The 246,186-nt window shown below is 43.7% G+C and overlaps 1 protein-coding gene across 2 annotated transcripts; it reads right to left on the bottom strand.

Moving 5' to 3' along the window:
- Nucleotides 1-8,336: 8,336 nt before the first annotated feature.
- Nucleotides 8,337-120,360, bottom strand: CREBBP (CREB binding lysine acetyltransferase). Of its 2 annotated transcripts, none has more exons than XM_077449266.1 (31): nucleotides 118,988-120,360; nucleotides 64,056-64,744; nucleotides 42,532-42,708; nucleotides 33,493-33,742; nucleotides 32,889-33,002; nucleotides 31,852-32,076; nucleotides 31,599-31,695; nucleotides 28,116-28,262; nucleotides 27,889-28,006; nucleotides 26,374-26,566; nucleotides 26,234-26,287; nucleotides 24,825-24,952; nucleotides 24,328-24,510; nucleotides 23,501-23,953; nucleotides 23,248-23,412; nucleotides 22,339-22,531; nucleotides 22,126-22,244; nucleotides 21,694-21,933; nucleotides 21,482-21,570; nucleotides 18,795-18,875; nucleotides 18,603-18,659; nucleotides 18,307-18,384; nucleotides 16,970-17,037; nucleotides 16,662-16,812; nucleotides 16,298-16,444; nucleotides 15,864-15,977; nucleotides 15,522-15,687; nucleotides 14,790-14,957; nucleotides 13,605-13,766; nucleotides 12,785-13,066; nucleotides 8,337-11,875 (listed from the first exon to the last, which is right to left on the bottom strand). In XM_077449266.1, the coding sequence occupies exons 1-31, from the start codon at nucleotides 119,073-119,075 to the stop codon at nucleotides 9,782-9,784; spliced, it is 7,290 nt and encodes a 2,429-aa protein (XP_077305392.1). In that variant the 5' UTR covers nucleotides 119,076-120,360; the 3' UTR covers nucleotides 8,337-9,781. The 2 variants fall into 2 exon arrangements, with proteins under 2 accessions (XP_077305392.1, XP_077305393.1); XM_077449267.1 differs by having other exon boundaries at nucleotides 24,825-24,949.
- Nucleotides 120,361-246,186: the final 125,826 nt, after the last annotated feature.

Raw genomic sequence — 246,186 nt, 5'->3', positions numbered from 1 at the left:
AGAAGGTGGGGTCAGACCTTCATATGTCGGGGGCTTTAAGCCCCAGACCTTGTAGGTGGACTAGGAGCCAAGCATGGAGTGTCTTAGTGTGAAGGCTGCAGGAGTGGGAAATGAGAGCAATATTTCATAACCTGAAGAGATTTCAAAAGGTAGATTCAAGACACATTGAGAGGATTTACTAAAACTAGAGGACAAAATCTGGTACAGCTCTGCATAGAAACCAATCAGCTTCCAGGTTGTATTGTCAAAGCTTAACCACTTCAGCCTCGTAAGAATTTACCACCTTCCCGACCAGGTGTTTTTTGGTGATACGGCACTGCGCAGCTTTAACAATTGTGCGGTCATGCGATGTTGTACCGAAACAAAATCGTCCTTTTTTCCCCACAAATAGAGCTTTCTTTTGGTGGCATTTGATCAACTCTGCGGTTTTTAGTTTTTGCGCTATAAACAAAAAAAGAGCGACAAAAAATAAAGATAGATAGATAGAGAGATTTTTTTTTCTCATGCCAATTTAAAAAAAAAATCCCTCAGTTTAGGCTATGTATTCTACATATTTTTGGCAAAAAGAAAATTGCAAGCATATATTGATTGGTTTGCGCAAAAGTTACAGCATATACAAAATAGGGGATAGATTTATGGCATTTTTATTTATTTTTTTACTAGTAATGGCGGTGATCAGTGATCTTTATTGTGATTGTGGTGGACAGATCAGACACCTTTTTTTTGGGACCAGTGACATTTATACAGCTATTAGCCCTAAAAATAGCCATTGATTACTGTATAAATGTCATTGGCAGTGAAGGGGTTAACACTAGCGGGCAATCAAGGGGTCAACTGTGTTCTAACTGCGGGGGGGATGGGACTGACGGTGGGGGGGGGGGGGGGGGGGGGGGAGGGAGGGAGGCTGATCACTGTTCCTACTTAGGAGTACATGATCTGTCTATTCTCCTGAGAGAACCAGGATGTTTACACACACACAGATCCCAGTTCTCGCTCGGACACTAGCAATCGCGGGTGCCCAGCGGTCATCATGCCTGCACATCGGCTCCATGGACATGCTGCGAGCGTGCGCACCCTGCTAAAGTGTCTTAAAGACGTACAACTACGACGGCTCAGGCAGGGGAGCCAACCTGCCGCAATATAACTGCAGTGGCTGGTCCGGAAGTAGTTAAACAAGCTGAAGTTAGATGCGGATTGGTTACTGTGCACAGCGGCATCAGATTGAGTGCTCAAGTTTTATTAACCCCCCCCCGTCCTTCCAAGGCCACTTCTTGGACATGGGTTCTGCAGTCCAGGACTTCAACCAAAGTGTCCAATGCATTTTTACAGACACACACTTAGGACAAGTATGTCAGGGCTACAGACCACCTCCCCTTCATATAACATGGGGGGTGTTCTGTAGCCAAAGCTGAACTGGGCAGTGCTGATATTAATGCTTCAGAGAAGATTGCAGAGGCCATGGGATAGCACTGGATTTCTGGCAGTATCCACGTATCAAACAGATTTAACAAAAAAGCTTTCAATGGTATTAACATACTGAAAGGGCATACATAAAGTGTATGCTAGTCCCACCAAGTGCACTACAAAACAATTATTCGTGAAGTGGTGAACATTATGGGAATAGGCAGGATTGAGTAGTTTGACAACTGAGCAGGGCTGATGCCAAATCTGTCAACAAAAGGGCATGTTGTGTCATTGCACAAGAGGAAATTAGAAGACAGGTGCATTTCTAGCCGATCAGCTGGTATTGATCTGTACTCAGAGGGTCTTTAACAGGATTAAACAGAGAAATGTGCATGTATTGCAGATTTGCCTTGACATATGTTTAAAAGAAATTCAACAGGCTGTTCATTAAAATTTTCCTATAAAATTATTTGTGCAATTAACATTTTACGCATAGATCATTAAAAGGTCACCCCTGCATAGACATCCAAGAGCCCGGAGACTGCTCCTGGGTCCCTCTACTTCAGACATAATGACATGTCATAATGCTGCACTTTGCTTCTGCCCCAGTAGCTGCATAGTTTATGGAAAGGGAAAAAACTGCATGTAAAATTCCTATCGTATTGCCATAGAAAACACTAACCAGCCAAACATAAGCACAATCACTGTGCCTTGACAGGACAAAGAAATATTTTTAAGATTTGAAGCTGTTATGAGAAAGGTCTCCCTGGTGGCCACTTACATTCCGTGTAGTGAGTATGTATTTATCCAGTCATATTACACTTAAGTTCATTAAGCACATTCCTCTCAGTCATACAATACAATCACATGGTCAACATTTAGGATTAACTGACCAGCATACTTTTGAAAAAAAAAAAAAAAAAAGGCGGGCTAATATTGGCAGATACATAAGGTTCCCAATGTACGCAATGGGTGATGTTGTTATTGAACCTCTTGATAGCAGAACAGAGCACTCTTTACAAAATGGATGTTGAATGTACACATGTAACCCGTTCACCAAGAATCCACTGTCCTAACCTGTTTACTGCTCTATACAGATGTGTTTGTGATTTGCAGGCTCTAAACCTGCTCCCTCCAGTGCCTGCCATTGTGATCTGCTACTACAGTGACCATATTCCTTCCCCATAAGTTGAATTCTCATGTCCATGCTGCACCTCACCAAGGGGTTGATTGTGGCACCAGTATTTACAAGTTTGGGAAATGCCAAATAAGATGATCACCTCTTGACATTACCATATTAGAAGGACAAGTGATGACTCCAACCAACAGATCCGGTCTATTAAGCCAAGTTGGATGTGTTGAGGAAAAATGATTGCATGCGTGGTGAACAAACATTCTCCAGCTAATGTCTTTGGCTACATTAAAGGGGTTTCTACCATCAGCTCTTGGTGTATAACTATCAAAACCCCTCTTGAGCTACTTCTGACTAGGAAACTTGACCCCCCTCGCTTCATATCACAGCTCAGAACTGTTCTTTATTTTATAGCATGATGTACAAATCCCAGTCCCTGGAACCTGCAAATTTCAATGACTATGGCCAGGTGGAGCGTGCATGCCACACACTGCTCAAGAAACTCATTAAAATGCAACAGGCAATAAATCCTTAGGCAATTAATCAGCAGGGAGAAGGCTGAAAACCCTTTTAAAGAATATTCAAATCCCAGAAATTATAGGCAAAACCCATTTTGTGACTCACTATCAAGTCACAGCAGCACCACTACTGGTCACATTGTAGAATTGTTTGCATGAACACCACCCTCGGGCTGTAGGCTGTCTGTTGAGACTGCTTATCAATCCTGCTGGAAACATCCAATTGCTTGATAGCTGTTGGCCGCGTTGCAATCTTTGTAAAATGAACTGACCACCAATTGTGCAAAACCACAGAATCATACAAAATAAACCGTTAACAATTTGCCCATGTTCTATGTCCCTGTGAGTGTTCTTCATCGGTCTTTCAAAGTATTTGAGCTAACCGGTTATGAAATATAAATGGCAGCCCTTTTGTATCAGAAGCCTCTTGCGTTTATACTTTTAGTCACCAACCTGGCACAAGTCTCCAGATCAGGAAAGCTTATATGAATTTTATTCCAGGTCAGTGGCTTGAAACATTGACTCAAGATGTCCACATGACAGCCAGGCAGCTAGTAAATACAGGACAGCCCAGCAATGACAACATTGATATTTTTCTCAAGATAGATTTGCTAGAAATTCTAATTTAGTTTGGAATTTTACACCCTATTCACATCTAGTGATTTAAAAACGTGGGTGGAATCGCCACAATTCAAAATTGTACTGCAAAGCTGGCAAGACGCAGCAGACTTGTTCAGGGGCAATTCATTTTCAAAAGGAACCTTTTTTTTCCTATCCACAAAAACTAAAGATTTTTCCATCCATACAAAGAGGAACCTGCTGCTTGTCAGAATTCACTGATCGGCAGCTGCTGATCAAGAAAAGTTCCCATATATGTTCAACAACCATACAGTGATCAAATTTATTAAACCAGCTAGGTTTCTGTGTATGGCCAGTTGTGTGTTATGCTCCTTCGTTGCCTAATCTGCAAGAAACGGTTAGTGACTACAGTGCAATTAAAGGAGTAAGTGGTGTCACTCTCCTGGCTGACAATGAAAAGTGGGAGCCGCGCTGCATTGTAAGGGTGGGTTGTAATTCGGAAACAATTTTTTTGGAGCATGTTGCACCAATTGGGTAGTACTGTGTTTGCAAAATGTATATATACAGTGCCTTGAAAAAGTATTCACACCCCTTGAAGTTTTCCTCATTTTGTCATGTTACAATCAAAGATGTAAATGTATTTTATTGGGATTTTATGTGATAGACCAACACAAAGTGGCACATAATTGTGAAGTGGAAGGAAAATTAAAAATGGTTTTCATTTTTTTTTTATACAAATAAATATGTGAAAAGTGTGGTGTGCATTTGTATTCAGCCCACTTTACTCTGATACCCCTAAAACCTAGTCGAACTAATTGCCTTCAGAAGTCACCTAATTAGTAATCAGAGTCCACCTGTGTGTAATTTAATCTCAGAATAAATACAGCTGTTCTGCAAAGCCCTCAGAGGTTTGTTAGAGAACCTTAGTTAAATAGCATGAAGGCCAATGAACACACCAGACAGATCAGGGATAAAGTTGTGGATATGTTTAAAGCAAGGTGAGGTTATAAAAAAAAAAAAAAAAAACCCAAGCCTTGAAGATCCCAACACTGTTCAATCATCTGAAAATGGAAAGAGTATGGCACAACTGCAAACCTACCAAGACATGTCTGTCCACCTAAACTGACAGGCCAGGCAAGGAGAGCATTAAATCAGAGAAGCAGCCAAGAGGCCCATGGTAACTCTGGAGGAGCTGCAGAGATCCACAGCTCAGGGGGGAGAATCTGTCCACAGGACAACTATTAGTTGTGCACTCCACAAATCTGGCCTTTATGGAAGAGTGGCAAGAAGAAAGCCATTGTTGAAAGAAAGCCACAAGAAGTCTCGCTTGAAGTTTGCAAGAAGCCATGTGGGGGACACAGTAATCATGTGGAAGGTGGTGCTCTGGTCAGCTGAGACCAAAATGGAACTTTTCAGTCACAAAACGTGTGATGGAAAATGAACACTGCACATCACCCTGAACACACCATTGCCACTGTGAAACATGGTGGTGACCGCATCAGGTTATGGGGATGCTTTTCTTTAGCAGGGACAGGTTAGCTGGACAGAGTTGATGAGAAGATGGATGGAGCCACATACAATCTTAGAAGAAAACCTGTTAAAGAGTCTGCAAAAGACTTGAGACTGGGGCAGAGGTTCACCTTCCAGCAGGACAACGACCCTAAACATACAACCAGAGCTACAATGGAATGGCTTAGACCAAAGCATATGTGTTCGAAAAGGCCCAGTCAAAGTCCAGCCCTAAATCCAACTGAGAATCTGTGGCAAGACTTGAATATTACTGTTCACAGACGCTCGTCATCCAATCCAACAGAGCTTCAGCTATTTTGCAAAGAATAGGCAAAAATGTCAGTCTAGTTGTGCAAAGCTGGTAGAGACATACCCAAAAAGACTTGCAGCGAAAAATGATGGTTCTACAAAGTCTTAACTCGGGGGGCAAAATACAAATGTACACCACACTTTTCACATACTTATTTGTACAAAATTTTGGAAAACCATTTATCATTTTCCTACCAACTTATGTTGATCTATAACAAAATCCCAATAAAATACATTTATGTTTTTGGTTGTAATATGACAAAATATGGAAAATTTCAAGGGCTATGAACACTCTTTCAAGTGTGTGCGCGCGTTTTCTTACACTCAGTGGTAATGTGTGGTTATAAAAAAACACCCAAAAAAAATACACGCTAAATATTGAATACCAAATAAATTAGTGCTGAAAAAAAACAAAAACATTAATTTTATACATATCCAAGAATCTAAATAAAATACAAAAAAAATGGCAATTGATATAAATACAAGATTAAGTGAACTCCTAAACATATACTTGATTTAATAAAAAGTGCTGAAATATGTATCCAAAGTGATTAATTTAACAAGTCCATGTGCAATTTAGTTTCACAAAATAAAGCGTCAGGTGCTGTATAGAAGTCCAAATAGTGCCAAATAAAGTGCTTCAACAACTGTGTGTATTCACAAAAACACGTGTTGTGCTGGTGCTCCCTCCTCTTTTGCAGCACTCACCAGAGAGCTTTTCCCACAAGGGGTAACCATCAGCCAGCGTGTGCTGTGAATGCCATCTACCCCCTTGTGAGGAAAGCACCAACACAACAAATTATTTTGTGAATACACACAGTTGTTGAAGCACTTTATTTGGACTTCTATACAGCACCTGTCACTTTATTTTGCAAATGGACTTATTATATTGTTAAATTTATCTTTTTGGATACATATTTCAGAACTTATTTACTCACGTATACGTTTATAAATTCACTTTATGTCAATTGCAATTTTTTTATATTATTATAATATATGATTTATATATATTTATATATTTGCGCATTAAAAAAAAAAAAAAAAGAAGGAGGATGTGATTTTAGCACGAATTTATAATCAATAGCACCTAGCACTTTCTTTGGTATTCAATATTTCTTTAGTGTGCATTTATTTTAACCACACATTACCAATGAGGGGTATATATATATATATATATATATATATATATATATATATATATATACACATATATACATACACATATATACCACACACAAACACATACACATATATATACATACACACAAACACAGAACCAAATGGTACAATAGACTACAATTAGTTGCTTACTGAATTACAACCAATTATTACAAAGCAGCACCACACCCACACTTCATTATTTTCCATTAAACTGACACTACCTTAGTAATTGTCAAAGTGGAGGCAGCAGCTTTCTACACATTTGTACTTAAATTCAGCTATTTAACCCTTGCATGGAACTAACCTATTTTTATTTCTACTCTCCTGGCTGAGCTGTCTGGCAGAGTCTTACAACTCACAAGCAGCAGCTGGAGAAAATTAAAAATCTTATTGGCAGGTAAGTCAGTTCACATTTATTTAGCAGTTTGCCTGTAGTTTAGCTTTACAGGGTATCCAAACCAAAGAACAAAAATGTAATATATTTGACCTTACCTGTCCTTAAATGGGACTGCTGCATTAGCTTTATTTTTTTTCAGGCTATGTTTCCTTTATATTCACTTGATAATCTGCGCCAGTCCTAAATGTGGTGGCTGCATTATTTCTTTTAAAGGGAATGACCATGATTTTCACTTGCTTTTCGCCTAGTAATCCTGCCAGTAACACTTCGGGCCCTTGGAAAACAGCGCTCAGCCAGTAAGTAAATATTGGCTTCAGCTTAGTCTCCTACTCATGGGAGAACCCCTCTAACTTGTTTTGCCCAGTAGGGGGCTTAATTGTACAAGCCTCTATGGTTAAGCCCCTACTGGGCAAAACATGTTAGTAAAGAATGGCTTCTGCTTGGTCTCCTACTCATGGCAGAACCTCCCCTAACATGTTTTGCCCAGTAGAGGCTTAATTGTAGAGGCTTGAACAATTAGAGGGGGTTGTCTCATGGGTAGGAGACCAAACTGAACAGGAGATCACTATATGCCAAAGCAGTGTGCAGTCAGGCACCATTTTGTTGTAGTCCTCAATGTGACCGATGAGCCAGTATTAAACTCGACCAGCACCTGCAAACATTGTCGCTAGTTGGCTGGGACAATAGAATGGGGCATTCGAGCGGTATCAATTTTATTTGGCTTATGGTCCAATAAATGCTCAGTGTAATGCACCAATTGAGAAGCACCACTGTCAGCCCTAGGCTGATTTGGGCTTCAAACACTTATTACTCTGCTCGTCCACATAACATAGGGGGGGACAATCTGAAGCCCACATAAAGAAATGGTGGGTGATGTCAACATTGTTTTAGATTTCAATTCACTTGCACAGGGAAGTGACAAGGACACTCCAATTCCAGCACGAACAGCAGGTATTTCTCCAATGCAGCTACCACATCTAAAGGATTGGTAAGCCATAATATATTACATTTTTGTTATGGAGTTAAGATACACTTTAATAACCAGTGTTTTCCCCTCAAATATTGTTTAAATCAATAGGAAAATCATGGTCATTCTTAAATATTCACACAGCAAAGCCCTAAATGATCTAATGATCTAAGGGGCGTAAGAATAAACTACATTGTAAAAATTTCAGTAATTTATATCAATTTTAAGCAATACTTTATATACAATTAAAAAAAAAACATGCATAGTCCAGCATACAATGTTGAAAACAGCATTTTTTTTCCATAACAAAACAAACGGGAAATGAAGGAAAAAAAAATGAAAAAACCCAGAACACTGAAGTTTTAATACCATGTACACTTTTACTCAGCATGAAAATAGCTGCTGTCAGACAGTATTCCGACCCCTTCCCTGCCAGAGGGGGTCAAAGGAGGAAAAGAATTACTCACCCCCTCTGACAGCAAAGTGGTTAACAATATCATATCGGTTAAGAAAAGCGCCCAGACGTTCTACCAGTCTGTACAATGATTCAGTCTCGGGTTTTCTCTCCCCTCGGTGCCGCTTATTTATATGGGGGGGGGGGGGGGGGTAACAACCGGCATGATTTACATGATTGCTTGTATTTCAGAAAAAAAAAATTTTGCTTCTGTAGTTTTCTTTTTCTTTTTCAGTTCCATTTGGCGGGAGCCTTTATTTCAGTTTTCACGCCCCCCAACCATTAGAAAATACAAATAAAATAAAGGGGGGTGGGGGAGGGGGGAGAGCGGGATATTTCAACAAGATGGCATAATTCAAATTGCACGGCTTCTCCCTCTGGCTTCTGTGAAAATTCTCTGTACAATGAGGGATCAGTCTGGTGGGAAGATTTGGTGGAAGAGCTTTCTTGCTGCCTGGCATTTTTATTCTTTTTTTTTATATAAAGGAGAAGAAAAAAAAATATATATAACCATGAGGATGACGGCTTCTATACAGCATCTCCCCCCCCCCCCCAACCATCTGTCTTTACAAACGTCTTATGGAAATGCCTCTTCTTGGGTTTGAAGAGGATGATGTAGTTTACAAGTGGTAAAAAAGGACCCCAAACCCCCTCCGCTAGTTTTTGTTTTAGGCTCTGCAGCTGCAGGAGGAAGAAAAAAAAAAAAAAAGAAAAAAAAAATACCCGGTAAGACAGTCCTTGCAGATGAAAAAACAAAAAAATAAAAAATAAACTACACACATTAGGGTATTGATGAGTTCACCCCTTCCCTGTCAGACGCAAAATTGCACCAGTCTGCCAGAGAAGGAAGCAGAGTGAGCAAAGAAGGGGGTTAATCCTCTAACAAGGTTGGCCTGCTGTGTTTTGTGAGGCCGAGCAATAATTTAACAGCCCAAGGGGAGGGAGGTGTCTAAATTTGGCCGCCTGGTCAGCTTGAAAGACAAAAAAAAATAAAAAGTGTTGAAACGCATTGAACGTCAGAGCAGCCACTGACAATGCTAGAGAAGGGTGAAGGCGATGCTCAGCAGCGCTATGCCATCCTCTCCGACAGTGTAGGGTTTGAATCTGGCAAATGGGTGGCGGTCTCAGTCCAGACTGAGGCCCTGTGTCCCTGATGTGCAGACCAGCAATGAGTACGCAAAGTAAATATTAAAATAAATGTCAATGGTAAGGTGGAAGGAATGGGAGGGATAGATATTTATATATTTATATTTATATATAACAAAAGGGGCGGGAGGGGCAGATGGAGTTAAAGAGGACCCCTTTCCCTCCACCATTGCAGTTCTCCAGTTCACTGCCGGTTCTGTGGATGCTACAATCCCTCAACAAATTTTTCCAAGGTGTCCCCTGAAGTATCTCCCACAAGAGACAAGTCATTTGTGAGGGCGCCACGGTTGGGAGGGTTGAGCTGTGGAAGCATGGCGCTCTGATCAGGGTTTCCCAGGTGACCCTGGTCTAAAGAGTTGCCCATAGAAGCTGCCAAGCCTGGGTGAGGCGATCCTGTCTGTGGAGAGACATGGTGAGGAGAAGGCTGAGGCTGTACTCGGGGTGAAGGACTGGAATGTGGAGGTTGTGACTGAGGGCGGGGTGACTGGACGGGGGCAGGTGAGCGCACCTGGTTGCTTAGGGAGGTTGCAATTTGTTGGCCTTGGGGAAGATGCGTAGAAGGCGGCTGGCCTGTCAAAAGGTGTTGCTGAGGACTCATAGGGTTAGGCTGCCCAGAAGAAGCCATCTGCTGCTTGAGCTGTTGTTGAAGTCGTAATGCCTGCTGGATGCTCTGTGGTGCTCCATCTGTGCCTAGTCCTGGCTGCCCCATCTGCTGTATTTGTCCCATTGCTGCACTGGGTATGGGAAGATGCTGCTGCATACGCTGCTGCTGCAAAGCCTGTGACTGTGGGTATCCCCCTGGTGGCTGCTGAAATTGCCCATGGGCTTGCATTCCGCCTGCCATGACTGCAGTGCCTTGCTGTTGCTGCTGTTGCTGCATTATCTGCCGTCGAAGCATCTCTCGATATTGTGAGTTGTGGGCCAAGCTGGTATTGTGAGCTGAATTCATGAGGTTGATGCCTTGGCTCTGTGGGCTCATTCCTGGCTGCTGCTGAGGAACATTAGGCCTTTGCACTCCGACCTGCATGGGGTTCATACTCTGCAAGCCAGGCTGTGGATGCATACCAGGCTGCTGAGGAGGCTGTTGGGGTGCTTGCTGTGGCTGCATACCAGGCTGGTTGGCCACATATTTAGCAGTTCTTTGCTTTATAAAAGCAGCCATTAGCTGAGGGTTCGACTTCAGGATGTTAAGCACCTGTTGCTGCTGCTGAGGTGAACTAGGAGACTTCAGGGTTCGCAAGAGATCTTGGAGAGCATTGGGTGATATGTTACGGGCCTGCTGCTGGGGAACTCCTTGCAATCGAGGTCCGGCCACAGCCTGTGGGGCTGCAGTCATTTGAAGTACTGGACGTTGAATATTCTGTTGCATTGAACTCTGCTGAGGCATTGGGGCTGTGGACCATTGCCCCGGTTGCATGCCTTGCATGATAGGAGGAGGAGCGATTGGACCCGGGCGTGGCACATTCATACTCATTTGTGGTAATGGATTTACAGGCCCCACTGTTGGATTCACCATGCCTGGACGCACACTGGTCATTCCCTCAATGTTAACCCGATAAAGTTGTTGTTGCTGAGCCTCCAGCTCTATCTGACGGGCAGCTGCAACAGCAGCTGGTGGGGGTTGTGTAGGCTGAGTAGGAGGGGCCACAGGAAGCGAACTCGTTGGCTTCCCCTGTGATGCCACGTTGGGAGGCTGAGTCCTAGCCACACTGGGGAAGCCTGGTGAAGCCATGCCACCCGGAGAAGGTTGTGGAGCAGGCTGAGGAGTCTGTGGGGTGCTGGGTTGCTGTGTAGGTGTGCCAGGAGTAGCTGGGGTAGGGGAAGGCAGAGGCTGTTGCGGAACTGTACGCGTGTTCATAGTGGCCATACGCCGCCTCATCAGCTGGGCCTGCTGCAGCCGGTGCTGAATCTGCTGCTGCCGCAACTTCTGTTTGATGTTGAGACAGAATGGTACTGGGCACTTGTTCTCCTGGCAGTGCTTGGCATGATAACAGCATAATGCAATAAGCTGTTTGCAAACTGGACAGCCACCGTTGGTCTTGCGCTTGCATCCTTTTGTATGTTGCACAACCCTTTTCATCTTCTGGCATGAAGGCAGCGAGCAGTTGGCATTGCGGCACTGGCAGGCATGTACCAGTGACTGGATGCAGCGCTGGATGCTCAGCCGGCGGGACTCCTGAGGGCTCTTGGACTGGGCTTCTCCTTGACTGTTGCTCTCGTCGTCCAGCCCAAGACCCCACTTCACCATCTTGTGCTCATGGTTCTTGGAGTTGTAGCAGTTCACACACAGATCATAATCCTATAAAACGAGAGGATATTATTTGCATATCAAACCACTAGAGACACAATAAATGCAGCAAGACTTTAATATAAAAACACTGTATGGAAATAACAATGAATGGGCTGCATGTAAATCGCTTTCTATAGTAGCTCAAATAATACTCTCCAAAAGAATCACTTTTCTGAAATGTCTTCTGCAGGATCCTTGTTTTCTTTCCACCAGGATCATCTTATACTATATGACTCAGGCAAACTTAGCAGTTAACTGAGATAAAGGCCTGATCGATGTGGAGAACCTTGTAAACAGTGCAAATACAGTTACTAGATTTTACAAACTAATGCTAACTCTTAAAGCGATTGTAAAAGCAATTTTTTTTGTAATAGAGTTATACTTCCCTGCTCTGTGCAATGGTTTTGCACAAAGCCACTCCGAATCTCCTCTTCTTGGGTCCCTCCTGTCAGTGCTGCTGGCTCCTCCTTTTCTTGGTGTGCCACCATAGGAAGAAGTTTCCTATCGTAGCATACCTACGGTCTCAAACCACACTGCCTGTGTCTATAGTCACAGAAGGCAAGGCTTAGTCTTACCCCTGCTCCCTTCTGACAGGCTGTGATTGACAAAAGTAGGAGCCCATGGCTGTTAGTAGCGGCAACAGCGCGCATGCGCAGGAGTGACGTCATCGCAGCAGCAGAGATACCCGGAAGACACGCCAAGTCAACATGTCAGCGACGGAGGTGGTGAACGAGGGTCACTTCAACCTCAGGTAATTCATAATGAGTTAGTATGCTATGCATACTAGCTCATTATGCCTTTGCCCTGCAGGGGTTTTTTTTTGTTTTTTAAGAGAGGGTTTACTTCCTCTTTAAGTTCCCCTAGAGTAATTTAATAATTTGCACAAATAATTCCCATGAATCATTTAGGCGCACTCACCTCACAGACCGTACAATGCCAGCGAGTCTCCACATGGTGCTTGCATTCATTGCAGGTGTAGACAAAACGGTCCTGGCCTTGTGTGTGCAGCTCCACCAACATGCTGAGTGTGGACCATTTGGAGCGACGCAATGAGGAAAATTCCCAGTGCTTATCCCGGGCAAGGGTAAGGAATGCATCTCGTCCATCCATCAAATCACAGCTCAACATAGGGTCTGGATCCACAATAGGTGGGAGGGAGTTGATCACTGGGCCCGCATAGAAATGGATCACAAAAAACACCTACAAAAGAAAAAATACCAGAGAATGGAACCAACACAAACTTATATTGCATGTGGCGAAATTAGCAATAAAAATATCCAGTTAACTTTTTTTTTTTTTACATTGCAAAATTTTAAACCTTGACTATATCTTAGGAAAAAAAAGCCACAGTTGGGTCTCCCACTACTACAACACAAAGTTCTTCTTAAGGCCCATGGCCCACTTGCAATCCTGTTAAAATGAGAATTGTAATGCACTTTATTCATCAGAGAGAAGCGGTTTTGTGCATGGAGTTAAATAGTTAAACCTTAAGAGGAGAAAAAAACCCAAAAAGTGTGAATATTTAGGCCAGCATCTGTACTGTGTGCTTACCTTCTAAAAAGTCTAAGCTTCAACTAAGAAACAATTACTTTAAAGAAAAGGGCATTTGCTCATGTAGTACAGCCATCTTTTGCTTGGTGTTCTACTTTCTATAGGTCGGGGATATAACCAAAAGGTCTTCTAACACATAAAAACACCATTTGGACATGTCGGCTTTAAATTACTGCTGTTTCCTTACCTCTTTATGTTTTTCCATGGTAGCATACAGTTTTTGGCTCAGATCATTACACACATTGGGCAAGCTAGTTTTCTTCTTGTTGGCCCGGCTCATGCTGCTCTTATTCTTGTTCGTCTTCTTGTTGTTTTTCTTTTTGGCGTTCTTGCTATCACCTTGGCAGCCCTACAAACAAGTCAAAATATATATATAATTTTTGTTGTGTGCTCCAAAAGGATGCAACCTGGATGTCTTCTCTGAAATGAAAATAGTCTGTGTACGACTTACCGACTGCTGCACGCCGATATACGTTGGCACAATGGTAGCGGTGGGCAAATGGGTGTACCTGTACGTCCCCCTTTAAGAGCCAGGGATAGCAGGTGCACCCGCCGCATACAGCATGAGTGTGGCCGGCGGGACCGATGGACTATGTCCGCCTTGTTTACATAGGCACTTCCCTGTTCTGATGCTCCGTGACACGATCGCTCTTGTCTTGCGTCGTGACAGATCACCGCTCCCGTCATCGGGAGCGGTGATCGCTCTCATGTGACTTGAAGGCCCCCCCAGTTAGAATTACTCCGTAGGACACCCTTAAACCCTTAATCGCCCCTAGTGTTTAACCACTTCACTTCCATTGTCATTACACAGGAATTAATTCATTATTACAGCACTGATCGCTGTATAAATGACAATGGTCCCAAAATAGTCTCAAAACAAAATTGTACAATGTGCCCGCCATAATGTCGCAGATAGCCGCCATTACTAATAAAAAAAAAAAATTTAAATAAAAATGGCAACTGTCTGACAGGTATCATTTCCCACTTCCGAGAGCCTCAGCCGTGGCCATAGACGTCACGGCTGGGGCTTCCTCCTCCCTCCCCTGTCGCCGGACAAGTAGGAGACAGGAGTGGGCCTCGCTCATACGCAGTAGGGTTCCCGGCGTGAAGCCCAAAGGCTAAACTGCCAGGTTCCCTTACCCGCAATGGCGGTGGCAGCTGATGGAAGCATCAGCTGCGGTGCAAACATTGCTGGACTCCAGGACAGGTAAGTGTCCGATTATTAAAAGCCAGCAGCTGCAGTATGTGTAGCTGCTGGTTTTTTATTTATTCTTTTTTGGTGGACCTCCGCTTTAAGTGCGAGTCGTATGCAAGTTGTATGTTTGTAACTCGGGAACTGCCTGTATTAGAAAAAGATGATGTAAAAACACACCTCGGGGGGCTCGCAAGATGCCGTGCTCTCTTCCTTTTTCCTCTCCTCTTCCTCCTGTTCCAGCTCCTTAATGCTTTCCTCCAGCACATTAGGCCAAAAGTCACCTTCAAAATACGGAAGCTCCTTGGCAGTAGTTACTCTGTCCTCAGTCGCTTGTTTAAATATATCCTGCACAGTAGACAAAGCTTTAAGTCAGACATGATTGGTTTATTTATCAATTCAAATTTTTTTCAGAACTAAATAAGCGTGAACCCAATTTACCCCCAAAACCTCAATTTCCTCATTTATTGCACGCCCCAGCATTATTTTAATTTTCCCCTATTGTGAGAAACCACTTCTACCTTCACGTGACATCACCAGGCTACATTTCAAAAGAGTTTCCCAACACACAATGTAGGCAGTCTTTTGGGATCCAAGGCTACAACATTGTTTTGCTAGTAAAAAAGTAGTGCATGTAGAGATGATCAAGGATGTGGAGATAGGTGGAGTTTTGTAGTCCAGTGGAGGAGACCTCAGGTGCGAATGATAAAACTGCTTAGGGTTTAAGCCCAGCAGGGGAAGTCAACAGGGAATTGGGAGACCAATGGACTTCTGGCAGGATCTTCAGGTATATTCCTGTATTTGCAGACTTTTAAAGAGGGATAATCATGGAGAAATGTGCATGCATTGGAGATATGTACTGCAAGCCCATTTTATTTTGGCCACACATTAACCTTAAACACTTTTACATACTTTGTAGTCATGTATGATGCGCTCTGCAAAAGCTTTGTCCAACATCTTCTTGTACCACTCCTGTAAACGCTTGGGTTTGGGAATCTTCTGGTCAGGTGGGTGGCAGTGGAAGATGTAGTCATCGCCTTCACTTGGTGGGCAGGCCCAAATATGCCCTGTTACATAACTGAATGGACAAGGATTTAAAAAATTTAAAAACAGAGCTACATAGAGAGTATCTTTAAGCAATGTAGATACCCAGCAATAACACTTGACAAAAAAAAAAAAAACTTAACCCATTGGGTCCTGTAATTTCTAATCATAAACCTTTTTTTTTTAAAGTTACAAAGAACAGAGATTTACCCAAGCTTCTTCACATATTCCAAGTACCCAATGAGAATTTCATGGTAGACTGCTGTACGGAGGCTTCGCGGCCGGAAGAAGTGAATACTGTCCAGATATGAGATGTATACACGTCTGAAGAAAGATTCAAGTTTTAAAAAGTGTATGCATAGGGATGCACAGGATTATACAGATTGGTAGTAAGAACAAACGGAATAAATTTGCAGATATGACAAGTGCCAGGGATGAGTCCGTTGACTCCCATTTTCCCAGAGGTTTAATCGCAGTGCAAAAAGCTACACCACACAACCGTAAATGTGAAAAAAAGTGTATGACTTCCCTGTGTATAGCAGGAAGAACTAGCTCATAAGTATGTCAAAATGTAAAGATCCAGAAGGTTGTAGGGCATTGAGATTAGCAATGTTGTGGGCCAATATTACAGAAAAAGTGATCACCTGGTATTGGGAAGAGGACAATCTGATCCATATTCCTGGACATGCATGCCAAAGAAGCACACATCCACTCCATCAATCTCCTCAAAGGCAAAAAGTGCCTTTGTGCGGTATGGAAAGGATTCCGGCATCTCACCCGTGTCCACAAACCTGTTCAAAAGATTAGATTTAGAACCAAGATCAAGTAGACTATCAAGCCAAGATCTCCAGAAGCATGTACATATAAAACATGGAAGAATGGCAAACCGATGAGAAAAAACAAATGTAATTCTATTACGCTATATCTGAAAAATTGTCACATTGCGAGGGTCAGCAATCCTGCTCAATACTTGATGGCCAACATGCAAAGTAAATTTGTAATACGTACCTGGATTTCATGCCAGGCTTGACCTCAACCATCTTATCAGAACTGGCCACCACCCTGACTGACACCTCTCCAGCCTCTGGATGGTTCTGCCGCCTTAGGAATTTGTTCACGCGATCCTCAAGGTGATTTCCTAGTCTGGTTGTTTGAAGCCCTAGAGAAAGATTAATGCAAGAATGATGAAAACCTCAGGGCCAAATAAGGATGCAACCACAAACACATGCATTGTAAATTTCAGTAAGCAAAGTAAAAACCAGACTTTATACTCAGGGCTACAGATTTGTAAAGATGAAAGAAAAATAGCTACTCACTCTTTGCACAGAATTTATTTTCTTTACGAGTCCGTCCAGTTTTCTTTAAACAGTTATCACAGACAAATCTATATGAGAAAAGAGGAGAATTGTTTATTTTATGTTTTAAATCCTTTCAGCCATTCTGTCTGCAAGTTAATTAATCGCTTACCAACCGCCCCACACACACGCGTAGGCAGAATGGCACAGGCAGGCAAATGGGTGTACAGGTACATCCCTATAAATTCCCCCCTTTTGTGTCCGTGGTTCTCGGGAACTCAATGTTCGCCTGCAATTTCGGTGTGGAGAGGTAGAACGGGGAGATGCCTGTATAAATAAGGCATTTCCCAATTCTGCCTTGTGTCACGACAGATCTACTGATCCTTGTCATCAGGAGGCGTGATCGCCGTCATGTTCTAGGTAGCCCATCCACTCACCCCCCCCCCCCACCATTTAAAAATCATTCCCTAGGACACACTTAACCCCTTGATCGCACCCTAGTGTTTAAGCCCTTCCATCCCAGTGTCATTTACACAACACAGTAATCAGTGCATTTGCATAGCAAAGCGTCCGCCATAATGTCGCAATAACGATAAAAATCGCATATTGTCACCATTACTAATAAAAATGCCATAAAACTATCCCCTATTTTGTAGAGAGGATGGCAATTTTGTTGAGTACAACGTCGCACAACCGCGCAATTGTCAGTTAAAGTGGTTGTAAACCCTTACAACACACTTTGACCTACAGGTAAGCCTAGATTAAGGCTTACCTGTAGGTCTAAGAAATATCTCCTAAACCTACACGGTTTAGGAGATATTTGCCGAAAGACAGGCACCGCACAGGTGCACTGAGATATGCCGCGAGTGGCAGCTCCCGGGCGCATGTGCGGGAGTGACGTCATCGCGGCTCCGACGAATGACAGCGCTGGAGCAGCAAGACCCACCAAGATGGATGCGCCGGACTACAGGGGACAGCGGTGACTTCGCTGGCTCCTGTGTCAGGTAAGTGACACATAATGGACTATGTGATGCATAGTAGTCCATTATGCTTTACCTTTGCAGGGAATCAAAGAGGAAGTAAACCCATCGGGGTTTACTTCCTCTTTAAAGCGACGCAGTGCCGAATCGCAAAAAATGGCCTGGTCATTAAGGGGGCAAAATCTTCCGGGGCTTAAGTGGTTAATTGAAAGGCAGGTGCTTTTTGCGAATCACACACAAACATACATTACTAGATCTAGGTCTTTGCGCTTACCCTACCTGCTCAATGCCTGTTCATGGGTCACAGACTAGTAGATGGTGTACAGAATACTCAACTCACAGGTTAAGGAAGTGTGTGTTTAGAAGAGATGAACTTACCCAGATGGCCATATGATATCATAATGAAGGACGCAGATCTGATGCATTTTTCTGCCACATTCTTTGCAATCCACAAACCTGGTGTAGACAGAAAATACAGAGTCCTCATCTACCTCAGGAACTTATAAATATTTTTACCAGTGATACCACACAATGAGGCTGCAAATGTATATAGATGTATAAAAGGACAAAAAGGCCCAATGATTAAAAAGACAGAATATTTTAAAAAGATATTAAAAACATGACTCACAGTAGACATTACAAAGTACTACTTGCCAAGAAAAATAGCTACTTACGGCTCAGAATCCAGCATGTCGTTTTTCTTTTTCTCGAACTGTTCTTTGGAGATTGTTCTGTGTAAAGTGATTTTTATTATTATAGATATAGTTCAATTACAGTTCCCAACCCCACAAAAAGCTAAGAGCTGGGCACGGTAAGCTGCATTAATAAGCCCAAGGGCTTACCCAGAGCACAGGGAGGCCACTTACGTTTGAGGCTGGGAAGGGTCCTCTCCTAATGTTACATTATCCCCTTGAATCTCTGTGAAACACTTTTCACAGAAGTGATACCTGAGGGAACAGAAATTGAACATTAGCACAAGCACCTTTAAAGGGGGAAAAGGTATTTTATAATTTATTTTATATCTATAGAAAAATATTTTGCCTTTAATTTCCATTTTAAACTGAATGAGTCGTTTTACAAGGTGATCGTTTACAATAAATTTAAGATTGCGCATATAAAACACAGCATTCATAAACTGAGCGGTCTACACAAACCCTTCACCAGATTCTACTTTAGATCCTCACTTTCCAGGTCTCTCAGCCAAAAATTGCATAAGAATACACACAATATGGAATCTAGTGTACCTACCCTGGGCTATAATTAATCTCTACTGGAACCTGTAAGCCCCAGTTCACACATATGCAAATGTGGGAACCAGTGCGATTCCAGTGCCGTTTCCTGCATCACATCTCCCCTCGCAAGCAGTGCACACTGCCCTCTGCGAACCGCTATGGGCATCAATACAAAAATGATGAAGCATATAGCAGTAAAGAGCTATGCTTCCATACATGTAGGAAAGAAATATGGGCAGATTGACACCAATTAGCAAATGTTCTAAACTTTCTGGCCTATGCCCTTGGCCCTACCCAGAGCTGCATAGCAACCACTCAAATCAGTTTGCATGGGTGTGAATCACATGCGATGTCCGACATCGGATATGTGTGAACCCAGCCTTAGAGCTGCCCTGAGATCCAGCAGATTCCAAACATTCTCCAACTGTTAAATTTAAGTGAAGTTTTCAATACTATAGATATGAAATCGCTTCTACCACAAATTCAAAAACAAGGCCTGACGCCCAATACAAATAAAGATGAAGTCTCCAGGAAAAGTTATTACCAGGTGGCGAGGTTTATGGGTGGATTGCATTATAGGTTGAGGTTGAAAATTTGGTTAATTATGCAATGTACACTTTTTTTTGGGGAGCTGTGTGTACTCCCCAGGTATGTACTGTACAATATAATGGATGCATGTACTGGATTTGATACAGTATGTAACCCTGTGTTGCCTGGTTAAGAAAACAAGTCCTTCTAAAAATAAGATCTGTACTTACTCATCCCACAACCCCTGAACATGAATATTGTCAACAACCCCTAAAACAGAAGGAAGAACAAAACACCACACTTCAATATAGAATATTGACAAAAACAGTATTTTTTTGTAAATATATTATGTTTGAGGTGCAGCGTTTTGGTTTTCCTCACCCTCGTTTTGGGGTTGATTATTAGCAATAAGCTTTTATGACCGTCAAAAAAAATAAAAATAAAATAAAAACACACACACATATTGAGGTGGCATTTTCATGTTAACTACCTCTAGTTATACTCCTATATGCATTTTAAAATTTTGGATGGAGTATACAACTCTTACTGCCATGAGAATACATGGGTGTAATGCAGTTTGGTTCTAGACCTGAGCCTATATTAAAGTGAAAGTGAAAGTGAAACTAAGCCTATCGATTTAGCGGTTTCCCGAAACAGTTACATTCAATGCATGGCATGAGAACTGTCACAGTTGCATGTGCTCTCAACCAAACCGTCAAGCCATCAGATGGCCGGTGTCATAACGGATTACATGTGCAGCACCATGGCAACCTCTGATCCAACAGAGGCCAAGATGGCAGCATCCTTGACTGTAAATGATAGGAGGGTTTATTTGCAGTTTAAGTTTGATTTAAAGTTATTCATGGTTGGATGTTTGTTCACATATTAAAGTCCACCATATTTAAAAAAAAAAAAAAAATAATAAAATAAAAAAAGTGGCCCCTGCAGATTTAGACCATGTTGCCCTGGTATGCACCACATTATGACAGACTTATGCATGCCATACAAGGAGCAAATTTCCCCCATCAATACAGATAGTGTTGACAAGAGAATCCCTCCCACCAAGCCATTGTATTCTCCCGGTAGGGGAGAACGCCCCCCCCCCCCACCCCCACCCAGAGAAGACAGATTAATGCCAGCAGCTATAGCAGCCACTAGCGATAATTGCATGAAAAACCTGGCAAGCTGGTGTACCCAAGTCGATCGGTCAACTTGGTACATTCCGTCTGCCCATACATGGTTGGAATCTCGGCCAAGATTTGAAATGTATATGGCCGGCCTTACCTGTCAAACGGAACGTTCCTGGCGCTGTGCTCTCACCACTTCCGCTGATTGTGGCACTTCCCATCATCACCCAGACTTTCTTCTGGGTCCAGTAATTTTGGACATCTGAATAGCCAGGCTATTGATATCACTCCCACACACATGCATCAGTGTGTCACTTTGGTTACTTGAATGGCCAGGATGCAATGACGCTACATGGCGCAGGCTGTTATAAATGAGACCTGGGCTGTGTATGTGCGGCTCAGAACACATTACCACTGACAGGCATTTATGAGAGAAGCGACCACTAGGAACTTCCTGCCTGTCAGTGTTTTTTAAAAAAAATTGGCTTCAATACCACTTTAAAATGTCAACATCTTCAAGAACATTAATCTTCTAGAAACCTGTGCGGTTGGTGATTAAAATATAAAGGACTATTCTCATAAACTGGTTATATATGTTGCCCATGTTCAGAGCACACCTGGTTGAGATGTTCTAACTGGCCCGTAACACCACAAACTGAAGGTTACCTGTTCTGATAGCTGAAGTAGGCAGCATCACGAGGGATGGTACACAGCTGCTTCCCATAACAGCATAATGTCTGTGGTGAAAATTCAAACTGGCAGCAAAAACAAAAGTAGTAAAATTAGTTGCAAGTCCCCCTTCAATACAGTGAAACACAACCTGCGTTTATATATATATATATATATATATATATATATATATATATATAATCTCTTACCTTTCGGCCACAGCAGTAACCAAGAGACTGCATGACAGGATCAATCTCCTGCTCAAACACCTCCGCAAGCTTGGTGCAGTACTTGTAAACCCGGGAGGTCTTGCGATTATATAGCCAGGCGTTGTTAAACATCAGCCATACATCGTCCACATACTGCCAAGGCTCTTGGTACTGCCCTGTATCAAGCTTCCGCTTGATAGTCGATAAGTCCATGGGGTTTTTCACAATGTCAAAGTAATCCTAGAATACATGGAGGAATCTGACATCAGCATACTGCAGGTCCTAGATCAAAGATTTAATGTGCTCTAGTGACACCTACAGGTAAAATGATGCACTTCCCTGCTAAGCTACAGAAACATCAAAAACGACATGCTAACAGATACCGCACAGCTGTCACTTGCAAATTCCTTATTAGAAATATATTCTACTTACCGGGATTCCCAGTAACTGTGGGTCAACAGGCTGTCTAAAAGGCAGAGACTCTGGATCTTGTCGGTATAGTGCTTCTAATGTGGGCATTAGGGCCTGACGCAGCTCTTCTGGCTTAAATACTGAAACACACAGATTAAAAAGTCAGATTTTATTTGCTGCTGCAATATTATTTGTCTGCTGTGAAGATATAAAGCAAGTCCAGCAATGACATACTCTTCTTGCGTGGCTGAGAAGGTGAAGTGGAAGGAGGGGTAGTGCTGTTGCTGGTGGCCTCATCCTCTTCTTTAATCTCAGTTTTAACCTCTGGCTTCTTTTCCTCAACCTCCATTGCTTCTGTTTTTACCTCTGTACTCTCAGGTGGGGCTTCCTTTACTGGTGGGGGAGCCGCTGCCTCCTCCTCAACCGGCTCCACCAAACAAAAACAAAACAAAAAACAAAAAAAAAACAAAGGCGTGCATTAAGTATCAAGTAATCAATGGGTTAGTATCAAAAGGTGGGCATGCTAGAACAATGTCCCCCAAGTATAGTAAAAAAAGATGCGAAGTAGCCAAATGTTAGAAAAGGGAACGAGCACAAATCAGATTTTCAGAAATTCCTCATTACAAAAAGAAAATACTAATTGTTATTTACACTGGAGTTTATCATTGCATAGATAGTAAGACAATCACATAAAACAGGCCAGTCAAATCAAACTCCCTGCATGGGAAGACTTGCACACAGCAGACATATTCAGTTAATAACTTTAACATTTGAGGACTTGATATGCTAGGAAACGGCTAAATTATAAAAGTTGGATCATTCCATTAGCATTTGCTAAAGACTAAGGCCCCTTATACGGGGCGGGCTCCATTGGAGTCTACCTGGTCAGCGTGGAATCTGTCCACCGATACCCGCTGAGCAGGTGGTTGGCTGGTCTGTGTCCGATTATGCAGATAGGATACAGACACAGCCTGCTCTCTATGGGCGATCGCATGTAAATGGCACGCCTGTCCGTTTACACATGAGTTCCATCCAATCTGTTTTTAGACAGGATCACATCAGATATTGGGCAGCTGCAAGCCGCCTGTGTTAAAGGGCCCTTAGTCACACTTTGCCACACTCTGTACTGTTCTCAGTGGTCACCTCCGGTTTTGGCTCTACCACAGGCTCGCAAGGCTCCGGTTCCTCCATCTTGACCTCTTGCTTGACCTCCGACATTGGGTGATCAGGGGCTGATGGGTTGTCGGTGCTGGCAACTGAGGCAGGTGTGGGCACCCGGTTGTCAACACTTGCGGCAGGCTGAGATAACTAGAATAAAAGTTGGAAATTTTAAATTAAAGTCATCAAACAGTCTACAGAAGTTAAGCGTCACCTCTATAGAAACAAAGTAACTTACTGGAGTGCCAGGGGCCACTGCATGCACGGATGATGGTTGCAGCGGAGCTGGTTGTGGTGTCGGCACAGACTGACTGGTCACAGGCGTAGGAGGCTGTGGAGTGAGCTGAGACTGAGCAGCTGCTTGTACAGTTGGGGTGCTCTGTGCCTGCATGGCATTGGGGACGGAGCCAGGTGTTGGCGCTGGTGTCTGTCCAGCTGGGGGCAGCGGAGTGGAAGGCTGTGCAGGTGCTGCTGGCTGTGGAGGAGTCATGCCACTCGGTGCTTGGTGTTGTGTTGGGTGTTGCGTTGGGTGCTGGACAGGGGGCATGCCAGTAGGTGAAGCATTGACTGGAGGTGGAGTCTGATGAAGAGGAGATTGGGAGAGAGCTGGCCTTGGAAGCTGACTTGTTTGTGGACCCAACAAGTTCATGGAGTTGCTGATTGGCAAAGATGCGGTGGGTGCCTGTCCCTGCTGCATAAAAAAAAAAAAAAAAAAAAAAAAAAAAAGATACATAGATATATATGTATATATAAAATAAATACCACCACATTGCATTTTCCCCATTTTTACATATTGATTAAATTATTTAGGACTTCATGCACACACACCATAAATCCCTGCATCAGAGAAGCTCGTAAATGTGTCTTCCAGCCAAACTCTCTAAAGCTAAATTGTTCAGAAGCAGTTAAGCCAACAGTAGGTTGTTTTAACAAAGAACATGCTAATTCCATGAAAACAAGTGCCTGCTGAGAATTGAACCAGAAACCAATGTCACACTGCTGAATATTTATCCATTCCAACACCAATTATTCGTCCTCTTTTTCACAAGCAAGACATTTCCTTACCTGTGATACTGCCGCCGCTGCACCCGTCTGTCCAAGGGCCACTCCAAGTCCTCCAGTATTGGTAGGGAACTGCCCTTGCGGCAAGAATTGATTCTGCGTCTGTGCGGGACCCATTAAGTTACTGGCATGTGTTCCCATCATGCTCTGAGGCTGGGACATGCGGGAAGGAGACATCGCTGCCATCTAAAAAAAGTCATACAACCAACAGCACTTTCAGAAATAGATTCCACGGGATAAAATAGTATGTACAAGCATGCTGACAATGCTATTTTTACAAAATTTTCCAAATCTTAGCAAGTGTCCAAGATTGACCTGAAACCTGAGATAAAGGTCTAAAATGTCTAACATTGGAGGCAAAAGTCCAAGGGACCTGCAGTTCCATAGGTACCAGATAAAAAAAAAAATAGTAAAGTACCAGCTTCCTTACATTGCTACCTGGTTCCAAAATCTACTGGGCTCTTGTCTAGACATTGTATAACACCGACAGGGGTACTCACAGCTGGCACGGATCCCATGTTGTTCATCTGCGTGGGGTGGTTAAGTGGGGATGCTGCACGAGGTCCCATTGGGCCAGAAGGAAGCTGTACATTTCCCAAGGGCATGCTGTTGAACTGGTTCATTCCTGCTGCATTTGAAAAAAAAAAAAAAAAAACAGAACAAAATTTAATAGTGGGTAGACTAAATTGACCATATTTTGGCCTGCTGCCTAGAGATTGGATGACAGTTATTAGAATATTGTTTGTGTCTTACATGGCAGATACACAAATGTCAAGCTCATTTGGGGTCAGATCATTGTAAAAATGTTTGCTGGTAACATTGATGCACAACACACAGGTCTGTATGCTACACACCATTTGTGCAAGTGACACCAAAGTGGCCCGTAAAGTGCCATCTAATGTGGAATGTACTTTCCTTGCTAAAGAACATTTTTTCTTATCGAGCCATTATGGGTGAAGTTCCACTTTGAGTTCATATATGGAAATAGTACGGTAGTTGATTAGGGCACTCCTACAAGACAGCACATTAATGGGTATTCTGAAAGAAGAAAAATCTGACAGAGCATAAAGCTAGTAAATAAAGGATTTGAGCTTCATTTCCTTTACTTTTCATTAAAATACAGAGGGCCAAAGAGTGAATGGCCAGACTACATGAAGAACAACATTAGAAGTGTCATGCCTCCCCTCTAGGAAAACCCTCCCATGAATATCTGTAGGCAGAAGACACCGTAGACTTGTTTTTGGACTAAATTTGTATCTCATCTACATTTAGTTTACAGAAACTCTGCTCGAGAGGAAAATGCTTTCACCAAATAAAGCTCTCTTAATATGATTATACAGTATTTCTATAGGGCAAGCAGTTTGAGCAGCGCTTTACAACATGAGGGCAGACAGGGCGGTTACAATACAATTCAGAGGCAGAGATCAGAGCTCTCCTCTGCACAATCATCCTAGTCTACCAGAAGCTGAGGATTACAAAAGGGGGAAGCAACGCTGCTCTCACCCAAGCATACCAAAAAGCAGTTATTTCAGCATCTACACCCAGACCAGTAAACCCCCAACTTTCATTTCTATTACAGAATGGTTTTATTTATATTGTATATGGCTTCATCTTCTTACTTTATTGGCAATTTTAGTCATTGATATTATTTATATCATTGTATAGTTTGATTTTATTGGTTTAGAGGTTTTGTGCACCATTTTTAATTATTTTGTTATTCAATAAAGTGACTTCCACCCCTCTAGCTAAACCAAGTTAATTTTACCATACAGGAAAAAAAAAAAAAATAAAAAAAAAAAAAAAATAAACACACACACATCAACCAGTGGAAAACGCAATACACCCCCCCCCCCCCCCTTTTTTTTTTTTTAAAGGCAAACCAATAAAAATATAGAAAAACTTGCAATACCTGAAGCCATTGGCATTCTATTCATAGACACTGAAGACATTGGCAGAGGGCCATCTGAAAGGTGAAAGAGATGAGGGTAAGTACAAAACTTTCAGAACTCTGCTTCTACTGTAATTTAATCTCAACCCTGTGTTACTTACTGGCTGGTCGAACAGCCTGTGCTTGGCCTAGTGCAGCAGCCGCAGCCTGTGGAAGAGCTGACGCCTGTGTTCCAGGTGTCTGTAAGGCCTGATTTCCCATAATCCCTTGTTTCTGTAGACGAGACCTTCGCTTCTCCTCCAGCTCCTTTTGGATTTTGTAGATTTTCTCTGCCAGTAAATGGTAGTACTCATCCTGGATAAAAGGAAAACACAATGAAGTAGACAAAAACAAGCTGAAGTTTAAGCTAAACGTTCTCACACTTTCTACCTAATCTGCATACAATTTCTCAATTACTTTTCTTTCCTTCTTAGGAAATGGGCAGGGTTAGGGCCCCAACAATGGCAGACAACATCTAGATCAGGGGTCCTCAAACGACAGCCTGCCAAGGACATTTATTCAGCCCACCCCACCCAGGGCCAGACTCCTGACAGGCCAGGCCTCGGGGAGGTACGGTTGTAACACAGCGGGATACTGCTGTGTCACAGAGCTCACTGTGGTAAAAGTCCTGCCTTCCTCCTAGACCAGATCGTGTGATAGAGGCAGTGTTCTGTCTATCACACAAGCTGGTCTAGGAGGAGAGCGGGACTTATCACAGCACGCCCAAACTTTTCACAGTGAGCCATGACACAGCAACAGGAGATACCCAATATGCACACATACTGGCTGGTGAGACATTGTTTGGCACAGTAAGGCTGTGTTAGGGGGCTTGAAATGATGGTGTGGGGGCTTGCAGTGACTGGGCTGTGACATTGACCATCTCAGCCAAAAGCAGGCTCATAGTTCCTATTGAAATATTAGTAAGTTTGTTGATTTAACTTTACTTGTTCTTCATTTTAAATATTGTATTTGTTCCCGTTTTGTTTTTTCACTTCAAAATAACATATGTGCATAGGAATTTGTTGATAGTTTTTTTTTTTTTGTAAACTATAATCCGCCCCCCTAACAGTCTGTGGGACAGTGAACTGGCCCCCTGCTCTAGATGGACAAAAAAAAAAAATAAAAAAAAAATGCATGTATCTTCTGGCTGTGTGTGCTGTAGCTTGCTAATGCAGCAGTGCATGTAGAGCCCAGATGATCTATTTTTCTATGCAAAAGTAAACCCACCAAGAGTAATGTTTAGATTTGGTTGAAGGCGGAGGGGGAGCTGTCATGGTCAACGTCCTTCTGAAAATGACACTTGCCCTTGCTCTCATGCTGACCCCATGAACTTAGTATTCAACCTTGGAGAAACATATGGACCAGTAAACCTAAAATGTTATACTATATTAGATGCCACATTAAATAGAACCTCCCAATTGGTGCATTTGGTCTCCTTACATGACCTAAATTTAACAGAAAAGGGTCATCTTGTTGGTATAGTAGGCCTTGTGACAACCACAACAGTGGTGCATGTTTTATCCCCCTCTAGCCTAAGTCCAGCTTATGTAAATGCAATGATTAAGGCATTGAGGTTTGTTGTGATTCAACTAAACGGTTTTGCACTGATCACCAGAACATCCCTGGACAATACATACCCTGCTGTTGGCAGACTCATACATGTCACCCTCAACCTTCCTAGCGTAAGCCACCAGGTTTTCCATGCGCCGATCTTTCAGGGCTGCTGGGTCAGGAGTGGGGAAGATTGCTTGCACACTGTAGTAAAAAGATATGGTATACAATATTCATCATTGTGAAACAGTATATTTTACATGTTACAACTGTACCATAACACTAAATCCCCTCTCCTGTGTGATTAACTTACAGTTTGTGGACAAGATGGTTTCGAAGATCCTGAGTCACGTGTTCATGCCAGGCTTTTCTCACCCCTGTTGTAGAAGGTGGTGCTGCAGTAGGCATGGTACCCAAGTTACCAACACTACTGGGATTAGTGCCATCGTTCAGTAAAGAACTGGAATGGGGGGAAAAAAAAAGTTCAAAGGGATTAGTTATACATTATTAAAAAAAAAACTTTACTAGGACAGAAGAGTTGCTGAGATTACAAGAAACTCTAAAAATATCTAATGTAACCCTTTCTGTTAAACCTTTAACAGTGCACATTTCTTTTATATGGCACACTAAACACGTATGTCAGTAGTAGGGTTGTAGTGATACCACTTCATGACAGAGTACAAGTACCGATGCTTTTTTCAACTACTCGCCGATACCGACACTTTTTTTTAATGTCATGTGACAGTGGCACTAATCCCCTTAGACACATAGAAAAGGACTGAGGGTATAGATTCCCCAGTCCCCCGCTCAGCAGCCTCAGCTGCACTAAAGATGAATGGAGAGGAGACAGCGTCTCCTATTCATAAACTGAAGCATCGTAAACACAGTTTATGATGCTCAGTTATAAATGGACAGTCAGTAATCACTGACACTGTGCATTCAGGAAAGGAAGGCCCTGGTAAATGACAACATAAGGGGAGCTGTAGGAGGATAAAGGGGACACTCGGGAACAAAATCGGTGCGGTGTCGGGGAAGTTATAATTACCGATCTCCTGTGTGCTTCTCTTCCTCCCCTCTCCACGGCTTTCAGCTGCTTTATCGAAAGACACACAGGGAGAAATCGGTGATTATAACTTCCCTGCCACCGCACTGATTGTTCCTGAATGTCCAGGTATCTGATTAGGCATCAGGAGCATTTGCAGGAGTTCAAGTACTCCTGCAAATATTTGCTATCAGGACCAATACCGATACTAGTTTAGTTACAACCCTAGTTAGTAGTCAGTTTAAAATATAACATGCGCAATGAGTGAGAATGCAGATTGTACTGTATATGCCAGGAAGATTAACAAATTTCATATTCCTGGTCATGCTGCCAGTTTCATTGTATATAGTTCGGTTTTTTTTTATGAGCCCAAAAGTGGTGGGTAAAAAAAAAAAAAAAAAAAAAAAAATATGCAGCACTAATAGTACACAGTAATCATGCTTTAATTTAAAATCTTTTAATCGTTCGAGAAGTGGTAACCCTCTTTTGGACAGACAATACCAATTAGCTGTTTAGGAGAACCCCAAACCAAAGCTGCCTGTTTGTCGAATCGGCATGACCTTTACCAGGCAGGGCTACAGATGGGAAGGCCTGTAAAAAAAAAAAAAAACCTGAGAACTTGGGGCAAATAACAGTTTTTTTTCTGTGGTTTTCAAAGCATGAGCAGAGAGCTGCTGACTGCTTTGGCTGTACTTCTCCTTTAATGAAAGATTTCTGAGACTTGTAGCCTTAAATTATTGCAGAGTATTAAAGTGGATGCAAACCCACTCTCATCCTTTCTATACTGCCATAGTGGTTATTTAAAGGATATACACATGCCTCCTGCATGTATCCTTACCTGTCAAACGTCTCCCCCTGTCTGTTATGAGACCCGAAAAACTGCAGATTCTGTGGGTGGGTCTGTTGTATGGAACTCAGTGGGTGGAATTGTGATGTCAGTAGACTCCCCACCAACCTCTACACTCCCCTTGTCAATATGCATTTTCTACTGAACCTGTGCTATGATCACTAACATCCCGTCAAAACCTAGAAGAGTTACCACATGACTTCAACATGCCCAATCATACTAGGGTGGGGAGCAGCCAATCCTGGGAGAGCTGGAGAAGAAAGGAAGAGGGGTTCTGAAGTACACAGAATGCCTCGCTCATGCATGAGATATGTAAATCACCTGTCACTCACAGCAAGGGGGAGAACTGACTCCAATTTCTGTGTGTCAGTTTTTATCTCACCAAGATAAGCGGTCTTCTCAGAGCTAGATTAATTCTTTGTGGCGAGACTGAACACAGATGACATGAAATTCTGTACAAGGTGCAAGCCTTAATTTTTATTTTTTTTCCCCCCGTGTTTACATCCACTGTAATGCAGTTCTCAAAACAAGATATATATGCATTTCTGCCACTAGGGGGCACTGCAGGGGAAAGGCTCCAGTATAGCTGGCTTGTGAGCTCCAACTTGTACCTTCTACAGCTGGGTGATAGCTTGTTCTCTCATGCCCGAATTGACAAGCAAGAGGGTAAATCTGTCCAACAAATTCGTTTATCCTTTTTTAACCTTTAAATTTTTCCTATTAAATGTTCTCCACCATCACAGCATGTTTCCCTATAGTCTGGTCAGTAAATAGTTTTTTCGTTTCCTCCTCTCAGGAAAATTGTGAGACCAACATCTAGAGTTTGGAAACATTTTCACAGTTTAATTTCTGTTGAGAGCAAAGCTGCAATTTGCAAATATTGTGAGAAGAAATATTATTTTCCAAATGCTACAAGGAAGACAAAAAACACATCCTGGCATGCCAGAGGTGCTCTAAAGACACTAAAAAATACTTTATGCAATTAAATGATGAGGACCAGAATTAAAGTGCGAGTGGCTTTTGTGTCCAGAGTTCTCATTACAGAAACACGCTTTCTGCTGCTTATGGATCATCACAAAGTGTTTCTTCTCCAGCAGCATCTTCAAGGAGTAAGTGTTACAAACCACGGCCTCCCAAAAATACAAAATACCTTCATTTATAGAGAAAAGGACACCTGAAAATCTGAATATTGTTCATGCTCTTGCAAGATCAATATACGCTTCTGGATCAGCATTGTCAACTGAAAATACATACTGGCAGGAGGCCTTTACATTATTACGAGGGAAAGGAGGCTGTGTACCTGTTCTCATGTATAGGTGAAATGTTCTCATCATATACAGTCTTTGTTATTCCATTTGTAATAAAAAATACAATTTTAAAAAGTGTTGTTTATTTACTGAATAAGCTGAACTTTAATTTCAAGCATAACACTTTTATATACACTGCATTTCACATTCCCAGTGTAACAAAGTTACGTTCAATTTCTAAAACTATTCCACACTGAATTTTTCAATTTCTCCAAAAAAAAAAAAAAATTTCCCTAGAAAAAAAATGCCCCCCCCCCCCCATGGCTTCAACATTTCCAGAAATGTAAAATTTATAGACAGGACAACTGCAGTTCGTATGCTTGCGCACTTAATGTCCAATCAGCTGTTCTGTCGGCTGTTCTTGATGCTTGAGGTACAACTAAAGCCAATTTTTTGCCTTAGATCCAGCAGGAAGGAAAAAAAGAAAGGAAAAAACATTGTTCAAATACACTAAAAAAAACAATCCTAGATGAGCTTTTCCTACAACAATTTGAAAGAAAAAGCTTGATAGGTCTGCAGCGTATAAATCTCAGTCACCCAGTCCAGTCCCTTACAAATACACTCAAAATTCTAACCACATGTTAAGACCACCTCACTCACTTTGTGTTTGCCAGGGCTGTGGGAAGAGCGGGTTCACTGATCAGGTTGGTCTGTTGGTCAGCAGCCATTCCACCAGCTGAGTGATTCATTGGAGAACCTATAATAATCAGAAAAAAATATTACCCACCATAAGACACAAAAGGTGCTATAAAAAACAAACACGCATTTAGTCATTCATAAAAGGTGACAAGGGTTTCCAAAAGTGCCAGTAAAATCCAGTGTCTGCCAAGCCACAAACAACCCAACTACTCACCCAATGTACCCAGGCCACGGATCTGCTGATGAACTTGGGTCTGTGTAGGCTGCTGCCCAGGGCCCTGAGACTGGTTACCGTAAGGAAGCCCCAGTGCAGCATATGCCCTCTGCATGGAACTAGGATCAATGGGATTGGGACTACTTAACGATGGAGCCGATTGCTGGGTACCACCTACTGTCCCAATTGTGTTCTGTACCCCACTGGAAGGGGATCCCAGGAGAGCTGTGAAAGAAAAGATGAGAAGTTCACGTATTTAAAATGGATGCAAACACACAAATGCCCCAATTATGCTACTGAATTAAACAGCTTTTATAACAGAACATGTTCTTTTATGCTTTGCAGAAGTGGAAAAACGACAGCATGTTTTAGGTGGTAACAATCATATATGGAGACCAAAGGAACTTAAAAAGATGTCAGGAAGCAAGTGCTTCCATTGCTCAAATAAGCCCAAAGTTAGATGCTAGCTGTAATATTTTTTTCTCCATCTGACTCCTGGTGATTGCTCAGTGCTAAACTCTAGTTTCACAGCGATCAAAACAGATGAAGAACCAGAGAATAAATGACCCATTAGCCAAAAATATTTTGTGGCCGATTTTTTTACCTTGTAATAGAACTCTATTGATTCACATACATTTTCTATCAATTCTGAGCAGGTTTACATCAACACTCCAGCCTTGGAGGTAGATACTGGTCAACATTCATATGCAGAACAAATAGGCAGTAAACTAAAACAAAAGGACCAATGTGTTGAAGAACATTGCCTATTTTAGTTTACAAAAACCGGTTATGCCTTACTGGGCTGCCGGCAACCCGAAGCATCAAAGTGTTTATTTGCTACAACAGAATAAAACATCTTGCTTCATTTGCATTTTGTATGGGCGACTGGAAGACACCTGGAGCCCAAGCATCGACTGCAACTACTTATCAGGATTTGAGATTCCGGTTTGAGTGTGTTTTTTTCTGATCACGGTCATTTTTTTCCATTTAGTGTCTATCCTAATAGGCCCACAAATAATACCATCAAAGACACTTACGCTGCTGGTTCCTCTTGTCACTGGCATTCTTTAAAGGTAGGCACACAGGACAGTCATGCCGCGTGCAGTTTTTCCAGTGAGAAATTATCTGTCTTGAGGAAGCGCAATGGGCAACTGTAGGATAAAAATAAAAAACATTTGCCAAGTCTGTGCAAAATACATGAAACCATTACTGGGATTACTTATTTTTTTTTTTTTAGCAAGTTGATAATACTAGTCTCTTAGAGATTTATATCAACTAAATGCAATGCAAGCTGAAAGAGATATGAATGGGTCTCAAAGTGACACTTTTTTTCTAATGAAAACATGCTTTAGGGTTTTTGAAACATTTGCTTTAAAGGCTCAGCCGACATGAAACCGGTTTTAGATACAGTGGACATTATGTATGGTGATCAAGTTCATGTAGAATTCTTAAGCAATAAGAAATTTACACACCAGACACTTGTAAGAAGAAGAAAAACAAAAACACATGGGATGGAAAATTAACCTAAAACCTCGCTGCCATAAAGCAGAAAAGCCAAGGAAGGTGGAAGCATGGGACTTTCCAAGTGGTGAAAGGAGAAAGCAGTTACTTCAAGGAGGTTTAGAGGTAGAAACAACTTACCTTGACAGGCCTTCCCAGCCTGGCAGTGCGTCATGTGATTAAGTACATTTTTCATGGTACGGCAGTGAGGAAGTGCACAATTCTGCATTTCACCATTTGACTGTTCTCGCCGCTGACACTTGTGTGCGTGGAGCAACAGCACCAGCTGCTGTTGGATGAGTTTGCGTTTTTCTGGGTCGGCAGTGGGGCCAGTTCCCATGGAGGGAGTTGTACCTATGCCAACTTGCTGAACTTGTGCCTGTAAAGGAGACTACAATAGAGAAAAAAAAATAAACACATATTCATGATTGTACAGGACAAAAGCTAGATTCAAAAATTAAACACAAAAAAACGTAAAGTGCAAGAAAACAATTGTGAGACAAGGATATACATGAAAGCAAAGATGTCAAAGAAATAGTTCTGTTAATCCCTTCCTGCGAACTGCCTCCTGACCCTTTAAGGGTTCTTTTTTTTTTTTTTTTTTCTTTTTTTTTTATACCACTCAGTGTAAATCTATTTAATTGCTATGGGACCACCTCAGCTTTCAGCTCAGTGTCCCTTCCAACAATCACATCATAGTGGTAAGTGTTTTTTTTTTTTTTTTTTGGGAGTGTTGATACCAGGCTTACTATTTTTCATATTAATCTTCTAATCCCTCTCTGTCCCACACTCCCATCTTCTTCCTCCCCTTTCCCCTAACCCCCCCCCCCCCCTCCTGCCTATCTGTGGACCACCTTTTTCTATTTTTTCCATAAGTACTTTAATTTCTATCTAAATTGTACCTTGTAGTATCTTGACTGTGCCTATTTAGGGCTTCCTCAACCCCTCTGAGATGAGCCATTTCTTCCTGAAATCTACCCAGCACTTCCATTTCCCTATAATTGGAGTAATACTCTGCTCTTCCCGGCTACTTCTCAGACACTCCATTTTATAGGTCTTTTCTACCGAATCCACCCATTCCCACATTAACAGAACTTCCTTCTCTTGCCATTTCTTCGGTATTAATTTTTTACCTGCATTCAGCAGGTGGGGGATCACTGATTCCTTATATTGTCTGAGCCCGATTCTTGTCCCATGGAATAACACTACCCAGGGGTCAGCCTTCACCTCTTTGCCTGTAATCTCTTTAATGTGGGCTATAATTTGGTTCCAATAGGATTTTATTTTTGGACAACTCCACCACAAATGTGCCATCGTGCCCACCTCTCTACATCCTCTCCAACATTCCCTGGCGCCATCCTGCTGAAACTTGCTTTTCCTCTCTGGGGTATAATACCATCTCATCAAACATTTAGCGCTCATTTCCGCCGTTCTGGCGTCTACCGCCGAGCCATGCACTAATTTAAATATTTTCCTTACTATTGTGTTTTCTGGTTGTGATCCTAATTCCCTCTCCCATTTTTTGATGTACGCAGGTACCCCCAGCTCTACTCCCTCTAACAGCATTCTGTACCATCTCGAAACAACTTTTTTTGCTGTCTTTAATGTACAGAGTTGTTCCAACGGGGTCAGATCTTCCGCTGTTCTAACCCGTACAGGGAGTTTTTTGATAAAACTCGAAAGCTGAGCGTACCTCCACTCATTAATTATCATCATCTCTTTTTTTTTGTGCCAACTCATGATATGGTGCTAGTCCCTCCCCTTTCATTACATCTTTTAATTTTACCTCCTCTTTAACCCAATTCCCTCCTATTTCCTGACATCCTGGTAAGAAAAAATTATTATTCTTTAATGCTATAAGTGGTGAATTGTATTTTCCGTTAAATTGCCTATATATCTTATCCCAAATCCGCAATGTGTTTCGTGTAATATTATTCCCTTCCAAAAATACACTTCTCTCTAAAGGAGGATTCCAAATTTGCTTATCTAATTTTGTTCTACATAAATCGTGTTCCAGTCTCACCCATCTTTTCTCTGTGTTATCCCTTATGCTCCATTCACTCACTCTAGACACCACAACAGCTTCATAATAAGTCTGCGCATCTGGCACTGCTACTCCACCCCTGTTCTTTGGTTGTCGGAGTGTAGCTAGGGCCACCCTGGCTTTTTTATTTTTCCAAACAAATTTCATTAGGATAGATTTTAATTTTGACAAGTAAACATTGGACAGAGGAATAGGGAGCATCTGAAACCTGTATAAGATCTTAGGAAATATTATCATCTTTAATGAATTTATTCTTCCCAGCCATGATAATGCCCTATAGCTACACCTTTTACATTCTGCCTGTATCTCATCTAGTAACGGGATATAATTACAACGGTACATTTTCCTCTCTGTTTTTGCTAATTTTATCCCTAAATATTTAAGCTCACTCTTCCACGGGAGTTTCCAACTTTATTGTACCTTTTGTGCCTCTCGCTTGTTAATATTAATATTCATTATCTCCGATTTTGACCTATTTATTTTAAAATTTGAGACCTCCCCGTATTGGTCGAGAAGCTCAAATAATTTAGGCATAGATGTCTTGGGGTTGTTCAAGTAAATTAAGATATCGTCCGCAAAAGCGGAGTATTTATATTCCACTTTTTCCACTTTCACCCCTTCTATCCCCGGATCCCCTCTTATTGCTGCCAGGAGTGGCTCCAAGGAGAGCACAAACAGGAGGGGCGAAAGCGGACAGCCCTGCCTTGTACCCCTCTCCATTTCGAAAGGCTCCGACACATACCCATTAACTTTTATACATGTCTTTGGATGTTCGTACAGTACCTTTATCTTCTGTAACATCTTAGGTCCTAGCCCCATCTTCTCTAATGTCTTAAACATAAACCCCCAGTCTACTCTGTCGAAGGCTTTCTGTGCGTCCAACGACAGGAGCAGACTGGGGGTTCCACCCTGTCGCATCTTTTGAAGCAGGAGGAGTGTCTTTATTCCGTTATCCTTTCCCTCTCGTCCCCCTATGAAGCCCGTCTGGTCTGGGTGGACCAGTGATGTCATTAAACCCTTCATTCGCTCTGCTAATATTTTAGCATATAGTTTTGTATCCGCGTTTAACAGCGAAATCGGCCTGTAGCTGGTACACTGTGTGGGATCTTTGCCCTCCTTCCGTATTAGAGTAATTGTAGCCCTTAAATCTTCATTACTTATTCTATATTCTTCTCCTAGGCCATTCATATACCGACACAATTGGGGAACAAGGGCCTCTCTAAACGTTTTATAATATAATGTTGTGAAACCGTCTGGTCCCGGGGATTTTCCTGGTGCTGATTTTAATAATGCTCCGACTATTTCATCCTCCGAAACTGGCCTTTCAAGTATGTCCCTTTCCGTGGGGGTGATTTTAGTCAAAGTATTTTTCTCCAAAAATTCCCTGATCTTCTGCTCTTTATCTCCGTTTTTGACCTTTTTCTTACTGTCTGTAAATATCCGCTCAAAGTATAGTCTAAAAGTTTCTGCTATATCTTTGGTAGTATAGAGCACTTTTCCATTTTTATTCTTAATTTCCCCAATGAAATTTTTCCTTTTTTTCTTTTTTAACATTCTGGCTAAAAACTTACTTGATTTATCTCCCCATAAATATTGTTCCTTGGCCAACCCTTTAAACGTCATCGCCGCTTCTTGGTCCAGAAGGTCCTTCAGCTCCATCCTTACCGTTAATAACTTTTTAAATACCAGGTCATTTTGGGGCAGACTTTTTTTTTATGGTCTTGTTCTAAACAATGTATCTCACTCATTAATTTATTGATTTTTTCGGCTCTCATTCTTTTCTTTTTAGATTGCATAGATATCAGTATTCCCCTTATATAGGCCTTATGCGCATCCCACAACGTGTTACTTTTAATTCCCTCTGTATCATTAAATGTAAAATATTGATCGATCTCACTCGCGATTTTTATCCTGTCCTCCTCCCTAAGCAATAGCTCCTCATTCAACCGCCATCCAGAGAGGTTCCTCCCTATCCTTGAGATGTTTAGGCATAGTTTTACCGGGGCGTGGTCCGAAAGAGTCATCACTTCTATCCCTGAATCCATCACATATTCCAATAGCCCATGGTCTATGAATATGTAATCAATGCGTGAATACGTCCCATGGACTGATGAATAGAAGGAATAATCACGTGACAGGGGATTGTTTGCTCTCCATACATCCACTAATTGGTTGTTATATAGCTTTTGAACTATATTTTTGTGTGCTGCGCTTTTCATCTTTTTAACCTCCGAAGAACTATCGACTTCCGGGTTGAGGCCGAAGTTTAAATCTCCCATCATAATTACATAACCTGCTTTAAAGTCCATAAGTTTATATAATATCTTATTTAAAAAACTAATTGGGTTGCTATTAGGAGCATAAATATTTACTAAAGTACACTCCAATTCCTCTAATGTACCTCTTAGAAACAAATATCTTCCCTCTGCATCGCACATTTTTTCCTTCAACTGAAACCTTATTCTTTTGGAAAACCCTATCGCTACCCCTCTACTTCTGGCTGAAATAGTATCACTATAGAACCAGACTGGGTAGTTATTGGAATATAATCTAATGTTTGATGCGAGGGAGATATGTGTCTCCTGTAGAGATATAACGTCAGCCTCCTTTAAGGGTTCTAAAGGCCGTGATGATTATGGGGGGCATTTGGGTTATGTGAGTGCTGTAATTGGCTGTCACATGATCGAAAAGCCCCCGATCGCTAGTATGCACCAGGAGCGTCCCGATACCCGCTGGCTACTACGGGTCGACCGATATTCACATTTTTCAACGTATCGGTGAGCAACCGACCAATATTGCTTCAATGGGGTTGTACCAGGGCATCAACCCGGTACCGTTCCTTAGGCTGGGTTCACATTGCAGCGATGCGGGAACGCCGTGAATCCGCTGCGGGTTCCCGCATCGCATACCTCCCGGCGGCAGTTCAGACTGCCCTATGCGAACTGCTGGGAGTGTCAGTAAAACGTTAATGACACCCCTAGATCAGTTCGCATATCGCAGTGCGATCTGCAAACTCGGACAGGAATCGGATTGCATGGTGTCAACACCCATGCGATCCGATACTGCTGCGGACCAAAAAAAGGCTCCTGTGCGAGTTTGGGCCGGGTGCAACGCGAATTCAGCCATACTATCTGTATGGCTGAACTTGCATCGCACAGAGATCGCATTTGATTTGCACTGCAGTGCGGTGCGAATCACATCCGGTTCTCGGAACCCGCTGCAGTGTGAAACCAGCCTTAGAGCGGACAGTCAGCTTTCTTGTAATAACAGGTGCGGCTAAGCAGTCGCTCGGCTGTTATTACAAGCAGTGGGAAAGGACCCCAACCCCATCCAGCCATTTTGAGACCTGAAAAAAGCCAGAATCAGCTTTGATCGAATCTAGTAACCCAGAAGCGATGTCATGACATCACTTCCCTTTTATTGGAGCCTTAAAGGTGCCAGTTTAAAAAACATTGTACAGTATTCAAAAACGTAGATCTTGCCATTTTGAATACTTTCAAGTACAGAGGAGGGGTTTGGGGTCTTATAGACTCCAGAACCCTCCATAAAAGGTTCAATTCCTTGATAACATTTTTTATTTTTAAAAAGGACGGTGTAAAAAACAAAACAAAAAAAATAGCTGATATCAGGTGCCAATATTAATTATCGGCCTGAAAGGCAGCCGAAAAATCTGTATTGGCCCTGGAAAAAACGCTATTGGTCGACCCCTACAGGCTACTGTCAAAAGAAATGGCTGCACCTCACGTAGGCGCCAAGTAAAGTTTATTGGAATATCAAAATGATACCAGAGGACACCAGCAGTGGTCAAGGTAGACCAGTTTCACACAACAGAAACTGGCTACTGTCCTGGGAGCGCGCTCTCAGCACACTAAATGGTTTACACAGACAGGTCAACATATATGTAGCCACTTGGCGCTAAGGACCACAAGCCGAGAGGCCACATATATGTGTGTGGCTGGTGTGCAGAGGTGAAGGTAAATAAAAGTTAGAAAAAATGGGGGTAGGTAGCGTTTTATGGCAGAAGAGGTGAGGTACATTTATAACGCAGTTATAAATGTGCCCCCAAATATCTATTCTGCCACAAAAATGCTTCATTATTTGCCAACTGACCGCTATGCATGTGCAACGCAGACTATGGACACGGGTGCTGGGATTAGAGGTCGACCGATATGGGTGTTTCTCTGGCCGATGCCGATATTTAGAAATCATGGCGGCCGATATATGATGCCGATTTTTTTGGGCCGATATGTTAGGCCGATTTTATTTTATTTATTTATTTATTTTTAATCCCCCTTGATCTAACACACCTTTCCCACTGGGGCGTTTTAAGGCGCTTTTGGGCTAAAAATAGCGCCTGTAAAGTGCCTGTAAAATGGCTCCCCTGCAGTCTGTGTGAAAGACAGAGTGCTTTCACACTGAGGCGATGCGCTGGCAGGATCTTAAAAAAAAGTCCTGCAAGCAGCACGTTTGGAGTGGTGTATACCGCTCCTCCACCACTCCTGCCCATTGATATGAATGGGCACCACTGCCGAAGCGCATGCAATGCGATTTGGCAGCGGTGCTTCATGGGCGCATTTAACCTCTTCCTTGGCCGCTAGCTGGGTTATATGTGCCCCACTAGCAGCCAAATAGCACCGCTAAAATGATGGTAAAGAGCCGCTAAAACTTGCGTTTTACCATCAACGCCTGTCCGCTCCAGTGTGAAAGCGGCCTTCATACGTGATACAGAAAATTTCTTACACTTAAACATTTATTAAACAAAACAAACCTCCAATCAGTTTACTTGTATGTATGATTTAGATAAAAAAAAAAAAATATATATATATATATATATATTAAATAAAAACAGAAAACAGGTAGTCAAAACTTTTGGACAAAAAAAAAAAAAAAATGGGCTAACTTTACTGTTTTTATTTTATTTTTATTTTTTAAATGGTGTATTTTTTTCCCAAAAAAATGCATTTGAAAGACCTCTGTGCAAATGCCGTGTGACATAAAATATTGCAACAACCGCTATTTTATTCCCTAGGATCTCTGCTAAAAAAATATATATCCTTTTTGGGGGGGTCTAAGTGATTTTCTGGCAGAAAATACTGGATTTTTTACTTGTAAGCAACAAGTGTCAGAAAAGATTTAGTCTTTAAATGGTTAAACTGAGAACTTCTACACAGAGATGACTTAATTCATTGAAGTGTAAACATTGTATCTTTCTGTTCTTTTCTTGGCAGCCTGCCCAGAGTGGAGGAAAGGGTTGCTATGACGACTCAGTCAACTTAGACCATTCTATACAGAAGTCATTTCAAAGTCCCGCTGTAGTTCTAAATCTGCTTTTTATCAGCACAAATCGGCCGATGCCGATTATTTAAAAAACGGCAAATATCGGCCGATATATCGGTCGACCTCTAGCTGGGATATTGAGGAGTTACATGATCCGTGACTGATTAATGGCTAAATACATAGGCATGGGACCTGGAAGATAACCGGCAGTGATAATGTGGTGTAGGAACCTTAGTGTCCCTTTCTCAAGAGAGCCAAGACCCCATACACACTATTAGATTTTCTGCAGCTTTTTGTCTTCAGATTTACCAAAACCAAATAATATGAGGTCAAACCTTAAGGCCGGGTTCACACCACAGCGATGCGGGAACGCCGCGAATCCGCAGCGTTTTCCCGCATCGCACACCTCCCGCCGGCAGTTCACACTGCCCTATGCGGACGGCTGGGAGTGTCAATGATATGTTAATGACACCCCCAGATCCGTCCGCATATCGCAGTGCGATCTGCAGACTCGCACAGGAATCGGATCGCATGGTGTGAACCCCCATGCGATCCGATTCTGTTGCGGACCAAAAAAAGGGTCCCGTGCGAGTTTGCTGCGGGAGCGATGCAAATTCAGCCATACTATCTGTATGGCTGAACTCGCATCGCTACGTAGATCGGATGTGATTTGCACTGCAGTGCGGTGCGAATCACATCCGGATCTCCCCCCGCAGCAGTGTGAACCCAGCCTAAGAGTTTCAATTTGTATGTAATCAGGCAGGCCCTTGCACTACAAGGTTTTTGTAAATCTGAAGATAAAAATCTGCAGAAAATCTAATATATTGTGTATGGGGTCTAAGGCTCCATTCACAACACTGCTTTTTTTATGCTTTTTGCAGAAATGCAGGACTTTTTTTTTTTTTTAACATGAGTTAACACGTTCAAATTAATGCATTTTTGTGCCTCTGCATTTTTTGGAAAGGGACGGACTATTTTGGTTCAATAGACATGAATGTAGAAGCTGCAGAAAAGCATGTAGTGTATTTTTACCTCTATTTGCGTTTTTTTTAAAATCTGCCCAAGTTTTCAAACCCCTCCCACGAAACACCACACCCCCCACAAAAAAAAAAAAAAAAATGTAAAAAGCACAGCAAAAAGCATGCTAGAAACGCTTAAAAGCAGCATGCATAGATGTGAACAGAGCCTAAGGTCCCGTTCATACAAGAGAAGCTCTAAAATGCTCAAAATGCCAAATCCCATTAATTTCAATGGTCCCTATTCCCATACGAGCGCTCTGTCGCCTGAAGAAAGACACTTGTTGCTCAAAAAAAAGTACATGAGCTGTTTGTCAGATTACAAGTGTTTTTGGTCCTATAGACTTCAATAGAAACTCCCAAAAATGGGCGACTTCAGCATTTTATCACACAGTTTCTGCTCAAACAGCAGCTCACCACCTCGCCTCCACCTGGTGCGTTCCACTGGCTACACAAAAATGCCTGAAGCTGTAAAACGCTTGTAATACACTTTAAAAAAAACAAAACTCAAAAGCATTAGTAAATTGCTACGCTCACGAGTGAATGCAGCCTGAAAGGCAGTCTCCCATACATGCACATTATATCAAAGCTCTGGAGGTACCACTTTCATACATTTTTGCTTTAAAAATATTTAAAATGTATTACTGTTGCCAGTATTCAAAAACGTACAAAATTCCATGAAAAAGCAAGCCGCTATTAAATTTCAAAATTTGTGGTAGAATAATTATAGTTCTCTATAATTATAATAAATTTAATAATTATAGGTCTCTATATTAACATTCCAATGAAGGATGTTCTGCAATTTTTTTTTTGACAACACCAAAATAAAAAAATACAACTTACCATGCTGGGCACATTAGGGACAGGTGAGCTTTTCATATCTGAGGGAAAGGGAGGAAGGCTGTTGGCCATGCCAGGCTTGGTGGGAAGCTGTGGATTTACCCCTTGGGCTCGAATTTGTTGTCCTGGGCCTTGGTTAAAAGTTTGTCCAAAAGGGCTGTTGTTGCTTTGAAGTCCCATCTGTAGGGGGAAAGATAAGCAAACATAAGAACTGGAAGAGAACCCAAAAATTCCAGATAGTAAGAATGAGTAGTGTACATTAAAAACACAAAATTAGGATTGTTCTACCAGCTGTAAAATATTTTTCTTGGAGATCTTTGAGGGACACCGGAAGTCATGCATCTTCAGGATACACTGCTGTCCACAAGGTGACTGGACACTGGCAAGCATAACATTTAAGGCCAGCCCAGGATAATCATAGAAACACCTAACAAGGCAGTACTATTAGCCTGGGCATATTTACAGAGGGATAGGACCTATTTTCTGCAATGGATCCAAGAAAAAGATTTAACAAGTGCAAATTAATCCTATTTTCCTTTTTTATAAAGAAATAAATTAGTATTGCATTCTTCAGCACAACCATAAATCTTACGGAGAGTAATACACAACTCAGAGGTACAGCGGTTATCACAATGCTTATAGAGTAGCATGAATCACAGCATATGAAGGGTACAAAATAGTAAATGTGGATAAAGCTCATTATGTGTTAGGAGTGTGACTGGTAAACTAAACTAAAGATTAGGGCTGAAACAACTAATCGATTAATCGCCAACTAATCGATTACGAAATTAATCGATTACCATTTTCATAATCGATTAATCGGCCAGTAACATAATGGGGTTTAAAAAAAAAAAAAAAAAATGAGCCCTTTATAGTACAAAAATATAATCACTACTATAAATATTACTTTCACTGTTCTACAGTAAAAAAAATGAACCCCTTCCAGTAGTGATTATCTGCTTTTTTTTGTACTATAAAGGGCTAAATTTAGTCTTTTTAAGCCCATTATGTTACTAAACGTCTTAAGCCTGGTTCACATCTATATGTTTAATGATGCTTTTTGCAGAAATGCACTACAGTTCATTTATATGGTTTCCTATGGGACTGGTTCATATCTGTGCTTTTTTCAGCCGCTGCTTATTTGGAAAGGGTCAGGGACTTAACACAAAACTGTGCTTTTTTGGTTCAATATACTTCAATGGAGAAGCTGCAAAAAAGAATGTAATGCGTTTTTGCAGCAATTTGTGTTTTTTATAATCTGCCCCAAAAAAAAATGCAAATTGCAGTAAAATCACATGCATAAAAATCAAAAACGCACAGCAAAAAGCACTGCAGAAACAGATCAAAAGCAAAATCTGCATAGGTGTGTATTGAGTTTTATGCTGGCCTCACGGATCAATTTTCAGCTGAGAATATTCAGATGAAAAATCTTTGTACATTCACTGAAAGAATTTTGTTTGAAACTTTCACTTCATTTCTGAACAAAAACCACATACAGTGTCTGCAAATTCCTTTGACTGAGAAGTTTTCTATTATTTCTAAATTTTCCTGTCACTGTGGTTGAAAATGAACGTCAATTTGACCCACTTTTTTTTTTTTAAGGGTATTAACCGATTAATCGAAACAATAATCGGCCAACTAATCGATTATGAAAATAATCGTTAGTTGCAGCCCTACTAAAGATAGCCACTCATTGTGTTACAGGAGTCTCCTCAATCTATTTTCCTTCTTGCCCATGGAGGCACAAAAAATGTCTTCACCATCAAGAAGCCCAAAATTGGGCAACAGCAATCAACCACTACAGCCCTATTCTGAACAACTGGAGATCCGCAAATTGCATATCCCTGCTATAGACATATTAGCAAGCTACTTAACCTGTTCAAACCAGAAGGGTGAAAACAAAAAAAAACAAAAAAATACTTTAGAGAAAATATGTCAACCTGAAACCATGGTCAACATTGTGGAGCTCCCTTTTTTAAAAAACAGGACTGGATTGTGGAATTGAAGAATGATGTCCTGGTAGAAGACAAGAGCTGTAAGTATGGAAGGTTCTCTAAGCCCCAATTTACCTGATCCCAGAAGGCACAATGAAGACATTCCATAGGGACATGGAGGAGACTGGAGCCGGGCATGCTGCTGGGTGGGATGGATTTCTCACTGGATGGTTTCAGGGGATGCGTGTCCCTTTGGGGCTCTTGAAGTGTGGTGATTTGACACTTAAGGTTGTTGGGGCTGAGGTGTTTGATGCGTGTGTGTGTTGTGAGGCATGTGTGGGCTGGACTCTGCTCATCTCCCTGCTTGTCTACAGTGCTGCATGCAGGGACTGGCGAGGAGGAAAGGCGAACCACAGTGCGCACAAATTGGCTGGTGCCGAGGGAGGTGTCGGGGAGCCTTTCCGCATTGGGGGGGTATGCTGGAGAGGGGGCATAGAGTGCCAGTGTGCGGAGAGGAAGAAAAATGTGGCTCTGCTGCAGGTAAGCAGCAGAGCTTGAGGTTTCTTTGATTTTGGATACCGGAGTTGCATCTGCTGTCCGGCGCTGCATGTCTGAGGTGTCAGACACTGGAAGTTGCTTGCTCCTGGTGGTAAGTGGTCTGGCAAAAACCCAGGTGCTGGGGACTCAATTTCTGGTCCTATGGCAACCTGGAGTCCTGTGTTAAGAAGCCTAAGGGAAAACTTGTTGACATTTCTTGTCTATCCAGGAGCCTACAAAAAAAGTAAGAGGGCAAGAGGTGCTTTTGACCTCTCAAATCCAAGGATGCATCCGAGTCTGTGGAACAATGGTCAGGGGAGTTATTAGTAACAAAGAACATTCACCTGGGTCAAACAGAGCAAGGAAGATCACCAAGACTGGGACAGTACCAACAGGATGGAAACACAAAGGTTAGAGTCAAGTCAGAAACCAAACGACTTTTCTCGACACAAGACGACCACCTGTACCTCCTCGATGGTAGAGGCCCACTAGCATCTTGATGCTGTCCAACCTAATTCCATATCGGGGGGTCATCTCAAGGGATACTCCCACAATGTAGGGGGAACCACCTTATCTGGAACTCCAAAGTCTAGACCAGGGGTCTCCAGACTTTCTAAATAAAGGACCAGTTTACTGTTCTTCAGACATATGGGGGGGGGGGGGGGGGTGCCAGGCCATGCCCAGTGGGAGTAAACAATGTTCAATCTTTGGGATTAGGAAGAGAAATAGATGGTGGCAGTGGGGGGAATAGTGCCTCTTTGTTGGTGGAATTATGCCCCATCATTGGTGTCTGTGGAAGGAATAATGCATCAAGGGCCAGATAAAGACAAAGGGTCGCAGTTTGGAGACCACTGGTCTAGACCAAGAGATAAATGTTCTGAGAAGAGAAGACCTTCCAGACATTGAGAGGTATTTGCCAGTCCCAGTAGACTGAGCACCAGGTCAGGGATGATCTGCTTCTCAGGGGCAAGTAGTTTAATCTGTTTAGAAACTTGATCCATAATACAGAGAAAAGGTCTGAGATAGACTAAGAAGAGAGGAGATCAACATGAATTTCTCCTGTAACAGCTGAGAAGCTAACTCCCTTACCAAGGGAGAGGAACATGAAAGCAAAGGAAGCTGTAGATTTCTTTAGACAGAGAGCAAATTATGGTGTGAGCTTCCTGCATGCAATGACATGCTTCTAGATGACACAGATCCAGCTGAATTATGGAGACGTTTGAACCATCAGAAAGACCTTGCCAACGGTCATCTCTAGAAGAGGTTGTTTGAATGTCTCAATGTGATTGGCTTGAAAAGGCACTAGGGCAAACTCTACAGCCAGAAACTCTGTGTAAAAGGGCATGACTGGAGAAGCAGGGCCCCAGGAGGATGTTGATCTGTCAGTGCGCATCCAAGCTGAGCAAGAATAAAAAAAAGGTTCCTCTGGTAAGGTACAGGGATGGTGCCCACCATGCAAAATGGTTGGCTCTGCACATCTCAAAATAAAATAAACATCTTTCTGTGAGAACCGACAGGTTGGGATGCAGCTCCTGTACCGGAGCTAGAACAAGGATCTTCATGGCACAGGAGACTTCAAGGAACAAGGATAGGGCAGCTATAGTTCACGTAGTGGACTCGGTTGCATTTTCTGCAAAGATCTCATCAGGGAGGGGCTGAGATACCCCAGAATCAGAAATGATCACTACAACTACTGACATGCCTACCTCTAGAGCTGTGAGCAGATCTGCAATAAACTCCACAGGTGAAGATACTGTGGCAGACACCAGTGGAGAGAGAAAATGTAAAGGTGCCCAGTGGTCCAAACAATGAGGTAGCGATGGGAACTTGGACGTGCTCTGTGGCTAACTTACCAGGACTGGGTCTAGAAAGTGCTTTATGTAGACTCCAGTGCCAGGATGTCACTTCCAGGTTAGCCCTGTAACAACCAGTCCAGCAGAGTCTTGTCACAGCAATCCAAATGCCAAGCTGAGGATAAAAAAGCTCAAATAAAAAAGATCAGAAAAGTTGCCAATGCGATGAGTAGCAGCAATGGAAGAAAAAATGTTGACCGCAGAGTGAAAAAAAAAAAAAACAAGAAATGGTTAGACTTTTCTCAAAGCTGAAGAAACGATGGTTCATCCTCCTGGGGCACCAAAAAAAAAAAAAAAAAAAAAAAAAGCAAGCATCCTGGCTCTAGGGAGGAGTTGCGTTGGGCTGGCCTCGGTTTTTCCTCTTGTTTGCCAGTGTCGAAATCTCCTGAAGGTGACAGTATAACCCAACTGTGAAGACTTCCCGTGTCACTCAAAAGGAGAAAAATGTCAAAAGTGAGTCAAAAATATGAGTCACATGACCCCCCCCCCCGGTCCTTCTAGCTTAAACCTGCAGTCTAGAAGCAAGAAAAAAAAATAAAAGTAAATGACAATATCGGATATAGTCACATTACAATGGCAGAGCAGATTGTGGGGATGATATGATTAGGGATAGGCACTGTCACAGAAAAAAATAAATGCCTTGACTTCCACTTTTTTGGTTACAGCTGCCATCATGGTCAGAAAAAAAAAAAAAAAAAAACAGGTCTCCAAGCTACAGAAGCCACACAGAGCAATACCCCAAATAAGTATGGAGTTTTACACAAATGCCTACAAAAAAATAATTCAAACTTATGGAGTGTCTTTTTTTTGTTGGTATAGTTATATTGGCACAGCTTGGACTAATGTAAGTTCGTAAATCTCATTATGTGTAAACTGCAAATCACTGAAGTAGTCGCCACTACCACAGTGATAACAGCACTTTTCCAGGTCCAATGTCAAGCAGCTGTAACTCGGGGTCGCTTGTTGGGTACTGCCGCCATTCAGTTAAAGACTTGATTTTTTTTTCAATGAATAGAAGGCATTCTCTGACTGAATGAGCGGGGCAGTGACCTCTCCACACTGTCCAATCAGCCATCACTTGTAGATACGCCTAGACTTAGACATACAGTTGACTACTTGAAGCGTTTGCAGCTTACACAGGCATTGATCAGTTATGCTTGCATTGACCTGAGATGGACCAATGTAACCAAGCAAAAAAATTAAAAAAAAAAAAGTGTACCAAAACTTCAGCTTTAACAAAGAGGAAATAAATTATAGCCACCGATTCATACCCTATCCCGTTAACCAGACACAGCTGTGGAATCTTATTCTTTGAGCAACATTTAAAGCGGTATTAAACAAAAAAACATTGCAGCTTACCAATCAGATGTGGTGGCTGCCTTCATTATCTTTGGCTTCCCCCACCTCTGTTTTACTAGTGTGAACCCAGGGTTACAGTTATTGTAGAGGACGTCAACCAGTGGAAGCAATCATTTCACAAACAGAACCAAGATCAATGAAAATTTAGGGTCATTTATTCACTAAAAGCAAGTGTATGTGGTGGTATGTCACACTGTATTTGCGCACTGGTCTCTCAAAATGCACTTTAACCAACTGCATGGTCGGGAGACGCTGTAACCAAACAAATCTGATATCAAATAGAGCTTTCTTTTGGTGGTATTTGATCACCTCTGATTTTTATTTTTTGCACTATAAACAAAAAAAAGATCGACAATTTTGGGGGGAAAAAAGCAATACTTTTTGCTATAATAAATATCCCCCCCAAAAAAAAAAATCACAAAAACAAAAATTTCTTCCTCGGCTTAGGTCAATTCAATATGCATTCCACTACATTACATTTGGTAAACAAAAAAAATAAATAAAAAATTAGCAATAAGTGTATTTTGATTGGTTTGTGCAAAAGTTACAGCGTCTACAAAATAGGGGATAAATTTACGGCAGAGCTAAAAGTGGGCCACCGGCGGACAGAGTCCAAGGGACTCGAGGGAACGCGCCCGCTTGCTAGGGAGCTAACACGAAGGGAGCTACGGGTAACACCCTTTTGGCCAACCGTGCCATTGTGCCAACATATATAGTCATGTGCTGGTTGGGAAGGGGTTAATATATTTAAAAAAAAAAACAAACAGTAAAGTTAGCCAAATTTTTTTGTATAATGCGAAAGATGTTACGCCGTGAGAATCGTGATCTTTATTCTAAGCAAAAAAAATTGTGATTCTCATTTTAGCCAGAATCATGCAGGTCTAACTCATACACGTGTTTATGAACCACACTGATCTATATGCCCGATGTGAATAGCCACATACACTAATCTACAACTAAGTTTGGAGGCACAAAAAAAAAAAAAAAAGTGGTAAAAAGCGACTTTTTTATGCTCATGCGCATGAGGTTTAAAGCTCTTAAAAAGCCTTGAGTAACTTTTCTGAATCCTTTAGGGCCCTTGTGTATACTTCTGCTGGAAAATAGATGTTTAGGAGTAGTTGGGCGTTTTTTTTCTGCTGCTCCTGAACCCTCCTCTGTTATCAGTAGATGTACACAGGGTCGTTTATAGTCGTTTCTAGGTAGTTGAGTTTAAAAGCATTTTTAGAAAAGCAAAAAAAAAATAATTAAAAATTCATTCAGGACAGATGATCAGAGGCATTTGAACCGCTAAAAGCCTGTAAATGCGGTAATTCGCATTTCGTTTACAGGCGTTTTTCATTTTTGAAAAAAAATAATAAAACACACTTCTAAATGCAAAATGCAGCATTTTAATGTGGCAAAAACGACGTTTTAAATGTGGGTTACTATTTGTCACGTTAAATCATTCAGGAGAGGTTGTAAAACTGTCCCGTGTACACGAAACCTTAAAAAAATTCTAATATTTGGTTGTTAAACCTTAAAGTGGATGTAAACCCCAATCATGAAATTTGGGCACATATATCTGTAGTGTTTAATGTTTGATTAGCAGAGAGCAGGTCTATTCCCAGCACAGCAAGTTTCTTTCTTCCTCTGTCTATGTGGAGGGGGGTGTGTGCACCTTTCCTCCAATCAGCTCTCACACAGTGTATTCATAGACTCCACACCCACTGCTGGAAGAGGAAGAAATATTTCTAACACTATATTTGCCCTTCTAAAGAATGTAGAAAGCTGATGACAGTAGATGTAAAATGTAAAACTTATGTAGGGAGATTTGTTTCATCCCTGTGTATCTTCACTTCACTGGGTATAGGACAGTGTTTACATACACTTTAATCACTTTAAGACCTCCCACCGCATATATACTGCAGCAGGGAGGCTCTAACGCGCGAGATGTACCTGTGCGCTGTTTCATGCAATAGTGTGGGCGCGCGCATGCCCACCGCACACAGGAGGAGCCAATGCGTGTGCCCTGCGGATCCGATGTCTACCAGCCACCTGCTAACGCAGTACAGAGGCGCAGAACAGGGATCTGCCTATGTAAACAAGGCAGATCCCCATTCTGACAGGGGACAACATGGAGATCTGCTGTTCCTAGTGATCAGGAACAGCAATCTGTGTTGTTCCTGTCAGCACTTCCCCCACACAGTTAGAAAACACACACACACACACACACACACACAGGTAACACAGTTAACCCTTTGATCACCCCTGTAGTTAACCCCTTCCCTACCAGTGTCATTTATACAGTAATCAGTTCATTTTTTTAGCACTGATGACTGTATTGGTGTCACTGGTTCCCAAAAAGTGAAATTTGGGGACAGATTTGCCCACCGCAATGTCGCAGTCCTGCTAAAAATTAGCAGTAAAAAATTAGCATTAAAAATAATTAAAAAAAGAAATAAATAAAAGTCCATTAATCTATCCCCTATTTTGCAGGCACAATAACACTTGCACAAACCAATCAATATACGCTTATTGCAATTAAAAAAATAATTTGTATAATAATCGCCATTTAATTTTTTTTCATTTTAAATGTAGCACCCTCTAGGTAGGTGCTAGAGGTAGGATTTTTGTGCAGGGTAGGCAGACCTAGGCAGTCCTGTTTGTTTTGATCAAGGCTGGGCTGAGAGTGGCCCAGGGTAGTAACTGGTGACTCACAGGGAGCATCACTGAGACCTCCCGTTTTCCAGAAGATTCTGGAAACAGGAGAAGAGAGAGGTGGAGCTGCCTGGGGTGCTTTAGGGAGCCCTGACCAAACCCCAACCTGGATTGGCAGGGGGCAGGCCTCCTTAAATACCTAGGGTCAAGCCCAGCTGGGGAGGACTTTGAGTTGCTCAAAGCTATGGAGAAGGAATGCTAGGCCGTTGGGGGGCCTCTGAGGTGGGCTCCTCAATCTGGGGGGGGTGACCTTGGGCCTGAGCTCGGGTGCAGACTGGGCCCTTCAAGAAATCGTGGAGGTGACCTGAAGAGGAGGAGTGCTCAAGGACGGCAGGAGAGAGCATTGACGGGCAAATCTCCAGGGGGAGGAACAACTGGTCGCAGCCAGGAGGGCTGGTGAGTGACATGCAGTCAGGGGAGCTGGGGAGGCAGGCTCAAGAGGACTGGGAGTATGCAGTCTGGGATGGATGCAGAGCCAGTGGAGTGGACTGTGTTGTCATGGGCAGAAGGGCTGGCAGGGCCTGAAGATGGCTTACTGGTCTTAGTAGCCGAAGTTAGGACAGCTAGCACCAGAAACCTCTACTGCTACATTTTAGGGGCTTATGGACTATTCATTGTCTTGGAGCGTCAGACAAAAGTACCCCCCTACTGGTACTGCTACATACACACACGAAATAAATTTCACAAAAGGAAATGGGTATTCTACACAACATTATATTGGAAATATCCCTTTACAGTCTGCATTTTACATTACCATATTGAAATCTTACAGTGAATCAATTTCTCTAAGTTCAATGGGCTCTGAAGTTGCTTCAGAAAAATCCAATATCAAATCTACACACTTCCTACATAGGGTATATCTACTCCATTTCAATAGCAATACCACCTATATTCCAAATCATAAGTATTGGAATTGTCTTTACCCCAACCTGAATTACTATCCACATTCTAAAAATACTACCAAATTTCTTTCACACACATATATAGACCAAAACGTTCAAACACAATAAAGACAAACAAACCGCACCAACAGGAAAAAAAAAAAAAAAAAAAGACAGATTAAGTTACACTATTAATATATTGAGAAGGTTCACAATTCCTCCCATTGTGGCAATATCTTTGGGATTTCTTCTGATAGACCTAGGGGTGCACCGAATGGGTTTTTTGGTACAGATACCGAAAATAACACACTAGGCTGAAAACCGAAAATAACCAAATCCGAGAATGACCCTTTTAAAAACATTTTTACATTTTAATTTTCAAATAAAAAACGTATACATTTTTTATATAACACATTGCTAATAGTATTAGCACAATTTACATGCGGTGCACATCTAGCAGATATGGTACAGGAGACGGATGGTCAGAGACTGAAGACATGGTACAGGAGATGGATGGTCAGACTGAAGACATGGTACAGGAGATGGATGGTCAGAGACTGAAGACATGGTACAGGAGATGGATGGTCAGACTGAAGACATGGTACAGGAGACGGATGGTCAGAGACTGAAGACATGGTACAGGAGATGGATGGTCAGAGACTGAAGACATGGCAACAGGAGATGGATGGTCAGACTGAAGACATGGCAACAGGAGATGGATGGTCAGACTGAAGACATGGTACAGGAGATGGATGGTCAAAGACTGAAGACATGGTACAGGAGACAGATGGTCAGACTGAAGACATAGTAGAGGAGATGGTCAGACTGCAGACATGGTACAGATCAATGCAGCCTCGCCAGTGTCCATCAAATGCAGCCTACCAGTGCCCATTATGCAGACTGCCTTAGTATGTCAGACAGGATCAGGACAGGGCAGTGTTAGCAAGGCAAAGCCAAGAACAGTGCTCTTTCTATGGAGGAAAGCTGTCAGCACACCACGATAAGGAGTGGCTTGTCGATATGATCAGCAGGAGGAGCATTATCAGTGTGCAGCGCCGTGGGGCTTAAGAGTGCATGACTTGTTGTTTGACATGCTGTTAGAAACAGCGAGCCCGCTTGGTGACGCTTAGCTCCATAGAGCACGGTTTTGCTTTCTGCCTTCCAGCCCCCTCCTCGAGGAGGGAGGAGAGAAGAGGAGGGGAGAGGACTGGACGGGGGGCACTCCAGAACGACACCCCCGTACTGGGCGGCACCATTTTCAGTGGCCGAAATTTCGATGAATCCCTAGTTAGACCCCCTTCACACTGGGGCCATGGCAGTGCTAAAGCGCTGCTAATTTTAGCCGATAGCGGGGCGCTTTTAACCTCAAAGATGGGGTTATAAACGCCCATATTGCAATGCCCATTCATTTCAAAATTGACAGGGCGTTTAGGGATAGAGTGCTCTCCAACCACCCCAAAGATGCTGCTTGCAGGACTTTTCCTAATATCCCACAAGCGCACCGCCCCAGTGTAAAAGGACACACTTGAATGGAAGGAGGTTTTCGGATGTTATTTAGAGGCTCTCTCTTGCGCTAAAACACCTGAAAACTGCTTCGGTGTTAAAGGGGTCTTAAGCTCTCCTCTGCCATCATTTGTTCCAAGTAGAGCTGCACGATTCTGGCCAAAATTATTCTCATGGTCTCTTTCACATTATACAAAAAACTTTTGCTAAATTTACTGTTTAAAAAAACAAAAAAAAAAACACAACATCATTAAAAAGTGTATTTTCTCCAAATAAATTGCATTTGGAATACCGCTACGTTGCTATATTGCAACAACCACCATTTTATTCTCTAGGGCAGTGATGGCGAACCTTGGCACCCCAGATGTTTTGGAACTACATTTCCCATGATGCTCATGCACCCTGCAGTGTAGTTGAGAATCATGGGAAATGTAGTTCCCAAACATCTGGGGTGCCAAGGTTTACCATCACTGCTCTAGGGTCTCTGCTAATACAAAATATAAACGTTTATGGTTCCAAGTAATTTTATAGCAAAAAATAATGATTTTAACTTGAAACCAACTCGTCAGAAAAAGGTTTAGTCTTTAAAGTGGACCTTCAGTCATTTTTTTTTCAAACTTTCCATCTATTAAATCTTCTGCCCTTGTTTTTAATTTTTGGATAGGAAAAAAAAATTTCTGCCAGTAAATACCTTATACAGCCCATTTCCGGTTTCTTGTCTGGTCATTAGCCTAGGCCAGTTGATGGCGAGCCTTGGCACCCCAGATGTTTTCAAACTACATTTCCCATGATGCTGATGCACTCTTCAGTGTGGTTGAGCATCATGGGAAATGTAGTTCCAAAACATCTGGGGTGCCAAGGTTCACCATCACTGACCTAGGCTTATGACATCATGCACAGCTCTCAGAGTTTGCCAGGAAGGGAGGGGGATGAGTCATAAGCGGGTCAATGAAAGCTGCAGGGTTTAAGGTGTGCCTCTGTGTGAATCCTGGAAGTGAACAGGCAGCAGCCTCAGCTGCCCACGGTTAAAATGGATGCAGTCAGACTCAGTGGAGGGAAATTTGTGCAGCATATTTGGAAAGTACAGAATCACAGTACATATAAAATATGCAAAGTGGTTGGAGGGAAGCTTCCGAACGGCAAAGATGTTTTTATTAAAAACTATGAGGAGACTGTAGTTCTTTAAGTGGTTAAACTGCCCTCATTTACAGACCGAAGTTCATTCCTTTGATCTAAAGGACACAATGTTTATAGTTAGCTCTGTGGCTGAAGAATGTGGTGACACTTGGCAGACTGCATGTTTTTGGGTTTGTTTTTTTACAGCTGTCAGCTTCAGCAGAGAATTCTCTACATAGAAAGAATATCAGGAAAAAATGCTTTAACCACTTAAGGACCGCCGCATGCCATTGTACGTCATCACAATGGCATGTACGTGCTTGCCTTCCAGTGGGTGGGGGGTCCAATCGGACTCCCTCCCGCTGGATGCGGCGGTCCGTTTCGCTGCAGGAGCGATCCGGGATGAGGGGATGGCCATCCCCTCTCGATCGCCTGGCGAATGAGAAGCTTCCTCCCACTGTGTATAGTAAACACAGGCAGGGAGGAAGTGATGTCATTCTCCTCGGGGCGGTCTTTTTGACCGGACTACGAGGAGAAGTGAAAGAAGGTGTGCACCAACACTACACTAACATGTAGGCACACATAGGTACACAAACCCCCCCCCCCCCCAGATCACCCCCCCCCCAGTCACAGTGTCACTCATTGCAGTGATCATTTATTTACTGATCACTGCATTCAGTGTCAGTTGTAACAGTAAAAACTGTCAGGGCAGTTAGTGTTAGGTCCAGGGTAGCCCCCTACCACCCCCCAATAAAGGTTTAACCCCCTGATTGCCCCTAGAGTTAACCCTTTCACCCCCTTTTGCCAGTGTCACTAAGCGATCATTTTTCTGATCGCTGCATTAGTGTCGCTAGGTAGCTAGTTATTTTTTTAGGTTCCCCGTCAGGTTTTTATATAGCGCCAGGGACCCCCATATACTACCTAATAAAAATTTGAACCCCCTGATTACCCCTAGTTAACCCTTTCACCAGTGATCACCGTATAAGTGTTACGGGTGACTCTGGTTTGCTTTTTATAGCATCAGGGCACCCACCATTTATTACCCAATAAAAGGTTTAACCCCCTGATCACCCGGAGGGTGATATCAATTAGGTTTTAGGGTCACCCCAGGCAGCGCTAGGTTAGTGCCAGTACCGCTAACACCCACACGCAAAGCATACACCTCCCGTAGTGGTATAGAATCTGAACAGATCAATATCTGATCTGATCAGATCTATACTAGCGTCCCCAGCAGTTTAGGGTTCCAAAAAAACGCATTGTTATCGGGATCAGCCCAGATACCTGCTAGCACCTGCATTTTGACCCTCCGCCCAGCCCACCCAAGTGCAGTATCGATCGATCACTGTCACTTACAAAACACTAAACACATAACTGCAGCGTTCGCAGAGTCAGGCCTGATCCCTGCGATCGCTAACAGTTTTTTTTGGTAGCATTTTATATTTAAATCCGGAAGGCAGTGCTTGGTTTTCGGGGTTCCGTACGTGGCTAGGCTCCCAAAAAGTCCCCCACATGTGGTATCCCCGTACTCAGGAGAAGCAGCAGAATTTATTTTGGGGTGTAATTTGACTTATGCCCATAGCATGTGTGAGCAATATATCATTTAGTGACAACTTTGTGCAAAAAAAAAAAAAAAAAAAATTGTAATATTCCTGCAACTTGTGGCAAAATCTAAAATATTTCATGGACTCAACATGCCTCTCAGTAAATAGCTTGGGGTGTCTACTTTCCAAAATGGGGTAATTTGGGGGGGTTTGTGCTATTTTGGCATTTTATGGCCTTCGAAACTGTGATAGGTAGTGAGGAGTGAAATCAAAAATTTGCACCCTTAAAACCCTCAAGGCAGTGATTGGTTTTCAGGGTGCCGTACGCAGCTAGACTCCCAAAAAGTCCCACATATGTGGTATCCCCGTACTCAGGAGAAGCAGCAGAATATATTTTGGGGTGCAATTCCACATATAACTATGGCATGTGTGAGCAATATATCATTTAGTGACAACTTTTTGTAAAATTTTTTTTTGTTTTTTTTGTGTCATTATTCAATCACTTGGGACAAAAAAAATAAAAATAAATATTCAATGGGCTCAACATACCCCTCAGCAATTTCCTTGGGGTGTCTACTTTCCAAAATGGGGTCATTTGGGGGGGGGGTTTGTACTGCCCTGCTATTTTAGCACCTCAAGAAATGAGATAGGCAGTCGTAAATTAAAAGCTGTGTAAATTCCAGAAAATGTACTCTAGTTTGTAGACGCTATAACTTTTGCGCAAACCAATAAATATACGCTTATTGACATTTTTTTTTTTACTAAAGACATGTGGCTGAATAAGTTTTGCCCTAAATGTATGACTAAAATGGAGTTTATTCGATTTTTCTTAGAACAAAAAGTAGAAAATATATTTTTTTTTCTCCAAATTTTCTGTCTTTTTCCATTTATATCGCAAAAAATAAAAATCGCAGAGGCAAATACCATCAAAAGAAAGCTCTATTTGTGGGAAGAAAAGGACGCAAATTTCGTTTGGGTACAACATTGCATGACCGCGCAATTACCAGTTAAAGCAGTGCAGTGCAAAATTGTAAAAAGACCTCTGGTCCTTAGGCTGAAAATTGGTCCGGGGCTGAAGTGGTTAAGATAGCAAGGGGAAAAAAAAATAAAAAAATCATGATAGTGATTCTTAATGAACAATCTTGCCGTTCTAGTTCCAAGGATTGCATCTTGCTCATCTCACACAACCATTCTGCCAGTTACAGGTTATAGCGCGAAAAAAAAAAAAATGGATGGAGAGAGAATATATATATATATATATATATATATATATATATATATATATATATATATATATATATATATATATATATATATATATATATATATATATATATATGCACAGAGGTGATCAAACACCACCAAAAGAAAGCTCTATGTGTGAGAGAAAAAGTACATAAATTTTATTTGGGTACAGCGACGCACGACAGTGCAATTGTCAGTTAAAGTAACAAAGTGCCGCAACGCAAAAAACGGCCCGTCATTAAGGGGGTAAAACGTTTCGGGGCTGAAGTGGTTAATGGATTGCTGTCACTTTAAACAAGCAGCAAAGTAGGGTTCAGCAGGCTTTCAACAAATCTCAAGTGGTGCTGAAGCCTACTAGCAGATTGTCTAAAGTGGAGCTCCATCGAAAGGGGAAGTTCCACTTTAAGGCCTCCTCTCCCGCACCAGTTTGTGAAATGGAGCTTTTGGGGAGGAGAGGGGGAGTGGGTACCCATTCCCACTCTGCCCGCCTAGGTGATTGGAAATTCTCCTTTCCCCATCTTCTAGGACACACGTCAGGTCCCAAGACAACTGTGGGACCATTGATGGTGTGCAGCACAGCGGACACACGGCTGGCTGTGAAGCTGCAAGCTGTTACAGCCGGGTGCCCATAATAAAGATGCCAGCACCAGGAAGAGAGGACACGGGGTGAAAACAGCTGGGCCGAGCTTGCTGCTGGATCCTGAGACTGGAGCTTTGCTTTTTCCCTGCGAGAACCATTTTTAAAATGTTTTGCACGTTAGGCCTAGAGATGATCTGAGAGCAGAGACCCTGTAGAATAAAATACTGGAGTTGCAATTTGTGTCACAATTGTGCTACTTATCAAGCTTCTAACACAAAATTTTGTCCACACAAATAAAACCTCTAAATTTTCTGTACAAAACAACGTTTGAAACAGTCCTGGGGGCTTTTTTTGCCTTTACTTTCACCAGGTGATCCAGCAAGTCTATTTTTTTCAAGTTTAACAGACTAAGCGGTCTAGCAAGTATAGTAGTTCGAGGTACACTGAAATCTAAAACACTGGCAGGGGTGCTTATAATTATCAGCTTTCATATATGCTAAAGCTTTATTGTAAAAAATACTGCAACACTACCACCCCTAGGCTGAGATAGCTTCTGTCCAAATGTGCTCCCTGTGCTACTTTACCCAGAGTGAGGGCACTTATAAAAGTCTTATAAAAAAAAAAAGAAGAAGAAGAAAAGAATGCGGCCACCACATCCAAGGATGGGTAAGCTGCTATACATCACATTTTTGGTTTTGGGTTTAAGAATGCTTTAATGCTGCCTGGGGGGGGGGGGGGGGGGGGAGGTACAGTCCACACAGATCCCCGCATATGTACAAGCATCCACAGATACTGTACATTACACAGATAGGAATAATAATTTGCTATTAAAATAATCAGCTCTAATCAATCTTTCACGATAATGACAGATCCCTCAGATCTTCGGCTGTGCATGTCTATCAGCAGCTGCTTATACACATACAGAGGCCGACCGATGCATCACACAGCACTGCAGAGCCGGTTCACACAGGGGCAACACGACTTCCAGCGCGACTTTTGGAGGCAACTTGGACCCGACTTGAGTATGAACAACAGCGCGACTCGGAGCGATTTCAACAAGAATTGGGACAACTTACAACATAACTTACAACAAGGCCAGGCGACTTTGGCCGCGGCCAAATCAGAGAATAATCAGCTCTCGAGGGGGTTCCCCCCTCGCTCGCCCCCACCCCCTTTCCTGACCAGCCGGGCTGCGTGCTCGGATAAGGGTCTGGTATGGATTTTGGGGGGACCACCCATGCAGTCGGCGTGGGGGGTTCCCCTTAAAATCCATAGCAGACCCAAGGGCCTGGTATGCTCCTGGAGGGGGAACACATGCCGTTTTTTTATTTAAAATTTGGCGTGGAGTTCCCCCTCGAGAGCTGATTATTCTGTGAGAGGCGACATTGTCGCTCCAATATAGATGAGATCCAACTTGGAGGCAACTTCCATTGAAATCAATGGGTACCAGTCGCCTAGAAGTTGGATTGAAGTAGTACAGGAACCTTTTTTGAAGTCGGAGCGTCTGCTGTAGTGTACATTAAGACTGTTCCATTAACCAACAATGATTTTCTCAACAGCGCGATTTGGGCCGGCCTGAAGTCGGATCCAGAGTTGTCCCTGTGTGAACGGGCTCGCAAGGGACCACAATGCTTCGAAGCTGAGCAAAAAATTTGAATGGGACTATGTATTTGGTCCCTTGAGTGTTAAAGCGGGGTTCCACCCTAAAGTGGAACTTCCGCTGATCGGAACCCCCCCCCCCCTCCGGTGTCACAGTTGGCACCTTTCAGGGGGGAGGGGGGTGCAGATACCTGTCAAAGACAGGTATTTACACCCACTTCCGGGCATAGACTCCGAGAGTCTATGCCTCTTCCTGTCCCTGTCTGCTGGGACTCACACGGGTCCCAGAGACAGCGCGGACAATTCCTATTGCGCTGCGCGACTCGAGCAGTAGGGAACTGGGAAGTGAAGCTGCAGCGCTTCACTTCCTGATTCCCTCACCGAGAATGGTGGCGGCAGCAGCCGAGAGATCGATCGGCCTCGGCATCACTGGACCCCGGGACAGGTGAGTGTCCATTTATTAAAAGTCAGCAGCTGCAGTATTTGTAGCTGCTGGCTTTTAATATTTTTTCCACAGTGCAATCCTTCTTTAAAGTGGATGTAAACCCTCACATATACCCAATGAAGTGAACAGCCTCAGATGATACAGAGATGAAACAAATCTCCCTACATACGTTTTATATGTATATCTGCTGTCTTCACACCTTTATCTACCGTTTAGAAAGTGCCTGTCCTGTTATATTTTTCACTTGCTCATTCATCTGTAGGAGGAGATCATTGCTAGACACTGTGAGAAAGCCTATTTGAGGAAAAGCACACCCCCCCTCCCCACATATGCAGAGGGTGCCTGTGAACTGTTTAGCTGGCTGCTAATTTATAGCAACCTCGGACACCGGGGCCTTGGAGAGCTTGTCAAAGAGGAACGGGCAGGACAGAGCTACTAGACAGTGCTTTGGAGAGAGAAAACATAACACTGCAGATGGATGTGCCCAGCTCAAAATTTCATGAATTGGGTTTACATCCACTTTAATTTATTATATATATATATATTTATATATATATATATATATATATATATATATATATATATATATATATATATATATATATATATATATATATATATATATATATATATATATATATACACATATACACACACACACACACACACACACATATATATACATACACTGTTTCTCTTCAACTACTTCAGTGAAAGTATCAGCATGTAAACAAACCCAAGGCCACAATAGCAGCCTGTATTTGTTTACATTTTAGAGATAGATGTAGGCTATATTATCAAAGTGATCAGGCTGCTATAGAGCTGTACAATTGTTCCTAGAGTTTTTTTTTTTTTTAACCCTCCCCCCCAACATGCCGGCCAACATCAGAAAGTTCAATAAAAAAATCGGCCAATATTCGGCCCGTGTGTAAGGCACCTGGTCCGACAGAAGCCAGTCGTTTGGTCGACTACTGTCGGGCGAGCATGTTGGAAAACAAGGCGCAGACTGGCTCCCAATCAGCACTCTCAGCCAATGGCAGAGAGCACTGATCAGAGTGTTCTGGCGGAGGGGCCGTCCCCCTGCCAGAACACAACAGCTCAACGTGGAAGATCACTGTACTAATGTTGGATCATTAGTACAGCAGCTCTGACTTAAGTCATCAGTTTTTTGTTTGTTTTTTGTTTTTTTCATTCAACCCTCTGCTTAAGTCTGCGATTAGCCATATATTAGTACAATGGCAGGGAATAGTAGAGAATGAGCGCTGGGCAGGACAGAAAAGGGAAATGCTTCCTCCTTTCTGCAGCAAAACATGACATTTTCCAAAGAATCCCCTTTCTGTCCTAGAACCAGACACATCTGACTCATGGACCGTTCTTATTGATAAAATTGACAGATATACATTTTATTTGAATTATACTGTCGCTGCATGTCATATTACATGAATTTAGTCGAGCAGATTGGTAAAGTTACACATAGGTCCGTTGCACTACAGACTCGAGAGTAATCACCCTGTTCCTGGCATTATTGCCTAGTCGCTAACCTGGAACAAGTATGTAGAATTTTGACTTTTTACTCCACTGTCTGCATGCTTGTTCCAGGGAAGTAACTCACTAGGTAGTTAAGCCATGAACAGTTATAGGGTCTACAAAATAGGGGATAGATTTATAGCATTTTAAAAAAAAACATTTTTTGCTTTTTTACTAGTAATGGCGGTGATCTGCGATTTTTAATCGGGACTGGGATATTATGGCGGACACATTTGGCAGATTTTTGGGACCATTGGCATTTATACAGTGATCAGTGCTATAAAAATGCACAGATTACTGTAAAAATGTCAATGGCAGGGAAGGGATTAACACTAGGGGGCGATCAAGGGGTTGTGTTACCTCTCTGGTTTTCAACTGTCTAGGAGAGATACTTTGTATGAACACACGATTAGTCTCTTCTCCCCTCAGAGAATCGGGATCGGTGTGTTTACACCCACAGGTCCCAGTTCTCGGTGTGTCACCAGCAATCAAGGGAGGCCGGCGGTCATCTCAAACGCCGGGTACTGGCATCGGCTCCAGGGGCGATGCGGGGAACATAGTTTTGCCCAACCGTGCCTTTCTTCCTCAGTAAAATTGCGGCAGCTGGTCAGAAAGTGATTCTAAAGCCTTACATTTTTTCACCTTAACGCATTCTATGCATTAGCGTGAAAAACCTTGTGTGCTGAAGCTCCCCCAAGACTACCCTTTTCTTTATCCGAGCTTGATTCGATCCAGAGACGTGCACGAGAGCAGCGCCTCCCATCGCTGACTCCCTCCTCATTGGACAGATTGATTGCAGCTGCTGTCAATCAAAAGCTGTGACACAGGAGCAGGGCTGAGTCCCTCTGTGTAAATGGACACAGCAGCGAGACTCCGGAGCGAGCACTCACGGGTTCCCCCAAGGAAAGCGCCTTTCCATGGGGGCACCTGCTGAAGAGAAGGGAACTGAACCAGCGAGGGATCCCAGAGGAAGAGGATCAGAGCTGCTCTGTGCAAAACCATTGCACATAACAGGCACGTATAGACATGTTATTTTAAATTAAAACAAATATTGAGGCTTTAATAACACTTTACAGTCTGCAATAGTAGCTCCCATGTTTCCATTCTTACAATTCCCTTTAACATACCCATTTCGATTTTTTTTTTTTAAACCGTTATACCTATGTGACATTTGTTTTAAAGTAGCCCATTTATTGTCATGAACTGACAATGCACCATTTGTTGTAATGCAGTACTACAGCAGGTTGTTGTTCCCTCCAACACAGGTATGTTTCTTTAGTCAGTTTATGTGAAAGTGAATGGCTGTGTGCCTGCTGCGATATAGCAACCCAAAAAGGCTTTTAGGGAAAAGAATTGCCAGTCTGCGTTTGACCAATTGGTACGGGTACATTTTCTTTATCCTCAGTTCAGTAAAAATGGCAGCACAAATGTCTTCACTTACTGTATATAAAAATGGCAGCTCTGTGCTTTTTAGTAATTTACAGACACACATTAGGGGCTGATCACACAAATAAAGCACCATGTATAACAATCAGCTTCTCAAAATGCAAAAAACAAAAAAAAAAAAAAAACACACACCACAAAACACACCATTTAGCAGTACGAAACATCACAGTTACTAAATGGTAAACACACACAGAGCAACCACTTCAAAGAAAACTCAGCTCCAGCAACCAAGACAAGAAACCACACGAATACAGCGAAGAGGCAGGGAACTCTGCGGGGGGGGTCTGAAACCATCTCCTGAAGATGCAGACAAATCTATACCGAGCTGATATTTTAGGGAAAAAGTACAAATCTGTTGCCATTAGCTACCAGCTTGCATCTGCTAAAACGAGAGTGAAATCAATCAAGTTGACAAGATGCTACATGCAAGGATCAAATGAGCAAAACTTTACATACACTGAAAAAAAAAAAAAAAAAAAGCAACAAGGTATTAAATCCATATAGTGTTATACAAAGGAGAACATTAAATCATTTATTGACTTCCAATCTCTCTCAGACTCCACTAGTGACGATGTTGAAGTTCTCTGTAGCCCCATCCTGGAAACACTTTTCTCTGCATTACCCTGAATATTAAGGTAGATTATATATATATATATATATATATAGCCAGTTTCTGCAGTTCAAAACACATCAGATTTACATTTATGTGAACCGAGCCTAAAGGATCAGCCCCACCCAATGCTAATCTTACTGTGGTACATTCTGAAGTTAGGCCAGCCATAGGTGGTTTAAACCTCAGCCAATTCAGCAGGAACCACTCAATAGTCAAACCATATATGGGCAGCCAGAATGTAACATGTTGATTTATCAACTTGGATACAACCAGCCTGTCAGATCTTGCATGCGATTTTCTCTATCAGCCCATATAGCTGCTAGTAATAATTACTAGGGATGCCACCAATGTCAGTGCCGATACAGAGTATTTGTACGAGCACTGGTAAAAGTATTGATGCAACCATAATAATCACTGGTCTTTTCCCGGAGAGACGGCTTCAACACCGGAAAGGTAAATATAGTCACTGTTTTACAAGGTGTGCTGTCACTTTTAAAAGATCTTGCCAGACCGTATGTAAACAAACTGAAAGGTCATCTTTCTATGGCAAAATAGCTTGCAAAACAATTACATTTTTTAATTAAACTGTTTCCAATTGTAGATGTAGTTGCACACTAATAGTAAACAAAGCCATAGTAAACCAGCACATACCTTGGACATGGGTCCTGTCTGGGCAGTGGTCATGCCTGTGTGTTGTGGCATTGCCGTCGTCCCTTGTGTCAATGTTTCTGCAAGGACGCTACCAGGGGCGGTCTGTAAAGAAGAAGTATTGTACTGTAGACCTGCACCCCGACCTCTGCTTCCAGGTCCCAGCGAGCCATTCAGGACTTGTCCCTGTGTAGGCTGGCCTTGGCTCATTAGTGCATGCCCAGAATTGTTATTCATCAGTGCTTGGTGTCCTTGGTTGAAGTTAGAGTTGATGCAGATTCCTGCAGAGGCCTGTTGAGCAGCCGGGCTGCCTGCCACCATGCCGACTTGTTTTTGCGACTGGGATGTGGGTGCAGATGGACCAGGCGTGCCAGTAGCTGGTTTATTTAATCCAGACGGTGGGGTGCCAGATAGTCCCTGGTTAAGTGGGCTCTTGTTGAGACCGCCCAAGTTGCCAAGGCCTGGGCTGCTTTGCTGGCCCTGACCTCCCATACTTTGTTGCACAGGGCTTCCTGAACCTCCTCTTCCCATGCCAGGGCCCAGTCCTGGATTTCCTCCACGAAGGAGATCGGACAGCTGCTTGTTCTGGGAAGCCGCATCTTGTCCTAGCCCTCCACCTGCGCCCAAGAGGTTCAAATCTCCATTGGGGATTAATTCATCAGGAAGGTCATTTTCCAAGTCAAAGAAGAATTCTGGAAAGTAAAGAAAAAAAAAAGTTACACAAAAGATACTATGCGGTTGATCTAAAGATACAACTATGGTAAAACAGGATTATTGTCAATACCAACCAATTAGGTGGACAGTTTTATTTTCTAGTTCACACCAAACTTACCATTAGGATAACATTTTTAGCAGTGAGAAGCTTTCATTAATTCATCTTGTGTACAGACCTTCTCATGATGTAGACCTAGTCTTATACAACCAAGCCTAAAAAGGTATACAGAGTAATCTAATAGGCAAGAATGGTTCCAACTCGCTTCTTTTTTGCCCCAAAAAGCAGAATACCTCCAACAACGATAAAAACTCTTACCACTGCCTCAATTACCAAACACCTTGCATTTACAGTAAGTTTCATTCAAACTAGAAGAAGCATCACACAATCATTCCCCACACACAGGCAAGCCTTTCAACATACAACAGATACAAGATTCAGAGACAAAAGGACTTCCATTTAGCAGCCATGAAAACACGTATGCATTAGACCTAACCTACAAAATACTTTGCCAAATTAAAGGGTCGTTTTCTTCCAAAGCTAACAGGCTTTTAAGATTAAGGAAATTACAGATGTAAGGGGGAAATTCTATAGTGGAGGAAACATAATTGTAATATCACAGCCAGAAGATCCAGACTATCATTTTAGTTGGACTGACCTAAAAATGGTAGAATTCTTCAACTGCAGGTTAATGGCATAATGTGCTAGTATGCACTGCATACGCTCATATTCTGACAGCCTTACCCATAAAACGTATGCCTCCAGCAGTGTGCTGTTACCGCTGCCAGGGCCTCCATCTTCATATGGACTTTATGCCAGGTTTATGGGCTGACATCACTCCCATGCATGCATACGGGAGTCGCACATCGAAGCGCAGTGCTCTGGATTGGCGGCACTTTCAGTGTGCCCTCAATTCAGAGTACAGTGCACATGCACTGCTGATGTCACCGGCTGCATAACATGTGAATATCTCCTAAATGGTGCACGTTTAAGAGATTTTCATTGTACCTTCAAATAAGCTTTATTATAAGCTTATCCGTAGATACAAATGACCAGAGTTTACCATCTCTTTAGGTCTTGTTTAAAGTGGTTGTAAAAGTTTTTTATTTTTATTTATTTTTTTTTTTTTTAACCTTCATGCATTATCTGCATGAAGGTAAAAAATACCTTCATGCAGCTCATCCTCTATCCTCATCCTTCAACCCTCTCCTGTCTCACAGGCTTGGTTGAGAGCAGTGGAAGCCATTGGCTCCTGCTGCCGTCAATCAAAACATAAGAGGAGGGGGCGGGAGCAAGGTGGACTGTGTGCCTGAATAGATGCAAACAGCTTGACTCGGGAGTGAGAAAGCACGCATGCCCACATAGGAAGTGGCTTGCTATGGGGTACTCTGAGGGGTGCAAGTGGGAGCCAGGAACACCAGCAGGAGACCCTAAAAGAGGAGGATTGGGGCTGCTCTGTGCAAAACAATTGCACAGAGCAGGCAAGTATAACATAACATGAAGCTTCACAACTACATCAAACTGTCTCAATCCAAAACTAAAAGCGCTCATAATGTGAATGTTTGCTATAAACAAAAACTCAGATTTCCCCTCATAATAATTCAGAGTGCTAGGCAATGAGAGTCTAACAATAAGCTATCTGGGTTTACCTCCAGGCCAGATTCAAGATGAGCACCATTTAAGTGGTCATGGGCAGCACAAATGATTTGAGGACAATAGTGCAGTAATCACAAGTTGCACCCTGTACATCTGGAGAAAATCACTTAATATCTTATTTTAACATGAAAATATACAAGGAGCTGTAGTGATGCATCAACACTTAAAGTGGTTGTAAACCCTTACAAACCACTTTGACCTACAGGTAAGTCTAGATTAAGGCTTACCTGTAGGTCCAAGAAATATCTCCCAAACCTATACGGTTTAGGAGATATTTGCCCGAAGACGGGCACCGCTGTCTACGGCGCATGCGCCGTGGACAGCGGCGCACAGGCGCACTGAGCGTGGCATCCTCGATAACGAAGATGCCGCGCGTCTCGGCTCCCGTGCGCATGCCGAATGACAGTGGCGGAGCTGCGAGACCCACCGAGAAGATGGATGAGGCGGACTACAGGGGACAGCGGTGACATCGCTGGCTCCTGTGTCAGGTAAGTCACACATAATGGGCTACTATGCGATGCATAGTAGTCCATTATGCTTTGTCTTTGCAGGGAATGAAAGAGGAAGTAAACGCATCAGGGTTTACTTCCTCTTTAAACCTGTTCGGTAGGTATAATTCAGTGGAAATGGCAAACAGTTAAACAGGACATTATTCACTTACATTTAACCAGTTCCGGACCAGCCACCGCAGTCATACTGTGGCATGTTGCATGTCTGGGCAAAGCGCGCACCCTAGGCGGCCGTGACTATCTGATTTGCTTTATAACCGATCAGTCTCCAGACCCACGCCAATGATTTATGGCCTGAACCTGGTGATCCTGGAGAACCTGGAGAATGAAATCCTTCCCCTGCCTGTAAGTGTAAACACAGGCAGGGGAAGTGATGTCATCTCCCCTCGTGGAACTATTTTCCGTTACAGAGATAGGAGAGAAGACATCTCACAGTAAGTTGCACCAACACTACACTAATACCGGTACACTTAACCCCCAGATAACCCCTTCACTCCCTATCACAATGTCACCCAGTGCAGTGTTCATATTTTTCTCTGATCACTGAACTGGTGTCATTTGTGACAATCAGTTTTAGGTCCCCCCCCCCCCCCCCCCAAATAAAGGTGTAAACCCTTGATCACCCCGTCACCAGTGATCACGGGTGACGTTCGTTATTTAGTGATTTTTGATAGCATCAGGGCCCCAGTCGTATATTACCTAATAAAAGGTTTAACCCCCTGATGACCCTACGGGTGATATCAGTCAGGTTTTAGCGTCAGTCAGGGTCTGTGTCGCCCCAGGCAGCGACAAATTAGTGCCAGTGGCACTAACACACATGCACCATACGCCTCACTTAGTAGTATGGTGTCTAAACGGATCAATATCTTTGATCTGATCAGAACTATATTAGTGTCCCCAATAGTTTAGGGTTCCCAAAAAACGCAGCGTTAGCAGGATCAGCACAGATACCTGCTAGCACCTGTGTTTAGCCCCTCTGCTCAGCCCAGCGAAGTGCTGTATCAACCAATCACTGTCACTTATTAAACACATAACTGCAGCATTCGCAGAGGCAGGCCTGATCACTGCGAACGCTAACTTTTGGTTTTTTTGTAGCGTTTCAAGCAGTCACTGACAGTCAAGGTACTCTTGCGAAAAAAAAAGATGCAAATTTTGTTTGGGTACAGCATTGAATGGCCGCGCAATTACCAAATTGTAAAAAGTGCTCTGGTCATTGTGGGGCCAATTCTTCTGGGGCTGAAGTGGTTAAACAATACAGATTGAAATGAGAGTGGTTACTTAACGTGGAATTAAAGTCTCACTTTCTAAAATTTTGAGCAAGCTCTCTATTGCAGAAGAGACGTGCAATGTCTCTTCTGCAATAAAAGAAACCTACCTGTCTGCTTTTAGTCTTCATTGGATTGTACACGGAGCTGCGCATGCACAACTCAGTTTACATTCCATCACAGTGCTTGTGTGCTGGGATGACTGCACTCCTGTGCATGTGAAGGAGTGACATTATCCTGCATAATCCAATGAATAGAGCCGCAGCCCAGCACCTGGAAGAAGCCAAATAGAAAATGACGACAAAGAATGTTGGATCATTTAAAGTATCGGAGTTTAGCTCTGCTTTAAAAACTGAAAACTCCTACCTACAAAACATTGAATCTACAGTAGACTGTCAACTGACTTACGAAGCGGCAAGGCTTTACTAAAAGTAATCAACTGTGTGCGCAACATTCCAATGCTTCAAGATAACCAAACTTCCTGTAGAAAAGGCAAGAAACATCTCAAAATCATATCTGGAATACCAGTGCAGGTTAGAGCTAAACTCCAGCATCAAAATAGCCTTGCTGTGCGGCCCCTGCATTGTACAGGTGGAGGACAGGAGGCATGCTGAAAGTCAAGGCAAGTATTACAGCTTATTTCTTTAACCTTAAAGCGGGAGTTCGGCCATTTTTTTTTTTTTTAAAGCCAGCAGCTACAAATACTGCAGCTGCTGACTTTTAAAATAAGGACACTTACTCGCCCAGCTCGCCCGCGATGTCGGCACCCGAAGCCGATCTCTCGATTGTCTCTCGGGTGCTGCCGCCGCCATCTTGGGTATGGGAATCAGGAAGTGGAGCCTTGCGGCTTCATTTCCCGGTTCCCTACTGCGCATGCGCGAGTCGCGCTGCGCAATAAGGATGGTCCCCGCTGTCTCTAGGATCCGTGTGTTTCCCAGCAGACAGCGGGGGACCTGTGGAAAGGGGCGTAGATTCTGCGGATATCTATGCCGGAAGTGGGTGCAGATACCTGTACTGTACAGGTACCTGCACCCCCCTCCCCCCTGAAAGGTGCCAATTGTGGCGCCGGAGGGGGGGAGGGGACCTCCGCTTTAAACATAAGGAGTACTGAACCATTGCAGTCTGGAAAGACCCCACTGCAAGGGTAATTTTTTTTTTTCTGCTTGAACTGGGGCTTTAAAAGGATAAGTTCATGTTTGGAACATGTTGCACGTTACTTACATATTTAAGGTAGATTGTGTAACATACTCCAGAGCCTATAGAGTGCCCTTGTAGTTCATTGACACTTTCTAACAGAAAGCCTGTACAGAGGTGCAGACGAAAGCCAAGTGTCTACAGGAGCCCAACACTGCACCCACAAGAGAATATATAATAGATCTATATAAAAATATATCTAAATAAATAATTATATATTATAATATATAAATAGATATATCTATCACACACACACGAGCTGCACGATCATGTGTAAAAAAAAAAAAAAAAAAAAAGCACACACACCACACACACACACACACACACACACGATCTTAATCCAGAATTTCCACGATTCATGTAACCATTACACATGAATAGTAGATCAAAAAAAACTGTAGCGCTCGTGTGTAAAATAAAGTGAAATTATACATCTATCTTGATGTAGCAAAGACAAATCGTATATAATCTACAGGGAGACAAGTGTTAAAAATCTTTGCCCCAGTTGAAGACCTTTATTGTCTAAACGCATTGGGCTAGCATTTACTGCACCCCACATTACTTTTATACGTCATTTTTATCTTGTGATAACTTATTTTGTCACTGGTCATATTTGACCTATTTTAATAAACCTGGTTTGACCTGCACTATTTGGAGCCCTCTTTCCTTCCCATTTTCTGTCCACATGTTTCTTCGGGGGGCAATGAGGAGTTGTCTTGTAGCAATATTGGTCTGCAATGGGAGCCGTCAGTGGAGCAGAGAGACGGGGATCCCACATCAGATTGAACCAACCATCTCCTGGGTACAGCACCAGCCTCAGTCCCTGTAGGATTACGAGCCTTTGTGATCCACTGTCGTATGACGTGTGCCCACCCCAGTTGGTAAGAGTGTTTATTCACTTACTTTTGAAGCACTGCTGAGAGGGACTACAGACAAGTTGTTTTTTCTGCCCTCAATTGTTTGGTGTCACCTCAATAAGAAGAGTTTTCTTCACTTTCACATTTATGGACTGTTACTTCACATTGTTTCATGCACTTTATCCATTTTAACACTTGTCTCCCTGTAGATTATATACAAATTTGTCTTTGCTACATCAAGATAGATGTATGATTTCACTTTATTTTACACACTAGCGCTACAGTTTTTGATCTACTATTTATGTTTAACTTTGTTTACGTGTCAGCGGCTCTTCCCATCTTTATTTTGGATTCATTTGAAATTTACGCAGTCTTTTCCCTGCACCTTCATGTAACCATTATAGACCCATTCCCTGGCTCACAGCGGTCAAAAAAACACATAAGCAGCTGTCAATTGTAGCAAAAGAGAGATAAAAAGAAACATTGCATCTTTCTGTTCATCTACAGATGAAAAGGGAAGAAATTTGGTCTGCAAATGGTGAGTTTGACCACTTAAAGCAGAGCTCCACCCTAAAGTGGAACTTCCACTCACTGGAACCCTCCCCCCCTCCGGCGCCATATTTGGCACCTTTCAGGGGGGAGGGGGTGCAGATACCTGTACAGTACAGGTATTTGCACCCACTTCCGGCATAGATATCCACAGAATCTGCGGATATTTACGCCACTTCCTGTGGGTCCCCCGCTGTCTGCTGGGAAACACGGATCCCAGAGACAGCGGGGACCATCCTTATAGCGCAGCGCGACTCGCGCATGCGCAGTATGGAACCGGGAAGTGAAGCCGCAAGGTTTCACTTCCTGATTCCCATACCCAAGATGGCGGCGGCAGCACCCGAGAGCTGAGAGATCGGCTTTGGGTGCCAACATCACGGGCGCACTGGGCGGGTAAGTGTCCTTATTTTAAAAGTCAGCAGCTGCAGTATTTGTAGCTGCTTACTTTAAAAAAAAACAAAAAAAAACGGCGGAACTCCCGCTTTAAAGACTAAGGCTTTTTCTGACACGTGTTGCTTACAAGTTAAAATAGTATTTTTTGCTAGAAAATTACTTATAACCCCCACTCTTTTTAAAAGAGACCCTAGAGAATAAAACGGCGCTTGTTGCAATCTTTTATGTGACTATTTGGGCAGTGAAAGAATACACTCACTACATTTTGGAAATAAAATACACTTCAATGAATAAAAAAAAAAAAAAAAAAAAAATAATAATCTAAACAGTAAAGTTAGCCCAAATTTCGTATAATGTGAAAGATAAGGTTACACAGTGAATCATGATCTTTATAACCGGCACAAAAAATAAATATAAAAAAAAATAATGGCGAATCTGATTTTATCCAGAATCTTGCAGCTCCAAGGCCCCATTCACACCTGAGCATAGCTTTTTCAGGCAGAAAATCATGCGTTTTTACCGCGATTTTGTGCAGGGGAAAAAGGTCACCAATGTAAAAAGAAGAAAAGCGCCCAAATCTGCCCGATTCGAGCGACAAAAAAAGGGTTCAGAACTTGTTTGAGCTTCAGGCGTTTTGGAGGGGAGAACCATCTCCATTGAGAATAATGGATTTTTTTTTTTTCCCCTCCAGCGTTGTGTAGCTTCAGGCTTCAAGCTACAAAACGCTCAGGCGTGAATGGGGCCTAACACACACATAATATTTGCCAAGTCACTCTACAGGTCAAAGCATTTCTTGTGGCTGAACAGTCAGTAAGCACATCAGCCTTCACAACAGTCTGGGGAAGTTTTATATGATGGTGAAGAGTGTGTAAAGAAACGCTTGAAAACAAACTTTTGGTTTGCGAAGGGTTCTCTACCAAGTGGACAGCAGCCCAGTAATATGCAATAGGCCTCCGTGGTTACTAATGTTAGGGTTGAGGGCTAATTTTGTGTACATTAAAATGATTAGTGCTAAATGCAATATCCTTTCATCATAATACAGGATTTTAAGTACTACATGCCTAATTCTAACCCCAAACCTAACATTAAGAACCACAAGAGTGTGGTAAGCTTACAGTACTACTATCCTTCCAACACTGAGAAAGTATTACTGATAGGAAAGACAAGCCTGGACATATACTCTGCTTAAAAGGAAAAAAATAAAAAATAAACCACTGGCGTTGGTGGGTGTGCAAAAGCTTGAGTTGATTAGAAGTCAGATTAGAATGTTATAGGCACAGAAAGTCAACAATCACCTAGTATATAGAGAGAATGACTGACAGCTTTTGTGCTATTAAAAAGGCATTGACAAATCGGGACCTTCACCCTCCTCACCTGCTTTCAATCATTACTTCTAAACCACTTCCTTTTACACAACTGCACTTTTTAATGAATTGACTTATTTAAAAAGACTTAGACAGCCCCATCTCTTTACTTTTGGAATTCACACCTCGATGAAAATGACATCCCCCCCAGCTACCTGCAGCCTCCGGCGGGGGGGGGGGGGGATCTAGAGCACAGGCTTCCCAGCATGTCATCAGGGGGCAGGCTGCAGGAACCAGGAAGAGACAGCGGACTTCAGATGATGTCATAGGGGAGTGGCAGATTATAATCTAACAATACTGGATTTTCTGGGCATGCAAGTGTTTTTTTTTGTGGACCCAGCAAAAGAGGGCAATAATATTATAATTATTACTATTTGAATTTCCTCTTAAAGCTGGCCACAAACATCAAAACTGTGCCGGTTCAGCAAGAACCAGACGAAGTCTGTGTACAACCCTATCTGTTCAATAGAAGCCGGTCATTAAAATGGCTTCCGTCGAGCAAGCCTGCAGAACAGCGAATTTTGATGGGGGAGGAGGGCTGTAGGGAGCAGCGGGGGAGATTTCTCCCTTCAGATCACTTAAGTGGATGGGATAATCAGTTTCTTTTCCTTCAAAAAAAACCGAATTGTAGCCAAAGCCCATTTGGCTGTACTTCTCCCGTGGACCACAGCAGTGCAGTTCATTTTGCACTCCTGTGACCCATTTTCAGCAGACTGAGGGCTGAAGCCCACTGTAGGCTGATGTCACAGAGCCAAACCCGGCTTGGGCAAGACTGACGATAAAGTTGGGATCCGCCCCCAAATCTCTGGACCGGAAACTGGCTCAGCCTTTCAGTGAGCCACAGCCAGCCACTCCCACCCCCTCCACAGACCAGCACTCCAGTCACCAGCTCTCTGCTCATGGAGCTCTGAGAACTGAGCGATCAGTAGTGTTTGATTGTTCGGTTCTCAGACTGAGCCAGTGAGGGACAGGTGCAGCATCAGACCGATAATGCATCTACCTAGGCAAGTACGATTGTGAAAGGAAAAGAGGAAAAAAAAAAAAAATTTTACTTCTCTTAACATGTATACCCAAGATTAAGGTCAGATTCATTCCTTGTAGTGGTGCACCAAATGGGTCTTGGTGCCGATAACGAAAATGAAAAATACACTAGGCCAAAAACCGAAACCGATACCGAAACAGCACCGATACGGAAACATATGGTACAGGAGATGGTCAGAGACTGGGGACGTGGTACAGGAGATGGTCAGAGACTGGGGACGTGGTACAGGAGATGGTCAGAGACTGGGGACGTGGTACAGGAGATGGTCAGAGACAGAGGACGTGGTACAGGAGGTGTCCCCCATTGCAGGCCAGTGTGCCTGTCCCCCATTGCAGCCAGCCTGTGCAGGGAAGAGAGCCGCCTCCGCCGCCTGTTTAATCACAGCGCCGGGAACATCACAGCTTTCATTTCAATAGCTGTGTGTTCCCGGCCGCGCCGTCACACAGCCCCTCCCCCTTGTCCGGGCACTTTGATAGACAGATCATCCGTCCAATGCTGCGGGTGATCTGTCTATCAAAGTGCCCGGCGCTGTGATCAAACAGGCGGTGGAGGTGGCTCTCCTGCGCTATAGTATACCCCCCATGATGGGCAGCACCAGGGGCGGGGGGACAGAGCCTCGCCCCATTTTCGGCCGTTTTTCTCTTTCGGCAAATTGCCGAAAAGTGCATTTTCGGCCGATACGTTTCGGCGGCCGAAATTTGGTGCCTCCCTAATTCCTTGTGTAGAGGGAACGGCATTCCCACTTTTTTTTTTTGCACAATTTACATGTGTTGTGCACAGGGCAGCTCATTTACTTTGGTTTTGACTTGCAACAATATCGCACTGCATTTGGGGTGTCATTAACAATAAATGGACCCTCAAACGCACATCTTGCTGTGATTTCAAATCACTATGTGTGAATGGAGCCGTACTCTATCTAGTAAAAGATCCAGCCTGGCCAAATACAAAATGAACAGAGTGCTCAGGTAAGCCCTTATGCTACCAAGTTTTTTTTTTTTATTATTATTATTACCAAAAAAGAGGTTGTACAGACTAGAACAAGTTTTAAGGACTACTGCAACGTGTCAGAGCAACTTTATAGAGATCTAGCCTTTTAACCACTTGACCACCGGGCACTTAAACCCCCTTCCTAACCAGACCAATTTTCAGCTTTTGGTGCTCTCACACTTTGAATGACAATTACTGAGTCATGCAACATTGTACCCATATGAAACGTTTGTTTGTCCTTTTTTCACACAAATAGAAGAGCTTTCTTTTGGTGGTATTTAATCACCGCTGGTTTTATTTTTTTATGCTATAAATCAAAAGACGACAAAAATCTGTAAAAGAAATAAAAATTCTTTGTTTCTGTTAAAAATTTATTGGAAAGTATTGGCAGAGTATTGCACAATATTGTTCCTGAGCAGGGCTGTGGGCACTACACATCCAGGCCCACAGCGCTGCTGCCATCTCTCCCCTCTCACTGTACCGATTTGTACAGAAAGAGGAGGGAGGAACCAGCGTCATGACGGGACGCCAGTTTGTTTACAAGTGATTGCTCCGTCATTTGACGGAGCAATCACGTGGTAAACAGCTATCAGCTCATGGATGTTCCCGGGTGCGTGCCCAAGGGGGTGCACGGGTGCAAGATTCTGGGAGGACATCCCAGGGACGTCCACCCAGAATAAGCCGGCCGTCTTTCAGCTATGGCCCGGTCGGTATGTGGTTAATGTCCAAAGAAATAATATGAATCACTCCAATTATTGTCAGGCCTGAAGCTGCATGATCATTTGGTAAACCATCAGGGTGGATTTGATTTAAATCATAATTTTTAAAAGAGAAACTGTCATCTCTGTCGCACAGCGGCTCCTCCTTTGACCTGCTGTTGACTCACCGATAGTCCCATTCACTTTAATGGGACTGCTGGTGATGCGGCAGTGACAACGTGAGAGACGTGGCGGCAGCAGGCGAGTGGATGCCCACTAACAGGCACTGCCATGATGGATCTGAAATGACAGGTGCTCTTTAAAATGTAAGGACTTATTCTTGCTGGTAGTTAAAATCTTCAATATTTGCAAACAAAATGAAAGTTTCCTTTAGGGCTGAAACGATTAATCGATATTATCAATAATAATCGATAATGAAAGTCGTTGACAGCGATTTTCATTATCGATTAGTTGGTCCGCACCGTGCGATCCGCGGCCTTAGGAAAGGCCGCGGCTTTGGCCTAGCTCTGGAGCTGGCGGCCATCTTGGTACACCCGGCGGTGGCGAGCTGCGTGCTGACGTCACCCCCAGTTCGTTGTTCAGCCTGTTTCAGCCCAAGTGAAGGAATTCTGGAGGAGTCACGCTGGATGCCTTGCCTGCCCTCATTCAAAACTTCTTTTATGCAGGTACCACTACATTTATTACCTAATCTAACCTAATAACTACTATCTATTAGATAGTAGTTAGTTATTATCTAATCCTATCGAAGCCTTTCCACTTGCTCGGCACAGCCACATTGTTGATTTAAATAAAAGGTACAACACTATCTCTCCCCCCCAATAAAATGCAGCTTATTACAAGCATAAAAACATAGCATATCACTGACGATTTGCGCCAATAGGCATCCCGGGACTCCTCACGGCGGTCTGTTTGGAGGAACTTTGATCGGTGGTGAGCTTGGCGCAAATCATCAGTGATATGCTGACTATGTTTTTATGCTTGTAATAAGCTGCATTTTATTGGGGGGGGAGATAGTGTTATACCTTTTATTTAAATAAACAATGTGGCTGCGGGGGGGCGGGGATAGTGTTATTTTTTTTGCTGATCCGAAAATTGATCCGATCCGTGACTCTGATCTGAGGAACGATCCGATCCCTGAGTTCTTCGATCAGTTGCACCCCTAGTCCGCACCTTCCCCCCTGCCGGTCGGTTAGAATCCTGTGTATCCTCCCGTGTCCTACGCATGCACCACGTCCATGAGCACGCAGCTACGCCTGCTTGCATTCTCCACCCAGCTGACGTCCCGCCAGCAACGCGCCTGTGCTGCTTTCAGCTCCTCCTCCCCCCTCTACCCAGCAGCCTTCCGATAGACCCGCCGCAGAGCGCAGGCATGGCAAGCCCTCGCCGGGCCGCTTTCCAGCACTGCCGTGATTGGAGGTTGTGCTCTGTACATGCGTGCATCCATCTCCTGGCTTCGGGGTGGCCTTCGCTCCATTTCGAGGAGTCGGCCGAGTCACGTGTCGCGGGTCCGGACTGAGACTCCGCCCCACACCACCCCAGCACACCGAGGAGGAGCCGCTGTCACCATGAAGGGGTGAGAAAACCCGAGACAACGGGGGGGGGGGGCTGAGCACTGAGAGGAGGTGGGGCAGTAACACCATGTGAGAGGGGAGGAATGTGTCATCTATACTGGGGGGGGGCGCACGTGTGTGTGTGTGCGTGTGTGTGCGTGCGTGTGTGTGCGTGTGCGTGTGTGTGCGTGTGTGTGCGTGTGTGTGCGCGTGTGCGTGTTTCTCCCCTTTTTCAGTTTTTTTTTATCCGATTAATTGAAAAAAAAATAAATAAATAAATAAAAAATCGGCCGATTAATAGATTATGAAAATAGTTTTCCTTTTTAGAATAATAAGCTGTCAGGTTAGTAAAACATCGATAACAGAACCGATTCAGTCACACAGTTTGTAGTGTACATATTTGCAAAACAATGGGATAAAGGACTATTCCTGAACTTTGTTTCATCTCAGGGTTACTGAAAAATTGTGTGAATGCATCAATGCAGTGCATGTTATCTCAGCTTGGATTCATTGAATGATTTTTACCAAATATGTAAATATTGCAGAATATACAGCCTCATGCTACATAACTAACCTCCATTTCACGCGGAATAAACGAACATGACATAGATTTTATTCCAAAAGCATTTTATTAAAATAAAATTTGAAAATTAAAAATATGATTTAAATCAAAAACAAAACTGGATTTAAAGTAAATCAGATTTAATAAAAAAAAAAAAAATCAAAATAGAGATATATATAGATAGATAGATAGATATATATATCTATCTATCTCTATATATCTATCTATCTATCTATCTCTATATATCTATCTATCTATCTATCTCTATATATCTATCTATCTATCTATCTCTATATATCTATCTATCTATCTATCTCTATATATCTATCTATCTATCTATCTCTATATATCTATCTATCTATCTATCTATCTCTATATATCTATCTATCTATCTATCTCTATATCTATCTATCTATCTCTATATCTATCTATCTATCTCTATATCTATCTATCTATCTCTATATCTATCTATCTATCTCTATCTATCTCTATCTATCTATCTCTATCTATCTCTATATCTATCTATCTCTATATCTATCTATCTATCTCTATATCTATCTCTATATCTATCTATCTATCTATCCATCTCTATATCTATCTATCTATCTCTATATCTATCTATCTCTATAGCTATCTATATCTATATCTATATATCTCGATTTTTATCCACCCTGTAAAACCATTGTGGCAAATTCTGCCACATTAAAAAAAAAAAAAACATGAATAAACTGACCTTAAACACAAAAGGTGATTGATCGCCAAGAGCCACTAAACTCATTTATCCCATTTTGGAAATACAAAGTACCAAAATGTGCATGCACGTAGTTTCAGTTTTGCAATTTAAAGCTTTAAATCCCGAGGACCTTGAGCCCAGGGCGAGTGTTTCATGCCATTTCTAGACAGATACCGGTAAACCGCGTCCTTAAACCGAAAGATCTGCAGATCTAATGCCTTTTACTTTACTGTAAACAGAATCTGTTAGAAACCTGTAGACATTCCACTATGTATGAGTTAATTTACATACAAATCATTACAAAAGAGGGCGTTCCTATACAATGTTCCTGTGTGCATGCTGTATAGAAATATTCCATTTCACAATAGACTTAACCCAGTCTCTTCCAGAGTTCTGCACCCGGGGGGGGGGAGCAAACGAGTTGCAAGTTCAACCACAAAAGTTATGTGAGTATAGTATATCTATTCACTTCCTCAGCTGCCATTAAATCATCAGCTTTGGTAGGAACCAGACAAGATGACCTCAGGAAAACTTAGAAAAGGTGAAACAGGGATAAGCCATGATCATTGCATGTACATTTACTGTATATTCCTTGGCAGTGCATGCATAGAAACAAAAGAACTTAGGGCTGCCCATTCTTTTTGTGTAGAAAAACGTAATGGCTATTCTTCTCATTACAGAAACAAAGACTGAAGGAAAAGTTCTCGTGAATTTAATATCTCAAAGGGTCTGGGCCGGGATTCTTCAATTTTGCCCCTGTGTTGGGGCATATTTACATTAGCCAGTAAGCTAATACCGTCTTGTATCTTGGAATCAGTTATTTTATTTAATTCTAAATAAATTATGCTGTTTGGAATCATTGTGAGCACCTCACTGATCAACCACCAAAGAAAGGCGAGAGTTGTCTTAAAGCGGTTGTAAACCCGCTGATGTGTTTTTTTTTTCCCCCACCTGCAAAGGAAAAGGCATAACGAGCTGATGACCACTGCTCTAGGGTGTCTAAAAAATATGTTTGGGGGTTCCAAGTAAACAAAAATGATTTTAAACTTGAAACCAACATGTCAGAAAAAGGTTTAGGGCCGGTTCACACTGCAGGCGAGGCGAGGCGACTCCGACTTGCCTCGCCGCGACCTGCCGCGGCCTCAGCGGCGACTTGCAAATGACTTCTGTATAGAAGTCAATGCAAGTCGCCCCGAGGTCGCCCAAAAGTAGTACAGGAACCTTTTTTCTGAGTCGGAGCGACTCGAGTCGCTCCTCTCAGAACGGTTCCATTGTACAGAACGGGGGCGACTTGCGAGAGCGAGGCGAGGCGAGTCGTGTCGCCTCGCATCGCCCGCTGTGTGAACCGGCTCTAAGGGCCGGTTCACACAGCGAGGCGATGCGAGGCGACACGGCTTGCCTCGCCTCGCTCCCGCAAGTCGCCCCCGTTCTGTACAATGGAACCGTTCTGAGAGGAGCGACTCGAGTCGCTCCGACTCAGAAAAAAGGTTCCTGTACTACTTTTGGGCGACCTCGGGGCGACTTGCATTGACTTCTATACAGAAGTCCTCTGCAAGTCGCCGCTGAGGTCCCCGCAGGTCGCGGCGAGGCAAGTCGGAGACGCCTCGCCTCGCTGTGTGAACCGGCCCTTAGGGTTTAAACTTTTTTCAAAGTCTATTATATTGACAAATTGTTACAATGTTTATACTCAAGTTGAACTGATAAAGAACGTTTTGATTCTTGGCAGACTGCCGTGTTTTTCTCTTCCTTTATTTTGAAGGCTGTGGCTTCAGAAGAGCAGAGAGAATTCTCTGCATAGAAAGAATTGTGAAACACTTTAGTCAGGATCGCAATAACTATTCTTGACGATTGTGTAGCTCTACCTATAGGTAAGCCTTATTATAGGCTTACCTATAGGTAAAAGTTTGCAAAGGAAGTTTATTTCTTCTAAAATTGACCTTCAGTCATTTTTTCATTCCATCTATTAAATCTTCTGCCCTTGTTGTTTTAACTTTGGATAGTAAAACATTTTTTTCCTGCCAGTAAATACCTTATACGGCCCACTTCCCATTTTTGTCTGGTAAAAAAGACTAGGCTTATGACATTCACAGCCAGGAGCGGGGGGGGGGGGGGGGATGAGTCATAAGGGGGCCAATGAAAGCTGCAGAGCTGGAGGCGTGTCTGTGTAAATCCAGGAAGTGAAAAGGCAGCAGCTCCAGCTGCCCACAGTTAAAATGGCTGCATGAAGGGAGATTTCTGCAGCATATTTGGCAAGTAAAAAATCACAGTATATATAAAATAATATGCAAAGATGTTGGAGGGAAGCTTCAGAATGGCAAAGATGTTTTTATTACTAAGACTACAGATCCTCTTTAAAGTAAAGTAGAGGTCCGCCCACCGCTGTAAAAATGAAAAGCCAGCAACTTTTAATAATAGGACACTTACCTGTCCTGGAGTCCAGCAATATCGGCACCGCAGCTGATGTTCCATCAGCTGCCGGGCGCATGCCACTTCCATTGTAAGGGAACCCGGCAGTGAAGCCTCAAGGCTTCAAGCCGGGAACCTTACCAAGCATGCGCATGGTTTTGCTTCTCTCTCCTACTGGCCCGGCAGTCGAGGAAGGAGGGAAGGAGCCCGGGCGGTGATGTCAATACCCATGGCTGAGGATCCTAGAAGTGGTAACGGGATACCTGTGAACTTGTCAGATATAAACAGAGATCTCTCCAGGAGATCTCATGGACCTCCTTCCCCTTAAAAAGATTGTAAAGGATTTTTTATTTTTATAACAAACATCTCTATACTTGCCTGCTTCTGAGCAATAGAACTGCAGAGTGGCCCCAAAATTCTTCTTCTCCGGTTGTCTCCTGGCTCCTCCTCCCTGTCCAGTGCCGCCGCCCGGGGAGCTGCTTCCCACAGGGACACTTGTGCATGCTCGCTCCCTAGCCTCCATCCATTGACAGACAGTGAGACTTGACCCCGGTCATTGGATTTGATTGACAGCCACCACTGACACTAGCAAACTAGTGAGATACAGAAGTGAAGGGAGAGAAGAGCTGCAGGGATGCAAAGTGCTGGATTGAGTGATGGGCTCAGATAAGTATGGGGGGGGGGCACCAAAATCGATGCCTAACCATTTTCATTTTCAATGCAAGGCATGCATGAAAGTAAAAAATGTTTAGGCTTTAGAACCACTAACTCATAGTGTGCCTTCACTTTTTACAAAGGAGCTGAATTCCTAGAATTCAGCTAGTAGAATAGCATGAATGGTAAGTGACGAGCCAAGGAAAATGTTCCATAGATACAAGCTGAACTTCAAGGCTCAGCAGTGCGATAGCCACATCTGTGCTTTTTGAGCAGCAATGGGCTCAAAAGGAAGACGATCCAGGAGGACTCCACTGTTTAAAGAAAGTCAAAAAAGCCAAAACTAGAATTTACTAAATATGCATAACCCACAATGCATCTAAGAGAATTTCCTTTGGTTATATAAAGGGGGGGAAAAAATTGTGCTTTCTAGCTAGTCATACCAGCTCAATGTTCACAAACGAAAAGAAATGAAGATTTCAAAGAAAAGTACCTACTGTGAAAAATAGAAAAGACTTGGTGACTTAAATCTGTGCAGGGTGCCAAGCCTAGAAAGGAATTCTGGAGCAAAATATACTGCCCAGTGTCAGGACGTTCTCTCAGTCTTAGGTCCTCCAACAGGATGGCGACCCAATACATAGCTGAAAACACCCAAAAAAACAAAACAATGGACTATTCTGAAATGGGCTTCTATGAGCCCTGATCGGAATCCTATTGAACATCAATGGCAAGAGCTGACACATGTAGCCTGCAGAAGACACTATTCAAAGATGAGAGTTGCAGAAGTTTGAGTGGACTAAACTCCCTGCTGTCAGGTACAAAAGTCACACAGAGCTACAGAAAAGTGCTGGTTTGCATTGACTGTCTTTGAGAATATGTTCACGTGGTTGATTATGAACAGACAGCAGATTCCTGTGGCAAGAGTCAATGGATTCCTGCAGCAGGCATTATATGCATTATGAGCGTATGCGAACCGCGTCCAGGAAGCCTGTACAAATTCATTACAAGCGGACAGCAGCCTCATCTGTCCACAGCCAATGGATCGCACTAGGATCCATTGGCTGATCATCCTCCGTGTGCGATTACAAGTGGAAAGAAAAAAAATGGCTGCTGTCAGACTATCAACACATTTGTACAGGCTTCCAAAGGAGAGAAAAAGGAATAAGCAAAGCTAGCCATAAACTCAATATATTTCACGCTAACCAGTGTGGGTGGAGGAATCTGCAATGTCACCCATAGTTTCCTTTAATCACAGATTTATGGTCATTCCAACAGTCTGAATAACCTATTTTATACACAGTGAAGGGAACTAAACATCAATCCCCATCCAAGGAACCACAACACCTGGCTGTAGCGAGGACACATTGCAACAAACTTATCAATTAAGGCGTTAACACGCACAAGAGTGCCCACCAACAAATTAGCCCCTAGCATCAAATGTATTGTTATATGTTTAAAGGAGAAAATCTCCAAGTTTCATGTGCCTACATCATGGGACCAACATAAACCTCTATAGAAACCCTTCCTATCGGGCTCCATCTTTTACAAGAAAGCAGGACAAGCAGATCAGGTGGCCTGATACACAACTGTCTTATGTGAGGGCATCTCCTAGGCTTCTCCACAGAATTACAACCATTCTTTTTAAAGCATGTATTGATAAAATCATAAATATACAATTACAAAGCAAATGTCTGAAAACGTATAGCACTTCATACATTACAAGAGATACATTTCTAGGCAAAATGTAGAAAGGTTAAAGGGGGATTTTTCAGGCAGTAGAACCAAAAAAACTACATAAAATTATACCAAGATCTGGAAAACCCCACAATGTAACATTTGTAATTTAAAAAGGAGGGGAAATGGATGCGTTTAAAATTTTCTACTTCAGATGAGAAAAAAAAATATGTATTTAAATTATATATATTACATACATACATATGCATACACAGAAAAATAAATGGACCGTAATGTATGAAAAACAGCAGGGTGTTGCAAGTTTAAAAACCTAGTCTTGTGCATAGTTTATACCAGGCATAGGGAAGTGGCACATCACAATAGTAAACCAATGTTGCCAACTTAAAATGGTGACGCAGGGTTTCTGGCATGAGGCGGACAACACTTTTTTTGGGGGGGTCCTGGCCTTGAAACTTCCGACCTGTCGTCCTTCCCCCTTACTGCCTCCTGGGACACCCAGGTCTCAGAAGGTAGCGGGATCATTCAGAAAGCGCAGCACGACTCGCAAATGTGCAGTAGGAAACCGGCTGCGAAGCTTGAAGGCTTCACTGTCGGTTTCCCTTACTTACAATGCCGACATCTGAAGCCGATTGACAAATCAGTTCAGGGTGCCGATGTCACAGGCTCCCTGGACAGGCAAGTGTCCTTATATTAAAAGTCAGCAGCTACAGTATTTTGCAGCTGATGACTTAAAAAAAAATTATAATATAATATAATATATATATATATATATATATATATATATATATATATATATATATATATATATATATATTTTTTTTTTAACACAGACTGGAGCTCCTCTTCATAAATGACAATTGTTTGGTTTCCTATATTCAGTTCACTGATACTGGAGCATATTAAAAATGGGGGGGGATTTAAAAGTCCATTCACATTTCTGTAAATTAATCATGCCATTTCCATTACGAAATAGGAGCGCAACTTTGTTACGACTTGGGCTTTAACCACTTAAGCCTCGGACCAATTTACAGCCAAAAGGACCAGGCCCCTTTTTGCGATTCAGCACCGAGTTGCTTTAACTGCCAATTACACGGTCGTGCGACGTGGCTCCCAAACAAAATTGGCGTCCCTTTTTCCCACAAATAGAGCTTTTTGGTGGTATTTGATCACCACTGCGATTTTTATTTTTTGCGCTATAAACAAAAATAGATCGACAATTTTGAAAAAAATTCAATATTTTTTACTTTTTGCTATAATAAATTATACCCCAAAAAAATACATAAACTTTTTCCCTCAGTTTAGGCTGATACGTATTCTACATATTTTTGGAAGAAAAAAAAAATGCAATTCGCGATTGATTGATTTGTGCAAAAGTTATAGCGTTTACAAAATAGGGGATAGTTTTATAGAATTTTTATTCAATTTTTTACTAGTAATGGCAGTGATCTGCGATTTTTATTGTGACTGCTACATTATGGCGGACACATCGGACATTTTTGACACATTTTTGGGACCATTGTAATTTATACAGCAATCAGTGCTATTTAAATGCACTGATTCCTGTGTAAATGACACTGGCAGTGAAGGGGTTTAACCACTAGGGGGCAGGGAGGGGTTAAGGGTGATGTGCGTGTTTTTTTTTTTACTGTAGGGGGCGTGGCTTGGCGTTCAACATCACTGATCGTCTTTCCCGATGACAAGGAACAGATGACACACGGCTGGGCACTTAAAGAGCAACATACCTGTACGTTGATGTGCCTAGCCGTGCCATTCTGCCGATGTAAATGTGCAGGAGGCGTTCCTTAAGCAGTTAAACAATGTGATCATTTTGTTTGTGCTCTACAAAGATTTTGTAGAGCACAAACAAAACGATCACATTGTTTAAAGCCAAAGTCGTAACAAAGTTGCGCTCTAGACATGTGCAGAAAATTTTGTGAACTATTCGAATCCGTTGAAAATTGATTGATTATAATTGTGTGAATAATAGCTGGTTGTTAAGCAACCAATGATTCATCAGCTGCCAGCAGATTTCCCCAATCACAGCTGAATGTAAACAGAATTATGCTGGCAATGAAAAATGAAGGGGGGGGGGGGGGAACAAAAAAACAAAACACACACACACACACAACCTGCCCCCCCCCCCCCCCCCCGATCCATGCCATCTGAGCATGCAGCTCAGGAAACATACCGGCCACATGTCTTCAACATGGGTGGCGGGGGGGAGCTTTAGCTCACCCCCCCCCCCCAAAAGCACCTTGTCCCCATATTAATGGGGACAAGGGCCTCTTCCCCACAACCTCGACTGGTGGTTGTGGGGGTCTGAGTGCGGGGGATTATCAGAACCTGGAAGCCCCCCCTTTAACAAGGGGGACCTCCAGATCTCCCCCCCACATGAAAGGATTAAAAGGTACCGTCATCTATTTAAAAAAAAAAAAAAAAAAACACACACACACACACACACACACCTCCAGTACCAATGAAAGTTCCCCCCGTCTGCCAGCTCTTAAATACCAGGACCACCTGGTGACGTTAGTGGGTGGCACTGTCCCCTTGTGATGTCAACAACGAAGGGTATCCCTGGATGGATCTACACCAGAGGACATTGTTTTTTTTTTTGTATTTTTTAAATAAAGGAATTGTCAAAAACGAAGTATGAGTACGGGTACATGTGTATACATGTAGGGATCTGGAAGCCCCCCTGCCCACAGACCCCCACAACTACCAGCCAGGGTGGTGGGGGAAGAGGCCCTCGTCCCCATCAACATGGGGAGAAGGTGCATTTGGGTGCTCCAATGCCCCACCACCCATATGTTGGGAGCATGTGGCCTGGTATGATTCAGGAGGGAGCTTTAAAGTTGCTGTGACTTTAAGTAACACAGATATGAATGTTACTTATTGGGAAACATAGGGTTCAACTTATGTGACTTTGGGGTCCATGTGAATAGGGCCAAAAGAAACCATAAAAACGGTTCACCAAAAAAACTCGATTTTTTTGCCCAACCCGAAAGAAACCGTTAGCCATCTGAAACATGCCATTGCCAGTTCCTCATTTTGCGAAAGCTAGTTTGCCTAGCAATCCCACCAAAAGTATATGAAAGATTTGTAACTTTTCTGCAGAGCTTACTAGTATCAGATCAGCAATTCTAAAGTTCTGAACCAGATGGTCGGAATTCTTATCAAGAAACGAGCATTATCAGAAGGTCAGCCTGTATAGATCTCAGCAAAAGGGTACATGAAGAAATGCCAACTTCTAACTTTCATAAACTTGTTCAAGGTTTATAGTTTACATGATCAATTTATATTCACAATGGAAAAAAAAAATACATAATAAAAAATAATCAACAGCTGGAGCACAAAGTTGCCTGAACTTGGTTTACTTTGCCATTTTGTAAGCATGCATAAGTAAATGGAGGCTGTGAGGCTTTGCCTGGCTTAAACATTCCATGTATGTCGACTACGAGGAACAGGCTGCTGACATTTTATGGTTACAAGGTTTTAAATACCACAGTCCTGTAAGAAACCCTAACAAGCAGAGTCAGATCGCTTCCTGCGCGCTTACAGATCCCAGCTCGTTCCGTGAGCAGAGACAGGCGAGCCCTGCAAAGCGGACATGTGGCACGGGCACAACACTTTGGCAACAGGAAAAACACTCCACAGAAGTAGGCTGGATTTCACTGCAAAGTTCTAGAAACAAAAGCTGCCGGCCGAAAGTCGATCCTTTTTTCTCAATGAACCATAAAAAAAAAAAAAAAAATCGTAACCCTCACCACGCCTGAAACCCCCACGGAGACACATGGACTATCAACACAAGCCAACCAAAACTGACAGTTCAAAACTATGGATGGCTCGTAGCTGAACAATGCTTTCCTTGTCATGCCTAATGAGCAAAAAATGCCAGAACTTGCATCTCAAAACAGTTACTATTACTTTAAATCATAATGAAGGACCACTAAACCCAAGGTGAGAATATTAAAATGAGAAAGATATTTGCATTTACAATACTGTCCATATCTGACATTTTCTTTGTATCACAGTTGTGTCCATAGACATTTACACCCTACAAAGACATCGTCATTATTAACCTTCCACTAGCTCATGTTTGGAAAGAATGCAAATTCTCAAATTCACTGCTCCCCATTCATTGCAAGGGTTCTGTAGTTCCTCCCACCAGCTTGTAAGCCCTGTAGTGGCCAACAAGGCCCAGGACTAGGGCAGCACTTTGCAGGGGAGCAGCATGGAAAGAGTCTGGCTTGCGCTACACTGTTAGTGTAGCACCAGTCTAATGGGGTGGACTGGGCCGAGAGGCAAATTAGACAAGTGCCCCTATAAAGCGGCTGCACTGTTGGTTGGGGGCAGTGGAGTGGCGCCCCTTCTAATTTTGACTGTCCTCTCATCCTGGACCGCAAACCTTCCTCACTGTGCTCTATGTTTTCTGCTGCACCATTGGCATGGTTATATCTTCTTAGTCCTCTCCATAAAATTACCAGAAATTTGTGCTTAAGGCCGGGTTCACACCGCTGCGATGCGGGAACGCCGCGAATCCGCGGCGTTTTCCCGCATCGCACACCTCCCGCCGGCAGTTCACACTGCCCTATGCGGACGGCTGGGAGTGTCAATGTTATGTTAATGACACCCCCAGATCCGTCGGCATATCACAGTGCGATCTGACGACTCGCACAGGAATCGGATCGCATGGTGTGAACCCCCATGCGATCCGATTCTGTTGCGGACCCAAAAAAGGGTCCCGTGCGAGTTTGCTGCGGGAGCGCTGCGAATTCAGCCATACTATCTGTATGGCTGTACTCGCATCGCTACGGAGAACGGATGTGATTTGCTGTGCGAATCACATCCGGATCTCCCCCCGCAGCGGTGTGAACCCAGCCTTAGGTAGAACTATAAGCAACACTTTTTTTTTCCCCATTTTGGATAGAGTAAGGGAGGGTTATAGCCCATCAGTTTATTTTTTACCATCCCTGTCCCATTGCAGAGATTTCCCTTCACTTCCTGCCCCATTGCCAAAAAGGAAGTGAGAGGAAATCAATGCAAACTAGGGAAATCCATTGCCCACCCCCTGCCCCCCAGAACTAGTGTCCCCACTTGAAAATTTAAGGGCGGGTCTTAAATAGCAAGGGGTGGTCATATTTAAATTAGGGGGTCACCAGTTTAGTCAGGCCTAGGGCAGCACAAAACCCAAATACACTACTGCATACAAGTCAGAGGAACAACAGCGTGCCATGAGGAAGTGTGAGCACACACATGAGCGAGGAAGCAGTGCCATTTCAACACAAAGGCAAGCATATTACCTCTTTTACAAGCATGCAATTGTATAAAAGTAGCTGCAGCAGCTATCTTCGTCCCATCTTTTTTGTCAACCTTCATCAACCCCTTTTTTTTTTTTACCGATACGCATCAGTGTTGCCTCTCACAGCTATTCGATTTTTGTGCCATCATTTTCTTCCCGGAAATTATATGAAAGAACACATCCACAGCATCCTTTTAGACATGCATTCTTAAGATCCAAGGTATCATGCTGTAAGGTCTACAGGAGCCAAAGAAAAATCAACAGACCCTTTGATAACATTGCTGGGCACGAAAGAGTTTATTTCTTTCCATCACAAAATGATTCTGGGTGGGGTGAGGTATAAAGGAAGGTATTAAATCTGCATATTACACTTTAGCTTTAATGACATGGGAAACAGGGACAGGGTCTCATCACCCTATAACTAAAGCACCTGGACAAGTATGCTTTTTAATGAAATTTGCAGATTTTGAATTACTGAAAATGTATTAAAGCTCCTGAGATTTTATTGACTTGGTCTGCCTACAGCAATCCAATTACAAAAAAGTTGGGGCGCAGTGTAAAATCTAAAAAAAAGAAAAGAAGGCTATGGATTTGCAAATCTCAATCCATATTGTAATCACAAAATAAAATGTTAAACTGAGAAAATGTACCATTTGAAGAAAAAATAAAAATTTTGAAATTAATAGAAGCAATTATTAAAAAAAAAAAATAAATAAAAAATTTGGGACAGTGCAATGTTTACCGTGGTGTGCATCCCCTTGCGCAATTGAGCCACCATTTTTCTAATGCATTTTTATTTTGGAAAATAAATTATAAAAAAAAGCAAAGTTAGCCCAATTTTTTTGTATAATGTGAAAGATGTTACGCCAAGCAAATAGATACCAAATATGTCATGCTGTTTATTTTATTGTATTTTTACACTTTAAAATTTTTTCTTTTTTTTGATCACTTACATTCCTATTACAAGGAATGTAAACATCCCTTGTAATAGAAATGATGTGCATTAGGTCCTTTTTATGGAGAGATATGGGGTCTGTAAGGCCCCACATCTCTCCTCCACTCTGGAAAACATAAGCTTGAGGAAAAGAGAACAAAATTAAAAATAAATAAATAAAAAAGGGACAGATCTGATGCTTTCCAGCCAAGATCGCCGCTTTCCTGGCATCCGTGTCCTCGTCATAATGTCACACCAGGCCTCCGATGGTCATAGAGACTGGTGACCATCTGGTCACCGGAAATCTTTGCTCTTCATCCAGAAGCGCATTCTTTCTCTGGGTCCTCGATGGCATGGGAAAGCACAGAGAAGCACTGGAGGGCAGGGGGATGTCCCCTCCCGTCTGAGAACCGAGGAGACCAGACACTGGAGTTTTGGGAGAGGAATGTTGTCTTATTCTTGCCTGCTATAGAACTCTTAACTGCTCAACAGTCCTGAGTCTTCGAACTTTTCATTTCAAGTTGCACCAAATATTTTCAAATTGCTGAAAGGTCTGGACTGCAGGCAGGCCAGTTAGGCACCAAGACTCTTCTACTACAAAGCCATGTTGTTGTCATAGATGTAGTAAAGCATTTTCCTGCTGAAATATGCAGGGTCTTCCCTGAAAAAGACGTTGGTTGGATGGGAGCGTATGCTGCTCTAAAACCTGGATATACCATGGATATAAAAAGTCTACACACCTCGATCAAAATGTCAGGTTTCTGTGACGTAAAAAAAATTACAAAAATAATTTCAGAACTTTTTCCACCTTTAATGTGACCTATAAAAATTGCAGTTGAAAAACAAACTGAAATCTTTTTCAGAATTAAAGAGGGATTTCACTGAAAAAATAAAAAAAAAGTTATTAAAAGCCAGCAGCTGCAAATACTGCAGCTGCTGACTTTTAATAAATGGACACTCACCTGTCCCAGGATCCAGCGATTTCAGCAGCCGAGGCCGATTGATGGGCTCTCGGCTGCTGCCGCCATTCTAGGTAAGGGAACCAGGAAGTGAAGCGTTGCGGCTTCACCTCACGGTTCCCTACTGCACATGCATGAGTTGCACAGCGCAATAGGAATGGTCCGAGCTGTCTCTGGGACCCATGTGTGTCCCAGCAGACAGTGCGCCAGGACAGGAAGAGGCATAGACTCCCGGAAGTGGGTGAAAATACCTGTCTTAGACAGGAATCTGCACCCCCCCTCCCCCCTGAAAGGTGCCAACTGACACCAGGGGGGGGGGGGTTCCTATGCATGGAAGTACCACTTTAGAGTGGAACCCCGCTTTAAGCAATCCCATTCAACTCATGTTATAAGAGTCAGTACACACCTCCCATCATTTAAAGTGCCTCTGATTAACCCCAAATAAAGTTCAGCTGTTCTCGTAGGTCTTTCCTGACATTTTCTTAGTTGCATTCTACAGCAAAAGCCATGGTGCGCAGAGAGCTTCCAGGGATTTCATTGTTAATTATAAAAGACAGGAGAAGGGTACAAAATTTCCAAGGCATTAGATATACCATAGAACACAGTGAAGACAGTCATAAAGTGGAGAAAATATGGCTCAACAGTGACATTACTGAGAACTGGGCGCTCCTGTCTCCCCCCCCCCTCCGCTGAGTGTCCCCCATAGGAAGCAGATTTCTATGGAGGCACTTGAGCAGGCTCACTACCAATCCTTGACATTTGTGTCTATTGACACAGACAGCTGAACTTGGCCCTGCCCTCTCATCAGTGGCTTTGATTGACAGCAGCAGGAGCCAATGGCTCCCAGTGCCTCAGCCAAGCCCGAGAGACCAGAAAGTGAGGGGAGAGAAAAACTTCAGACAGGCACAGCACTGGATTGAATGAGGGCTCAGGTAAGTGAAAGGGGTTACTGAAGATACTGATGCCTAAACATTTTTTAGCCTAATGGAAGGATTGCAATAAGGTAAAAATTGTTTAAGCTTTAAAATCTTAAAAACTTTAAAGCTTCGTTCTCACAAACCAGATTCAATGTTGAGCAAGCAGATTAAATGCAGCACTTATGTGCAAACATAAAAATGTATTACTTGTTACCATACAAATTGTAATCTGGGCTCCCTTGAAAGTGTCATGTGATCAATGCTAGTTGGTCTGTAACTTAAGGATCACAATTTAGGAAAAAGTCAACCAAATACAAGTTTTCAGAGCCCTGTCTGCAGAGACCATGGCCTTGGTTCATCTCCTGGAGGAGCATGCAGCATTTAAAAAACAGACTTTTCCCGATGCATTAAAAGCGATCTCATATTTTATTTCTGCATAACTTTGAAATTTTAATCCATTTAATTTTGAGAAAATATTCCAGTTTGTCAGTGGGTGCAGAACTACTTAAAGCTGAGTAAAAAAATAAAAAATCACAGCTCTTCATTCAGTGGCTGTTAAAAACAAGGAACTTGCAAGAGGCAGGCAAACAGTTATCAAGCACGCAACTAAAAGCAAAGCTCGATTCACCAGGAAATGTGGTTATGCCATACTGAAGGGATAGCCCGATACACAAGGCAGTCGGTGGTCTGATGTAATCTACTTGAAATAGATAAAACACAATCAAAAAAAGTCAGTGCAAAAATACAAAGAAACCTCAATGGCTACAGCTGTGAAGGAGAATCCTTAGACCTCATGTACACTGCTGCTGGTAAACGAACGTTTAGGAGTAGTTGGGCATTTTTTCAGCTGCCCCTGAACTCTCCTCTGTTATCTTATCAGTACATGTACACAGGGTCCTTTATAGTAGTTTCTAGGCAGTTGAGTTTAGAAGCATTTTTTTGGAAAGCAAAAGAAAATAAATCATTCCGGAGAAGTTTCAAAACGGCCGGTGTACATTAAGCCTAAATAAGTTAACCACTTACGGACCCGCCTGCCATCGTTCTACAGCGGTACTTTGAATAGAGGTATGGTTATGGCAGCAGCTAGCTGCCATAACCCTGGTATCTTCTTCAGTGGGCGGTCCGAATACAGATTAAAAAAAAAAAGTGGTCTCTGAGGCCGATTCGGCGCAAGATCACTTATTGGCGGCGGGAGAGGGGCCCCCCTCCCGCATGCTCCGGTGCCCTCCGCCGTTTACCAGAGTCATCGGCAGAGGAGGAGGTGATCGGGTCCTGTCACATCTTCGGTATGGTGTTAAGTGAGGGAAAGATGGCCCCAAACCCAGCTCCATACCACGGCAGGACGGAAGCGACGTCACTTCCGCCCATAGCTCTTAAAAGGGAACTTTTTTTATTATTGCATTTTATATTGTAAATATGAGATCTGAGGTCTTTTTGACCTATTAAATAGACCCATTATATAATATATATCTATTTATATATATTTTTTTAAACTGTAATTTTCGCTTTTGGCACCAACATTTCCATTTGGAGCACCTCTACGAATTATACCTTTAAACAATTGAATCCATACTTGTGCATCGGCTGCACAGCAGTAGACTGAACACATACAACTTACATAATACTGAAGACCAATGCCTCATTGACACGGCTGAAAACCACCAAGAAGCGGCATACAGCCAAGACAGGGATTGCAGGCGTTTGCAATCAACTGCAGCCAGGAAGACTGTACAAATCAATGACAGGCTGACAAGCACTGCAGCTGTTCACATGTAAAATAGACATCTGAGGTGTTACATACAATTAGGGACACACACAAAGCTGATTTCGGTGGTGTACGGTCTTGATGGGTTGGTGAATGAGGTCTAAGCCAACAAAATCTTGTGCAGCTAATGAGTACCTGGGGCTGCCCTGAACTTCCCCTTACAATGTCCCGTTCCTCAATTGTTACCCATACACTATTACAGCAAGGCTAAGTGGTCTATACAGTTAAATCTACATTGATAAATCCACAAAGCATGATTTTAGGTTAATATTGCATAACATTTGATGAAACTAAACTTGGCAGTCTTCTTCATATGGCCAATTTGACAAGCCAACTTAAAAACGCACTCCCTGGAATTCATAAAGACTGGCACAGACAGATTTTGTGAAAATCTCTCTCATGCATTCTAAAATTGGTGCAACATGCACCGAATGAATGTACCCGTCCAGAACTTGAATTTGGAGCACGCTGCACCACTTTTAAAATGCACGCAAGATACTTTTGCAAAATCTGTCTGCCCCAGGTTTCCTCTGTAACCCAAAAGTGAGAGTTGTACTTGGCTCCCCTTTCGTAAGATACAAACTGCCTGTATTTTTATTTTGAATTTGGAGGATTCATCGTGCCACAATATGAAATAAAAAAATTAAAAAATTTGGTGGATTTTTAAGAAGTGGAAATGAAAAGGTCACCATTTTAATTACAAATTCATGAGGATTATTAGGAAACGCCTGCCTACTTTTAAAGCTACTCGGAGAAACTTTTCTACCAATTCTTGCCATAGGTGACAAAAAAAAAAAATATATCAAATCAATTTGGCCATTCTAGCAGATCTTCCATAAGGAAGCAACTGTCAGACTTCACTCAGCCTTTGAAATGGAACGGTCAAACTTGTGCTATGTACACAGTATCAGTTTTATTTAGTTCAACCCAGCCGGCTGAACGAAAACCATATACTACCCAATGTTAGTACAGCGATCATCATCATTGAGCTATTGTGTTCTGACAGGGGGATGCACCCCCCCTACATCACACCAGATGACACCGGTCAGATGTTTTTCAGGCATGCCCATTTGGCCGGCAGCGGTACAAACCAGGCTAAATGTTGGCCAGTTTCTGTTGAACCGGCCAATACGTGGCCTGTGTGTACCAGGCTTTCGAGTAATGCCAAGTAAGGCATCACTGGTAATGGTTGGGCCATAGTAAGCTGCTCACCACCCAGATATTAGCAGCCATCGCTGAGTGCTCTCTCCATTCCCCTGCAGCTGCTGCTGGCTGAAACAGGAGAGAATACGTGACCAGACCGGATCACATCAGGGTAGGATATAAAGCCAGCCATATACCATACACCATTTGAATTTCAGCAGTTTCCTGATAAACAGGGCTGAAATCTGATCAGTGGGTGACCCTACCGGCCCCCTCCCGTTCGATATTCCGAAAACTGAAAAAGCGAATGAGCCGAGAGAAATAGGTGGCAAGGATCAATCACTATGATTGACTATCACAGCAGTCATGTGATGAGGAATGGGTCCCGCAGACTATTGTTAGTGGGGACCAAGTGATGGTCTTTGACAGCTCTGTCTCTATGATGGGAATGCGCAGTGAGTGTGCTCTCAGTGCAGAAACATCAGCCACCCAGTGACATAGGTGTGGGCATTAAAGCCCACCCTTATGCTGCTGCACATGTGCTACATGGGCAGCAACACAATAAAGTGCAAGTTAAAAAAAAAAAAAAAAAAAAAAAAAAAAAAAAGGGAATTTATTATTTTTTTCCTTAGGAGCCTGCAGAGCATTGCAACAGCGATCAGTGGATCACAAGTCCATTGTCAGGCTTCTGCACATTCTCCCTCCAGCTTTATTGCCCATACCCCTGTACGGCCTGTTAGAAAGCTGAAAGTAGTGTAAATTAACTAAGAGGGTACTAATCAGTGCACCCCCATAATTCACTGAACTACAAGCCATCTGCCGAAGTGGCAGACAGGACTGTATTCATTCACAGATCTCTGTAAATGAATGATGCGACTGTGTCGGAGGAGCCCTGCCTAGCTGTGCCAATTTGAAAATGTGGGAGAAGAAGATCCCCACCCACCGTCATTGGGGTGGGGGGTGCTGCATAGCAACAGGTTAAATCCTAAATACGGATGTAACATGTTACTAAAGCTGAACTTGGCCTTTAACCAGGGCAACATTCTCCAGAAGCAGTATTTTGTTCATATTGGTGCCCATTTTTCACCATTCACTGGCTCCAGATCCTCGGCGCAGCTTTCCAGAACTGGCAGGAAGCATGCTTACTGTGTAACACATCATAAGGGACAGTACAGTCTCCGGCGGCGGTTTATCAATTAACTATGAAAAGGGAGGACGCAAGAGAGGCTTGCTGTTCTATGTTGACATACAAGGCATAGTCCCAGCCAAAAGCATATAAGTGTGGGGCTCCAAAGAACCCTGCAAAGGAAAGGAGCCACCCTGAATGTGGTGCTGAGGGAACCATATGAAGGAGAAAATAACTCAAAGCCCCCCCTATTTACACTGGTGTCACTTGCCATGCAAATTGAAAGGTCCAAAACGCATGACAATTTGCACTCAGCAACGGAACTCTTTAAATAGTTGCGATGTTGACTTCGCTGTGCTGCACCGATTTGAAAAAAGCTTCCTGCACAATTTTTTTTGCAATTTTAGGTGCGACTTGCATAGACATCTGTATGAATTCGCACAGATGTCAGCTGTAATGCAAATCCCCACAAACGTCACAAATAGGACCTCACGTTAGTAAATCCTAATTGAGAATGAAGCTACTACATGCTTACAAGCCATTTTTGCTAAATGTTTCCATCCACACCAGTTATAACTTACTAAAATGTATGGTTTATGAACTGGATTCCTCCAGACCCTCACAGATCAATCATTTGTTGGGACCTGCATGTTTCAATAATAAGAATGTCACACAATGATGACCAGGTAGCTACACATTTATTGCGGTTTTACAACATGCTTTATGTTTTTATCCCACTAGATGCCTTTATCATTTAGTTCATTTGAAATCTAGTTAGCTTTATTGTTGCAACACAGGGTGGGTAAAAATAAATGTTCTGTTTAAAATAAAAAAAATAAAAAAGAAACTGATATTTTCGATTGATTTTTCATCAAATTTACCGTATTTTAATAAAATGCTTTAACCACTTCAGGCCCGGGAGAATTGACCCCCTTCCTGAACAGAGCACTTTTCCCGATACAGAACAGCGTCGCTTTAACTGACAATTGTGCGGTCGTGCGAAGTTGCACCCAAATAAAATTGACGTCTTTTTCCCCACAAATAGAGCTTTCTTTTGGTGGCAGTTGATCAGTTCTGCTTTTATTTGCACTATAAACAAAAAAATGAACATTTTTGGAAAAAAAAAAAAGCAATATTTTTTACTTTTTGCTATAATAAATATCCCCAAAAAGCAATATTTTTTTCCTCAGTTTAGGCCAATATGTATTCTACATATTTTTGATATACCGTATATACTCGAGTATAGGCCGACCCGAATATAAGCCGAGGCCCCCAATTTACCCCCAAAAAAACTGGCAAACTTATTGACTCGTGTATAAGCCGAGGGTGAGACATGCCTGTCCATCCCTGTGTGTGTGTCCGTCCATCCCTGTGTGTCCGTCCATCCATCCCTGTGTGTGTGTGTGTGTGTCCATCCATCCATCCATCCCTGTGTGTGTGTGTCTCCATCCATCCATCCCTGTGTGTGTGTGTCTCCATCCATCCATCCATCCCTGTGTGTGTGTGTGTCTCCATCCATCCATCCATCCATCCCTGTGTGTGTCTCCATCCGTGTGTGTGTGTGTGTGTGTGTGTGTGTGTGTGTGTGTGTGTGTGTGTGTGTGTGTGTGTGTGTGTGTGTGTGTGTGTGTGTGTCCAGCCTACCTTTGTCCCGAGCCTCCGTCCCGTGCCTTGCCTCCTTGCCTCCGTCCCGTGCCGTGACTTGCCTCCTTGCATCCGTCCCGTGTCGTGCCGTGCCTTGCCGCCGCCGTCCCGTCCCGTCCCGTGCCGTGCCTTCCCTTGCCTCCGTCCCGTGCCCTCTTCGTCGGCGGCCATTGTAAAGTTCAAAAGCTGCGCCGCCGCCTTCGCCTGTGATAGGCGGAACACTGAATTTCCCAGCAGCCTGTGTTCCGCCTATCACAGACGTCGTATCATCCTCGTCCGTAGTACGAGGATGATACGATGTCCGTGATAGGCGGAACACAGGCTGCTGGGAAATTCAGTGTTCCGCCTATCACAGGCGAAGGCGGAGCCGGAGGCGCGGCTTTTGAATAGAATGGCCGCTGTCTGTCTGCTCGACACGCTGATCGAGCGGGCAGACAGCGATGACTCGAGTATAAGCCGAGGGGGGCACTTTCAGCCTCAAAAAAGAGGCTGAAAATCTCGGCTTATACTCGAGTATATACGGTATTAAAAAAAAAAAAAAAACGCAATAAGCGTATATTGATTGGTTTGCACAGAAATTACAGCATCTAAAAAATAGGGGATAGATTTATGGCTTTATTATTTATTTTTTTAATTAGTAATGGCAGCGATCTGCGATTTTTATCAGGACTCTGACATTATGGCGGACACATCGGACGTTTTTGACACTATTTTGGGACCATTGTCATTTATAGTGATCAATGCTATAGAAATGCTCTGATTACTGTATGACACTGGCAGGGAAGGGGTTAAACAGTAGGGGTCGATCAGGGGGTTAAGTATGTCCTAGGGAGTGATTCTAACTTGGGGGGGCTACCTAGGACATGACAGCGACCACTGCTCCCGATGACAGGGAGCAGATCTGTCATGTCACTAGGCAGAACAAGGAAATGCCTTGTTTACATAGCCAAGTACAATGCCGAGTCTTAAAGGGGACGTACCTGTATGCCCATTTGCACAGCTGACGTATATAGGTCGTGCACTAGTCAGCAAGCACTTAAAGATTTTTTTTTAATTTAAGATACATTAATAATTTAGTTTATTCAGCATTAAATGGAGCTTAATGATTACAAATGTAAATATTGCAGCATATACAGCCTCATGCTACATAACTAAGCTCATTTAATTAATCCAAGCTGAGATAACATGCACTGCATTTATGCTTTCACACAATTTCATAGTAACCATGAGATAAAACAAAGTTTAGGAATATTCCTTGTCTCATTGTTTTGAGAATCTATGTACACTACAAACTGTATGATTTAGTCGGTTCTGATATCTCCGTTTTAGTAATCCGACAGCTTAATCTAAATAGGAATCCTGAATTTTGTTTGCAAATAGTAAAGATTCTAACTACAAGCAAGAATAAGTCCTTACATTTAAATATCACCTGTCATTTCAGATCCATCATGGCAGCGCCTGTTAGCGGGCATACACCATGTCCCTCACCTTGTTGTGTCACTGCCGCATCACCAGCCATGAATTGGACTGTCAGTGACTCAACAGCGGGTCAGAGGAGGAGCTGCAACAGGACAGAGAGGAAAGTTGCTCTTTAAAAATCATGATTTAAAAAATTGAGTTGATTTAACTACTTCCCACCTGGCCAATGTATGTATATGTATGTATATATATATATATGTGTATATATGTATATATATGTGTATATATGTATATATATGTATATATATGTGTATATATATATATATATATATATATGTGTATATATATATATATATATATATGTGTATATATATATATATATATATATATATATATATATATATATATATATATATATATATATATATATATATATAGCTGGGTGGGAGCTCTCTCCTGACTGGACATTCAGGAACGTCCTTCAGAAGGAGGGGGATTGCGCGCGCACGTGCTAGAGAAGCGGCGCAATCCCGATCCACTTGTGTCACCCAGACACGGCGCATCTTGGATCGGAAAGGAGGGCTCTGTGATTAGCCCTCCTGATCACATGACGGCCGTGTCCAATCACTGCCGTCATGTGATGTAAACAAACAGCCGGTTGTTAGGCAATCGGCTCTCCTCTCCTCACACGGAAGTTGTCGGTGAGGAGGAGAGCGGATCGCTGCAGCCGGCTGGTGAACAGCGAGTATGAGCTGTTTTTTTTTTTTACAGCTTACTCACTGATCCCCAGTCTAGTGTAAAACACACATGTCCCCACACAATGTCCCCAAATAATCATTTGCGTACATATGCCTGTGATCACACAAACCAACTATTATTCACTTAACAGAATTTTACCAAAAACATGTAGCAGAATACATTTTGGCTTAAATGTATGACAATTAGATTATATTGGATTTCTTTTAAAATGGAAAGAAGAAGAAAATATAGTTTTTTCCCAAATTTCTGCTTTTTTTCCCACTTATATCGCAAAAAATAAAAAACAAGTGTCGTGAATAAATACCACCAAAATAAAACTATTTGTGTGAACAAAATGATAAAAATTTAAATTGGGTACAGTGTAGCATGACTGCGCAATTGTCATTAAAAGTGCGAGAGCGCTGAAAGCTGAAAATTGGTCTGGGAAGGAAGGGGGCGAAAGTGCCCGGTATTGTAGTGGTTAAAGAGGAGGTCCAGACTGGGTGACAAAAAAAAAAAAAATAGTCAGCCGCTACAAATACTGTACCTGCTGACTTAATATTAGTGCTCTTACCTGTCCAGGGAGCCCGCGATGTGGCTCGCCCCCCCCCCCCCATGCCGATCTTTGGATTAACTCCCGGGTGCTGCCGCTGCCATTCCTGGTAAGGGAACCAGGTAGTGAAGCCTTTTGGGTTACCTATTGCGCATATGCGTGCTGAGCTTTGTTATTGGCCTGGCAGCAGGGGAAGGGGTCCAAACTTCCTGGAGATCGGACCGTGTCCCATCCCTGGAAGTGGGGAAGGTGACCTGTCAAAAACAGCCCCCCCAAGGTGCCAAATGTGGCAACGGAAGCGTATAAGCGAGCCTAAATTAAGCCTTTTTAGTGATTTCATTCAAATCCACCATGTCGCAATATTCATACTATTGCTCTACATGTTTTCTGTCGACACAGAAAAGCGTTCTCCAGTTCCCAAAACAATGCTCTTCCAGTAAACACTGCACATTGGTGTAAAGCAATTCTATTGTATAGATCCCCTATTAGTAGGGTTGTATCAATACCAGTATCGGTGCCGATAACGAGTATTTGCAAGCATCGGTACTCGTGTAAATGCACAGATACTTTCAGGCTTGGTTCTTTGAGCTGTCAGTGGGTCTCCTCAGTGTTGAAGATGTCCAGGTAATTGGAGCTGAAAAAAAAAAAAAAAAAAAAAAAGCAGCCAGCAATGTTTAACATTGCTCAGCCCTCAAACACTAAAATCAAAAGAAACATTGTTTCTTTTTGTATCTTTCCGTTTCGGACTTTGTAAAAAAAAAATAAAAAAAAAAAAAAAAAAAAGTCAGAAACGGAAAGATACAAAAAGAAACAATGTTTCTTTTTATTTTAGTGTTTCAGGGCTGAGCAATGTTAAACATTGCTGGTTTTTTTTTTTTTTTTTTTTTTTTTTTTTTACACACACACACCTGTAAGGGAAATGGCATGATGAGCTAGTAAGCATTGCATACTATACTAGCTCATTATGAAATACTTACCTTAGAACGAGGCACCGACATCTCACTCGGTCCACGGCGAGGGAGCCGACATGTTCTCTCAGCGTGTCTTCCAGGCCACTCACAGCGCCGGAGCCGCGATACCTGGAAGACACGCCGAGAGAACATGTCGGCTGCCTCGCCGTGGACCGAGTGAGATGTCGTCACTCCCACGCATGTGTGCAGAAGTTTTCTTCCTGGCAGGGTCTGGCGTCTGTACAGGTTTAGGAGATATTCTTTTTACCTACAGGTAAGCCTTATTATAGGCTTACCTGTAGGTCAAAGTTAAAAATTTAACTATACAACCACTTTAACTCACTATGCTCCCCCAATTATTTTCCTGCACTTTTTTTTCACGCCTAAGTTTATAAACAAAAAAAACAATTAAAACATACACACACATATACATACATACATATATATATATATATATATATATATATATATATATATATATATATATATATATATACACACACACACTTTTTTTTTTTTTTTTTAACAATTACACATTTCATATTGAAAAAGGGCAAAATTAAAAAAAATATATTTCATTTGTAAATAACTTTTCAGTGCTTTGCACCATTGCTGAAAGCTGAAGTTAAAACAAAACAGTTGCGGTAGGTATCGGGGAAAAAAAAAAAATGAAAAAAAAAAAAGGTATCGTTGCATTCCTACCTATTAGTGTAAACAAATACCTCACACTTTATAGCACACACTTCTACTGAAATTCAGCGCACCACTTGCTATTGTTCGTGCTCATGCATTATGCCTCTTGCTTTGTGAAGTGACTGTCCAGCCTGCCTGAGCAGCCATTTCACTTCCCGATCTGTCTTCACACATCCAAACTGTCTATTTGCATCCCTACTACTTTCAGTTCTCGTGTGATCGTACAGCGCACACATCTCAATGCCGGTCCCAGCACTAATGCAGCACAATCAGCTACATTTCCAAACACACCACTTTTTTAATCTTGTGTCATCGCTTCCGCTGTACATCAATCCTTCTGTATGGACACTCAGATCCAACACTAAACATTCATATGTACAGAACCACTTCTACAGGGGTGGTGGATACTTCTCCAGTATTCTATCACTTATATACACAAATCCAGAAACATATCCTTATACAGAGACAACTAGCTTGATTTACTAATAAAAATATTTTTATACTGGTCCCAGTAAACCAAACCATCTCAGTGGAAGTTTATTGTCTTTTGTCTACCCTAAGAGCAAAAAGACTTCTATATAGAAGTCAATGCAAGTCGCCCCCAAAGTAGTACAGGAACCTTTTCCTAAATTGGAGTGACTTGAGTCGCTCCTATTAGAGCGGTTCCATTTTACAGAACGGGACGCAACTTGTCAGGCAGCTAAGTCACCTGACAAGCCATCCTAGTGTGAACCGGCTCTAAAGGTGAAAGTGTTTAACACAACTTTATTTTTATTTTTTTATAAGCTTTATTTTATACATTTTTCATTTAAACAATATATACATACAAGAAATTTGGCAAAAAGGAATGGCCATACCATACAATAAGCACATCATAAAAAAATAAAAAAGTGTCCACTCCTTCTCCATTTTACCTTATTGAAATCTGACTGTGGGGTAATTTCTTATTTACTAGGTTTTAAAGTTATTCCCAAACTTCAGAAAAATCCCCTATTTGATAGTTCCATCTTGCTCACTATTTGCCAAATAACTATGTATAAATGTTTCCTGATAAATGATAAAAAAAAAAAAAAACACACACACTAATATATATATATATATATATATATATATATATATATATATATATATATATATATATATATATATATATATATATATATATATATATATATATATATATATATATATATATATATATTTTTTTTTTTTTTTTTTTATTATATGCATGCAATGGAGGCAGAGAAACATAACTAGTTTATGTTTTAGCATATATTTTAGCATCAGCAGCACCTAAGAGGTGCTACTGGACAACCTGGACTTCTACTAGTTACCTATACAATATATGCCCCAAAATCTTAGGCTACTCAATGCCCCTTAGGCCCCTTTCACACGGACGGATAGAATGGTGCTTTTAGCTGCGGGTTTTCTAGTTTTCTACTGCAGCTAAAAGCACACAATGCTTTCCTATGGCCCCATTCACACACTGCGTTTAGCTGCGATTTTGTTACATGCAGTTTGGTGCGAATAGAAATAGAATTGAATGCGTCCAGGTGCGATTTAGCGCAGCTTTATGCACATAACCGCAGGTAATCACAGTCATGCAACACTGTACCTATATGAAATGTTTGTCCTTCCCCCCCCCCCCCCCACACAAATGGAGCTTTCTTTTGGTGGTATTTAATCACCACTGGGTTTTTTATTTTTTGCGCTATCAAAAAAAAAAAATTATACAGAAAATTTGGTAAAAAAATAAAAATAAAAAATTCTGTTAAAATGTATTGCAGATTATTGGCAGAGTACTGCACAGTGTTGCAGAGTACTGCACAGTATTGTCACAGAGCAGCACTGTGGGCACTACACATCCAGCCCACAGCGCTGCTGCCATCTCCCCCCCCTCGCACTGTACCGATCAGTACAGAGAGGAGGGAGGAAGCAGCGTCATGACAAGACACCAGTTTGTTTACAAGTGATCGCTCCGTCATTTGACGGAGCAATCACGTGGTAAAAGGCCACTACCAGCGGCCGTTTACCGCAATCCGGGCAGTCACGAATGTTTGCGGGAGCAAGATTCTGGGAGGACGTCCATGGACGCCTTCCCAGAAAAACACGACCACACTGTAGCCGTCTTTCGGCTATGGCCCGGTTGGCAATTGGTTAAGGCCCCTTTCACACCGACTGTCCGATCAGGTCCATCTGTCAGACTCTGCTTTGTCCCCTATGGAGCAGCCACCCAATCCTCCAAAAACAGGTGGTCCTATTTTCCAACCATCCGGCAGATCAGATTGAAACAGACAGGCGGTCCACTTCCATCATAGATGAGAGTGGGACAATGCCCGTGTCCGCTCTGCATAGTGAAGCAGACAGAACCTGTCATCCACCTGCTCAACGGAGAGATCCTCCACTGAAGAAGTGGATTCCACTTAAGAGACGTCCGCCTGAAAAGGGGTCTTAAAGCAGAGTTACAGCTGGACCCATGTTTTTTTTTTTTTTTTTTTTTTTTTTTTAATAAACACACTCACCTGTACGCGATGCGGCCGCACAAAGCCTCCGTTATCCGTCCACCATGCCGGCATAGCAAGTGTGGGCACCCAGCTGTGACATCTTGCGGCTTCAAAGCTGGGTGAGCACTGCGGATGCACGAGTTGCGCTGCGTGTCCTTAATGGCTGGGCAATATTCTGGGACCTGTGAAGTGTCCCAGAAGATTGAAGAGGGAATGGGGGGGGGGGGGGGGGAGGGTGGAGTTGCCGATTAGGTGTAGGTGGTGCGGGCAACTTGGTACCTGTCAAAAGTAGGTACCCGCCCCCTCGCAAAAAAAATTTTAAAAAAAAAAATAACATGCCAAATGTGGCATGTCAGGGGGTCAGAATACCGTACAGCAGAAGTTCCACTTTTGGGTGGAACTCCGCTTTAGGCAATTATAAAAACTTTAAACCTACCTTTTACATTACTATCATACAAATGTGTTTGCTAGCCCATATAACGGTGCTATGTATACCTATACTATAACGAGATATTTGAACATTATACATACACACAAAGGCATAGCTAGATCTTTATCTCTCACTCCTACATGGATCGAAGGAAACTTTTGTACAGTGTGTACTTTGCAGTATGTAAAGCAGGGGTCTCAAACTAGCGGCCCTCCAGCTGTTGCAAAACTACAAGTCCCATCATGCCTCTGCCTGTGGTAACCATGATTGTAACTGTCAGCCTTGCAATGCCTCATGGGACTTATAGTTTTGCAACAGCTGGAGGGCCACCAGTTTGAGATCCCTGATGTAAAGCCTAGTACAAACGTGCCAAATGCCAGGGGACATCGGCCGGTTCCATAAAAACAATCCGACATTTAGCCAGCGTGTATGGCAGCCGGTCAGACAGAAGCCGTCAACTTGGCCAGCTTCTGTCAGACGAGCATGCTGGAAAACCAGCAACCGACTGGCTCTTAATCAGAGAGCCAACGGCAAAGATCACTCACCTAAGTGTTCTGGTGCGGAGCAGCCCTCCTGTCAAAACACAATAGCTCAGCGGGGGGGGGGGGGGGGGGGGGAATGCTGTACTAACATCAGCGCCGCCAATCAGATATCAGGTTTTTTATTTATTCAACCCAGCAAAAAGAAAATAAAAAAAAATAAAAATAGTGGTATGTCCCAGGCTTTAGTGTTGGTCATCTCACAACGCAACCATGCATAATCCTTGCAAGTTATACAGAACAAACACAAAATACTGCCAATTGTTCCCCAACCAGGTCAAATCAAACTATGGAAGCAAACTTGCCTTTTAAAAATTGCCAACATGCAGCATACGTTTACACAGCACAAACACATACAGTACAATAAAATAATGATGTCTTCTGCTGCCAATCAAAGCGACCTACCTTTTAAAATCGCTATGTGTAATACAAACATAACATACACTTTTCATTGTTAAATGGGGCTCCCCTATCGAGCACATAAAGACCCCCTTTACACTGGGGCCATCCATGCATTGGGAGTAAAGTGCCATTAGTTTTAGCAGTGCTTTTCAGCCACTAGCTGGGTGTTTTTAGCCCCAAAAAAGGGGTTAAAAACACCCGTGTTGCAGCGCTTTCAGACACTTGGGAAGTGCCTGTAGTGTGCAACATGCATTAACATTCGATAAACCTAAACTTCGGAAGCGCTGCTCATTTCAATGGGCAGGGGTGTTTTGTGCTTCCAAGCTGCCCCAAAGATGCTGCTTGCAGGACTCTTTCTTACCGCCCGCAAGTGCACCGCCCCAGTGTAAAAGCACTCAGACGGCATGGGAGGCAGGTGCTTTACAGGCACCATTTCTATCGCTAAAACACCTGAAAAATGCCTCAGTGTGAAAGGGGTCTAAACGCTCTTCAATACTTTAGTTTACATTTGGACATGAACAATTGCATAGCCAGTTTGCAATATGCATTAACTTTCGATAAACCCGACAAAAAAAAGAAGTTTGCTGGCATGAGGATGCATCTCTCTACCTTGTAATATTTTTCAGACATGGTATGTTATTCCTATAGGTATGGCCACCCAATTTTTTTTTTCTAAAGACTGTCACAGTCAGTTTAAAAATGTGGATATTTTTACACACTAGCACGTGCCTTATGAAACTTTATACAAAGCATGTTATTTTTTATGACTACCTAAGAAAGCTGTATGATTTTATATTAAAGTGGACCTTGTATGAAAATACAAAAGTTCACTTATGTTGCAGCCTCTCCATGCCAAAAAAAAAAAAATGCTCAGAGAAAGCAAGAACATTAAAAAAAAAAAAAAAAAAAGACTGGAAGGGGAAATAAAAATAAAAAATGAAAGTAAAAAAATACTTAGCTTACATCGAGTTCTTCTGGTGGACTCACTGAAGTGAGGGGTGATGTGGCTAAACCAGGGAACACTGAATCCCAAGAAAGCCGAGGAACTAAAATCCTGTCCTCTTGCAGAATTTGGAATTCTCAGCTTTCCTGGAATCCCATAGAAAGGACCAGCGTCATCCCCGATTTCTACAGAAATCATTTCTTGGGTTTTTGTTTTTTTTCGTTTTTTTTTACTGTAATCGTTTTCGCTGTGCATTTATTTGGGGGGTTGCATCATAAACATTCCAAGTCTAATTTAGGTTATACAACACACAAAAAAAAAAATTTTAGATTCTTTATAGGCATGTAATTTTAAAGTAAAAAGTATACTGCAATGAATGATCGCCATGTTGCACCGCTTATCCAACATCAAATCAGATTTGGGGGCCAAGACTACTATTTGACCCAGCCAACATCAAGCATCTGCTATCACTTGTATGACTGATGTGCAACATGCTTCAATTTTAGATGAACATAATATTCCCCAACACACACCCATTAACATTTCACAAGCCTACTTACATGTTAAAGTGGAGTTGCAGCCAAAACTGGATCTTCCACTCATCTGTCTCCCCCTCCCTTTCCGGTGCCACATTTGGCACCTCTCGGGGGGGGGTTGCGCTTTGGCAGGTACCCTGGGTCCACACTTCTTAGGTACGACGCCGCAGCGAGGTCCGACGGAAGTCTGGCCCCCCTCCCTTACTATCAGACCAGTAGAAGAGCACAGTAGGGACCTTCGCTACCGGGTTCCTTTATCGGCAATGGCGGCGTCAGCAGCAGAGAGCCGATGGAAACAGCTGCAGTGCCAACATTGCTGGACGTCAGGACTAATGTCCTAATTTTAAAAAAGTCAGCAGTAACAGTATGTAAATTTTTTTTAGGGGAAGAATACACACACACACACACACACACACACACACACACAAACTAGAGCTGAGAAAAATGAGAATCACAATCCTTTAGCTTAGATTAAGGATCACGATTCTCACGGCGCAACATCTTTCACATTATATAAAAAAAGTTGGGCCAACTTTACCGTTTTGTTTTTTTAATTTGTGTATTTTCTTTCCTCCAAAAAATTGCATTTGAAAGACCGCTGCGCAAATACAGTATGACATAAAATATTGCAACAACCATTTTATTCTCTAGGGTGGGTGTGTGTGTGTGTGTGTGTGTGTATATATATATACACACACACACATACATACACACACACATATACACACACACTGTAAGTAATTTTCTAGCAAAACATAATGATTTTAACTTGAAACCAACAAGTGTCAGAAAAGGTTAAGTCTTTAAAGTAGTTAAACTTCCCTCATTTTCAGAGCGAAGTTCATTTCTTTGATCTAAAGAACAAAATGTTACAATATTTATAGTTAACTTAGCAGCTGAGGAATGTTGTGGAACTTGGCAGACTTTTTTTTTTTGACAGCTGTCGGCTTGAGCAGAGAACTCTGCTTAGAATCAGGAAAATGCTTTTGTTCAGATCAAGGTGGGGGGGAATTCACGATCTAGAACATATACACAAATAAAAATCATGCACCTCATCTGCAGAACGAGGAGAAAAACTATTTTTATTTTCGCCATATTTTGCAGGCGATACACATTGCATACACTTCAATATAAAAAAAGATGATGCATGTGCAAGATGAATAGTTTTCTTTTATATCACAAATACCGCTACGAATAGTCTGCGCCCTCTGAGTACATTGTCCAATAGTGAATGGTGTTTCAGACAGAACTATGTTTGCTATGTGACCCAGCCAACATTAAACATCTGCAATCACTTGTGTCGCTCATGTAACATTGCTTTAACGTTCACTAAACATTATTATAAAAAATGTGTTCTTCAACAAGTCCAGTGAAACGACACCAACTGCCTTACATATCGAAATGATAAAAATACTATCAATATTATACAGCTGAGGTAAATGACTTTTTATTAATTCATAGAAAAGGCCCGCCTTGGAATGTTCTACCAACATTGAACTGCGCACCAGACAGATCGATCGCACATAGTTCTGTCTGATGAATAATTGGATATCAGGGAACATTCCCCCGTCAGTGGATGTTCTAATGTAAGATCACACAACACCATGGGTGGCAGAATTATTTCTACGAATACATTTATTTTTAAATATTAACATATACACCACACACAAAAAAAAAATATATATATATATATATATATATATATATATATATATATATATATATATATATATATATATATATATATATATATATATATATATATATATATATATACACATACATACATACACACACACACACACACACAATACCTCCACACCTTTTCAGATGAAAATGTTCTTTTGCTGGCCATGTTTGGGGTGCCATTAGCAATTAATAGCACCACAAGTGCAACAAACATTTTTTTTGTGCATAGCAGGAACACGCACTTCTACGCAGATGTGAACAGAGCCCAAGTGTTCTGGGTTGTAGGTTAAAGAGAAGCTCCGGTCTCCTCCCAAAACAATTAAAGTCAGCAGCTACAAATACTGTAGCTGCTGACTTTTAAGAGAAGGACACTTACCTGTCTAGGGATCCTGCGATGTCCTCACCCAACCTTATTCTTCAATCAGCTTCTGGTGCAGACGCCGGCATCTTAGGTAAGGGAAACGGGCTGTGTGCTAGTCATGCTGTGTTTGGGAAATGGTTCTGCAGTCTTCTGGGACCTGTGATGTGTCCCAGAAAGCAGAGGGGCCAAACTTTGCTGTGGCAATCTTGCCAGAAGTGGGAGCGAGTATCTGTCAAAACCAGGTACTCAACCCCCCACACTCCAAAAAAGGCGGCAGTGTATGGCGGGGGTGAAAACAAGCAGAACTTTCATTTTGGGTGAACTTCCACTTGTACACATGAAACATTCTATACACAACTATGAAGTATTAGGCCCTATTCACACTGAAGCCTGCGTGTTTTCATGCTACACACACTAGAATTGTTTTCATGCTACACACACTAGAATGAATGTGCTGCCCTACATGCAACAAACTTGCTTATGCACCTTTTTTTGCATCTCTTGTGTGAAAATTGCATGTCGGGTGCACCATAAACAAATGGCACCACAAGCATGACACCCGTTTTTTGTGTGTGAATGAAGCCAGTGTTATGGGTTGCAGGTTGGAGAAGAAAAAGTTGAACACATGAAACAATCAGTCACCAGAATCGATCCTATACAAAACCAAAAAATATTCGGCATCATTCACACCACGTTGCACCACATACACGAAGTGTTAATATTTTGGATGAGAAACGTGCGTCTGGGGTGCCCCATTACTCATGAATGGCACTGTGTGCTTTGGTTGGTGTGCGAATGCAGCCTAAGTTGGTGGCAGAATGAAAAGTCATAGACATGAAATCTTGTCACAAGAAGGATTTATTTTACATGGGCTGGTTCACACCAGTATGCACGTTCACATGTGGTCCTTGGTGTGTCAGTTTTGACAGCCATTCGTTTTAAGAAGTTGCAAAACGCACAGGAATGTGCAAAAAGAAATGCATGCACTACTTCTGCAATATGCACCATGCAGTGGGGTGACTGCAAATGCACTGTGTTTACAAGATGTGTTTGTTTGGGAATTCCATTAAAGCGGAGTTCCACCAAAAAAAAAAAAAAAAAAATTATATATATATATATATATATATATATATATATATATATATATATAAATTAAAAAAAAGTCAGCAGCTACAAATACTGCAGCTGCTGACTTTTAAAATAAGGACACTTACTTGTCCAGGGCACCCGCGATGTCCTCACCGGAAGCCGACCCGCCCCACAGCTCCGGGTGGAGGAGTTGGTATTGCTAGTAATGGAATCAGGAAGTGAAGCCCTGCAGCTTCACAGGCTGGTTCCCTATTGGGCATGCACGAGCCACGCTGTGGGTTCTGAGTGGTCCCTGCTGTCTTCTGGGACCTGTGTGTCTCGCAGGTACGAGACGGAGGAGGGGCCGGAAATGGCGTAGATTGCCGCTCATACTGCAGCGGCTTGAGTGGGAGCAAATACCTGTATTAGGTATCTGCTCTCCCCTGATAGGTGGCAATTGTGACACCAGAGGGGTAGGAATCCAGACAGCGAAAGTTCAATTTTTGGGTGGGACTCCACTTTAATAAGAGCACGTTGGAGCAGAAAGCAGTGTGGGAAACCCTTGTTTTTTTTTGCAAGTTTCACGCACCACATTCAAATTGCACTGCACTGGTGATCTGCAGCGGGTGTCAGTGCAATGATAATGGCACCCCAAATGCAAGTCGCAAACATAATGTGATGCACCAGATCGCATGGTACTAACATTGGTGCATGCACTACTTTTGGAGAAATATGTTGTGATTTGAGCCCATTCAAAATAAACTGCCTCAAAAAAAAAAAAAAAAAAACGCACTACACAGAATCGCACAGGAATGTGCTTAGCTCATTTCTGTGAGATTCATATGCCACTCATAGTGTGAACCCAGGTAAAATTGGCACCTGTGTACAACTTGCAAAGGCAGTGCATTCACAAGTAGTAAACACACAGAGAATGCATCCGACACACCACGCTCCAGAGCGGAACAGACCCTGTGGCCTCATTCACTAAATGCAGTGCTAAAGCCACCAGACAGCCCTATGTGTGTAGCGCAATGCATGGCCCTGAGCTGTGCGCAAAATCACCCACGCACACAAAATGCTCAGGTAAAAACGCAGCCTTATGCCCCGTTCATACCTGTGCACTGAAAAATAAAAACCAAACACACACTCTTGTTGCACATTTATAAAAACGCACAGACTTTATGCATGTCAGACACACAGAGATGAAGAGCACTGCGATCCGAGATGAATGAAGAGATCCGTATAATGACACTCGTCACATCAACAATGTGGCATGCTGCACAGAGAGATCATAGAGATGGTAGGAGAACACACACACACACACACACAGTGTAGAGAGAACACACACACACACACACACACACAGTGTAGAGAGAACACACACACACACACACACAGTGTAGAGAGAACACACACACACACACACACAGTGTAGAGAGAACACACACACACACACACACAGTGTAGAGAGAACACACACACACACACACACACAGTGTAGAGAGAACACACACACACACACAGTGTAGAGAGAACACACACACACAGTGTAGAGAGAACACACACACACACACACACACAGTGTAGAGAGAACACACACACACACAGTGTAGAGAGAACACACACACACACAGTGTAGAGAGAACACACACACACACAGTGTAGAGAGAACACACACACACACACACACACAGTGTAGAGAGAACACACACACACACACAGTGTAGAGAGAACACACACACACACACAGTGTAGAGAGAACACACACACACACACACAGTGTAGAGAGAACACACACACACACACAGTGTAGAGAGAACACACACACACACACAGTGTAGAGAGAACACACACACACACACAGTGTAGAGAGAACACACACAGTGTAGAGAGAACACACACAGTGTAGAGAGAACACACACAGTGTAGAGAGAACACACACAGTGTAGAGAGAACACACACAGTGTAGAGAGAACACACACAGTGTAGAGAGAACACACACAGTGTAGAGAGAACACACACAGTGTAGAGAGAACACACACACACACAGTGTAGAGAGAACACACACACACACACAGTGTAGAGAGAACACACACACACACACACACACAGTGTAGAGAGAACACACACACACACACAGTGTAGAGAGAACACACACACACACACAGTGTAGAGAGAACACACACACACACACACAGTGTAGAGAGAACACACACACACACACAGTGTAGAGAGAACACACAGTGTAGAGAGAACACACACACACACACACAGTGTAGAGAGAACACACACACACACACACAGTGTAGAGAGAACACACACACACACACACACAGTGTAGAGAGAACACACACACACACACACACAGTGTAGAGAGAACACACACACACACACACACAGTGTAGAGAGAACACACACACACACACACACAGTGTAGAGAGAACACACACACACACACACACACAGTGTAGAGAGAACACACACACACACACACACAGTGTAGAGAGAACACACACACACACACACACAGTGTAGAGAGAACACACACACACACACACACAGTGTAGAGAGAACACACACACACACACACAGTGTAGAGAGAACACACACACACACACAGTGTAGAGAGAACACACACACACACAGTGTAGAGAGAACACACACACACACAGTGTAGAGAGAACACACACACACACAGTGTAGAGAGAACACACACACACAGTGTAGAGAGAACACACACAACACAGTGTAGAGAGAACACACACACACAGTGTAGAGAGAACACACACACACAGTGTAGAGAGAACACACACACACAGTGTAGAGAGAACACACACACACAGTGTAGAGAGAACACACACACACAGTGTAGAGAGAACACACACACACAGTGTAGAGAGAACACACACACACAGTGTAGAGAGAACACACACACACAGTGTAGAGAGAACACACACACACAGTGTAGAGAGAACACACACACACAGTGTAGAGAGAACACACACACACAGTGTAGAGAGAACACACACACACAGTGTAGAGAGAACACACACACACAGTGTAGAGAGAACACACACACACAGTGTAGAGAGAACACACACACACAGTGTAGAGAGAACACACACACACAGTGTAGAGAGAACACACACACACAGTGTAGAGAGAACACACACACACAGTGTAGAGAGAACACACACACACAGTGTAGAGAGAACACACACACACAGTGTAGAGAGAACACACACACACAGTGTAGAGAGAACACACACACACAGTGTAGAGAGAACACACACACAGTGTAGAGAGAGAACACACACACAGTGTAGAGAGAGAACACACACACAGTGTAGAGAGAGAACACACACACAGTGTAGAGAGAGAACACACACACAGTGTAGAGAGAGAACACACACACAGTGTAGAGAGAGAACACACACACAGTGTAGAGAGAGAACACACACACAGTGTAGAGAGAGAACACACACACACAGTGTAGAGAGAGAACACACACACACAGTGTAGAGAGAGAACACACACACACAGTGTAGAGAGAGAACACACACACACAGTGTAGAGAGAGAACACACACACACAGTGTAGAGAGAGAACACACACACACAGTGTAGAGAGAGAACACACACACACAGTGTAGAGAGAGAACACACACACACAGTGTAGAGAGAGAACACACACACACAGTGTAGAGAGAGAACACACACACACAGTGTAGAGAGAGAACACACACACACAGTGTAGAGAGAGAACACACACACACAGTGTAAGAGAGAACACACACACACAGTGTAGAGAGAGAACACACACACACAGTGTAGAGAGAGAAACACACACACAGTGTAGAGAGAACACACACACACAGTGTAGAGAGAACACACACACACAGTGTAGAGAGAACACACACACACAGTGTAGAGAGAACACACACACACAGTGTAGAGAGAACACACACACACAGTGTAGAGAGAACACACACACACAGTGTAGAGAGAACACACACACACAGTGTAGAGAGAACACACACACACAGTGTAGAGAGAACACACACACACAGTGTAGAGAGAACACACACACACAGTGTAGAGAGAACACACACACACAGTGTAGAGAGAACACACACACACAGTGTAGAGAGAACACACACACACAGTGTAGAGAGAACACACACACACAGTGTAGAGAGAACACACACACACAGTGTAGAGAGAACACACACACACAGTGTAGAGAGAACACACACACACAGTGTAGAGAGAACACACACACACAGTGTAGAGAGAACACACACACACAGTGTAGAGAGAACACACACACACACAGTGTAGAGAGAACACACACACACAGTGTAGAGAGAACACACACACACACAGTGTAGAGAGAACGCACACACAGTGTAGAGAGAACACACACACAGTGTAGAGAGAACACACACACACAGTGTAGAGAGAACACACACACACAGTGTAGAGAGAACACACACACACAGTGTAGAGAGAACACACACACACAGTGTAGAGAGAACACACACACAGTGTAGAGAGAACACACACACAGTGTAGAGAGAACACACACACAGTGTAGAGAGAACACACACACAGTGTAGAGAGAACACACACACACACACAGTGTAGAGAGAACACACACACACAGTGTAGAGAGAACACACACACACACACACACAGTGTAGAGAGAACACACACACACACACACAGTGTAGAGAGAACACACACACACACACAGTGTAGAGAGAACACACACACACAGTGTAGAGAGAACACACACACACAGTGTAGAGAGAACACACACACACAGTGTAGAGAGATCACACACACACAGTGTAGAGAGATCACACACACACACACAGTGTAGAGAACACACACACACAGTGAAGTCTCCACGACGTAACGCGTAGGAACCCGGAAGTGACGCCCATATCCGGTTTAAACTTTATGCTGTCTGTCTTATGTACTTCGCTTGTGAGTAGTTTTAAATCTTTTTAATAAAATTTATACATGTTTGAAATACTACACTATGGCGGTCCTCTTTAATCCATTTCCTTGAGCTTACCTGCCATTCATGAGGAAGTTAGAGAAGTCTCCCAAAGATTGTGTTACACAGCCGTTTATGCAATCATCTTGATGTCCATTACTTATTTTGCTGTTTACCCACAGCAGTGAGGTAATTACATAGCATTTGCACTTTCTGCACGGACCATCACGGATGGATTGACTACCCAGCACGTTGCACGTTTTATTTAGTGCGTCTACCGAATTGCACGATTTGATCTGATTGTGTATGGGACATTTTAATCACGTTGGTCACTTGGATTTAATATTTTATATATATCTTTTCCTTCTTTTTTTATACCTGTTTTTTTGCTCCATTTTATACCTTGCAACAAGTCTCACCCACTTTATATATATGTATTTTAGTCTATATGATAAACTTGCGTCTGTTTGCACATAAAGTCACTTTATGGTTTATGCACTAGTTATCACCTTAACTTATGCACAGATATCTGTCTTTGCTCCACTTTGTACATATTGTAATAAGTTTACACACTCTATATATGGATTTTAGTCTATATGACAAATTTGCGTCTTTTTGCACATAGAGTTATCTTATACACCAGCTATTACTCTAAATATATGCACAGGGGCATTTTTTGATTTATTTATGCACAGTTGCACTTTATATGATTTTATAATCGCAGATTTGTGGCTTACTGCGATTATTGTATGGTTTGAAATTAGCGCATCACATTTTTATTCTAATTTTCAGCAGTGAGAGACAACTCATTTAGTGACTGCTGCTTTTTTCACTAGCTATCCTCACTTTTTCCATAGAGCGCAGAAGTCTCTAGATACACACACACACACACACACACACAGTGTAGAGAGAACACACACACACACGCGCGCAGTGTAGAGAGAGCGCGCGCGCGCGCAGTGTAGAGAGAGCGCGCGCGCGCGCAGTGTAGAGAGAGCGCGCGCGCGCGCAGTGTAGAGAGAGCGCGCGCGCGCGCAGTGTAGAGAGAGCGCGCGCGCGCGCAGTGTAGAGAGAGCGCGCGCGCGCGCAGTGTAGAGAGAGCGCGCGCAGTGTAGAGAGAGCGCGCGCAGTGTAGAGAGAGCGCGCGCAGTGTAGAGAGAGCGCGCGCGCGCGCAGTGTAGAGAGAGCGCGCGCGCGCGCAGTGTAGAGAGAGCGCGCGCGCGCGCAGTGTAGAGAGAGCGCGCGCGCGCGCAGTGTAGAGAGAGCGCGCGCGCGCGCAGTGTAGAGAGAGCGCGCGCGCGCGCAGTGTAGAGAGAGCGCGCGCGCAGTGTAGAGAGAGCGCGCGCGCGCAGTGTAGAGAGAGCGCGCGCGCGCAGTGTAGAGAGAACGCGCGCGCGCAGTGTAGAGAGAACGCGCGCGCGCAGTGTAGAGAGAACGCGCGCGCGCGCGCAGTGTAGAGAGAACGCGCGCGCGCGCGCAGTGTAGAGAGAACGCGCGCGCGCGCGCAGTGTAGAGAGAACGCGCGCGCGCGCGCAGTGTAGAGAGAACGCGCGCGCGCGCGCAGTGTAGAGAGAACGCGCGCGCGCGCGCAGTGTAGAGAGAACGCGCGCGCGCGCAGTGTAGAGAGAACGCGCGCGCGCGCAGTGTAGAGAGAACGCGCGCGCGCGCAGTGTAGAGAGAACGCGCGCGCAGTGTAGAGAGAACGCGCGCGCAGTGTAGAGAGAACGCGCGCGCAGTGTAGAGAGAACGCGCGCGCGCGCAGTGTAGAGAGAACGCGCGCGCGCGCAGTGTAGAGAGAACGCGCGCGCGCAGTGTAGAGAGAACGCGCGCGCGCAGTGTAGAGAGAACGCGCGCGCGCGCAGTGTAGAGAGAACGCGCGCGCGCAGTGTAGAGAGAACGCGCGCGCGCAGTGTAGAGAGAACGCGCGCGCGCGCAGTGTAGAGAGAACGCGCGCGCGCGCAGTGTAGAGAGAACGCGCGCGCGCGCAGTGTAGAGAGAACGCGCGCGCGCAGTGTAGAGAGAACGCGCGCGCAGTGTAGAGAGAACGCGCGCGCGCGCAGTGTAGAGAGAACGCGCGCGCGCGCAGTGTAGAGAGAACGCGCGCGCGCGCAGTGTAGAGAGAACGCGCGCGCGCGCAGTGTAGAGAGAACGCGCGCGCGCGCAGTGTAGAGAGAACGCGCGCGCAGTGTAGAGAGAACGCGCGCGCGCGCAGTGTAGAGAGAACGCGCGCGCAGTGTAGAGAGAACGCGCGCGCGCAGTGTAGAGAGAACGCGCGCGCGCAGTGTAGAGAGAACGCGCGCGCGCAGTGTAGAGAGAACGCGCACAGTGTAGAGAGAACGCGCACAGTGTAGAGAGAACGCGCGCGCGCGCACACAGTGTAGAGAGAACGCGCGCGCGCACACAGTGTAGAGAGAACGCGCGCGCGCACACAGTGTAGAGAACGCGCGCGCGCACACAGTGTAGAGAACGCGCGCGCGCGCACACAGTGTAGAGAACGCGCGCGCGCACACACAGTGTAGAGAACGCGCGCGCGCACACACAGTGTAGAGAACGCGCGCACACACACACACACTGTAGAGAACGCACACACACACACAGTGTAGAGAACGCACACACACAGTGCAGAGAACGCACACACACACACACACAGTGCAGAGAACGCACACACACACACACACACAGTGCAGAGAACGCACACACACACACACATAGTGCAGAGAACGCACACACACACACATAGTGCAGAGAACGCACACACATAGTGCAGAGAACGCACACACATAGTGCAGAGAACGCACACACATAGTGCAGAGAACGCACACACATAGTGCAGAGAACGCACACACATAGTGCAGAGAACGCACACACATAGTGCAGAGAACGCACACACATAGTGCAGAGAACGCACACACATAGTGCAGAGAACGCACACACATAGTGCAGAGAACGCACACACATAGTGCAGAGAACGCACACACATAGTGCAGAGAACGCACACACATAGTGCAGAGAACGCACACACATAGTGCAGAGAACGCACACACATAGTGCAGAGAACGCACACACACACACATAGTGCAGAGAACGCACACACACACACATAGTGCAGAGAACGCACACACACACACATAGTGCAGAGAACGCACACACATAGTGCAGAGAACGCACACACATAGTGCAGAGAACGCACACACATAGTGCAGAGAACGCACACACATAGTGCAGAGAACGCACACACACACACATAGTGCAGAGAACGCACACACACACACCCAGTGCAGAGAACGCACACACACACACACACACATAGTGCAGAGAACGCACACACACACACACACATAGTGCAGAGAACGCACACACACACACACACACACATAGTGCAGAGAACGCACACACACACACACACATAGTGCAGAGAACGCACACACACACACACACATAGTGCAGAGAACGCACACACACACACACACATAGTGCAGAGAACGCACACACACACACACACATAGTGCAGAGAACGCACACACACACACACACACATAGTGCAGAGAACGCACACACACACACACACACATAGTGCAGAGAACGCACACACACACACACATAGTGCAGAGAACGCACACACACACACACACACATAGTGCAGAGAACGCACACACACACACACACACATAGTGCAGAGAACGCACACACACACACACACACATAGTGCAGAGAACGCACACACACACACACATAGTGCAGAGAACGCACACACACACACACATAGTGCAGAGAACGCACACACACACACACATAGTGCAGAGAACGCACACACACACACACATAGTGCAGAGAACGCACACACACACACACATAGTGCAGAGAACGCACACACACACACATAGTGCAGAGAACGCACACACACACACATAGTGCAGAGAACGCACACACACACACATAGTGCAGAGAACGCACACACACACACACACACATAGTGCAGAGAACGCACACACACACACACACATAGTGCAGAGAACGCACACACACACACACACATAGTGCAGAGAACGCACACACACACACACATAGTGCAGAGAACGCACACACACACACATAGTGCAGAGAACGCACACACACACACATAGTGCAGAGAACGCACACACACAGTGCAGAGAACACACACACACACACACACATAGTGCAGAGAACACACACACACACATAGTGCAGAGAACACACACACAGTGTAGAGAACGCACACCCCATAGAGATTACAGGAGAGATCACACATGCCCTCCATGGTGTGCTGTGCGGCCTGCACTGTCGATCTCCCCCCCCCCTCTCTCTCCCGGGTGCGGTGTGCAGTGTGTCCCGGGTGCGGCGTGTCCCGGTGCTCGGTGGTGAAGTTCCCCTCCATGCACTCACACGACTCTCCGTGCAGCGCCCACATCTGGGCCGGCACCCTCGCCCGGTCCCCCCGGCCCACCTACCTGTACTGTCTGCGCTGGCCGAGAAGCCCGGCGAGCTGAGTTTGGGTCTCTTCCGGTTGGGCGGCCCGTCCAGCAGGTTCTCGGCCATCTTCTTCTTCTCCCCTTTTCTGATCGGTCACCGAAGACAGACGAGGCTCCCTCCCCGGAGGAGGAGCAGTGCGAGAGAGAAGAGAGAGAGGGGAGGAGGAGGAGAGTTATCCCCGGGCCGGCCACCACCTCCTCCCGGCACTCGTACTACTACTACCGCCTGACCACAGCTCAGCGACCCCCCGAGTCCTGCATCGTCCCCGGAGAGAGAGGGCGGGGGGACCCCGCGGGGCCGGGAAGGCCCAAACTCCGACCCCCTGCAGGGGGAGCTTCACCGGTGTACAGGAGATCCGGCTCACCTGCAGACCCCCTCCTCCCCCCCCCCGATCTGCCCTACAATCACTGCACCCCAATACTAATCATACAGGTGACCCCCCACCCCCAAACAGTGCACCCCCTCTTCCACCAATTACAGCTGCACCCCGTTATCAGACCCCAGATACCTTCCAATCAGTGCACCCCAATAACCCTCCTCCACCAATCACAGGTGCTCCCCACTATCACTGACCAGAGACTAATCAGGGCACCCCAATAACCAATCACAGGTGACCCACCAGGTGTCAGAGCCCACCCACAGGTAGGGAGTATTAGGACCCTAAAATAGGGGGCTGTCAGTGCCTGCTCCTTATATAGGTGGCCGCTGTCACTGCCTGTTCTATGAGTGTCCCCCTCCTCAGGACCTCACTTCCACCTCAGAAAACAAATCCCCAGAGTGTGACCAATGGGAGGAAAAAAAAAAAAACAGGCATCAGTCGGGTCACCCCCGAAATAAATAAAAAAAGACCCCCAAAAGTAGCGTCACCCCCCAAATATGAACCCGCAATGCGCGCTCCCGCCGGGTCCACGGGGAAATTTCGGGGTAACCGTCGACCCCCCAAAAAAAGTTGGGGTGTCGGGGGTGTCAGGAGAAGGTAGGCCCCGGGGGAGATGGAGGTTGCGTCAGGCCCTGGATTCCGGCCCCCCTTCCCCTCCGCCGCTGCCGGTTCCTTCTCCGCCCGCCCACGCAACCGTGCGGCCGCTTCCTCCTCCTCCTCCGGGAGGGGAGGGAAAACAATGAAGAGCCGCCGCTGGCACACGGGGGGCCCCGGGGATTACAGGACAAACAGCAGCCTCCTCCGGGGGTGGCGGGGAGAACGAGCCGCCCCCCCCTGCCTCTCGAATGCCGGCAGCCCCACTCTCTCTTCCTTCGCTGGGCCCCGGAGATCTCCGGCGCTGACCGAGCCGCGACAAGATGGCGGCTGTTGATTCCTCAATTAAAAAAAAAAAGTTTTTTTTTTTTTTTTTTCCTCCTCTCTTCTACGACGGCGGGAGGAGGGGAGGAGCTACGCAGCACGCACGGGAGAAAGGAGGAGGGGGGGGGTGGTGGGTGGGAGGAGTTAGATGTACAGGCTATGGAGGATGAAGCTAAACGGAGCGGGCGGAGGGGAAGCGCACGTAGACTGCTGTGCGGGGGGAGGGCACGCCTGTAGGGAGTGGCAGGACACGCCCATGGTTGGTTGGCCGCGCCCGCTGACGTACGGTTTGGCCACGCCCAGAGGCTCCGGCTGAAGGTGGAAGCAGTAGCGGAGGAATCCTCCTGTGGAAGGTGGATGGGGAACCGCTGTACTGCTGTCACTGGAGCGCTGCGAGGGTGACAACCCTGGGCTGTGATTACGGGTCAGGAGAAGAGCAAGGCATGATACACAGACAGGAGGGGTGCATGCACCCAATGGGCATCAAATGCATCATGCAAACCCTGGATGGATATATATATATATATCTGTGTGTGTTTATATATATATATATATATATGTGTGTATACCCAGCAAACCATACACAGGTGTACAAGCTGCAAAATAAATACAATTTATATATTCTTCAGAACTCTTTTATATATGAAAATATAATATCTGGTACCCCTTCTATGTAAATATATATTATCTGGCACCCCTTTATACAGTCATGGCCAGAAATATTAGCACCCTTCCATTTCTGTCACATACTGCACCACTTCACCTAGAAAATTGTTGCAATTACAAATGTTTAGGTATTCTCATGTTTATTTCTTTTGTATGTATTGGTATGACACAAAAAAGTGGAGAAACAAAAAGCCAAATCTGACACATTCCAACAACAGACTGGACAAAATTGTCATCCTCACTTTAATATTTGGTAGCACACCTCTTGGAAAAAATAGCTGAAATCAATGGCTTCCTTTAGCGATCAATGAGTTTCCTCCACCTCTCTACACTGGAATTTTGGATCACTCTTCTTTCACCAACTGCTCCAGGTCTCTCAGATTGGAAGGATCCCCCCCCCCTTTTTTTCCATAGGTGATCTATGGCACAAAAATTTCCACATTTTGTCATGTTACAACCAAAAATGTAAATGTATTTTATTGGGATTTTATGTGATAGACAGTGATGGCGAACCTTGGCACTCCAGATGTTTTGGAACTACATTTCCCATGGTTGTATTTTATTGGGATTTTATGTGATAGACCAGTGATGGCGAACCTTGGCACCCCAGATGTTTTAGAACTACCTTTTCCCATGGTTGCTCATCTACACTGCAGAGTGCATGAGCATCATGGGGAATGTAGTTTCGAAAACCTCTGGGGTGCCAAGGTTCGCCATCGCTGCTCTATGGGATTTAAGCCACGTATACAGGATCGGACTTTCCGACGGGAATTGTGCGATGAGAGGCTGTTTTAGCGGAAAATCAGACCGTGTGTACACTCCATCGGACAGTTGTTGTCGGACTTTACGCCAACAAATGTTGAATGCAAATTTTCCACCAACAAATGTGTGTTGTCGGATTTTCCGAGCGTGTGTACACAAGTCTGTCGGACAAAAGTCCAAAGTACAAACACGCATGCTCGGAAGCAGAAGCGGTCGGTCTTGTAAACTAGCGTTTGTAATGGACAATTAACATCCGTGACGTGCCAAATTCTGAAATCTCCAAATGCAGCGCACAATTCTCTTCTTCTTTAACCTCCCTGGCGGTATGATTAGGTCAGATTTTTGCGTCTCAATGCGGTACAATTATTTTGCATAGATAATTGGGCGTTTTATATTGTAGTTCTGTAATTTTTAGCAATAACACCCCTATATCTGTCCAAACAAGAGTCTAATAGGTATCCCGGGTATGATGAGGTTTGAAACACATGATCATAAATTATAATAAATAAATATAAATAATTATAAAAAAAAAATAATAATAATACAAATTCATTTCCCCACGATTCACTATCGCTCAATTCTGCAAGTGTTCTAATTTACTATCGCTGTTTTCTAGCTGGTCCAAAACCATTTTTGACGTAAAGGGACACTTTTTGGTTGCTATGGACAAGTTTCCAGGCAGAAAGAACAGTATATATCATATAAAACTGCATGCAGGTCATTGAACAAAGCACTGGGGACAAAAGGGATGTGAAATAATTTCATACAGTAATGTAATCTGTAAGATTACAGTGTACTGTATGTATTATGATTTTTCACTTTTTTGAATTTGCCGCCGGGCTCCGCCCCACGCATTGCAGCGCTCGAACGTGCTCTCTGCCGGAACGGAGCCCGGCACAGAGAGGCATCGAGTGGAAGACAGAGCCCAGGGACAAAGCAGTGGGACATCGCAGGATCCTGGGGACAAGGTAAGTATACTGCACTAGGATCCTACAATGCAATCCCGAGTGTGGCTCGGGGTTCCTGCTAATGGTGCTGACATTTAACCACGAGCCACACTCAATAAAACCGCCAGGGAGGTTAATGGAATAATAATGAGGCTGCTTTGCTGGTGATACTGATGGAGTTATTGCAAACTCATTTTCTAAGGCTTTTTTTTTCTAGTGATATCAAGAATAAAATTATTATACTTTTATTTTTTATTTTGGCAAGTTACCACAGCACCATTATCCCGTAGTTTTTAAGATCAAAGATACAACTATATCGGTGTCCCTTGTCAATTTTACATTGTATTTTTTTTATGTAATTGCCTACTCCCAAACTGTCATTTGACGTAAAAAAAAACACATAGCCAAGTATTATTCTACACAATTTTTTTTATTGTGAATTAAAAAAAAAAAGAAAACAAATACAATTAGACATGCTATCTGCCAATAAAACTTAACCAAAAAGTGCATTCTATGCATCCAAAAATATAACAAATCAAATCATTATTCAACCAAAAAAATAATGTCAAAGCAATAACTCAAAGGCCAATAATAAATAACACGTTATCTCCTCCAATTTCGCAAAATGTTTGGTTGACGAATGGGCATTTAGAAACTAACTGAAAAGCACGAAATGAAAAGCGCAAACTAAAAAGCGCTAAATGAAAACCACAAAAAGAAAAGCACGAATCAACACTCGCCAAACTTCTACTAACACGAAATTAGCAGAAGGAGCCCAAAGGGTGGCGCTAAAGAGCTGAAAAACCATGTAATATGTCTAGTAGGTCACTATGTTCGTAATTGTTGGCTAACATTTGTGTGACCGCGTGTATGCAAGACAAGTTTGAACCAACGCCCTTCGGACAAAATACCACGGATTTGTTGCAGGTTTTTGTCTTCAGATTTACCAAAACCATTTAGTGCAAGGGCCTGCCTGATTGCATACAAAGTGAAACTCTTATGCCGCATACACACGGTTGGAATTTCGGCCAGCAAAAGACCGATGAGAGCTTTTAGTTGGAAAATGCGACTGTGTGTATTTTCCATTGGAATTTTGCTGGCTGAATTTCCACCAGCAAAAGATTGACAGCAGGTTCTCCATTTTTCTGTCAAATTCCGATCGTGTATATGCAATTCCGACGCACAAAAACTCACACATGCTCAGATTCAACTATGAGACGGAAGCTATTGGCTACTGGCTATTGAACTTCCTTTTTCTAGACCCGTCATACGTTTTGTACCTCACTGCGTTCTTGAGGGTTAGAATTTGGTGTGACCGTGTGTATGCAAGACAGCTTGAGCGAAATCCCATCAGAATTCCGTCGGGAAAACCATCAGAGCTTTTTCCGACTAAAATTCCGATCGTGTGTACGCGGCATTAAGCCCCATACACACTATCAGTTTTTCTGCTGACATATTCCTTCAGGTTTACCAAAACCATGTAGTACAAGGGCCTGCCTGATTGCATACAAATTGAAACTCCTAAGGTTTGACCTCATATTATATGGTTTTGGTAAATCTGAAGGAAAAACTCAGCAGAAAAACTGAGTGTGTATCGGGCTTTAAGGTTTTAACTCATATTACATGGTTTTGGTAAATCTGAAGACAAAAATCAGCAGAAAATCTAATGATGTGTATTGGGGTCTTAGATCTGGACTCATTGCTGGCCAGTGGTACTCTTCATCCCTCTGTCTCAAATGTTTGGCGACCAGCTGCTGCCATTAGTGATGGACGAACTTCCGACGGGACGTTTCGCGAACGCGAAACGCGAACGGGCACAAACGTTCGCGAAAACGACCGTTCGCCGCGGGCTCCATTGACTTCAATGGGAGGCGAATTTCGCAAACCTTTAGGTCGAATTTGCGGCCACGGGGTAATTATTAGGGGGTAGCACGTAGTCCCACCACCTGGACAATAGCATAATACATGTATGAGGTGAATTTGGGATCGATAACTACAAGCATTTTTTTTTTATTTGGGAAATTGTTCTGACAATTCAGGACTATGGAGCTAATGAAGGCAATGGAGGAGAGGGAAGGTCAGGGACCAGGGTAGGCAAACAAGAGGGTGCAGGAGATACAGAGCACTGACAGCAGCACCGTAATACAGAGCACTGACATCAGCACCGTGACATACAGCGCTGACAGCAGCTCCGTGACATACAGCGCTGACAGCAGCTCCGTGACATACAGCGCTGACAGCAGCTCCGTGACATACAGCGCTGACAGCAGCTCCGTGACATACAGCGCTGACAGCAGCTCCGTGACATACAGCGCTGACAGCAGCACCGTGACATACAGCGCTGACAGCAGCTCCGTGACATACAGCGCTGACAGCAGCTCCGTGACATACAGCGCTGACAGCAGCTCCGTGACATACAGCGCTGACAGCAGCTCCGTGACATACAGCGCTGACAGCAGCACCGTGACATACAGCGCTGACAGCAGCTCCGTGACATACAGCGCTGACAGCAGCTCCGTGACATACAGCGCTGACAGCAGCTCCGTGACATACAGCGCTGACAGCAGCTCCGTGACATACAGCGCTGACAGCAGCTCCGTGACATACAGCGCTGACAGCAGCTCCGTGACATACAGCGCTGACAGCAGCTCCGTGACATACAGCGCTGACAGCAGCTCCGTGACATACAGCGCTGACAGCAGCTCCGTGACATACAGCGCTGACAGCAGCTCCGTGACATACAGCGCTGACAGCAGCTCCGTGACATACAGCGCTGACAGCAGCACCGTAAGCAGCCCCAGGAGGAAGTCAGCACAGCACAGGGATGGTGTGATCCCCTCATAATAAGAACCCCCAGGAGGAAGTCAGCACAGCACAGGGATGGTGGGAGCCCCTCATAATAAGAACACCCAGGAGGAAGTCAGCACAGCACAGGGATGGTGGGAACCCCTCATAATAAGCAGCCCCAGTAGAAATATGACACCGCTCAACCTCTTCAAAGAGGAGGGTAGGGGCATATAGTACGGTGTGCTTTTTTGGGTCAGGGAAGTGAGCCAAATGAATTAAGAAGGTCTGTGTGCTTGATTCCAAAAATTGTTTATAGACATATACATGGTCTACTGATCACATGTGTTGAATTCCTCCGAGATCCATGCCTCATTCATTTTTAGAAATGTGAGGTAGTTAACACTGTGGTGAGCTAGGCGAGTACGCTTATCGGTCACAATCCCCCCTGCTGCGCTGAACGTCCTTTCGGACAGGACACTGGATGAGGGGCAAGCCAACAGTTCGATTGCAAATTGGGCAAGCTCTGGCCAGAGGTCAAGCCTGCCCACCCAGTAGTCTAGGGGTTCATCACTCCTCAGAGCGTCCACATCGGCCGTTAACCCAATGTAGTCGGACACCTGACGGTCTAGGCGTTCCCTGATGCTGGATCCGGATGACACCTGTCGATGGGTCGGCTGAAAGAATGACCTCATATCCGAAGTCACCAACACATCTTCAAACCGGCCTCTTCTTGCAGGCGCTGTTGGATTGGTACCCGCAAATCCTTCTCTGGGAGTGGGAATTGCTCCTCTGCCAGCGCACGCAAAAGCAGAATGCAGCATTTCTCGAAGCAAGGCCTGGAAGTGCTGCATTCTGACAGCCCTCTGCGACGGCGGTAACATTTCCGCCATTTTGTGTTTGTACCGGGGGTCTAAGTACGTTGCCACCCAGTACTGGTCCTTGACCCTCATGCTTTTTATACGGGGGTCCCTATTAAAACACTGGAGCATGAAGGCCCCCATTTGCACTAAAGTGGAAGCGGTGTGGTGGCCTGGCTCCTGCTCATCATCCAGGATAATGTCGTCCTCTTCATTCTCCTCTCCCCATCCTCGCACAACAGGGATCCCAGAAAGGTTTAAAGCATGCTCTTCTTGCTCCTGCTCATCCGCCCCGGCACCATCCTCCTCTGACTCCTCATCAGACTCCTGTTGTTGACTTGTCTCAGATAGAGTAGCCCCCCCTGGGAATTCATCCAGCATTGCGACTTCCTCATCTTCCCGCTCCTGCTCCTCCACAGCCTGATCAATGACACGACGCAATGCACGCTCCAGAAAGAAGGCATAAGGTACCATGTCACTGATGGCGCCATGGCTGCGACTGACCAGTTTGGTGATCTCCTCAAATGGCCGCAGAAGTCTGCATGTGTCGCGCATGAGCAGCCACTGGCGCGGTGAAAAAAAACCCAGCTCCCCAGAACCGTTTCTTTCGCAGAGTTCATACAGGTAGACGTTAACTGCACGTTTCTGCTGGAGCAGCCTATCAAGCATATAGAAGGTTGAGTTCCATCGCGTCGGGCAATCGCAAATAAGACGTCTGACCGGCAGATGGTGTCGCCGCTGAATGTCAGCAAGGCGAGCCATGGCCGTGTAAGATCTTCTGAAATGGGCCGAGATTTTCCTTGCCTGCCGCAAGATGTCCTGGACCCCAGGGTATTTGACAAGGAATCGCTGCACGACCAAGTTTAAGACGTGTGCCATGCACGGCACGTGCGTGATTTTGCCCTGTTTCAATGCGCTAAGCAGATTGGCACCGTTGTCACACACCACTTTACCAACTGTCAAATTGAGCGGTGTTAGCCACTCATCTGCCTGTGAACGCAAAGCTGAAAGGAGTGCCGGGCCAGTGTGGCTCTTTGCTTCCAGGCACAACAGACGCAGCACGGCATGGCAACGTCTCACCTGGCATGTGGAATAGGTTCTGGGGAGCTTGGGCGGTGCAGTGGAAGAGACGCTAGCAGCGGAAAAGGAGGAGGCAGCTGAGGAGGAGAGGGAGGAGGATGGAGTAGGAGGAGGAGAAGAAGAGTCAGGCCTGCATGCAATCCGTGGCGGTAAAACCAAATCTACACGGGTGCCACGGGTTACATGCTTGACGGCCGTCAGAAGGTTCACCCAGTGGGCAGTAAAACTGATATACCTTCCCTGCCCGTGTTTGCTAGACCACGTGTCTGTGGTCAGATGTATCTTGGCACCGACACTGTGTGCCAGAGATACATTCACTTGCCGCTGAACATGGCCATATAGCTCTGGGATGCCCTTCTCTGAGAAATACTTCCTTCCTGGGACCTTCCATTGTGGTGTTCCAATGGCCACAAATTTGCGAAAGGCCTCCGAGTCCACCAGTTTATATGGCAGTAGTTGGCGGGCTATGAGTTCTGACAAGCCAGCCGCCAACCGTTGGGCAAGAGGGTTATCCGGCGTCATCATTTTTTTACGCTCAAACATTAGGCCCACGGAAGCCTGCCTTTTTGCAGAAAAATGTGAGCTTGGCGTGATGGAAGGTGGAGTGGAGGACAATTGTGAGGAGAGAGGAGAAGGAGAAGTAGAAGACGAGGCTGGACGGTGAGAGCCTGCAGTGTGGCTTTGTGTGTTCCGTTGCTCCCACTGGGCTCGGTGATGGCTGCTCATGTGCCTTCTTAAGGCGGTCGTCCCTAGGTGAGTATTGGGCTTACCGCGACTAACGCGTTGACTGCAAAGATTGCAGATGGCAACGCTATTGTCAGCAGCGGACACGTTAAAAAAAGCCCACACTGCGGAGCCATGTGCCGGTGTCCTGGGAGCGCCAGATGTGACCGTACATGGTCGATGACTCGCTCCTGATACATTTGCAGTCTGCTTTGTCCCTGCTGTGCAATGTAAGTCATTGCTGCTTCTCCTCCCTATCTGCTGGTCCATATCTCCCTCTGAACTCCCCTCCTCTTCCTCTCTTGTGGGCACCCACGTGACATCACTAGACACGTCATCATCAACGTCACCTTCCCCACCGCTATAAGTAGAGTAGGCAGCAACACCGGGGACCAACCTCCTCCTTGGGCTGATCTGGGTACTGGCGTCAGACTGCTGAGTAGCGCTTGTTGCTACCTCCTCTTCCTGATCCAATACCAAGAGTGGCTGCGCATCAGAAATGTCCTCTTGATATGGATCGGAAAATAATTCCAGTGACTCAAGCGGAAGGTATGTGGTGGTGGTGGTGGTGGTCGTGTTGTTGGTGGTAGTGTCTTTGGGGGTGCACATAGCAGAGAGTGAAGAAGAGGGTGCAGATCGAGAGGATGAGGAGGGTGCAGAAGAGTAAGGCTGAGCGAGCCACTCAACCAAGTCTGGTGCATCCTTTAAAGTAATTGAACGCACCTTCTGCAACTTCCCACTTTGGCTCAAGCCTGTTGCTCCTGCCCTACCCCTACCACCCCTGCGGAAGGGCCTGCCTCTTCCTCTGCATGTCATTTTTTAAATGACCCTGTGACAAAACTCTTAGTCCCTATACCGCTGAAGGACTGCTGCAGTATAGGTGAGCGGTCAGCAGTGGTGCACGTCAACCCTATCTATTGTGGACCTATAGCGGTCCTTACAGAACAGCAGACTGTACCGCACTCAAGCCTATGTACCGTAGCACCCTATACCAAGTTACCAGTCCTTATAAGAACTTTTGTGGACCAAGCAGGTTGTGTATTAGTGTTTAGCAGACTGTACGTCAGTCCCTATACCGCTGAAGGACTGCTGCAGTATAGGGCAGCGGTCAGCAGTGGTGCACGTCAACCCTATCTATTGTGGACCTATAGCGGTCCTTACAGAACAGCAGACTGTACCGCACTCAAGCCTATGTACCGTAGCACCCTATACCAAGTTACCAGTCCTTATAAGAACTTTTGTGGACCAAGCAGGTTGTGTATTAGTGTTTAGCAGACTGTACGTCAGTCCCTATACCGCTGAAGGACTGCTGCAGTATAGGGCAGCGGTCAGCAGTGGTGCACGTCAACCCTATCTATTGTGGACCGATAGCGGTCCTTACAGAACAGCAGACTGTACCGCACTCAAGCCTATGTACCGTAGCACCCTATACCAAGTTACCAGTCCTTATAAGAACTTTTGTGGAACAAGCAGGTTGTGTGTTAGTGATTAGCAGACTGTACGTCAGTCCCTATACCAATGAAGGACTGCTGCAGTATAGGGCAGCGGTCAGCAGTAGTGCACGGCAACCCTATGTATTGTGGACCGATAGCGGTCCTTACAGAACAGCAGACTGTAACGCACTCAGGCCTATGTACCGTAGCACCCTATACCAAGTTACCAGTCCTTATAAGAACTTTTGTGGAACAAGCAGGTTGTGTGTTAGTGATTAGCAGACTGTACGTCAGTCCCTATACCAATGAAGGACTGCTGCAGTATAGGGCAGCGGTCAGCAGTAGTGCACGGCAACCCTATGTATTGTGGACCGATAGCGGTCCTTACAGAACAGCAGACTGTAACGCACTCAGGCCTATGTACCGTAGCACCCTATACCAAGTTACCAGTCCTTATAAGAACTTTTGTGGACCAAGCAGGTTGTGTGTTAGTGATTAGCAGACTGTACGTCAGTCCCTATACCAATGAAGGACTGCTGCAGTATAGGGCAGCGGTCAGCAGTAGTGCACGGCAACCCTATGTATTGTGGACCGATAGCGGTCCTTACAGAACAGCAGACTGTAACGCACTCAGGCCTATGTACCGTAGCACCCTATACCAAGTTACCAGTCCTTATAAGAACTTTTGTGGACCAAGCAGGTTGTGTGTTAGTGATTAGCAGACTGTACGTCAGTCCCTATACCAATGAAGGACTGCTGCAGTATAGGGCAGCGGTCAGCAGTAGTGCACGGCAACCCTATGTATTGTGGACCGATAGCGGTCCTTACAGAACAGCAGACTGTACTGCACTCAGGCCTATGTACCGTAGCACCCTATACCAAGTTACCAGTCCTTATAAAAACTTTTGTGGACCAAGCAGGTTGTGTGTTAGTGTTTAGCAGACTGTGCGTCAGTCCCTATACCGCTGAAGGACTGCTGCAGTATAGGGCAGCGGTCAGCAGTAGTGCACGGCAACCCTATGTATTGTGGACCGATAGCGGTCCTTACAGAACAGCAGACTGTAACGCACTCAGGCCTATGTACCGTAGCACCCTATACCAAGTTACCAGTCCTTATAAGAACTTTTGTGGACCAAGCAGGTTGTGTGTTAGTGATTAGCAGACTGTACGTCAGTCCCTATACCAATGAAGGACTGCTGCAGTATAGGGCAGCGGTCAGCAGTAGTGCACGGCAACCCTATGTATTGTGGACCGATAGCGGTCCTTACAGAACAGCAGACTGTAACGCACTCAGGCCTATGTACCGTAGCACCCTATACCAAGTTACCAGTCCTTATAAGAACTTTTGTGGACCAAGCAGGTTGTGTGTTAGTGATTAGCAGACTGTACGTCAGTCCCTATACCAATGAAGGACTGCTGCAGTATAGGGCAGCGGTCAGCAGTAGTGCACGGCAACCCTATGTATTGTGGACCGATAGCGGTCCTTACAGAACAGCAGACTGTAACGCACTCAGGCCTATGTACCGTAGCACCCTATACCAAGTTACCAGTCCTTATAAGAACTTTTGTGGACCAAGCAGGTTGTGTGTTAGTGATTAGCAGACTGTACGTCAGTCCCTATACCAATGAAGGACTGCTGCAGTATAGGGCAGCGGTCAGCAGTAGTGCACGGCAACCCTATGTATTGTGGACCGATAGCGGTCCTTACAGAACAGCAGACTGTACTGCACTCAGGCCTATGTACCGTAGCACCCTATACCAAGTTACCAGTCCTTATAAAAACTTTTGTGGACCAAGCAGGTTGTGTGTTAGTGTTTAGCAGACTGTGCGTCAGTCCCTATACCGCTGAAGGACTGCTGCAGTATAGGGCAGCGGTCAGCAGTAGTGCACGGCAACCCTATGTATTGTGGACCGATAGCGGTCCTTACAGAACAGCAGACTGTACTGCACTCAGGCCTATGTACCGTAGCACCCTATACCAAGTTACCAGTCCTTATAAAAACTTTTGTGGACCAAGCAGGTTGTGTGTTAGTGTTTAGCAGACTGTGCGTCAGTCCCTATACCGCTGAAGGACTGCTGCAGTATAGGGCAGCGGTCAGCAGTAGTGCACGGCAACCCTATGTATTGTGGACCGATAGCGGTCCTTACAGAACAGCAGACTGTAACGCACTCAGGCCTATGTACCGTAGCACCCTATACCAAGTTACCAGTCCTTATAAGAACTTTTGTGGACCAAGCAGGTTGTGTGTTAGTGATTAGCAGACTGTACGTCAGTCCCTATACCAATGAAGGACTGCTGCAGTATAGGGCAGCGGTCAGCAGTAGTGCACGGCAACCCTATGTATTGTGGACCGATAGCGGTCCTTACAGAACAGCAGACTGTAACGCACTCAGGCCTATGTACCGTAGCACCCTATACCAAGTTACCAGTCCTTATAAGAACTTTTGTGGACCAAGCAGGTTGTGTGTTAGTGATTAGCAGACTGTACGTCAGTCCCTATACCAATGAAGGACTGCTGCAGTATAGGGCAGCGGTCAGCAGTAGTGCACGGCAACCCTATGTATTGTGGACCGATAGCGGTCCTTACAGAACAGCAGACTGTAACGCACTCAGGCCTATGTACCGTAGCACCCTATACCAAGTTACCAGTCCTTATAAGAACTTTTGTGGACCAAGCAGGTTGTGTGTTAGTGATTAGCAGACTGTACGTCAGTCCCTATACCAATGAAGGACTGCTGCAGTATAGGGCAGCGGTCAGCAGTAGTGCACGGCAACCCTATGTATTGTGGACCGATAGCGGTCCTTACAGAACAGCAGACTGTACTGCACTCAGGCCTATGTACCGTAGCACCCTATACCAAGTTACCAGTCCTTATAAAAACTTTTGTGGACCAAGCAGGTTGTGTGTTAGTGTTTAGCAGACTGTGCGTCAGTCCCTATACCGCTGAAGGACTGCTGCAGTATAGGGCAGCGGTCAGCAGTAGTGCACGGCAACCCTATGTATTGTGGACCGATAGCGGTCCTTACAGAACAGCAGACTGTACTGCACTCAGGCCTATGTACCGTAGCACCCTATACCAAGTTACCAGTCCTTATAAAAACTTTTGTGGACCAAGCAGGTTGTGTGTTAGTGTTTAGCAGACTGTGCGTCAGTCCCTATACCGCTGAAGGACTGCTGCAGTATAGGGCAGCGGTCAGCAGTAGTGCACGGCAACCCTATGTATTGTGGACCGATAGCGGTCCTTACAGAACAGCAGACTGTAACGCACTCAGGCCTATGTACCGTAGCACCCTATACCAAGTTACCAGTCCTTATAAGAACTTTTGTGGACCAAGCAGGTTGTGTGTTAGTGATTAGCAGACTGTACGTCAGTCCCTATACCAATGAAGGACTGCTGCAGTATAGGGCAGCGGTCAGCAGTAGTGCACGGCAACCCTATGTATTGTGGACCGATAGCGGTCCTTACAGAACAGCAGACTGTAACGCACTCAGGCCTATGTACCGTAGCACCCTATACCAAGTTACCAGTCCTTATAAGAACTTTTGTGGACCAAGCAGGTTGTGTGTTAGTGATTAGCAGACTGTACGTCAGTCCCTATACCAATGAAGGACTGCTGCAGTATAGGGCAGCGGTCAGCAGTAGTGCACGGCAACCCTATGTATTGTGGACCGATAGCGGTCCTTACAGAACAGCAGACTGTAACGCACTCAGGCCTATGTACCGTAGCACCCTATACCAAGTTACCAGTCCTTATAAGAACTTTTGTGGACCAAGCAGGTTGTGTGTTAGTGATTAGCAGACTGTACGTCAGTCCCTATACCAATGAAGGACTGCTGCAGTATAGGGCAGCGGTCAGCAGTAGTGCACGGCAACCCTATGTATTGTGGACCGATAGCGGTCCTTACAGAACAGCAGACTGTACTGCACTCAGGCCTATGTACCGTAGCACCCTATACCAAGTTACCAGTCCTTATAAAAACTTTTGTGGACCAAGCAGGTTGTGTGTTAGTGTTTAGCAGACTGTGCGTCAGTCCCTATACCGCTGAAGGACTGCTGCAGTATAGGGCAGCGGTCAGCAGTAGTGCACGGCAACCCTATGTATTGTGGACCGATAGCGGTCCTTACAGAACAGCAGACTGTAACGCACTCAGGCCTATGTACCGTAGCACCCTATACCAAGTTACCAGTCCTTATAAGAACTTTTGTGGACCAAGCAGGTTGTGTGTTAGTGATTAGCAGACTGTACGTCAGTCCCTATACCAATGAAGGACTGCTGCAGTATAGGGCAGCGGTCAGCAGTAGTGCACGGCAACCCTATGTATTGTGGACCGATAGCGGTCCTTACAGAACAGCAGACTGTACTGCACTCAGGCCTATGTACCGTAGCACCCTATACCAAGTTACCAGTCCTTATAAGAACTTTTGTGGACCAAGCAGGTTGTGTATTAGTGTTTAGCAGACTGTGCGTCAGTCCCTATACCGCTGAAGGACTGCTGCAGTATAGGGCAGCGGTCAGCAGTAGTGCACGGCAACCCTATGTATTGTGGACCGATAGCGGTCCTTACAGAACAGCAGACTGTACCGCACCCAAGCCTATGTACCGTAGCACCCTAGACAGACCAAGTTACCAGTCCTGATAAAGAGCTTTGTGGAACAAGTGAGTTGTGAATGATTAGCAGACTGCAGCAGAAGGGCAGCAGTCAAGTATAATATTCTTTCTATATTTGGAAGAAAGAATATTATACGTGTACAAGCCTATTACCGTACCACTGATACCAGTCCTGAAAAGAACCTTTGTGGAACTAATAGTAACAGCAAGTCTTTAAAATTATCCTCACTGCCTGACACACTGCTTCCTGCCTGTCCCTATACAAATTGGCAAAAAAGAGTAGGCTGGAACGATTAGCTGGAACAGCTCTTTTGTGGACCTGATAGTAACAGCTAATGATGATGATGATGATGATGATGAAGAAAGACTAATCTGGCTGAGCTGTCCCTAAAATAGCAGCATACAGCGCTCTGTCCCTTTATCTAAACTGACAAAAGAAACTCAGGCTGCTGACCTAACACCTATACCAGTCCTGAAAAGAACTTTTGTGTACCAAATAGCTAGCGTTTTCTCTGTCCCTACTCCACACAGGATCCTTTCCCTACAGTGACAGAAGAAAGAATGTAAAATGGCCACCGGATCGGGTGTATTTATAGGTTAGGGGGAATGTCCAAGTGTCCATGAGCTGTCATGTCTCAATTGGTTGTCCTGTAACACATGATAAACGTGTCACGAAAGGTTAAAGTTCTTGTATACATTAAACACGTAAGTCCGCCGGGGCGAACGACGGAAAAAGGCGTTCGAACCCGCGGACGGCGAAAGTCGGAAATTCGCCGCGAAACGACCGCCGGGCGAACCGTTCGGCCATCACTAGCTGCCATTATACTGCGGCAGGTTGGCACGGCTGCATGAATCACCGTAGGTGTACATTGGCCGCTTTAAGAGCTATAGGGGTATCCGAGATGCCGGAGCCGATGCACGTGCCACCCACGATCGCTCCTCAGCGAGCCAGAACGGGGATCTGTTAACGTAAACAAACAGATCCCCATTCTGACAGGGAAGTAGAGAGAGATCTGCTGTTCCTAGTAATCAGGAACAGCAATCTTTCTCTATTCCCAGTCAGTCCACTCCCCCCCACAGTTAGAAACACCTCCCAGGGAACACACTTAACTCCTTGATCGCCCCTAGTGTTAACCCCTGCCCTGTCAGTGACATTTATACAGTAATCAGTGGCTATTTTTAGCTCCGATCGCTATATAAATGTCAATGGTCCCAAAAAAGTGTCCGATCTGTCCGCCACAATGTTGCTGTCCTACTAAAAAGCACTGGTCACCGCCAATACTAGTAAAAAAATAAAATAAAAATGGCGTAAATATAGCCCTTATTTTGTAAATGCTATAACTTTTGCACAAACTAATCCATATATACTTATTGCATTTTTTTTTTTTACCAAAAATATGTACAAGAATGTATATTGGCCTAAACTGATGAAGACGTTTTATTTTTGAATATGTATTATAGCAAAAAGTAAAAAATATTGGGTTTTTACAAAATTGTCGCTTTTTTTGTTTATAGCATAAAAAAATGAAAATACGCAGGAGGTGATCAAATACCACCAAAGGAAAGCTCTATTTATGGGAAAAAAAAGGACGTCAATTTTATTTGGGTCCAGCGTCGCACGGCCACGCAATAGTCAGTTAAATCGCAGCAGTGTCGCATCCCAAAAAATGGCCTGGTCATTAAGAGGGCAAATCTTCCGGTTCTTAAGTGGTTAGACTCACCTGTAACAGTTGCTGATAATATAGAAATCACACAGATACCAGTTGAAATGGTGAAAGATGTACTCAACCTTTCTGTTGTGTGTCTCTGTGTGCCACACGGAGCATGCAGAAGAGAAAGAGCAGCAAAGAATTGTCAGGATTTGAGAACACAAATTGTGGAAAAGCATAGACAATCTCAAGGTTACAAGTCCATGTCCAGAGATCTAAGCCCTTGTACACACGGTCGGAGATTTCGACAACCAAATCCGTTGGAGTAATTCCGACGGATTAATTCCGGAAGAGGTCCAGAAGTGATGCTGCATACACACGGTCGGGCAAAGTTGTTGGAAAATCCGATTGTACATAACGTGATGATGTTATTTAGTTAGGACGGGACTACGTTGAGGCTAGTAGCCAATAGCTTTGGTCTAGGAATTTGATCTGAGCATGCGTGGCACTTTGTCCGTCGGAGTAGGCTACACATGATCGGAGTATGTCCGATCGGAGCATTTTGTCTGAAAATTTTACCGGCAAGTTGGAAAAGTTGGTCCGTCGGATATTCCGAGGGAAACAGTCCGATGGAGACCACACACAGTCGGAATATCCGACAAAACGGTCCGATAGGACACATTCCGTCGGAATCTCCGACCATGCGTACAAGGGCTTAGATGTTCCTGTGTCCACTGTGTGCAACATTGTCAAGAAGTTTAAAGCCCATGGCACTGTAGCTAATCTCCCTGGATGTGGACGAAATAGAAAAATTGATGAAAGATTGCATCAAAGGATTGTTCGAATGGTGGCTAAAGAAACTCCATCAACTTCCAGACAAATTAAAGTTGACCTTCAGGCTCAGGGTACAACTGTGTCAGCTCGCAATATACCTCACTATCTGAATGAAAAGGGACTATATGGTAGAAGACCCAAGTGGGCCCCACTGCTGACACAAACATAAAAAGGCCAGATTGGAGTTTACCAAAACCTACCCGAGGAAGCCCAAATCTTTTTGGGAGAATGTGCTGTGGACAGACAAAACAAAATTACAGCTTTTTGGTAAAGTCCATCATTCTACTGTTTTCAGAAAAAGAAATTAGGCCTTTAAAGAAAAGAATACAGTCCCTACCATCAAATATGGAGGTTCACCAAAGTTTTGGGGTTGCTTTGCTGCTAAAGGCATGCAATGTCTTGACTACGTGCATGGCATTATGAAATCTGAAGACTACCAAAGCTTTCTGGGGTGCAATGTCAGAAAGTTGGGTGTCCGTCAGAGGATATGGGTCTTACAGCAGGACAATGACCCAGAGCACACATCAAAAGCAACAATAAATGGTTAAGGACAAAGCACTGGAGAGTACTGAACTGGTCAGCAATGAGTCCAGATTTAAATCCCATAGAGCATCTGTAGAGATCTCAAAACAGCAGCTGGGAAAAGTAACCCTTCCAATCTGAAAGATCTGGCGCAGTTGGCGAAGGAATAGTGGTCCAAAATTTCAGTGGAGAGGTGTAAGAAACTAAATTATGGTTACAGGAAGCCATTGATTTCTATTATTTTTCCAAGGGGTGTGTTACAAAATATTACATTGAGGGTGCTAATCATTTTGTCCAGTCCATTTTTGGGGTTTTGCGTGGAATGTGTCAGATTTGGCTTTTTGTTTCTCCCCTTTTTTGTGTCATACCAATACAAAGAAAATAAACAGGAAAATGCCTAAACATTTGTAATTGCAATGATTTTCTGGATAAAGTGGTGCATTATCTGCCATAAATGCTGGGGTGCCAATATTTTTGATCGTGATTGTATATAAATACATTATATATCCAAAAGTATTGGGACGTCTGCCTTTACACGGCCAAGAAATTAAATGGTATCCCAGTCTTAGTCCATAGGGTTCAAAATTGAGTTGGCCCACCCTTTGCAGCTATAAGAGCTTCAACTCTTCTGGGAAGAGTTGAAATCATTTGGTAAAGGGGGATTACGGTGTGGGGTTGTTTTTTAGGGTTTGAGCTTGGCCCTTTAGTTCCAGTGAAGGGAACTCTTAAGGCATCAGCATACCAAGACATTTTGGACAATTTTATGCTCCCAACTTTGTGGGAACAGTTTGGGGATGGTCCCTACTTGTTCCAACATGATTGCACACAGTGCACAAAGCAAGGTCCATAGAGACATGGATGAGTGAGTTTGGGGTGGAGGAACTTGACTGGCCTGCACAGAGTCCTGACCTCAACCTGATAGAAAACCTTTGGGATGAATTTGAGCGGAGACTGCGAGCCAGGCCTTCTCGTCCAACATAAGTGTCTGACCTCACAAATGCGCTTCTGAAAGAATGGTCAAACATTCCCATAAGCACACTCCTAAACCTTGTGGACAGCCTTCACAGAAGAGCTGAAACTGCTATAGCTGCAAAGGGTGGGGCAACTCAATATTAAACCCTATGGACTAGACTGGAATGCCATTTAAGTTCACGTGCGTGTAAAGGAAACTGTCCCAATACTTTTGGTAATATAGTGTAAATAATATCCCTCTTAGATTGTGAGCTCTAACGAGTAGGGCCCTCTGATTCCTCCTGTATTCAATTGTATTGTAATCGCACTGTTTGTCCTCGTGTTGTTAAAGAGGAAGTAAAGGCAATTTTTTATTTTTTTTTAAAAGCACACCCTGTAAGGCAAAGGCATAATGAGCTAGTATGCATAGCATTCTAGCTCATTATGAATAACTTATCTGAGAAGGAAGCCCCCGAAGCGGTCCTCCGTCTTCCTCTTCGCCGCTGCCATGTATCCCGGAGCGACTTCCGGGTCTCGCTGCTCCGGCGCTGTGATTGGCCGGACGTCACTCCCGCAGCATATCGGCGCGATCTGCGGCCTGCCCTAGTGCGCCTGTGCGGCGGCTGTCTACGGCGCATGCACCGTAGACAGCGGTGGCTGTCTTCGGGTAAATATCTCCTAAACATAAGGTTTAGGAGATATTTCTTGCACCCACAGGTAAGCCTTAATCTAGGCTTACCTGTAGGTCAAAGTTGGTTGTAAGGGTTTACAACCACTTTAAGCGCTGGGTAAACTGTTGGAGCTATATTAATCCTGTATTATAATTATAACTGGTACTCTTTTTTTTTTTTTAACAAGAAAATAACTGGTACTCTTTTAAGACAAAAACAATTCTATAGCTCAACTCACTAACCAGTCTGCTGACCAACCAAATTAACCTGTCTAACCGTCTGTTAAAAGCAGGGGTTTAGTTAGCACACATTTGCAAATGCATGTGAAAGTTGCAAGGCCTCGTCGCGGCTCCCTGTGTTGCTTGCAGTCCTAACACTACAAATTTATAAGTGTCTCCACAGTGGAAGCACATGCATGGAATGGACAGAGGTGGGACAGGTGAGCCTGGAGGCTGCCCAAGTCCCCTTAAAGGAACAGGAGCACACTGGACCCCCAGCAAGAGTGCAATGGCAGCGAAGGTGCCCAGTGTGCCAACTGATCAAATATATGAACAGTAACAAAAAACTGTCTGCTGCCCACACCCATGACTGGCCTGCACAGTGAGGAGCACATGGAGGCCATATACGTGCAAGACAAAAACAATTCCGTAGCTCAACTCTTTTAGCCTAGGTTCACACTAATGCAATGAGGAAAACGCTGCAATTCATGTATTTTCCCACATTGCACTGCCCTTGCGATCCAATGCGGATGTCAGTGAAATCTTAATGACACCCCAAACGTAGGTCGCAAATGCAGTGCGTTTGCCAGCACCGGATCACATGGTACAGAAGTGCCATACAATCCAGTTACAGTGGGTAAAATTAGTATTGAACATGTTATCATTTTTCTAGGTAAATATATTTCTACAGGTGCTACGGACATGAAATTTTCACCACATGTTGGTAACAACCCATACAATCCATACATACAAAGAAACCAAAACAAATGAATTAAAAAAATGATGTATTGTGTAATAAAATGCAGTGACACAAGGAAAAAGTATTGAACACGTGAAGAAAGGGAGGTGCAAAAAGACATGGAAAGCCAAGACACAAGCTGAAATCTATCTGTAATTAGAAAGCAATCCTGCCCCTTGTCGTCAGTACAAATGTATATCAGCTGGTTCAGTCTCAACTAATGGCCTATGAAAAGGTTTCTCATTACCAAGGTGTCATACAAGAAATATCTCATGATGGGTAAAAGCAAAGAGCTCTCTCAAGACCTTTTCAGCCTTATTTTTGTAGGATTTCTAAACTTCTTAATGTTCCAGTGAGCACTGTTGGGGCCATAATCTGGACGTGGAAAGAACATAAACCAGCCATGACCAGGTGCTCATTGCAAGATTTCTGACTGAGGAGTGAAAAGAATTATCAGAAGAGTTGTCCAATAGGCAAGGACCACTTGTGGAGAGCTTCAAGACCTGGAATTAGCAGGTACAATTGTTTCAAAGAAAACAATAAGTAATACACTAAACCCCCATGGCCTGTATGCATGCTCACCATGCAAGACTCCATTGCTGAAGTAAAAAAAATAAAAATAATAATAAATATATATATATATATATATATATATATATATATATATATATATATATATATATATATATATATATATATACAGTGCCTTCAAAAAGTATTTATACCCCTTATACCACCACTGTGATAGACCAACACAAAGTGGCACATAATTATGCAGTGGAATCAAAATATTAAATGGGTTCCAATTTTTTTTACAAATAAATTTGTGAAAACTGTGGTGTGCATTTGTATTCAGCCCCCTTTACTCTGATACCCCTAACTAAAATTTAGCGGATCCAATTGCCTTCAGAAGTCACTAATTAGTAAATAGTGTCCACCTGTGTGTCATGTATTCTGTCATGCATTCTCATCAGTATAAATACAGCTATTCTGTGAAGCCCTCAGAGGTTTGTTAGAGAACCTTAGTGAACAAGCAGCATCATGAAGGCCAAAGAACATATCAGACAGGTCAGGGATAAAGTTGTGGAGAAGTTTAAAGCAGGGTTAGGTTATAAAAAAATATCCCAAGCTTTGAACATCTCACAGAGCACTGTTCAATCCAACATCCAAAAATGGAAAGAGTATGGCACAACTGCAAACCTACCAAGACATGGCCGTCCACCTAAACTGACAGGCCGGGCAAGGAGAGCATTAATCACAGAAGTAGCCAAGAGGAACATGGTAACTCTGGAGGAGCTGCAGATATCCACAGCTCAGGGAGGAGAATCTGTCCACAGGACAACTATTATTCATGTACTCCACAAAACGTGGACGAAGGTACTCTGGTCAGATGAGACCAAAACTTTTTGGCCTAAAAGCAAAAGCACATCACCCTAAACATGCCACCCCCACCGTGAAACATGGGGGACGCTTTTCTTCAGCAGGGACAGGAAAGCTGGTCAGAGTTGATGGGAAGATGGATGGACCCAAATACACGGTAATCTTAGAAGAAAACCTGTTAGAGTCTGCAAAAGATTTGAGACTGGGGAGGTATTTCACCTTCCAGCAGGACAACGACCCTAAACATACAGCCAGAGCTACAATGGAATGGTTTAGATCAAAGCATATTCAGGTGTTAGAATGGCCCAGTCAAAGTCCAGACCTAAATCTAATTGAGAATCTGTGGCAAGACTTGAAAATTGCTGTTCACAGATGCTCTCCATCCCACTTGACAGAGCTTGAGCTATTTTGCAAAGAATAGGCAAAAATGTCACTCTCTAGATGTGCAAAGCTGGTACAGCAGTGATCATCAACCCTGTCCTCAGGGCCCACTAACAGGCCAGATTTTATGTATTACCTTGGGGAGATGCAGATTAGTATAATGCAATCACTGACCAGCACATGATATCACCTGTGATATATTTCAGTTATCTTGCAAACCTGGCCTGTAGAGACATCCTCAAAATGACTTGCAACTGTAATTGCAGTGAAAGGTGGTTCTACAAAGTATTGACTGGAGGCTGAATACAATTGCACACCACACTTTTTAGATATTTATTTGTAAAAATTTTTGAAAACCATTTATCATTTTCCCTCCACTTCAAAATTATGTGCCACTTTGTGTTGGTCTATCACATAAAACCCCAATAAAATACATTTACATTTTTGGTTGTAACATGACAAAATATGGAACATTTCAAGGGGTATGAATACTTTTTCAAGGCACTGTATTGGCTTTTTTTTTTTTTTACCAAAGACATGTAGCACAGTACATTTTGGCCTAAATGCATGAAGAAATATGATTTTATTGGATAGTTTTTTTTTCCCCCTCCAAATTTTTTTTCGTTTACATAATAAAAATTAAAAAAAACATTTTTGATCAAATACCACCAAAAGAAATATCTATACTCTATGCACTTTTAATGTCTTGGAGTCAACTCCCTATAATATCTTCTGTATGTTTTCAGAGTTCTTACACTTCCCAAACTCCCTCATATGCTTCGAATTCACCAACAGAAAATTCTGCAATTTATTTTGAGGTTTTCTCGCCCTCACATCAACCACTGTGTATTAGTCACTTGCAGGATAAATTGTGGGCTATTTCCCAACCTCCAGGCTTATTATCTGGTGGCCAATATAGCCCCACTTTTGTATCTTCTTGCTACTAATCACCTATTTTGGCTGCTATTGATATGATTGACTCTCACCCTGTCCCTTTATCCTCTTTACCCTGGCTCCCTCCATTGTCCCGTCCCTCTACCTTGGGCTCTGCCTTGCTTCATCAACTTCGACTTAGAGACTCGGTTAAATTTTCTCCTGCTTTGATTTCCCCACACTCGCCATTATTACAGTTGCTCCACTGCCCTCCGTTTCCTCCCTGCCTGGAGAATCCAACGCAATTTCTTTGGTGGTCTAAGCATGGCTTCACAACTGTTTGCTCTCTTCTCACTCCCACAAGGATTCTGACTTTTGAAACTCATCTAACTTCTCATGAGATACCTTTAAGTGAACATTATTGCTACCTACAATTTTGTCACTGTGTCTTCAGTCTCTTTCACTCCCAATCCACTCCATATAGCTTGACAGTCTTTGAAAATCTTTGTCGCTCATGCCCACTTGCTGGGTCTCATTTCCCTGACCTACTCCTCGATAATTCCTGCTAAACAACCTCCTGGGCGACAGAATAGACAACAATGGGAATGTGAACCAGGGTACATCAGGGTATATGGAGTGGCTTGGGAGCAAAAGAGACAAAGTGACAAAGTTGTGAATCAACCCCAATGTATTATATCACTGGTACTTCACACCAGCTTGAATTGATTCTAATTACCCCTCAACTTGCTTCCATGGCTGTGCCCAGTCACGAACAATGGGGAGATATTATGGTTCACAGAAAACTGACCACCATATTGACCAACTTTCATGATAAATTCCTTTGAGTTTGGCAACCTTGGATATCACATTCTCATCCTTCAAATTTTGACCATTAATTTCTGGAAATCTGATACTTCTGCACTATTTAAAGTGGTTGTTATCCCTTTACAATCACTTTAACCTACAGGTAAGCCTAGATTAAGGCCTACCTGTAGGTGCTTGAAATATCTCCCAAACCTGCACGGTCTAGGAGATATTTGCAAATCGCCTCACAGCGATTTCCTCTGCGCATGCGCCAGAGTTAGAAAGGGCACGCTGTGCCATTTCTAGCTCGGATCATGCCATTAAAGGCGGCTCCTGCGCACATGCGTGGGAGTGACGTCACGTGACTCCGGCCAGTCACAGAGCGAGAGTTTGCGGCCCCAGAAGGAAGAGGGGTGAAGAATGGACGCTTGCTACTAGCGAGGAATACGGGGAAATCGCGGGCTTCTCCTGCAGGTAAGTGCCACATAATGGGCTACTATGTGATGCATAGTAGCCCATTATGCTTTACCTTTGCAGGCAAACAAAGAGGAAGTAACACCCATCAGGGTTTACTTCCCCTTTAACCTTGGGATACCTTTGCTGTTTCCTGCTTCTGTTCTCTTCTCCCCCTCTTTTTTTCTTCTTTTCTTTTCTTTTTCCCTTTTCCTCATTTTCTCCGGACTGTCTACTACAGATATTGGTACTTTGTAGTTGGCCTCCTACAGTCTTTTCTTTTCTCCTGCTTTAGATTGGAGGAATGGGGTATGTCTATCTCTGATAACTACTTAGCCCCCCTCATTAGCAGTTCCTGCCTTGTACATTGCTTACATACTCAAACATTGTTTATATATTTTGAACTATATTTGAAATTTTATCCACTCAATATGTACCTCGTTTGATTCCGTTGTCTAAATACTACTTGAGGATTTTAATGCTTTTCTCTGGACGCATGTAGTATCTTTGTATTTTTTTGCTATACATTAAGAAAGCTCTATTTGTGTAAAAAAAATATATATATACATTTAATTTGAGCACAGTGTTGCATGACCCCACAATTGCCAGTTAAAGAGGAAGTAAACCCTGATGGGTTTACTTCTTCTTTGCCTCCCTGCAAAGGTAAAGCATAATGGACTACTATGCATCGCATAGTAGTCCATTATGTGTCACTTACCTGACACAGGAGCCAGCGAAGTCACCGCTGTCCCCTGTAGTTCCGAGCGTCCATCTTCTTGGTGGGTCTCCGTGGGTCTCGCTGCTCCGGCGCTGTGATTTGCCGGAGCAGCGATGACGTCACTCTCGCGCATGCGCACGGGAGCCGACACTCGCGGCATATCGCCGCGATCTGCGGCTTACCCAGTGCGCCTGCGTGCTGCTGTCTATGGTGCATGCGCCGTAGACAGCGGTGGCTGTCTTCTGGTAAATATCTCCTAAACCGTATAGGTTTAGGAGATATTTCTTGGACCTACAGGTAAACCTTCATCTAGGCTTACCTGTAGGTCAAAGTGGTTTGCAAGGGTTTACAACCACTTTAAAGTAGCGCAGTACTGAATAGTACTGAATAGTAAAAATGCTCTGGTCATGAAGGAGGTAAAACATTCTGGAACTTAAGTGGTTAAAGGGTAAGTTTACCTTTTGGAACATGATATATGTTACACCTGTATTTAGGGTGTAACATGGTCCTCTCACCCCTCTACCCCCCCCTTGACAACAGGCAGGGGTTCCTCACACCCGCAGACACTGCAACAGCAATCTGTGAATAAAGAAAGTATTATGCCGCGTACACACGAGTGGAATGTCCGACAGAAAAAGCTTTTCATGGTATATTTTGATCGTGTGTATGCCTCATCTGACTTTTTTTTTTTCGAAAATTCTGACGGACCTAGAAATAGAACATGTTCTAAATATTTCCGACGGAACCAATTCTTATCAGGAAAAATGTTCGTCTGTATGCTGTTCCGACGGACCAAAAACAACGCATGCTCTGAAGCAAGTACGAGACAGAATGCGCTCGGTGTGGTAAAACTAGCATTCGTATTGGAAATAGCACATTCCTCACGCTGCTAATTCTGTGATCTTTTAATGCAGCACATTCTTTTCTTTATATTGCTCAAAGAAAGAAGTTGTTTTTATGCTCATATTCACACAGAGTTCTCATAAACTTATTTCTTCATTATTTCTCCTGATCTCATTAATAATATTGTATTATGTAAAAGCCAGATCTCCATAATAATGTTTACAATTATTTTTTATAGTCATCTTTTATTATTTTTTATTTCATCAAGATTTTTTTTTAGGATTAATTAAAAATAATTTTCTGGTGATCTCCATATCATTTTTTTTTGGCTTGTCAAGTTACCACAACATTATTATCTGGTATTTTTTATTAACCTCAAGGAGATTGGTGTCCTTTGTTAATTTGACATTATCTTTTTGAAATGTACCTGCCTACTTACAAACAAACCTTCCTTCTTGTAGAAAAACACATAGGAAAGTATTTTCAGAAAATAAAATCTCCATTATCCTGGGTAACAAAATAAAGAGGAAGGCCACGCTGGAGAAACTTTTGGAATTTGCGAAGCCTTTTGGCCCCCAGGGCACACATCAAGTCTGTGGAAAAGAAAATTGGAAGCTTGAGGAGTCCATATAATTTGCAGCACAATCTGGTCCAGGAATCCCAGAGATTAGGACCAGTAGCAGATGACATATCTGTCCCCAGGCTGTGGTACTACACCAGCCCGCATCTTCTGTCAGACCAGACTGAAGCCAGGTCATCACTTTCTTCTCTTCACTGCAGCCTTCCTTGGAGGTTGTGCTCTGGTGGTGGACTTGTGGCAGCAAGAAGAGAAGGATGGGCTTGCTCATAAATGTGTCTGTTCTCAGTCAGCTGGCCCATCAACCCCTTCTGAAGGGCCTCAAAAATAATTTCCTCACAGAGGAGGCGTTGGCCCTTCTCCAATTCTAGCAACCTGTTGGCCAGATAGCAGCCATGGGCCTCTTCAGCATTGAGGGGGCTCCTAAGGACATCACTTGCTTCTCTAATGAGCCCCAGTCATCATCCCCTTGCTGGGCCTTTTGGTGGTAAGGCAGAGGGGAGGAACCTGATTGGGTGAGCCTCCTACTGGGCTCGTCCTCCTCCTGGCTGACACTGGGCATGGCCTCCTCCTGGCTGCCACTTTCCAGACACTCCTCTTGGCTGAGCTCATCCTGTGTATAAAAAAGGAACATCGTTTTAGTTCTTTCTTCATCAATCACACACAATTTTCAGCTCATGACTTGCAAATTCAATGTTAATAAATAGAAAAGACTATCATTCTGACCTCAGCATTTTTCAAGCTGGTCACAAATTTTTTTGCCCTCTACTGTCATTTGATATGTATACATAATTTTTTTGATAAAATCATAAATTTTTAATCAATTATCACATCTAGTTAACAACATTAATATTAGGACAATAAATATGTTTAAAAATAATATACAGTGGTGTGAAAAAGTGTTTGCCCCCTTCCTCATTTCCTGTTCCTTTGCATGTTTGTCACACTTAAGTGTTTCGGAACATCAAACCAATTTAAACAATAGTCAAGGACAACACAAGTAAACACAAAATGCAATTTGTAAATGAAGGTGTTTATTATTAAAGGTGAAAAAAAATCCAAACCATCATGGCCCTGTGTGAAAAAGTGATTGCCCCCCTTGTTAAAACATACTATAACTGTGGTTGTCCACACCTGAGTTCAATTTCTCTAGCCACACCCAGGCCTGATTATTGCCACACCTGTTCACAATCAAGGCATCACTTAAATAGGAGCTGCTTGACACAGTAAGGTCCACCAGAAGATCCTTAAAAGCTACACATCATTCTGAGACCCAAAGAAATTCAGGAACAATTGAGAAAGAAAGTAATTGAGATCTATCAGTCTGGAAAGGGTTATAAAGCCATTTCCAAAGCTTTGGGAATCCAGCGAACCACAGTGAGAGCCATTATCCACAAATGGCGAAGACATGGAACAGTGGTGAACCTTCCCAGGAGTGGCCGGCCGCCCAAAATTACCCCAAGAGCGCAGCGACGACTCATCCAAGAGGTCACAAAAGACCCCACAACAATGTCCAAGGAACTGCAGGCCTCACTTGCCTCAGTTAAGGTCAGCGTTCATGCCTCCACCATCAGGAAAAGACTGGGCAAAAATGGCCTGCATGGCAGAGTTCCAAGGAGAAAACCACTACTGAGCAAAAAGAACATCAAAGCTCATCTCAATTTCTCCACAACACATCTTGATGATCCCCAAGACTTTTGGGACAACATTCTGTGGACCGATGAGACAAAAGTGGAACTCTTTGGAAGGTGTGTGTCCAAGTATATCTGGCGTAGAAGGAACACTGCATTTCATAAAAAGAACATTATACCAACAGTAAAATATGGTGGTGGTAGTGTGATGGTCTGGGGCTGTTTTGCTGCTTCAGGACCTGGAAGACTTGCCGTGATAAAAGGAACTATGAATTCTGCTGTCTACCAAGAGATCCTGAAGGAGAATGTCCGACCATCTGTTCGTGTACTCAAGCTGAAACGAACTTGGGTTCTGCAGCAGGACAATGATCCTAAAGACACCAGCAAGTCCACCACCGAAAGGCTGAAGAAAAACAAAATGAAGACTTTGGAGTGGCCGAGCCAAAGTCCTGACCTGAATCCTATTGAGATGTTGTGGTATGACCTTAAAAAGGCCGTTCATGCTCGAAAACCCTCTAATGTAACTGAATTAGGACAATTCTGCAAAGATGAGTGGGCCAAAATTCCTCCAGGACGCTGTAAAAGCCTCATTGCACGTTATCGCAAACGCTTGGTTGCAGTTGTTGCTGCTAAGGGTGGCCCAACCAGTTATTAGGTTTAGGGGGCAATCACTTTTTCACACAGGGCCATGATGGTTTGGATTTTTTTTCACCTTTAATAATAAACACCTTCATTTACAAATTGCATTTTCTGTTTACTTGTGTTGTCCTTGACTATTGTTTAAATTGGTTTGATGTTCCGAAACACTTAAGTGTGACAAACATGCAAAGGAACAGGAAATGAGGAAGGGGGCAAACACTTTTTCACACCACTGTACCTGGCTCCAGCTGGGTGCATCCACTTCTTCCAGGATTGAAGGCCCAGGTTGTTCCTCGTCAGCCTCTGCTGGGGTTGAGGGAAGGCTGCATGGAAAGGTAGAAAGATATTCTCTGCCTTCAGTCAGGTCATCCAGAAACCGCAGTTTGTTGAAGTACCACAGCCTAGGGACATACACTTGCGCTGCTGATGTTCCTGATTGCAGTGATTTCTGGATCTTATTATGCTCCTTATACATGTTCCTCAAGATCCCAATTTTCTTTTCCAAGAACTGGATGGTTACTCCTGGGACCCGAGTCTTCACAAATTCCAGAAGTTTCTCCAGCGTTGACTTCCTAGCTTGTTTATTATAATATAAACTGTGTTTCACCTCCCACAAATTCCGCATCTCCCTGTATTTGTCAATGAAACTGGCCATAAATTCTGGGTCCTTAAAGTGATTCATATTTTCTGTAAAGACAATACACAAGACAAAAACACTAATGTCAGCCTAAACTCTCATAATCTTATCCCAATATAGGCCTCAATCTTGAAGCAGTATAGACCACTGATGTACCAAAGTTAAGATTTTACCTTCATTAGAACGTTTGTCCTCCTTCCTCAGCACAACGATTGTACATACGACACACGCGTGTTACTTTATATACACTGCGCATGTGTTGCCAGCCCCTGACGTTCTTTCTAGTGTATTCCCCGCCCCTTCTCTACGGCGCGCAGTAGGAGCGACATGGCGGAGACACAGCAGGTGGCAGGTGTGTGATATTGCTTGGAGTAACGAGGCGGAGGAAAGCCCGGAGGCCGAAACGTCCCTATCCTGGAGGCGACGATTTAAGGCTACAAATATGTCCTTTCTTGAGATGGTGGTCATCTTGAGGAGGAACGACTATAATGGTAAGAATGGCCCGTACACCAACCCGAATGTGAGAAAGGCCAAAATTATGACAAAAGTTGTGAAGAGTCTGCACACAAATTTTGGGGTATGATGAACAAAGGAGCAAATAAGGAAACACTGGTCAGACCTGAAGGAGGAGCTGAAGTATTTGCCTGCAGGAGCCTGACATTGCATCCTTAATCTACTGATTGCAGGTACAACGTTTTGAGGGCTCCTAGGGATAAGAAAATAAATAAATGCACATTATTTTCCCTGCAAAAATAAGTGTATTTAATATTTTTTAATCAAGGACGAACTTAGCATTTAGGCCTTGTGCACATTGGGCTATTAGCCCTGGTGTGTCAGGCTTTGGGTTTTAGCTGCAGGCAGAGGCCACAGGTCCACCAACCAGCCCCACTGCCAGCAGCCTGTAAAACTCTATAAGAGGCTCACAGCAGCTAGGCAGTGCATCTAGCAGTACATTTGTTTAGGGCAGCATGTACCCAGGGATGAAAGCTTAGAACACAAGCAATCTGCATTAAAATGGCCTGTGCAGATCTGTTGGTGCCCCTAGACAAGTTTATAAAAATAAAGGGGATGAGAGTGATATTTCAAACCAACTGTTTTCTGTAATTAGTGTCACATATATCTTCAATCATCAAGAGAAAAGTAGTGTTTGAGTGACATGGACCAGAGAAAGCAAAGGGGAGAGTTGTTTAAGGAGATTAGAAATTAAAATGAAAGACCATCGCTATAAGACCATCTCCAAGCAGATAGATATTCATATGGCTACAGTTACAAATACTATTAGGAACAGTTTAAGATCCATGGGAGGGTAGACAATTTCACTGGACATGGTGGCAAACAACTCAACCTCACCTTGAACAGAAGCATAATGCAAATGGTATATAAGGATCCATGGAAAACCTCCAAAGAGATATAAGCTGAACTCATGTGTCTGATCACACCATTTTGAGAAACAGAGGGCTCAAAGAAGATAACCCTCTACTGGTGAAAAAAAACATAAAAAAGCCAGACTGGGATTGCTAACATGTACATAGTCAAACCACACAGCTTCTAGGAGAATATCCTGTGCACAGATGAGACAAAAGTAGAGGTTTTGAGCAAGTCACATCAGTCCTATATTCACAGAGGAAGAAAATAAAGCTTTCATAGAAAACAAGACTGTTCTTTCTGTGAAACATGGAGGAGGCTCTGGTTATGTTTTGGGCATGGGTGCCGCCCCCCCTTTCCCTGCTGCCGTCTCTCTATCCATGCACCTGGCTCCTTTCAGGATGCCGGACACATGGATTCCTATGGCAGGGGTGGGAGGGGGAGGCTCTAATTGGCTTCAAAAAAGGGTGGGCTCGGGGCGCAGAGAGTGCGCCCTGATTTCACCCAGTTGTGTGACCATAGAAAATTAATTTTTCGCTATCTTCATACTACAGTGCCTCCCCGCCAATCAGGAGGCAGGTCGTTGAGACCCGTTTCCCGATTGGCTAAAGCACCAGGCAAACCTATTGGATGCCTAGTGGTGCTTTGGCAAGTGGAGGAAGCATGAGAGGAGCAGCACCAGTCTTCGGGTAAGTGCCGGACCTCCCGTGGGGGTGGGGGGGTCTAGAGCTGCGAGCCCTGAGGGGGGGGGGGGTGTGCAAGTAGCAGAAGCTTCGAGCCCAGAGTGGGGGGTGTTTATTGCCAGGGTAAATGGCTGCATTTGATGGGCACAAGTGCCTGCATTTTACGGGTACAAATGGCTGCATATGATGGGCACAAGTGGCTGCATATGATGGGAACATGTGGCTGCATTGGATTGGCATAAGGGGCTGCATATGATGGGCACAAATGGCTGCATTTGATGGGCACAAATGGCTGCATTTGATGGGCACAAGTGGCTGCATATACTGGGCACAAGTGGCTGCAATTGACGGACACAAATGGCTACATATGACAGATACAAGTTGCTGCATATGATGGGCAAAAGTGGCTGCATTTGATTGGCACAAGTGGCTGCATATGATGGGCATAAGTGGCTGCCTTTGATGGGCACAAGTGGCTGCACATGATGGGCACAAGTGGCTGCATTTGATTGGCACAAGTGGCTGCATGTACTGGGCACAAGTGGCTGCATTTTATGGGCACAAGCAGCTGCATTTTATGGGCACAAATGGCTGCACCAGGCAACCCTATTGGATACCTAGTGGTGATTTGGAAAGCAGATAAAGCATGAGAGGAGCAGGCACCTCCGCCACTGCTGCATATGATGGGCACAATTGGCTGCATTTGAGGGGCACAAGTGGCTGCATATGATGGGCACAAGTGGCTGCATTTAATTGACACATGTGGCTGCATGTACTGGGCACAAGTGGCTGCATATGATGGACACAAGTGGCTGCATTCGACGGGCACAAGTAGCTACATTTGATGGGCACAAATGGCTACATATGATGGGAACAAGTGGCTGCATAATATGATGGGGCACAAGTGGCTGCATATGATGGGGCACAAGTGGCTGCTTTTGATGGGCAAAGTGGCTGCATATGATGGTTCAGTATTTTTGAGTTTGTTTGTGCCTCCCCAAAAATTTGGAGCACCAGCCGCCACTGGTTTTGGGGCTGCTTTTGTGTGTCTGGCATGGGTGGGGGTGGTTGAATATGTGCAGGACACAATTAAATATTTTATAAAAAAAGTTATAGGGCCCAAGGCGCTACCCCAAGAATTATATGAACTAAATCAATATTTAGGGAGGGTCTCCAAAAAATTCTTCTGTTACAGACCCACCTAAGCAAAAAGGAAGACCGGGCTAACTGTGTCTTCTCTAATGATGAGAACACAGCCGTATGTTATATCAGACTATAATATCCAATGAGGCTAATATGTATAAAGTATTTCCCTATGCCAAGTGCGTGTACCACCATACACTTGGAATGGGAAAAAAGGACACCCCGTTCTCTGCATGCGTACCCCCAAACCTATTGTGTAAGGCAATAAAGAGTATTGGAATGGATTAACCCGATGAAGAAATCTGAATAATTATAAAAAAAGTATAAAAAATTATAAAAAATAATAATTATGTGTGACAATTCATACAGTAGAGCTCTATGTAAATCAAACCATAAATATAAGTGTGAAGTGCTCAAACACAATACTTCTATGTCATTCAATTATTCCACACTATGTATCTCCATGTGCAAAGACAGAGAAGCATCATTGATTAGTCCATGTGACAATAGTCCAAATTATGTGCAAAAACAGTTCTCCAGGGTTCATAAAGTGCAATGTGCAAACAAGTGCAAAATCATGTGCAAAATAATGCACCACCAGCTATTATTGTATCCCAAAATAGCTTAAAAAATCGATATGAAAAAAAAATAAATAAAGTGCACAGTCAGTGTGTAACAGGTCTCAGGAAATATGAAGTGGATAGCGAAATCAGGTTAAAAGTGACTTTAGTGCTTGTTCAGAAAATCCAGTGACTTCGATGCTTGCCCACTCAGGTCCCCACTCACCAGATCTTTGTCCCCATGAGGGGCTAAGTGCATGTAATCTCTCAGTATCCGGCTATTTTCATTCGATATGTCCACCTCCTTTCACCTGTCCACACTCTCCACATCCATGGTAGTCAGTCCCCTTTAATAAAGGCTTGTGGCAATATGATAGATCCTCAGAGAGAAAAAAAAGGCAGCTCCCATGGTGCAGTATTATTAGTTACCAAAAATGTATTTATTAAAAAAATTCTTACAAATCAAAAAAATGTTTTTAAAAAAATAATTAAAAAAATATATATATAATTGCCAGCAGACACAAAAACAAACCCAAATCAATACACGAGGACATGAAATGGAAAAAAAGCACCTGTCAGGTCCCAATAGCGTACACTGGTAGCACAGATCCAGAGATCTAGCGGTTCTAGCTGGGAATGGGATTATAGTAATAGGATTTTGCTCAAGTTTTTTACCCACTGCGTGAGAACTGTACATTTTAGCACACAGGCCAGTAGTAGGTGCATTTACGCTGGGGAATGGTGCTACCAGTGTTCGCTATTGGGAACTGACAGGTGCCTTTTTCCATTTCATGTCCTCATGTATTGATTTGGGTTTGTTTTTGTGTCTGCTGGCCATTATATATATATTTTTAATTATTTTTAAATTTTGTAAAAAAAAATTTCTGATTTGTAAGAATTTTTTTAATAAATGAATTTTTGGTGACTAATAATACTGCACCATGGGAACTGCCTTTTTTTTCTCTGAGGATCTATCATATTGCCACAAGCCTTTATTAAAGGGGACTACCCTGGATGTGGAGAGTGTGGACAGGTGAAAGGAGGTGGACATATCGAATGAAAATAGCCGGATACTGAGAGATTACATGCACTTAGCCCCTCATGGGGACAAAGATCTGGTGAGTGGGGACCCGAGTGGGCGAGCATCGAAGTCACTGGATTTTCTGAACAAGCACTAAAGTCACTTTTAACCTGATTTCGCTATCCACTTCATATTTCCTGAGACCTGTTACACACTGACTGTGCACTTTATTTATGTATTTTTCATATAGATTTTTTAAGCTATTTTGGGATACAATAATAGCTGGTGGTGCATTATTTTGCACATGATTTTGCACTTGTTTGCACATTGCAATTTATGAACCCTGGAGAACAGTTTTTTGCACATAATTTGGACTATTGTCACATGGACTAATCAATGATGCTTCTCTGTCTTTGCACATGGAGATACATAGTGTGGAATAATTGAATGACATAAAAGTATTGTGTTTGAGCACTTTACACTTATATTTATGGTTTGATTTACATAGAGCTCTACTGTATGAATTGTCACACATAATTATTATTTTTTATAATTTTTTTATATTTTTTTTTATAATTATTCACATTTCTTCATCAGGTTAATCCATCCCAATACTCTTTATTGCCTTACACAATGGGTTTGGGGGTGCGAATGCAAAGGACGGGTGTTTCCTTTTTTCCCATTCCAAGTGTATGGTGGTACATGCACTTGGCATAGGGAAATACTTTATACATATTAGTCTCATTGGATATTATAGTCTGATAAAACATACGGCTGTGTTCTCATCATTAGAGAAGACACAGTTAGCCCGTCTTCCTTTTTGCTTAGGTGGGTCTGTACCAGAAGAATTTTTTGGAGACCCTCCCTAAATATTGATTTAGTTCATATAATTCTTGGGGTAGCGCCTTGGGCCCTATCAATTTTTTATAAATTATTTGCATATCCACAGCCTTCTGGTGGGGCTGAGGATCTGTAGGGCGGCAGCAACCCAGTATATACCTTAGCGCGGCCTGTTATAGCATCTTTTACACAATTAAATATTAATTCTATCAAGAAAAATTCTGAAGCAAAGAGCACAGTCCAGTGTAGGAAGGCTCTGTCTAATGCTGCGTACACACAACCGGACTTTTCGATGGACTAGGTCCGATGGTCTTCCTGACGGACTTTCGGGGGAGTTCACCTAACTTTCCGAATGAACGGACTTGGCCACACACAATTACACCAAAGTCTGACGGATTTGAATGTGATGAAGTATGACCAGACTAGAATTAGGAAGTTCATAGCCAGTAGCCAATAGCTGCCCTAGCGTAGGTTTTCGTCCGTTGGACTAGCATACAGACAAACGGATTTTGTTCATGTTCTATTTCTAAAGTCCGTCAGATTTTTGGACAACAAAGGTCCGATGGAGCCCACACACAATTGAATTGTCTGACGGATTCGTTCCATCGGACCTTTGCTGACAAAAAAATCCGCTCATGTGTACGTGGCATAAGTCAAAAGACATGGGTCCTCCAACAGGATAATGACCCAAACCACACTGCTAAAAGAAGCCAAGAATGGCTGAGAACAAAACAGTTGACTATTTTGAAATGACCTAATATATGAGCCCTGATCTGAACCCTATTGAACTTCTACAGAAATAGTTGAAACATGCAGTCTGAAAAAGCTACCATTCAAATCTGAGACAAATAGAGTAGTTTGCTAGTTTGAAATTTACCAATCACTGTGCAGTGATTTTGGACACAGAGCAGATCCTCCTCTTCCCAGTTCCTCCGCTGGCGCTCTTGGCTTCTCCTCTTCTCCGAGTGCCTATATAGCAAGCCCCTTGCTACGGAAGCACTTGTGTATGCTCGCGTCCGAGTGCCGCTATGTGTGTCGCTCCTCACTGGCTGTGATTGACAGCAGCAGGTGCTCTGTCCACAGTGAAAAAGTGTAAAGAGTCCTCAGCACGTCCCTTAGACAGCATAAACTCACCAGAACATAGGTACAATGCACTCCCCTGGACCCACAGAACTCCTCTCATAAAATAAAAGACAGGAAAAAACCCATCACAAAAAATTGCCAAAACTTTAATTAAAATGCTTAAAATATATACAACGCAGTCACATTTGATGGTGCCTTTGGACTGTAGGCAAATCCAAATGGACTTGAATTCTCTTCTGTTTTGCCGTACTTTGGGAAACTATTGTGGAACGCAGGTTTGCTCTCATGACAGACAGAGCAGCTGCCATTCCCTTACACAATTAAGCAGTGGTTGTTTGTGCTGACAGCCCAAGGTCACCATCAAATGTGAGCAATTTTTTTTTTTAAACTTTCTTTATTTATATCACATGAGTCCAGAGGGGTGGAACAACAATTACGGGAGCAAAGACATTCATTTCTCACATAAATATATCTTATATCCTATAGAGCATAATCCATTTTCCTCTTCTTTTATATAAATAAAACCAAATTATTTCATTTACCGTATATACTCGAGTATAGGCCGACCCGAATATAAGCCGAGGCCCCCAATTTACCCCCAAAAAAACTGGCAGACTTATTGACTCGTGTATAAGCCGAGGGTGAGACATGCCTGTCCATCCCTGTGTGTGTGTCCGTCCATCCCTGTGTGTCCGTCCATCCCTGTGTGTGTGTGTGTCCATCCATCCATCCATCCCTGTGTGTGTGTGTCTCCATCCATCCATTCATCCATCCCTGTGTGTGTGTGTCTCCATCCATCCATCCATCCATCCATCCCTGTGTGTGTGTGTCTCCATCCATCCATCCATCCATCCCTGTGTGTGTCTCCATCCGTGTGTGTGTGTGTGTGTGTGTGTGTGTGTGTGTGTGTGTGTGTGTGTGTGTGTGTGTGTGTGTGTGTGTGTGTGTGTCCAGCCTACCTTTGTCCCCAGCCTCCGTCCCGTGCCTTGCCTCCTTGCCTCCGTCCCGTGCCGTGCCTTGCCTCCTTGCATCCGTCCCGTGTCGTGCCTTGCCTTGCCCCCGTCCCGTCCCGTCCCGTGCCGTGCCGTCCCGTGCCCTCTTCGTCGGCGGCCATTGTAAAGTTCAAAAGCTGCGCCGCCGCCTTCGCCTGTGATAGGCGGAACACTGAATTTCCCAGCAGCCTGTGTTCCGCCTATCACAGACGTCGTATCATCCTCGTCCGTAGTACGAGGATGATACGACGTCCGTGATAGGCGGAACACAGGCTGCTGGGAAATTCAGTGTTCCGCCTATCACAGGCGAAGGCGGAGCCGGAGGCGCGGCTTTTGAATAGAATGGCCGCTGTCTGTCTGCTCGACACGCTGATCGAGCGGGCAGACAGCGATGACTCGAGTATAAGCCGAGGGGGGCACTTTCAGCCTCAAAAAAGAGGCTGAAAATCTCGGCTTATACTCGAGTATATACGGTACACATTACATATTCCAATTTATATATATTATCTATCTATTCCATTCTTATCCATTATAATTCTTATTTCCCCCAGTTATAACTCCCCCAGACTTCCCTCATCTTTTATCTATTTTCCCGTTGCCCAACTAACGGAAAGGAAAAAAATAAATAAATAAATATTAAAAAAAAAAAAAAAATAAGAAATTATTATTATTGTTTACCCCCATCCCCCCCTCCCTCCTCCTCTCCCTCTCCTCTATCCCCTCACCCCCCCACAAGAGACAAGTACTTCCCAGCCCCCATAGGGGGGTTCAAACGCATTCAAGTACGTGCGGACTCACTCCTCTGCTATGTTCCCCATAAGATTCTTCCCTTCCTCAGAATTCATAAAAGAGTTCCAAGATCTCCAAGTTTCATCATATTGATCCTTTCTATCTTGGGCAGAGAGAATTAAGTCCTCTATGGCACCTACGTTTCTTACTCTATTTAGCCACATTGCAATTGAAGGTGGTCTGGGGTCTTTCCATCTGAGTGCAATGCCTACCTTAGCTGCATTAACTAGATGGCATATCACCGATTTCCTATATGTTTGTAAAGGTATTTTTGTACAGTGAAGCAAAAAAAAGGCCGGATCTTCTGGGATCTGGTATGATGTAAATTTTTGAGAGATCTTTTGTACTTCTAGCCAATATTGTCTTATCTTAGGGCATTGCCAAAATATATGCATCAAAGTCCCCCGTTCCTTTTTACACCGCCAACAACGGTCAGAAGCCTCTGGAAAGAACTTACAGAGTTTTGACGGGGTATAATACCACTGCGTCAATATCTTATAATTAGATTCCCGAGTCCGCGAACAGATCGATGAGTTCAATGCCAGATATATAATCTTCTGCCGTTGTGTGGGTGAAAAAGTCTTTCCCAGGTCTTTCTCCCATTTCTCAATTCCAGGCATTTTAAAACCTTCTGGAGGGGCATTCAGCAATTCATATATCTTAGAGATTACCCGTGAAAGGGGCTCTTTCTCCTCAAAATATATCTCAAACTTTGTCAGTTGTCTTTGATAGTTTGTCGCCGGTCCTAGTGTTTGAAGAAAATGTCGCAACTGTAATGCCTCCCAAAAATGTATTTCATATCGACCTCCTTGTTGCGTCAATGTGGCGATCGAAGGCCATGTTTCCAATTGTAGAAAGTGCGATGCTTGTGTATAGCCCCTTTCTATAAGCCCCTGAAATGCTCCTGGTTCCATTCCCGGTAAAAAACTAGGGTTACCCAGAATGGGAAATAGTGGTGAATTTGTTTTAGAGAATTGAGGATTTCGACAGATCTTAGCCCCTATCCGCAACGTTGGACCTATAAGTGGGTGTTTTTTAAGCGATTCTGGTAATGTTGTATAACACCAGATTGCTCTGCGTAGGGGTATTGAACTGCATTTTTGTTCTATTTCTGTCCATAATTTAGATTCTGTATGTCTACACCAGTCTATCGCTCTGCCAATGTGTACTGCCTGGTAATATTTAAACATATCTGGTACTGCCAGGCCGCCGTAGCATTTAGGAGCTCTCATGATGTTTCTATTGATCCTTGGTCGTTTGTTTGCCCATATAAATTTAGTGAAAAGAGTATCTATCTGGCGGAAAAAAGGTGTTGGAATATCTATAGGTAAGGTCTGAAATAGATATAACAGTTTTGGCAGTATGTTCATTTTTATAATATTACATCTGGCGAACCACGAGTGTAATCCCTGTTTCCATTTGTCTAATAGTACCCGAATTTCCTGTAGTAACGGGGGGAAATTTACTTTAAAAGTCTTTTCCATCTTATCTGGTATATATGTACCTAAATACTTAAGTGCTACATTCACCCATTTAAAGCTATAATTAGGCCGTATAGTCTGCTGTACACCTATAGGCAGAGCTACCCCCATTGCCTCCGATTTTGTATAATTTATTTTTAGATTTGATATCTCCCCATATCTTACAATTTCCTCCATAAGGTTTGGTAAGGAGATGTGTGGTCTGGATAGGGAAAACAAAAGGTCATCCGCATATGCTGATATTTTGTAGTTATGCCCCCCTATTTGGAGTCCCTGGATATCTGGGTTTTGTCGGATTTTATTCAGTAGTGGTTCTAATGAAAGGACAAACAATAGGGGTGAGAGAGGGCAGCCCTGGCGGGTTCCATTTGAGATCTTAAATGGTTCTGAAAAAACTCCATTTACCTTCACTAAAGCCTGTGGGGAGGCATATATCCCAGCAATCCACCGTAGCATAACCTCTCCCACCCCCATGTGTCTTAATACCGCAAACATAAATCTCCAATTGACTCGGTCAAATGCCTTTTCTGCATCCGTACTTAAAAAGACACTTCGGGGTTTTTGTTAGGTTGGAAAAATGTACCAAGTTTAATACTTTGATTACGTTATCTCTCGCTTCACGTGAGGGGATAAACCCTACTTGGTCCAAATGTACCAGCTGATGTAAGTGCGATTGTAGACGGGAGGCCAATATTTTAGTGAAAAGTTTTAAATCCACGTTTAGCAATGAGATCGGCCGGTAACTGCCGCACTCCGCCGGGTCCTTCCCTTCCTTTGGAATAACCGAAATATGTGCCCTAAGCATATCTGGAGGGGGTGCGGCAGTCCGGCCAAGCGCATTGAAAACCTTTACCATATGTGGGCCTAATATTGAAAAGAAGTTCCTATAATATTGTATTGTATATCCGTCCGGACCTGGTGTCTTCCCTTTTTTGACTGATTTTATTGCTACACTTAGTTCTTCAACAGTTATTGGGATTTCTAAGCTGTTACGGACCGGAGAGGGCAATCTATGAAGACCTGCTGAGGCTAAATAGTCCTCCACTTTGGCCATGGGGAAGGAAGGGGATGTCAGATTATAGAGGGCCGCATAGTATTCTTTGAACCTCTGCGCTATATCTTTGGGCATTGTAATTAGCTGTCCATTTCTTCCCTTTATATTGGGTACATAGATTGTCCTCCCCTTCTCCTTAAGCTTCCCCGCCAACACTCTACCGCACTTATCTCCTAGTTCATACCCTGTTCTCTTCCCTGCCTGTATCACCGCTTTCGCCTTATAGCGGAGAAGGTCTGTCATCTGCCTCCTCAAATGTGCCAAATCTGTCCCTAGGAGTGGTGTCTGTACTTTCTTATGTTGCGTTTCAAGTTTTTGAATTTCTTCTGATATTTTTATTATCTGCGCTTCTCGTGCTTTTTTCATTTGGGAGCCATGTTTAATCAAAATCCCCCGCATGACCACCTTATGTGCCTCCCATATCATGCCCGGGTCGCTCCCCGGGGTGTCGTTGGTCTGAAAGTATGCCATCATTTCCTTTATAATATCCTCCTGTATATCTGCTTTCTGTAGCAGACTTTCATTCAAACGCCAACTACGTCCCGAGGAGCGAGCCGGGCTAGACAGGGAGATCTGCAATGTAACCGGTGCATGGTCTGACCAGGTTATATTTCCTATCGTCACCTCTATTACCGACGTGAGTAGATAGTGTGGCACAAGAAATAGATCAATACGGGAGTATTGTTGATGCGGGTTGGAAAAAAAAGTATAATCCTTTTCTCCTGCGTGAAAAATCCGCCATACATCTACCAACTGCATCTCCTGCATCTCCCGTTTGACCCTCTTCCTAACACCGTCTGGGGTTGAGGATGAGCCCATAGAGGTATCCATTCCGGGGTCCAAGGAGACATTAAAGTCTCCTCCCAGAATCAACTTTCCTTCTACAAATTCTGCTAGTTTTCTCAAAATTTTATTTAAGAAAGCATCTTGTTGTATGTTTGGTGCATATATCGTAGCCAAAGTTACTTTTACTCCATCAATATGGCCTTTAAGAAATAGGAAGCGTCCATTCCCATCCACTTGTTTGTCCAAAAGGGACCAAGATATCCGATTAGATATGAGAATGGACACCCCCTTAGATTTTGCTTCTTGATTGTGTGCGTGATAAACACAGGGAAAAAATCTGTTCTGAAGTAAGGGGAGTCCACCCGTCCTAAAATGCGTTTCCTGTACAAATGCTACATCTGTACGATGACGTTTCAAATGATTTAATAACATCCTTCTTTTTTCAGGGACATTAAGTCCCTTAACATTCATAGAGGTCACCCTTATCCCCTCCATCCTGGGGGAGGGGAGGAGAGAGAGGGAGAGAAGAAAAAAAAAGAAAAAAAAACCCCCACAGAAAAAAACAAAAACAAAAAAAAAGGGGAAACCCAAATACCCCTAAGAGAGACACCCCCCTCTGAGCCTCCGACCGTCTGGCTCAGGTGGGTGTAAACCTAATTTGGGGTTCGGCCTGGATTTGGCACAGAACCGAGAGCTCTGTTCCCAGTCCCCTCCACCCAGTCCTATAGCCCCCATCTAGGGCTACCTTTCCATGTTACCTCGCCTTTTTACCTATACCTACATGCCTTCCTTCCTTCCCCTCTTCCCATTGCATCTTCCATCCCACCATCCCCCAAGGGGTAGTGATAATCTTCTCCCACATTCCTCATTCTTACCCTTTCCCCTTTCTAACTCTCTCTTGCTTCCTCCTAATTACCGTTACCGTGTGTTCCATATTAGATTCCCTAAAGTTCCCATCTTGTTTAAGCTGTCGGTATGAACAGATCTGGTACATTCTCCCCTCTTATTTATTATTTATAGTGAGCAATTTTTTTATATTTTATGCATTTTAATAAAAGTTTTGATAATTTTACACAATGAGCTTTCTTCTGTCTTTCCCTTTTATCTTGTGAGTGGAGTTCTGTGGGTCCTGGGGAGCGGAGGCATGTACCCTATTTGAGTGCATTTTACCTATATTCTAGTGAGTTTATGCTGTCCAAGGGTGTGCTGAGGACTCTTTACACTTTTTCACTGTGGATGAAGCACCAATACATTTCTTATTCTGAGTGCAAAACTGAGTAGAATTTTTGTCACTAGTTGGAAGCACAGTATTTTAAACTACCGTATATACTCGAGTATAAGCCGAGATTTTCAGCCTCTTTTTTGAGGCTGAAAGTGCCCCCCTCGGCTTATACTCGAGTCATCGCTGTCTGCCCGCTCGATCAGCGTGTCGAGCAGACAGACAGCGGCCATTCTATTCAAAAGCCGCGCCTCCGGCTCCGCCTTCGCCTGTGATAGGCGGAACACTGAATTTCCCAGCAGCCTGTGTTCCGCCTATCACGGACGTCGTATCATCCTCGTACTACGGACGAGGATGATACGACGTCTGTGATAGGCGGAACACAGGCTGCTGGGAAATTCAGTGTTCCGCCTATCACAGGCGAAGGCGGCGGCGCAGCTTTTGAACTTTACAATGGCCGCCGACGAAGAGGGCACGGGACGGCACGGCACGGGACGGGACGGGGGCAAGGCAAGGCACGACACGGGACGGATGCAAGGAGGCAAGGCACGGGACGGAGGCAAGGAGGCAAGGCACGGGACGGAGGCTCGGGACAAAGGTAGGCTGGACACACACACACACACACACACACACACACACACACACACATGGATGGAGACACACACAGGGATGGATGGATGGATGGATGGAGACACACACACACAGGGATGGGTGGATGGATGGATGGATGGAGACACACACACACAGGGATGGATGGATGGATGGATGGAGACACACACACACAGGGATGGATGGATGGATGGACACACACACACACAGGGATGGATGGACGGACACACAGGGATGGACGGACACACAGGGATGGACGGACACACAGGGATGGACGGACACACAGGGATGGACGGACACACACACAGGGATGGACAGGCATGTCTCACCCTCGGCTTATACACGAGTCAATAAGTTTGCCAGTTTTTTTGGGGGTAAATTGGGGGCCTCGGCTTATATTCGGGTCGGCCTATACTCGAGTATATACGGTATTATTAATTTCAGTGAAGCACATTTTATAGATGGTGAAATGGACACTATATTTAAAAGATTTTTTGTTATTTTTTGGATGACTTAAGGTGAATCTCATATACACTGGCACTATAGCATTTTATGCCTTATTGTTAGTTTTAAATCAGTATGGATGTCACACTGCTTCCTCAAAAGCAGTCTTTCTGATCTCAATCTCATAATATTTCCTCCATCTGTGTCCCCTTGCTCGACTTTTCCCATCAATATCAATGGCGCAACTATTAGTCCCTCCCCTCATGCCAGGATGCTAGGTGTCATCCTGGACTCTATACCTAACCTTTCAGCTCACTGTCCAAATCCTACTGCCTTCAGTTCTGTAACATTTCCAAATTACTGCAAAGCTATTAAAACACTCCATTGCTATCTCTCACCTTGACTATTGCAACTTTCTCTTTTTTGGCCTACCTATCAACCCCCTCTAGGCTATCATGAATGCTGCTTCTACATTCATTTACCTTACCAATTGCTAAGCATCCACTACCCCTCTCTGCCAATCTGACCAGTGACTTTCGATCACCCTATGAATAAAAGTTAAAATACTAATAACACATACGAAGTCGACAAATTTGCCTACATTGCTAACCTCATCTTAAAATATCACAACCACTTTCTTTGCTCCTCTATGACCTCCTGCTTTCTTGTCCCCTCATCAGTTCATCTCATGCTCCTACAGGACTTCTTCGGAGCCTCTCCCCTCCTCTGGAACTTCCTAACTCAATGGCCCAGCTATATCTTCTTCTGTCCACCTTTAGTTTATCTCTGAAAACTCAGCCTGGGAAGCCTATCCCATTCACCTAACAATTTATTTTTCCATCAGGTAATCCTTCAGACTTACCAACTTTTGTGACATTTAACCCTTCCCCTTACATGTTAAGTTGCTTTTTGGGGGCGGAGATTGCACTGGACTGAATCGACCAACCACTGTTTGTATGTGGGTGAAGGTGTGGGCTGGTAGGAAGAATTCCCTTCCAAAGCTTAGTCCCCGACTTGAAAGAAGGTGGTGGTGGGCCCTATCGAGGCCTAGGCTGCTTTCTCAGGATATGGCCTTATGGGCGATTCCACAAGTGATCTAGGAAATGTACATCTACTGGATACCGGGAGCTCCTTTACATCCACTTTCCTTGGATTTTAAGACCTCTTAACCCTCTTGCCTTGAACTGTATTATAATGGTCTCCTTTTATTCTGTAAAGCGCTGTGCAAACTGGTGGTGCTATATAAATCCTGTGCAATAATAATATACCGTACACAGTATCTAGTGCTTTAAAGAAGGCAGTCTATGCATCCTTCACTGTTTCATAAAGCATGCACTTACCCTGATCAAACATGCTATACATATACTACTCAGGATGTTGAGGGTACTACTCTAGTGCTCTTTAAACTAAACAGTACAAACTGACTCACATTTTGAAATTACTATTTACAATATAAATGATACGTAACAAAAATCTATGTTGTCACACTAACATACTGTATTACACTATCCAATTTCTATGCTCCTTAACAAATCAATTAAAAGTGTCTGCGATGTATTTTAGCTTATGTTAGAAAATGAACAATCACGTACTACATGCTATAACAATAAATAAAAAAAATACATATATTCTCTGCAACATAGCCAATGAAACTATATAGTCTGGTTTACATTTTAAAATGACTATTTACAGTAATTTTTATATTTAAAGTTTTACAATGCACAGCACTAGCATCTAGTGTGCATGAGATAATACATCAGTCTGGGAACATTCATTCCTGTCCCAAAATGGGACAGGAATGAATGTTCTAATGCCTTGGTGACCATCCCATGGCCTATTGGCACTTTTTCTGTGGTCATTGGGCCCCTGCAGATACTAGTCAGTGTCTTCCTACTGCATTGTATTAGCAATATTTCTAACAGTCTCATGTAATGTGGTAATAGTTTATATCTTCTGAAGAATATTATTATACATGATTATTATAGAGGGGGAACAACACAATTACAGTACAATACAAAAGGTACAGGAGGGCCCTGCTCATAGAGCTTACATTCTTCTTTTTTTTAAATACTTTATTTTTGCAAAATAACATACATTGGATACAGAAACCGTACAGTAAAGCATAACTCTAGCATAAATCTAACTTCTTAAACAAGGGACAATCCAGTTCACCAAAGTCAGTTCGTCTAATGATCTCAACATATACGTGTGAGCTTACATTCTAAAGGGGGGGGGGGGGGTGGTACAAAAGGTAATAGCTGCAGAGAATGATTTGATGGGGGTGGCTCAGGGACAGTTAGGTGGGTGTGGGATAGGCTTCCCTGAATAAATCAGTTTTCAGGGAACTCCTAAAGGTGGACAGGGTAGGGTCTGATCGGACAGACTGGGGCAGGGAGTTCCAAAGGATGGGAGAGGCTCTGGAGAAGTCTTGAAGGCGAGCATGAGAGGAGGTAACAAGGGAGCTAGAAAGCAGGAGGTCCTGGGAGGAGCAGAGGGGACGATTTGGGAGATATCTGCAGATGAGGTTGGTGATGTAGATGGGGGCAATGTTGTGGATGGCTTTGTATGTTATGGTTAGCATTTAGAATTTTACACGGTAGGATAGGGGAAGCCAGTGAAGGGATTGGCAGAGAGGGGCAGCAGTCACGGAACGATTAGTGAGGTGTATTAGTCTAGCAGCAGCATTCATAATAGACTGAAGGGGGGATAGCCTGCTTAAGGGTAGGCCATTAAGAAGAGAGTTGCAGTAGTCAAGGCAGGAAATAATCAAGGAGTGAACGAGTTGCTTTGTGGTGCCATTAGTCAGGAAGGGTCGAATTCTGGAGATGTTGCAGAGGTGAAGGCGGCAGGATTTAGCCAGTGATTGGATATGGGGGCTGAAGGAGAGGCACGTGTGGAGGGACCAATGGTTTTGTTGTTGATATTAAGGGTTAAGTCACGGGGGGGGGGGGGATGGGTTGGATCGTGAAGGAGGAAATATAACAGGCTCAGTTTTAGAAAGATTGAGTTTGAGGAAGTGGTGTGACATCCATACTGATATCTCATTCAGTAAGTTGGAAATCTGTGGGGAGATTGAGGGGGTGAGTTGAGGAGTGGAGAGATAGATCTGGGTGTCGTCGACATAGAGGTGGTATTGGAAACCATGGGAGGTTATCAACTGGCCCAGGGAGGAGGTATAGAGCGAGAATAGGAGGGGCCCAAGGACAGAACCTTGGGGTACCCCGACAGAAAGAAGAAGGGGAGCGGAGGAGATGGAGTTGTGACACTGAAAGTGCGCTGAGATATGTAGAAGGAAAACCAGGATAAAGCAGAATCACGGAGGCCAAGGGAGCGTAATTTGCTGAGGAGGAGCAGGTGTTCAACTGTGTCAAAGGCAGCAGAGCCTTTGTCAAAAAGTATGAGTAGCGGCCGTTGGTTTTAGCAGTTAGTAGGTCATTGGTGAGTTTTAGTAGGGCAGTTTCAGTAGAATGTTGTGGGTGGAAACCAGACTGTAGGGGGTCGAGAAAGTTGTTGTCCATGAAGTAGCGACTCATTTGGTCATGGACAAGGCGTTCAATGAGCTTGGAAGCAAACAGGAGCAGGGAGATGGGTCTTAAGTTGTTCAAACAGGTGGGGTCTAGTGAGGGTTTTTTTGAGTATGGGGGTAACCAGTGCATGTTTGAGCAGGGAAGGAAAGCTGCCAGAGGAGAGGGAGAGGGAGAGGTTGAAGATGTGGGTTAGGGAGTTGAGGATAGAGTGGGAAGGTGGTAGCAGTAATTGTGAGGGGACAGGGTCTAGGGAACAGGTAGTGAGGTGGGCCGTGGAAAGGAGTTTATTGACTTCATCTGTGGTAACTGGGCAAAAAGAGGAGAGTATTGAGCGTGGTTTTGGACCTGTTGTGCTGGGTAGGGGAGGAAGTTGAATGCTGGATATCTCCGTGAGAATTGTGCCAATTTTGCTATTGAAATGGTTGGCAATCTGTTGAGCGGTAAGCAAGTTGGTGGGTGGGGGCAGTCGGGGGTGAAGTAAGGAATATCCATAGTTTTTAAGAACTAGTATGGCATGTGCACATTCTTTGACCATCTCTTGTACCAAGCAGGTAATCTTTCATCATCTCCTGTCGTTCAGATGCAGTTTCTGAAAGCTTTCTGTAACATCACATTAACTAAGTGCTTGTGGCCACTCGGTGATGCTAGGTGCCACATCTGAGGCCATCTTTATGAGGGAAGTTGACCACCACTGTTCTAATGCCCCTAAATTTTGTCATGTTTACCAGTACATACTATAGTGTCAACTGACCAACCAGTATGTCTTTGGACTGTGATAGGAAATCCAACTAGACTGATAAAGGCTCCAGGTTGATAATGTTCTTGCTGGGAACTAAACACCAAAGGTCTCATCCACACAATCACTCAAGCATTAACATGTGTTGCATCAACATGCACTGCAGAAGCAGTGTGCTCCATTGCATTTTGCAAAGCATTACATTAATGTAAATGGTAAAATATATGTGGGCCAATGTTCCCAGAATGACTTTTTTTTTTAAACTGAAAATATTGAAGTGAACATATTTCATTGGAATATCATATAAAAATTAGGCAGCGCAATGTCATAAACCAAAACACTGTAACAATCAATAATAATAAATACACTAATAATAATAAACCCTCCACACAGTAAAAGACACTTCTACAATGACAAATTATATGTGTGAAAAGTTCATATATCATTCTTCTATGTTGGGTAGGTTCAGCAAGGTATGGTAGGCAGTAAACACAGTCTCTTTAATTTAAGCAACATACAATCTAGTACTGAGGAACTTAAAGTCTAAGCCCTTGTACACACGGTCGGACATTCCGACAACAAAATCAGATCGTTCAGAACGTGGTGACATTATTTTGTTATGATGGGGTTAGTAATAAATAGCTTTGGTCTAGGAATTTGATCTGAGCATGCGTGGCACTTTGTCCGATCGGAATTCTCTACAAACGATAGGACAAAGTCCCATCGGACCATGTTGTTGGAAAATTTTATAGCCCAGCTCTAAAACTTTGTCGGTCGGATATTCCAATGGAAACAGTCTGATGGAGCCCACACACGGTCGGATTATCCGATAACACGCTCCGTTGGACCGTCGGAATGTCAGAATGTCCGACTGTGTGTACAAGGGCTTAGAGCTAGGACTCAAATATGCCCCACCAAAAAATATTTCAACAAATTTAGAACTTTTATTGACCTACATAAGTTTATCAGAATATTAAATATTAAAAACACTTTGCAATGAAAACCCAAGACACCATTAGTGTAGTTTCACCATATGAACATAGTGGTTTAAGAAATAAGTCCACTTTTAACCATAGACAATGCAGAAACCAATGCCTTGACATGTTTAAGATGATGGTTGAACAAAACATTAAAGATATCCATATACATCTCATTAGAGGCAATAAACAAATACAACAGGGCATTAAGGAATTAGAAAAAAAAGAAAGACATCATTAAAAGACCGGCGGATAAGGGGGGAGTAATAGTGGTATTGAATAAAAAAGATTACAAAAAAGAATTAAACCGCTTGATAGAGAACAAAGAAACCTATAACATATTAAAAGGAATCCCCGTTACCAGATTAAAAGCCATACTTACCAAAAAAGTAAAGAAAGCCCAAGAGAAAGGCATGTTGGACAAAAAGGAAGCTTAATATCTTATCCCGATAGCACCAAAGACCCCTATTATATATCAGGACCCAAAAATACACAAGGATATTCATAAACCCTCAGGGCGACCAATCATTAATCTACTCCTTATTTTCCAGGGTTGGTGAATATCTAGATCACTATTTGCATCCCATTGCCCAACAATTCCCATCTTATACGGAAGACAGTAGGGACTTTATTAATCACATTAAGGAATCCCCAGGTGAATAGGGATGAGCTTGGTGTTCGACTCGAACACCGGCTGTTCGTCCGTTCGGAGAAGCCAGAACTCTGTGGGCCATTCATGCCAAATTCGCGTGGTGCTCACGGGCCACAATGCACTGCTCCATCGCAGTGCATTGCTGGCTCATGATTGGCCAAGCATGCACTGTGACCCTGCTTGCTTGGCCAATCACAGCGCTGGCAGCGAGGAGAGCCAATTATAGCTCAGGCTGTGTAGTACACACCCCACACTATATAAGGCCGCCAACGCGGCCGCCTTGTGTAGTGTTCCGGCGTCTGCAGGAGTTAGTGGATGTTGTCTGTGTGCCCTCACCGCACAATACATCTGTATCTACCCTTCATTGCTGTTCTGAGTGTTCTCTAATTGAGCCATCTGCCATCTGCAGGAGTTAGTGGGCGACTGGGTGTTGTCTGTGTGCCTGCACCGCAGAATACATCTGTATCTACCCTTTGTTGCAGTTCTCTAATTGAGCCATCGGCCATCTGCGGGAGTTAGTGGGCGACTGGGTGTTGTCTGTGTGCCTGCACCACAGAATACACCTGTATCTACCCTTTGTTGCTGTTCTATAACTGAGCCACCTGCCATCTGCAGCAGTTAGTGGGTGACTGGGTGTTGTCTGTGTGCCTGCACTGCAGAATACACCTGTATCTACCCTTTGTTGCAGTTCTCTAGTTGAGCCATCTGCAGGAGTTAGTGGGCGACTAGGTGTTGTCTGTGTGCCTGCACCGCAGAATACACCTGTATCTACCCTTTGTTGCAGTTCTCTAATTGAGCCATCTGCCATCTGCGGGAATTAATGGGCGACTGGGTGTTGTCTGTGTGCTTGCACCGCAGAATACACCTCTATCTACCCTTTGTTGCAGTTCTCTAATTGAGCCATCTGCCATCTGCAGGAGTTAGTGGGCGACTGGGTGTTGTCTGTGTGCCCGCACCACAGAATACACCTGTATCTACCCTTTGTTGCAGTTCTCTAATTGAGCCATCTGCAGGAGTTAGTGGGCGACTGGGTGTTGTCTGTGTGCCTGCACCGCAGAATACACCTGTATCTAGCCATTGTTGCTGTTCTCTAATTGAGCCATCTGCCATCTGCAGGAGTTAGTGGGCAACTAGGTGTTGCCTGTGTGCCTGCACCGTAGAATACACCTGTATCTACCCTTTGTTGCAGTTCTCTAATTGAGCCATCTGCCATCTGCGGGAGTTAGTGGGCGACTGGGTGTTGTCCGTGTGCCTGCACCACAGAATACACCTGTATCTACCCTTTGTTGCAGTTCTCTAATTGAGCCATCTGCCATCTGCAGGAGTTAGTGGGCGACTGGGTGTTGTCTGTGTGCCCGCACCGCAGAATACACCTGTATCTACCCATTGTTGCTGTTCTCTAATTGAGCCATCTGCAGGAGTTAGTGGGCGACTGGGTGTTGTCTGTGTGCCTGCACTGCAGAATATACCTGTATCTACCTATTGTTCCTGTTCTCTAATTGAGCCTTCTGCCATCTGCAGGAGTTAGTGGGCGACTGGGTGTTGTCTGTGTGCCTGCACCGCAGAATACACCTGTATCTACCCATTGTTGCTGTTCTCTAATTGAGTCATCTGCCATCTGCAGGAGTTAGTGGGTGACTGGGTGTTGTCTGTGTGCCTGCACCGCAGAATACACCTCTATCTACCCTTTGTTGCAGTTCTCTAATTGAGCCACTTGCCATCTGCAGGAGTTAGTGGGTGACTGGGTGTTGTCTGTGTGCCTGCACCGCAGAATACACCTGTATCTACCCTTCATTGCTGTTCTCTAATTGAGCCATCTGCCATCTGCAGGAGTTAGTTTGTGTTGTGTGCCTCCAGCGCAGTATACACCTGTAGCTACCTATATTGCTCTTCTCTAATTGAGCCATCTGCAGGAGTTAGTTGGTGTTATGTGCCTCCAGCACAACACAGTATATCTACCCTTTATTGCTGGTGTTCTATAATAAAGGCATCTGCAGGAGTTAGTGGGTGTTGTGTGCCTCCAGCACAGCACAGTATACACCTATATCTACCCTTTATTGCTGGTGTTCTATAATAAAGGCATCTGCAGGAGTTAGTGGGTGTTGTATGCCTCCAGCACAGCACAATATACACCTGTATCTGCCCTTTATTGCTGGTGTTCTATAAGAAAGGCATCTGCAGGAGTTAGTGTGTGTTTTGTGCCTCCAGCACAATATAAACTACCCAATTGCTGGTTTTCCCATCTCCCTGCAGGCCATTACCATGTCTGGAAGGCCAACAAGGAGAGGCAGACAGGCACGAGCCAATAAAAGAGGGCAAGCAGTCTCTGTGTCTAGAGACAACAGTGCTGGTTGTGGACGCAGTGCATCGTCATCAGCACATGGCCATGGGACACGCTTGTCCTTATTTTCGGTAGCTGGGCGTGTTGAGCCACATCATGCCGAAGACTTGCTAGAGTGGATGACCAAGCCCTCTTCATCCTCCTCATCCTCTCTCACCCAGGCTCAGGGTACTAGCAAAGTAGCTGCCAATGCATCCTCTTCCCTCGTCTCAATGTCATCATCAGTGACTCCTTCCCTAGACCCACCACGTCCTCCTGAGGAGTCCCCCGAACTGTTTGAGCACAGTGTTGGGTACATGCTCCAGGAGGATGCCCAGTGTTTTGAAGGCTCTGATGAGGATATCCAGCTAGAGGAAGGCAGTAGCGTGAGCGCAGAGAGAGGGGATGCTCAAGAAGGACAACAATCTAGCAGTCATGTTCCACAAGCTGCAGCATACTGCCAGGTTTGCTCCAGTGATGAAGAGGTAGGGGATGATGAGGGCACTGACTCCACGTGGGTGCCTGGTAGGAAAGAGGAGGAGGAGGAGGAGGAGGAGGAGACACATCTCCAACGAGGCAGCATTCCCTCCGGGGGCCAGCACACCGACTGAATCACACCGCAGAGCTCCGCCTGTGCAGGGCGCTGCCTCTGCGCGTTATTCTAAACGTTCTTTGGTGTGGGCCTTTTTTGAGACAAGTGCATCAGATCGCACCGCTGCTATTTGAAACATATGTCTCAAGCGTATCTCGTGTGGCCAAAACATCAGCCGCTTGGGAACCACATGCTTGACCAGACATGTTGACCTGCCATGCAGCTCGTTGGCAAGCTTACCTCAAAGACCCACACCAAAAAACAAAGCGGACCTCTGCTTGCTCCTCATAAGCTGGGATCTCCAACCGCACTAGACCTTCAGTCCTCTCTGAAACCTGTGCTGAGAGGAATGAAGGTGTAGAATTAGGTGTGTCACAGCCAAGTGCTTGCGGGCACTCTGCTAGCAGTACACCCACGTCCGATTGTAGAAGGCAAATTTCCCTGCCCCAGCTGCTGGACCGTCGAAAGAAGTTCACTCCCAGCCATCCACATGCCCAGCGGTTGAATGCTAGCTTGGCTAAATTGCTAGCACTTCAACTGCTGCCTTTTCAGTTGGTAGACTCGGCCCCCTTCCGTGAGTTTGTGCAATGTGCGGTCCCTCAGTTGCAGGTCCCCAAACGCCACGGAAGACGATTCCGGCTCTCTACCGGCATGTGGAAGGCAATGTCCTTGCCTCGCTGGACAGGGCGGTCAGTGGTAAGGTACATATTACCGCTGACTCATGGTCCAGCAGGCATGGACAAGGACGTTACTTGTCTTTCACGGCCCATTGGGTCACTCTTCTGGTAGCTGGGAAGGATGCAGGACAAGGTGCAGTAGTGTTGGAGGTTGTTCCGCCACCAAGCCTCCAAAATGCTACTAATGGTTGTGACACACCTCTCTCCCCCTCCCCCTCCTCTTCTTCTTCCTCCATGGCCTCTTCCAGTGTTCTGTCCTCGGAACCAGCAGTGCTCCGTAGGCGTTCAAGGGGCTACGCAAGTACGCAGGCAAAACTATGCCATGCCATGCTTGCACTGGTTTGTTTGGGGGACAGGAGCCACACTGGGGCAGATATTTTGTCAGCTCTGCAGGGGCAGGCCGAGAGGTGGTTGACGCCACGCCAGCTTAAGCCAGGATTGGTGGTTTGCATACAATGGCACCAACTTCCTCTCCGCCCTCCGACAGGGACAACTGACCCATGTTGCCTTGTGTGGCTTACGTCCTTAACCTGGTGGTGCAGCGATTCTTGGGCAGGTACCCGGGCTTACAGGATGTCCTGAAGCAGGCCAGGAAAGTCTGTGTGCATTTCCGCAGATCATTTAATGCCTGTGCTCGGCTGGCTGAGCTCCAAAAGGAGTTGAACCTGCCCAAAAACTGCCTTATATGTGACATGTCCACCAGGTGGAACTCAACGTTGGCCAAGCTGCAGCGGCTGCACACACAGCAGAGGGCCATCAATGAGTACCTGTGCGACTACGGCACCAGGACAGGGTCAGGGGAGCTCAGTTTTTTCTCACCACGCCAGTGGGGCATGATCAGGGATGCATGCACTGTCCTGTCACCATTTGAGGAGGCCATAAGGATGTTGAGCAGTGACAGTGCATGTATCAGTGACACTGTACCTCTTGTCCACCTGTTGGAGCATACGCTACGTGAAATAATGGACAGGGCACTTGAGGCAGAACAGAGGCAGGAAGAGGAGGACTTCCTTACCTCTCAAGGCCCCCTTTATCCAGACAGTGTTCCTGCTGTCCCACCCATCACACAGGAAGAGGAGGAGGAGGAGGAGGAGGAGGAGGAGGATTTTGTCAGCATGGAGGTGGAGCCTGGCACTCAGCATCAGCAGTCTTGTAGGGATGATTTATAGTCCCAAGAAACCCATGGACTTGTACATGGCTGGGAGGAGGTAGCTGCGGATCATGTTGTCCTTAGTGACCCAGAGGACTCCGGACCGAATGCCTCAGCTAACCTACGCTGCATGGCCTCCCTGATCCTGCAAAGCCTGCGGAAGGATCCTCGTATTCTTCGGATCAAGGAGAGGGACCATTACTGGCTGGCCACTCTCCTTGATCCGCGGTACAAGGGTAAAGTTGCGGACCTTATCTTGCCATTGCAGAGGGAGCAGAGGATGAGACATCTCCGGGAGGCCTTGCAGAAAGGTCTGTGCAACGCGTTCCCAGAGACTGGGAGGTTACAAACTCCTGGTCCTGGACAATATGTTGCTGAGGCATCGGTCAGAAGGAGCAGTGGAGAAGATGGCCATCTGACCGATGCGTTCAGACAATATTTTAGTCCGCAGCCCCAAGGTATGATCGGTTCCAGCAACCATCGCCAGCGTCTGATTTACATGGTGCAGGAATACCTAGGGGCAAGGTCAGACTTGGACACCTTTCCCACCTAAAATCCTCTGGCTTACTGGGTCTTGAGGATGAATCACTGGCCAGAGCTTGTACAGTATGCAGTTGAGCTACTGGCCTGTCCTGCATCCAGCGTTCTTTCGGAACCGATCACAGGGTGCGCCTGTCCACCGACTCGGTTGATCGACTGACCTTCATAAAGATGAATCAGTCTTGGATCACCACCAGCTACCAAGCACCTGAAGCTGATGTAACCGAATAATTTTTTTTGAAATATCACATCCCTTCAAGACTGCCTATGCTGATGCTGAGTGACTGTCCTGTTATGTTGACTGTCTATCCTCTTCCTCCTCCGCTGATATCTTGGAAGAACATTTTTGGTTCTGAGTGATGCCACCAGCCCAATTTTTCAGCCCCTGTTTAACAGGGGCGTGTAATTACAATCTTTGATAAAATGCTTTGCAGCAGGGCTCATTCCTGCACTACAAATAGAGTATATGGGAGAGGTTGCAGTGTCGTGGCACCAGCACCTGTGCCTAAGGCCCAATTTTTCAGCCCCTGTTTAACAGGGGCATGTAATTAAAATTTTTGATGCAATGCTTTGCAGCAGGGCTCATTCCTGCACTCCAACTAGAGTATCTGGGAGAGGTTGCAGTGTTGTGGCACCAGCAAGCAGTGCCTAAGGCCCAATTTTTCAGCCCGTAATTACAATTCTTGATATAATATTTCACAGCAGGGCCCATTCTTACGCCCACCGAGAGTAACTGTGAGGACTTACAGTGTTGTGGCACCAGCACCACTACCACCACCACAACCACCAAAGGCCTTATTTTTCTACCACTGTTCAACAATGGCATGTAATTTCAATTCTTGATATAATTGTTCACAGCAGGGCTCTCCAGCGCCTACCAAGAGTCCCTTTGAGGGTTTACAGTGTTGTGGTAACACCAACACCTTAGGCGCAAATTTCTGCAGAGCATATAGGGCAGGCCCCTACTTTCAAACATCCAACTTACAAACGTCTCCTACTTGCAAATGGAAGTGAGATGAAAAAAGACGGACGGCAAAACAAATTATACAGGGGTGATAACCTTTCCCTATGTTTTCCAAAAAGCTTAAAAATAGATTTTTTGACTGGAGCTACACTTTAAAAATGTACCAGTTCAAAATTACAAACAGATTCTACTTAACACAACAAACCTACACAGTGCCTGTCTTGTTTGCACCGCCTGTATACTCCTGTTCTGAGTATATGGTCTGGGGGCCCCACACCTTTCCTTTTTTTAATATGGGTACGGGTTCCCCTTAATATCCACACAAGACCCAAAGGGGCTGGTAATGGGCAGGGGGCTACCTATGCCATTTTTCTCAATGATTTTCCTCCATATTGCCGGAACCAGATATTACATTAAAACCGCAAGCAGTTTTAAATGACTTTTTTTCTGTTAAATGTAATTTTGTGCAGGGACTGTTCTAAACACGGGAAACACGTGCCACTTCACAGGCATACTATAGACACCCCCCAGGCATGATATTTAAAGGAATATTTCACTTTTTTTTCACTTTAATCGTCATTAAAATCAGTGCTCCCGAAAAAACTTCCATTTTTAAAAACATTTTAGACATTGACCCATGTCCCCTGGGGCAGGAGCCAGGTCCCCAAACCCTTTTTAGGACAATATCTTGCATATTAGCGATTACAATTAGCACTTTTTATTTCGAACGTTCGAGTCCCATAGACTTCAATGGGATTCTAAAGTTCGCACAAATTTTCGGGCCGTTCGAAAGTTCTGGTACGAACCGAACCGGGGGTGTTCGTCTCATCCCTACTGGTGAATGATCAATCGATACTGTTTAGCATAGATGTTGATTCACTATACACCAACATTAGACAGAAAAATGGCACTGAAGCAATAAAATGGGCTTTGGAATCCAAAGCAATTTTGCAGAATACACAAATAGACTTTACGTTGGATATATTGCAACTAGCAATGGAAAACATCTATTTTTGGCGTGAAAAACAATACTATAAACAAATAAGGGGTGTTGCAATGGGAGCAAAATATGCTCCCTCGGTGTGCAAACATCTTTATGAGCAAGTGGGAGTCAGAAGAAATATATGGAAGAAACATCCCAGGATTGAAAATCTATCGAAGGTATATCGATGACAGTTTTTTAATTTGGCAGGGCAATGAAAATACTTTGAAAGAATTTTTACAACATATTAACACTAATAAATACAACATCTCCTTTACAGCGGGTTACAGTAAAGAAAAAGTAAATTATTTGGATTTAGACATTTTCAAACAAGGAAACAGCATATATACTCACACATTTTTTAAAAATACAGATAGCAATAGTTAAATTCCCACCTCGAGCGGCCATCATCCTAAATGGATTTCAGGTATACCTAAAGGCCAGCTTATGAGGGTAAAAATAAATTGCGACCTTCAAGAAGATTATGAAGTACAATCTAGTATGTTATTAAATAGATTCTAATAAAAGGGATACAAATGCCCACAGCTTATTAAAACGCAAAAAGAAGTAGGATTAATGGATAGAAAACAATTACTTACCCCAAAAATAAAAAAGGATGAGAAATATGATTTAACCTTTTGCACTGAATTTAATAGACAACATAAACAAATAGAAAAGATTATTAAGACTCATTGGCCCATTTTGCTCAGAGACCCGGTGTTGGTCAAAACATTACCCAACACAACCAAAATTAATTTATAGACTCCCACCAATACTGAAGGATAGAACTGTCAAAAGTATTCCTGACCCCCCTAAAAAAATGGTCACTTTTTTCGATCAGATAGGATTATTTTTTTTTTTGCAAATATCATTTTATTAGTGTTTTGAGCATCAAAAATACACATGGGGAGAGCCCCAAAACAAACAATAATAAGCAAAACAAAGGAAACAAAAGAGATCGCAGCCTCACAAACATGCTGTACAGGTATTGGCATGGGAACATATGAATTATCAGCAAAACATGTCCTATCTACTGGCCTTGGAGGCTGAACCCTCCTGGCCAGGACCGGTAAAGATGCCCCCGCCTCTCCATAAGAAGCAATCATGTCGAAGCCTAACCTAGCGATTCGGCATAAGGTCATCGGGAGCAGGTTCGGAGCTGCGGCCAAGAGAAAGAGCGAAGACTGAGATGAAAGTGGAAGAGTAACAGAGAAAAGAGAAAAAAGGAGGAGAGGGGCGGGGGGGGGGGAAGAGGAAAAGTCAAGGGGAGGAGGTGATGGGTATGGGGGGGGGGGAGGGAGGGGCGGGGTGGGATTGGCTTCACCTACGCGGCCTGTCAGACACCTGTAGTGAGTAAATTAGTGGCCAAACAGAGCTTTGCCCTTGTCTGAGTATACAAACACATTCCAGAGGGACCAAGTCTTTCGATATGTCTCCTGCCGATCCTGGGCAGTAAGCACCAGGTCTTCCATTTTATTTATATCCTCCACCTTCCTTACCCACATCGCCGCTGAAGGCGGTGTCTGCTGTTTCCAAAGCAAGGGGATGCAGGACTTGGCCGCATTCGTTAAGTGACGTAGTATCGATCGTGCGTATTTCCTAGGGGGTATGTCCGAAACATGCAGTAAAAAAAAGGCTGGGTCATTAGGGATTCGCCATTCGGTAAATTTTTGAGAGATGGTCCGGACCGCGGCCCAGAACTCAGAAAGCTTAGGGCAGGACCAAAAAACATGAAAAATTGTGCCCCGTCCTTCGCGACAGCGCCAGCAGCACTCAGATGCGTCAGGGTAGATAAGGTGAAGGCGACTAGGCGTCAAATACCACCAGACAAGAATTTTATAGTTTGTCTCTTGTATTTTGGTGCAAATCGAGGACCGCAAAGCGAACCGCAGTATGTTGTTAATTTGTGTTTGTGTAAAGGTGCGGCCCAGGTCCGTTTCCCATTTAGTGAGACCCGCGATGTGTGGTGGTTGTGCAGGTGTATTGAGTAGAACGTACATTTTAGAAAGGGTTCAGGAGATCGGTTCAGTGTCAGAACAGTATTCCTCAAAAGCAGTAAGTGGTCTGGTATAGTCTAGGGGGTTCGGGAGAGAATGGAGAAAGTGATGTAGGCGATTGGCGTTCCAAAAATCCAGACGATACGGACCCAAAGGGTCCATAAGATCCGGGATGGAAGTCCAGTCACCCCGTATTACAAACTGAGAGGCCGTAGAGAGATTGGAGTCCCGCAGCGGTCGAAATTGTGCCTGTGATAGGCCTGGTGTAAAGCAGGGGTTGCCTAGGATCGGGGTCAACGGTGACGCTGTGGTCATCAGAGATTGTTGCAGCGCCGCCTTTGCGCCTTGAGAGATCGTGTTGCCTATGAGGGGGTGGGATTTCACCGCTCGTGGTAGTGCTTCGTGGCACCAGAGAGCCGTCCTCAATGGAATAGAGCACTGTTGTTGTTCAATTTGGGCCCATAGTTTAGCATCGAGATTGCGACCCCAGTCCAAAATCCTACCTAAGTGTACAGCAGAGTAATACTGTTTAACGTCTGGGAGTGCCAACCCCCCATAAGGTTTCGGTTGGGAGAGTTGGGATCGAGGGATCCGAGGCTGCCTCTGGGCCCAGACGAAACGGGTAAACAACGCCTGTACCTGTTTAAAATACGTGGACGGAATTTTAATCGGTAACGCCTGAAAGAGGTACAAAAATTTGGGTAAAATGCACATTTTCAGCAGATTGCACCTACCGAACCATGAATGGATCCCCTTCCGCCAGGAGTCCAAGAGCAGCCTCACCCTAACAAGGAGAGGGGGGAAATTTCGTTCATAGAGGTCCGATAGGTCCGAGGGGATGTTAGTCCCGAGATATGTCAGGGTGGTGGACGTCCACTTAAATTGTAAAGTGGATTGCAGAACAGGCAGTAATCGGGGTGATAACATGAGACCCATAGCTTCCGATTTGGTGAAATTTATTTTCATGTTGGAAAACCTCCCATACCTCTCAAATTCCCGAAGCAAATTTGGTAACGATATCCCTGGGTTAGTCAGCGTAAAAAGCATGTCATCAGCATAAGCTGAGATCTTATGCTGTGACCGTCCAACTCGCACCCCTTGTATATCGGGGTTAAGCTTGATCATGGCTAGAAAGGGTTCCAGGGATAACGCAAACAAAAGAGGGGATAAGGGGCATCCCTGCCGTGTCCCATTGGTTATCGGAAAAGGGGTTGAGAGAGTCCCATTAATTTTAACTTGGGCCGTGGGGTTAGAATACACTCCTGCTATCCTGTTGAGCATTCGTTCCCCCAGCCCCACATGTCGGAGCACTGCGAACATAAATGACCAGTTCACACGGTCAAAAGCCTTTTCGGCATCCGTGTTCAGCAGAACACATGGGGTTCTTGCGGTTGTCGCCAAATGAAGCAGATTTAAAACTTTCGTGGTACTATCACGGGCTTCTCTAGAGGGGATGAAGCCAACCTGGTCCAGGTGGATTAAGTGTTGAAGATGGGCAGCTATCCTAGTGGCCAGGATCTTAGTATAAATTTTCAAATCTATGTTCAAAAGAGAGATCGGCCTGTAACTACCACAGGACGTAGGATCCTTCCCTTCCTTGGGTATCACCGAGATATGGGCACTCAGGAAGTCTCTAGGAAAACACCCGCCCGAGCCTATTGCATTGAATAGCGTGAGCATGGGCGGACCCAGTAGATCTAATAATTTTTTATAGTACTGCAGGGTATAGCCGTCTGGGCCCGGGGCCTTCCCAAGCTTCATGGACCCCATAGCTCTATGAATCTCCACCAAAGTTATTGGGAACTCCAGCTCTGCTCTGGCCTCTGGTGAAATGGAGGGCATATGGGACGCCACAATATAATCGACCATGTCCGACCGCGGTTGGGGGTCAGCCTGGAGATTATAGAGATCGGAGTAAAAACTACGGAATTCCTGAGTGATATCCTGAGGCATAGTAACCCTCCGCCCCCCTGACGCAACAACGTGGGGGATATATGTCAGAAGCTTACGTTCTCTTATCAGCCGCGCCAGCAGCTTCCCACATTTGTCACCCGCCTCGTAGGTCATTTTACGACAGGATTGCATGGCCGCTTTAGCCCTGTAATACAGAATGTCCGTAATTTGTTTCCGTAGAAATTGTACATCGGTATCAGAGGAATGTGTAGGGGCATGTTTATGTCGGGCTTCTGCTATGTGTAGTTTCTCCAATAGTTGGTCAAGAAGTTTAGTGCGTTCCCGTTTATTCCGCGCCCCATGTTTGATAAGAACACCTCTGACCACAGTTTTGTGGGCTTCCCAGAGCACCCCCGGATCACAATCCGGAAGATCATTCTCCCGGAGATAATGACGCAGTGTCGTGGTCACATCTTCCAGAACTTCTGGGATCTGCAGCAAACTTTCATTGAGGTGCCAGAATCTGGTCGCCAGAGGCGGGGTGTCAGACAGTTTATAAGTCAAAAAGATCGGTGCGTGGTCCGACCAAGTCCTGTTTCCGATAGAGGAGTGCTCTACTGCATGTAGTTGGGAGTGAGGGATCATGAAATAGTCGATGCGGGTGTAAACCTTATGTACAGAGGAGTAAAATGTATAGTCCCGCTCACTAGAGTGCTGGAGTCTCCAGACATCAATCAGTTGGGAGTTGTGGAGCGCCTTCGCAACCCGTTTAAGCTGACTCACCGGTAAGGAGGTACGACCAGCCGAGGTGTCTACAGATGGCAATAAGGGTACATTAAAGTCCCCACCCAATAATAACTGACCGGCTCTAAAGCCCTGTAGTTTCTCCATAATTCCCTCCACAAAAGTGGCCTGAAGTTCATTAGGTGCATATATAGTTGCCAGAGTCACTTGAACTGTGCCAATGAGTCCTTTCAGGAAAACATAACGGCCAGCAGTGTCTATCAGGGAGTCTTGACATCTCCACGGAAGTTTGTGGGAGAGAAGTATGGAGACCCCTTTTGACTTGGCCATCGGATTGACAGAGTGGTATGAGAACGGGTAGTGTCTATTGCGGAGGTATGGTAGCGCATGGGATTTAAAATGCGTTTCTTGTATAAAGGCAACATCCGTGCGTAGCCTTTCAGATAGGATTATTTAAATGTGGTAAATGCCTGATATGTAGAACATGCAGAGGAGGAAAGAAAAAAACAACACATTTTCAATCTAAAACCACTGGACAGATATATAAAATACCTAAATTCACCACATGTGGCACCACACGCGTTACATATCTTTTGGAATGCGAGTATGGTTTCCAATATGTGGGTAGAACCACCAGAGAACTCAAAGTGAGACTACAAAAACACATTAATAATATTAAAAAGGGCTTCCGAAAGCACAGTTTATCATACCATTTTAGAAGATTCCACAATAGGGATCCTTCTAAACAAATTTTTTGTGGCATCGATCAATTAGAAAGACACTGGAGGGGCACCAATTTGAAACAGTTTTTGAACCAATTTTAAATCACTTAATGAAACCCAATGGATATACCAATTACAGTTATTAACACCAAAAGGGTTAAACGTGGACATAGATGTGAATTGTTATAAGCAATTTTTAATATATTTTTATTTTTATGTTTTATTTCATATATTTTTTAATATTTTTAAATTTTATTCAATGTTGATTAATCTGTATATGTTTAATAATCTATATTAGAATAGAATTGATGTTATTGGGAATATTCTGTAATCATCTGAAATAAGGGATTATTAAGGAGATTAACATGTAGAGTACAACATTGTATTTATTGATTGCATAATCCCAATTCGGGGATTACATTCAATAGCCTTAGCCATTGACAGGAGACGCCATTCTAAATTTAATAACGCATTTAAAGATTATTGCTGTTGAGTGGGGACCCAGGAGGGGAGCACGAAGTGTCACCAAGATCTACACTAACTACATATTTTGCACAAGTTCAACACACTATTTGGATGGACTTTATATGATCGGACTTTTATGGTTTTGCTCTATAATCGCACTGAGCACTTTACATTGCTAAGCAACACCATGTTATTGATTATAGTGATGTAGGCACTTTATTATATATTGTATTAGTGTTTATTGTTTACAGGAGCACACACGGAGAAAGAGGTCTCGTGGCGGCGGCCATATTTTCGGAGCCAGCACCTGCTTTTGGTGCCAAAAACAGTCCCAATTCCCGGGACAAAAGCAAAATCCCAGGATTTTGATCAGGAACAAGGGTCCAAAAATTGGGATTGTTCCAGGAAAATCGGCAAGTATGCTAAGTGCCCAAAAACACGTGAAAAGGCATGAAAAAGCTCAAAGAAGCTTGAAAACACACACACAAAAAAAAAATTAGCTGAAGGGAGGGTTTGTGAACAAAAACGCTTATGCTCAAAGAAGCTCAGAAAAGCTCAAAGAAGAGCAAAGAAGTTCAATAAAAACATGCAAAAGAGCACAAAAAAGCACAAATGTCTTCAAGATGAAATAAAAGCTCAAATGCCTGTGAGAGTAGCTTTTTGTTTTAGCTTTTTTGAGCTGCAGTGAGCATGAGCCCTACAGGAATTTGTCTAAAAGCTGTCTAAAAGCTTGAAGAAGCTTGTGCTTTTTCTGTGCTCATTTTATCTTTTTTTTGTGCATTTTCAAACTTCTTTGAGCGTCTTTGAGCTAAGTGCCTAAGTGCCAAAAAAGGAGCAAAAAAACACGAAAAGGCATGAAAAGCTCAAAAAAGCTCATAACAGCTTGAAAACACAAAGTAAAAAGGAAAAACGAGCTGTGGGGAGGGTTTGTGAAAAAAAAAAAAACACTTATGCTCAATGAAACTCAAAAAAGCTCAATAAAAATGCTCAAAAGAGCACAGAAAACCAAGCTTTTAGGCAGAGAAATAAAAGCTCAAATGCCTCTAAAACCAGCTTTTTTTTTTAGCTGCAGTGTGCATGAGCCCTTAGAAATATATTAACTAGAAAAATTGTCATCTGTTCAATACTTATTTTTTACCCGCTGTAATTATCGACTCACCAGAAGTATGTGACCTTACTATTATTTCAGGTCTCATGAAAATTTTGTGGGAAAACAACCCACTATAGTTTGATTCTTCTTCCTTTGATCCTTCCTCCAATTCACCGCCACCATGTAAAAAAGAAAAAAAAAAAATGATATACAGTGCTCCAAATAGCATTATAAATGAAAATGTTTATTTTAAATCACAAACAAAAACAGCACTGTTACCTGCACTTACATTTTATGGTTAAACAGTCTGTACCAATATGACAAGCTTAATTCCATTCAGCCTCTGTGCCGCTGCAGCTTCAGTTGTATATAACATATATATATACATAACATTGCACCTCTTCTTGCCACCAGAGCACTTCATTTGAAAGCATAATGTCAATAGCAGTAGATACTTTGGCCATGTCTCCCAACGCGGAGTTTCTTTTCAGCAGGATTTTGTCTAGGGGGTTATGGCTGAGGATTTGTGTTTTTAAAACATTTGCAATGGTGTAGATTTACCACTATATACTGAAGCTCTCAAAACAAAAAGTCAATTTCTTCTGGGGCATTGTGGTTCCTAATTACTATTTCCTATTTATTACCTTTTCTCTAAAATGTCAAGTCTGTACCCATCCTTCCCACCTCTTAAGCATCCCTGTTAGTCCGTTTATGAAATAGGAAGCCATGCTGACTAATAGAGGGGCATAGTAGATGTGGAGGATTAGTAGTTTGTACAGAGCTATTGTATGTGTAATGTACCCCTTTCTTGGAGATTTTTTTTTATTTTTTATAAAAACTTGTATCAATAAAGACATTTTATTTTTATACTTAGTATATGGCGTGGTTCTGTGAAAATACTACCAAGTTTTTATTTGTTTAGGGATGTTTTTCTTTTGGGACATTATAACACTATAAGATATGGTAACAATAAATCAAGTAAGTAATTGGAGGGAGGCTTTCTGCGTCTGCCCCAATTCCCCCCCCCCACTTTTTTTATTGTTGCACTGGATTTTTGTAAGGGTGGAAAACACCCACCGGAGCCTTTCTTTTTCCAGTTTGATTATCACTATTTGATTTATATTTGTGACATTATGGCTGACTATCAGGGTGCTCATTGGAATACTATGATGTCTAAGTTGCAGGCACAGAATATCAAACAGGATAAACTAGAAGCTGACATTATTTGCCTTTTTGTAACTCCCTCAAGAAACTATTGGAGTGTAAGTCTACTAAATTTTGGAATATGAGGTATCTCAAGAAATATATTGATGAAAAGCTGAACCCTATAGGATTACGGGTTCAGATTTTCCCCAATTTCAAAGACATTGCGGGTGACTTCAGGACTAAGTGGGAGGACAACCTATTAAAATGTTCAAAGGCCATGATTAATCTACTTATTGAGGAATATAAAAAAGGACCTTCTCCAACTACAGCCATGGCCAAAAGTTTTGAGAATGACATGAATATTAATTTTTCACAAAGTCTGCTGCCTCAGTTTTTATTAAGGCAATTTGCATATACTTATAGAATGTTATGAAAAGTGATCAGATGAATTGCAATTCATTACAAACTCCCTCTTTGCCATATGAATGAACTTAATCCCCCCCAAAAACATTTCAACTACATTTCAGCCCTACCACAAAAGTATCAGCTGACGTCCGTGATTCTCTCATTAACACAAGTGTCAGTGTTGACGAGGACAAGGCTGGAAATCACTCTGTAGTGCTAACTGAGTTAGAATAACAGGCTGGAAACATTAAAAGGAGGGTGGTGCTTGAAATCATTGTTCTTCCTCTGTTAAACATGGTTACCTGCAAGGAAACACGTGTAGTCATCATTGCTTTGCACAAAAAAGGATTCACAGGCAAGGATATTGCTGCTAGTAAGATTGCACCTACAGTAAATCAACCATTTATCGTATCATCGAGATTTTCAAGGAAAGAGGTTCAATTATTGTGAAGAAGGCTTCAGGGCACTCAAGAAAGTCCAGCAAGACTATCTCCTGCAGTTGATTCCACAGTAGGATTGGGGCACCACTAGTGCAGAGCTTGCTCAGGAATGGCAGCAGGCAGGTGTGAGTGCATCTGCATGCACAGTGAGGCAAATATAAGAAAATGGAAAATACCGCGCTAGACAATTAAATAATAAACAAAAACTGCAATAAAACCATCAAATATTACTGTGGTATGAATTAAATAATAAAAAATATATGCTGCGCTAAAAGGTGAACCATTATACATAAAAGAGTGACATGACAAGTGAATATTGAAAGACCACAATCAGTATTATTCATACGATGTCCATATACATAAATCAGTGAAAAAGTTTTGAATTAATAAGTAAAAATTATGATAAGTGTATAATAAAAAAAGTGAACAGCTCAGTCCAATTTAAAAAGAAAATTCCGAATGCCCATCAACTTTCACTGAAAATAACTTGATTCGAAAGGAAAAAGTTCTGTAAGTGAGCATCCTTACAGTAGCGAGTGGACCCCCTCATGAACGGAGTCACACACGCAAGCAGATTGAGCCCTCTGCAGGGACGGCTGGATCTCTGATATCTCGAGTCTCTCAGGCGTCTTCCGATAATGAATGAGGAATCACTTCAGTGGGGTGGTTATGTGCTGACACCATCACGCTACATGTGACCCCTATGCACGGGTGTTTGCTCTGTTTTTATATTGGCAGCTTTTTATACTTACATTTGTGCTTTTTTTGTATGATGTTATATTGCGGTTAATACCGCTTCTTTTAAAGCATTAAAGGCTTCTTTTTTTAAAACGTTACTTCACAATTGGAGCTCGTTTTTTCCTTTCACACTCGTGGCTCCGAGTCCGAGTGTGTCTTTTTCAGATTGGAGGACCTGCTGGCTAGGTGTTTGCTCGCCTGTTCATCATTGAAAGACACTCGCTCCGGTAAGGATCCTGACTTACAGAACTTTTTCCTTTCAAATCAAGCTCTTTTTAGTGAAAGTTGATGGACATTGGAATTTGCTTCTTAAATTGGACTGAGCTGTTAACTTTTTTATTATACACTTAAAGTGGTTGTAAACCCTTAGAACACACTTTGACCTACAAGTAAGCCTAGATTAAGGCTTACCTGTAGGTCCAAGAAATATCTCCTAAACCTACACGGTTTAGGAGATATTTACCGAAAGACAGGCACCGCTGTCTACGGCGCATGCGCCGTAGACAGCGGCACGCAGGCGCACTGAGCACGGCACCGTCAACAGTGAATATGCCGTGCGTGGTGGCTCCCATGTGCATGCGCGGGAGTGACGTCATCGCGGCTTCGCCGAATGACAGCGGCGGAGCAGCGAAGACCCACGAGAAGATGGATGCGCCGGACTACAAGGGACAGTGGTGACTTCGCTGGCTCCTGTGTCAGGTAAGTGACACATAATGGGCTACTATGCAATGCATAGTAGTCCATTATGCTTTACCTTTGCAGGGAATGAAAGAGGAAGTAAACTCATCAGGGTTTACTTCCTCTTTAACATATTTTTTATTTATTAATTCAAAACTTTTTCACTGATTTATTTATATGGACATCATATGAAAAATACCGATTGTGATCTTTCAATATTCACTTGTCGTGTCACTCTTTTATGTGTAATGGTTCACCATTTAGCGCAGCATATATTTTTATTATTTAATACACTGAGGCGAAGATTTTTGGAGGATAGCCTGGTGTCAAGAAGGGCAGAAAAGAAGCCACTTCTCTCCAGGAAAAACTTCAGGGACTGACTGATATTCTGAAAAAGATACAGGGATTGGACTGTTGAGAACTGGCGTGAAGTCCTTTTTTTCTGATGAATCCCCTTTCCGAATGTTTGGGGCATCTGGAAAAAACCTTGAGAAAAAAAAGTTAGCGCTACCATCAGTCTTGTTTCATGCCAACAGTAAAGCATCCCAAGACCATTCATATGTGGGGTTGCTTTTCAGCCAAAGGAATGGGCTCACTCACAATTTTGCCTAAGAATACAGCCAATAAAGAATGGTACAAAAACATCCTCAGAGTTCAACTTCTCCCAACCATCCAAGAACAGTTTGGTGATGAACAATGCCTTTTCCATCTTGATGGAGCACCTTGCTATAAGGCAAAAGTGATAACTAAGTGGCTTGGGGAACAAAACATCAAAATTTTGACTCCATGGTCCGGAAACTCTCCAGACCTTAATCCCATTGAGAACTTGTGGCCAATCTTCGAGAGGTGGGTGAACAAAAAACACCACAAATTCTGACAAACTCCAAGCATTGATTATGCAAGAATGGGCTGCCATCAGTCAGCATGCCAGGGTGAATGTAGTGGTCTTGAAAAAGAAGGGTCAACACTGCAAATATTGACTCTTTGCATAAACTTCATGTAATTGTCAATAAAACTCTTTGACAATTATGAAATGTTTGTAATTATACTTCAGTATGTTATAGCAACATCTGACAAAAAGATCTAAAAACACTGAAGCAGCAGACTTGGTCAAAATAAATATTTGTGTCATTCTCAAAACTTTTGGCCAGGGCTATAGATGTTAAAATTGATAACATATGTCCAGAATACAGATATGGTGGCTCATAGTGCATTTGAAGAAAAAAATGGTGAACTGAAAGTGTATCTGGAGAAATTCAATATTAAAACCACTTCCGGACTGCTGCACGCCGATATACTTCCTAACTTTGAAAAGGGATATCTTTGTTATGGCAGCAGCTAGCTGCCATAATCCTGGTATCCTCTTCTTCAGCGGGCGGTCTGGTTTTCGATAATAGTGGCCTCTGCTGTGGATTCACAAGACCTTTTATCAGCGACAGGAGAGGGCCCCCCTCCCGCCGTTCTCTGGTGCCCTCCGCCGCTTACCGGAGCCATCGGCAGCGGTGGAGGCGATCAGATGCTTGTCCTTCTTGGCTATGGAAACGAGTGAGGGGAAGATGGCCCCCACCCGTCTCCATACGATTGCAGGGCAGAAGCGACATCAAAATGTCACTTCCGCCCATAGTTCTTAAAGGGACTTTTTTTTTCCAAAAATTTTTTTTGCATCCTATGCATTAAGGTGAAAAAACTTCTGACAGTGACTGGCCCCCAGCCCCCCGTTTTACTCACCTGAGACCTTCAATCCCTAGGCGGAGGCACGCTGTACCTCTCTCCCCGGGGGTTCTTGGCTCTTGTTTGGATAGATTGATAGCAGCACAGCCATTGGCTCCCACTGCTGTCAAATCCAATGCAGGTGCCGTGGGGTCAGGGACGAGTCCTGCATTCTGCATGTATGGACGCAAATGCTGGGCTTGGGAGTAGGCCCACAAGGTAACCCCCTGGGAGAGCACTTCTCCTTGGGGGCTATAGAATGTGGTGAGAAGCTGATAGCGCCACCAGGGGACCCCAGAAGACATGATCTGGGCTACCTAGTGCAAAACACACTGCACAGTGGAGGTACAGTTGTGCTCATAAGTTTACATACCCTGGCAGAATTTATCAGTTCTTGGCCATTTTTTTTGAGAATATGAATGATAACACAAACTTTTCTTTCACTCATGGTTAGTATTTGGCTGAAGCCATTTATTATCATTCAACTGTGTTTACTCTTTTTAAATCATAATGACAACAGAAATTAGCCAAATGACCCTGATCAAAAGTTTACATACCCCAATTTTTAATACTGAGCATTGCCCCCTCTAACATCAGTGACAGCTAGAAGTCTTTTGTGGTATTTGTGGATGAGGCTTTTTATCTTCTCAGGTGGTAAAGCTGCCCATTCCTCTTGACAAAAAGCCTCCAGTTCCTGTAAATTCGTGTGCTGTCTTTCATGAAATTCACATTTGAGATCTCCCCAGAGTGGCTCAATGATATTGAGGTCAGGAGACTGAGATGGCCACTCCAGAACCTTCACTTTTTTCTGCTGTAACCAATGACAGGTCAACTTGGCCTTGTGTTTTGGATCATTGTCATGTTGGAATGTCCAAGAACGTCCCATGCACAGCTTCCTGACTGATGAATGCAAATGTTCCTCCAGTATTTTTTGATAACATACTGCATTCATCTTGCCATCAATTTTGACCAAATTTCCTGTGCCTTTGTAGCTCACACATCCCCAAAACATCAGCGATCCACCTCTGTGTTTCACAGTAGGAATGGTGTACCTTTCATCAAAGACCTTGTTGACTTTGTGCCAGAAGGTTTGAGGCTTGTCTCTGTGCTGTTTGGCATATTGTAAGCAGGATACTTTGTGGCATTTACATAGTAATGGCTTTCTTCTGACGACTTGACCACGCAGCCCATATTTCTTCAAGTGCCTCCTTATTGTATATCTTGAAACAGCCACACCACATGTTTTCAGAGAGTCCTGTATTTCACCTGAAGTTATTTGTGGGTTTTTCTTTGCATCCCAAACAATTTTCCTGGCAGGTGTGGCTAAAATTTTAGTTAGTATGCCTGAACGTGGTTTGGTTTCAACAGAACCCCTCATTTTCCACTTCTTGATTAGAGTTTGAACACTTCTTCGCATTCTTAATTCCTTGGATAATTTTTTATCCCTTTCCTGTTTTATACAGTTCAACTACCTTTTCCTGCGCATCCTTTAATAATTGTTTTGCTTTTCTCATGACTCAGAATCCATAAATGTCAGTGCAACACTGGATGAAAGATACAAGGGTCTAGAAACTCATTGACCTTTTATATACACACACACTAATTACAAGAAAACAGGTGAGGATGGTTACCTTTAATAGCTATTCATTTGGGTAGTTTCTGTTGTGATTATGATTTAAAAAGAGTAAACACAATTGATTGATAATAAATGGCTTCAGCCAAACACTAACCATGAGTGAAATAAATGTTTTTGTGTTATTCATATTCTCTGAAAAATGGCCAAGAAATCACAAATTCTGCCAGGGTATGTAAACTTATGAGCACAACTGTAAGTATGACATGTTTGTTAATTAAAAAAAAAAAAAAAAAAAAATCGCCTTTACAATCGCTTTAATACCCCTGTAATGTTTGTTTTGCTGTCTGTGCCCCTATTCAGAAGATTTCACTGTACTTTCTGTCCCTGTGAAAATTGGATTTTTTTTGTGGAAACAAGGATTGGTGACACGTTTTTCACATAATAACTTACAAGAGTGAATTTCCCTTTCTGGGGGTAGATTTTTTCTCACTTCCTGTTGCCTCCCTCTGTTTGTAAATATGAGTCATTTGTAAGTTGGATGTTGGATGTAAACCGGGGACTGCATATATAAAAAAAATTTGACTTTTAAGCTCTCCAAGAACTTATTGAACTATTAGATCAGGATGACACTATACAAGTAGTTCATGACATTGACAAACGAGACTTTGATGAGTTACTGTCATTGATAAGGATGTCTCCTCTATATCGAGTGATTTTCACTTATCGAATGTATTTAAACCTAAATCTAAAACGTTTCCTTCATTATCATTAAATATCAAGGTACTGTATTTGCCTTTGTTCAACAAACCACCAAAGAAATTATGTTCTTGTCCAATAAGGAAGGGCCTCAATACAATTTAACCAGAGCTCAAAAGGAGGCATTAGAAGGTTTAATAAGAAGGTGAGATTTAGTCATTAAACATTCACACAAGGGGGACAACATCATTGTAATGTCGAAAGAATAGTACATTACAACGTGCCTCAGCATATTGAAGAACCAAGATTGGTACAAAAAGGTCCTTTAATTACAAGTGGTAAAAGCTCCACAGGAATATTATAAGATAGTTAGTAGTGCTCTTGAGGATGAATTAATTCCCTAAAGTACTTGAGAATTTTTGAACATACAATGGCCAAGAATTCCCACATTTTATGCACTGCTGAAGATCCACAAAAGTGGTAAAATGCCACTAGGTATGCCCATTTTCTTAGGTTGTGGCAGCCTAACAGAAAACACTAGCATTTTGGTGGACACAAATCAAAGACCATGTCACAAGTTTACCATCTTATACCAAATATATGATACACTTATTGCAAACTATTGAGGACATGCATGTCCCAGAGAATATATAGCTAATGGTACTAGATGTAGAGGTGCTTTAATGTAGCATCCCACATGCAAAGAGTCTCTCTACAATTAAGATATTTTTGCAGGAAAGAAGAAGTGTAGACCAAAAGCAATACAATCAGTTTGTCCTCAATGAAGTTCTGTGCCTACCGCTGTGAGTGCTGGCTGGGAAGGGAGGTCACCTAAGCTCCAGGCAATGGTAGCGAGTGACTAGGTGTCCCAAGAGCTGCACATCAAGTCATCGGCCGAGAGACACATTTCAGTCCACCCACCAGAGCTTACACATGGCTCCGGTAGGCGGATTGAAATGTGTTAAGGGCTTGGCCTAGCGGGGGTCCAGGCTTAGACTGCCATTCACTATCATGGCAGTCAGGCCTTGACTTTATGTGTGGCTCTCGGGACACCTGGTCACTCTCTACCATCAACTATAGGAAGGCATGGGGTGGCAACATAATAAAAATTCCAGCTGTGTAAAATTTTTTGGTTTAGAAAAGATTCATTTGAATTCGAGGGAAGGAGATTGGGATCGTCCTATTTTACAAAGAGAGGCTAGATGGATGCATCAAAATTATTCAAATAAAAATTTAATTATACTATTAGTTTTAAGCAATTTTTGCCTTAGAATAGTCTTGAGGGCTAGTGCTAAATAAGCATATCTAGCACACTAACTAATTAACATCTTTTTTCATAAAACTATTTGTTCTAATCCATGTATCTATACATCATGAATTTGTAAGAGCTGGCTGTAGTAACAGTGTATTTTCTAACTTGTCTTTGAAAAAGTCTTTACACTATGTTTAGTTTATTATTATTACTGGGAATTATTTAAATTTTTGTTCACGTTTGTGTATCTTTGAAGTTATGTGCTTTAAAGTTGATCATACATGTATGTGCATGTATGTATACGTATGTATGCTGTTGTGGTTGTATGTTAGTCAACTAAAATCTCCAATACATTTTAGTCGAATAAAATAATTTTAGTCAACAAAAATCGAATGTGTTTAGTTAAATTGTATTATTTAAGCATTTCTCTAGAATTTCCAAACTGCCAGTGGTCAAAGGAGGCCTGTAATGCACAGTGTGCTCTGGATGGACGGTGGTCTGAGGGGAGGCCTCAGACCTGCTGTAATTGTAATTTTATCTGCCTCACATTTTCATCCCGTTTTAGTTCGTTAATGAAAACAGATGTGATTTTCATAGTTTTTGTCAGTGGGCAAAAATGTGGTGTACTTTTCATTTAGTTTTTGTCACTGTAAACACTGACGAAATCTTTGGCAAAAACGTTTTCGTTGACAAAATTAACACTGCTTTTCACTGGGGGTCATTTACTATAGCGCTGCCGCTCTAATTTCTGCTGATTAGCACTAAAACTGTATTCTCTATAACGCTGGTAAAAAAATACTCCCAAAATCTAATTTATTATAGTTCCCTGAAAACAAATAGCGCCAAAACCCTTACTCTGCTAAAACTTAGTGCACATGGAAATAATGTTTACAGCATGATATAATTGCCTAAATGGTACTGAAATAATATGCAGTATATTATTTAAAGATTATCTGCTTTTAAACTGTGTGAAAAAGTGATTTCTACACTGAAATATCTTTAAAATTCTGAGAAAAGGTAAATTCCCTGTTTTTGTACAACTAGGTGCCAACACAACTGAGCATGCTCAGACCTCTTACTTTAGCTCCAATGTCTTTTTTTACAAAGCACTATAGTAAATATCAGAATGAACGCTGTGTTAATGAGCATTTTTTGGGAGTGAAAATCGTCGCTATTATAGTCCAATGCAAGTTTTAGCCATTGATTCTAATGGTACAATTGTAACTTCCCTGAATAAATCCTTTTAGTGTTGAGATGAAATATCTTTCCCTGAAATAAATTTTCCTTTCCAACATTGTTGCTTCTACTTCAACTATTTTGTTTTTAAGAATGCTAGAATGTGGAATGTTTTGGTGTTTTGGTAAAATATATTTTTCTCTGTCACTTTCACTTGTTACTCTTCATCTCACAACAATCTTTACCTAAACTCACACAGGTGTCTTTACAAACCACAAACAATACCATTGCTGATGCAAATGTAAAATGAGTCACAATTTTTTGTGCTTTTATTTATTTCCAAATAATCATAATTCAAGCCCAAAAAATTTGATATGTGTACCAACATCAGAAATCAAAATGTAATTCCCAGAAATTTGATGGTAACATCACTATTCTACACTTACCCACAAAGAACCACCAAATATCACAGAATGAATGAAGAAGAATAACTCTTGAATAATGTAATTCCATCACCTGTATGTCCAAAGAAATGCAGTATTTATGTGTATTTATGTGTAGGAGGTTTTCACATGTGGCAGCTCCGTGGCTCAGAGGGTAGAACTTCTGCTTAGCATTCCTGAGCGTCTGGGTTCAAATATCAAACATGCTGCTTCATGTAGAGAATTTGTTTTATCTCCCAGGTCCTAAAACTATGTCTAAATTTAGTATTTATATGTAGGAGGTTTCCACCACCATTGTAACTCTTGCCAGATACACTATCTAACCAAAAGTATTGGGAACCCTGCCTTTACACACACATGAACTTTAATGGCAGCCCAGTCTTAGTCCGTGGGTTAAAAATTGATTTGGCCCACCCTTTGCAGCTAGAATAGCAGCTAGGAATTCTGTCCACAAGGTTTAGTGTGTCTATGGGAATGCTTGCTCATTATTCCAAGAAGTGCATTTGTGAGGTCAGGCACTGATGTTGGATGAGAAGGCCTGGCTCACAGTCTCTGCTCTAATTCAGCCAAAAAGGTGTTCTATTGGGTTGGGGTCAGGACTCTGTGCCGGCCAGTCAAGTTCCTCCACCCCAAACTCGCTCATCCACGTCTTTATGGACCTTGCTTTGTGCACAGTCATATTAGAACAAGAAGGAGCCATCCCCAAACTGTTCCCACAAAGTTGGGAGCATGAAATTGTCCAAAATGTCTTGGTATGCTGATGCCCTAAGAGTTCCCTTCACTGGAAATAAGAGGCCAAGCCTAACCCCTGAAAATCAACCCCACATCATAATCCCCCCTCCACCAACATGGGTGAGGCTGCCTGCTGGCTAAATGGGTAGCAATTCCGTCTAGCAGCATTGGGGTTGGAATTCCTCCAACATCTTAATGCTTGTGTTGAAGTTTATATGTTCTCCATGTGTGAGTTTCTCACCACAATCCAAAAACATGCTGGTATTTTATTTGTCTCCTGTCGAAATAGTCTCTAATTTAAGAAAGTTAGTTTTGGACTTTAGCTTGGAAGCTCATTGCAGCCAGAGACTGATGTTAATGTTTGTTAGCACTAATCATGCCCAGGGACTTGGAAATGTAAAATTGTAGGGTTTACACTGCACGGGTACATATGCTTAGAAAACTGTTGCTTTGTTTATGTGCATGCAAATGGACTTCAATCTTTGGCCTGTAGTTGGAGATTTGATGCACATACACAGTTGCAAATAGTATTATGTGTTCCTGCTCATCAGGTGCAATCACTTTAGACATACAGTACATGAAGAGACAGATTGAAAGACACTGGTGGGTGTGTGTCAGTGTGCTAACAATACAACCTAGCTTATATAAAGGGCTGCAGTGGGGGGAGGGGGGTTCATTTGGCCTGAGAATGCCAGGTTTTTTGCAGAGATTTGTGGGGGAGAAGGAATGATGTTGTGCATATTGCCAAACGCCCAACTAGGGCTGTTTGCTGAAATTTTTGTGCATATTTTCCATCAAAAGTGGATTTATGTGACCATGCTGTCAATGTTGTGTGTGTATTCCTGTCTGACCATGCAAATAATATCGTAACAGAATATGGTCATCCATGTATGTGTGTGGATTCTGGGCTGGTGGTGGGTGTTATATTTTGAATATATGCCTTTTTTTTAATATTATTACTGTTCTAACCATGGGAAAGATGCACTACTTCACTTGTCTGAAGACAAGTTTTTAACTTATGTCTGTAAGTATGCATTCCCATGTGCAATAAAATTGGTTCTTGGCTGTACTTCACTATTAGTTCATCTTTTTTCATTCTGGGTACCTGTTTATATGGTCGAGAAATCATCTTGAAGGATGCTGTTATGATCTTCTGTCATCAAGTCCCAATATTGAATCTGTCACCCTGGATATCATTACAAGTCTGAAGTGACCCCCAGACTGCAAAGCTGGGTATCGTTGTGATCCGGTGAGTGGGGACACATGTGGGGGTGTCGTGTCACGCCTGAAAATTTCTGAAACACTTTTTGCACAGCTGATTTTAAGTATTTTTTCAGTCATTTTTATGGACTATGTTTTTGTTGTTTTTCTACTTATAATTTATTTATGTTTATGAGTGCTGTATTAATTCTTTTATTTTGTTCAAGTGTTTAGAACTTTGTGTAGAGCAGCTACATTCAGAATTTTTTTACTTTATTTATTCACCATCAGCACGAGTATATATATATATATATATATATATATATATATATATAGAATATATTATTTTTTTCATTAATATTATGGTACCAACCATGCTGCATTGGATATTGGGTAGAGATGAGCCGAACACCCATGGTTCGGTTCGCACCAGAACTTGCAAACAGGCGAAAAGTTTGTGCGAACACCATTAAAGTCTATGGGACACGAACATGAAAAATCAAAAGTCCTAATTTTAAAGGCTTATATGCAAGTTATTGCCATAAACAGTGTATGGGGACCTGGGTCCTGCCTCAGGGGACATGTATTAATGCAATAAAAAGATTTAAAAACAGGCATAAAATTGAGACAGTATTACAGCAAATACCGTTCTTGCCGTTCTTTTACACGAGACCGGAAGTGACGTCAATCGTACCGGAAGCTGCGTCAATGCATTATTCCCTCCTACAGGGCGTCATCAAAGGACCTGATATATAGAGCAAAAGGGGGAAATACTGCACTTAAAATAATACTCAATATATATATACAGAGCATAAACAGATCTAAACAAGCAGCAGCATACAGTGGGATACACACAAGAAATAACTGGAAAAAAAGAAGCTGCGCTACAAAAAGTCTCAATCAGTAAATCCGTAAATCCGATCAAAATCATAGACCATATACGAAAAAGTCCATATGAACACTTTGAAGAACTTGATGTCACCACAGTGCATAGTCCATACACACAGACAGGATAGTGCCCGACCACTGTAATTAATATCTGCTTACCAGATAGCAAGCATAAAGGGAAGATGGCTATAACCCAGCCAAGGCCTTTAGCTTGCAGACGTCAACACTGATACCGGTGGGCTGGATCATGTAGATCGCTTCCTCTCTCCACCTATGATGTCCATCTTATACTCAAATGGATGTCCCAAAAGATAACAAACTTTAGTTTAGTTAGGGGTCTCCTTGCTCTCTCCATTTCCCTTCTCTCTCCTCTTTTGGTATGTAACTTAAAAATTTAAAGGGGAGGGGGGGTTCAAGTGTCTAAATTTGATGATTACTCTAACCTTTTTTTTGAAGAATTGATAGATTGGAACATCCTTCTTCTGCTATGGTAGGACTAATGTCTGCTATTGCATCCAATATTCTTTTTGGGGGGACTGGGGTTTATGATGTATATACTGCACACTGATTCGACATCCATGACAGGTCATAAAGTCATAAAGTATATGATTGATGCTACTGTAATACATGTTGAATAGAAATAGTTTGATGTCTTTTTTTTATACTTACAGACACCTTAGAATGTTACCTTACCTGAAGAAGAGGGCTTTGTCCCACAAATGCATTCGAGAAATAAATCTGTACAAATCCTCTGAGTTGTTTGAGTCTTGGGTTATGTTTGTAACTGTTAGGCCGCGTACACACGCGGGGACTGTTCGCCCAACTTTGTCCGCTGAACAGTGTTTCGGCAAACAGTCCGCTCGTGTGTGGGCTTTCAGCGGACAGTTTCAGCGAACAGTCCGCTGAACAAGGTTTTTCGGAATTTCCGAAAAACTGTCCGCTGAAACCTTGTTTCAGCGAACAGTTCCCTCGTGTGTAGGCTTGTTCGACAAACTAAGTTGCGCGCATGCTCAGAAAGGCTTTACACGCCGAAAGTTATAATGCAGTGTATAGGACGTCGTATTTTTCGTCCCGTCGTACGTGCCGTTCACGTCATCGCGCACGGTTTCAGCAAACTGTTCGTACGTCGTGTGTGGCCATGTCCGTCCATGCTAATTTTGAGCGGACTGTTTGCCGAAACTGTTTGACGGACAAAGTTGGGCGAACAGTCCCCGTGTGTGTACGCGGCCTTACAAATGAAAACTGTTGTTTGTGCAGAGCTATTGTATGTCTAATGTGTAATGTACTCACTTCTTGGGGATTTTTAAAGATTATGTTTTTATAAAAATTTGTATCAATAAAGACATTTGATTTTCATACCCCCCCCCCCACCCCCCCCCCATTCATTTTTATTTCTTGCGTAGAACTATACTTGGCTTTTTAAAAAAAAAGTAAAGAGTCGCATGTGATGACATGAAGTTTAACCACCCTCTTCAATGCTTCATATGGACCTTGAACCCTTCAGTCCCAGATATAATCTCCTATTTTATTGTGTTTTGCAATTACAAAATATTGCTAAAAGTAATATATTTGGGCCTAAAGCAGCAACATATTTTACCTAAACAGGCTTTAAATGTTTTTCTAAAAATATACATTTTATGCACTTGCTGTGGATATACAGTACTGTGCAAAAGTTTTAGGCAGGGGTGTAGAAATGCTATAAAGTAGGAATTTGAATTGGTTTATTTAAAAAAAAAAAAAATTATTGCAATCAAATCAATATTTTGGTTGACTACCCTTTGGCTTCAAACCAGCATCAATTCTTCCATTTGCACATTTTGTAAATTTGCAGAAAGTCAGGGATTTTATAGGATTTGAGTCAGGTGTATGATTAACCAATTATATAAAGCAGTTTTTCTAATGATCATTTTCTTATGTATTATGAAACAGAAACAGCTGTGTAGGAAGCTTAAACGTGAATGAGGAACAGCCAAATTCTACTACTAAGTTGAGGTTGTGAAAAATTGTTTCATGTCAGAGGTCATACACCATGGCAAGACTAAGCACAGCAACAAGACACAAGGTGGTTGTGATGCATCAGCAAGGTCTTTCCCAGGTAAAGATTTCAAAGCAGACTGAGGTTTCCAAATGTTTTGTTTAAGCTTTTTAAGCTTCTTTTGAAGAAGCACAAAGAAACTATTAATGTTGAAGAAACAGGCAAACCGTAGACGCAGTGGTCAGCCAAGGTAACTTGTTGCAGAAGATGAAAGACACATCATGCTTACTTCCCTTCAACGTCAGAAGATTTCCAGCAGTGCCATCAGCACAGAACTGGCAAAAACCAGTGGGACCCAGGTATACCCATATACTATCTGGAGACATCTGGCTAGAAGTGGTCTCCATAAAAAAATTTAGTCCAAAAATCCATACCTCTGATATGGAAAAAGGCTAAGCGACTCAGCTATGCAGAAAAACATAGGAACTAGGGTACAAAAAATGGCATCAGGTGCTCTGGTGAGTGACTCTGGTGATTGATGAGTCAAAATGTTTAATATTTGGCTATAGCAGAAGGCAGAAGAGCTGGAGAGTGGTACAATAATGAGTGTCTGCAGGCAACAGAAAGCATTGTGGAGGCCTCTTGCATAGGCGTGCACAGGGGGTGTGCCAGGTGTCCCTGGGCACACCCAGGGCCGGATTAACATAGGGGCTATTGGAGCTGCAGCTCCAGGCCCCTTATTCAAGATAGGCCCATTTGCCCAAAAAAAAAAAAAAAAAAAAGATTGACTTCGAGGATTGTAGCTCGGCGATCAGGAGTCACAGAGACCCCACATTTGGGGGGTAGGTAGCTAAAGACCCACCCCAGCACTGGTTAAAATATGGGGCTGCTATCATCTATGGTTCCGGAGATACAGGGCTGCTTGCGCAGCCTGTCAGAAGCTACATACAGAGCGGCCAGTTTAAACACAATCTGGAACACTCTGCAGCAGACTCAGAGGATGAACTCACAGTGCTTATAATAATTATTTGTATATTACTTATGATAATTAACCCCTTGCCACCCAGGCCCATTCTGAGACTTACTCTTACTCTTACTCTTACTCTCCTACATGTAAAAGTCATCATTTTTTTATGCTATAAAATTACTCAGAACCCTCAAGCATTATATATTGTTTTAGCAGACACTCTATGGAATAAAATTGTGGTCTTTGCAACTTTTTATGTTACATGACATCTGCGCAGCAATTTTTCAAACTTTTTTTTTGGAAAGAAACAGTTTCATTCATTAAAAAAACCCACTAAAGTTAGCACTATTTTTTGTTGTGTACTAAGCGATGCTTTAAATTTTTTTACAGGTTACACGTTTAGAGTTACAGAGGAGGTCTAGTGCTACAATTATTGCTCTCGCTCTAACGATCGTGGCGTATGTAACCTGTGTGTATTTGGCTCTGATACTAACCAGTGCCTACCCAGGGACTGACTAGTATCTCTCCCCAGCCTGTCCCCACACACCCTCTCACCCGCTGACCTGTGAATGGGGCAATCACTCCCGCAGTGTTATTGTGTTCTGCCAGTGAATACAATGATTAGTGTTAATAACTATAGCTGGCAGCACTGATTGTTTTGGGGAAAACCTGACAGGCTGGTTGTACTCAAGTCGGTTAATAGGTTGACTTGTGTAAAACCAGCTAGCCCATACATAGATCGACTATGGCTGGTCTCTGCTTAATTGGTGTAATTTCAATCCATGTATGGCCCGATTAACCACTACGCAGTCCCTAAACATCCTTCCACAAACCTTTACATTTTTCCTTCCCAGATTACTTCATCCTCCTCTCCCATACACAGTGCCCACTGTCATACTCTCCACACTTCTCTCCTATACATAGTGCCCACTGTCATACTCTCCACACTTCTCTCCTATACATAGTGTCCACTGTCATACTCTCCACACTTCTCTCCTATACATAGTGCCCACTGTCATACCCTCCACACTCCTCTCCTGTACATACTACTCACTGTCATACCCTCTATACTCCTCTCCTATACATACTGCCCACTGTCATACCCTCCACACTTCTCTCCTATACATAGTGCCCACTGTCATACCCTCTACACTCCTCTGCTGTGCATACTGCCCACTGTCATACCCTTCACACTCCTCTCCTGTACATAGTGCCTTCTGCCATACCCTCTGCACTCCTCATGTACATAGTGCCCACTGTTAGACCCTCCACATTCCTCTCCCTCACCTGCACATACTTCCCACTTTTATACCATCCATACTCCTCCCCTATGCCTCTTACCCACAAAAACTGTTCTTTAAAATTATACTGAATATCCTCAATGTTACCAGCTCTAGAATGGGCACACTTTTGTCAGTTCAACTAAAGGAAATCTCACAGTCCTCATATTTGTTCTGCCCCATTATTAGTATTTATTTAACCACTTTCAGACCGGACCATTTTGCTGGTAAATGACCAGAGGTCTTTTTACACTTTGGCACTGCGCTGCTTTAACTGGTAATTGCGCGGTCATGCAATGTTGTACCCAAACAAAATTTGCGTCCTTTTCTTCCCACAAATAGAGCTTTCTTTTGATGGTATTTGATTGCCTCTGCGATTTTTATTTTTTGCGATATAAACGTAAAAAGACCGCAAATTTTGAAAAAAAATGATATTTTCTACTTTTTGTTATTAGAAAAATCCAATAAACTCAATTTTAGTCATACATTTAGGCCAAAATGTATTCAGCCACATGTCTTTGGTAAAAAAAAAGTCAATAATTGTATATTTATTGGTTTGCGCAAAAGTTGTCACATCTACAAACTAAGGTACGTTTTCTGGAATTTACGCAGCTTTTAGTTTACGACTGCCTATCTCATTTCTTGAGGTGCTAAAATGACAGGGCAGTACAAAACCCCCCCAAATGACCCCATTTTGGAAAGTAGACCCCCTAAGGAAATTGATAAGAGGCATGTTGAGCCCATTGAATATTTTATTTTTTTGCCTCAAGCGATTGAATAATGACAAAAAAAAAATTTTTTTTTTTTTTTTACACAAAGTTGTCACTAAATGATATATTGCTCACACATGCTATGGGCGTATGTGAAATGACACCCCAAAATAAATTCTGCTGCTTCTCCTGAGTACGGGGATACCACATATGTGGGACTTTTTGGGAGCCTAGCCGCGTACAGGGCCCCGAAAACCAAGCACCGCCTTCAGGCTTTCTAAGGGCGTAAATTTTTGATTTCACGCCTCACTACCTATTACAGTTTTGAAGGCCATAAAATGCCAAGATGGCACAAAACCCCCACAAATGACCCCATTTTAGAAAGTAGACACCCCAAGCTATTTGCTGAGAGGCATGTTGAGTCCATGGAATATTTTATATTTTGCCACAAGTTGCGGGAAAATTACAAACTTTTTTTTTTTTTTTTTTTTTTTCACAAAGTTGTCACTAAATGATATATTGCTCATGCATGCCATGGGCATATGTGAAATGACACCCCAAAATAAATTCTGCTGCTTCTCCTGAGTACGGGGATACCACATATGTGGGACTTTTTGGGAGCCTAGCCGCGTACGGGGCCCCGAAATCCAAGCACCGCCTTCAGGCTTTCTAAGGGCGTAATTTTTTGAGTTCACTTCTCACTACCTATTACAGTTTTGAAGGCCATAAAATGCCAAGATGGCACAAAACCCCCACAAATGACCCCATTTTAGAAAGTAGACACCCCAAGCTATTTGCTGAGAGGCATGTTGAGTCCATGGAATATTTTATATTTTGCCACAAGTTGCGGGAAAATTACAAACTTTTTTTTTTTTTCACAAAGTTGTCACTAAATGATATATTGCTCACGCATGCCATGGGAATATGTGAAATGACACCCCAAAATAAATTCTGCTGCTTCTCCTGAGTACGGGGATACCACATATGTGGGACTTTTTGGGAGCCTAGCCGCGTACGGGGCCCCAAAAACCAAGCACCGCCTTCAGGCTTTCTAAGGGCGTTACAGTTTTGAAGGCCATAAAATGCCAAGATGGCACAAACCCCCCCCCCCAAATGACCCCATTTTAGAAAGTAGACACCCCTAAATTTAGGGGTACACTAGTGAGACTAGGTAATAAATGGCGGGTGCCCTGAAACTATAAAAAAATAACTAACCAACCAGCGTCACCTGTAACAGTTATATGGTGATCACTGGTGAAAGGGTTAACTAGGGGGCAATCAGGGGGCTTTATGCGGTAGTATATGGGGGTCCCTGGCGCTATAAAAAGCTGCGGCGAACCTAAATACCTACCTGCCTAACTAGCGTCACCTGTGACACTAATACAGCGATCAGAAAAACGATCGCTTATTAGGCTGGGTTCACACTGGAGCGATGCGGGAACGCCACGAATGCGCGGCGGGTTCCCGCATCGCATGCCTCCCGGCGGCAGTTCACACTGCCCTATGCGAACTGCTGGGAGTGTCAGTGAAATGTTAATGACACCCCCAGATCAGTTCGCATATCGCAGTGCGATCTGCAAACTTGGATCGCATGGTGTGAACACCCATGCGATCCGATTCTGCTGCGGACCAAAAAAAGGGTCCCGTGCGAGTTTGCGGCGGGTGCGGCGGGTGCGACACGAATTCAGCCATACTATCTGTATAGCTGAACTCGAATCGCACAGAGATCGGATGTGATTTGCACTGCAGTGCGGTGCGAATCACATCCGTTCTCATAAACCGCTGCAATGTGAACCCAGCCTTAGTGACACTGGCGACGGGGGGTGATCACGGGGTTAAACCTTTATTGGGGGGGTTAGGGGGGTACCTTAGAACTAAAGGGGGCTAACCCTAACTGCCCTAACAGTTATTAGTCACAAATGACACCTGCCGGGTGATCAGGGGGTTAAACCTTTATTAGGTAATAAATGGCGGGTGCCCTGAAACTATAAAAAAATAACTAACCAACCAGCGTCACCTGTAACAGTTATATGGTGATCACTGGTGAAAGGGTTAACTAGGGGGCAATCAGGGGGCTTTATGCGGTAGTATATGGGGGTCCCTAGCGCTATAAAAAGCTGCGGCGAACCTAAATACCTACCTGCCTAACTAGCGTCACCTGTGACACTAATACGGCGATCAGAAAAATGATCGCTTATTAGGCTGGGTTCACACTGGAGCGATGCGGAAACGCCGCGAATCCGCGGCGGGTTCCCGCATCGCATGCCTCCCGGCGGCAGTTCACACTGCCCTATGCGAACTGCTGGGAGTGTCAGTGAAATGTTACTGACACCCCCAGATCAGTTCGCATATCGCAGTGCGATCTGCAAACTCGGATCGCATGGTGTGAACACCCATGCGATCCGATTCTGCTGCGGGCCAAAAAAAGGGTCCCGTGCGAATTTGCGGCGGGTGCGGCGGGTGTGGCGGGTGCGGCGGGTGCGGCGAATGGCTGAACTCGAATCGCACAGAGATCGGATGTGATTTGCACTGCAGTGCGGTGCGAATCACATTCGTTCTCATAAACCGCTGCAATGTGAACCCAGCCTTAGTGACACTGGCGACGGGGGGTGATCACGGGGTTAAACCTTTATTGGGGGGGTTAGGGGGGTACATTAGAACTAAAGGGGGCTAACCCTAACTGCCCTAACAGTTATTACAGTCACAAATGACACCAATGCAAAAAAAAAAAAAAAAAAAAAAAAATGACATTGGTGTCACTGTGACTGGGGGGGCAGGGGTAATTGGGGGGGTGATCGGGGGGTAAAGGGGGGGTGTGAGTGTGCCTGGCATGTTCTACTGTGTGTGGGATGTGTTGGTGCAACTCACTGATCCGCTCTCCTCCGTGTCGGAACGAAAAATACCGACACGGAGGAGAGAATACATCACTTCCTCTCCTGTGTTTACATTACAGGAGAGGAAGTGATGTCACCGGGGATTTCCATTCGTCGGGAGCGATCGCGAGGGGGTGGCCATGAATGAATGGCCGTCCCCTCGTCCGGGATCGCTCCCGAACGAAAACCGACCGCCGCAGGCACCGGGCGGGGGCCCGATCGGGCCCCCGACCCGCGGGAGGCAAATCACGTACATGTACGTGCTTATGCCTGCCCGTGCCATTCTGCCGACGTACATCGGCGTGAGGCGGTCGGCAAGTGGTTAATTTTGTAATTACTATTGTGATGTATAGAGGAACATAGGGGATGTCAGCTACTCTAAATATAGCAATTGTAAAAAAGCGTTCCTGAAAATATTTTTGAAATGTTGACAACTATGCACTTAGGCACTGCCCAAGGGCCACAGGGTCAGTAGGGGGCCCCATGAGAGGCTCGTGATATTAAAGCAGTAGTAAACTTTTCGAACATTACTACTTTTTAGAGGCCCTGGGGTAGGTTATGCCATAATGTACAAGTATGCCCAGCATATTAGCACATTAGGGTACACTTAAATTGTCAGACTGAGCCCTCCAGTGCTGTGCTGTGATCAATACGGCGGGGCCTGGGCACTAACATCTTCACCCGGTCTTCCTTCTGGGTTCTGTGCCTTCGGTCACTTGCCTTGGCCAGGCTGCATTGATGTCATTCCCACACATGCTCACATCCTCTTTCTCTCACCCCCCCCCCTTTCTCTCTCATCCTCGATCCCTTACCCTTCACACCTCTTTCATCCCCTTTCTCTCTCTCTCATCATCCCTCTCTCTCTTTAATTTAATTTGTTATAACAAAAAAATGTTTGCATTTTTATTTACTTATTGTTATAAAAGGCCCTACCAAAATACTCAGCACCAGGCCCATGATGTTCTTAATCTGGCCCTGGGCACACCCTAATCACCCAGTTTAACACAGCTTGCTAATATTTCACCAAAGCCACCCAACAGGGCTCCTAAAAAAATGTAAAAATAATCCAAAAAATTTAATTGTAAAAAAAATGTATACAAAAATAAAATAATAACAATTAAAAACTACTGAAACCATCCACTGCACTACTGACACGGCTATTGCTCTACTGACACTGTCAATTTTTTTAATACATTATAACATTTTTTCTTACATTTATTTATAAGAGTGTGTGTGTGTATGTATGTATGTATGTATGTATGTATATATAATATTTTATTTTCATGTGACAACACTGAAGAAATAACACTTTGCTACAATGTAAAGTAGTGAGTGTACAGCTTGTATAACAGTGTAAATTTGCTGTCCCTTCAAAATAACTCAACACACAGCCATCAATATCTAAACCGCTGGCAACATAAGTGAGTACACCCCTAAGTGAAAATGTCCAAATTGGGCCCAAAGTGTCAATATTTTGTGTGGCCACCATTATTTTCCAACGCTGCCTTAACCCTCTTGAGCATGGAGTTCACCAGAGCTTCACAGGTTGCCACTGGAGTCCTCTTCCACTTTTCCATGACGACATCATGGAGCTGGTGGATGTTAGAGACCTTGCACTTCTCCACCTTCTGTTTGAGGATGCCCCACAGATGCTCAATAGGATTTGGGTCTGAAGACATGCTTGGCCAGTCCATCACCTTTACCCTCAGCTTCTTTTGCAAGGCAGTGGTCGTCTTGAAGGTGTGTTTGGGATCGTTATGTTGGAATACTGCCCTGCGGTCCAGTCTCTGAAGGGAGGGGATCACGCTCTGCTTCAGTATGTCACAGTATATGTGGGCATTCATGGCTCCCTCAATGGACCTTAGCTCCCCAGTGTCGGCAGCACTCATGCAGCCCCAGACCATCACACGCCCACCACCATGTTTGACTGTAGGCAAGACACGCTTGTCTTTGTACTCCTCACCTGGTTGCCACCACACATGTTTGACGCCATCTGAACTAAACAAGTTTATCGTGGTCTCATCAGACCAAAGGACATGGTTTCAGGTTCCTTAGTCTACCTGTCTTCAGCAAACTGTTTGTGGGCTTTCTTGTCCTTCACCGTTCTTCTGGGACGACAGCCATGCAGACCAATTTGATGCAGTGTGCGGCGTATTGTCTGAGCACTGACAGGCTAACCCCTTTAACCTCTGCAGCAATGCTGACAGCACTCATACGTCCATTTCCCAAAGACCACCTCTGGATATGGCACTGAGCACGTGCACTCAACTTCTTTGGTCGACCATGACGAGGCCTGTTCTTAGTGGAACCTGTCATGTTAAACCGCTGTATGGTCTTGGCCGCCATGCTGCAGCTTAGTTTCAGGGTCTTGGCAATCTTCTTATAGCCTAGGCCAGTGATTCTCAACCAGGGTTCCGCCAGAGGTTGATAGGGGTTCCTTCAGCATTGGGCAATTTCTGCCTCTCAGATAAGTTCCCACTCACACCATTGATCTTTTTAGCTATCTGTGAGGAGGTAATTCTTCCCAATGACCACAGGTGTAAGTACCATTCTTTCCACTGACCATCACACTAATGTATCATGAGTTGTAGACTTCTAATTTTTAGCAGGGGTTCCCAGAGACAAGAGAACTATTTTAAGGGTTCCTCTGTGTTGAAAAGGTTGGGAAAGGCTTGCCTAAGTCATCTTTATGTAGAGCAACAATTCTTTTTTTTCAGATCCTCACAGAGTTCTTTGCCATGAGGTGCCATGTTGAACTTCCAGTGACCAGTATGAGAGAGTGAGGGATAACACCAAATTTAACACACCCGCTCCCCATTCACACCTGTGATATTGTAATACTAACGAGTCACCTGACACTGGGGAGGGAATATGGCTAATCGGGGCCAATTTGGACATTTTCACTTAGGGTGGAATAGCTTTTGTTGCCAGCAGTTTAGACATTAATGGCTGTGTGTTGAGTTATTTTGAGGGGACAGCAAATTTACACTGTTAAACAAGCTCTAACTCACTACTTTATATTGTAGCAAAGTGTAATTTCTTCAGTATTGTCGCATGAAAAGATATAATAAAATATTTACAAAAATGTATAAATAAATATATATATATATATATATATATATATATATATATATATACATACACAGACACACGCCTATGTATTTTTGAGCTTTGGGGTGCACACCCTAGGCCGCGCACACCTATGGTCTCTTGCAAGTTTGGAGCTGCATTTCTGCAAATGGAAATGGAGATTTGGTCAGGATCAATGGTGTGCTCAATGTTGAGAAATACAAGCAGATACTTATCCATCATGCCATATCATCAGGGAGGCATCAAGAGAGATTTTAATTCAAGTGAATTGGTTGGACCTATGTGAGACGCAGAATTGCGTGAGAATCGCTCTGTAAAAATTAGCCTTATACTAAAACAGCAAAGTCTTGTGTAGAAACATACCTATTCCAAAATAAGTGCAGTCTTTAGTACAAAGAGATTTGAAAATAAATTGTTAGCTTCCGGTACTAAAACATCAACATCTTCCCTAACAGCGGGTCTAATTTTATCCCAAAAAGGAGCCTTTATTATGCTGACTATGGAAATAAATTGTCAGCTCCTATGCCTAAAACCACAGTTTTTTGTCAGACTAAACTGATATTTTTCTCAAACAAAAACAAAACCTTTTCTTCAGTCAATGTGGATATAGATCAGTTCATGAGATAATAGCACATCTTTTCTTAATTCTTCATTTATTATAGAGGGTTTACAAGAAAAGGTAAGACCTGACATCAGAAGATTGTACAGAAATATTGTTGTGGGATAAAACAACCTAAATAAACAAATAAAGTATTGCATTTATTTGAAAAAAATTAAAATATATCAAAGAATAAATTGTCACACCATTAGAGAAGAACAGTGGTGTCACTAGGGTTGGTGTCACCTGGTGCGGTAAAACATGGTGTCACCCCCTCCCCCCCCTTGGGCTCTCTCTTGTCTAGCCTGCCACAGTAGCCCCACCTAACCCCCAATCGGGCCTACTCCTGCAGGTCACTGGGTAGGTTAGTTTCAGGCCGGCAGCGCACACATGGGGTGATTCGATTGGTTGTCATTTCCTACTTGATGGTGTCACCCCTCAGGAGGGTGTCACCCAGGTGCATTCTGCACCCCATAGCAATGCCACTGGAGGAGAATAATTTAAGCAAAGAAAGGTTTTTAATTAAAAAAAACAAAAAAAAAACGTAATGCTTACAATACATACACCAAGTCTGTAAAAAATTGGTAGCTCCTGGGTGTAAAATGGGAACATAGGGGCTGATTTACGAAAGCCGTGCGATATCAGTAGAGGAGCATGGCGAGGAGCAACGCACATTTTCATATTTATGAAACCGTGCACCGGAACAGAACGCAAATCCCCCATTTACTATAGTGATCTCGGCACACGGGAGAATGCAATCTGTGCGCCACTATGGACATGGCACACGGCATCTTCAATTCAATATTAACAGAAGATGGAGGTGCCAATATTATGGGGTGATGTGAGGAAGTTTAGTAACAACTGCCCAAGTAACAAATACGCCCAAAATAGAAGGAGAAACTTTTTCAGAGAAAGCCTGCTGTGCTTGCAAGTACGTTTAGAACTGCGTGAGATCAATGTAAGCAGTGCGCATGTGCAAACGGCTTCTTGCGCTCGTTCAAATGCATTTGTTCACTGCACGGCCAAAATCGTAGTAAATGTTAAGCAACGCACATGCAATTGAATGGGTTGAACGGGCGCACCTCTAATCTTGACATTTCTTTTTTAACGCTGGTTTACCGTTAAGCCCCAAACACACTATCAGATTCTGATGACTTTTGTCTTCAGATTTACCAAAACCATATATTATAAGGTCAAACCTTAGGAGTTTAAATGTGTATGCAATCAGGCAGGCCTTTGCACTAAATGGTTTTGGTAAATCTGAAGACAAAAACCAGCAGAAAATCTGATAGTGTGTATGGGGCTTTATATATTTTTTTAACCAAAGACATGTGTCTACCCGCGTACGGGGCCCTGAAACCAAGCACCGCCTTCAAGATTTCTAAGGGCATACATTTTTAATTTCACTCCTCACTATCTATCACAGTTTTGAAGGCCATAATGCCAAGATGGCACAAACTCCCCCAAATGACCCCATTTTGGAAAGTAGACACCCCAAGCTATTTGCTGAGAGGCAGGTTGAATCCAAGGAATATTTTATATTTTGCCACAAAATTACAAACTTTTTTTTCACAAAGTTGTCACTAAATGATATATTGATTACACATGCCATGGGCATATGTGGAATAACACTCCAAAATAAATGCTGCTGCTTCTCCCGAGTACAGGGATATGTGTGGGACTTTTTGGGAGCCTAGCCACATACAGGGGGCCCCGAAATCCAAGCACCGCCTTCAGGATTTCTAAGGGCGTAAATTTTTGATTTCACGCCTCACTACCCATCACAGTTTTGAAGGCCATAAAATGCCAAGATGGCACAAGCCCCCCCAAATTACCCTATTTTGGAAAGTAGACACCCCAAGCTATTTGCTGAGAGTCATGGTGAGTATTTTGCAGCTCTCATTTGTTTTTGAAAATGAAGAAAAAAAAAGAAAAACATTTCTTTTTTTTCAATTTTCAAAACTTTGTGACAAAAATCAAGGTCTGCACAATACTCACCATACCTCTCAGCAAATAGCTTGGGGTATCTACTTTCCAAAATGGGGTAATTTGGGGGGGATTTTGTGCTATCTGGGAATTCCATGGCCTCCGAAACTGTGATGGAGTGAATTCAAAAATTTACACCCTTAGAAAGCCTGGAGGTGGTGCTTGGTTTTTGGGGTCCCTTACACGGCCAGGCTCCCAAAAGGTCTCACACTTGTGGTATCCCCATACTCAGGAGAAGCAACAGAATGTATTTTGGGGTGTAATTTCACATATGCCCATGGCATGTTTGAGCAATATATCATTTAGTGACAACTTTGTGCAAAAAATAATGTATTTTTTCCGCAACTTGTGTCAAAATATAAAATATTCCATGGACTCGACATGCCTCTCAGAAAATAGCTTGGGGTGTCTACTTACCAAAATGGGATCATTTGGGGGGGTTTTGAACTGTCCTGGCATTTTATGCACAACATTTAGAAGCTTATGTCACACATCATCCACTCTTCTAACCAAGACAAAGCCCTTTCTGACACTTTTTGTTTACATGAAAAAAATATTTTTTTGCAAGAAAATTACTTTGAACCCCCAAACATTATGTATTTTTTTTAAAGCAAAGGCCCTACAGATTAAAGTGGTGGGTGTTTAATTTTTTTCTCACACGGTATTTGCGCAGCGATTTTTCAAACGCATTTGTTTGGGAAAAAACACACTTTTTAAATTTTAATGCACTAAAAAAGACTATATTGCCCAAATGTTTGATGAAATAAAAAAGATGATCTTAGGCCGAGTACATAAAATTGCGCAAAAATGTGCAGCGGCAACAAACTACATATATTTTTAAAAGCCTTTAAACGCCTTTACAGGTTACCACTTTAGATTTACGGAGGAGGTCTACTGCTAAAATGAGTGACCTTCACGGTGATACCTCACATGCATGGTGCAATTGCTGTTTACATATGGACACCAGACCAACGCTTGTCGAGGGGTGCTTTTATTTATTTTTTATTATTTATTTTGCTTTTTTTATTTTATTTTTAAACTGTTCGTTTCATTTATATATTTTTTATCATTTTTATTGTTATCTCAGGGAATGTAAATATCCCTTATGATTGCAATAGGTAGTGACAGGTACTCTTTTTTGAAAAAATTTGGGTTGTTAGACCCTAGATCTCTCCTCTGCTCTCAAAGCATCTGACCACATCAAGATCGGTGTGATAAAATACTTTCCCAATGGCGCTGTTTACATCTGGCGAAGTCATGAAATGCTTGTACCTTCCGGTTTCTTAGGCCATAGAGATGATTGGAGCCATTCTGGTCTCTGATCAGCTCTATGGTCAGCTGGCGGAACCACCGGCTGCATTCTCAGGTTCCCTGTTGGGACAGGAGAGCCTGAGAAAACCATGGAAGACGGTGGGGGGGGGGGCATTCCCTCCCACTGCTTGTAAAAGCAGTCTAGAGGCTAATTAGCCGCTAGGATTGCTTTTACATGAAAGCCGACCACTGGCTGAAAAGAACGATACCAAGATGATACCTAAACCTGCAGGCATCATTCTAGTATAACCACTCAAAGTCCAGCAACATACCAGTACGTTGCTGGTCCTTGTTGGGCATATATTGTAATCTTTTTTTTCATGCAGCCTATGGGCTGAACGAAAAATAGATATTGATTGGTGGGTATGCCCACCTTTAGAATACCTCCCTTCATCCACCCACTTCTAATGGTGGGCATACATGCACCATTTATATATGCCGAAGCATGGGGGCATCCGCCCCAAAAAGTAGAAGCAAATCACTTCTCCACCCCTGCTGCCCCCATGCTTCGGCATATAAGCTCATCTTTTTAACTGTGGTGGGGAAATCCCCTCCGACAGCGCTGGAGTCATGGCTTTATGTATCGTGGGAGAAAACGCTGTTGCTGTCAAGATAAATAAATCTGCGCTGCAGCTGAATGACGTACCTGCTAAGCAAATGATGGTTAACAATAAAACAAAGTAACATTACAGTATAACAGTAAGACATACCTGCAAAGCAAATACAAAAAAAAATAGTAAAAAATAAAAAAAAATTTAACGCAACCCGTGCCTAAAATATATATATGCCGAAGCATGGGGGCATACTCCCGCAAAAGGTAGGAGCAAATCGCTCCTCCACCCCTACTGCCCCCATGCTTCGGCATATATGCTCTTTTTTTTAACTGTGGTGGTGAAATCACCTCCGACAGCACTGGAGTCAAGGCTTTATGTATCATGGGAGCAAACGCTGTTGCTGTCAAGATAAATAAATCCGCACTGCAGCTGAATGGCATACATGAAAACAAAAAATGGTTAACAATAAAACATTGCAGAATAGAATACAGTAAAAAGGCGCAGAACAATGGAGAGAGAATAGAGAGAGAGAGAGAACAATAAAACGATAACTATTTTTGTTTTGTTTTTTATTTTATTTTTTTGTGTTTATTATTTTTTACGTTTTGTTTTGTTTTTTTCACTTTTTTATGTAACTGTAACAGTTCTAACTGTTGTAATGGTTCCTGCGGTTTGGTTCTCTCAAAATGCGATGGTATCTTGGGAGACCCTGTGAACGTGTGCCTAGTCTGTGCAATGCTGTACCCTACTCTAAAACTCAACTAGTGAATGGTAGCGTTACAAACATTCACCAATGCAAAGACCAGGATTGTCAGGACAGCGGGGACAATAATAACGGGTGTCACGCTTATATTTCTGGAGACACAACATTTTCTTTGGGGGGCTCGTTGCGTAGGGGTACGTGGGAGGACATAAGGATAATGCCTCTCATGCAGCCGGCTTACTGCATTTGGTTGGGGAAGGTGAGGTGGAGCACCGTCTGGATACAGAAGGGCTCTGACGATCTCTTCCTGGAATTTAAGGAAGAATCTATTCCGTCCTGAAGCTCTGTGTAGCACATGAGCGTTCAGCAAAGCCAATTGAAATAAATAAACAGACACTTTTTTGTACCAGCATCTGGCCTTACGGGCAACTAGGTACGGCGCCAACAACTGGACATTGAGGTCCACCCCTCCCATATTTTGGTTATATTCGTGGATACAGAGGGGTTTCTCCACAACACCAGTCGCCGTAGTAATTTGGACCGTTGGGTCTGCATGAAGGGAGGTAAGAACGAAATCATTCTTATTATCCCTCCACTTCATAGTGAGCAAGTTATTACATTGCAAGCAGGCTCTCTCCCCCAGCTTAAGACGGGAATCTACAAGCCGCTGGGGAAAGTCCCGGCGATTAGATTGCATGGTGCCACCTGCTCCAATATGCTGATCAAACAAGTGACTAAACAGTGTCGTTGAAGTGCATGAACCGCAAAATCTGCTCATATCATGCCCTGGCCATGGAAGCAGAGAACACGTGTATATGGTGAATTGGGTCAGTGGACCAATATGACCGCAACTCACCCTTTTTTGTTATGCCCATGTTGAGGGAAAGGCCCAGAAAGATCTTAAATTCGGAAACCGTAATTGGTTTCCAATGTCTGGCAAGGGAGGACTGGGGAATAGTGGTGATGTGTTGACCAGCGTACAAATTGCTTTGGTCCACAATAGATCTATAGAGATCTTCAGTGAAAAACAGCGAATAAAAATCAAGTGACGTAAAATCAACCATTTCCACCTGAATGCCGGGTTGGCCAGTGAATGGGGGAAGTACGGGTGCTGCAGAAGTGGTGTGTCCCCACTTAGGATTGGCGAATGCAGCAGGAAGGGCACTATGGGCACGACGGGCCTGTCTCTTGGTGCCAGCGGGACACTACTTGTGCTTGCCACCTCGCCAGCTTGAACTGCACTTTTGGGACTCGCCACGTCACCACGTGCTACTGCAGTGCTGGATGTAGGACTAGGGTGTACTAGGCCGCTGGTGCTTGACAGTTCACCAGAAGAAATAGTGGCGCTAGTACTGCTCCGCTCCATACGAGGGACCTTGCACATCAACAACAGAAGAAGTTCGGGGTCTGGTACGCCTGACCTTAACAGGGACCACATCTCTGTCATCAGAGCAATCTGTCATGGAGCCGCTGTCCTCTACAGGATCGTATTCGGAGCCTGAATCTGACAGATGAGTGACTTCCTCTTCACTATATGTCATGCTCAGAAACATGTAGGCCTCTTCACTAGTGTACCTTTGATGTGCCATTTTGGGCGCTAAATTTAGTGGTACACTAGTGAGACTCACAGGTAAAAAAAACTCCTAGGCTGTCAGTGACTGTATCAAAACTCTACCAAAAAAACTGTTAGCGATTGCAGGGATCAGGCCTGACTCTGCGAACACTGCAGTTATGCGTTTAGTGTTTTATAAGTGACAGTGATCGATCGATACTGCACTTGAGTGGGCTGGGCTGGGCTGGGCTGGTCTGGGCGGAGGGGCTAAACGCAGGTGCTACCAGGTATCTGGGCTGATCCCGCTAACACTGCGTTTTTGGGAACCCTAAACTGCTGGGGACGCTAATATAGATCTGATCAGATCAGATATTGATCCGTTCAGATACTATACCACTAAGGGAGGTGTATGCTGCGTGCATGGGTGTTAGCGGTACTGCCACTAACCTGATGCTGCCTGGGGCAACGCAGACCCTATCTGACCCTAAAACCTAACTTATATCACCTGCTGGGCGATCAGGGGGTTAAACCTTTATTAGCCCTGAAACTATAAAAAAAAATAACTAACCAGCGTCACCCGTAACAGTTATACGGTGATCACTGGTGAAAGGGTTAACTAGGGGGAAATCAGGGGGTTAAAACCTTTATTAGGTAGTATATGGGGGTCCCTGACGCTATAAAAAGCTCCAGCGAACCTAAATACCTACCTGCCTAACTAGCGTCACCTGTGACACTAATACAGCGATCATAAAAACGATTGCTTAGTGACACTAGTGACGGGGGGTGATCACGAGGTTAAACCTTTATTAGGGGGGTTGGGGGGGCACCCTACACCTAAAGGGGGCTAACCCCTAACTGCCCTAACAGTTATTGCAGTCACAAATGACACTAATGCAAAAATCAATAAAAATCAATAAAAAAAATGCAATTGGTGTCACTGTGACAGGGGGTGCAGGGGGGAATCGGGGGGTGATGGGGGTGAAAAGTGTGCTTAGAGTGTTCTTCTGTAAAGTGTAGTGTTGGGGCAACTCACTGTGATCTTCTCTCCTCAGTGCCGGAACAAAAAAGACCGTCACGAGGAGAGATTACATCACTTGCGCTGATCCATATGATGCCCTCACCTTTTCAGCCACGATGTCCGCTAGGCACCCACAATTGCCTGGTAACACAGCAGAACTGTGGATCTGTGTATGTAAACAGACAGATCCACGGTCCTGTCAGAGGAGATGAGACCGATGGTGTGTTCTCAGTACAGAGAAAAACCGATCGGTCTCCTCCCCTTGTGAATCCCCTCCCCCTACAGTTAGAATCACTCCCAGGGAACATATTAACCCCTTGATCACCACCTAGTGTTAACCCCTTCCCTGCCAGTCACATTTATACAGTAATAAATGCATTTTAAAAGCACAGATCGCTGTATAAATGTAATGCCTCATACACACAATCAAACAATCCGGTGGAAAAGTCCAGTGGACAATCCGCCCGTGTGTAGGCTCCGGCTGACTTTTTTTTACCCAAAAGTCCAGCGGACTAAGAAAGTATTTTTGCACTCCAATCTGTTCGCCGGATTCGCATTTTGACCGCCAGTACGGCCGTGTGTGTGCCAGTCCGCCGTACTTTTGGAATGAACGGACTTTTCCCGCCTGGAGAAAACTCCGCTGATTTTGAGCGCGTCTACAGGGGCCTGCGAAGGAGGCGTTGCTGGGACTGTGAGCATCCCAGAGGATGCTGGGACTGTGACATCATAATGGGCGGGGATATCATCCGGCGATGTCCCTATATAAGTCGCCGAACGCCGCGTCCCTGCCATTGTAACCGGAGACAGCAACGACGCAACATCTCCAGAAGAGAAGAACAGAAGACAGCGACAGTGGCAGCGGTGACAGAAGACCGGGCCACCGCTTGTAAAAGAGCTAGAAGAAGGCGCGGTGGCTGGGCAAGAAGAACCGAAGAGGGGGACAAGACCCCCGAAGTTGGAAGAAGAGGGCGGCGGCGGAGAAGAAGAAAGCCGGGCTCCTCCACTAGTGAAAGAGCTAGCAAAAGACCAGAAGATAGCGGAGGAGTCCGGCGAGAAGACCTCCGAAGACGGAAGAAGACTCCTGGAGCTGTGCAATAAACTATTTTAACCCTTGTGTGTTGTGTTTTTTTTTTTAACTTTTTTTTTCACAGGTGAATGGGTAGGTGTACATTGTATCCCATACTCATTCACATATGGTGGGGGGGCCGGGATCCGGGGGCCCCCTTATTAAAGGGGGCTCACGGATTCCGATAAGCCCCCCCGCCTGCAGACCCCGACAACCAACGGCCAGGGTTGTCGGGAAGATAAGCCCCCCGCCGCGCGGCCCCCCCTTCCCCAAGGCACCCCCCATGTTGAGGGCACACGGCCTGATACGGCTCAGGAGGGGGGGCGCTCGCTCGTCCCCACCCCCTTTCCTGGCCGGCCGGGTAGCGTGCTCGGATAAGGGTCTGATATGGACCTAGGGGGGGACCCCAACGCCGATTTTTTGGCGTAGGGATTCCCCTTTAAGTCCATACCAGGTGATGGGGCCAGCGACGCCTCCTTCGCTGGCCCCGTCGGACTTTCCTCCGTGTGTGTGGGGGCGAGTCCGTTTATTTCAAAAGTACGGCGGATAGTCCGGCGGACTTAGTACGCCGTATTAGTCTACCGCAAAAGTACCGTGTGTGGGCAGGTAGCTCTTTCGGAAAGTCCGGCGGAAAGTCCGCCAGACTAAGTCCGCCGGATAGTCTGCTGTCAAAAGTGTCCGATATGTCCGCCGCAATGTCGCAGCCGCAATAAAAATCGCAGATCACCGCCATTACTAGTATAAAAAAAAAAAAAAAAATGTTATAAATCTATTTTGTAGGCGCTATAAGTTTTGCGCAAACCAATCAATATACGCTTATTGCGATTTTTTTTTACCAAAAATATGTAGAAGAATACGTATCGGCCTAAACTAAGGAAAAAATTATTTTTTTAAAGAAAAAAATTGGATATTTATTATAGAAAAAAGTAAAAAATATTGTTTTTTTTCAACTTGTCACTCTTCTTTTGTTTATAGTGTAAAAAATAAATACCACTAAAAGAAAGCTCTATTTGTGGGGTCAAAATGATAACAATTTCATCTGGGTACAGTGTTGTATGACTGCGTAATTGTCAGGGTGGCCCAGGGTAGGGTTTCATCCCGCAGACAATCATAATTGTTCAAAGCAGAGGCTCTGGGGAGCAGGAAACAAGCACTAACTCAGTTTGGTCCATTGCTAACTTGATAGCAGTGGGATGATGTCCAACAAATGCGACGTTGTATCAGGGGGCGATAAAAAACACAGGTGCAGCCCCATGGTGTCATCAGGGTCCTAGCGATTTTCAACAACCCATAGGGACAGTCTTAAAGCGCTGGGCTTGTAGGTCCGGCAGGGCTTGTGAGCCAGGTTGGGATCGTTGAAAAGATGTTATCTGTCAAGGAAGCTGGGAATATCTGGGTCGAGAGGATGAAGATGGAGCCCCCCCCCTTGGGATGAAGGTAGGCCGAATTGCAGTTCTTGGAAGTGGCTCCTCAGATTAGATGGAGAAGAAGCATGGAACTGGAGACCTTGATGCATGAATGAGAGTTTAAAGGGGAACCCCCATCTATATTTAATCCCTTGAGTTTGCAGGACCTGAAGATAGGGTTTTGTCCTCGGCGTCTGGCAACAGTAACAGGGGAGAGGTCCGCAAATGGCTGGAGTGGGTTGCCCTGAAAGGAAAGATCTTGTTGTTCCCTTGCAGCCTGAAGGAGTCTTTCTTTAATGCGATAATAATGGAAGTTGATAATTATATCCCTCGGGGGACCCTCTGATGGTTTGGGGGCGAGAGATCTGTGGATACGGTCAAATTCCAACCACTCTGGAGGTATCTAGGGTGCCAGTTCTTGGAAAAGGGCAGTCACTGTACCCTGCAGATCAGTGATGGCTTCAGGGACTCCATGGATGCACAGATTCTCCCTGCGGGTCCTATCAGCATCTTCTAATTTGTCCCGCATGGTCTCTATATCTGCAGACATTTTATCCACTTCTTCTTCATGACCCTCTAGGACAGTGGTTGCCAGATCCATACGCTGCTCTTATTGGTTTGTGCTGTGGCCTATTTCTTTAAGCCCTTGTACACACGGTCGGATATTCCGATGGACAATGTCCGATAGGACCGTGTTGTCAGATAATCCGACAGTGTGTGGGCTCCATCGGACTGTTTCCGTCGGAATATCCGATGGACCAAGTTTTACAGCTTGGCTATAAAATTTTCCCACAACATGATCCGATCACGTCAGTTCCGATCGTGTGTAACCTAGTCCGACGGACAAGGTGCCATGCATGCTCACAATAAAATTCTGAGACGGAAGCGCTCGCTCAGGTAAAACTAAAATAAAAATTCTTTCATGCAGCGCATTATCTTTTTCTTTACAATGCTACAAGAATGAAGTTGTTTTGATGCTCATATTCACACACACTTCTCCCAAACGTATTTCTTTATTCTTTTTACTCCTTTCAGCAATACAATATTTTAATTTGTCACATCTACCCAATCTTTTTTATTTTTTTATTTTTTTTATTTTGTGGTTGGTTTTTTAATCAGCATCTCCTTTGACAGTTTGCTCATCTTTGCATTTTTTTTGGTGTGTTTTGTGTGTCAATTTACCACAACACCATTATTATCTTTTTAATTTATTGTTTTCTTTTTTAATCTACAGGAGGTTGTTTGGTGTTGGTGCCCCTTGTTATTCATTTGACTTTGTATTTTTCAAATGTACCTGCCTACTCACAAATAAACTGTCCCTTTTGAAGTAAAACACATACGCAAGTATTTCTTCAACCAAAAAAAAACTTTACTTAGGTGTCAGTAACAGATAGGGAGGCAGCGGTGGAGAAACTGGGGAGATTAGCGAAGCCTTTGGCCCCCAGGGCACACATCAACTATTTAAACGCAAAAATTGGTGGCCTGAAGAGTACATGTCTGAGGGAGAGCAGTCTGGTCCTGAAGTCCAAGAAACCCGGAACAGCAGCAGGTGACATCTATGTTCCCAGGCTGTGGTCCTACAAGAGGCTGCATCTTCTGTCAGACCAGACTGAACCCAGGTTACCACACTCTGGTCTTCCTTCCACACTTCCTTCCAGGCTGTGGCTGTGGTGCTGGAGGTGTGGCAGAAGGAGGAGGAGGAGGAGGGGCATGGGCCAAATCACACAAGATCTGTTGCCCCTCCTCCATTTGCTGGAGTTTGCAGGCAGCCAAGGCGGCAAAGGCCTCTTGATAGGTAAGGGTGGCTTTGAGGGCCGCTGAAGCCTCCCCGATCAGCTTCAGAGCCGACTCTTCCACATTCCCCCCCTTTCTGGCCCTTTTGCATGGAAGGCGGAGGGGAGGGACTTGTGATTGAGTCAGGCTCCTCCGCCCGCCCACTGCTTGGCTGCCACTTACCCCTGCCTCCTCCTGGCTGCCACTTTCCACAGCCACCTCCTGGCTGCTGCATTCCACACCCTCCTCCTGGCTGATGTCTTCCTGTGTATGAAAAAGGGACATAGTTTTAGTTTTTGGTTCATCAAACACACACACAATTTTTAGCTCAAGACTGTTGCAAATTGTTAACAAATAGAAAAGACTATCATTCTGAGCCCAGCATTTTTCATTCTTGGCCCAAAGGTTTTGGCCACTACTGTCTATTGATATGTGCAACACTAAAATCAGCAATTAGAGAGCAAAAATCAAGTTAACATCATTCATTTCTACTCCCAAAATATGTAGAACAATACTATACCTGGCTCAAGCTGGGCTCCCCCAGTTCTTCCTGAGTGGAAGGCCCAGGTTGGGCATCGGAAGACTCAGCAGGTATGGAATGTAGCATAGAAGGACGCGTGGAAGGAAGGGTAGAGAATGATTCCCTGACATCAACCTGGTCTGACAGAAACTGCCTCCTGTCATAATACCACAGCCTGGGGACATAAACATCATCTGCTGCAGCTCCAGATTGCATGGACTCCAGCACCTTCCTCCGCTCCCTCAGATATGTACTCCTGAGGCCACCAATTTTCACTTTTAAATAGTTGATGTCTGCCCTGGGGACCACCGGCTTCACAAACTCAACCAGTTTCCCCATCGCTGCCTGCCTCTTTAGTCTGTTACTGTAATGTGGGTGCGTAGCTTTCCACAGGCAGGGAAGCTCCCTGTACTTATCGATGAACAGAGGGAGGAAACTGTGGTGATTAAACCCGTCCATAGTCTCTGCAAGACACAACAAAAGACAAACCCTAATGTCAGGCTAAACTCAACTAAATCTTGTCCCAATGCAGGCCTCAATCTAGAAGCAGTATAGGCTAGTGATGTACCAAGTTAAAAATTGTACCTTCGTTTGCACGATCGGCACGTCAGCGTCTCCCTCTGTTCACAGATCATACGTACGACACACGCATGTTCCGTTTTATATACAGTGCGCATGCATGAAACTCCGCCCACCCATGACGTTCTTTATAGACTATTCCCCGCCCCTTCTCTTTTGGCGCAGTGGGGGGAGCACATGGCGGAGACAACACAGGTGTGCAATCATAGTTCCACTAACGAGGAGGAGGGCGAGGAAAGCCCGGAGCCTGAAACGTCCCGATCCTGGAGGAGAAGATTTAAGGCCTCAAATATGTCTTTTGGAGAGATGTTGGAGATGGTGGACATATTGAAGAGGACCGAATATGATGGGAAGTATGGACCTTACCCAAACGCAAATATCAGAAAGGCCAAGATCATGACTAAAGTTGTGAAGAGTCTTCAGAAGAATTTTGGGGTACGACGATCCAAGGATCAACTGAGAAAACGCTGGTCAGACCTGAAACTGAGGGAGCACGATCAGTACAGAAGGATCAAGCGAGTTCTTCAAAAAAGTAAGTAGTTGTTGTGTGTTCATATTATTATTGCTTGCATACTGCTCCATGTGCTTTGATTTAATGTTGTACAGTTTAAAATGGCCACTTTCAAGTTCATGGGTTCAATCGTTCATAATAAACATTGTTCGTTAGCCCACTCCCAAAACGATGTTTTCCCAAATTACTTTTCACTACATTTGTTCACACTGCAGGTAAGTATTCCTGCTTTAGAAAGTTCCCAAAATAATGTTCTCACCTTTGAACTTGGCCAAAAAACACAATTGTACCACACTTCCAAGCAATGTTTCATATTCTATTTCTGCCGTCTGTGTGCTAAGTATTCCTTTTTTACATTCTCATAGGGGAGAGAAGACTCGGGATGTCTGAGGACACCAGGGACCCCACACCTCCCAAAGAAGGGGAAATTCCAACACCAGAAGCAGAGGAGGAGGAGGATGGAGAGATTGTTGAAGTTGGACAAATTGTCACCACAACAGGTGAGTGTCGGAGACCACAGCTTCCGGTAAGCTAATCAATGTATGTCTGCATATTTATAATACATGGTGTGTTTATTTTTGTTTTTTAGGTGATGTGGAAGAAGAATCACATTTTACCAGTAAAAGTGCCCAGATCCTCATTGGGGAGATAATGGCGTGCAATCGCGATTTAGAAAATATACAGAAAAACGCCCTAAACTAGCTAGCTTTTTTTTTTATCTAAAAACTTTTGTATTTTCCAAAAAGCCAAATTTGGAAGATGCACACAGTGTGTCAACATGTACTATCTCCCATCATGGGGGATCAATGTACGTGTTTTGTGGAAAGTGGCTGAGATGAAGGGGTTGCACCCCCAAAACATGTACATTGATACCCCATGATGGGAGATAGCACATGTTGACATTAGGCATGGGAACAGGAGGAAAATGGCCACTTTTGTATTCTCAATGTGTGTGCATCTTCCAAGTTTGGCTTTTCCAGGGGTGACACCCCATCTGATGAAGGCAATATCAGCACAGTTTGTACATACTCATGTCTGATATTGTCTTCACTTTTCAAAGTTGAACTTTGTAAGTTCCTGTGTTCTGTATGTTATGCTTTGATACATGCCTGTTTACACAAAAACGCCAAGTTATAAAAATGTTACCCAAAATAATGTTTTCTATACACCAAATATGTTGGTTTGTTGTAAAACCCTTTTCTAAACGCACATCTAAAAGTGCTTTGATTAAAAAGTGAAATTCATCAACAATGTGTGGCTTCCTTTTTCAATGCGCAAAAGCAGTATTTGGAGTAAAGTGGTTGTTTTCTGTAGCAATGGGTGTTATTTACTAAAGGCAAATCCACTTTGCACTCCAAGTGCAGTTTCAGGTGCACTTTTGCAGTGCACTTGTAGTGCATAGTGGATGTGCCTTTAGTAAATAACACCCACAGTGATGTTTAAATTTCCCCAATCACGCCATTTTCCTGACCCCACATATTTCTGCCATGGTGCTGAAAATTTGCAATATTTTTGTCAGTAATGTACTACATACATTAGCAACAAAAACAAGGTGTGTGTAGCAGACCCACAACATAATAAGATTATCTGAAGAAGAGACTGTCACCTCATCTTGCTCAGAACTTGGGTTTGCACTGTTGTAGAAAAAGGCCCCCAAAAAAAAGCAAAAATACCTATGAGACACCTAAAACAAAGCCAAGCAGTAAATGAAAACAAAGATTATTGTAGTTTCAAAGAAAAATGTATAAAAAAAATGCCTCTCAGACATTGTCTGGCATATCAATGATCAATGGCCCCCCTACCCACAAAGTACTCCATGTATTGGGTTCTGACCTCGCAGGCGCTTTGGGGGGGGGGGGGGGGGGCAAGCCAGGACCAGCAGCTTCAAGGGATGTGAGATTCTCATTTTCAGGCAAGTCTGCATCTGGGCTAACTGAGACCACATAGTTAGCTGAATGTTTTTTCAAAAATTGTGCAGAACACAGCAGGCAAGCACAATGTGATTTCGTTTATATTCCACCATGTGGATTGGCATAAAAAATAGGTGGTACTGGCTGGGCAGTATTCCAAAAGTGTTCTCCACGACCACATAAAGGAAGTCATAGGTCGCTGACACCACCGCCAACATCACGATACGATTAAACCCCTTGTAATTATAATATTATAAAAACTGTGGAGTGAAACAAGACAAAAAATTTGTAATTTTGCACATCAACATTGCAAGCAGATTAGACACAAACATTTTTGGCCGAGATCAGTATAACATTTTGGGAAATTAGTATTTAAAGCCTAAAGTATAAGGTCCCCTTATCAGAGTCATCACCCCCCCCCCCCATCCCCCCCATCTGATGGGCCCTTGCAAAAAAATGAGGGGGGGGATGTTTTGGACAGGTAACCCTCTCCACTTCATTGAGAGATAAATGCATAAATAATGTGTGAATGTGTGATACTTTGGCCAGCCCCTCCTTACTTACACTATTGGCAGCCCACTGGAAAGGTAAGAAGTGTCATAATAATAATAAAAAGAAAAAAAAATGGAAGCACATTTTGACATTCTGCTATTACCTATCAAGATAATAATAGGAGAAAAAAAAGTAGAAAATGTAGCATTTGAAAGTATTGAGGCAGGCCCTTGCACTACATGCTTTGGTGAATTCGTCCATAAATCTGACTAGAAAAAAGGTAGGTAGAGTGGGTATTGGGTTTGGCAAAGTCAGCAGATAGAGGATTGCTATCAGCTGACCTAGCAGTTGGGGGGAGGGGGGTTCCTAATGAGTTTGGCCCAACCAAAAAAAAAAATGTCACTCTGTATGAATTTAAGCACACACATAACATTTGTACACATTTTAGGGGGTGTTTAGGGGAAAGCAATACTATGGAGCTGACAAAAGACATTGCTAAGTGACTAGACTATAGGTTTATGGGCCCAGAAGAGCATGGTGGGGAAGTTAGTGAAGGCAAATATGCATGAAGGACAAAAAAGGAACTTGAAAAGCTTCCAGCATGCATGAGGACAAAGGGGCACAGCATATCAATTAGAGCATATTGCAATCATGGTAATAAGGGAATGAGGAAAGAAATACAAGACATTAGCAATCATTAAATACATAGAATGTGATGTTAAAGGAGGAAACTTACCTTCATATAGTCCTTCTGCAGGACCTGAATGATGGCAGAACAGGTCTCTGGAATAATGATCCCCAGAGCCTGGGGGGAGATGCCTGTGGAGAACTTCAGGTCCTGAAGGCTTCTCCCTGTCGCCAAGTAGCGCAACTTGGCGATGAGCCTCTGCTCCGGAGTGATGGCTTGCCGCATGCAGGTATCCTGCCTGGTGATATAAGGAGACAGCAAAGCCATCAGATGGTGAAAAACAGGTTCCGTCATCTGGAGATTATTCCTGAAATCATCAGGATTATTCTCCCAGATATCACGGAGCAAAGGCATGTGCGAGAACTGGTCACACTGGCGCAACCAATATTTGGTCCACAAACTCCGCCTCGCCCTGTTCATGGACCGGGCTTGTGTCAAAGCTAAAAGCCCAACACCAAGCCCCTGCACAGCACAAACTGTACCACGAGTACGTACACGAAACATGGTTTAAAACGGTCGGCTGGTCAGAACGGACAACAGAAAGCATCGAAAAACAGCAATGCCTGAAATAACGATCAGACAATAAGCAATGCAAATCAAAGCGTACTATACCAAGACATAGTCCACAATGAGCAACAAATGCTTACTGACTACACGCACTGATAATCAGATAGGCACAAAATCTGAAAAGCGCGAATCGTCTCTCACCAAAATTCTACTAACACGTGATAAACACAAGATCAGCAGAAGGAGCCCAAAGAGTGCCGGAAGTGGTGCTGAACTTCCCTTTTCTAGTTCCATCGTACGCGGCTTATGTAACCGTGTTCTTGGCAACCGGAAATTCCGACAACTTAGTCCGACCGTGTGTATGCAACACCACTTCCGGACCACTTCCGAACTAAATCCGTCGGAGATTTATCCGACGGATTTGGTTGCCGGAATGTCCGACCGTGTGTACGGGGGGTAAGACTCCTCACAAGGTCAGAGGACAATTTGCAGGAGGCCACAGTAATCCCATCCTATACAATAGAGTGTAATTTAGCCAGCAAAGTGTCAGAGTCTGTGGTTAGAGGACTTATCAAGTCCGTGGGAAATTGATGCATGGTGTCAGCTGGGGAAACCGGGTCCGACGCTGACTGTTGTGTGGAGTCATCTGGCTTTGGAGGTTCAGGCACCATTTTTCGTTTGCCCTTCCCTGCGGCTGGAGAGGCTTTGGACTGCTGGCGGTTCTTGTGTTGGTTCTTTTTAGAGCGGTACATAACCGCCGGGTGCCGAGACGGTCCGGAGCAGCTGAAGGTGGGTGAGTGGTGCCAGGATGCAGGCCATGCTTTGCCTGCCGGTCTTTAATGTTCCAATGGCATGGAGCGATGGGATCAGGCAGCCATCTTCCTCACTCGCACGCATGCCCCCCCCCCGTATGTTCTGACTTTCAAATCTATTCACTCATCTACCACTAGAATACAGTATATGCTTGCTAAAGGAAATGCTGGTAAAACTATATTGGTAAAAAATCCAGCATCTGTGTCATGGGAGCCAAGAAAGTTTTAAAAGAACAAATAAGACAATTATTTTGTACAGTCAGGGCCGGTGCTACTACTAGGCAAACTAGGCAGCCGCCGAGTGCACTGCTGCCAAGGGCGCACAGCCACTGGTATTCCTACTTTTGTCTCTCTGCAGCAAGCAACTAAGGCTCAGAGCTGGTAGGCTGCATTGATGGGCATTGGTGAGACTGCATTGATGGGCATTGGTGAGGCTGCATTGATGGGTGCTGGTAGGCTGTATTGGTGGGCGCTGGTGAGGCTGCATTTTATGGGCGGTGGTGGGCTGCATTTGATGGGCACTACATTAAAAATGTGGGGTATACATAGGCAGAGCAAAGAGGGTGGAGCCGGGGTGGCAAAATTAGGTTTAGTCTAGGGTGTCAAGAATCCTTGCACCAGCCCTGTGTACAGTGCCAGGACTATGGAGCTTCATCAAACAATCCTTGGCATGAAATGCACAAAGTCGTCAAACCTTTTCACTAACAGAAAACATTTCACTTATTGTCTTTTTGCTGTCAACATGTAGGCATCATAATCAGTGACAATAGGACCAATTTAACCCCTATGTTGCGATTTTAGGACTTCTTCCACACTCCATGCTTTGCTGTGTTTTTAAGAGGAAGTTCAGTTTTTTTGCACCCCCCCCTTTAATTATTGGAAGTTTTTTGGTGCATGGGGGTAGTGGTACCTGCTTTTGACAGGTAGCCTCTCCCACTTCCGCTCAGATCACCACGGTTATTTGAGCAGGAGTTCACCCCTCCTCCTTCACCCGCAGTCTTCTGGGACACATCACAGTTCCCAGAAGACTGCGGGACCATTCACAAAAGACCATTCGCGAATGCGCAGAGGGAACTAGCTGTGAAGCTGCAAGGCTTCATTGCCATTATCCCTTATTTAAGATGCCAGTGCCTGGACCCAAAGCCGACTGAAGAATCGGCTTGGGTGAGGACAATGCTAGATCCCTAGACAGGCAAGTGTCCTCATATTAAAAGTCAGCAGCTAAAGTATTTGTAGCTGCCGTCTTTTAATTATATGGGCAAGGCTGCAGCTCCTCTTTAAGAAGTAGCCAAGTCTTCAGGAAGTATTGAACTTGGCCAAGAGACTCAGTTTGACCCTTTGTAACTACAACACTGAAACATTAGCACCTGCAGCAAGGCAGCAAAGTGGTTAATGAGCACATAATAGAGCAAGGCAAAAAGCCAGAGAACACAGGTCTGGGGTCCTTCATCCATCCTTCCTAGTGGCAGGCCATCAGGAAGACTTACCATGTTCTGCGACCACCATGTTTGCAAACAGAGAGGCTTATCTTGGCTGCTTATAAAAACAAACAAGCTGGAGTTAGGTTTAAATGTTTTAGGTAAAAAATAAACCTAAACTCTTTGTAACATGTGTAGCACTGGCTCCTGAAGAGCACGCGCTGTGTTTTTTTCTGTGTTTTTTTCTATTTAAAATTCCTAAAACCACAGTTGGGTTTTAGGGTCAATTATACCAAATTATGGTTTCAATACCAGTCTAGCTGGATTGCATTGTGTTCTGCTTGCCCACAGGTGGTGCTGTCATCACTGGCAAGTGTGAGAACGTAGTTTAGCTAGGCGCATTGAGTGCCATTCTTTCTCAGAACCAGCCCAGTGGGAGTGTCATCTTGCTGTGCATTCTGGGAGAGGGTACTTAAGGTACTGATATCACGTGCTTCTGGGATCTGGTCCAGAAGATCTTTCTGTCTGTTTGGTCCTGGTCCTCTTGACCAGCCCCCATGGCCCTCATGGCCTGGGGTGCGGATCCATCCAATTCCGAGTCTCGGGCTGGCTAGCCCGAGGTAAAGTAACAAAGGAGGATTCAAAGGTGGTCCGGTGCTGTCTCATCTGTGGAGAGGCCCAGCAACTGGAGAAGCAACCAGGGGAGGACTCTTCGGGAGAAGGCCACGCTGAAGGTTTGCTTCTCAGAAAGAGCCTGGAGGCTCAGTTGAAAGACACCAAGCGAATCTACACTCATATGGTGTCACCGGACCAGCTGCGAGATACTGGTACCGTATGATAGCTCTCTAAATTTGTCTACATCCTTCAGTTACATTCAAGACTGTAGCAGAGACTTTGTTCAAGCGTTCTATATGCAAGTCTGTGGCAGAGGCTTTTCTTTACTCAAGCACTCTATCGGCTGCTAGGCCTAGTGAGAGGAAGTCTATCCAGTAGCTGTGAGAATCCAGTTGTGAGTGGCAATTCTCTGGAATTTTGTACAGTGAGAGACTTCCTATCTTTTGTAGTTCCAAGAGTACCTGATCCTCTACCCTTCATTGAGAGACTGTTCTGTCTACTTGTTCTTCAATAAATATACCAAAAGTGGATCCAGTGTCAGTTTCTGCAGTTCTTTGGGCCATCTACCTCAGGAATCCCCTAGACGCACACAAGGTCAAGAAGGTAACGGTAAGCCCAACAAAACCAGCCGCTCCTTCGGGGGTCAGTGCTACACATGCTTTATATATATTCACTAATAGATGGTTCTAAACAACTGCCTCCAACTTCTTCAATCCCAGACTGAAAATCACTGCAAATCCGAAAACACATGATGCATCAGTGATGCACTCAGAATTCAGATGTGTTCAGTGCCCAGCAAAAAACACATCCCTTTGTTTTTTGTCATTGTTGCTAGTTTATATGCATGGTGCCTTGAAATGATGTCACCTTGTTAGAGTCACAAGGCATGTATAGTATGCTGTATCTACAAGTACAGCCCATTTTGTCTCTGTTCCCTTCACATTCCACCAATCACTCAACCTGAGCCATCACTAACACCACATTTTACTATTTTATCAGCACCAATGGACTAGTCCCATGCTGCATAACCACCATGTTACCACTATATTTTTCTAAATGTATACTTTAAAGTAAGTAAAAAAAATGTAAAAGGCAACAACCATTAGCATCACATGATCCACAATGCATTGAGATGACATTGAAAGTTAATTTTTATAAGAAAAATAAAACATGGGCAAACAGGCAAGGTTTTTAATGCAGAACAGGCTATGTCTCTTCTGAATTAAAGTAAATTGCTGTACCTGCCTGGCTGCCCCTGTACAGTGAGTTGTGCACGTGCAGCTCATTGTAGAAGTTCGGCAATGCCAAATGCTGTGACGTCTGCTTGCCCCAGCAAATGACAGCAGCCGGCAATTAATACCTGAAAGCCAATTGCATGAAGATGTCAATGGGGTGCTCCTGAATCGCTGAAGCCAAGGTGAGTATACTTCGTATGGTACCCCAACACATAACTACAATAGTGCGGAATGCACATAAGCTGTATTAACCACTTTCAGACCGGACCAATTTGCTGGTCAAAGACCAGACCACTTTTTGCGATTCGGCACTGCGTCGCTTTAACTGACAATTGCGCGGTCGTGCGACGTGGCTCCCAAACAAAATTGACGTCCTTTTTTTCCCACAAATAGAGCTTTCTTTTGGTGGTATTTGATATTCCTGTGTAAATGACACTGGCAGTGAAAGGGTTAACCAGTGGGTGGCAGTGTAGGGGTTAAGTGTTCCTAGGGGAGTGTTACTAACTGTGGGGGGGTTGGGCTTTCATTTAGTGTACACTGATCTCTGCTCCAATCACATGGAGCAGAGATCAGCGTCACTAGTTGCTAGGCAGAATAGACAAATGTTGTTTACACAGCATTTGCTCTATTCGGCCGCTCCGTGAGACGATCGCGGGGATGCCGTGGCGATCGAGTCCGTGGGTCCCGCGACCGGACTCACGGGGGTCCCGACCAGCGCGGGAGCGCGCCGCCGGCGACGTGCTCCCGATGGCAGGGCGGCATTGAATATTGGACGTACCTGTACGCCAATATGCCTGCCCGTGCCATTCTGTCGACGTACATCGTCGTGCGCTGGTCGGTAAGTGGTTAAAGAGGAAGTAAACTCTCCCACTCTGATGCTTCTTTTCATTTAGTCCATTCTAATAAGTAATTCTCAAACTATAGCCACTGTAATCCAGCCCAAATCGCATATTACTTACTGTTTAAAGAAACTTTAAAAAACTTGTTTCCAGGGGTTAGGCAGCGCCATCTTAAGTATTGTTTTCTGAGTCCACAGTGGAGTGTATTTCTGCCCTTACTTTGAGCACTTCCTGTACTGTTAACCAAGCCTCCTTCTCAATCAAACGTTTCTATGGCAACCCTGCTTCCCTGTTCATTGCTGACTTGTTTATTTCACAGTATTTACTTGTGCTGATTACCTAGTGTTTGCTTGTATGAGTCCTATCAGCTTCAGCTGATAAGACTGCAGTACTGCTGTCCCATGCCCTGCTTTACACTGTATGTGATGTCACATGGTCACATAGTGTGTAGAAGGAAGCTCTGAGTGATTAGCATCCTGCTGGGAGTTCAGTGCTGTGCCGTAGGAAGTCCTGATAACAGATAGATAAGACATAGAGAGTGTGCTGTAAATCAGGGGAGATCTGGGCATGCTCAGTGACGTAATTCTTTTTTTTTTTGTTTATAAACGGTTTTTATTATAGATAAGGTCAAAGAACAAAAAGTTGACAGTAGAATGAATTGTACAAGTAAAGATATGAAGTGATAATACAATATTGCTTATTTGATAACATTTCTAGTGACAGAATTCACATATTGGAATAGGAGTCACAAAGGTATTGGTGGAAAAGAGTTTGTGTAAATGCTTGGAGAAAAAAAAAAAATGACAGTGGTGAAATTACATCAATAATGAGACTTCCCATATCATTCATTTATTTTGGTAAATATGCATAGTGCCATACAACGTGTGGTGTATTCTCTCTGACAGCTTAATATTGGCCATACGGTTGAGAACCTGAGGTCATGGAACAACTGATGAGCGCCAGTTGAAGGCAATGGTCCAGTGGATAGAGCTAAACAAAGTATGTATTAGTCTGGAACTTGCATATGGGATGTCTTGTATGGGGAAGAATAAAAGGCACATTTGGGGAGTTAGAGGGACTGTTCTACCTCAGATACGCTCAGTCATCAGCTTGGCATTGTGCCAAATATCCTTAAGGAGGGGTCAGTCCCAGAAGATGTGAAGCAATGTCCCATGTGTGGGGCAGCCTCTGAAACAAAGTGGGGATGTTGAAGGGTAGAAAGAATTGAGTTTGGAGGGGGTAAGATACCACCTATAGAGCAGTTTAGTGGCAGATTCTCTGATCGTGGTGGTTTTGGTAGATTTGTGTAAGTTTTCAAAAATGGTATCCCATTGTTCGGGGGAGAATGAAATGTTTAAGTCTGATTCCCACTTGAACATGGGGTGTGATTTTTCAGGCATATTGAATTCAGTTAGATTTTTATAGATTTTGGATATTAATCCTTTAGCTCGTGGGGAGGAAATACAAATCTGCTCAAATTGTGAGGGGGGGGGGGGTGGGGTGTGAAAGGTCAGGGAGTAGTATCTTTGGTAGAATTGTTTTATCTTCCAATACAACACTTGTTCTGTAGGAGCAAGGTTGTATTTTAATTGTAGATCAGAGAAGGAGTAAAATATATTGTTATGTATAAGAGCATTCAAGTTTGTTAGATTATGTTATTTCCATATAGACAGTGAATTATGAAGATAATCTGAAGGAGTGAAGTGAGGGTCGCCCAGAAAGGAAGCTAGTGGTGGGGTGACGGAGGACAAGTTGAATTTGGTATTTTGTCTGTTCCACAATTGTAAGGTATGTGTCACAATAATATTTAATGGTCTTATTTTCTGAGGCGAGACGGTCTTGGACCACAATAGTCCTTGTAGGTGGTATGGAAGGACCGATTGTTCTTCGAACAGGAGCCAGGGGATTTGGGAGGAAGAGGCATGCCATTGTGCAAGTTGAGTAAGTCTGGCTGACAAGTAGTATATCCATAGATTAGGTATGCCAAGACCTCCCTTCAATTGGGGCTTAAACATTAAGGAGTAACTGAATCTTGTTTTTTTGTTTAGCCATATGAATTTGTTGATTTCTGTTTGGAGAGAATCTAGAGTGTTTTAGGCACCGGGAGAGGAAGGGCTCTGAAAAGGAATAGTAGTTTGGGTAGTATAACCATTTTTGTAGCCACTATTCTGCCAGAGAATGAAATCTGGTATGATGACCATATTTTCATTAAGTTTTTGATGTTGTTAAATATTGGAGGGAAATTAGCATGAAATAGTGATTTGTAAGAGGGTGTAATATGGATACCTAGGTATTTAAATGAGTCAGAGCACCAGATGAAAGAGAATTTGTCTTTAAGCGTTGTAATCATGTTTGATGGAATATTAATAGGAAGGGCAGAACATTTAGACAAATTTACATTTAGGCCGGTCAGGTCATGAAAAATATCCAGCGTTTTGGTCAGATTCGGTAAGGAGATGAATGGATCTGTAAGGCCGCGTACACACGCGCGGACTGTTCGCCCAACCTTGTCCGCTGAACAGTGTTTGGGCGGACAGTCCGCTCGTGTGTGGGGCTTCAGCGGACAGTTTCAGCGGACAGTTGGCCGAACAAGGTCTTACGGAAATTCCGAAAAACTGTCCGCTGAAACAAGGTTTCAGCGGACTGTTCGCTCGTGTGTAGGCTTGTTCGGCCAACTAAGTCTCGCGCATGCTCAGAAAGGATTTCCACGTCGGAAGGTTGCATTGCAGTGTATAGGACGTCGTATTTTTCGTCCCGTCGTACGTGCCGTTCACGTCATCGCGCACGGTTTCAGCAAACTGTTCGTCCGTCGTGTGTGGCCATGTCCGTCCATGCTAAGTTTGAGCGGACTGTTCGCTCAAACTGTTGGACGGACAAAGTTGGGCCAACAGTCCGCGCGTGTGTACGCGGCCTTAGATATAGAAGGACGTCGTCCGCATAAAGGCTAAGTTTAAATTCCTTGGACCCTTTAGTGTACCCTTTAATATCTGTATTGTTTCTAATCGCGCAAGCGAGGGGCTCTATTGCAAGGGCAAAGAGGAGCGGGGAAAGTGGGCATCCTTGTCTAGTGCCCTTGCTCAAAGGGAAAAAGTCAGAGTTGGAAACGGGTAGTTTGATGCGTGTTTGTGGGTTATGGTATAAAGCTTTAAAACCATGAAGAAATTCTCTGTTTATACCGAATCTAGGGAGTAAAATGTCCAAATATGACCAGCTGACGCTGTCAAAGGCTTTATGAATGTCAAGGCTGAGAAGAAGTGTGGGAGTAGAGTTTTGGTTAGAGTCTTGGATGATATTTGTGGTCAGTCTTATAGTATCAGTTATCTGTCTGTCAGGGATAAATCCTGTTTGGTCTGGGTTAATTAACGGAGGGATAACTGTGGAAAGTCTATCGGCTAACAGACAGCCGAATATTTTGAGGTCATTGTCAATGACTGAAATGGGGCAATAGTTTTGTGGGATGGAATGGTCTTTGTTTGGTTTGGGAAGAAGGGACATGTTCGCTAAGAGCATTTCTGATAGGAATTGATTTCCTTGTAGAATGTGATTATATAGTTTTGTTAAGTGTGGGGTTAATGTGGAGGCGAATTTTTTATAATATGATGAGGAATACCCATCAGGGCCTGGAGCAGTGGATGTTTTTAAGGAAGTAATGATTCTATTGACTTCTAAATCTGTGCAGGGTGCATTGAGCATCTCTATTTGTTGACTAGATAAGGAGGGTAGATTAATATCATTAAGCCGGTTCAGAGAGGATTGTTTGGGTAGCGAAGGAGGGGTGGAGAGGAGCTTCTTATAGAAGTCTAAAAATATGCTGATAACTTCTTTAGGGTGGGATACTAAGTTGCCTGAAGAGTAGTTTATAGGTGTGAGGGGGTTTTGTAGTTTGATTTCATTTCCTGGCAAACATAGTTGAATAGGAGTTGCTATTAAGCAGAAATCTTGCTTTGGACCATCTAAGGGCTTTTTCAGTGTCTGATGTAAGTAACAAGTCTAAAGCTGTGCGTTTTTCTTGTATTTGTTTGAAGAGATCACTAGAAGGGTTTTGGTTATTCCGGTGATACAAGATGTCGAAATCTTTGGTAAGAGATCTTATATCCGCTAGTTTGGTTTTGGTTTTGGTTGAGGCGATTTTTATCAAGTGGCCTCTCATGACTGCCTTATGTGCCATCCATAAGGTTGTGGGTAATGTGTCTGGGGATATATTAAGTGCAAAGTATTGTTCAAGGTGTGAAAGGATTTCTTGTGTGATTGTTGGATCAGTCAATAGGGAATCGTTTATTCGCCATTTGTGTGTTGTAGTAGATAGGCCTATATGTGGGGTATTAAAGGAAACTATATGATGGTCTGACCAGGGACAAGGATGGATCTCAGCCTTTGAGGAGTTAGCCAACAATATTGGGGTACAGAAGATATAGTCAAGACATGCATAACTATCATGTGGGTGAGAATAATCAGTGACGTAATTCTAAAGAACAAAAAGGATTACAACAATACTAAGCAAGTAAGGAGATATCTACAAGCAGTGTTCATTAGGGTTTTTTATTCTGATTCACATGGGACAAAGTTGTGGGGAGGGTTTACAGCCACTTTAAACATAATTATATCTACTGTATATATATATATATATATATATATATATATATATATATATATATATATATATATATATATATATATATATAGATATATAGATATATATATATATATCCTACATAGGGCTGAATTCAAAGACACTACAAAAATCTAAGTGAAAAAAATGGTGCAGCAGGATAGTCCATTTTGCTGAGATTTCATTGCAGCAACTCAAAATGGTACTCAGTAGTTTGTATGGCCCCCATGTGCTTGTATTCATGCCTGACAACGTTGGGGCCTGCTCCTAATGAGACAACGGATGGTGTTCTGGGGTATTTCCTCCCAGAACTGGACCAGGGCATCACTGAGCTCCTGAACAGACTGAGGTGCAAACTGGCGGTGTCGGATGGACCAACACATAATGTCCCAGAAGTTTTCTATTGGATTTAGGTCAGGCGAGCATGGGAGCCATTCAGTGGAATCAATTCCTTCATCTTCCAGGAACTGGCTGCATACCCGGGTATTGTCGTGTACCAGGAGGATCTCCGGAACCTACTGCACCAACATAGGGTCTGACATTGGGTCCAAGGATTTCATACCAATACCTAATGGCAGTCAAGGTGCCAAGGTGCCATTGTTTGGCCTGAGGAGGTTCCCCAGACCATCACTCACCAACCACCAAACCGGTCATGCTGAACGATGTTATGGGCAGCATAACGTTCACCGCAGCTTCTCCAGACTGTTTTTCCACGTACAGACGATCAGAATTTTGGTCAGAAAAAGCTCTGAGGGTTTTTTCCGACAGGATTCCGCTCAAGCTGTCTTGCATACACACGGTCACACCAAATTCTGACCGTCAAGAACGCGGTGACGTACAACACATGTAACGGGACTAGAAAAAGGACGTTCAGTACCCAGTGCACCACCCTTTGGGATCCTTCTGCTAATCTCGTGTTTATCTCATGTTAGTAGAAGTTTGGTGTCAGACGATTTGCGCTTTTCAGACTCGTGCTTATTCTGATCGTTTTACTGCTGTTCAGTTTGTGCCTCTGGGTTTATATCTGGTTTTCAGTGCATGTAGTCAGTTCGTATCTGTTTTTCAGTGCGTCTTGTCCGCTCGTTACTTTTCAGCTCACTCTTCACAGGCCTTGCTGTTCTTCAGTGCATTTGGTTAGTTCGTTCTGACCAGCCAACCGTTTTGAAGCCATGTCGAGGTTATGTATTCGTCGCGGAGTTCGTGCTGTGCGGGGGCTTGGTGTTGGGGTTCTTACTTTGACCCAAGCCCAGTCCATGAATAGGGTAGGGAGGAGTTCATGGACAAAGAATTGGTTACGCCGCCTGACCAATTCTCTCATATGCCTTTGCTGCGGGAGATCCAGGAGCATAACCTTGATGATTTCAGGAATTTGCTATGGATGGCGGACCCCATTTTTCACTGTTTGTTTGCTTTGCTCACCCCTTATATTAGCAGGCAGGACACCTGCATGTGGCAAACCATCACTCCCGAGCAGAGACTAGTCACCACATTGCGGTACTTGGCGACAGGGAGAAGTCTACAGGACCTCAAGTTCTCTACAGGCATCTCCCCCAGGCTCTGGGGATCAGTATTCCAGAGACCTGTTCTGCTATTATTCAGGTCCTGCAAAAGGACTATATTATGGTAAGTTTTATCCTTTAACATCACATTATATGTATTTGATGTATGCTAATGTTTTGGATTTGTTTCATCATTCCATAATTACCCTGATTGTAATATGCTGTGAATGTCCCCTTTGTCCTCAAGCATGCTGGAATCTTTTAATGCCCCCTTTTTAACCTATGTGCATATTTGCCTTCACTAACCTCCCCCAGCATGCTATCCTGGGCCCATACACACCTAGCCTAGTCACTTAACAATGTATTTTGTCAGCTCCATTGTAGTGCTTTACTCTAAACACACCTATAATGTGTACAAATATTGTTATCCTTAAATTCATGCAGAGTGTCAGAGGCTTTTTTTTGGGCTCCCTAATTTTCATTTAGAACCCCCCCCCCTAAAATTTTGACAATGGGCCATCAGAGGGAGTGAGGAATCTGATAAGTGGACCCTACATTTTAAATGCACATTAAAATCAATACTATACTGATGTTGGCCAAGAATATTTGTGTCTAATCTGCTTGCAATGTTTATGTGCAAAATTACTAATATATTTTTTTTCTGTTTTGACTCCACAGTTTCCTTCAACGCCACAGGAATGGCAGACTGTGGCATTGCATGTTGGCCATCATTGGGACTTTCCCAACTGCGAAGGGGCAATAGATGGGAAGCACGTCCACATCGTCCCACCACCCCATTCGGGGTCATACTATTTTAACTATACAGGGTTTCATAGTATCGTGTTGATGGCGGTGGTGTTGGCGACATATGAGTTTCTCTATGTGGACATGGGGAAGAATGGCCAGATGTCGGAGGGTGGAGTCTTTGCCCAGACCGAGTTCTACAGACGTCTCCAGAGCGGTGGCTTGGGATTACCCTCTACGGAAGAGAACGTCGAAGGACTTCCATTTGTTTTTATTGCTGAAGCATTTGGTCTGGCCAATCATGTGATGAGGCCATTCCTCCATAGGACCCTCACCCCAGAGAAGAGGATTTTTAATTACCAACTGGCCAGAGCCCGAAGAGTTGTGGAGAATACCTTTGGGATAATGGCCAGCCGGTTCCGTCTATTACTAACGACAATAAACCTGGCAGAGTACAAACTGAACCACATTGTTTTATGCTGCTGCATCCTGCACAACTTTTTAAAAATAAATGCTCCAAATTATATAGCCTCAGTTGGGCCGGACGCCGGACTTTGTAAACCAACACTGACGACCCTGGGAGCTGTCTGTCCTGGCTTGCCCCCCCCCCAAAGCGCCCATGAAGTGCGTGAAAAATATGTGGAATATTTTACGGGTAGGGGGGCCATTGCTATGCCAGCTAATTTGTAAATATTTTCTAAATAAAATAAAAAAATTGATATGATAAAATCTTGATTTGGATTTACTGCTTGTGTTTCTTTTATCTGTCTCCTAGGTTCTCCTAGTGCACTTGTAATGCCAAATGGTTTTAACATTATTTAAATAACACCCATTGTCACTGTAAACACCAACTTAATACAAAAAGTGTTATCGAGCATTGAAAGAAGAAGCCACGCATTGTTGAGTAGAAAGCCTTTTACTCCGTGCACATTCACGTGTGTTATAAAACATTTGGTGGTAAAAAAAAAAAATGAATTTTTTGAAAAAATACAGAAACAGGCATGTTTCCAAACATAACATACACAACTCTGGAACTTACAAAGTTCAGCATTGCAAAAATGAAGGCAATATCAGACATTATAGTGTGAAAAAGTTCTTGATCTTGCCTTCATCAGATGGGGTGAAGTCACCCCTGTAAAAGCCAAATTTAGAAGATGCACATAAATTGTGAGTCAAAATGGGGATTTCCTTTCTGATCCATGCCTAATGTCAACATGTGCTATCTCCCATCATGAGGGATCAATGGACATGTTTTGGGGCTGCAACCACTTCTTCTCACCTACTAGAGTTTGGAGGAAAGGATTGCACCCACAAAATGTGTACATTGAAATCCCCCGATGACAGATAGCACATGTTGACACACTGTGTGCATCTTCCAAATTTGGCTTTTAAACTGTATTAAAACTTTAGATAAAATTTGTTAAAAAAAATAAAAAAGCTGTAATCTTTTTAGAATTTAGATTCTCCCTAGTACATCAATCATGTTCTTCAGTCTTTGTTCAATCTCCTTGTTTTCTAATTTGATAAGGTCAAAATCCCGACTACAAGACATTATTTCCTGGATAAGCCGTTGTGGACTGTCACTAGTGAAATTACTAGATTTTGGTTCCACAACCTGCACATCACCTAAAATAAAAATACACACCATGTATTATAAATATGCAGGCATACATCTATTACCTGAATCTGTGGTTTCAGACACTGACCTGTTGTGGGGACATTTTCTGTCACTTCTTCCACTTCTCCTTCCTACACATCCTCAGATTATGGTATCGTCTGTTCCCCTTCTTGAGGAGGTGGGGGGTTCATGTTGTACTCCGACGTCCCAAGTCTTTTCTACTCTATGAGAATGAAACAAAAGGTATACGTAGCACACAGATATTTGTGGATAGAAATATGAATGTTAAACATTGCTTGGAAGTGGGGTACAATTGTCTGTTTGGGCAGAGTTAAAAGTTGAAGACATGATTAATTAATTTAACCAAGTTGGAATACTTACCTTTTTTTGGACAAGTTTCACACACGGAGACACCCCAAGTATCCACTGGAGCACCTGTGTGGGTCACCCTAAAAAATTTGCTCTAGTGTCCCACACTAGTGCTCCTGAGTCCAGATGTGTAAACAGCTGCTGAGTGTCCTATATTTACATTACACTGAATCAAGTTTGCAATTCATTCTAGTTTCAAAGACATATGAACAACAATGTCCTAAACTTCTTTTAATACAAATTAGCATGACCAAATGTAGTTAACCCTGTATCTGCCAAAAACATTGAATTTAGTTGGCAAACAAACAATATTTCCTACGAACAATTACTGTGCCCACGAACATGAAAATAGCCATTTTAAACTGTACAACAGTAAAGAAAAGCGCATGGAGCAGCATGCAAGTTAATAATCATAATAGGAACACACCACAAGTACTTACTTTTTCTAAGCACTTTCTTTATCTTTCTGTATTGATCCTGCTCCCTTAATTTTAGGTCTGACCAGTGTTTCCTTAATTGCTCCATGGATCATCGTATTTCAAAATTTTGCCGCAGACTCTTCACAACTTTTGTCATGATTTTGGCCTTTCGCAGATTGGGGTTTGGGTATGGTCCAATCTTCCCATCATAGTCGACCCTCTTCAATATGTGGACCATCTCCACCATCTCATCAAAGGACATATTGGAGTCCTTAAACCTCCTCCTGGATAGGGATGTTTTTCCACTGCGACAAAAGAGACGGGGCAGGGAATCTTTGAGAAAGAACCTCAGGGGTGTGCGTTGCGGGTGGAGTTTCATTCATGTGCAGTGTATATAAAGTTTTTTTTTTTTTTTTTTTTTTTTTTTGCATCAGTATACAGCACGCCATGATCTCTCTTCATCAAATTGTGGCTAACTTTGCGCCCTTGTTACCTTAGTTCCTTCTTCTTATCGCCACCATTTTGCCTGTTGGCAGTGCTATTTTCACATCACATGCAAACCTTTTTAACATTTTCCTCTGTTTAATTCTTTGTTTATTTTATTAAGGTTTCAGAGAAGAAGTATATTACAAAAAGTATGCTACCCATTCCATTTTCGTATCTATCCCCAACCCCCCCCCCCAAACCCGCTCCCTCCCTCCCCTCTCTCTCTCTCCATCTCTCCCCCGCGCTCCCCCCCTCATTTCCCCTCGGATCCACTCATTCTGAGATATTCCCTTGTTTTCTTGAACTCCAGCCATTTTCCCCACTTACTGAAATAGGTTTCCACTTGGTCCCCTCTTCTAGATATTGATTCCTCCATTGATCTTACCCACTCTATTTTGCCTAACCATTCCCTCATAGATGGGGGTTCGGGGGTGCCCCATTTCTTTGGGATCAGGCTTTTTGCTGCAATCAATAAGTGAGGAATCAATGAGTTTTTATATTCCCCCAGTGTTTTGTCAGTATCGTGAAACAGGCATGTCCATGCTTCCTTCTTTACCTCTTCCCCTGTTATTCGGAGAATATTTTCTATAATTTTCTCCCAGTATGGGCCAATCTTTCCACACTCCCACCATATGTGTGCAAAGGTTCCCACCTTATCGCAGCCCCGCCAACATAGTGCTGATATACCTGCTCTCCTCTTATGCGCTCTTTGTGGGACAACATACCATCTTGCCATTAATTTAAATGACATCTCTAATGACATATTGTCCCTAGATATTGTACCTGCTATTCTTAAGATCTTCTTTCTACGTTCCTTATCCCCCACGGTGCCCAACTCTTCTTCCCATTTTTTCAGGAATAGTGGTTCCCCTGGGTCCTCTTCCTCCTGTAGGATTTTATAAATTTTGGACATACTTTTTTCTTGCAGCTCGAATCCGAGAGCATTCTCTCCATTGGTCTGAGATCTCCTGTCCCTCGGAGTGGCCGAGGCAAAGTCTTAACAAAATGTTTAATTTGTGCATATCTCCAGCTATCTAAGTTCCTACTTCCCCATCTTTGTCTTATTTCTCCTAAAGTGCAAAATCTATCCCCGTTCATCACATCTTTCAGTAAAATATCATCTTTTTTTGCCCATCTAGTGAAATAAACAAATTCCTCCTTCCCTGGTTTAAAAAAACTTGTGTCTAATAAAGAAATTAAAGGTGAGTTGTACTGCCAGTGATTTGATTCGCCCACTTTATCCCATGTTTTGAACAAATTAGTAGTTAGTGGATTAGTGCTCCTCCCCAAATCGCGAAAATCCCTTGGTATCCAGATCCTTTTTCCTAGATTAACTCCGCTTTGTGTTTTCTCTATATTTACCCACCCTTTATCCCCTTTGTCATACACCCAATCCACCACTCGTGAGATTACTGCTGCCTGATAGTATCTTCTAAAGTTTGGGGCTGCTAATCCCCCTCCTACTTTCCCCCTTTCCAGAGTCGCATAAGAAATCCTGGGATTCCTACGTCCCCATATGTATTTTAAAGTTAGAGTTTTAAGTTTCGTGAAGAACTCCTGCGGAACTTTTATTGGGATCATTTGGAACATATATGTCAATTTTGGTAAAATGAACATTTTTAACGCATTTACTCTCCCTATTAGTGACAAGGGTTTATATCTCATACTTTTAAAACATTCTTTGACCTTATTTAATATATATGTATAATTGGCCGCGTATACAGATGACAATGTGGGCGTAATTCTTACCCCCAGATAACTCAGCTCCTCCCTACACCAAATAAAGGGAAAAGAGCTCTGGAGTTCCTCTTGTTCTTTTTTAGGTACTGTTATGTTCAGAATTTCAGTTTTTGACATGTTGATCTTAAAATTTGTCAACCTCCCATATCTATGGATCTCCTTAATTATATTTGGGAGAGTCACCCTGAGTTCTGAAGCATAAAATAATATGTCATCTGCATACGCAGACACCTTATACTCTTCTCTACCAATTCTCACTCCCCTTATATCTTCATTTTTCCTAATCGAGACCAACAAGGGTTCCAAGGCCAGAACAAACAGCATTGGGGACAGAGGACACCCCTGTCTGGTTCCATTATATAGCTTTACTACCGGGGAAAGGTTACCGTTAATTTTTATTTTTGCCGTCGGGTGGGAGTAAAATGCTTTTATCCATCGCGATGTTTTTTCTTTTAATCCCAGATATCCTATGGTCTCGAACATGAAGCCCCAGTCGACCCTGTCAAATGCTTTTTCAGCATCCACTGATAACAGGGCGACTGGGGATCCGCTGCTTTCCACTCCATGGATCAACATGAGGGTTTTAAGGCAGTTATCTCTACCCTCCCTTCCCATGACAAACCCCGTTTGGTCGCTATGGACCCATTCGGGTAGTAATGGTTTTAGCCTTTCTGCTATCACTTTTGAAAATATCTTCACATCCGTATTCAGAAGAGAGATCGGTCTATAACTCCCCGGGGTTGTTGGATCCTTCCCCTCCTTTAATATCAAAGTTATGTAAGCCATCAGTGCTTCTTCCCTAAGTTCTTCCCCTTCTGCGACTGCGTTCATATACTCGCATAGTTTGGGCGCCAGTATTTTTTCAAACTTTTTATAATAAAGGATTGGAAACCCATCCGGGCCTGGACTCTTCCCGATTGCCATCCCCCTTATTGCCCGCACCACCTCGTCTACCGTTACCGGGGCATCTAACCTCTCTAACTCATCCTCTGGAACTGTAGGGAACTCTATTCCTGTTAGGTACTCGATAGTATCTTTTTTATTCCTGCTTTTCTCCTTTCCCTGTCCTACCTTATATAACTGGCTATAATAACCATGAAAGACCGTTGCGATTTCAGGAGTGGAGTGCTTCATTTCCCCCTTTTCATTTTTTATTTTTGATATGAAGGACACATTTCTTCTCTCCCGCACTACTCTTGCTAACCATTTCCCAGATTTATTCCCCTCCTGGTATCTTATACTCTCTACCCAGTGGTTGACTCGCACCCTTTCCTTCTCCATAAGTCCTTCTAATTCTAGCTTCTTATCTTTTAGTTCTACTCTCTCTGGGATCCCCTTTGGTCTTGTTCGTTGCTCCAATTCCCAAATCTCCTTATTTAACTCTTGTAGCCTTTTCCCTGTTTCCTTTTTTTTCCCTGTCCCGATGCTTATTAAAATTCCTCTTATAAATGCTTTGTGGGTCTCCCATATCGTACCCCTCGTAACCTCTGGGGAGTCATTTCTTATAAAGAACTCTTCCAGCTCTGTTTTGATCCTACTTCTAGTCTCTGGGTCCTGAATTAGCGCTTCATTTAATCTCCATGTCTCTCTTTTGGCCTGGTCTGTTGCTAGCTCCAGCTGTACCATAACTGGGGCATGGTCAGATAGGGAAATAGGTTTTATTACTATATCTTTGAGTGCTGGGAGCATTTGATGTTCAATCAGTACATAGTCGATTCGTGTAAATGTCCCATGTACCGATGAGTAGAAAGTATAGTCTCTGCTATTTGGATGTTTAATCCTCCAAGCGTCGACCAACTGAAATTCTAAAAGCATAGCCTTTATCTTTTTATATCTGAGCCCCGTCCATCGGGGGGACCCCGCTGAAGAGTCCACCCGAGGGTCGATGCACATATTCAGATCCCCCGCCACTATCAATTTACCTTTTCTGAACTCTGCCAATAAATCCAGGACCTTCCTTAGGAATTTATCTGGGTCCCTATTTGGGGCATATATGTTCGCAAAAGTGTATACTCCATCCGAGATTCTTCCCCTTATGAACAAAAATCTCCCTTCCGGATCGGCCATTTGTTTCTCAACTTCGAACCTGACACTCCTCTCGAATCCTATTGCTACCCCCCTAGCGTAGCATGTAGTAGAGTCACCATAGAACCATGTAGGGAACTTCCAAGATGTCAATCTCCCTCTAGCCTCGTGTGACATATGCGTTTCCTGCAGACAGATCACATTCGCCCCATATAATTCTAGCTCCTTGTTTACTCTAAACTTTTTTTGGGGAGTACTTATACCCCTCACATTGTATGTTATCAAATTCAACCTTGTCATATCTCACTCATCCTCCTCCCCTCCCCCCACCCCCCGCCCCCCGCCGGGGGGGGGGGGCGGAAGCCCCCCCCCCGCCGGAGGTCAACGCGGGGAGCGAGAGGAGGGGGAGACGAGAGAGCGCGAGAGAGAGTACATGTCCCCTATTTGAGAGAGAGATTGCCCCCCATCCCACCCCCCCCTTCCTCCCTCCCCCTTCCCGACCCCCTCCCTCCCTAACCCTCCCCAACCCCCCTCCCCCCCTCCTCCCTTCAGAGGAGTGAACAAATTCCATTTTTGTTCCTCGCATAGGTGTCCCGGTGACCCACAGGTCACATTTTGCCCGCCTAGCTTTCTTTGGGAGGGCCGCCTCAATCACAGCCTATCGAAGCACCCGCGCCCCCTCCCCGCCCCCCGCCCCCACCCCCCACTCCCCAAAGATGGTGATTATACCCCGTCTCTCCCCCCCCTGTCCCCGACCCTAGACCACTGCATAGCCCCACTGCTTCCGTTATTCCCCCCCCCCTCCTCCCATCCTGGAGTTGATGGTGGGGGGATTTCTAGCCTATTACAAAAGTCCGTTAAGTCCTCTGGGAACCTTAATACTGCAGTGCGGCCGTCTCTCCTTCCCCTAAGACATGCTGGAAATCCCCATTGATAGGGAACATTTAATGACCTCATCAGATCTGTCAGGGGTTTAAGAAGCCTTCTTCTCCTCAATGTTTCCCCCGCCAGATCTGAGAATATCTGTATCTCCGATTCCTGGAACATAATCTTGTCCTTCCTTCGGATATTCCCCAGTACTAGCGCCTTTTCCTCATAGAAATGAAATCTGATTATTACATCTCTTGGTTTTTCTGTGGCTTGGGGCCGATATCCCAAGACTCGGTGCACTCTATCTATTTTTAGTATTTCATCCTCCGCTCTTCCTAGGATGGGATTAAACAGGTCCCGCATCACCTTAGGGAGTTCTTCATTTTTAAATTTTTCTTCCAAACCTTTTATCCTTAAGTTTTTCCTTCTTCCGCGATTTTCCTGATCCTCGATTTTATATAGGATTGCTCTATTTATTTTTTGGGCTGATTTCACTTGTTCGCTTAGGTCCCTCAGTTTCTGTTCATACCCATTCATTCTTTCCTCCATTTCCTCCACCCTGCCTAGTACTAGACCAATGTCCGCCCTTATCCCAGCTATATCGGATTTAAGTGAAGTTTCCACTTTAGTCAATGCCTCTGTAAATATCTCTTTCAACATGCCCAGGGTCGCTTGTGGCTCCGCCAGCACTGGGTCTCCTTCTATATCAGATTGAGTTTCAGGTTGAGTTTCGGGTTGGGGAGGGGCCTCTCCTTTTCTCCCCGATTCTTCCCTTCTTTTAACCTTGTCATCTTCTCGGGAGCTAACCCCCCCCATCCTAGTGCGAGTTGGGCATAAGTCCTTAGGTTTTTCCGCTCCCCGCCCCTCTCCCGTCTCCATAGTTTTACTGATGCCCGCGCCTGATTTTCTTAATGTCTTCTGGCTGGGGGTTTCCTGGCTGTTTTCCATCGTACTTGTCTCCCCCACCAGATATCGTTGTATCCCCCCAGGACTAGTAGGTCCCGCCCCTCCCCTTTTATTCGTTTTCCCCCGCATACTCCTTTTGTAGTGGGTCAGCTCCAGAAGCTCAAGACCTTTTCCAGAGCTAAGGTCCTTTTCCTTTTCCTATAACTCTTTGTGGGGTACAGGTTGCTTACATCACTTTCTAGGAGCGGGGCACTTCTATCAATTAGGGAGGGGTGCTGAAGAGATTTATTTTGCATGGGAGTTTTTCCTTTCTTCCCCTTCCCCGTTCCTTCTTTCGCGAAGTAGGGCAGCGCACAATGGTGTAGTTCTTCCCCCTTATGCCAGTCTGCCAACGGGCGACAGCAGATGCTGTTGACGAGCAGTGGACTTCCCTTTTAGTCACAGGTATATGCCGTAGTTCAATTCCCGCGTCAATACCAGCATTTGCCACCTGTGTCTGCCTGCCGGTCCACTGTCGAATAGGCAAAGGGGCAGATAGTCGCAAGCGAGCGCTAACCGGCCTCACTACTTTGTGCCTCTGTATGAGAAATGTATGTAAAAGAAAGAGAAAACTCCACACTGCATGGCTGTTTGTCTGCCCTTCATATATCCATCCACCTCACACAACTTCTCGTCCTACAGGGTTTATATCCAACTGATCAGACAAGATTAATAACAATCCGGTGGTCTGGTAGTGAGCGTCACACTGATAGCATTCATTAGGAGGGTTATAACTATTCACCTTATCACTTTAAAAAAGAACCATTTCATCAATACTTTTAGTCAGTTTTAGTGAGTAGCGATATACAGGAGATCAACTGTCCATCCCCCCTTCTTTCATCCACATTACTTGCTCACCTCACCGCTCCTCTGCTCCTCTGCTCTGTCACTGTTATCTGATCCGTGACCTTACCTACGCGTGAGGGGGTAGAGATGTCCGTGGAGTCAGGTCGGCTCAGTGGAGAGGGGGGGGGGGGGGCGCAGGGCTCCGCACATTGCTGCCGTCCCACCGCTGTGTCCCTGCTTCACAAGGGAACGCTCTCTCTGCCCGCTCTCTCTGCGCTGTCTTCACCTGGGGCGTCCGCTCTATCTCGTGCAGGCGAACAGCTGATGGCAGGCAGGCGGTGCGGTCGACACGGAAGGCGGGAGGCGGGGACGACGAGGGAAGAGGACGCACGCCGCTCCAGCGGCTGCTACGTGTCAGCGGCTCCTCCCATCCCCCTGCTGGGGTTCTCGGTAGTGTATATAAAGTTAACACGCGTGTGACGTATGTATGTTCGGTGTGCTGAGGAAGGAGGACGAACATTCTAACGAAGATAACATCTTAACTTTGGTACATCAGTGGCCTATACTGATTCTAGATTGAGGCCTATATTGGGATAAGATTAGGAGAGTTTAGCCTGATATTTTTAGTGATTTTGTCTTTTGTTTTGTCTTGCAGCAAATATGAAACAATCCAAAGAACCTGAATTCATGGGCCACTTCATAGACAAATACAGAGATATGTGAAATTTGTGGGAGGTTAAAAACCCCTTATATTGAAATAAACCAGCTAGGAAGGCATCCCTGGAGAAACTGCTGCAATATGTGAAGACACAGGTCCCCGACGCAGAGATTGAGTTTGTGGAGAAGAAAACTGGTAGCTTGAGAAGCACATATAGAAAGGAGCTTAATAAGGTCCGGGGTTCCATGAGATCAGGAGCAGCAAGGAGAGGATGTGTATGTATCCAGTCTGTAGTACTACAGCAGGATGCGGTTTCTGGAAGATCAGAAGGAAGCCAGGGAATCACTTTCTACACTTCCATCTACCCTTCCCTCGGCCCTTCACTCAACCCAAGCTTCCGAGGACCAACCTGGGCCTTCCAACCTGGAAGAAGTTGAGGAGCCCAGCTGGAGGCAGGTATAGTATTTTTTAACATATTTATTGTCCGAAAATGTTTGTTGTTAACTATATGTTATTTTTGCTAACAAATTAATGATTTAACAAAAAGTGTTTGACATATC

Source organism: Lithobates pipiens, unplaced genomic scaffold, assembly GCF_037356315.1.
Source record: "Lithobates pipiens isolate NorthernLeopardFrog02 unplaced genomic scaffold, aLitPip1_a1.2 Scaffold_22, whole genome shotgun sequence".
In the NCBI taxonomy this organism is placed as follows: domain Eukaryota; kingdom Metazoa; phylum Chordata; class Amphibia; order Anura; family Ranidae; genus Lithobates; species Lithobates pipiens.
The sequence above is the reverse complement of the archived record's forward strand: the minus strand, read 5'-3'. Positions and strand labels throughout refer to the sequence as shown.

Excerpts from the sequence above, each read along its gene's own strand:
- CREBBP (XM_077449266.1), bottom strand. The coding sequence starts at position 119,075 with ATGGCCGAGAACCTGCTGGACGGGCCGCCCAACCGGAAGAGACCCAAA. Across the intron at positions 28,263-31,598 it reads ACAGCCCTGGCAAACACAAA|TTCTTTACTGAACGATGGCA; the intron begins GTGAGTGAGGTG and ends CCCCCATTCCAG. Across the intron at positions 21,571-21,693 it reads GTTACTGCTGTGGCCGAAAG|TTTGAATTTTCACCACAGAC; the intron begins GTAAGAGATTAT and ends TTTTGCTGCCAG.